Source organism: Oryctolagus cuniculus, chromosome 2 (genome assembly GCF_051225735.1).
Source record: "Oryctolagus cuniculus isolate XC-2025 breed Fujian yellow rabbit chromosome 2, ASM5122573v1, whole genome shotgun sequence".
NCBI classification, from domain to species: Eukaryota; Metazoa; Chordata; class Mammalia; order Lagomorpha; family Leporidae; genus Oryctolagus; species Oryctolagus cuniculus.
In genome coordinates, this window is record NC_142868.1 from 186,714,402 (window position 1) to 187,000,501 (window position 286,100).

At 47.9% G+C, this 286,100-nt stretch overlaps 3 protein-coding genes and 2 long non-coding RNA genes across 11 annotated transcripts; 2 read left to right on the forward strand and 3 right to left on the reverse strand.

The window, feature by feature from the left end:
• Positions 1-22,885: 22,885 nt before the first annotated feature.
• On the reverse strand, positions 22,886-29,696 carry LOC103347825 (uncharacterized). Of its 2 annotated transcripts, none has more exons than XR_016230538.1 (3): positions 29,598-29,696; positions 27,094-27,235; positions 22,886-23,010 (listed from the first exon to the last, which is right to left on the reverse strand). It is a non-coding gene; the product is annotated as an uncharacterized LOC103347825 (long non-coding RNA). The 2 variants fall into 2 exon arrangements; XR_516322.5 differs by having other exon boundaries at positions 22,886-23,013.
• Positions 29,697-29,721: 25 nt separating this feature from the next.
• LDAH (lipid droplet associated hydrolase) lies at positions 29,722-178,047 on the forward strand. Of its 4 annotated transcripts, XM_002710058.6 has the most exons (7): positions 29,722-29,772; positions 44,199-44,351; positions 44,838-44,981; positions 57,052-57,221; positions 130,823-131,057; positions 159,832-159,914; positions 175,661-178,047. In XM_002710058.6, the coding sequence occupies exons 2-7, from the start codon at positions 44,201-44,203 to the stop codon at positions 175,850-175,852; spliced, it is 975 nt and encodes a 324-aa protein (XP_002710104.1). In that variant the 5' UTR covers positions 29,722-29,772; positions 44,199-44,200; the 3' UTR covers positions 175,853-178,047. The 4 variants fall into 4 exon arrangements, 3 of the variants coding, with proteins under 3 accessions (XP_002710104.1, XP_089183915.1, XP_069925496.1); XR_016230537.1 differs by lacking the exon at positions 130,823-131,057; XM_089327789.1 differs by lacking the exons at positions 159,832-159,914; positions 175,661-178,047 and adding an exon at positions 131,208-132,045.
• A 5,068-nt stretch (positions 178,048-183,115) lies between these two features.
• On the reverse strand, positions 183,116-194,033 carry GDF7 (growth differentiation factor 7). Of its 2 annotated transcripts, none has more exons than XM_008254824.5 (2): positions 193,535-194,033; positions 183,116-191,027 (listed from the first exon to the last, which is right to left on the reverse strand). In XM_008254824.5, the coding sequence occupies exons 1-2, from the start codon at positions 193,911-193,913 to the stop codon at positions 190,069-190,071; spliced, it is 1,338 nt and encodes a 445-aa protein (XP_008253046.5). In that variant the 5' UTR covers positions 193,914-194,033; the 3' UTR covers positions 183,116-190,068. The 2 variants fall into 2 exon arrangements, with proteins under 2 accessions (XP_008253046.5, XP_089183916.1); XM_089327790.1 differs by lacking the exon at positions 193,535-194,033 and adding an exon at positions 191,537-193,156.
• An 11,655-nt stretch (positions 194,034-205,688) lies between these two features.
• On the forward strand, positions 205,689-234,631 carry HS1BP3 (HCLS1 binding protein 3). Of its 2 annotated transcripts, XM_017340907.4 has the most exons (8): positions 205,689-205,816; positions 210,383-210,548; positions 213,763-213,970; positions 217,853-218,081; positions 228,540-228,712; positions 229,295-229,430; positions 232,395-232,709; positions 232,856-234,631. In XM_017340907.4, exons 1-7 carry the CDS (start codon positions 205,785-205,787, stop codon positions 232,663-232,665), a joined length of 1,215 nt encoding a protein of 404 aa, XP_017196396.3. In that variant the 5' UTR covers positions 205,689-205,784; the 3' UTR covers positions 232,666-232,709; positions 232,856-234,631. The 2 variants fall into 2 exon arrangements, with proteins under 2 accessions (XP_017196396.3, XP_002710099.3); XM_002710053.6 differs by having other exon boundaries at positions 232,395-234,631.
• On the reverse strand, positions 218,980-220,950 carry LOC138848666 (uncharacterized). The gene is made up of 2 exons (XR_011386772.2): positions 220,618-220,950; positions 218,980-220,405 (listed from the first exon to the last, which is right to left on the reverse strand). It is a non-coding gene; the product is annotated as an uncharacterized LOC138848666 (long non-coding RNA).
• Positions 234,632-286,100: the final 51,469 nt, after the last annotated feature.

The window sequence follows — 286,100 nt, forward strand, 5'->3', positions numbered from 1 at the left end:
ACTGGGCTTGAGCGGTTAATGCTTCTCAATGGAGAGGTCCCACTTTCTGGGAAGAAGGTGAAGAGCCTTGCAATACAACCCAGGCTATTTCTTAGCTAAGGAAAAAGGAAGCTATTTCCCTCTTTTAAAAAGCTCCAGCAGGGCCGGTGCCGTGGCTCACTTGGCTAATCTGCCTGCGGCGCCAGCAACCCGGGTTCTAGTCCCAGCTGGGACGCCGGGTACTAGTTCCCGGTTGCTCCTCTTCCCGTCCAGCTCTCTGCTGTGGCCCAGGAGGGCAGCAGAGGATGGCCCAAGTGCTTGGGTCCCTGAACCTACATGGGAGATCGGGAGGAAGCACCCAGCTCCTGGCTTTGGATTGGCGCAGCGCTGGCCATAGTGGCCATTAGGGGAGTGAAACAACGGAAGGAAGACTTTTCTCTCTGTCTCTCTCTCACTGTCTAAAACTCTACCCGTGTAAAAAAAAAAAAAAAAAAAAAAAAAAAAAGCACCAGCAAACCTTCACTGTTTGTAATGTTTCCCTCTCCTGTCATTTCTTTCTGGTATTCAGTTGACAGTTCAGTTCTTCGTCCAAGTTTTCACTCTGCTCTCGACCCTCAATAAAGGTAATTATAAAGGGGTAACACAGAAATTGGAATTTCATTGTTGGGCAAAAAGTAAAAAAAAGAGAAGGCTTGAAGAACCCTAAAGAAAATTCATACAGCTTCGAGGGCAAGCAGAAAGGCACAATGAAATGCAGTCTGAAAAGCGCTATAATTGGCATACTCCCACAAAGCTTATAGGACCCCAGAGGAGGCAGAGTCTATCTATACAGGGTGACAGGGGGAATATGGGACTTGCATACAAAGTAGTTATTACCTGACCTCATAACTAAATAACTTCTTCACATGAGAAATGTTTATTTCAATGGCACCACTAATTTAGTGTATGGTTTTATTTCTCACTGTATGAATGACTTTAAATGTCACTATTATTTTAGTGTGCAATGTTTCACTAGAAAAATACAAGTTTTTAGGTGGTTTCCCATATGATCCAAGAAATAAACTATAATTGAGAAAGTGTAGAGAGGAAATGTACAGTTCGGCACATGCTCACTTGGACTTACCCCTAACGGTAGAGCTAGAAACATGCCAGGGGATTCCAATTCAATTCCATCAAGGTGGCATGTACCAATGCTATCTTAGCAGTCAAAGTGATCAGTTTAAGTTCATAATTGATCATAATGATAGGATTAAGTGTCAAAGGGATCACATAAACAAGACTAGTGTCTGCTAATAATAACTGATAGAATTAAAAAGGAGAGAACTATCCAACATGGGAAGTGGGATACACAGTAGACTCATAGAATGGCAGATGTCCTAAACAGCACTCTGGCCTCAGAATCAGCCCTTAAGGCATTCGGAGCTGGCTAAAAAGCCCATGAGAGTTTCTCAGGCATGGAAAACCAAGACACTGTGGCAAAAAAAAAAAAAAAATGACCTAAATGAAAGATCTCTCTGAGTGAGATCCCAGAGGAAAGAACAGGCCATCAGAGAAGGAGGTACCTTTCTCTGAAGGGAGGAGAGAACTTCCACTTTGACTATGACCTTGTCTAAATAAGATCAGAGTTTGTGAACTCAAGAGGCTTCCATAGCCTTGGCAGCTCATGACAAGAGCCTCGGGTGATTACTGACATCATAAATAAGAGTGTCAATTGTTAAATCAACAACGGGAGTCACTGTGCACCTACTACCCATGCAGGATTTCTCTCCTTAATGTGTAACATTAACATTAACAGTAAAACCTCTACTCAAACAGTACTCTAAACTTTGTGTGTCTGTGTGGGTGCAGTCTGTTGAAATCTTTACTTAGTATATACTAAATTGATCTTCTGTATATAAAGATAATTGAAAATGAATCTTGATGAAGAATGGGATGAGAGAGGGAGTGGGAGATGGGATGGTTGCAGGTGGGAGAGAGGTTATGGGGGGAAAAGCCACTATAATCCAAAAGTTGTACTTTGGAAAGTTATTAAATAAATGTTGAAAAAAAGAGAAAGTGTAGTTTTAATTGTTGTTTTGTCTCGAATTATACTGTATTTCCTGGTTTTCAGTTTGCTGACTTTTACACTGGATTACACCTCATTTGGATCCAGATGAAACTCATACACTTCCTACAGCCACCATTGCCTTCATGTTGTGATGTTTTTGTACAGTGATCACTGCCAAATTGTTTCACACCAGATGGGACAAAGTAGGACAATTATCTAATGCTCCCTCAACAAATGGTATGAAAATTATTTAGGGGTTTGCTTTGATGTTATTACTGACATAATTATTCTTTCCTACTCTCCTCTTCAACAAAACTCTGTTAACCTATTTAGCCACTCCTTGCCCTTTCCCTTCAAACTCCCACAGGATTCTACCATGCTTGGTACAAAGTTTTGTTTGTTGTTGTTGTTGTTATTGTTGTTACATGATATTTATGTGTCCCAAATAACTTGCTTATTTTTAATTTAGTCAAAGAGCAAAACTCCCAGAAGTGCATTGGTTTGGGATATCTTCCATCCACAGATTCAAGGCATAATAACCTAAGATCACAGTAATTATGATCACTCATGTATTGTTCTATTTGAAATAAGAAGTGGAACCAGACTGACTGACTTTACACAGAGCCCATCTCCTCTAGCACTTCACATTAAGCTCTTCTGGATGACTATGACCACCACAAGACAAAGAAAGCCATCTAGAAAAGCAGGGTAGAAAGAGATAACTATAGTCTAAGGATATTGCAGAAGACTGGTGAGATCAGGGACAGAGCTGGACCTTGATGGCCAAGTAGGATTTCAAATAGGATAGAACAGGAGAATGACCCCTGAGGAGATCAATACCTGAAGCAAAATACCATAGTAGAGACTATTGGGAGCTATTTTTTTTTTAAAGAAATTAATTGATCACTACTACTAGAGACCAACATTCTGGGATGGAGAAAGGCAGAGAAGGCAATAAACTTAGACATGTGGATCAGAGAGAGATGATGTTGGACTTCTGATGGCAAGCTGGAGATAGAATTTATTCTGTAAGGAAGAGGGGCCATCAAAGGCTTCACAAAGTACTCCAGAAGCATGGAGGTGTGAGATAGTCCAATGGGGAAAGGAGAAGCTAAGGTGAGGCTGCTCAAGGAAATGACTCAATGGCCAGGCCTAACTTGCAACTCTTGATCTATCATTGAAAATGTCTTCCAGGAAGTGGAGGATGGCCCAAGTGCTTGGGCCCTGCACCCGCACAGGAGACCAGGAGGAAGCACCTGGCTCCTGGCTTCGGATCAGCGCATTACACCAGCCGTAGTGGCCATTTTGGGGGTGAGCCAATGGAAAAGGAAGACCTTTCTCTCTGTCTCTCTCTCTCTAACTCTGCCTGCCCCCCCTCCAAAAAAGTCTTCCAATCATGATTAGATTTACACTTTCTAAAGCCTGTCTGTTCTAAGACATTTGCCTCATGTGTCAACATTGGCTCTGGTTCTAGCCCCAGATCCAGGGAAAGCACAAAGTCCTTTCACCTTGAGGACTGCCTCTCCTACCAGACTTTACTGCTAGTAACCTACTTTTCAACAGCTTTGTTAATGCAGACAGACCATCATACTGTGAAATTCAAATGCAATTTGTAAAGATGAAATCCCTAAATGGCATCTTGGAACATGGGTTAACCACCTCACCAAAATTCACAAGTCTTAACTATCCAAAACCATTTTGTAAAATATTGATTTAATTGTTGTTGTATTTAACTAAATGTTCACAGATGTATTTCAGCATTTTGCACACATAAGTCAAAATAAACTAGAAACTAAATTATTCAGTTTCCAGAATAATTCCTTAGGAGCCAAGTAAGAATGGAGGATCTTATTCCACAGTTCCAAGATGTACAACCCAAGCATGTCTGGCAATAAGCAGAAGTACAGTGGTGTAGAGGACTGCTATTTGCAGCTATGACTTCTGTCCCACAGTGGATGATATGGCCAGCCAAGTTATGCATCAAGAAATTTTCAAAACAATGACAACAGTCAGGCAGGTGCCTTCTAAGCCTCACATATGCCTTCCTTCATTCTCAGCACCTCCTCTCCTCTTATCTAGGGAAAATTTCTGAAATTTCTCAGTAAGCAGAAATGTATATTGGCTACCCATATATTGATCATCAACTTACCTGGTGCAGAGTGAGAAAGAAAGGAACCACCTCCCTGGTAGAAAACTTCCTGCAGAGTATGAGAGGATGGGTAATTCCACTAAATATGGAAACATAGGCCAGAAAGAGACAGAAAGCAACTCATTAAACCAGTAGAGTCAGTTACCATTTATACCCACTGAAGGTTTTATTATTCCACAAAGCTTACTTTTAAATATCTGAAAAAAATCAAGCCATTTTCTCCCTGGGAGTTCTATTCCAATGTTGGCTGAAGTTATTACACTTACATTTTTAAAAAAATTTTAAAGGTAGAAAGGGAGACAGAATGAGATCTCTTATCCAATGGTTCACTCCATTGGGAGTGGAGGGGAGAAAAGAAAAACCTCCAAAATCTTCAGGAGAGGCCAGTAGGCTTGAGACCCAAGGAAAAGCTGCTGTCCAAATCCAAAGGCATTCCATTTGCAGAATTTCCTCTTGCCCAGAGGAGATTAGATTTCATTCTACTTGACTTTCAACTAGGCCTTTGACTAGATGGAGGCTACCCACATTATGGAGGTCTTCCTGGTTTACTTGAAGTACACTTATTTAAATGTTAATTTCATCCAGAAAAAAATACCCTCACAGCGTAATATCTGACCAGAATAATATTATCCGATCCAGAATAATACTTGACCAACTATATGGGCATCATGGTACAGTTGAATTGACACACAGAATGAACCACACACATAGCAAAGCCTCATAGGTCAGGATTTCTCTAAAATAGCACTTTCCTGTTAGGCCTGGGGGAACTCTTGACCCTTTACTACGCACAACATTACTAGAAATGACAGCACTACATTGTCTTGGCCACTGAAATTTGCCATTGATTGGCACTGTGCCAAGTACCCAAATCACAACTCTGGGGGCATGACAATCAATTGCCCAAGGAGTCAGGTTAGTTGTCTGCAGTGACAGAAATGCCCTGAAAGGAAGGGGTTTGTAGTCTAGCTGTCAGGAGTTGGCAGGATCACCTATGTTCACTCATGGCACCAATTTTTCAGCTTTACCTCTGTCCCCCTCTCTTCTTTCATTCTGAGGCTATGGCCCATCTGACTAGGGACCACCCTGCCTTCCTTTCCCCCACCTCACTTTTCTGGATGGTAAATTTTTTTTTTAAATTTTTTGACAGGCAGAGTGGACAGTGAGAGAGAGAGACTGAGAGAAAGGTCTTCCTTTTTGCTGTTGGTTCACCCTCCAATGGCCGCCGTGGCCGGTGCACCGCGCTGATCAATGGCAGGAGCCAGGTACTTATCCTGGTCTCCCATGGGGTGCAGGGCCCAAGCACTTGGGCCATCCTCCACTGCACTCCCTGGCCACAGCAGAGAGCTGGCCTGGAAGAGGGGCAACCCGGACAGAATCCGGCGCCCCGACCGGGACTAGAACCCGGTGTGCCGGCGCCGCAAGGCAGAGGATTAGCCTAGTGAGCCGCGGCACCGGCCCTTGGATGGTAAATTTTAAGAACCTCCATTTAACTTAGCTAGCCTTATCTTCCACAGCTGCCCCTTAGGCCTTTCAAACAGTAAAACTTTTCTTCACTTTTGATTATTCCCATGCTCATAACCTCTAATAGTTTCCTTATCCTATTTTTCTACCCTAAATACCTTTGCTTTATTCCATTCTAATAAGAATTCTATTGCCATTTACAGTGCTCAGTTCAGGCATAATCACCAGGAGAAGGAAGTGATGCTTTTGTCTGTTCTTATAATAAAGCTAGTTCCATCATGTTTGTAATTACGTTTGGGAAAAGCGCTTGGTTAGATTTATAAGTACACCTTGTCCTATAATACTAAGCCAAAAAGGACAAAAGCATTTTATATATCCCATGATTTAATAAAATTAGTACTTGCAGCAATCAACCAAATTCCTCTCTGTTTACATCTAACGTTTGACCACTTAAAGCGATGGAATTTTTTTTGTAAAATTTCCGTAAATGTGCACTGAATTCATATATCCGAAATATCTTTGAAATGCTGGAATCAATTTGCTAATGTTGTAAAACTGACTGATATTCTAAAGCTCTGAAAGATATTGTTAGGCTTCCCATTTTAATAGTACATAGTCAATTTTATCTCTACCAGAAAAATTAATTTGCCTTGATATACACAATAATTATATGCATTATGATCAGTTTCTTACAAGACAACTTCCATGGAAAGCTGATAGAAAAGGCCTTCAAAGGGGCACACCTGTTTCCAATCAGATGCTCCTTCCAGTGCTCATGAGACAACATCCAGCATTCCACTGGAAAGACACACATCAATCTCTTTTGCCCATTTCTATGTCTTGGACAATTTTTCCTGATGATTTCTATGGGTCACATTTCACAAACTTTATGGGGGAAAGGAAGGCAGGGTGGTCCCTAGTCAGATGGGCCATAGCCTCAGTGTCGCTCCCCGTCTTCGTGGAGGAACGACACAGGACCCTGCGTTGTTCTTTCGTCTGCTCGGCCCTCCCCGGGTTTGCTGCTGGTTCTTTCCGGGTTGGCTACCGACCCTTCCACCTCCGTGGAAGGGCGGTTCCCCCTGCCACATTCCCCACTTCCGCGGGGGAGCGGCACACCGCCGGCCGGCTCTCTCGGGGGCTGCACAGGTGTTCCTTCAGATAGATGTTCCCCTTAGATGTTCCTGGTGCATGCCGTCTCTCTCCTCCTTTATAGTCCTCCTCCGCCAATCCTAACTCGGCTGCCCACACGCCGAGTACGCTGCTCTCCTCCAATCAGGAGCAGGATCAGCTCCTGGAGGTCATCACTCAAGTTGGCAAGAGGCAGCTGCGTAGAAGCTGTTTTCTTCTCTCCCAGCGCCATATTGTGGGAGAGCAGATGCATAGAATAAGTCTTAATTCCAGTAACTTAGTCCAGTCCGGGTTGCTCCCCACACTCAGAATAAAAGAAGAGAGGGGGACAGAGGTAAAGCTGAAAAATTGGTGCCATGAGTGAACATAGGTGATCCTGCCAACTCCTGACAGCTAGACTACAACCCCCTTCCTTTCAGGGCATTTCTGTCACTGCAGACAACTAACCTGACTCCTTGGGCAACTCCCAAACATTGTCCCAGTACAGTCAGACCATTGAGGTATGCCATAGTTCAGTGCAATATGTGATGGAGATTTTGAGCTGATTCTGTTCAGTTAAACCTAGGGTCATAGACTTCTGGCATCACCACCAGAATTACAGAACATGACCCTGCCTTCCAACTTGGAGGAATTATGAATGTGCCAGGACATCAAATGAGAGGTACTCACACACCAGCAGGTTGGGTAGAAGCCAATCAAAAAAGAATGTCATCACTCCCCTTACTGAGGGGCACAGGTGGCATGCTGACCTCTGTCAAGGAAATTTCTCATTAAGAAGCTAAGCCCAAGAACAAGTAGCACGATTCTTCAACCCAAGGAATGCTCAAGGATTATTACCAAACTCATAAATAGTCAAGAAAGCTAGTGAGTCTGTGGGCATTGACTTAACTCTTCTATGATTCATGAACACCCTGGCTACTTGCTCAAACAGGACACTGACTGGTCTTTGATGCCATCTCTTCTTTCCCCATGTTCTAGCTCAGTTCTATTAAGCTCCCCCCAATCAGTCATATCTTCTATTCTCCGATAACGTTCCCAGACTAAGGAACATCCCCAAGTTTTCCCTTTCCAAATAGTCTTAAGAGCCTGTAGTCTAATTATTGAACTTTCTCCCCTTTCACTGAGGCTTAGCTTTCTTCAAAAACAAAAGGAAGGAATGCCTTATTTCTGTTTTCTGCTGTCTTTCTTGTCCTGACACTGAGAATATGAAATGTCCACTTCACTGGGAAGAGAAGTGCCAGAAGGACACACTCAGAATAGATTTGGATTATCTATTATTTCAATAGGATCAGGCCAAAAACATGCATTTCAAAAGCATGAAGCAGATTTGAGACATCAATGGTCCAGTCAAGATGAGTGGTAATTTAGCAGCTCTACCTGCAGCTGCACTTAGAGGACATGCTTCTCTTTTTAAATGCTATTCATTCTTCTCAATGATGTTAACATCTTAAAATATTGAGTTTGTTAATTTCTTTAAATAACAGAAGTCTGACCCATAAAATATCAAATAACAAAATAAATTCTTTAAAAACCTACTACTCTGTAAATGAACATAAGATTCAGTCAACATAGTGGGTGAGCTAGCTTTCAGGTTCAAGTCATCATTTTGCATTGAGCAAATCCTTGTGAAGAATGAAGAAAAATGTGAGAATTGACAGAAGAGTCCCTGGTCTTTCAATGTAATCAATGATGATGATAACAAACCCTTGTGTCTCTGCAGGTAGGATCAGGTATGGAAACCCCAAATGCCTCTGAATTGAGTATCTGCTTTAATAAAGGTATTTTTCCTTTACAGTCTTAAGTACAGAAAGATGAGACATCAAAGGAAGATTTTGTTCAATGAGAAAAAAAGGATATTTTCCTTCAGGTGAAAACTAGTCAATAGATGGAGTTAGGGACTGGACGGGACTTACTTGTTGGAATCTCATTCACAGGGGGCTTGGAAAAACAGGTGAGGTTGTAATGAAATCCTCCACTCTCCCAACATTTACAATTTGTTGCAATGGTCTATGAATAGTCTTGCAAATTTGATTTTGAAAATTCCCCATAAAATGCACAAATATCTTTAAAATTTTATTTTCTTTCATTGAAAATATATTTAGCTCTGGCCCTGAAACAAGTTAAGTTCATATAAGCTCTAGTGATCTCAGTTCCTCATATGTAAAATGAGAGTAGTACAAATGATTTTTATATGCCCTTCCAGAATTAACATCATACATGTTCATAATTGAAAGAAAGTTGGGGCCGGCGCTGTGGTGCCGTGGGTTAACACCCTGGCCTGAAGTGCCGGCATCCCATATGGGTGGCAGTCCGGGACCCAGTTGCTCCTCTACCAAACCAGCTCTCTGCTGTGGCCTGGGAAAGCAGTACAAGATGGCCCAAGTGCTTGGGCCCCTGCACCCACATGGGAGACCTGGATGAAGCTCCTGGCTCCTGGCTTCTGGCTTCGGATAGGCGCAGCTCTGGCCGTTGCAGTCAATTGGGGAGTGAACCATCAGATGGATGGCCTTTCATTCTCCCCCTCCCTCTCCTTCTCCCCTCCCTCTCCCTCTCCCTTTCCCTCTCCCCCTCTCCCTCCACCCCCTTCTCTCCCTCCTTCTCTTCTCTCTGTGTAACTCTGACTTTAAAATAAATAAATAAATCTTTTTTTTTTAAAGAAAGTCAGCATTTCTTAATAGAGGAGGAGCTTGCATTGGAAGTAATTGCTCTTGCTACAAGAAGACACTGGCACCCTTAATGACTCTTTCCTCTTGAGTTCTCCCTTACTCCTATGGTCACTGGTTGATTCTTGCCATTACCATCATGCTGACTTCAGAAGATTCTGAATATCCCCAGGCCCAAGATGGATACAGGCCCTTGCTTTGGTTCTCCTGAATATGAGGAAATAAGCAGAGAGTGGTAAGCATCTATAACAGGCATTTATAAGCTATGACATATTCTCACCTTGTGATCTGTGGTGGGGTCCTACTCAGTCTAGGTCCCCCTTTACCTCCAAGAATAAAAAAAACCTTTGACCACTTCTCACCTGAAGCTGTGCATATGGATACCTACACTCCTCAAAATCCAGGCTCAGAGGGAAAGAGAAAGGCCCAGTTACTTAGCAACTGAGGCTTGTCTTACAGTTATTCATTTTACCTGGAGACTTTGCCAGTACTCGATATGACAATCATCTCACATTAGAGCAAAACACAGTAACCCTAGCACTCCTTCAGGGAAGGATATATAAGAAAATAGTATTAAATAGTTTTGTCATTGCTATAATGAAGATGTATAAGTTAGGAATAGTGCTGGTGCATATAAGAAAAATCTAGTGGCCACTGCTGTGGAGTAGTCAGCTAAGCCTCTGCCTGAAGTGCCAACATCCCACATAGGTGCCAGTTCATGTGCCAGCTGCTCCTCTTCTGATCCATCTCTCTGCTATGGCCTGGGAAGCAGTAGAAGATGGCCTAAGTGCTTGGGCCCTGGCACCACATGGGAGACCCGGAAGAAGCTCCTGGCTTTGGATTGGCCTGGCTCCAGCTGTTGCAGCCATTTGGGGAGTGAACCAGGGGATGGAAGACCTTTCTGTCTCTCCCTGTCTCTGTCCGTAACTCTCTCTCTCAAATACATAAATACAATCTTCTTTAAAAATCTAATTAAGAGCTTCAGCCTCAGGAATTTTCCATCTTTCTGCTCCACCATCTTTAATGCATGGTGTTCATTCTCAAGGGAGTTTCATGGCCCAAGATGGATGCTGAAGTTCCAGCCAATATGTCCATATTCTAGGTAGGAAAAATATAAAAAAGGCCCATGACAGATACCTGAATTTCTTCTGAGACATTTTGTGGAACTTCCCCTCAGCATATATTTGTGTTTCACTAACCAGAACTTGGTTTTTGGCCACAAGAAAATTGGGAATTGGGCACAATGACTCTCTAAATAAAATCAAGAATCTTGTATGAGGAAAGAAGGGGAAAATAGATGTTGGATTGGCAACAAATCAGCCATCTCTGCCTCAGCAGGTGTGTACAAAGCAGGGTGGGAGAGCTGGAGGGTACATCAGGCAGGCAGAAAGGCCTTCACTGGGACAGGTGCATTTGAGCTAAAAAAGGAAAAGGTGGGGAGTAGGAAAGGATTCTCAGTAGTCTCCCAATTGGTGATAAACATACTAGCCCACTCAAATGGGATGTGTAAAGATAGAGGAGTCAGAATAAAGCTTACAGGGAAACTCTGGGTAGTTAAGACTCAGGGGAGGAGGAAAGAGAGGTGGAGAATGAAACCAAACCAAAAGATTAGGGGTGGATAGGGTGGACATAGGTTTCGTCTCATAGATAGAGGGAGCTTACTGGCAATGTTAAGCATGAGAGTGACACAGTCTTATTTTCACAACTGAAAAATTAATACAATATTAACCCTAGGATATATTGATCAGCAAGAAAGAAGAGAGATTCTGTCTCGTCCCCCATGTTCACACCAGCAGAGTCACTAGCAGTTGGTGACTGCCAATGGAGGAAAAAGGAAGGAGAACCAAGGCTAATAACCCAGGCTTCCTTGCAAAGACAACACACACACACACACAAACACACACACATACATACTCAATGCAGATACACTCCAGTTTAGACACAGTACAAGTCTTATAGTACATGCTGGGGCTCAAATAGAAAGTAGGGAAGAAATCAAAGGATTAAAAAACACAGATTTAACTCTGATCAATTCTTTTGTCCTGTCTTTTATAGATCAATCTCCCCCCCTCCCCACAAACACACGCTTAAATCCTATTGCACCCTTAACATAATGGAGGGCCAATTTTTTAATCAAAAGCCATTTTTAGGATCAAAGAGAAACATATTTCTGGCCAGATATTGTGTTAGTTATATCTTGTAACATCATATGGTGAGGAATATTCAACAAACATTATAGATGAGGGTCCCTGAAATTCTCAAAAAATCAAATGCTTCCAACTCTGGGGGTGGGGTGAATTAAATCTTTTTTTCTTCCAGGATATTTTTCTCAAGTACTAGCGGAAGTGCTAATGAGAGACAGGCCTCCTTGCCATCCCGTGACAAACGTAATAGGTCACATGAAACCACAGAAAATGAGTCTATTTAAAAATGTCAGATACAACACTAAAGGAAAACTCAGTCTTGTATTTTTTCCTCTTGATCATGGTCTAATAGAGACAATTCAGAAATGATTTCTTCTGAACTTGGTGATATTCATGATTGAAATAGTGTTGCTAATGATAACAATGTGTAGAATCATTACATGGAAAGTACTAATAATGCAAATCAGATGTTGCAGTTTCCCTGTAGATTATTTTTTCCTAGACATATTTGATTCCTCGGAGATTAGCATATTAAAACTCAGATTTGTACTAACATATAGAGAATTTGAGCTTCTAAGAACAAAATTAGACAATTCACCAAATTTTCACTTATGCCAGTTTTGCCATGTAAAATAATGAAAATGTAATATAGTGGTTAATAAACCAAGAAGCATTATTTTCAAATACTTTTGGCACTTGATATATTTTTCTTAATCTATCTTTGAGGCATAATGTTAAAACAATTGTGAAGTTACACAATTATTTGCTAAATCAAAGGCACAACTTTTAATTTATTTATGTCAATTTGAAATTTTAAATATTACCTGATTTCTTGACTATGATTTCAAGAAAAAGTTAGAATTTTTTTCATAGTTAGAGGATTTTTTTTAAAGTATCTTCATATCTCATACTGTTTGTATGTCTGATAGTTAAAGGAAATTAGTTTCCTCTTCTGTGCAACAACAGAAAGATGCATTATGTTATCATGAATATAGGTTATTTCTACTGGTTTTAAGTAGTAATAAAAATAAGAATTTAAAAAATGCAAAAAAGAGACAACATCCCTTTTTTCACATTAGTAAATTTCATCTGATGGGTATAGAGTAAAGGAATTTCCTCAAAGAAATATAGTTGAAATAGAGGAACTTTTTGGAACAAAGACTTGGCATTAAACAAATCATCCCTACGTCACAAATGTGCCATAAGAACAAAAACACAACTCTAAATTTTTATAATAGCTATTTAAATAGGAAAAATTACATTTGAGTCTCATAAAAGGTACTCACTGTTCAAAGGCAGTCACTGTTCATATTTAAGTATACAAAATATATTTTTGCTATATCTATATAACATAATAAAGGTAGATATAATGGTTATACTGTGTACATTCAATACACACTGTATGGATCAAACAGTTTTGCTAGATTTTACTGCAATAGCAAACTCCAAAACTGCAAGTTTATGGCCACCAGTTATCTTGCTCCCATTATATGAACTCTAATGATTGGTTGCATCTCTACTCCACATCTGTCTCATCCAGAGATCAGGGCAAAGGCACATCCCAACCTGGTACATGCTGATCTTGGAGCAGAGAGAAAAGCAGAATAGTAGAATTCCACATTGCGGAATCCCACAATGGACCATCTGTTATCATTCCGTTCTCCAAAACAAGCCACCTGGCCAAGACTGATGTATTGGTCCACAAAATACAATTTCTCACTGAGAAAGGCATTAAATTAGTGGACTAACTGTATTGTTTAAGAAACTTTCTGTAAGCAGATTTATTCAAAGGATACCTCCTTCACAGGACAATGACAAATCTGTTTACTTAACAAATGACTGTTTACTCCTCAGTATATCAGAGCACATCAGAAACACGGCATATAAGCTAAGCAAATAGCACAGGAAAATTCATAGTTGGAAAATTTATATTTACAAACAAGATTCAAGTTAGGAAAAAAACAGGAAAAGCAGTATCATAAATCACAAAGCATTCAATTATGACTCTAAAATGAGAAATATATAGAACTAGCATGTAAATATAACTACTATTACCAAAAACATTAAATATATATAAAAACATAAATCAATAGGTCATCTGCTGAAGTAGGGAAATGTTAGATAGAATAAAAGTACAAAATTTGGGACTAATAATGAAATAACCACAAATAAAGCAGAGGTTGAAAGGGGCATGATGATCACTATGTTCAACTCTAAGCAAACCTAAGAATTTGAACTAAAAGGGTGATTTTTAGGAAAACATAAATTACTGATGGTTCCAATACTATTTAAATTTTTCCAGAGCATTGAAAATTAAAATAAAAAATTTCTAAATTATTTTTATGAAGTTACAGCAATCTTGATGGAACAAAAATCCTAACAGAAAGCTGCAAATTGGGGTGGTGCTGAGGTGCCGGCATCCCCATATGGGCACCGGTTCTAGTTCCCGCAGCTCCTCTTCCAATCCTGCTCTCTACTATGGCCTAGAAAAGCAGAAGATGGCCCATATGATTGGGCCCCTGTACCCACGTGGGAGACCCAGAAGAAGCTCCTGGCTCCTGGCTTTGGATAGGCGCAGCTCTGGCCATTGATGTCATTTGGGGAGTGAACCAGCAGAAGGAAGACCGTTCTCTCTGTCTCTCCTTCTCACTGTCTGTAATTCTACCTCTCAAATAAATAAATAAAATCTTTAAAAAAGAAAACGAAAGTAGCTGGCACTGCGGCTCACTAGGCTAATCCCTCCACCTGCAACGTCGGCACACCGGGTTCTAGTCCCTGTCAGGGCGCCGGATTCTGTCCTGGTTGCCCCTCTTCCAGGCCAGCTCTCTGCTGTGGCCCGGGAGTGCAGTGGAGGATGGCCCAAGTGCTTGGGCCCTGTGCTCGCATGGGAGACCAGGATAAGCACCTGGCTCCTGGCTTCGGATCAGCGTGGTATGCCGGCTGCAGCACACCGGCTGCAGCGGCCATTGTGGGGTGAACCAATGGAAAAGGAAGACCTTTCTCTCTGTCTCTCTCTCTCACTGTCCACTCTGCCGGTCCAAAAAAATAAAAGAAAATAAAAAAGAAAAAGAAAGCTGCAAATTAATCCCACTTAAATATATCAGTATAAGATCCAATATAAAATATTAGCAAACAGAATGCGGTAGCATATTAAAATAACATTTTATGTATTTTTGTATCTCTGAGGGTACCCCCAAAATAGTACTGTTATGGGCTGCAGTTTCCCCAGCTGGGGCTATTGCAGGTTTGTCCCTCTGTGCATGGAAGAATTAAAAGTGGAGGCAAAGCAAACGTGCACACTCAAGAAATAAGTCAGATCAGCTCAAGAAAGAGAGACAATGAGCAAACAACACATAAAAATATCTCCCCAAAAACCCAATCCCCCCCCCCCACACACACACAAAAAGAACCCTCAACAAGTTTCAACTCAATCTTTTTACTGTCAGGAAGCATAGAGGGTGGTATCAGGGTGTGGCTTAACTGAATATTCAAAAGGAACTGATGTTTGATACTAGGTTGAATACCACCCATCCTTGCCCTTTTATGGAAATATCAAAAATGTTCTGGTGTCAGGTGCATGATGGGATCAAGAATACCCGCCATGGTAACTTTATTATAATGACATAAAGGTCATTGCAGGGACACATCCTGCAGCCATACTGGATATTTCCAGTTGGCTCTAGTTCTAAGTTCACAACACTGTGGAACTTGTGGTTCCACTATTCAGAAAGGTGGGGGCCCGGATGGTACACAGAAAGGGGATTGTCACACAGGCCAGGCTGGGCCAGCCCCAGCTCCCCTATCACAGGCTGTCCCTGTCCCATAGAGGTTGGCATCAACAGAGCCATCTCCCAGCATGTCACACCATGGCTGTCAAACAGCAGCCTACACCACCATGTGGGTTGCTCAGAGCTGGCAAACCTCAGCTCCTCCCTCTACCTACCTACCTTCCCATGTCAGTACCCTTCCTAGTCTTTGGAGGCTAGAAAAAAAAAAAAAAACTGGAAAAAAAAGACTATAAATAAAGCATATAGAGACCAAAATGTCATAATTAATTCTTTTTTATAAGATTTTCTTAAATTTATTTATTTGACAGATAGAGTTAGACAGTGAGAGAGAGAGAGACAGAGAGAAAGGTCTTCTTTCCGTTGGTTCACTACCCAAATGGCCACTATGGCCAGAGCTATGCCATTCCGAAGCCAGGAGACAGGTGCTTCCTCCTGGTCTCCCATGCGGGTGCAAGGACCCAAGCACTTGGGCCATCCTCCACTGCCTTCCTGGGCCACAGCAGAGAGCTGGACTGGAAGAGGAGCAACCGGGACTAGAACCGGTGCCCATATAGGATGCCGGTACCACAGTTGGAGGATTAACCAAGTGAGACATGGCGTCGGCCCCCATCTTTAATTCTAATAAAGACTATAATATGGTCTGTTGAGAGTCAAAAGGGCCTGCAAAGCAAAGCCCAAACTGGACAGACTTGCCTATGAAATGGAGATTTGCCCAGGGTATTCTTAAATTGTGGAGGGGTAGACTTCCATCTCTCAGAGGGAAGTTGGTTTCAAGAAGAAAACAGATGATTTAAGCATTTACTGGTTTATTCTTCCAATCTTTACCTACCACTTTCCCTGGGGCAGAGGAAAGAATTGAGACATCAGGAAAAGATCCTTTACCAGGAAAAGAAACACTGGAAGTGGAAAATGCATTCCAGCTCGTTGGTTTTGTTAAAAAAAAAAATCCTTTGATTTCACCATTAGCCTATGGTGTATGGCCCTCAAGAGACAGACTTATTAGTGGGGTTCCTGCTCCTACCCTCAAGAGGCTGTTACCACATGATGACTCTTTGGGTATCCTCTGGGGACTCTTCATGAGCAAGATATTAGGCTATTGGGATATTGTTTCCAGAAGACTATGAACTGGCCTGGAAGTATATATTATTTAATAAATTCGAGGCTTTGCTGGATTAATGGTTGAAATTTTATTCTCCATTTTGTTTTCCATTTCTAAATGTGTCCTTGCTGTGCTGTCTAAAACATATCATCAGAGATTCTGCAATTAGATTAAATGACAACATCAAGTTACTGCAATAGTGAAATGCAAACACCTAGTGCTGACCATGAATGAAAACAGAATCTAAGAATGAATTTGAACTCTACTAGCAAGGTGACTATATTTTGGTAATTAAGAGCTACACTGTGAAAAGGCAGGCACCCTTGAGAATTTTCTAAAGATATCTAAACTCAAGAAAGCAAAAGCATAGCAGAAAAAGTATAACAGAATTTTAGCAATAAGTACTCTGAGAAGCTTGAAATCTATCTAGCTAATATCATGTTTTCAAAACAGAAAGGGGGTCAGAGTCTTCATTTAGTTGATGTATTAGTTTCTGCTGTAACAAATTACCATAAGCTTAGCAGCTAAAACAACACGACTTACTATCTTAGAGTAATGGAGATCAGAACTTCAAAATCAGTTTCAGTGGGGTTAAAGCCAGGTGTTGGCAGACTTGGCATTTCTTCTGGAAGCTCGAAGGGAGAATTCATTTCCTTGCTTCTCCCAGCAATTGGCTGCCTGTTTTCCTTCGTTCATGGACCCTTCTTCCACATTTAAGTCAGCAGCACAGCCTCTTCCAATCCCTTTCTACTACTGCTGCATCCCCAATTGGATTTCCTTCCCTCCCCGCTTCTGACGAGGCTAAATCTTCTCTAATTCTGACCCTCTTAGATGGCCCCCTGTGATTACACTGGACCCACCTGGATCATCCTGCATGATCCTCCAATTCAGGATTGCTAAAACACACATCTCTAATCACATCTGCACCGTTCTTTTTGCCATGGAATGCAGCATGTAATAAGTTCCAGGGTTTAGGACGTGGGCATCTTAGGGGGACCATTATTCAGTCTACTATGGTTGGATAGATGGCTGGTATGGAAAGGTATTTTGACCTATGAAAAATTCCATGCTTAATTTATTGGGGAATACAAAGTATCCATTAAAAGTAAAAAGGAATGATTTGTAAATGTCCTGTAGCAGTATTATTAGCCCACTAAAACCTTACTGAATGGAGCAATTAGTTTCTGAAGAATCCAATAAAATGGGAACATACTGTACTCCAAGGGGATATCCATCTGCAGCTAGTCCCAGTGCCTACTTTGTTTTTCATTTATAGAGGTAGTTGAACTACATCTCCCATATTTTTCTTATCCTCATCCTTCCCTGCCCTGCCACTAAAAGCTTCTTTATGGTATGGTTTCATTGAGGTAATGGATCACATCATGGATTAAATATTTGCGGCTTCAGTTACACTATAAATGATGAATTACCCTAGAAGTCTTAAAATACTCATTTGATCTTTAATATATATACATATGCATATATATGCCAATATATGTGTGTACACATATGTTTTTGGATAATTTTCATGGTAGGAACATCTAAATATTGCTATTTATTAGTTTTTTAATTCATTCTTTTTCTAAGCCAAGTATCTTTCTGGAGGCAGTGCTATCAGTGACCTGTGCTTTAACAATGGTCTCCACATCTCAAAACTCATGTGCTGGCTTTAAGGACCATCTATATCTTTGGATCTGTGCATAATTAACTGACAAGAAGAACAATTTAGTTTTAATATGTGAGTTCAATGTAAATTTGTCAATTTTTAGCTATCATCTCTACATAGCTTGTTCACCACTCTTATTCAATATAGTACTAGAAGTTTTAGCAAGAGCAATTAGGGAGGAGAAAGAAATAAAGACCATCAAAATTAGAAAAGAAGAAGTCAAATTATTCATGTTTGCAGATGGATGTACATGGAAAAATCTAAACACTCCACCAAAAAGCTATTGGAATTGATAAACAACTCAGTAAAAGTTGCAGGTTACAAAATAAACACAAAAAACTGTAGTTTTTTTTTTTGTTTGTTTGCTAATGATGAACTCACAGAAAGAGAAATCACACTCACAACAGCCACAAAAGAATAAAATGTTTAGGAATAGATTTAACCAAAAAAGTGAAAGATCTCATGGGAGCAGCACTGTGGCATAGGGGATAAAGCCGCTGCCTGCAGTGCTGGCATCCCATTTGGTTGCCCATTTGAGACCCAGCTGCTCCACTTCTGATCCAGCTCTCTGCTATGGCCTGGGAAAGTAGTAGAAAGTGCCCTAAGTCCTTGGGTCCCTGCACCCACATGGGAGACCTGGAAGAAGCTCCTGGCTCCTGGCTTCAGATCAGCACAGCTCCAGCTGTTGTGGCCATCTGGGGAGTGAACAAGCAGATGGAAGACCTCTCTCTCTCTCTCTCTCTCTCTCTCTCTCTGCCTCTCCTTCTCTCTCTGTGTAAGTGTGCCTTTCAAGTAAAATTAAAAAAATCTTTAAAAAAAGTAAAAGATCTCTACAAGGAAAATTATCAAACATTGTTGACAGAAATCATCAAGAACACAAAAAAAGGAAAGATATTCCTTGCTCATGTATAAGAAGAATCAATATCATTAAAATGTTTATACTATCTAAGCAATCTATAGATTCAATGCGATCTCTATCAAAATACCAATGATATTCTTCACAGAATTAGAAAGAGCAATCCTAAAATTAATATAGAATCACAAAACACCCAGAACACCCAAAGCAATTTTGAACAAGGAAAGTCAAGCTGGAGTCATCACAATAACTGACTTCAAAGCATATTGCAAAGGTATAGTAATCAAAACAGCATAGTATTGGCATAAAAATTAAGATACAGATTAATGGAATTGAACAGAGCGCCCAGAAATTAATCTACATACATAAAGCCAACTGATTTTTGACAAAAGTGTTCAAACCATACAGTGGAGTAAGGATAATCTCTTCAACAAACGGTGTTGGCAAAACTGGATGTATATATGTAGAAGGATGAAATTAGATCCATACCTCTCACCATACACAAAAATTAACTCAAGATGGATGAAAGGCTTACGTTTAAGGCCTGATACTACGAAGCTGCTGGAACAAAATGTAGGGGAGACACTCCATGATATTGGTGTAGGAGATGACTTCTTGGATAAGACCCCCAAAACACAAGCAACAAAAAAGTAAAACTAAACAAATGGGACTATATCAAACTCAAAAGCTTTTGCAAAGTGAAGATAATGATCAATAGCATGATTGGGAAAAAATATTCACAAACCACCTATTAGACAAAGGAGTAGTATTCTGAATATATCAGCAACTTAAGAAATGACGACAACAAAAACAACCAATCCAGTTGAGAAATGGGCAAAAAACTTTGATAATTCTGAAAAGAAGAAATACAAATGGCCAAGAAACATACAAAAAAGTACTCATCATCACTAGCCATCAGAGAAATGCAAATCAAAACTACAATGAGATATCACTTCACCCCTGTCAGAATGGCTAAAATCCAAAACGCAGAGAGCAACAAATGCTGGCAAGGATGTGGACAAAGGTTCCACTTATATACTGTTGGCGGGAATGTAAATTAGCGCAGCCAATGTGGAAAACAGTGTAGCAATTTCTTAAAAAACTAGAATTAGACTTTCCATATGATTCAGAATCCCACTAGTGAGTATATACCCAAAAGACATGAACACAATGAGTCAAAGAGATACTTGCACCACCATGTTTATAGTAGCACTGTTCACAATAGCCAAAATATGGATTCAACCAAGGTGTCTATCAACAGATGAATGGATAAAGAAAAGGTGGTATATATATTCACAGTGAAATATTACTCAGCTATAAAAAGGATGAAATTCTATAACTTGCAGCAAAATGGACGCAATCGGAGGAGATCATGTTGAGTGAAATAAGCCAGAATATCACGTTTCCCTTTATATGTAGGAACTAAAATTTAAAAAGAAGAAAGAAATGTTTTTATGTATCAGTATTGCTGCAAATATAGTTTTGTAAATCTTTTTTTTTATACCTTGTGAAACCAATGGTTAAAAATGTTATACTAGGGCTAGAGCTGTGGCACAGCGGGTACAGCACAGTCTGTGATGATGGCATGTCATGTGGGCACCTGTTCAAGTGTCAGCTGCTCCATTTATGATCCAGCTCTCTGCCAATGCTCCTGGGAAAGCAGTGAAAGATGACCCAGGCCCTTGCACCCATGTGGGAGATCCAGAAGAAGCTCCTGGCTCATGGCTTTGGATAGGCTCAGCTCCAGCCATTTCAGCCATTTGCAGAGTGGAACCAGCAGATGGAAGATCTTGCTCTCTCTCTCTCTGTCTCTCACTTTCTCTGTAACTCTGCCTTTCAAATAAATAAATCTTTGAAAAAAAGAATGTTATGCTACTATAGTTTTATTGATCTGTGATTACTTTAAAATTTACTCTATATGGGTGAAATAGCCATTTTTCTATTCAATTATTGTTTATAGCAGTAGTCTGTATTTCTACTAAACTAGAGTCTTTTTGCTTTTCACTTATTAAACTTCTTATTCAGTAAAGTATTTAGCTTTGTTACTGCAATGTAAATTTAAAATGTGTTATCTAAAAACTAAGAAAAGAGAGAGAGAGAACAAAAGGGAGAAGGAAGGAGAGTGACAGGGAGAGAAGGGAAAGAGGGAAAGGGCGAGAGCAAGGGAATATCATTATGTTCTTAGAAATGCATCTACAAATCACACTGAATCAGTTACAAAAAGTTTAAAATTAAAATAAAAATTTTAAAATACACTTTTATAAACTCATATTGAATTTTAATTTATTTTTAGGATAAATTATTATTTTTTTAATTTTTTGACAGGCAGAGTGGACAGTGAGAGAGAGAGACAGAGAGAAAGGTCTTCCTTTGCCGTTGGTTCACCCTCCAATGGCCGCCGCGGCCAGCGCGCTGCGGCTGGCGCACCTCGCTGATCCGATGGCAGGAGCCAGGAGCCAGGTGCTTTTCCTGGTCTCCTCCACTGCACTCCCTGGCCACAGCAGAGGGCTGGCCTGGAAGAGGGGCAACTGGGACAGAATCTGGCGCCCCGACCGGGACTAGAACCCGGTGTGCCGGCGCCGCTAGGCGGAGGATTAGCCTAGTGAGCCGCGGCGCCGGCTATTTTTAGGATAAATTATTGTGTGGATCTGTTTTATTGACCTAAAGTATTGAAAGAAAAATCGATGTGGATCTCAGGGTACACCTGCGGCTCATTTGCTGGCTGCATTAAAGAATTGTACATTTAAAGCATTTAGAATTATATCTACTTACAAACTTACAAATGAGAAAATCCACTGTTAAAGCAACAAAATTGTAGCTTAAAATTCACCAAGGTATATGCCTATCTCTAGACTATACATCGAAAAAGCAACCTAAGTTGACTTTAAAAATTTGATTTTTTTCTTTCATCTTTTTGCTTTTTCTCTTCTTCTTGTTTCTTTTTACAAAATCATCAGTATACAATATCTTAACCCAAGGGCTGTCTAAACCAAGGGTTTCCAAGTTCTGTGTGGTGGAATAATTTAAAAAGACGTATATGATTAATAAGCACAGGACCTCCCAGTTCTCCCACATCCCCCAGAATTATTACTCCCTACCATGAAGGTACACATGTTGTGCAATTCTCTGTCGCATTTTCACTGATATCCTGACACCTTCAGCCCCTTGGAAAGCTGTTCTCATTAAGCTGCCTCCAAGTAAGAGGTCTCCAACAATTGTGGCAGTTTCTAGGCACTGTATTCAAGAATCACTACACAGTTGATCTTGGGCGTATCAGAAATGCATCCTTTCTCCCTCTTCCTCTTCATTGATGTCCATGAAATGCCATAAAACTCCGTACTGTCTCCACTGTGACTTCCTCCCTGTAAGTGCTGTACATGGTTGACAGTCCCCTGAAATCATTTTATGTTCATGTGACACTACTCCTAGTTCCTCTGCTGTACAGCAGACAGCTTTCTGCCCTGTCTGCTGTACTCCCTGGCACTATAACCTGTCACAGTGGTTCCTGAGTGGCCCTGCCTTGGGATCTGAAAAATCTCTCATAGATCTCATAGATCCTGTGGGAAAACTACTTCTTTATATTTGCTGCCAGAGTCTTCTCTCTCTAGGATCCAGATATAGTTCATATGGGCTGCACAAAGAGGCCATTTATCCAGGACCCTCATCCCAAACTCTGTCCTCAAGTTTCTCTGCTTCTAAATACACGTAAAACATTAAACACAAAATTGGCACATAATAAATATTATTTGACCAAAACAAAACCCTCTCTCTTTTTCTGATCATTTACATAGTCATTAGCATCCTATAATTAGCCTATTTGATATAAGTCTCAATTTACATCCCGGAATTCCCTTTCCACAATTTTTTTCTTGCCACTCAACCATGAAATTAAATAATCAGCAAACCTTTCATTGCATCTTTATTGGGCTACTGCTAGACCAACGGAGTGCACACTCAGCCCCTCAAGGGTGTTACAATGAGTCCTCAGTTACCCTGGGAGCAGGTCAGGATGTATCATTCGGAGACTCTGCTGGAAAAAAGAAAGCACAAGTGAAACTGCTTTAATCATAGGGCTTTGTTGGCTCATGCAACTGGCAAGTCCAGAGAAGGGCGGACTTCACATATGGTGCATCAGGACCAGGACCTTGCCTCCATTTCTCTTGTGAGTCCCTTCCTGCCTTGTTCTCCTTATTTTGACCTTTCATCACAGAGGCAAAATGCTGCAGCTCCAAGTATCCTACTCAGATAACACATAATGTGCAAGAACAGAGAACACAACTCCCCCAGCATTTCAAGCGTCACACTGACAGAACAGGCTTAGCTCATAGATCAAGCCTGTAATCAGTGAATGAGGCAGGGTGGGAGTGGCAGTGATGATTAAGTCAATCAGAGCCCATATAGGTGCCTCCCCTTCATACTGAGATTCTTTATTTATTTACTTTTTTTTTTTTTTTGACAGGCAGAGTTAGACAGTGAAAGAGAGAGAGACAGAGAGAAAGGTCTTCCATATGACTTGGAGGACCAAGTTTCAACATGAGTTTTGGAGGGGAGAAGCACCCAGAACATAGCTGTCACTGAAGGCAGGGGATGGTATGTCAGTTGTGAGATTATGTTATAAAAGACTGAAGCTTGTGGCTACCTTTCTCTCTTTCTTTCTCTCTCTCTCTCCCTCTCTCTCTCTCCTTCTCTCCCATTCTCTGTAACACTGCCTTTCAAATAAATAAATCTTTGACAAAAAGTCTTGCTCTCACAGACATACAATAAACAAACTAAATAGATTAATACATAATGACAATACAAAGGCAACTAAAAGGCCTGCTTAGTGGAAGAGAGTAGGCAAATGTCTTAGAACAGACAGGCTTTAGGAAGTATAAATCTAATCATGCCTGGAAGACATTTTTAATGATAGATCAAGACTTAGGAGTCAGGCCTGGGCACTGAGCCATTTCCTTGAGCAGCCTCACCTTAGCTTCTGCTTCCCCATTGGACTATCTCACACCTCCATGCTTCTGGAGTACTTTGTGAGGCCTTTGATTGCCCCTCTTCCTTACAGAATAAATTCTATCTCCAGCTTGCCATCAGAAGTCCAACATCATCTCTCTCTGATCCACATATCTAGGTTTATTGCCTTCTCTGCCTTTCTCCATCCCAGAATGTTGGTCTCTAGTAGCAGTGATCAATTAATTTCTTTAAAAAGATAGACCCCAATAGTCAACAGATGGGGCTAAGCCAGGTCAAATCCAGGAGCCCAGAATTCCATCAAGGCTTCCTGTTGTATGTCAGGAATCCAAATTTTTAGCCTATCATCCAATGCCTTTCCAGGCATATTACCAGGAAGTTGAATCAGAAGCGTAGAGTATCTGGGATTTGAACTGGCATATCAACGTGGCATGTGGTATTGCAAGCAGTAGCTTAATCTGCTATACCACAACACCCTCACAGAACAAGAGTTTTCCTGTTTGGACTGCCTTTGTGTCCCTAGCTGCAAAGAGGGGACTGTTAATGTCAGTCAATTAAAAAAAAAAAGAGTGAATAGAGAGTAAAATTATTTATGGAGGCCGGCGCCGCAGCTAACGAGGCTAATCCTCCACCTGCGGCACCAGCACACCAGGTTCTAGTCCCAGTTGGGGTGCCGGATTCTGTCCCAGTTGCCCCTCTTCCACAGCTCTCTGCTGTGGCCCGGGAGTACAGTGGAGGATGGCCCAAGTGCTTTGGTCCTGCACCGGCATGGGAGACAGGGAGAAGCACCTGGCTCCTGGCTTCCGATCGGAGCAGTGCACCGGCCACAGCGCATCAGCCATAGCGGCCATTGCGGGGTGAACCAACAGAAAAAGGAAGACTTTTCTCTGTCTCTCTCTCTCTCTCTCATTGTCCACTCTGTCAAAAAATAAATAAATAAATATTCATGAAAAGTGTGAAATTGTTTCACTTACTGTTTTTTAAATCAATCTACAGTGGTCTAATTTTTATGGCCCTCTATACTTGTAGAAGATAGCTTTGTAGAAACTATCATCCACTATGATCTCCTTACCCATAGTGCAGATGACCAATATGACACTAGCATTGTCACTGGTGATTTGACAGTTGCTGGACAACTGACCCACCCACCCTGAGCCAATCAGAAACTCTCTCCTGAGAGTTTGGAATGAAAATCAAAAGACCACGTGTGACTCTGTGTGGCTGTCCAAATGCATCAACCTGGACAGACTTTGTAGCACTGCAGTAACAGATAACACCAGGAATCTGAGGAGTTTTTAACAAGGTTTACTTCTTTTTCACAGTAAGTAGTCATCACCAGATGGTGAGCAGAGGCTACACAGCAACAGCTGCTCAAGGACACAGAGCTGCAGTAGACACCACCCTGAATGTTGTCATCACCATAACAAAGGAACAACTAGTCAGCTGCTAAGCCTAGAACTGATACACCATTTCTTCTCGAAACTTATTTCTCTCACCACTTCAGCCTTTCACCAGTCCTACTATGTGTCTAAGAAGATAACAACAGACACTATTTGAACAAAACTATCGATTTTTAAGTTTACGAGATAAATGTCAGAAGCCATAAGCAGTCACATTCTGTGGCCTTTAATCAAAGAAGGATAAAACAGATGCTCAGACAGAATTAAAGGCAACAGATGGAAACAGAATCCTGACTCAGTTTCCAACTGTTTTTCAGATCTCGTGTCTTCTTTTTGTTACGGTCTAGATGCATTCCTGCTCTTGGAGTGGAAATCATTAGTTCTGTGTGGGCTACATTACCTTCTGGTGCCTCTTTGACTTTCAAGTGGAATTGCTGAGTAGGCTATATAGTCTACAAGCCTGGAACTCATGGGAGAGTTCTGGGATGGGTGTGCAGTTTGGAGAGCTGTCTGTCCATAATTAGTACTTAAAGCTACAGGACTGGATGTGGTTACCAAGGGGGAAAGTTTGGATAGAAAAGAAGGTCAAGGACAGTGATGAGACAGAAGATGAGAAGGAAGGCTGAATTATGTTTTACTAATTGGCTAACTCCCTTGCCTTTTAGGATTTAGTTCAGATGTTTTCCTTATAACTCAATCTAATTTAGTCACTTTTATACTGACATTTAATGTTATTCCTTATTTCCTTCTTACTTATTCATTGTCTGCCAGCCTTCCAAAACAACAACGACAACGACAAGCAAAGAGCTTTACTGGGTCCCTGACACCCATAGCACAGCAATATCCAGCACACAGTAAGCACTCATATATTTCTGGAAGAATGAAAATAAATAAATGTGGTGGTGCAGATCCATTTCACAAGGTATATTTTTGTGCAATATGTGTTGGATGCTACATGAAAGCCATGTCAATTAATTACACATATTCTTAGACACAAATTACCATATACCATAAGTCAAGTCTATCAACCTCCTCTCATATTTTCCCTATACTATTAGATAGGGTAGAGCTACTCAGTGCTCACAGTACTCATACTGTGGTCCAAGGCCCAGCTACAGCAGAATAATCTGCAAATGCAAGCGCAAATCCTCAGCTTCACCTAGGACCTACACACTAAATCAGAATCTGTGTCTTAAGAAGCTCTCTAGGTGATGCCTATGCACACTAAAGTTTGAGAAGCATTGATAGTGGTGATGCTCCTGACCTTCAAATAAACACATGCACAAGAATTTAACAGTTTCCAAGGATTGTACTGAGCACAATTTGCAAGGCAATCGTATCTCAACAGTAACTGGAAACTACTGTAGAAAACAAGATACTTGGCCGGCGCTGCGGCTCAATAGGTTAATCCTCCAACTAGTGGCGCCGGCACACCGGGTTCTAGTCCCGGTCGGGGTGCCAGATTCTGTTCCAGTTGTCCCTCTTCCAGGCCAGCTCTCTGCTGTGGCCCGGGAGTGCAGTGGAGGATGGCCCAAGTGCTTGGGCCCTGCACCCCATGGGAGACCAGGATAAACACCTGGTTCCTGCCTTTGGATCAGCGTGGTGTGCCAGCCGCAGAGCGCCAGTCGTGGCAGCCATTGGAGGGTGAACCAATGGCAAAAGGAAGACCTTTCTCTCTCTCTCTCTCTCACTGTCCACTCTGCTTGTAAAAAAAGAAAAGAAAAGAAAACAAAAGAAAAGAAGATACTCACATAAAAGCTCCACAATACCAGTTTACCTAGAACATGTGTTGAGTGGGTTCTGCAGGCTCCAAGGGTCATTCCATTTCTGTAGTCAAGTGGTTATTTAAACAATTTACAGCGTGCTTATCACATCTCAGGCCCTATTTTAGACCTAGGAAATACAAAATAAATAAGTGATATTTGTCAAGTAGGGTCTCATGGTCTGGTGCTAGACACCAGACAAATAAGTATCCTAACAGAAGAATACACATAGTGATACAAGAGTATGAAACAGGAGACCTCACCTCACCGGGGATAGCAGTGAAAGCCATTCACAAGTGAATCTCACGTCATGTGTTGGAGTTAGAGGAGGGAGGGGGTAGCGTGAAGGGAAAGGAGAACAGCATGCAGGTAAAGGGAGCAGTGAGCAAGAGTATAAACCACTGGAGAGAGTCCAGACATTCCATAAACCACAGGAAAGGGAGAGACGTGGAAACCAATGAGGAGGTGCTGCAAGTAGTGCAGGTGGGAAACAGTAAGTCCTCAGACCTTCACAAGTGTCATGGGAACTCATCCAAATGTAATGTAGCATAAAAGGATACTTCAAAGAGTTTGCAAAATGTGAAATCAAAAGACAGGTTTATTTTGGTGCAAAAAATTAAATACATGTATAGAATTTTCACATTATGCATTTTCATGAAATTTTTAAAGGCCCTTTATGTGTTTCAAATTTTTTTGCACCAGAATAAACTTAGCTTTTAATTCCACTTTCCATGAACTTTTTGAAGTACCCTTGTATACAAAGCATAGTAGATGTGACCTTGTACAAATTAGGGCCGTGACTCCTATTCCAGTTTATTGCTAATGTGCAGACTGGGAGCTAGCAGGTGAAAGCTCAAGTAATTGGATCTCTGCCATCCACATGGGACACAAAGATTGAATTCCAGCTTCCTGGCTTTGACCTGACCGATCCATGACTGTTGTGGGTATATGGAGAGTCAACCAGCAGATGGGAGATCTCTCTTTCAAATAATTAAAAGAATAAGAGCCAGTGCCATGGCTCAGTAGGCTAATCCTCCACCTGCGGCGCTGGCACACTGGGTTCTAGTCCCAGTTGGGCACCGGATTCTGTCCCGGTTGCCCCACTTCCAGTCCAGCTCTCTGCTGTGGCCCGGGAGTGCAGTGGAGGATGGCCCAAGTACTTGGGCCCTGCACCCCCATGGGATACCAGGATAAGCACCTGGTTTCTGGCTTCGGGTCAGCGCGGTGCACTGGCCACAGCAGCCATTGGAGGATGAACCAATGGCAAAGGAAGACCTTTCTCTCTGTCTCACTGTCCACTCTGCCTGTCAAAAAAAAAAAAAAAAAAAAAGAGTGAATTTCTTTCTGTGCCTCATTTTATACTATGGAGAAAAAAAATGGCAGTAATAATACTGAGTGTCCATAAAGTCTGGAAAGATAGATTTTGATTTGTAAAGATTGGAACTTCTTGGGGCCAGCACTGTGGCGCAGCAGGTTAATGCCCTGGCCTGAGGCACCAGCATCCCACATGGGCACCAGTTCTAGACCCAGCTGCTCCACTTCCAATCCAGCTCTCTGCTATGGCCTGGGAAAGCAGTACAAGATGGACCAAGTCCTTGGGCCCCTGAACCCACGTGGGAGACCCAGAAGAAGCTCCTGGCTCCTGGCTTCGGGTCAGCCCAGTTTTGGCCTTTGCTCCATTTGGGGAGTGAACTGGTGGATGGAAGACTTCCTCTCTCTCTCTTTGCCTCTGACTGTAACTCTTTCAAGTAAAATAAACAAATTTTTAAAAAAATAAATAAAAAATATAAAGAGGTACCAGTCTACTTCTAACAAATGGTTGAATGGTTGTGCTAATCAGTGAGATGTTGAATTCAAAAGAAGCAGTTATTTTTCTAGATGTGAGAATTATGATTTGCTAGCTTATCTACTTCTCCTGGCCTTTCACATTTTCACATTACTAGCATATCAGGTAATACATACAATAGTGTATCTAGTATTATACATGTAACTAGCATATTTAGACAAACAGGGGACCTCAGAAAGATCATGGGAAAACGGAATTTAAAAGGGTAGTTAATTTTGGTGCAAAAGAGAAAACTGAAATCCATGTACAATTTTTTCACAAGCCGCATTTTCCATTAACTTTGCAAAGACCATCACAAACTGGTCACTATGTACCATGTTCTCACACAACTGTTCACCACACGGACAGACTTTGTCTTCACACTGTTGGAGTGCAGGAAGTTCCAAACACCTGTGGAACAGGCATATTTAGCATTTCCCTGAAATGCAGAGTACCAGAGGCTGGCATTCTAATGCTAATGAACAATGCCAGCTGAGAATCCACTTAGCTGTGTATTTCTCGAGAGGAAGAGTTGCAAGCAGCCATTGAGAAAGGGGAAATGAGCAGAGAACTGGAGAATAAAGAACGGAAGGCAGGGACTATATCAAAGATGACAGACAACAAGAAATAGATAAAAATGAAAGAAAAGGGGAGAGATCACTACAACCCTGGTCCGAAGTCCGAAACTCCCGTTTACCCGCGCGCTGAGCGCCCTGAAGTCGTGTGCTTCCGGGAACAGTGCGCGGCGCGGCGATGTGACGTCACGGGGAGGCGGGATTTCCGGTCCCTGCAGCGCCTTCCCAGGACCGTCGGGGAGAGCCGGCCGCCTCTTAGGCGGACAGGTGAGGTACCCTTTCCTGCACTCGGGTAACTTTGCAGAGGAAGGGGATCCGACGCGTGGAAGCACTTTCCTCTCTGTGGCTCCTCGCAGATCCCTAGCTGCCTTTGTACAGGCAACCCGTGGTGGCGGAAATAACGGTGCTGCGATAGTTTAGGGGTTCAGAACCACTTGTTCCGGGCGTCCCTGGTGCTGCTTCCCCCGCAGTCTCGCCCCAGAGCCGGAGAACACAGCATTTACTGGTGGGCTAAGTGCGCCCACCGGTGCGTGCGAATGTCCCTTTGGGAAACCGACCGGGAAGAAGTGGCCAGGATGGGGCCAAGTGTGGGCCGGGAACGGAGCAGGCACCTGGTGCCTACACTGCTCTGCACCAAATCCCCACCCTTGGGTTACTGGGGTTGTCCTTCCTTCATCGGGTCGGGGTGCAGATTGGACGGTTTATTCCTTGACTCGTTACGGAATTCCCGCGAAGGTGGTTCCTGGACACCTGCTTTGTGGCCTGTGGGTCACCATCTAAACACACAGCCCTTAGCCATTTTAGCTCTAAGAGCAAATTCCTGTGGAGACAGAGACAGACAGAACAAAAGAAAGCCCACAAAATTTAGAAACGTCTCCAGCATCTTTACTCTGAGAAGCTTCGTTTTTACTTCGTTTTAAAACTATAAATGGCATCTCACTGGGGTGTTTTTGCAGGCTTTCTCTGACCCCTCTTCCCAGCACAAAGGTTTCCACGGGGTAATCAAGGCAGCATGCAGATGCTCCTTCAGATTTTTATATTTTAATGTTTCGTATTTTGATAGCTTAAGACCTTCAGAATGGATGCTTTTCTTTTTGTTAGGACGTTGATACCCTTTCAGCATTTTTAATTCCAAAGTCTGCTTTAAGTATACTTCATCCAAAGGGAAACTAGTGTATTATATTTAATGAATATATTTATAAGTAGAGTAGCCTGCACATTTTTCTAAAATTCTTGGCTTTAATTGATGCTCAGAATATAAACTACTTTCTAGTATATTAGAGAAATAGTACTTGTGTGATTCCAACAGCGTTTGATGCCATAGCTGGTAACTTAGAGGCTGCAATAGAGTTAGGGAAAAAGACATTTGCCTTTTTCAAGAAAATTCAGCAAGTTTATCATATGCAGTAGTGTATGCTTTCATTTTTATATTTCCTCAGTAATATTGTTGGATTCTGTATTCTTCATATAAGCTCAGCTTTCTGACCCAATTTCACAGATTTCATTTAAGTAGCAAATATTTCAAAGTAGCAAATTAGAATATAAAAGTTGTTCCGAAAAGTCTAAAATTGCTGATCTCATGACCACTTTATCAAGCAGGAGCAAAGATGACCGCTCGAATATTGCTGAGACATGAATCACACTTCCACTTGAACTTTATCCTACAGAATTATACAGCTTGTGCTTGGTATCCATTAGCATTATATAAAGCTTCAAAGTAATATGTGTCTGGAAAAATAACGGAATAGAAGTCACAAGACTATAGAATTGGTTTTGCCACTTGAAGTCCTAAGACCTTCAGCAAAGAAAATAAAAAATCCGTGACTTCAGATTTTCTTAACTACACTACCTACTTTGCAGATCTTGTTATAAGATGAGAAAGGGTGAGAATGCACTTATCAAATGAAAAGTACTACAAAAAGGAAGATAGCTTGTTGCAAGTGCCAGATTACCATCCCAGTCAGGATATAGAAAACAGCGATTTGTCGTTTTATTCCTTCATCTTATCCTGTGGATACAAACAGTTAAAAAGATTTTTTTCCATGTGTCTATATTGAATGATGACTTTCAGCTTTATTTTTTTTTAAATTGACATGGGACTATGTGGTAAGATTTCTGATTTTTCTCTTTTTGTACCACATATACCAGTTGCAATTAAGTAAACAACTGTATAATTAAGGTTTTTGTTTTTCTGTTTTTTAGAAAACTTACTGTGAATTTATAGATTATAAGAAGTGGCAAAAACTGTAGAGCAAGCTCCTTGTGCACCCTTCAGCCAGCCTCCCCTAATGGTGACATTTTATTAACTGCAGTAGTACATGAAACTTGGAAATTGACTTGGTTACAATCCAGTTACTGAGAGTTCAGTAGTTTTATAAACACTCATTTGTGTGTGTACACAGATCTTTGCAAGTTTGCCACCTGTAATCACATAATGACCACCGTTATAGTCAAGATGGAGAATTACCCTCCTTGCTCCCTCGTGGTCTGCTTTACAGTCATAGCCATTTGCCCAACTGCAATCTCTTAATTCTTGGCAGCCCCTAATCTCTGCATTACTATACTTTTGTTACTTCAAGAAAGTTGATAAATGGAATCATACAGTATGTAAATCTTAGAGGCTGACTTTTTTTTATTCAGCATGATTCATTTGAAATCCATACAATTCATATATATATATATATATATATATATCAATTACCATTCTTTTTTATTCTGTGAGGTGGTATTCATTGGTCAAAGGATATATTTGTGTTGTGTCCAGTTTTTCAGCTGTTACCATAGAGGTGTTGTGAACTTTTGTGTGAAGGTTTTTGAGTGAACCTAAGTCTGTTTTCTGTAATAAATGCCCAAGAGTACAGCTGCAGAGTTTTGTGGTGTTTGTTTACTTAACTGATAAGACTTCTTTAGCTTATTGATGTGGTGAGGTACATTAATTGGTTTTCAAATGTTGAACGTAACCTGGAATAAACCCCACTTGATCATGGTGTTTTCAGATTGAATATCCTTTACATGAAATGCTTGGAATCATAAGTGCTTTAGATTAAATATTTTTTTGTGAATTGGGGATTTTTGCATGTACATGATGAACTATCAGGGATGGGTTCAAGACTAAATTCAGAATTCATTTATGCTTCATATATCCTTTATACACACCCTGATGGTAACTTTATAGCATATGTTCAGCACACCTGCGTGTTGATTGCAACTTGTCAGGTGAAGTCAACTATGGAATTTTCTGCTGGTGACATCATGTCAATGCTCAAAAAGTTTTAGATTTTGGGACATCTTGGATTTCAAATCTTTGGATTAGGCATGATCAACTTGTACTTCTTTTCATATATTGCTGGATTCTAGTTGCAAATATTTTGTTAAGATATTGGTATGAAAGATTTATTGTGTATTTTTGTACTGTTTTTGGTTTTGATATCAGTGTATTCTGCAGGATCTTTAGATATATCTGTTTTTTCATTCCTAATATTGATAATTTGTGTCTTCTGTCTTTTTCAGTGGTAGTTTATTGATTTTATTGATCTTTTTCAAAGAACCAGCTCTTTATTTCATTGATTTTCTTTCTTTTTAATTGATTTTTGCTCTTAAATTATTTTCTCCTTTGCTTTGCATTTATCCCTGCCTGTTTAAGGTTTTCTTTGTTCTTTTTCTACCTCTGTGATTACTGACTTGAGAACTTTGTTTCTAGTGTAAGCATTTGGTACTGTTATTTCCATTTTGACATTGCTTTGTTGTATCCCACAGATTTTGGTATCTTGTATTTTCATTTTCACTCAGTTGTGTGTATTTTCTTTTTAAGATTTATTTATTTGGCCGGTGCCGCGGCTCACTAGGCTAATCCTCCGCCTAGCGGCGCCGGCACACCAGGTTCTAGTCCCGGTCGGGGCGCCGGATTCTGTCCCGGTTGCCCCTCTTCCAGGCCAGCTCTTTGCTGTGGCCAGGGAGTGCAGTGGAGGATGGCCCAGGTGCTTGGGCCCTACACCCCGGGGGACCAGAATAAGTACCTGGCTCCTGCCACCGGATCAGCGCGGTGCGCTGGCCGCAGTGCACCGGCTACTGTGGCCATTGGAGGGTGAACCAACGGCAAAGGAAGACCTTTCTCTCTGTCTCTCTCACTGTCCACTCTGCCTGCCAAAAAAAAAAAAAAAAAAAAGATTGATTTATTTATTTGATAGCAGAGTTACAGAGAGGCAGAGAGAGAAGGAGAGAGAGAGAGAGGTCTTTCGTCCTTTGGTTCACTCCCCAAATGGTGCACTTCCCACATGGGTGCAGGGCCCAAGGACTTGGGCCATCTTCTATTGCTTTTCCAGGCTATAGCAGAGAGCTGGATCAAAAGTGGAGCAACCGGGACTCCAACTGGCACCCATATGGGATGCCGGCACTGCAAGCAGCGGCCTCACCCGCTATGCCACAGCACCGGCCCTGTCAGTTTCATATATTTTTAAAATTTCCTCTGAAACTTCCTTTTTGTCTCATGGAATATTTAGATATGTGTTCTTTGTTTCCAAGTGTGTAGAGACTTATTTTTTGTTTATCTCTTACTGATACCTAATTTTATTCCACAATGTATAGAAAATACAAGCTTATCATTATAATTATTTTAAATATGTTTGTTTTATGACTGATATGGTGTATTTTTAGAAATGTTTCATGGATACTTATAAAAAAAGGTATATTCTGCTGTCGGGTGTAGTATTCTGTACGTATTCATGACATCCTGCTGGTGGTACTGTTCTCTTCTTCCGTACTTTTTAATTGACTGCAGCAGTTTTGGTTGTTACTGTGTTGCTGAGAGTCCCAACTATAGTTACAGATATTTCTATTTCTCCTTTGAGCTCTGTTGGTTTTGGCTACCTGTATTTTCAGTCTCTGTTGTTTGGTGCATATACAGTTAGTATATGTCTTAGTGAATTAATCATTTTATTTTGTTCTTTGCTCCAAAGTCTAATTAATGATTAACACACAGGCATCCCTGCTTTAAAAACTATTAAGATGAGGGCCAGCATTGTGATATAGCAGTGAAACCTGCGACTACAATGACAGCATCCCAAATGGGCCCTGGTTCAAGACCCGGATGCTGCACTTCTGACCCAACTACTTGCTAATGTACCTGGGATAACAGCAGAAGATGGCTGGAGTCCTTGGGCCCCTGTACCACAGGGGAGGCCCGAAAGAAGCTCCAAGCTCTTAGCTTTGACCTGTCCCAGCCCCTGCCATTGTGGCCATTTAGGGTGTGAACCAGCAGGTGGAAAATCTCCCTCACTGTCTCTCCTCCTCTCTCTCTAACTCTGCTTTTCAAATAAATAAAAAATAAATCTTTAAAAGAAAAAAGAATCCAGAACAGGGGACCAGCATTAAAAGAAATATAATAACATGACAAATCTTTTCTATACCTTTATTTTCAAACCTACCAATGTCATGCTGAAGTCAATTTCTCACAGACAATATACTTATATAGTGGTTTTTTTTAATCTATTCTGCCTATCTCTGTCTTTTAACTGGTTTGTTCAGAACATATATATTTCAAGTAATTGTTGATGGGTTTAAGTCAGCCATTTTCTTTTTTGTTTTCTTTTTATTCTGTTTCTCTGTTCTTGCCTTTCTACGGGTTGATTTATCATTTTTAGTATTATATTTGACTTAAACTGTTTTTGAGTTTATTGCTTAGTATACTTTTTTTTTTAGTGGTTACCCTCTATATAAATATACATAATAATTTATCTCACAGCCTACTTATATTGACTTTTGCCACTTCAAGTGAAATGTAGAAATCTTACTTTCATTTAGGAACCTTTACCTTTTCTACTCTTTCAATATAATTGTCATATTTCTCTTATGTATGGTACTTCCCCTGTTGTCTGTGGAAGATATATTCTAGTGTTCCCTGTGGGTGTCTAAAATGACCAGTAGTACCAAACACTGTATATATTGTTGTTTCCAATATGTACACACCTATGATTGAGAAAATAGGGGTTACTTGAATACAAGCACTTGGACACTCAGTCTGCTAACCTAGATAGTGATCAGATGACTAATGTGTGGGTAGCATCTATGGTATGAATGTACAATAGAAAAAATGGTTTCTTTATTAAATGTTATTAGCACAAGTAGTTCTCCATCTGAGAGAAAATCAAATTAAATCCTTATATATTAAAAGTTTAAATATAAAAATTGAAGATCTAGGAAGCTATACATATAATATAGAAACCCTTAAAAGGGTTGATATCTGTAGCATACAACATTTTTTTTTTAAGATTTATTTCTTTATTTGAGTGGTAGAATTACAGAGAAAGAGAGAGAGAGAGAGAGAGAGAGAGAGAGATCTTCCGTCTGCTGATTCACTCCCCAAATAGCCACAACTGCCAGGGCTGGGCCAAGCTGAAACCATGAGCCAGGAGCCAGGAACCTCTTGATCTTCCATGTGGGTGCAGGAGCCCAAGTCTGGGCCGTCCTCTGCTGCTTTCCCAGGCACATTAGCAAGGAGATGGATCAGAAGCAGAGCAGCCAGGTCTCGAACTGGCTCCTGTGTGGGATTCCAGCACTACAGGCGGTAGCTTTACCCCTCTTCGCCACAATGCCAGTCCCTAAAATTTTCTGACAAATTAGAAAAAGCTAAGTAACTTACTTGGAACCTAGACAGACAATATGAATAGACAATTCAAAGAAAAGAAAGTTCAAAAGGTTAACAAAGTGAAAAGATGTCCAAACATAATAGTAGTTAAAGACATGTAAATTAAAGAGTGAAGTATTTTGTACCCAAAGACTACAAGTGGCAACATGATTGTAAAGGGAAAGATATCTTCCTGATTCTCTAAAAGAAATGTGATTCTTAGGTTCCTTTTTTTTTTTTTTTTTTTTTTTTTTTTTTTTTTTAAAGAAAAGAATCTGGCAGCACTTAACTAAAATTCGACACAGTAATTCCGTACTTGGGAATCTGGTGTATGAAAACAATGCATACGGATATGGCAGTCTGTAAGAACATGGAGCTTTAAGGGGACTTACTGAAGCATTGTTCTAACCTGAGAACCAGCTGAGTGCCTGTCAGCAGGAAGATGGTCATGAGTTATGATGTATCCATATTCTGGAATCATTGATAATAAATTGGACCACTTGTTTTGATGGGATTTCCAAGTGTATGAAACAAAGTGCATGGACATGTATGTAGCATGTTCCTGTTTATCCAACAGTGATAATTATTTATGTAATAATGTGTATAAATGCTTATATATACATGTGTGATTATAGAAAATGATGGAATATTCATTTATTATTATATAGATAGCCCTGCTTGATTATTTTTGTTTTATCTTTCATAATTTCTTATTAAAATGAAATACTGTATTTTTCCTTTTTAAAAATGGTTTAATTTTATTCAGTTTTAGTAACCTTTTTAATTTTATTTTAATTGTACTTGTTTATAGAGAACTGTGACATAAATACCATGTGTAATGATCAAATCAGGGTAATTAGCATCTCTGTCTCCTTAAACAGTTATCATTTCTTTGTGTTGGTGACTTTAGAACTCCACTCTTGTAGTTCTTTATAAAATGTGTCATGAGCCATAGTTACTACTACACAGAAGTCTTTATAATGAGTGAATAGCATGGGTTTGGCAGTAATGTTGATGGAGAGGTAGAGTGGAGGCATGGTGCAGCAGATTTAAAAAGACCGCTAAAAGACAAGTTCTATGTCAGCTGAGATGATTATATAATTTTACTCCTTTATTCTGCTAATGTGATAATGACATTTTTGAATACTTAAACAATCTTTCATTTCTAACATTTATACAATTTGGTTGTCATCTGTTACCGCTTGGTATAAGGGTATTTCAAAAAGCTTGTAGAAAATACAATTGAAAGATAAGTTTATTTGTTGCTTAAGAAAAAAAAGAGTTATGTATTTGTTTAAGAGGTAGAGTTACAAAGAGAGGGAGAGACAGAGAGAAATGTCTCCCATCCACTGGTTCACTCCCTAAATGGCCAGAGCTGAGCCAATCTGAAGCTGGGAACCAGTAGTTTCTTCTGGGTCTCCCACATGAGTGCAGGGCCCCAAGGACTTGGGCCATCTTCCAGTGCTTTCCCAGGCCATAGCAGAGAGCTGGATTGAAGAGGAGCTGCCAGGAAATGAACCGACGCCTATGTGGGATGCTGACATTCCGGCGGAGGCTTAGCTTGCTATGCCACAGCACTGGCCCCACTAAAAAAGTTTTTAAACGCTTGCATTCAAGGGATATTCAGAAAGTTTGTGAAAATGTATATTTTGAAAAAACTAGGTGGATTTCAAAATGTTTTGTGCCAAAAAAGAAACCTTTTAGTTCCTCTTTTTTTCATAAACTTTTTGCAGTGCCTTTATGTATCACCAAATTTAGTCTGCTAGTATTTAGAATAGAGTTTTTGCATGTAATTTCATGAAAAAGATTGGCCCATAATTTTTCTTTATTGTAATATCTTTGTGAGATAGTGATAGTGAGGTTTGCAGGATTCATAAATTGAGTTGAGATAGTGGTCCCTCAGTTTCTATTCTCTGGATGCTATCCAAGATTGGTATTAAATGAAAAAAAAATTTTTAATTTTTATTTAATAAATATAAATTTCCAAAGTACAGCTTATGGATTACAGTGGCTTCCCCCCCCCCCCATAACTTCCCTCCTACCCGCAACCCTCCCATCTCCTGCTCCCTCTAAATTTTAAGGGGTGGACATTTGGCCTACCAGTTAAGACTCCAGTTAAGATGCCCATATAGGGGTACCTGGGTTCAATACCTGCTTTGGCTCCTGACTCTAGATTCCTGCTATTGCAGACACTTTGAGAAATTAAACTCAAGTGATTGGGTTCCTTACATCCTTGTGAAGGACCTGGATTGGGTTCCTGGCTTCATCTTCATGGGCATTTGGAGAGTAAACCAGAGAGACAGAGAAGACTCTCATTCAAATAAATTTTTTGAAAAGAATTGGTATTATTTCTTTCTTAAGTGCCGACACTTTCTTCTGGACCAAAAAAAAAAACACGATGAATTCAGTGTCATTAAAAACATACATAAAGATAGAGAACTATTAAGATTCTACTAGTCTTTTTGTATTAGGATTTTTTGTGTGTTTTGTCAGAGAGAATTTTCCCAAATTAATTGGCATAAAGTTCTTTATAGCATTCTTTCATTATCTTTTGATAGATGAATAATATGAAATAATACACTTTTTTCACTTCAGATAATTCTTATTTGTGTCTTTTCATGATGAGTCTTCTTAGGAATTTACTTATTTATAGGTCTTTTCAAAGAGCCAGCTTTTGGCTTTGTTAATCCTCTTTAATAAAATTTTTTCTCCCTATCCTATTAATTTCTACTCTATTATCATCACTTGTCTATTTTTTTTGTTTGGATTCATCTGTTTTTTCCATTTGTTTCTGCCAGATGGTTAGATCCTTGAATTCCAGCCCTTTTTTTTTTAACTGCATTTCACGACTTTCAGTTTTCCTGCATTCATGCCTTTATCAACATCCTATACATCTCAATATGTCATACTTTTTGGTCTCTGTTGCTTTTCTGCTTTCTTCTCATATTAATTTTATTTTCTATTTCCTTTTTTATAAACTTGTTACATTCTTGTCTAATTCTTTTAATGGTTACAAATTTTTGAAGACTTAAAAATTATTTTCTCTATCTTTCCTAATTGTTTTTAATGAAAGATTATTTGGAAACAAACTAGTGTATCATTGTTCCATCAAATTCAAACTCAATTTTAATGTATGTTTTAAACTTAAAAAAATAAAGCCTTCTAAGTTAAAATACTATCAGATTCATCTCATGTACCAAACAAAACCAACATGCTAATGTTTACTGCTAGATCAATAAAAAAAAAAAAAAACGCTTGAAATAAAGCTTCTGTTTGACATTTTTGTGTCTATTTATTCTTCAATTTTGTTTTGTTATCAATTACCAATTTCGTATCTCTGCCCTGGACCCTTAAGATTTAAATCTGCACCTGTCCAGCCACCAAATATTTAATACTAGTATTCAGGAATGGCACTAATTAATTACCATCTGAGGCTCAGACATATGCAAAGTTTATGCTGTGCTCTATATCACTGTAGGACAATAATACAGTCCACAAAGTTGTCCACAATTGATAATATTGTGTAAAGATTTTTTTTTTTGGTCATTTCAGGCAGCTATGGAAGCTTTATATCTACCTTACGTAAGTGATAAATAATGCAAAATGTTATTAGATATGCTTTAGCTTTGAAAGAATACTCATGCTACCTTTTTCAGGCTTACTATAGGTCCGTTGAAGATTGGCAATCACAACACAAACTTCTAAAAATTTTTTATAAAGGCCAGCATTGTGCATAGCAGGTAAAGCTGCTGCCTGTGACACTGGCATCCATACAGGCATGCTTTGGGTCCAGGCTACTCCACTTCCAATCCAGCTCCCCTGCTGACGGCCTAGGAAAGGTAGAAGAAGATTGCGCAGTGTTTGGGCCCCTGCCACCCACGTGGGAGACCCAGAATGAAGCTCCTGGGTCCCTGCTTTGGCCGGGCTCAGCCCTGGCCATTGCAGTTGTCTGCAGAGTCTTTTCCCTCGTCTTTTCCACTCTCTCTCTCTGTAACGCCTTCAAATATATAAATCTTGCTTTAAAAAAATTCAGTTTTTATCATCTGCTGTTCTTCCATAGAAAAAGGAGAATTCTTACTTAGTAGCCAAGTAAAATGTAGACATTATTTGAATGCTGAAGCTAAGAAGGTGTATTTTTTTTTTTTTTTTTTTTTTGACAGGTAGAGTTAGTGAGAGAGAGAGAGAGACAGAAAGGTCTTCCTTTTTCCGTTGGTTCATCCAAGTGGCCACTACGGCCGGCACAGCTGCGCCAATCCAAAGCCAGGAGCCAGGTGCTTCCTCCTGGTCTCCCATGCAGGTGCAGGGCCCAAGCACTTGGACAATCCTCCACTGCACTCCCAGGTCACAGTAGAAAGCTGGACTGGAAGAGGAGCAACTGGGACAGAATCTGGCGCCCCAACCGGGACTAGGGTGCCCGCACCGTAGGCAGAGGATTAGCCTAGTGAGCCGCGGCGCTGGCCAAGAAGGTGTATTTTTAACCATTTTCAAATATTTTTCTTCATTATTACAGCCTTTTGTCCTCTCTGGTCAGCCAATGAATTTGTGATATTAAATACTTACAAATATTATAGTAATTCATATTAAAGATAAGTTGAACCTCTAAAAATTATACTGATAAAATTCTTTTTTTCTGTTTTAAATCTTGTCCAGGTTTATATAAAATTTAATTGAAAAAAATCTGTTAGAAAGTAAAATTAGAAACACATTACTATAAGCAATTGATATATTTCCCATATAGGTAAATAGGATTGCCCAAGTTGTACAGATTGTATCCACACTTGTTTTTTATCCTGTGTAAGTTTGACTGCTTATCAAAATGGGTTTCATGAAAGATTGCTTATAGGCTGAGGCCAAAGGTGGAGCCGTCACCCTTGCCAATATATAATTACAACACATTGTCCCTTGTTAATCTGATACTTGTTTGCAGGACCAAGTTACTTTGGATTTGTAGGTAAGAAAGAGTTTGAATTTTTGTACCTCAAATTCTCCTGTGCTGCTTTTACGTGGTTGTGTGGGATTCAGAAATGTAAGAATGAAGTGAAATGAAGGGTGCCTCGTATGTGCTCATGTTATCTCCAGGTTTCTCAGTTGTGTTTTCAGTGTTTTATAATTGCAGTTACTCTTTTGTTTCCCAATTTTTATAGACTATGCTTGAGTTTCCTACCCACTTGAATTACTAATTTTGTTGCTAATCAAACTCCCCAGATGCCTTCTCCTTGAAGTTAAGTATTTACTCATTGACTTTATGGTTAATAACTTCAAATTCTCTTCTGCTGAAAGTAGTGAGTGCAGCCAGTGTCTTCAGAGTCAGTGCTCTGATTTAGTGTTGTGTATAACAGCTCCATCTAATGCTGTTTCTAACACATTATAAATGTCAGAAGGCCTTTATAAATATACTGAATTTTGTGATGATTTTGGATACTGGGCTACAGTGACATTTATTGGTAAACTAAAATCATTGGATGAAAATGTATGGTGATACTTTAATTAGGTGGTCAATGTATTTTGAATCAAGAAGGGCCCCACTTTTTTAGTGAGAGTTTTTCATTTTTCTAAATATTGTTGTTTAAGAACATCAGTTTTGTACTTTTGGTTAAACATGGAGATTACAATGTATATATTTATTTCTCCTTCCTCCCTAAATTCATTTAACTGTCAGTAAAAGTAATAGAGGTATAAACAAAGAGAATGGAAGAGGCAGTATAACATCAAACTAGAGAAGTGAGATTTTAGAAATGCTAGAAAATAAATTACAATCAACAGAGCTGGGCAGTTTGGATGGAACATAATGTTTGATCATACTGTTGAACTATAATTTATTTAATCATTCCTTAATGTTGAGTCATATACATAATTTTTATTTTTTGCATAGTGGTTTGTCATAATTAACTGAACCTTCTATTAATAACCACTTAGATTTTTCAGCTTTTCATTATTATAAATAACATTCTATGCATTAGTCTGAAAAAAATATTTGGGATTTTTGTTTTAGAATCGAGTCCTCAAAATGACTGAAACAGAGTTTATGCCTTTTATGGGTAATGCCAGGTTGCTTACCGAAACCCATTCTCATTCACATCAGTATGTGGGATTTCCCATTTCACAACACCCCAGCCTGCATTGCATTTATCTTAAGATGTTCAATTTGGAAAGGGACAGGTGCCGCTTACAGAGAATTGCTTGACTGTGGTGCCATGGGAGAGCATGGCCTGACACGAGTAACAAGTTTTTCCAGGTAGAACTTAGCTGGCTGCCTTTACCCCAGCCGACTTAGGATAAAGACAGGTGCTGTGAGTTTAGAGGAAAAATTTCCTGTACCTGCAGTGCTCAAGGAAGGCTTCATGTAAGAAGTAGAATTTGACCTGAGCTAAGGTGAGAAAGATTTATAGAGACCTTGCAGACACATGAGTGTATCAGTAGATCAAATTAGAAAACAAGAACCACACAATAACTTAAATGATTGGTTTAATATAATAATTATTTTTAAAAAGATTTATTTATTTTAAAGGCAGGATTACAGAAAGAGAAGGAGAGACATAGAGAGATGTTTTATCTGCTGGTTCATTTCCCCAAATGGCTACAATAGCCAGGGCTGGGCCAGGCTGAAGCCAGGAGCTTCATCTGGGTCTCGCATGTGGTTGTCAGGGACACAAGCACTTGGGCCATCTTCTGCTGCTTTCCCAGGTGCATTAGCAGGGAGCTGGGTTGCAAGCAGAGCAGACAGTACTCGAACCTGCACCCATATGGGATGCCACCATTACAAACCGCATCTGAACCCACAACACCGGCCCCAACATAAGAATAATTAAGATGTGATAGGAGAAAAACTGTAAAGTTTCTGTATAAATATAACTGTAACAGGTACCACCAGGACTAAATGATAATACCTAAGTAAGGACAAAATTGGAGGTGGAGCCCAATGGGTAGCGGAGAAGTATGCTGGATTGCTTTGGCCAAAGCCTGGTCTTTCTAGAGGCTGCAGTATCAACCCTGAGGTGCAGATGAGTTGAGGCTAGTAGGGGTTGGGAAAGCTCTTTATTCCTGCAACATCTCTCCAGGGTATTCTACTAATAGAGTTCAATGTTATATCAGCAGGCAAAGGAAAGAAAATTTAAACCTCCAGGTCCATTATCCCAGAGAAGGCAATGACATGAGTTTGGAGCTGGGAGACAGTAAGTTGATAACGCATAAGGGGAGAAAGCATTCTGGAGTGGAGGGGGAATAAATACAAGACAAGTTACAGGAGAAGAAGAGTGTAAGGACTTAGAAATAAGAGGGCAGGGTCAGTATAAAGTGGCAAGAGGAGAAAAACTAGGAGAGTCTTAGAGTTTTGACTTTAGAGGGCTTTGAACGAATGAAGAATAGTAGAAGGTGAATATAGACCATTGAAGGTTTGAGACCTCTGCCGTCAATAGACAGGACAGGCCAAGGCAGAGATGGAGGAGAGATGTGCTTAACTTGGGCCTACATTTTTGCACATACTTAGATTATACAGCAAATTGTTCATGGTGTTATCTCATATCCTTTCTTTTGTTCCACCCATTCAGAATTTAAAAATGTAGTACTTTAGTAATACATACAATATGCTTGTAGTATTGGGACAGGAAAGGATTAATAGGAGAAGAAAATAAACGACCATGGAGTTCACTGTCCCTCCCACTTTTCCACTAGAGAATGCAAGGGTGAGCACTTCTGTACCAGTCCTCTCCAGGTCAGGTAGGGAGAGTTCGGTAAAGTACAGAACTGAAGGAAGCATGGAAATTATCCATGCTTATTGTTGATTTAAGCTGGGGAAGAGAGCGGGAGAAAAGGTGAGTCTGATTTTGATTCAAACCCCACTATCGTCTTATTTCATCAAAGATGTGTCTCCCTGTTCCTAATGATTCTTGTGGTTTGTTTTAATTTGTTTTGCAATCCAGTAATCCATAGAAACTAGTCTATCTCCCATACATCCTTGTGCAATTTCCTTCTAGGTATGCTGAAATTTGCCTTTCTTATTCCTGAATATTGTCTTTGGCTCACGGTTTTACATTTTATTGACTCTTCATGTCACCTTTCTCTCCTTATTTAGAAATGGACTCGGAAACCCAGGAAGAAATTCCTGTGCATGAGGAATTCATTTTATGTGGTGGAGGCGAGACCCAGGTCCTAAAATGTGGGCCCTGGACAGACTTTAATGATCTAAGTGTCGACAGGCCTAAGCTGCTTATTTTCATTATTCCCGGTAGGTATAGAAGCCTAGATGAAGAGACTTTATACAGATGCTCATAATTATTACTGGTTTTAAAGGTGCTGTATGTGGGGTAGGCGTTGTGGTGTGGGAGTTAAGCCACCACTTGGGATGCAGGCATCACTTATCAGTGTGCCGGTTAGAGTCCTTGCTCCTCCGCTCATGATGTGCCTTCCTGCTAATGCATCCCATGTTGGGCCCTGCCTTCCAGCTGGGAGACCTGGATGGAGGGAGGAAGAACTAGTTTGAAACAATTGGCGAACAAAGCAGGAACAGAAATGTTCTAAGTGTTCTAGTCCCCAGACTAGAAGTATGAAGGGTATTAAATTAAGGTATATGTAAACAAATTAGTAGATCTGTATAAGAAAGTGTGAGGAGAAACTGACCCTCTGGTCTATACATCATCCTGTGTGTGTGTGTGTGTGTGTGTGTGTGTGTTTATTGCTTGGGTTAATCTGAACCCTGTATTTCTTTTCTTAGGTAACCCAGGGCTTTCTTCCTTTTATGTGCCATTTGCAAAGGATTTGTACTGTTTGACAAAAAAACGCTTTCCAGTTTGGATTATTAGTCATGCGGGACACGTCTTGCCCCCCAAAGACAAGAAGATTGTGACAACTTCAGAGGGTATGTCCTTCCTTTACAGTGAGTGGACGTGCCTGTTTCTAGAAAGCCTGCTAGGGTTAAGAGTTATCACTAATGGAAACCTCTGCTTGTGGCATTTGGTCCACAGTGCCATATTTTGGTAATTTAGAAGTTTTAGAGACATTTTTATTTTTCTGTGAGTAATTTTCTATAAGAATTTGGATGGATCAATCTGTTATTATTTGCCTGCTATATATTTACCAAATAATAATCATCCACGTGTTTATTGCTCATGTGCTATATTCTAGGGTTGCACTAAGAGAAGTGGTAGAGGCACTGGCCCTTGCTACCGTGAGGGGGAGTGAACCAGCTAAAGGAGGATCTCTCTCTCTCTCTCTCTCTCTCTCTCTCTCTCTCTCCCCTCTCCCCCTCCCCCTCCCCCTTCCCCTCCCTCTTTGTCTGTCACTCTGCCTTTCAAATAAATAAAATAAATCTTAAAAAGAGAGAGAAGTGGTGGAAGGTGACTTTTTTTTGTCTGTGCCCTCTTCTCTCATGGTGGAGAGAGAGGATGCAAGTTCTTTTGGGACCCTTCCTAGGCACTCGTTCCATGCATGAGGTCTCCAGCCTCATCACCTTCCTCCCCCATCCTACTCATTTCCCAAAGTCTCCACCTCCTGATATCATCCCATTTCAGGGTAGGGTTCCACCATACGTATTGACAGAGGAAGAGACAAGCATTCAGACCATACCAGTAAGTTTTGAAAGTTGAGTAAAATTTGGATTTGGTTGTGGAAGTGGAGTAACCAAGAGGGACTCCTACAGAAGGGAGTGAGATGTAATGAGTGAGCTACTGCTATGCCGGGCCAAACTGAAAGAAAACTTGAGAGCTGGGGAGAGAGCTAGGACTCCAGGTGGTAGGCTGCTGGAAGGATTTTTTTTTTTTTAAAAGACTCATTTTATTTGAAAGTTAGAGTTACAGAAAGACGGAAACAGAGATCGTCCATCTGCTAATTCACTTCCCAGATGACCACAATGGCCAGGGCTGGACCAGGCTGAAGCTGAGAACCAGGAGCTTCATCTGGGTCTCCCCACAAGAGTGGCAGGGGCCAAAGCACTTGGACCATCTTCCACTCCTTTAGGGAACTATACCAGAAGTGAAACAGCCAGCACTTTAACTTTCGGGAATTGAACTGGCACCAGTATGGAATGCCCGTTACAGGTGGCAGCTTTAGCCTCTTTGCCACAATGCCAGCCTCATGCTGGGAAGGCTTTCAAATGGAGGAAGTATTACCATAGTTTAAAAAAAATGAGGAGATGGGGCTGGTGCTGTGGCTTAGCAGGTAAAGCCACCACCTTCAGTGCTGGCATTCCATATGGGCACCAGTGTGAATCCTGGCTGCTCCACTTCTGTCTAGCTCCCTACTAATGTGCCTGGGAAAGCAGCAGAAGATGGCCCATGTGCTTGGGACTCTGTAGCCACATGGGAGACCAGGAAGAAGTTCCTGGCTCCTGGCTTCAGATTGGCCCTGTTCTGTCCGTTGCAGCCATTTGGGGAGTGAAAGCAAATGGAAGATATCTTCCTCTTTCAGTCTCTCTCTCTTTCTCCCTCCTTCTCCCTCTAACTCTGCCTTTCAAATGAATAAATAAATCTTTTAAAAAATGAGAGGATAAAAGACAACCATAACTTTTTTTTTAATGAATATAAATTTCCAAAGTACAGTTTATGGATTACAATGGCTCCCCCCCTCCATGACTTCCCTCCCACCCGCAACCCTCCCCTTTCCTGCTCTCTCCCCTTCCATTCATATCAAGATTCATTTTCACTTCTCTTAGTATACAGAAGATCAGTTTAGTATACATTAAGTAAAAATTTCAACAGTTTGCACCCACATAGAAACACAAAGTGAAAAATACTGTTTGAGTACTAGTTATAGCATTAAATCTCAATGTACAGCACACTAAGGACAGAGATCCTACATGAGGAGTAAGTGCACAGTGACTCCTGTTGTTGACTGACAACCGTAACTTAAATTTTCAACAGACATTCCATTCAAGGGCCTTTGTCTTAGCGGCCCCCCTTAATTGGAGGTGAGAGAGAGGGGGCTGTGGCCACATGGCTGCTGTGCTCCTGATTCTTCTGTGTCTCCTGTCACGTGAGCACTTTCTGTACTTACTGAGCTTCTAAGTTTTGAAGATATGGTGCTCTAAAATACATTCTACTTTTGTTGTATATTCATGATTATTTTAGTGTTGCAAGTTTTACTATACAAAGACCTATACTCTATAAATGATCTGAGTGATACTCAGGGTTTTGTTTTGTTTTTAAGATTTTATTTATTTATTTGAGAGGTAGAGCTAGAGAGAGAGAGAAAGGTGGTCCATCTGCTGGTTCACTCCCCAAAAGGCCTCTCCTGGAATTAGGGTTTGTTTTGATTGTATTTTTTAAGTATGTACTTTACCCTTTAAGCATCATCACAGATATAATTTGTGTTTTCAAATTTAAATATAGTAGCAATAAATATGATTACATATGTTAGCTCTTCTGAACACCCTCCAAGGAAGATGACTTTATTAATCTATATTATTATTCATTATTATTCATTTTGGGTACATGTTGTAGGTCAAATAAATAGTATCAATTTATCTAGTTTATCTAATCTTTAACCTTATATTTTGGAGCTAACTTTTTAACCCCAATAAGTAATGCTGTCCAGTTTATTTGTTTTCAAAATGGATTAATTTTCTTTGTGGTGTTTTTATATTTAAAAGTTATATGTGCTTATTGTAAAAAAAATTTAAACAATATAGAATATAGTAAGAAGGTTAAAGTCATAAAATCTTGTTTCTATAATTTAAAGGGTGAAAAGAATGCCAACAGTTTATAATGCTTTATTTTAATTATGTCTAAACATTTTCAACCCCAAATCAAACAAACATTAGCATTTGCCACTGAGAGATGAGATTGTCCCATGCCTCTAACACTTTGTGTAATAAATCAAGGTTTTTTTTTCCAAGCTGAAGTAAGCACTGGGATCTGTAGTACCAGGAAGTATATTTTTGAGGTTTCCCTCCAAGCCCTGTCATGACAGTGTCATGATGAAGTATGTATCTTAAACCTTAGTAATATAGTTATATTGGATTTGAGGGTATTTTCCCCAACACTTTTTTACTCCATTTTACCTGCTCAGAAATTTTAGTTGACTTATGATATATACCAAGAAAACAATAAGTATAGAGTGATTTGAAAAAACAAGTAGTGGGCTTCTACTTTCATCTCTGAAATATAGAACTTGGGATTTGCCACTGCTATCCTCATAAGAAGAAAGCTGAAAATCAATGATTTTTCCGAGATCTGTCAAAGAGATAAGGTGACAAGACAAACTGCCTCCTGAAATCTGGAGATTAGGAATACAGTGAAGATAGCTCACCTGAGGCAAAGGACCCTAAAGCCCTAAGCTGGTGAAATACGTAAATAATTACTTTAATAAATAGTTGAAGATGAAGTACAGAATGGTTTGAGAGTAAGAAACTAGTGCAAGCCTCATCTTAGGGGAACTTTCCCACTTTCATGAAAACCCATTACATTCTTATGTGAGAAGCAGAAAACTTGCCTAGCGCTTATTGTCACTGAAGAGGACAAGTAACTGTTTTGCAACATGTCTGGAGCATTCTCAATAATAAAGGCATGCACTCCAAGGGAAAATCTTTGCCAGGGCCTTATCCAACTATGGGGGTAGGAGAGTTGGCCAACTCCACTCCATTCCAGTCTTCTTGTCTCACACACAGAAAGAAAAACTTGACACACACTTAGGCAGATTACATCATGGAGTCTCAGCTTACTGAAAGACTGAGATTTAACAGCAGGTTATAGGATGCTTCCTGCCTCCAGATTTACTACCCTGTCACAAGGACTCCAGACTATTTAAGAATTATCAGTGGCCGGCGCCACGGCTCAGTAGGCTAATCCTCTGCCTGCGGCACCGGCACACCCGGTTCTAGTCCCAGTTGGGGCGCCGGATTCTGTCCCGGTTGCCCCTCTTCCACGCCAGCTCTCTGCTGTGGCCCAGGAAGGCAGTGGAGGATGGCCCAAGTGCTTGGGCCCTGCACCCCACGGGAGACCAGGATAAGCACCTGGCTCCTGCCCTCGGATCAGCGCAGTGCGCCGGCCGCAGTGCGCTGGCTGCAGCGGCCATTGGAGGGTGAACCAACGGCAAAGGAAGACCTTTCTCTCTGTCTCTCTCTCACTGTCCACTCTGCCTGTCAAAAAAAAAAAAAAAAAAAAAAAAGAATTATTAGTGAAACCAAAGACAACAAGGAAGAAAAAGACTCACATACACACCCACCCACCCACCCACCCACCCACACACGTATGCTAGAGGAAACTATCCTTTGGCACCTATAGCTATAGCAAACATTAAACACAGCCCAGCTACCAACCACATTAACATAAAGCCTCATACTGAAGGTCTGTTTGCCTCATTTCCTGTTACCCAGTACATGGTATCCAGCTTTAAATTAAAAAAAAATTTTTAAGTATTGTAAAAGCAAGAAGAAACTCTGAAGAGACAAAGCAAGCATCAGAATCAGATTCAGAAATATGCTTATTACTGATTTTTGAAATTATTAGGGAAATAAAATTATTATGATAAATATGTTATTAACTAATGGAAGAAGTAGCATGCATCATAAATAGCTGGGTAATACAAGCAGGGAAATGGAAGCAGAGAATCAAAAGGAAATGTAGAAAATCCTATAACAAAAATGAAAAATGCCTTTGATGGCTCTCCTGTCGAACAGATACAATTGAGGGAGAAACCATTAAGCTTGACAATAGGTTAATAGAAACTTCTCAATCTGAAACACAGAGAAGGGATAAAATGGAAGGAAAAAAAAGAGCATCCCAAGAACTGTGGGACAATTTCAAAAGGTACAACATATGCATAATTGGAATACCAAAACAAGAAGAATAGGATGGAACTAAAATATTGAAAATACTTAATGCCAGCCAAAAAGCACAGGCCCAGGAAGCTCAGAGAACACTAAGTCTTCAGCTAGGTATGATATATGTACATTGCAGAAAACCAAAAACAAGGGGAAAGTTTTGAAAAAAGGTAGAAGGAAAAAGTCTTACCAGTGAAAGACAAATATGAGAATTACAGGGAACTTCTTGTCAAAAACCATTTAAGCAAGGAGAGAATGAAGTGAAGTCTTTGGCATTGAAAGAAAAATACCACCAGTCTAGAATTCTATATCTAATGAAATTATCTTTCAGAATTAAAAGAAAAACAAAGACTTTCAGACAAATGCTGAGGCCATAGATCTGCCTTAGAAAAAATATTGAGAGATGCTCTTTAGGGAAAAGGAAAATGATAAAGTTTAGAAACTTAAATATTTGTAAAGAAAGGGACAGCATTGGAGAAGGAATAAATGAAGATTTAAAATATGTGTATTTTTCTTATTCTAAATTGACCTGATAGCAAGTAACATTAACAAACAATAATACAATAATAATATATAAAATATTAATAAAATAACAATTGAGTCATTATTAAATATTGATCAGTAAAATGATAGAAGAGAGGAATTGGGAAAATTTAGTTGCAATGTACCTGGACTAAAAGTGCCATTGTATAGTGTTATTTATATTAATTTACATTGTGTATATTGTAAATTCAAGAGCAACCACTGAACTTTTTAAAATTATAATTAATATGACGTGAAGAAAGAAAATGGGGTCATATAAAATGTTGAACTAAAGTTGGAGAAGGTAGAAGAAAGGAAGTTTTAAAGAAGAAATAATAAATTTAACAAATAGAAGACATTCACAAAAATGGTATGTACTAGTCTAACTGTGTCATTAATCATTTTAAGTATAGTCTAAATATACCAATTGAAAGAGACTGTTTGGAATAGATTTTAAAAGATCTTATTATATCCATGTTGTATACAAGAAACTCATTTTGACTATAAAGATACAACTCAATTATAAGTAAAGGGGTATAGAAATACATGCCATGCTAGCACTAATTGAAGAGAAGTTACAGTGGCAGCTATTTTAATCTATTAGAACTAATAAACTAATTCGGTAAAGTTGAGGATATAAAATCAACAAAAATCAGTTTTAAGTTTCCATACAGTAACAAAGTACTATCTGAAAAAGAAAAACATCTAATTAACAATAGCATCAAAAATGCTAAAAAAAAAAAAAAAGAGAGAGAGAGAATCTTAAAAGTGTGAACTCTTAGAAACAGGTGTTTGTCAGGGCTACAAAGTAGGGGAAATTGGGAGACATACAAATAGCCAACAGACACATGAAAAAATGCTCAGATCACTAGCCATCAAGGAAATACAAACAAAAACCACAATGAAGTTTCACCTCATCTCAAGTTAGAATCAAAAAATAATAAATACTGGTGAGGATGTGAGGAAAAGTTACCCTAATACACTGTTGATGGGAATGTAAACTATCATAACCATTATGGGACAGTATTGAGATTTCTTAGAAATCTGAAAATAGATCTGCCATATGACCTTGCCATCCCACTCCTGGGAATTTACCCAAATGAAATGAAATCACCTCCATGTTTATGGCAGCTCAATTCAAAATAGTTAAGATATGGAATCAACCCAAATGTCCATCAACTGATGACTGGATGAAGAAAATGTGGTATATATACATTATAGAATACTACTCAGCCATAAAAATGAATGAAATCCAGTCTTTTGCAACAAAATGGATGCAACTGGAAGCCATTATGCTTAGTGAAATAAGCCAGACCCCCAAAAGACAAATATCATGTTTTCTCTGATATGTGGTAGTTAATATAGAATCCAAAAATAGTATATGAATGAAATGGAAAAAAGAATGTACACATGTCAATAAATGAAATAAAAACAGCTGAAAAAAAGAAATAAGTGAAAATAAAAATTCTATTTTAAAATAGAAGCATCACCTTTAAGTTATAAGATAAATAATTTCCAGGGATCTAATGTTTAACATGGTGATTATAGTTAATACTGTATTATATATATGAAATTTGCCAAGGGAATAGTTCTTCAAAAAAAAGAAAAGATCCTAAACCAATAATCAGTAACCTTCCAAATATGAAAGTGGCAGCTTCAGATGGTTTTACTGGTAAATTCTACTGATGAAGAAATTATACCAATTCTCTATCTCTCAGAAAATAAAAGTAGAAGCAACATTTCCTAACTCATTCTGTGAGGCCAGGTTTACTATATTAGCAACATGAGATAAAGATGTTTAAGTTTCCAAAAAAGGAAAACTATATACCAGTATCTCTTATCAACATAGACACAAAAATTCTTAACAAATATTAAATCAAATCCAACAATACATAAAATCAATTAACCACCAGAGTGGGATTAATATAAGGCTGTTTTAACAGTTGAAAATCAATTAATATAATCCATCATATCAACAAGTCAAAGAAGAAAAATCATGTTCATATCAATTGATACAGAAGCACATTTGACAAAATGTAATACTAATTTAAGATTAAAATGCTCAGCAACTAGGAATACAGGGAGAAATTCCTCATCTTGATAAAGACTACCTACAAAAAACCCTATAGCTAATATCATACTTAATGGTGAAAAATGGGATTTTCCTCTAAGACAGGGATCAAGACAAGGATTGCCCCCATTCCTGTTGAACATTGTGCTAGAATTCCTAGCTAGTGCAATAAGATAAGAAAAGCAATTAGGATTAGGAAGGAAGAAATAAAATTACCTTTGTTCACCGATGATATAATTGTCTATGTAGGAAATACCAAAAAATTGATAACAACAAAAACTGTTGGAATTAATGTGATTATAGCAATATTGCAAAGTGCAAGGTTATATGAGGCCACTTTTAATGTGTGAAAAATTAGAATTAAAAGTTAAGTCTGCTTTGGTGCAAAGAAATTTTTGAAATCCATTCATAGTTTTCTTATAAAATGCATTTTCCATTAACTTTTTGGGACACACCCCCCCCATACAAATGAAGTCAATTGTGGGTGGAACATTTATCCTAGTGGTTAAGATGCTCACACCTATCAGAGTACTCTAGTTCAATACCTGACTCTAGCTCCTGAATCCAGCTTTCTGCTAATACAGATACTGGAAGACAGTACTGATGGCTCAATAATTAGGTTCCTACCACCTATGCGGGGGATCTGAATTGAGTGAGTTCCCAAGTTCAGCACCTGGTCCAGTCCCAGCTAATGCAGGCATTTAGGATATGAACTAGTGGACGTGTGTTCTCTCTCTGACTCTCAAGTAAATAACTATTTTAAAAGTCAGTTGTTTTCCTATTTAGTAGCAGTGAAAACTTAGAGTTTAAAATTAATAACACTTTACATTAGAACTAGGGTATATTTTGAAGGCTGAGTGAATATTGATTACCTAGCAGTGAAACATTTTAATAGCAGTAGTGAAAGAAAATTGAATATACAGATTGCATTGCCTTGGTTAAAAAAACATGTATTTCAGCAGGCATCATTTTTGAAATGTGACTGAGAGTGAATAAAGTATATAGAAAATACTTGCTTCTAAGTATGTACCCAAAATTAGGGGTTTAATACCATTGTGTTTCATTTGTTGGGAAATTTGTATGTATGTTGAGAATTTGTTTTTGCTACCTTATGTTGTGTTTGAAAAACAGAGGTTATAAAAGAAATCTTGCTAGAAAAGAGGCTTCCTTCTTTAACAAGCTGAACTAACAAAAGCTGCCAGCCACCTGGTCTTTAATATGAACTCTAGCAAAAGAAGAGAGAAACCAAAGACAGAGGGAGCTAGGAAGTACAGAGTGAGCTTCCCTAATATATTAGTCCAAATCCCAAATACTTCAAAATCCATGACCTTTTGAGTACGAAAATAATGCTCTAAAAGCCTTGGATTTTGGAGCATTTCAGGTTTTTGGATTTTTGGACTTCAGATACTCAACAGGTAAGCAGATATTCCAAAATCTAAAAAACTCTGAAATCTGAAGCAGTTCTAAACACTTCAGATAGGGGATATTCAACCTGTAGTGGAAATACCGCAAGTACACAGTGAGGGAAAATTCCTATTCTTTTGTTGTGTTCAAACTTCTTAATGGTTATTCTTATTCCTATGTTCTCAACTTGGTGAGAATGGCCAACCATGGTAGAGAGAAACTACAAGAATTACTATATTACAGAAACATTGAGCTATCACAGTAAGCTATATGAAATCATGCTAAAGACAGAGGCAAACATTTGAACAGGATGTGAATCATGATTTTGAAAGCTGAACTAGCCTTGAAGGATAACTGCAGATCGGGGATTCTCAAACTTCGGCATCCGAATCACCTGGAAGATTTATCAAAACCCACATGGTTGCCCCCTGGGCTGTTGGTTCAGTGGATCTTGGGTGGGACCTGAGAATTTGTATTTCTATTAAACTCCCAGGTAATGTTTATGCTCCTGGTCCTAGGCCACATTTTCAGAACCACTGCCCAAGGTCTGCCCCCATTAAGCACTGAGAACCAGCAGAAAGTATCTGTTGTGTGTCTGAATTTCTAGGGAATGTTTCTAGTTCTTGTTTTAAATGGATGTCTTATTACTCATAACTTGTTTGGAGTATGCTTATTGCTCTTTGTGCTGCAAGTGTAATGTTGAGTTAGTAACTTAGTAATTAGAGCCTGCATTCTTTGCTACCTAATGAGAACAGTGCCATCTAGAGGAATTAGCCCACAGGGCCACTACAGAACCAGAAGAAGCCTTGGTTTCCTAGAGCAGGTGAAAGGGTGACTCATCTTTGCCTGGAGTTACAGATGACTGACTTGAGTATGTGTGGTGCTACACAGGGCATACAATGAAATTGAAATGCCAGTCTGCACCTTATATAACAGTGCCTTTTCAGCTGTGTTCTGTGAAGGCTCTGGGCCTTGTCAAACACCCATTCAGGAAAAGCAATTCTGCTTTTATGTTTCATGAGGTGGAAGTTATGTTTGCAAGTGTTTACTATAATAGACTGCATTGGATAGGTAGGCTAGATATAATATTCTCCATTCAAGATTACTATCCTAAGGTGCAGGTTTTCTGACATGCAAAATATGGCACGAAAATTACATAATAATTGAGAGAGCATAAATTATAACAAGACATCAGATGTTGAGAGTGTATTTTGCTTCATAATTAGCACATGTTAAAATAATGAGCAGTTGGAAATAATATTCTAGTTGTACCACATTATCAAATTGAATGCAATTAGGAGAACAGATGTTCACCAGTGTCAGAAGGGGATGATTTGAGAGTAAAACTGGGACAAGAAATTTTGAGGAATTAGAAGTATAAACTGTTTTCTGGCTTTGATTTACCAGAACCAGCTTACTTGATGGCAAATGCATTGTCAACCATTTCGACTCATTTGTGTAAGAGGTATAAAATAGAAGCTAGAAATCATACTGGTTTACTTTCAGGAGGTAACATGACCTAAAAAATTTACACAGTCTTGGCAGTTAACAATGCATTTGAGTCATGTTTACCTAAAGGAACAATACGCAACTCCCACTGCTGTCCCCTTGGCAGAAAGAGAAAAACCAGTAGAACTTTCTCTCTGCCAGGACTAGAAATGGCAGAGGAGCGTGGAGGTAACATGGAGTTACCAGACTAGTCCAAGGCAGGAACAATTAGTCAATCAAGTCTCAGAGCTCACAGTCACTAGATATGAAAGCAGTACATCTCTAGATCAGAAGCAGACCAGAAGGCAGAGCAAGAGAAGTTAAGAATCCAGCAACCTGTAGCCTCCCAGGGCAGACAGAAGGACTGGAAGTGTCTGCATGTCTGTCATGTGCCAGATCGTTCTGCTCACTCCCTGCAGGCCTTAGATGTCTTCCCACTGGTCCAAACAGAGTCCAGACTCCTGGGTGTGATGCTCCCTGTCCTCCTTGATCAGTAACACCCTTCCTTTCCAACCAATTGCTCTGTCTTATCCTATAACCACAAGTAAATACAGAACTCAGGGCTATTTCTAAAATAATACCCCCCCAAACTTTCGTGCCTTTTGCTTTTGTTTTTGCTAAGTTTGTCAACAGTTTGTTCTTCTTGCTAAATCTATCTCCTGTATCCCATATTTCTCCTGCTGAAATCCTTGGCAGTCATTGGGTTTTGTCAGGTGGAAAGCATAATTTGATGACCGTGATTTTAACAACCTATTTGGAGACTAGTAATTAGAAGTTATTTTAGGGGCTGTTGTGATGCATCAGGTTAAGCTGCCACTTGGGGTGTCTACATCCCATAATGGAGTGCCAGTTTGAGTTCTAGCTGCCCTGCTTCTCATCCAGTTTCCTGTTGAGGCACCCAGGAGGGCAGCAAATGATGGCCTATGTACTTTGGCCCCTGCTGCCTGCATAGGAGATACAGATGAAGTTCTGGGCTCTTGGCTTCAGCCTGTCCAGCCCTGGATATTGCAGGCATTTGAAAAGTGAACCAGCAGATAAACTAGCACTCCCCATCTCCCCCTTTCTGTCATTCTGCCTTTCAAATAAATAAATAAATATTTTAGAAGTTATTTTATATGATTTGTGCTGGGGGATTATATAATTTTTATTTGTTTTTTTAAGTAAAATAGCAGTTTTAAATAGAAACCTTATCTTGCATCCCTTCCCCATGTTTCATACTTAAAAAGCTAGCAGAGTTTCACCAATGTTTAGATATATTGGGGGAGGGGGTGCACTGCAATCTGTTTTAAGAAGCCTCAAGGATTCTGTTGTATGCTTAAGTTTGAGAAACACTGCCCTAACCTAACAGTAATTCATGAAATATTGAAAGCTCATGGGCTTTAAAGACAAAGAGCCCTGGGTGTGACTCTCACCCCTCCCACTGAGTAGGACTGGACTGTCAGTAATGTTTATCAGCATAGAGATTTTCACCTATAAAATGAAAATGGTAATACTTCCTTTCTATGGTTGTTGTGAGCATTGATTATTATACTTGATTTCCTAAAACTGTAGCTAGCATACTGTAGGCTTTTTTGTGTGTGCGTGAGAATGGTAACTACTGTCACTGTTATTTCTTTTTTAGATTATTTTTTCATTGAAGTGATTTTCACTTATTGAGTGAAAGCGTGCTTATATTTTTGCTTTTAGGTCCAAATGCTCAAGAAATTAAGGACATCTATGGACTCAGTGGTCAAATAGAACACAAACTAGCCTTCCTGAGAACTCACGTGCCAAAGGAAATGAAGCTTGTGCTCATTGGCCATTCCATAGGCTGCTATATTTCTCTTCAGATCTTGAAGCGTGCTCCAGAGCTCCCAGTAAGTACACTTTAGGTGGTGACTAAGAATGCCTGCTTATGCACCTGCACAAACCCTCCTCAGCCTGCCTTTGTTCATGGATAATGGATAAACAACACTGAGATGGCTGCTCGATAGCTGCCTTTGTCCTTGTCTCCGTATTATTGTGAGCCTGTGTGATGTACATTTGTGAAATTCCCATAATGTTTCCAAGATTAATACTGAGGGAGATTTTCTTTTTTTTTTTTTTCAAATGAATACCTTTGAATCTGGGAGTTCTAATTTTACATTTAACTTGCTGTCTTTCATAAAGGAATGGTTAAGAGCAGTTAACAACTAAAACCTAGACAAGATTCTTACTGAGAACTTCTCAATCATGCCTTCTTTCAGAAGGAAGAAAATGTATCATCATCATTGATGGGCAAACAGCTATCATCATGGAATACAAAATCTTTACTTAGCTCCAAGCTGTTAGCCTTGATCTTTGTTCTGTAGCTTGGTAGCCATTTTGAGACAAACATTCATTCATTCCTTCTCAAGTACATCTGGGATGCCGCTCTGTGCCTGATAGGAAGTGAGGCACCTGAGAAACACAAGAACTATTTCAAGAGCCTAGGAAAGCAAGTTAACTATAAGAGAGACGCAAAAACTTGAACTAACACATACCAGTGAAATGACTCATTGAATGGATGTAGTAATTGACAAGATAATTTATTTCTTCATTCAGCCAACACATACTAAGCCTTTGCCTTGAAGTATCAGGCACTATGCTATGTTTTTGAGAAATGTCATGGAGGAGAACTATCAATGGCTGTGATTGCTGCCAATTTGTATTTGCTGAATCCTAGGTGTGAGGGAACATGTGCTGTTTGTTGTTGTGCCCCCCCCCCCCAAAGAAACCTTTTATTTAAGGAATAACCTTATATTTAAGGAATATAAACTTCATGCATTTCGTAAGTACAACTTTAAGAATATAGTGATTCTTCCTGCCATACCCGCCCTCCCACCCACGCTCCAACCCTTCCTCTTCCTCCCTCTCCCATTCCCACTCCCATTCTCCACTAAGATCCATTTTCAATTAACTTTATACACAGAAGACCCACTCTATACTAAGTAAAGAGTTCAACAACTTGCATGAAAAAAAAAAAAAAAAAACAACTGTTCCTCACCAGTAGAGAAAAGGGCTGTTCAAAGTCATTGCATCTTGAAGTTAATTTCACTTCCTTTTTTTTTTTTTTTTAGAAACTTAATTAACTTTAAAGAAACACCCAAGAATGATACATCTTTTGGGAGCACTTAAACATAATTGTAATACAACTCTTTGAGGACAGAGATCCTGCATGGAAAGTTAATGCACAGTGACTTCTTTTATAAATTTAACAATTAACACTTATGTATGACATCAGTGATCACCTGAGGCTCTTGATATGAGCTGCCTAGGCTATGGAAGCTTTTGGAATCCAAAAACGCTTGTCAGTATTTAGACAAGACCATAAGCAAAGTGGAAGTCTCTCTTCCCTTCAGAGAAAAGTAACTCCTTCTTTGATGATCACTTCTTTCCATTGGGGTCTCACCCACCCAGTTCCTTCATTTGGACATTTTTTGCCACAGTGTCTTAGCTTTCTGAGCCAGAAATACTCTCATGGGATTTTCAGCCAGACCAGAATACCTTAAGGGCTGATTCTGAGTGTTACTTAAAGCGATTGACATTCTATGAGTATTGTGTGGACTTGCGTCCCATGTTGAAGCATTCACTCCTTTTTAATTCTGTCTATCAGACACTTAATTCTATCCATATGATCACTGTAACACTTAAGATGGTGTATTTTACCACCCAGCTTAAAGGGATTTGAGGTCCCATGGCAAGTTTTTAAACTGTACCCTTAGAAGTAAGTCCATAGGAATGTATGCAGAACTATACAGCTTTACATTTACAAACTTCATACTCTTCATAATTACAACTTTAGGAACATAATGATTCTTCTCACCATGCCTGCCCACATACCTATACTCCCACCCCTCTTCTTCCTTTCCTCTCTTGTTCTCACTTTTATTTTTTACTGAGATCTAGTTTCAGTTGACTTTATATACATATGTTTAACTCTATGTTAAGAGTTCAACAAATAGTATAGGGAAAAAAAACTGTTCCTCAACAGTAAAGACAAGGGCTGTTCAAGTTATTGCTTCTCAAAGTATCAATTTCACTTCTACAGATTGCCTTTTAGGCACTCTATTAGTTATCACAGGTCAGAGAGAACATGTGGTATTTGTCCCTTTGGGACTGGCTTATTTCACTTAGGATGTTTTCCAGATTATTCCATTTTGTTGCAAATGACCAAATTTCTTTCTTTCTTTCTTTCTTTCTTTCTTTCTTTCTTTCTTTCTTTCTTTCTTTCTTTCTTTTTTTTTTTTTTTTTGACACTGTGTAGGATTCCATGGTGTATATCCCATAATTTCTTTATCCAGTCTTCAGTTGAGAGGCATTTGGATTGATTCCCTGTCTTAGCTATTGTGAATTGAGCCGCAATAAACATTGGGGTACAGATAACTAACTCTTTCACATGCTGATTTCATTTCCCTTGGGTAATTTCCCAGGAGTGGGATGGCTGGGTCATATGGTATGTCTATATTCAGATTTCTGAGACATCTCCATATTGTCTTACATAGTGGCTTTACCAGTTTACATTCCCACCAACTGTGGATTAGGAGACATTTTTCCCTACATCCTCATCAGCATTTGTTGTTTGTTGATTTCTGTATGAAAGCCATTCTAATTTGGGTGAGGTGAAACCTCATTGTGATTTTGATTTGCATTTCCCTGATGACCCTGAACATTGTTTCATGTGTCTGTTGGCCATTTGGATTTCCTCTTTTGAAAAATGTCTGTTTAAATCCTTTACCCATCTCTTAACTGGGTTGTTTGTTCTGTTGTTGTGGAGTTTCTTTATCTCTTTGTATATTCTGGTTAGTAATCCTTTATCAGTTACATAGTTTGCAAGTAATTTCTCCCATTCTGTCAGTTGCCTCTTAACTTTCTTGAGTGTTTCTTTTGCAGTACAGTGACTTCTCAATTTGATGTAATCCCACTTGTTAATTTTGGCTTTGACTGCCTGTGCCTCTGGGGTCTTTTCCAATAACCCATTGCCTGCCAATGTCTTGCAGGGTTTCCCCAGTGTTCTCTAATAATCTGATGGTATCGGGTTGGGAAGGCAAGATGAGAACTGATCTCTTTGTGCATCACTCTAAGAATTTTTTCTCACTTTGAGTTATAACGTGTCTCCAGGGAGATTTTAGAGCTCACTATAAATTTGCTCCTTTTCCTGCTTCTTACTGATAATGCTCCTGAAAAGTACAAGTATAGCCTCCCTGGCTGTACATTTTAATTCCAAATAGAGGATTTGAATTTTCATATTTGGTTATAATAAAGGCATTTTTAATTTCTAAGTGTGAATTCAGTAAATGAAGGTTGTGCTCCATTCGCTGTACTGTTGTTTCTACTCTGTTTTTTCCCCTAGATAGGGCACCTTCATCAGACAACAGGCTTTGTTTTTGCTTTCAGCATTTTGCATGGCTTCTAATCTCTTTCGTGCTTTGAGATCTCCTCTGGTGCTGTGGTCACTAGCTTTACAGGGGCCAGCCTTCCTCTTACTGATTCTACTTGTATAGTTGCTGTGAGCTTGCTTTTGGAGCCAAAACACCAGGGTTCAAATAATCACCGTAATTTGTTTGTCTTTGTGATCTTAGACAAGTTACTGAGTCTGTATCTCAGTTCCTTCATCTGTAAAATGGAAATAATGATATGTTCCTCAAAGTATTGTTGTGAGACATTGTATAAAGTATTCAGAATCCTGCCTGGGGACTAGGCATTTGGTGCAGTGGTTAAGACGCCACTTGGGACCCCTGCATCCCATATCAGAGTACCTTCGTTTAAGCCACAGCTCTGCTCCTGCTTCCAGCCTCCTGCTAATGTACACCCTGGGAAGCAGCTAGAAATGGCTCAAGTAGTTGGCTCCCTGTTACCCAAGTGGAAGGTTCAAGTTGAGTTCTTGGCTACTTTTTTCAGCCTTGTGCTGCCTCAGCTGTGTTAGATATTTGGGGATAAACCAGCAGATGGAAGATCTCTGTCTCTGTATGTATGTGTGTATGTGGGGGTGTGTGTCTGTTAGTCATTCAAATAAATATTTTTTCAAAAGAGTAGAACCTTGAATTTCCATGTAACACTTATTTATTTCTTTGAAAGTCACGGTTACAGAGAAATTGGAAGAGACAGAGAGAGATCTTCACCCATTGGTTCACTCCCAAGGTGATCACAATGGCCAGCAGTAGGCTGGGATGAAGCCAGGAGCCAAGAGCTTCTCCCATGTCTCCCATTGAGGGTAGCAGGAGCCCAAACACCTGGGCCATCTTGCACTGCCTTTCAGAGGCAATTAGCAGAGAGGTGGATTGGAAGTGGAGCAGCCAGGACACGAACTGGTGCTCACATGGCATGCCAGCATCACGGGTACGCCATGACGCCAGCCCTATAAGTAATTATTTTTATGGAAATGACACTAGAATCATTGGCACAGTAATTAGATTAACTACTCTATTAGTTATGTACTGTTGTGTATTTTGTTGCTCCAAAACTTAGCAATGGAAACCAATACACATACATCCTCTCAGTTTCTGGCCACAGTTAACTGGGTCCTATACTTCAGGGTCTTTCACACGGTTGTAATCAAGGTGTCTTCTAGGACTGCCATCTCATCTGAAGACTTGAATTGAGTCAGATCTGCTTCCAGCTTACTCACATGGTTGTGGGCAAGATTCAGTTCAAGGACTGTTGGACTGAAAGCCTTAATTCGTCCCTGGCACTTGGGTGGAAGCCACCCTCCTTAACATGTCAACTTCTCACACTCGCTTCACTAACAAGCCTAGCAGAAAAGCCAGAGAGAGTCTGTTGGCAAGATGGAAGTCACAGACCATGACCTAACTACAGAAGTGGTGTCTCTTCATTTTTGTCATATTCTTTTTGTTAGAATCAACTCATTAGATCCAACTGAAACTCAAGGGGATGGAATGAAACTAGGAGATGAGGGTCACTGTGAACCATGTTGAAAGCTGCCTACTCCAACACGATAGTGTGTTGGTGTGCAGCCAAGCATGTGATATAAAAAGATAAGTATACTGAATTTACAACTTGATGTTGGCAATGACTTGGCCCTGCCAAGTAAAATGTAGTAAAATAAAATGAAATAGAATTTTTGGTTCTTAATTGTTCCAGGTGTTTTAAAAGACTGAAAAACATTAAAAAGTGCACTTGTATGTTTGATAATAACATGGCTATTCTGTAAACATAAGGAAAACATTTTCAGTTATGAATTGTCACAGTCTATTAGCTTAATCACAACCCTGTCCTTTTGGTTTTTGTTTCTTTATCTGATATATATTTGAAAACGGTTGTTCAAAACATTTGTTTTGAACCCGTGTCTCTTTCTGGGCTTGCACCACATGTCTGTTAAGAAAGAAGTACAGTGCATCTTTTTTTTTTTTTTTTTTTTTTTTTTGACAGGCAGAGTGGACAGAGAGAGAGACAGAGAGAAAGGTCTTCCTTTGCCATTGGTTCACCCTCCAATGGCCGCCGCGGCCAGCACCGCGCAGATCTGAAGGCAGGAACCAGGTGCTTCTCCTGGTCTCCCATGGGGTGCAGGGCCCAAGCACTTGGGCCATCCTCCACTGCACTCCTGGGCCACAGCAGAGAGCTGGCCTGGAAGAGGGGCAACCGGGACAGAATCTGGCGCCCTGACCGGAACTAGAACCCGGTGTGCCGGCACCGCTAGGCAGAGGATTAGCCTAGTGAGCTGCAGCGCCGGCCTAGTACAGTGCATCTTAAATCTAATCTGCTTTTTTATGGCTTCTTCAACTTCAGAACTTTTTAATTATCACCATTCTTTCAGGTATTCTTGCCCTTGTAGGAATAGTGGTGAAAAGGGGGCAAAAAGATGAAGCATGAGTTTAACCTTATCTGTAGAAGAGACATAATTAGTACTGTTTTCAGAAAGACATTGAAACTGTGTTTTATCTTCTGAAAAAAAAGGTATATTCTAGAAATCGTGTGTAATAAATAGTTCATAAAGCTCACTTTGGGGGAGGGTAAACATCTGTATGATTTTTTTCTACTATTCAAATACTTTGTCTGGTTTCAATTAACTACATTGTTGAAATTTCCCCCTCACACACACTGCTCTGTCCACCCCCCCCTTTCCCAACTATTAAACACCTGGACCAGTTAATATCAATGGTGTGATCCCTGCTGAAGTGTTGAAATTTCAGTGTCTTCTGGGCTGCTCTACAGCAACACAGAGCCTGCATGCCTCAAGTTAGCATGACACGCTCCATTTAAGATGTATTTGACAATCAAATAAGTTTGTGTAAGCCAGAGTGTTGCAATCCTTAATCATTTTGCCAAAAACAAGTTAGCTGTTATGTTTTATAACGTATGAAGTGTGATAATAAGAAACTTGTGTTTCCATCTCTTCTGTTATTTTTACTGGAATTTTTGACTCCCATAAGATTTTGAGGACATATGTGTAGTTAGTAGCTGGTTTATTTGGTTTTATTTTGGTTCAGTTCTTTGCAATCGTTTTTTAATTATAGGTCTTAATTCATTTTAAGAAACTTTTTACATATATCAGATATGTTTTCATCTATTTTAATATACTGAAAAAATAATTGCCTCTTTAAAATTTAGTATGTAAAATTTTTTGTTTCTTTTAGCAAATTTGACACATACAGTTATAGAAATTCTTCAGATATTTTGACAAAGTTATAGAATAGGGAATTTTGAAAGAAAATAGCTCAATAGGAGATTGTTTAATAATAGCTGTAGGCCGGCGCGGCGGCTCACTCGGCTAATCCTCCGCCTAGCGGCGCTGGCACACCAGGTTCTAGTCCCGGTCGGGGCGCCGGATTCTGTCCTGGTTGCCCCTCTTCCAGGCCAGCTCTCTGCTGTGGCCAGGGAGTACAGTGGAGGATGGCCCAAGTGCTTGGGCCCTGCACCCCATGGGAGACCAGGAGAAGCACCTGGCTCCTGCCATCGGATCAGCACTGTGCGCTGGCTGCAGCGCGCCAGCCGCGGCGGCCATTGGAGGGTGAACCAATGGCAAAAGGAAGACCTTTCTCTCTGTCTCTCTCTCTCACTGTCCACTCTGCCTGTCAAAAATAAATAAATAAATAATAGCTGTCACAAGTTACAAGAAAAAAGACAATTGTTTTTAGACCAACAGGATCTTAGAAATAGGATGAGCTTTGTAGACAGTCTAACCCCATCTTGGGTTTTGTAATTGGGGAAATGACAAGTTACCTTGTCAGCATATGACCCTGGCTCTGTCTGAATCCCAAAATGGGTGTATTTCTTAGCTGGGGATATAAAGAGAATCTCAGAAGGTATCTGGTGGTTCTTTGAGCCTTTGGGTGATAACAGGGCCCAGAGAGGTGCTGGTGTGTCCCCGCAGTATGCAGAAAGGTTCATATGACTCATTCTGTTGCCACCCAAGGGGGAAGAGGCACAGAAATGCTCCCACAATTTAATGGGGTGGGGTGAGTCATGATGTGGAAACAACAAAGATAATCTGACTCTCACTATCTAGAATCTTCTTTCCCTAATTATCAATACTCTGTATGTCATAAATGTGCTGATTTTGCCAGTACATTGTTTGCGTGAAGTTCAAGATTGTTTATATTGCATTTAATGATAACACTTCCTCCCCTTCAAGATATACCATACCTTCACGAACTTAATTTTTTATGTTATTTGGCCTTCCTTAGGGAACATGTACCATAACATAGAGCTTCCTTTGCCTGGTTGGCAAAAAAGTCTTCTCTCTAAATTAAATGTCCAGATTACTTAAAGTCACTCCTGTAAAGCAAGATTATTTTACCCTGTTAGATATAAATCTATCTAAAGTATATTACTTATCTGCCTTCTTCAACAATGCATATTAATGACAGAGGAATTTTTTCTTAGTAATTGAAGACTAGTCATAATCACATCATTTTGAGAACATATTCTAGTGTAACACTTTGGTAGTATTGTGATAGAATAAAATATAATCAAAGGGATCTTGGTCTTTACCCTGAAACTTTTTTTTTAAGATGTATTTATTTATTTGAAAGGCAGAGTTACACAGAGAGAAGGAGAGGCAGAGAGGGAGGGAGGGAGGGAGGGGGAGAGAGAGAGAGAGAGAGTCTTCCATCCACTGGTTTACTCCCAAATTGGCTGCAACAGCTGGAGCTGTGCTGATGCGAAGCCAGGAGCCAGGAGTTTATTCTAGGTCTCCCACATGGGTATAGGGACCCCCAGGACTTGGGCCATCTTTCACTGCTTTCCCAGGCCATAGCAGAGAGCTGGATGGGAAATAGAAGAGCCAGGTCTCAAACCAGCACCCATATGGGTTGCCAGCACTGCAGGCAGCGGCTTAATGCCCACTATGCCATAGCCCCGGCCCCTACCCTGAAACTTCTTAGCTCTCAATACTTTTTCTATTTTTAAAAAATGTTTCATGTTTGTTACAGTTTTTCTATCTTCTTCTTCAGTGTTAGGTGTCACTTCTCTTCCCTACTTCTAATTTATTGCTACTCATTTGCTATGGGTAGAGAAAACAGATAATCATAGTATAGTTTGTCTCAGTAAAAATGAATAGGTCCTAAATATAGGAGCAAAATTAACAAAATTAAATGCATGAGTGTTGTTATCGCTCAGAACCTTTTTTTCTTTTGTTTCTTTTGGAATCCCCTAAAAGGGTTTTGAGGATATTGTAGACACTCAGTATTTTAAAGACTCAGTACATAACACAATTCCAGCTAAGAGGCTTAAAAAACTTGACTGGAAGAGTGAGAATAGCACATCAGGCCCTGTGACTGTCTCACCAACAGCATGTGGAGGAAGTAATGTCCTCATGCTTTCCAGCCCAGCCACATGGGGACCAGGAGGTTCTGTTTCCTCTCTCCTGAGAGCCAGCTGCCATATAAGAAGTCCAGCTACCCTGAGACCAGGCCACACTGTGAGAAAGGCCACACTGGCCACAGAGAAGGACCATGAGACCCCAGACCTGAATGACACTGTGGACCTTCCAGCCCAGCCCAGCCCAGCCCACCCACCACTGAATGCAGCCAAGTTAGTGGCCCTGACCAACACCAAATTGAGCAGGAAAACCTTTCGGCTGAGCCCTGTTTGAATTCCTGACTCACAGAATAGCGAGAAAGGATATCACTGTAAGCTGTAAACTGTCAGTTTGGAGATGCTGTGTTACATAGCAGGGGGTACCTTGTGGGAGAAAATGAGGACCTTGGGCTCCTAGTATTAGTAACCAGAGGGCCACTGGTGACCGTAAAAACAATGTTTTGGCCAGCGCCGTGGCTCAATAGGCTAATCCTCTGCCTTGCAGCGCCGGCACACCGGGTTCTAGTCCCAGTCAGGGTGCCGGATTCTGTCCCGGTTGCCCCTCTTCCAGGCCAGCTCTCTGCTATGGCCTGGGAGTGCAGTGGAGGATGGCCAAAGTGCTTGGGCCCTGCACCCGCATGGGAGACCAGGAGAAACACCTGGCTCCTGCCTTCGGATTGGTGTGATGCGCTGGCCGCGGCGGCCATTGGAGGGTGAACCAACGGCAAAAGGAAGACCTTTCTCTCTCTGTCTCTCTCTCTCTCTCAGTGTCCACTCTGCCTTTCAAAAAAAGAAAAAACAACAACAACAATGTTTTATTGGAATAATGGGAGAAGGAGGTTGCAAGATATTAGATGATAAATGGATAGTAATCTCAGAATTGGCCATTGAATGTGAGAATGAAAGAGGACAAGTTAAGGAAAAAACTGGTCAAGGGAACATTTCTTTTCCCTATAAGAAGGAGAGAATTTAATATGCTGAGGAATAGTCTATACAGAGAGAGATGTTCATAGTGAAAGAGAAATAGGAATATTTGTGAGAGCAGCTTTCCTTTTATTTCTCCTTTTTTAAAATGATTTATTTATTTATTTGACAGGGAGAGTTACAGAGAGGCAGAGGCAGAGAGAAAGAGAATGAAAGAGCGAGTGAGCTGGGCCAATCTGAAGCCAGGAGCCTGGAGCTTCTTACAGGTCTCCCATGTGGGTACAGGGTGTCGCTCCCCCTCTTCATGGAGGAACGACACAGGACCCTGCGCTGTTCTTTCGTCTGCTCGGCCCTCCCCGGGTTTGCTGCTGGTTCTTCCCGGGTTGGCTACTATCCCTTCCACCTCTGTGGAAGGGCGGTTCCCCCTGGCCGCATTCCCCACTTCCGCAGGGGAGCGGCACACCGCCGGCCGGGTCTCTCGGGGGCTGCACGGGTTCCCTTAGATGTTCCCCATAGATGTTCCTGGTGCATGCTGTCTCTCTCCTCCTTTATAGTCCTCCTCCGCCAATCCCAACTCGGCTGCCCACACGCCGAGTACACTGCTCTCCAATCAGGAGCAAGTCCTACAGTTAATTGGTTGAACTGGAGGCAGCTGTGCGGAAGCTGTTTACTTCTCTCCCAGCGCCATATTGTGGGAGAGCAGATGCATAGAATAAGTCTTAATTCCAGTAACTCAGTCCAGTCCGGGTTGCTCCCCACAGATCCCCCTTTCTTTTTATTTTTGGCATTGATACGCGCCTGTCTTCGGTGTCCCGCGGCACACACTCTGCTCTACTTGCTAGAGTTGCCACAGGCTCTTACAAGTCCTATCAGGCAAACCGAATCCGGGTCCTCTCTTCGCCATGTTATGAGGAGGTTTTTAGGCGCTGATGCGTGCCTGTGTTCGGTGCCCTGCAGCGCATGCTCTGCTCTGCCTGCAGGGGCTTACAAAACCTAGCAATCAGGCAAACCGAATCCAAGCCTTCTCAGCGCTGTGTTGTGGGGAGGCCTTATTGATGTTAATTCGTGCCTGTCTTCGGTGACCTGCGGCGCATAAGCTGCTAGCCGCCGCAGGTGCTCATCGTGCTCATCGCCTCACTTAATCAGGCAGACCGAATCCAAGCTCTCACATTGCAGTGTTGTAGGGAGGCCTTTCTATTTCTCTATTTCTCTAACTCCGGGCATTCCTATTTCTCCCATTTTACTTCTATCTTCCAGCATTCCTATTTCTCTCATCTTACTTCTAAACTTCTGTTTCTCTTATCCCCGCAGCTTCCCGCTGCCCGCCCCGAGGCTACTTCTCGGCGGCTTCCCGGCTGAGCCGCTTCAGCCCGCGCCTCTCTCATCTGCGCAGCTTCCCGGCTTTGCGCGGCTTGGCTTCGCGCGCTCCGCGGTCTCCACGCCCTTCGCGTCTGCACCACGGCCTCGCGCCAGCCCCGTTCCCCATCTATTCACGCCCCGTGCTCTCTCTGCACGCGACGGCTTCCGCGAGTAACACAGCGTAGCTTACGTGTCCGCCACTAGCATTCAATCTAAGTTCCCCGGGCTAGCCTGGCGAATTCAACCCAGCATACATCTCCGCCCCACGGCTTGGCTTCCCGTCCTTTGCTCCCCGGGCTAATCAGACGGATCCCAATCTGGCTTACGTTTCAGCTTCTGGTTTCAACTTTTCGCCCCCTATTCCCGGGCTAACTTGAGAATCCCAAAGTGGCTTCCGTTTCCGCCTCGGCCTGCCCCCCGCGGCTTCAATTTCCCTAACATTTTTCTCTACCCGGTATGTTTCCCCAAACTTTCCTCCAACGATATTCCTCCCTCATTTCTCCTGGCCTCTCCCCACAGTCCGCATCCGAGTCTGTTTGTTCTAGCTTTCACTTTCGCTTTTGACCTTAGAGATTTCTCCCAGCTTCCCCCCGTAGTCCGTATCTGAGTCTATGCCTAGGCTTTCAACAGCTTCCTCCGGCACCTCTTTTCGTCCGGCTTTTCCCTAGGCTGTTTGCTAGTCTCTCTCTCTGGTATTTTCCTGCTTCTTCCCGTTTCTTCCCTCCTAAGTTTGCTATCCGTCCTAGGTTTCCTATCCGAGTCACGGCACCATTATGTCGCTCCCCCTCTTCATGGAGGAACGACACAGGACCCTGCGCTGTTCTTTCGTCTGCTCGGCCCTCCCCGGGTTTGCTGCTGGTTCTTCCCGGGTTGGCTACTATCCCTTCCACCTCCGTGGAAGGGCGGTTCCCCCTGGCCGCATTCCCCACTTCCGCAGGGGAGCGGCACACCGCCGGCCGGGTCTCTCGGGGGCTGCACGGGTTCCCTTAGATGTTCCCCATAGATGTTCCTGGTGCATGCTGTCTCTCTCCTCCTTTATAGTCCTCCTCCGCCAATCCCAACTCGGCTGCCCACACGCCGAGTACGCTGCTCTCCTCCAATCAGGAGCAAGTCCTACAGTTAATTGGTTGAACTGGAGGCAGCTGTGCGGAAGCTGTTTACTTCTCTCCCAGCGCCATATTGTGGGAGAGCAGATGCATAGAATAAGTCTTAATTCCAGTAACTCAGTCCAGTCCGGGTTGCTCCCCACACAGGGGCCCAAGGACTTGGACCATCTTCCACTGCTTCCCCGGGCACATTAGCAGGGAGCTGAATCAGAAGCAGAGCAGCCAGGACTTGAACTGCTGTCCATATGGGAGGTTGGCCATGCAGGTGGCATCTTTACCCCTGCGCCACAATGCTGGCCCCTATTTTTTTTTTTTTTTGTAGAGAACTTATTAATACATTAGATTCTCAAGGTCACAGCAAATATGTGATAATTACTACAACACAATTATCAATTCTCATGTTAGTGTGATAGTACAAGAACAAATTCAATGTAGTTCATAAATATAACTCCAAGAATCTAGTGATACTTCCTTTTTACCCTCCCTTCCATCCATCTGTCCTTCCTTCCTTCTTTCCTTTCTTTTTTGAGATAATATTTTTTTAAAAGATTTATTTATTTATTTGAAAGTCAGAGTTACACAGAGAGAGGAGAGGCAAAGAGAGAGAGAGGTCGTTCATCCAATGGCTCACTCCCCAAGTAGCTGCAACAGCCAGAGCTGCCCTAGACCGAAGGCAGGACCCAGGAGCTTCTTCCGGGTCTCCCACACGGGTACAGGGGCCCAAGGACTTGGGCCATCCTCTACTGCTTTCTCAGGCCATAGCAGAGAACTGGATCGGAAGTGGAGCAGCCGGGTCTCGAACCAGTGCCCATGTGGGATGCCGGCGCCCCAGGCCAGGGCATTAACCCACTACGCCACAGCGCCAGCCCCAGAGATAATATTTTTTTAATTTACATTATAGTCAGACGCTTAATGCTCCAGTAAAGGGTTCAACAAGTAAAAAGTTAAAAAAAAAAAAAAAAACTTGAATCCTTGAAAACTAGGAATATTGAATTTTTCTCAAATTTTGTGACTTGTGTCCCTCCCCTTCTCAGCCTTGTCAAGGTAGTGTTTATAATGACTTATACTTGATTCTTCATTTCAGTCTAGAAACCTAAATCAGTTTTTTAAAATTGATATTACTATCAAAACTAACAATAATCATATCTTGCATTGAAATCTGTAAAACAAATTCACATGCTACAAGGTCATGTAACTACTGATGTTTCCCCATCTTCTAGATGAAATTCCAAGAAGTTTTGTGTCTAACCCCTATGTCAGTTGCTGGTAAGGGCAGAACTATAGGACTGTGTATTCTGTTCCCTAACTTTCTTATTATCTGCTTTCCAGTCAAGTAAAGTAGAAAGGTTATGATCATAGTTAGTTACTTTCACAAGCATCAAACCAGTAATGCCTGAACTTAAGATTTCTGTTATTGTTTCTTTAGTACTTGAGTGGTTCCTTAAATACAGGAGGAGGTTTCTGTAGGAAGCAGGTGAAGGCTTTTGGTGAGGAGAAGGCTTTGGAGAGAAACAAGAGAAATGACAGCATGTAAGAGTTGTCTGGATCATGGGGAATAAAGGGATAAACCCTGGTGTGCAAAAAGCCCCAGGGATCAGGCAATCAGCAACTACTCTGATTTGTGAAAACTCCCTTTAAGAAAACAATAAATCTACTCTAAGAAAGTTTGTGTTGAATATGATGAAATGCTATTTTTAAGTCACGTATGCATTGCTTTAAATATCTATATTTATCTATTTGTGGTGTTTGCACATACACATTATCTTTTATGAATTACCCAGGGGAATATGTTAGTGAAAACTAAACACATGGAAAATTTCAACTTTTCAACTTAAGCTATTTTTTTGGTTATCTGCATGTTTTTAAAAAATCCTGAAATTGCTTTCAAAGTGGAAAAATTGTGTGGGATTTTTTTCATCTTCTCATAACTCAAAAACTATTTAATATATTTTTCTCAAACTTTACAAAAAAAATCACCTTTGGGCTGAAACCAGGCATGGAAAATTTCACCACAAAGGCCTAATTTTTTGGAAAGCTGCAAGAAAGTGAAAACAGGGGTTTGTAATAGCGCATTCTTCATGCATGTTATTGCTTAGGACTTTATCTAATGCATTTCATCTGAGAATTTCTGAACACTTTTCATGTTTAAGTATTGGGCCATGTTAATATTTATGTATTCATGATAGAATATGAGACATAGAAAATTTCCCCAATTCTCTCTAACTGTGAGTTAGTGGGGTATGTTTAAAGAGACAGGTAGGGCCAATGAAGTGAAGTGGCTGGAGAGGCCTTATGGTTCCTGCCTAACAAATTTCATCCCCACCTCTTCCTGGTCTGGGAGTAGTTGTAAGTAAAAGGTAATGGATAACACTATGCACTGATTCAAATGTCTCAGCCAGCACTTATCATCACCTTGAATCCTGATAGAAGTACAAGTTCTTGGGTCCCACCTAGACCTGCTGGATCAGAAGCTGTAAGGTGGGGCACACCAGCCAATGTTTTAACCAGCACTGCAGATGATTCTAATTCATGTTCAACTTTAGAACCACCAACCTAAGCTTTCGAAAAGCTTGAAACGCAGAGCCCATTGAAATGCTGTGGATAGTTAAGTCTGTCCTGGGTCTTTCCATAACATGTCAGTTGGGTCTTCTCATAACATCTCTTTGAAGTGAGAAGAATACTAATCAAATCCTCTGCAGGAAAAATATTCCTTTCTATGTTAATGAGTTTGAGCTCTTTCTACCTATGATATTGTCCACAAACACAGGAACTCCCTTGGGTAAATCTTCAGCTTGTTCAGAGTAACAGCATACCATGATGTGTTTTCTCATTTCCTTGAGTTATCAGGGTCAGACCAGGGATGCAATTATATATGTGATTATCATTTCTTTAAGTTATAAATTCCAAGATTTAAGCAGCAAGGTATTGGATCTGTCCCTCACAGCTGACTTAAGCTCTGCTGTTGTGTGTATAGGTTCTCAATCTCATGCCTTGTGGTGGCCCTCTACATTCCCGCCAGCTCCACTGTCTGTGTTTTCATGTCTTCAGGCACTAAAGCAGTGGGAGTAGGATGTTCTAACAACGTATGAGAACATTATCCAAGTTACAGAAGTCACTAGCCTCTTGTGAGCCTGTAGCTTATCACTGGCATCCTGGCTTGTAAGGATGGGAAATATAGGCATTGTATAAGGGAATTTAGACACTTTAAATATGTATTCAGCTGTAGCCCATCTTGGAAAAACATATTGCTCTACCAGGGTACTTAAGAATGTTTGTCGGGCCAGCGCCGCAGCTCACTAGGCTAATCCTCCACCTGCGGCACCGGCACCCTGCGGTTCTAGTCCCAGTTGCGGTGCTGGATTCTGTCCTGGTTGCTCCTCCTCCAGTCCAGCTCTCTGCTGTGGCCCAGGAGTGCAGTGGAGGATGGCCCAGGTCCTTGGGCCCTGCACCCGCATGGGAAGGAGGAAGCATCTGGCTCCTGGCTTTGGATCTGCGCAGCGTGCCAGCCGTAGCAGCCACTTGGGGGAGTGAACCAACGGAAAAAGGAAGCCTTTCTCTCTGTCTCTCTCTCTCTCTCACTGTCTAACTCTGCCTGTCAAAAAAAAAATAATAATGTTTTTGAAGAAATGAAATAAGGGGCCCACGTTATGACACAGCAGGTTAAGCCACTGCTTACAACACCAGCATTCTATATTAGAGTGCCAGTTAGAGTCCCAGCTACTCTAAATACAGTCCAACTCACAGCTAATTTGCTTGGGAAGGTAGTGGATGATGTCCCAAGTACTTGGGCCCCTGCCACCTGCATAGGAGAGCAGGATGGAGTTCTAGGCTTCTGGCTTTGGCCTGGCCCAGCCCTGGGTGTTGTGGCCATTTGGAGAGTGAACCAATGGGTGGAAGGTCTCTACTGCTGTGTCTCTCCCTCTTCTCTCACTCTGGCTTTAAAATATGTAAAGTAAATGTTTAAAAAAAATTTTTAAGAAGAGTTTGTAGGGCCGGCACCACGGCTCAATAGGCTAATCCTCCACCTTGCGGCGCCAGCACACTGGGTTCTAGTCCCAGTCGGGGCGCTGGATTCTGTCCCGGTTGCCCCTCTTCCAGGCCAGCTCTCTGCTGTGACCCAAGAGTGCAGTGGAGGATGGCCCAAGTGCTTGGGCCCTGCACCCCATGGGAGACCAGGATAAGTACCTGGCTCCTGCCATCGGATCAGCACAGTGCGCTGGCTGCAGCGCGCCGGCCGTGGTGGCCATTGGAGGGTGAACCAACAGCAAAAGGAAGACCTTTCTCTCTGTCTCTCTCACTGTCCACTCTGCCTGTAAAACAAAACAAAAAAAAAAAAAAAAGAAGAAGAAGAATTTGTAGAAGTCCATGGAAAGAATATCAGGATCTCAGATAAAGATGTAAAGGGCACAAACAAGTAATTCACTGAAGAAGTAGCTAAGAAAATACATTAAAAAATGTGTACCTACTACAATGTATAACACAGTGCTTAATAAATTAGCATATAATAGTACTTCAGTAGTAGTATGCAACTGATGCCTGATGAATATAACTCAACAGTTATCAAAATTAACTGCTATTGTTGCAGAATTTAAAATAAAAAGTTGTGCTGTGTTTAAGTGTATACTTCTGTTTGCATTTTTAGAAATTCTGAACAGGTAACCAGGTAGTTTATATCTAAGGTGGTTAGGAGTAAAGGTTGTGTCAGAGTGGAGACTCTATGTTGTTTCTTCTTTTCCACAGTGCTCAGATATTATCAGAAAAGAATAAAACTTATAAAAAGAGTTCATACCCCCTTGAACTTACTAATCCTTTTCTTGAAATCTATATTAAGAAAATAATCTCAAAGATACAGAAAGCACTTAAACAAAAATAGAATTTATTATAACAAAAAAAAGGAAATATATTAATGTCTAACTCTAAAGGAAAAGTTAAGTAGAATATGTAATGAGAAGCCATTAAAATTATATTTTTAAAAGATATAATAAAAAGTTTATAGATTTTTTTTAAAGATTTATTTTGTTTATTTGAATTGCACAGTTACAGAAAGAGAAAGGGAAGGAGGGACGGAGGGAAGGAGAGAGAGAGAAAGAGAGAGAGTAAGAAAGATCCTCCACTTGCTAGTTCAGTCCCCAAATGGCCACAACAGCCAGGGCTGGGCCAGACGAGCACTCATATAGGATGCTGGTGTCACAGTCTCAGGCAGCGGCTTTAACCTGTACCCCACAACGCTGGTCTCAGTTACAAAATATTAAGAAGAATGTAAGAATGTAGAGAGAATAGATAAGTGCCACTATCTTAGGAAACATCATCCATGAAAAAGCTCAAAAACAAAATTACTCTTGTGTTTCAGTGGTGAATTTAAGGGTGGCTTTTTTTTTTCCTATTTATTTTTTGCTTTGTAAATTTCCTGTAATGGCATGTGTTTCCTCATTATTATACTCATCTAATACTCATCTAATTGTCAAACTTCTTTTTTTTTTTTTCATTTATTTGACAGGTAGAGTTGTAGACAGAGAGAGAGAGACAGAGAGAAAGGTCTTCCTTCCATTGGTTCACCTCCCAAATGGCCACTACGGCCAGAGCTACGCCAGTCCAAAGCCAGGAGCCAGGTGCCTCCCCCTGGTCTCCTATGCGGGTACAGGGGCCCAAGCACTTGGGCCATCCTCCACTGCCTTCCTGCGCCACAACAGAGAGCTAGACTGGAAGAGGAGCAACCGGGACTAGAACCCGGTGTGCCTATGGGATGCCAGCGCTGCAGGCAGAGGATTAAGTGAGCCACAGCATCTGCCCCTGTCATACTTCTTTAAGCAAGTTGATCATATAGAAACTTGGCCCAGGAACAATCTTTATAAATCATATTTACTTTTTTGTTGTCAAGTTCAATCCTTCTCATGACTTAGCCACATTAACCTACCAACCTTTTGTTGCCAACCTTTTGGGCACAATGTAAGTTATAGACAAAATGACAAATATATACAGGTTGGGTATCCCTTGTCTGAAATGCTTGGAACTAGAAGTTTCAGATTTGGGAGTTTAGCAAATTTTGGAATGTTTGCATGAATTTTACCAGTTAAGCATCCCTAAACTAAAACTATGAAGTGCAAAATGCCTTCAGTGCTTATAAACTTGGATTTGGGAACATTTTGGATTTTGAATTTTTAAATTAGGAATGCTCAGCCTGAATAAAGCCAAGTGCCATTCTGCATGAAAACTTGACAAAGATTTTCGTAGTTTGTTTCACAGTGGTAGAGTAAAAAATTAAGAGTAAAGTTAAAAGTAATGTCAACCTCTTGTTTTTCCTTCAAGAAAACCTACCCCTAAGACCAGTCAGTAGTGGTATTGTCACTATCACCATCTTTGTTGGCACCAACTAGCCTCTCCTCTGACCCTACCCTCCTCCTACTCCCACCCCTTTTTACCTGCTCTTCTTTCCCCACTTAATTATCTAGACTTTCTGCCTTCCTTGAAATTTTTATCAACACTGCCTTTCTCCTTCCCCCAAGATAATTTAGGTTGCTGATAAGATGGCCTGCTTCATGATTTTATTTGATGCAATAACGAAATCATACATGAGAATTAGCATCATTCATCTGTTATGTCAAAATTGGCCTTATATGAAAAATACAGCCATATTTGAGTTTCTTCTGATTATGAGATTCATAGTGATAGGATATTAAGAGGCTATGGGGTATTTTGGCTTGGCTCAGCCCCAGCCATTGCAACCATTTGGGGAGTGAACCAGCAGATTGAAGAGCGTTGTGTGTATGTGTGTGTCCTCTCTTTGCACTCTTTCAAATAAATAAATATATAAATAATAAATCTTCAGGACAACACTCTGGTATTGTGGGTTGGACCACTGCCTACATTGCTGCACTTCGGTCCAGCTCCCTGCTGCTGTGCATGGGGGAACGGTGGGGGATGGACCAGGTGCTTGGGCCCCTCCACCCACCTGGGAGACCCAAATGGAATTTCTGGCTCCTGGCTTCAGCCTGGCCCAGCCCTGGCTGTTGCAGCCATTTGGGGAGTGAACCGGTGGATGGAGGACTTCTCTCTGTCTGCCTCTCTGTGACTCTGCCTTTCAAATAAAGAAGTCTTTAAAATAAATAAATAAATCTTTAAAAAAAAGTGCAAACTGTTGAAATCTTTACTTAATATATACTAAATTGATCTTCTGTATATAAAGATAATTGAAAATGAATCTTGATATGAATGGAATGGAAGAGGGAGCGGGAGATGGGAGGGTTGCAGGTGGGAGGGAAGTTATGGGGGGGGAGGAAGCCACTGTAATCCAAAAGCTGTACCTTGGAAATTTATATTTATTCAATAGAAGTTAAAAAAATTGATGTTTTTAAATTTTAAATTACAGTTATTTATTGCTGCTATGGTAATCAAGTTGGCTGTTGGATATTGATTTTGTATCCTGCAACCTGGATAAAAATCACTTATTATTTCCAGGTTGTTTTCTTTATATATTCTTTGGGATTATCTACATTGAAAAGCATGTTATCTGTGAATAAGGAAAGCTTTATTTTTTTCTTTGCGATCTTATGTATTCTGTTTCTTTTCTTTGCTTGATTAGACTTGCTAGAAATTCTAGTATGTTATTGTATCAGAGTTGAAGAGACTGTAATCTTCCTTTGTTCCCAACTGTAGCACAGGGAGAAAACAGTTTTTCACCTCAACTTATGGTGTTGGCTGTGGCTCTTATTTACAAATATCTTTTGTTAGGTTAAGGAAATTTCCTTCTGCTCCTACTTTATTGAGAGTTTTAATCATGAAACCTTGCTGAATACTCTTTCTTCACCTACCGATATGATCATATAATTTTTCTTATTTAGTCTGTGAGTTACATTGATTGGTTTTTGAATGTTGAAAACAGTCTTGCATGCCTGAGATAAATACCATCTAGTTGTGATATATTATCTTTTGCATATTTTGCTGTGTTAACTTTACTAATATTTGGTTAAGGGATGTTGTGTATCAATTAATGAGAGCTATCAGAGTACAGTTTTCATTTTCTGAAGTGTCTCCTTTTGGTTTTTATATTAAGATAAAAATTACCTAAGAAGGGGGGGTTCTTCTTTGCTTGAAGATATTGTGTATATGTGTATATTTGGTATTACTTCTTCCCTATGTATCTCATAGAATTCAACAATGAAGCCATCCATGCCTATCATTTTCTTTTTTGGAAGCTTTTTAATTATAAATTCAATTTTTTGGTTTTTGTTTTGTTTTGTTTTAGTTTTGACAGGCAGAGTGGACAGTGAGAGAGACAGACAGAGAGAAAGGTCCTCCTTTTTCTGTTGGTTCACCCTCCAAATGGCCGCTGCGGCTGGCGCGCTGCGGCCAGCGCACCGTGCCAATCTGAAGCCAGAAGCCAGGTGCTTCTCCTGGTCTCCCATGCAGGTGCAGGGCCTAAGGACTTGGGCCATCCTCCACTGCACTCTTGGGCCACAGTGGAGAGCTGGACTGGAAGAGGAGCAACCGGGACAGAATCCGGCACTATGACTGGGACTAGAACCTGGTGTGCTGGCGCCGCAGGCAGAGGATTAGCCTATTGAGCCATGGCACCAGCCGTATAAATTCAATTTTTTAAAACACTGTAGGATACTCAAGTTGCCTGTATCTCCTTGAATGAATTTTGATAGATTGTTTTGAAGACTTGGTCTGTATCATCTAAGTTATTAAATCTGTGGGCTTAGAAAAAACAAGAGGCTGAGGAGTATGAGTGAGTGTCATATCCTAAGGCAGACTGTTGTCTTTGTGACCCTTGCAGTTGAATGGATTCAGATCTGGAAAGTATACCTTGCACCTTGACATACCTCAGATTTGGTCACAGAAGAGCAAATTCATAGACTCTCAGCAGATGGAGCATAACTGTCAGAAGAAATGAGGAGGAGGAGAGTGGAAACAGATGAACAAAATTCTGTGAAATTTCCTTTTTGTGGCTATTGTGTATTCCACCCAGAAGTTTCTTTCTAGGTCTGTTTGTGGAGTTGAGAAATATGAATGTGACCTAAAAAGGCTCCCTAATATATAGGAACCCAGAATGTAAGAGCTTGTTTTACTCTTACTTCTTGCTTATATAGAAAAATCTGTGAACAATATGCAGTATAGGCCACAAAAAATTCCCTGAAGTGGAAAAAGCCTAGAAGGCACTAAAGGAAAGAAACTTCACAGAAGTTAAATGTGGGTGCTTTGAGATCTCACTTCCAGGCCAGTTCCGATTGATTGTGTTTGGTTTTGAAGAAACAAGGTTGTCATTTATCAGGGAATTACATTGATGAGAAGATGAAAGACAAGCCAGCATCCTTTCTGGTAGTGTGTCCCTGGGAAAGCAGATAGTAAATCATCCTCCAACATCAGTCCTACAGAGACCAAAGGGAGCCTGCATGAATGATTACAGACAGTCCAGAAACCCCATGTCAACAAATAATTTTAGTTTATCCCCTCACCAGTATAGTTTTGGAGGCTTCTACAGCAAGCCAAATTGAGTGTTAGAGACTCAGCCTTTTCCTGTTTCATAACCGAGGGCCCTTGGGAGCTTCTGTGCCCTTCAGCAAAGGAGACACTCTCTGAGGTCTTCAGTAATACTGTAGTAATGCTGATTGCACTGATTCAGAAGAGATTTCATAAAAATGTAGGGACAGATGCTCATTATCTGGGGGCTGGGAAATTCTTCTTAAGGTCATTTGAGGGCAGATGGCCTCAATTTATCCCCTTCCATTTGTAATCCCAGACCTGTGGCTCCATCCTAATCATTGTAGTTTCTTGTTGTCCACATATACTCTGCACTTTCCATCTTGGGCCATTGTTAAACAACTTCCTTTCTGTTTTGTCTCACAACACCTCATGGATGGCTTGTGTCTGTCTTTTAAAATCATCTCAATGGGTCAGCACTATAGTGCAGTGGGTAAAGCCACCGCCTTCAGTGCTGGCATCCCATATGGGTGCCAGTTCGAGTCCCGGCTGCTCCACTTCCAATCCAGCTCTCTGCTATGGCCTGGGAAAGCAGGGGAGGATTGTCGCTCCCCCTCTTCGTGGAGGAACGACACAGGACCCTGCGCTGTTCTTTCGTCTGCTCGGCCCTCCCCGGGTTTGCTGCTGGTTCTTCCCGGGTTGGCTACTATCCCTTCCACCTCCGTGGAAGGGCGGTTCCCCCTGGCCGCATTCCCCACTTCCGCAGGGGAGCGGCACACCGCCGGCCGGCTCTTCTCGGGGGCTACACAGGTTTCCTTAGATGTTCCCCTTAGATGTTCCTGGTGCATGCCGTCTCTCTCCTCCTTTATAGTCCTCCTCCGCCAATCCCAACTCGGCTGCCCACACGCCGAGTACGCTGCTCTCCTCCAATCAGGAGCAAGTCCTACAGTTTATTAGTTGAACTGGAGGCAGCTGTGCGGAAGCTGTTTACTTCTCTCCCAGCGCCATATTGTGGGAGAGCAGATGCATAGAATAAGTCCTAATTTGAGTAACTTAGTCTAGTCCGGATTGCTCCCCACAAGGATGACTCAAGTCCTTGGGCCCCTGCTCCCACATGGGATACCCAGAAGAAGTTCCTGGCGCCTGGCTTCATACTCGCCTGGCTCTGGCTGTTACGGCCAATTGAGGAGTGAACCAGTGGATGGAAGACCTCTCTCTCTTCTGTCTTTGCCTCTCTGTAACTCTGCCTTTCAAATACATAAATATATCTTTAAAAAAAATTTCATCTCCAACACAAATTCCTACATGAACTCTTTCCGGTTCTTCTGGTCATTTTTACTGTCTTTCCTTTTTAACACTTTTTCTTGTAATTCTTATATACTCAACCTTCTGTTATATCAACTGTGTATTTACTTAATTTTTCTGTTAGCTTTTTTTAAAAATTAAGGTATAATTTACCTACAGTAACTTTTTTTATTCTCCTTGATTCTTTTGACCTGTATTTGAGTTCACTGATCCTCAACAGAGCTTTGTATAAACGCCTTAAAACTCATCTGTTACAGTCTCAATTTCATTTTATTTTTTGCTTATAGAATTTCCATTTAATGTTTATACTTTAGTTAATAACTCCTAGAATTCTCTATCTTTCCACTTAGTTTCTTGATCATATTAATCATTTATTTTAAACTCCCTGTCTGATGTTATTCTCCTTTGTACCATCAACAATGTTTAAAATTACTTTTATTCTTCAGAGTTCGCAGATGACCTGTCTAAGCTGAAATAAATATTGTGTCTGATAGTTGCAGTATCAAAATCTCATGTGACTGCATTTCTAGTTTTTCTTTGTGCCACTCTGTTTTAGTAATATTGTCTTGTCCATTGGTATTGGGATTCCCGCAGAGAAATAGAACCAGTGAGATGTATACACACAGAAAAAGGTTTATTTTAAGGAATTGGGCCACGTGATGATAGAGGTTGACAAAAACCCAGATCTCTTGTTGACAAGCTGCAGACCCAGAAGAGCCAATGGTGTAATTCCAATCCCAGCCTGGAAGGCAAGAGAACCAGAAGAATTGAACGTGTAATTCCAGTCTGAAGGCATTGAAAACAGGGTTTCAATTTGAGTCTGAAGGTAGAAAAAACCCAGTGCCCAGTTTGAAAGCAGTCGGGCAAAGGGAATTCATTCTTATGCAACTTCTTGATTCTGTTCATGCCTTCTACTAATTGGATGAGGTCCACCCACATTAGGAAGAATAATCTGCTCTACCTAGTGCCTCAATTCAAATATGACTCTCATCTAGAAACACTTTCACAGACACACTCAGAACTTTTGACCAAATTTCTAGGCACCTCATGTCCCAGTTAAGTTGACAAAATTAACCATCACAACTTGGTAAGTTTTTTAATTGAACATCTGACATTATATGTGAAAAATCACTAAAATATTTTTTAACTTTTATTTAATGAATATAAATTTCCAAAGTACAGCTTATGGATTACATCGGCTTTCCCCTCCCCCGCCATAACTTCCCTTCCACCCACAACCCTCCCCTTTCCCACTCCCTCTCCTCTTCCATTCACATCAAGATTCATTTTCAATTATCTTTTTATATAGAAGATCATTTTAGTATATATTAAGTAAAGATTTCAACAGTTTGCACCCCCATAGAAACACAAAGTGAAAAATACTGAGTACTAGTTATAGCATTAAATCTCAATGTACAGCACATTAAGGACAGAGATCCTACATGAGGAGTAAGTGCACAGTGACTCCTGTTGTCTTAACAGGAGTTAAGTTAACTTAACAAATTGACACTCTTGTTTATGGCCTCAGTAATCACCCTAGGCTCTTGTCATGAGTTGCCAAGGCTATGGAAGCCTTTTGAGTTCACTGACTCTGATCATATTTAGACAAGGTCATAGTCAAAGTGGAAGTTCTCCCTTCAGAGAAAGGTACCTCCTTCTTTGATGACCTGTTCTTTCCACTGGGATCTCACTCACGGAGATTTTTCATTTAGGGTTTTGTTTTCTTTTGTTTATTTGTTTGTTTGTTTGTTTTGACAGAGTGTCTTGGCTTTCCATGCCTGAAATACTCTCATGGGCTTTTCAGCCAGATCCACATGCCTTAAGGGCTGATTCTGAGGCCAGAGTGCTGTTTAGGACATCCACCATTCTAAAAAATCATTAAAATATTATAAAGCCCTTATCTTCCTCCAAGGAGGATTTACTTTTGCTTCCAGCTAGCAGTTACAATTGTAATCACTTTGATGTCAAGAGGAATTGGGTGGAACCACATACATGTTTGTGGAGGCTGGTCTATTTCCAGTTCATCACCACTTAACTGGGTGTAGCACTTCAGTAGTTCCTACTGAAAACCTGGGTGCCTTGTCATGGGTGTTGTCCCCTAAACCTCCATAAAATTTCCTTAAACTCTTCAGCTTCTTGGCCTCCAATTTACTGCTGTCAAAGAAGAAAATAACTAAGAAAAGGTATTTCAGCACTTTTCTATGAGTTTCCTTTTCCCTAGGATCTTGGCCCTTCAGATTCCCTATCCCTTGATGCTTTCAGTGGGACTATGAAAATATTTCCCCAACTTTTCTAATTGTTCTTGGCAGGAAGGGTGCTCTGCAACAAGGTAGTCCAGCAGCCCACCCCCATCCACATGGTTACCAGCAGTGGCCTGGCTTCAGGTCCTTCTGGCTCTGCAGTTGACAAGTGTGTCATTTTGAATTTTTGACTCTATATTAGAACTGTTTTGTTCTCTGGAATGTGTTGCCATCTCTATTTTATACCCAATATTTTGATAGTGTTTGTTATAATGTTTTATCATTTTTAATCTGAAAGTGGCATACTTATATACTGAGAAGTTCTTATACTTTTTTCCTGTCTTCTTGTTTTCTCATTGTTCATGTATTATGCTTATAGAAATAATTCTGTTGCTTTATTTTCTTTTCCGTTGTTCATCTCTTCTGTTTTTAAGTACTATATGGTGAAAAATATTGGATATTTCCCTAATTTTGTTTTCCATTTTCCGATTTCCAACTCATCTTACTAATCTTTTGATTTCAGCATTCATGCAAATAGTTTCTAAAAAAATCTCTTATTCTCTGTCCCCTTTCTGTAGACTCCTTTTTCTTTCATGGTTTTCATTCATGGATGCAGCTGTGAACAAAAACAGAAAAGAAAAAAAAAAAAAGATTTCTACCTTCACAGAATTTGAGGTCTCCTGAGAAGAGATAGAAATAAGCATAAAAATGAGTAAATTTTTATGTTCAAAGATGGTACTATCTTGATAAAAATAGTGCAAGATAAAGGGGATTGGAAGTGCCTTAGGTAGGGGATAGAGGGCAGTGGTGGACTACAAGTGATTTTTTAACACTTTGTTTGGAAGTACTTGGAAACTTACAAAAAGTTTCAAAAAAAGAAGAGTGCAAAGAACACAATATATACTTTACTCAGATTTACCTATTGTTAGTATTTTAACTCATTTGTTTTATTTTCTCTCTCTGCTGTACACACACACACACACACACACACATATAATACTTCTTGCTGAACCATTTGAGGATAAATTAAGTATATCATGACCCCCTTATCTCTATAAACATCCTTAAATGTGCAGTTATTAAGAATAGAAATTTTCTCTTACCTAACCACAGTATAGCTACCAACTCTATAAATTTAATATTGACATAATATTTTAATCCGCCTTCCCTGTCAACACCCTTTATAGCAATTCTTCCCTCCAGTGTGGAATCTAGTCTGTAATTAATATTGCATTGAGTTGTCATTTCTATATTCTTTAGTCAGAAACATGTCAGTGGCATTCCTTTTTTTTTTTTTCATAAAACTGATATTTTGAAGAATATACTTCCTTAATTAAAAAAAAACTAAGAACAACATCCTTGATTTTATGGTTGTCTCATATTTACTTATGATTAAGGTTATACATTCTTGTCTACAATGCCACATAGGTGATACTATATTCTCAGAGTGATGCATCTGTAGGCACATAATATCCAGCTGCTCCCCATTGTTGATTTTGATCACCCAATTAAGATGTTACCCAGACTTTCTCCACTGCATAGTTACTATGCTTTTCCTAATAAGTAATAAATAATTTATGGGGGAGATACATTTAAGATCATGTCAGTACCCTGCTCTTAATCAAAATTTTCCCCAAATTTAGTGTCCATTGTTTATCTGTGCCTGTTCCTGGTCCAATATTCACCATGATGGTTGTAAAATGATTTTCTGACTCAAGTGCTCCTTCCGCATGTACCAGCTGGCACTCAATATTCTACTATAAGCAAGGGTTCTCTTTTCTCTCTCATTTATATGTGTATTATGTGTTTGTCAGTACATACTTCTGAACTTCTGTTTTGTGAAAGGTATCTGATTTACTTCTCTATTTCATTATTTTGGTGATGAAACTGCTTCGTATCTGGCCACTGGGAACTCCTTCATTTGGGCTCCTGTTGTGTACTACACTTTTAAGCAAGATAGTCATTACATCTCATTGAGAAGTTTGCTGCCAAAGGCAGAGTTAGCCACATGGCTTGCTAGAGAACAAGGATCTCAAGCAACAGAAATAGTTATTACAAAGGCGTAAAGGCCAGGAATAAGCAAGGAGACCAGTGTGAACATGAACAGCATGTGGGCTAATAGGAGAGGCATCTATATGACTTAGCTTTTATTCTGAATAAACAGAGAAAGACCATTCTGGCTGGCTGCTGTGTTCAGAAGAGACTGTGGGAGAACAAAAATTGAGGCAGGGAAGCCAGCTGTGAGGCGATGGCAGTCATTCAGGTAAGCATGTGGATTAGAGCCTGGAGGTAGCAGTTGAGATGATGAAAAGAAATCTGTGCATTTCTGTTGATACAGAAGCTGAAGAACTTCATAACTGATCAGTTATGGAGTATGGGAGAGTACTAAGAGTGGTACTAATAAAGTTTTGGACTGAGCAACAAGAAGGGTGAGCTGCCATCAACTGGATTAAGAAATATGGAGTGGACTAGGTTTGTAGAAGATTGGAAGTTTAGTTTTGAAACATTAACTTTGGGATGTTGTTTAGACATCTCAAGTGAAAATGTAGAATAGGAATTTAGATAAAAATAAAGTCTTGTGTGTCAGCTATCAAAGGAGATTAAACAATAGAGACCAGAAAAGTGAGAGGGTAAAAACCAGTGAATGTGGTGTCCTTGGAGCCAACTAAAATGAGTGTGCCAAGGACAGGAGTGGACACCTCTTGCCGGTGAGTCATTAGTTTACATCGCAGGAGACTAAGAATTGACTGCTGTGTTTAGTGATGGGGAGGTCTTTGGTAACGTTGAGCAGCTTCAGTTCATTGGGAGAAGTAAAAGCTTTTCAGCCTCTGTTGTGCTTCAGGGTACTTCCTTCCCGGCTTCAGTGTAATGAATGAGCCACCCTTTTCTTTTATCCTCCTCTGGAGGCACTGTCACTCAGCTGTACTCTGTCTCTTCCTTTGTCTCCTTCCTAACTGAAAGCCCACTGGCATCTCTTGTCTACTGTCAGTATCCTCTTGTCCTCTGGATTCTACTGGGTTTCTGTCTTTTTGATTTCTTATTTTCCTTTAAATTACCTTTTGAGGAAAACAGACATAAACGAGTAGATTCAATCTGCATTTTTAGCCGTAAGTGCAAATTGTTCTTTAAACCATGACAGTCATGTGTTATAACTAGAATTAATGTAGAAGCCATAGACAGTTAAGACTGGAAACTTTTACTGCATTGTGTGATATTTCTTTTTGCAGCATCTTTGCCTTTCCCACACTCTCCCTCTATATCCTGTGTCCAGCAGTCATATATAACTATAACCTCCCATCCCACCAACAAATGCAAGAGTGAAATCTGCCATTAAATCACCTTCTTGAATTTATTTTGTGTATTGTAAAATCCAGATGGCTACATACAGATGTATACTTTTTGAAAACATCCAATCAGTCATGGTATTTTTATTTCCATTGAGTTTATTTTAGTCACCTTTATTTGAGCAATTATGCAGGATCTGACCAGGCTTAGAAAAGGGAGACAGTGGCTAAATCAACATAATACAAGTCTGGACTTCAAATTTTAGAGAGTTGGTTTAAAAAAAAATAATTTCTGGGCAGACATTGTGGTAAAACACATTAAGCCAAGCTTTAGAACACCTGCATCCCATATCAGAATGCCTAATTCAAGTCTCTGCTACTCCACACTTTTGGTCCACCTTCCTGCTAATGTACTTGAGGGTTCCTTCCACCCTCATGGGAGACTTGGATGGAGTCCCTGCCTCCTGGTTTTGGTCTGGTCTAGACCTGACTGTTACAGACATTTGGGGAGTGAATCAGCAGATGGAAGATCTCTCTCTTCTCTCTCTTCTCTCTTCTCTCTCTCTTCTCTCTCTTCTTTCTCTCTCTCTCCCCCTTCCTCTCCTCCATCATTCCACCTTTCAAATAACTAAAATAAATCTTTAAAAAAAAAGAATTTCTGTGTGTTTTCATAGCAAAGATGAGACTTTTTATAAGTAAATAAGCAAGTGTGATATTGAAACTTGCGTTAATTTATCCAAGTTGCTACGCAGTAATAGACAGTGGCGTGTGCATCACTGCATTGCACTAGAAGTGCAGAAGATTACAGCACCGGGAAGCTGGAGCTGGCATTCTAGTCAGAGAACCAGATTGACCTGGTCTGTTGGATTTGGGTGTTTAGAGAGTTTCCCTTTGAAGCTGTGTGTTTCTTTGGCTTTTCAGAAGACACAGTTTAGAGGAGCTAAAAAGCTATAATCACAATTTCCGCTAGGTGAATTTCTGGATTCTCTGAAAGTGACTCTCTGTGGGTGTGATGAGGCCGTAGTCAAGGACTGCTGGCAGCCGTCAGCAGCTGGGAGAGGCAGGGAGGGAGTGACTCCTCCAGAGCGAGAGCCTCCTGGTGGAATGCAGGCTGCTGACATCCTGCTTGCAGCCCAGCGATGCCGAGCTGGCCTCTAGAACTGAGAAGCTTTCTGTTCATTGAAGCCACCAGATTGCAGTAGTTTATCACAGCAGCCAAGGGTGACTCACATGAAAGTCTACAGAAATTTCTGGGAGGGACAGGGGTTGTGGGGGTTGTGGCACAGCAGTTAAGCTGCTGCTTGGATGCCTCTATTCCATGTTGGAGTTCCTGGGTTCAAGTCCCATCTCTGCTTCCTATCCAGGTCCTCCCAGTACACACTCTGGGAGGCAGCAGATAACGGCTCAAGTGCTTGGGTCCCTACCATCCATATGGGATACCTGGATTAAGTTCCAAGCTCTGGGTTTGGCCCACCTGGCCCCAGCTGTTGCAGGCATTCTTGTGGAGTGAACCAACTGATGGAATATCTCTCCCTTTCTCCTTCTCTCTTTCCTTCCCTTCCTCCCTGCCTTCCTTCTTTCCTCCTTTCCTCCATCTCCCCCTGTGTCATTCCAATAAATAAATAGAACCTTTAAAAAATATCATGGAAAGGACAGTGCCATGGCTCACTAGGCTAATCCTCCGCCTGCAGCACCGGCACCCCAGGTTCTAGTCCCGGTTGGGGCGCCGGGTACTTGTCCCAGTTGCTCCTCTTCCAGTCCAGCTCTCTGCTGTGGCCCGGGAAGGCAGAGGAGGATGGCCCAAGTGCTTGGGTCCCTGCACCTGCATGGGAGACCGGGAGGAAGTACCCGGCTCCTGGCTTTGGATCTGCACAGCACTGGCCGTGGCCGCCATTAGGGGAGTGAACCAACGGAAGGAAGACCTTTCTCTCGTCTCTCTCTCACTGTCTATAACTCTCTCTGTCTCTCTCCCTCACTGTCTAACTCTGCCTGGCCGGAAAAAAAAAAAATCATGGAAAATACATTAGGAAAAAACTACACATGGACTTCAGAAATTATTTTTTACTCGAAAATCAATGTATCTCTTAATTCGGTGTTCCCATCAACTTTCTGATGTTCTCTTCTACAATGTCCTTGACACTTGATGAATATTTCAACATGGAGACTTGTGTATTGGGGGAATCTTCATGTGCTATTTCTGCTAGATTCCCTTCCCATCCTTCTCTACCTTTTCTTTCTGGAACTCGCTTAATAAGATGTTAGTTTTCCTGGATTTTTAAAAAATTTTCTTTCTACCTGTTCATCTCTGTGCTTTCAGTGGGTTTCTTCTACATTCAGTCTTCCAAATTTTCACTGATTTTTTTAATTGAAGAAGGTTTTTTAAATTTTAAAGAATATTATTTATTGAGTATTGCTTTTACTTATTTATTTAAGAGACACAGAGACAGAAAGGAGCGAGAACTCCTATCTGCTGGTTTACTCCACGAATGCCTGCAAGGGCTGGGGCTGGGCTGGAGTAAGGGGCTGGGAGCTCAGTCCAGCTCTCCCATGTAGGTGGCAGGGACCCAACTACTTGAACCATCACCACTGCTTTCCAGGGTCTGCATTAGCCAGAAGCTGGAGTCGGGAGCAGAAGCCGGTGATTGAACCCAGGCAGTCTGATATGGGATGTGAGTATTGTAACCATTAGTCCAAACTGCCTCTACATGTTCTTTTGATAATCTGCCCTTCATTGATGTATTAATTTTATTTCCTAGCAAGCTATAATTTCATCTGATCCTTCATGGTCTTTCTCTCTAAGTTCCCTTTATATTTGTTTTGCTATTTTCCATAGCACAGACTTTACTATAATGTTTGCTAGTCTGTTGTTTCTTATTTACATTTAAGGTTGCATATTAAATTAAATCTGATGGCTTTCTTTGTGGGGGCTGACTTGTTGGCAGTTTGACTTCCTGCCTTCACTGCAGGGGATTAGATACAAGTCTATTTTTTCCCCAAGGACCCCAAATGCTAGTGTGATAATATTATGGGGATATTTAACTCTAGCACAGCCAAAAATTCCACTGATATGGTGAATTCTTGTATGCTGAAATGTTGCTGATAACCCCCTCCCCACGTTCTATAAAGGTGCAATCCAGGAGTAGGATCATTAATCATTGAATTGTATCTGTGGTAGTAGTAGAATTGGTATTTTGGCAAACTATCTGTTAATTTGAGTCCTAAGGAAGCACCATTTTTGCCCCTGAAATTAATACACAAATGCTCATTTTTTTTTTTAAGCTTATTGGATAAGTGTTGTGAAGAGTGTTTCCGGGGCATTTACTTAGTCAGACTGATGGTGTATATATTACAGATTGTTGTTACAGATGTCTCCGAAGTGTGTGTATATTTGGTTGTCTCCTAAGTGTGTGTATGTTTGATAGTCTCCTTGCTTGTGAGTGATTTTTCAAAGGACAAAAGGAAACATCTTCACAATAAAAGTCATAAGCCAGTGATCTGTACGACTGGCTGGAAGCACTTACAATACTTGTATATAGAATGTGCATCTTTCTTGCAGTGATTGTATTCTGCCAATAGAAGCTGTTTTCTGGGAATCTTTTCCATAAAGTTTGCACAATATTGAAAACAAAGGTTATATTTTACCTTGAAATTAAATGGAACTTAATTGAGAATATCATAGAATTATTTCAAAACCGTTTGATTTATGTATTTTGTTTGAAAGGCAGAGTTAATAGAAACAGAAATAGAAAGAGAGAGAGAGAGAGAGAGAGAGAGAATGAATCATCCATCCACTTGTTCATTACCCAAATGGTTGCAATAGCCAGGGCTGGGCAAGGCGGAAGCCAGGAACCTAGTACTCCATCCAGGTCTCCCACAGGGTGGCAGGGGCGCAGACACTTGGACCATCATTCTTTGATTTCCTAGGCACCTTAACAAGGAGCTGGATCAGAAATGAAGCAGTGAGGACTTGAACCAAAGCCCAAATGGATGCCAGCATCACAGGCGACAGCTTAACCTGCTGCGCCATAATGCCAGCCCCAAGAAAGCCAAACTTTGTGTCTTCTAGTTGAGTTCTGAGGATCTAGGGTTGTACTGGGGTGGTTTCTGCAGCAAGAACCCATCATTGTCTGGTGCTTTGTACATGGTTCATGCCACTGGCCATGCACCTTCCCACTATGCCACTCTTCCTTAGTCAAGGAGCTGGGAAGGATACCACCGCCTCATCTTAGACAGGTAGAAAAATGGTATTTTAGTGTATGGAACTGCTAGGTACATGTTTCACAGTCTTTCAGCAATGTTAAAGGGAGAAGAATTTTTTTACTGATTTCTCTGAATAACCCTGTGCTCTGTCACTAGCACTTTACTCAGCTAAGTACTCAGTGAATTTGTATCAAAAATTCTTCTCTCTTAGGCCCCTTTCAGAGAGTCCTAGGCCATGATAGAAATGAGATTCCATGCCCATTTTATATGTTTCCTTCATGCTCTTTATTTTCCATATCCTGGAACCTAGCATGTCTTATTGTAAATATCTTTCCCAATAGACTTTAAGTTCTCCGAGGACTGTCTTGTTTACCACTGCATCTCCAGCACTCAGCACAGTACCTGGCATATTGTAGATACCCAGCAGATTTTCAGTGAATAAATGAACAAATAAACAACCAATAGACTGATACATGATTCTTCCTCTCAGTCATTCTGGGCCTAAGCTTTTAAAAACTGGGGTTTCTAACTTAGGACAGTCCCAATGCCAAGGCCAAACACTGTGGTTTTTTTTTTTTTTTTGGTCCCCCACCCTTTTTTTTTAACTTTTATTTAATGAATATAAATTTCCAAAGTATGGCTTATGGATTACAATGGCTTTCCTCCCATATCGTCTCTCCCACCCGCATCCCTCCCCTTTCCCACTCCCTTTCCCCTTCCATTCACATGAGGATTCATTTTCGATTCTCTTTATATACAGAAGATCAGTTTAGCATACATTAAGTAAAGATTTCAACAGTTTGCTCCCACACAAATATAAAGTGAAAAATAATAGATGATTTTTTAAATGCTGATGAAATCAGATCAGACCTATTGTCATGTTTAATCCCAGTGAGAGTCAAGTTGGGAATTGATAATTTCTTTCTTTTTTTTTTTTTTTTTTTTTACAAAAGATCAGTTTAGTATACATTAAGTTAAGATTTCAACAGTTTGCACCCCCATAGAAACACAAAGCGAAATATACTGTTTGAGTACTCGTTATAGCATTAAGTCTCAATGTACAGCACATTGAGGACAGAGATCCTACATGAGGAGTAAGTGCACAGTGACTCCTGTTGTTGACTTTACAAATTGACACTCCTGTTTATGGCAAGAGTAATCTCCCTATGCACCAGTCATGAGTTTCCAAGGCTATGGAAGCCTTTTGAGTTCACCGACTCTTATCTTGTTTAGACAAGGTCATAGTCAAAGTGGAGGTTCTCTCCTCCCTTCAGAGAAAGGTACCTCCTTCTTTGAAGACCTGTTCTTTCCACTGGGATCTCACTCACAGAGATCTTTCATTTAGGTGTTTTTTTTTGTTTTTTTTTTGTTTTTTTTTTTTTTGTTTTTTGCCAGAGTGTCTTGGCTTTCCATGCCTGAAATACTCTCATGGGCTTTTCAGCCAGATCGGAATGCCTTTAGGGCTGATTCCGAGGCCAGAGTGTTATTTAGGACATCTGCCATTCTATGAGTCTGCTGAGTATCTCGCTTCTCATGTTGGATCACTCTCCCCTTTATTTATTCTATCAGTTAGTATTAGCAGGTACTAGACTTGTTTATGTGCTTCCTTTGACTCTCAGTCCTTTCATTATGATCAATTGTGAACTGAAATTGATCACTTGGACTAGTGAGATGGCATTGGTACATGCCACCTTGATGGGATTAAATTGGAGTCCCTTGGTATGTTTCTAACTCTACCATTTGGGACAAGTCAGCTTGAGCATGTCCCAAATTGTACATCTCTTCCCTCTCTTATCCCCACTCTTATGTTTAACAGGGATCACATTTCAGTTAATTTTTAACACTTAAGAATAACTGTGTATTAATTACAGAATTAAACCAGTCATATTAAGTAGAACAGACAAAAAAACTACTAAAAGGGATAATGTATTAAGTTGTTCATTAACAGTCAGGGTTATGCTGATCAAGTCACCGTTTCTCATAGTGTCCATTTCACTTCAACAGGTTTCCTTTTTGGTGTTCAGTCAGTTGTCACCGATCAGGGAGAACATATGGTATTTGTCCCTTTGGGACTGGCTTATTTCACTCAGCATGATGTGTTCCAGATTCCTCCATTTTGTTGCAAATGACTGGATTTCGTTGTTTCTTACTGCGGTATAGTATTCTAAAGAGTACATATCCCATAATTTCTTTATCCAGTCTACCGTTGATGGGCATTTAGGTTGGTTCCAGGTCTTGGCTATTGTGAATTGAGCTGCAATAAACATTAGGGTGCAGACCGCCTTTTTGTTTGCCAATTTAAATTCCTTTGGGTAAATTCCAAGGAGTGGGATGTTTGGGTCGAACGGTAGGGTTATCTTCAGGTTTCTGAGGAATCTCCAGACTGACTTCCATAGTGGCTTGGCCAGTTTGCATTCCCAACAGTGGGTTAGTGTCCCTTTTTCCCCACATCCTCGCCAGCATCTGTTGTTGGTAGATTTCTGCATGTGAGCCATGCTAACCGGGGTGAGGTGAAACCTCATTGTGGTTTTGATTTGCATTTCCCTGATTGCTAGTGACCTTGAACATTTTTTCATGTGCCTGTTGGCCATTTGGATTTCCTCTTTTGAAAAATGTCTATTGAGGTCCTTGGCCCATCTCTTAAGTGGGTTGTTGGTTTTGTTTTTGTGGAGTTTCTTGATCTCTTTGTAGATTCTGGTTATTAACCCTTTATCTGTTGCATAGTTTGCAAATATTTTTTCCCATTCTGTCGGTTGTCTCTTCACTCTCCTGACTGTTTCTTTTGCAGTACAGAAACTTCTCAATTTGATGCAATCCCAATAGTTGATTTTGGCTTTGACTGCCTGTGCCTCCCAGGTCTTTTCCAGAAACTCTTTGCCTGTGCCAATATCTTGAAGGGTTTCTCCAATGTTCTCTAGTAACTTGATGGTGTCAGGTCGTAGATTTAGGTCTTTAATCCATGTTGAGTGGATTTTTGTGTAAGGTGTAAGGTAGGGGTCTTGCTTCATGATTCTGCACGTGGAAATCCAGTTTTCCCAGCACCATTTATTGAATAGACTGTCCTTGCTCCAGGAATTAGTTTTAGATCCTTGATCAAATATAAGTTGGCTGTAGATGTTTGGGTTGATTTCTGGTGTTTCAATTCTGTTCCATTGGTCTATCCATCTGTTTCTGTACCAGTACCATGCTGTTTTGATTACAACTGCCCTGTAGTATGTCCTGAAATCTGGTATTGTGATGCCTCCGGCTTTGTTTTTGTTGTACAAGATTGCTTTAGCTATTCGAGGTCTCTTGTGCCTCCATACAAATTTCAGCATCATTTTTTCCAGATCTGAGAAGAAGGTCTTCGGTATCTTGATTGGTATTGCATTGAATTTATAAATTGCTTTTGGGAGAATGGACATTTTGATGATATTGATTCTTCCAATCCATGAGCATGGAAGATTTTTCCATTTCTTGGTATCCTCTTCTATTTCTTTCTTTAAGGTTTTGTAATTTTCATCGTAGAGATCTTTAATGTCCTTGGTTAAGTTTATTCCAAGGTATTTGATTGTTTCTGTAGCTATTGTGAATGGGATTGATCTTAGAAGTTCTTCCTCAGCCATGGCATTGTCTGTGTATACAAAGGCTGTTGATTTTTGTGCATTGATGTTATACCCTGCTATTTTGCCAAAATCTTCTATGAGTTCCAGTAGTCTCTTAGTAGAGTTCTTTGGGTCTCATAAATAAAGAATCAGATCATCTGCATAGAGGGATAGTTTGAGTTCTTCCTTCCCAATTTGTATACCTTTAATTTCTTTTTCTTGCCTAATAGCTCTGGCTAGAACCTCCAGAACTATATTGAATAGCAGTGGTGAGAGTGGGCATCCCTGTCTGGTACCAGATCTCAGTGGAAATGCTTCCAACTTTTCCCCATTCAATAGGATGTTGGCAGTGGGTTTTTCATAGATTGCTTTGATTGTATTGAGGAATGTTCCTTCCAAACCCAGTTTGCTTAGGGTTTTCATCATGAACGGGTGTTGTATTTTATCAAATGCTTTCTCGGCGTCTATTGAGATAATCATATGGTTTTTCTTCTGCAGTCTGTCAATGTGGTGTATCACATTGATTGTCTTGCGCACATTAAACCATCCCTGCATACCAGGGATAAATCCCACTTGGTCTGGGTGGATGATCTTTCTGATGTGTTGTTGCATTCTATTGGCGAGAATTTTATTGAGGATTTTTGCATCTATGTTCATCAGGGATATTGGTCTGTAATTCTCTTTCAGTGCTGCATCTTTTTCCGGCTTAGGAATTAAGGTGATGCTGGCTTCATAGAAAGAATTTGGGAGGATTCCCTCTTCTTCGATTGTTCTGAATAGTTTGAGAAGAATTGCAGTTAGTTCTTCTTTAAATGTCTGGTAGAATTCAGCAGTGAATCCATCTGGTCCTGGGCTTTTCTTTGTTGGGAGGGCCTTTATTACTGTTTCAATTTCTGTCTCAGTTATGGGTCTGTTTAGGTTTTCGATGTCTCCCTGGTTCAATTTAGGTAGGTTGCATGTGTCCAGGAATCTATCCATTTCTGATAGGTTTCCCTGTTTGCTGGCATACAAGTCCTTGTAGTAATTTCTGATGATTCTTTTTATTTCTGTGGTGTCTGTTGTTACATTTCCTTTTTCATCTCTGATTTTATTGATTTGGGTCTTTTCTCTTCTTTTTTTAATTAGTTGGGTCAATGGGGTGTCAATTTTGTTTATTTTTTCAAAAAACCAGCTCCTCGTTTGGCTGATTTTTTGTAATGTTTTTTTAGATTCAATCCTGTTGATTTCTTCTCTGATTTTAATTATTTCTCTTCTCCTACTCGATTTGGGTCTGGTTTGCTGCAGATTTTCTAGATCCTTGAGATGCAGTGAAAGCTCATCTATTTGGTGCCTTTCCAATTTCTTGATGTAGGCACCTATTGATATAAACTTTCCTCTTAACACTGCTTTTGCTGTGTACCATAAGTTTTGGTATGTTGTGCTGTTATCCTCATTTACTTCCAGAAAATTTTTGATTTCTCTTTTAATTTCTTCTATGACCCATTGTTCATTCAGGAGCATGTTGTTCAATCTCCATGTGTTTCTGTATGGTCTAGGGATTCCTGAGTTGCTAATTTCCAGCTTCATTCCTTTATGGTCTGAGAAGATGCATGGTATGATTCTAATTCTTTTGAATTTGCTGAGACTTGCTTTATGGCCTAGTATGTGGTCAATCCTAGAGAAGGTTCCATGTACTGCTGAGAAGAATGTAAAATCTTTAGCTGTAGGATTGAAAGTTCTGTAGATATCTGTTAGATCCATTTGGGCTATAGTGTCGTTTAAATCTACTGTATCCTTGTTGATCTTCTGTCCTATTGATCTGTCTATTTCTGAGAGTGGAGTATTGAAGTCCCCCAGTACTATTGTATTGGGGTCTAAGTCTCCCTTTAAGTCTGTTAACAAATCTTTTAGATAAACTGGTGCCCTGTAGTTAGGTGCATATACATTGATAATTGTTATATCTTCTTGTTGTATTTGTGGGGAGCAATCCGGACTAGACTAAGTTACTCGAATTAGGACTTATTCTATGCATCTGCTCTCCCACAATATGGCGCTGGGAGAGAAGTAAACAGCTTCCGCACAGCTGCCTCCAGTTCAACTGATAAACTGTAGGACTTGCTCCTGATTGGAGGAGAGCAGCGTACTCGGCGTGTGGGCAGCCGAGTTGGGATTGGCGGAGGAGGACTATAAAGGAGGAGAGAGACGGCATGCACCAGGAACATCTATGGGGAACATCTGAGGGAACCCGTGCAGCCCCCGAGAGAACCGGCCGGCGGTGTGCCGCTCCCCTGCGGAAGTGGGGAATGTGGCCAGGGGGAACTGCCCTTCCACGGAGGTGGAAGGGATAGTGGCCAACCCGGGAAGAACCAGCAGCGAACCCGGGGAGGGCCGAGCAGACGAAGGAACAGCGCAGGGTCTTGTGTCGTTCCCCCACGAAGACGGGGAGCGACATAATGGTGCCGTGACTCGGATAGGAAACCTAGGAGGGAAGAAATGACTCGGATAGGAAACCTAGGACGGATAGGAAACCTAGGAGGGAAAAAACGGGAAGAACTGGGAAAATATCGGAGAGAGAGACTAGCAAACAGCCTAGGGAAAAGCCGGACGAAAAAGGAGCCGGAAGAAGCTATTGAAAGCCTAGGCATAGACTCGGATACGGACTACGGGGGGAAGCTGGGAGAAATCTCTAAGGTCGAAAGTGAAAGTGAACGCTAGAACAAACAGACTCGGACGCGGACTGTGGGGAGAGGCCAGGAGAAATGAGGGAGGAGTATTGTTGGAAGAAAGCTTGGGGAAACATACCGGGTAGAGAAAAATGTTAGGGAAATTGAAGCCGCGGGGGGCAGGCCGAGGCGGAGACGAAAGCCACTTTGGGGTTCTCAAGTTAGCCCGGGAATAGGGGGCGAAAAGTTGAAACCAGAAGCTGAGACGTAAGCCAGATTGGGATCCGTCTGATTAGCCCGGGGAGCAAAGGACGGGAAGCCAGATCGTGGGGCGGAGATGTACGCTGGGTTGAATTCGCCAGGCTAGCCCGGGGAACTTAGATTGAATCCTAGTGGCGGAGACGCAAGCTACGCTGTGTTACTCGCGGAAGCCGTCGCGTGCAGAGAGAGCACGGGGCGTGAATAGATAGGGAACGCTGGCGTAGGCCGTGGTTCAGACGCGAAAGGGTTAAGCGTGGAGACCGCGGAGCGCGCGAAGCCGAGCCGCGCAAAGCCGGGAAGCTGCGCAGATGAGAGAGGCGCGCGGGCTGAAGCGGCGAGGTGCCGGGAAGCTGCGGGGATAAGAGAAACAGAAGTTTGGAAGTGAAGTAAAAGAGAAATAGGAATGCTGGAAGATAGAAGTAAAATGGGAGAGGTAGGAATGCCCGGAGATAGAGAAATAGAGAAAAATAAGGCCTCCCCTCAACATGCCAATTAGAAGGCTTGGATTCGGTCTGCCCGATTAGTGAGGCGATGAGCACCTGGGCGGCTAGCCGCAGGTCACCGAAGACAGGCACGAATTAACATCAGTAAGGCTTCCCCACAATACAACAATATTAAGCTTGGATTCGGTCTGCCTGATTTAAGGCGGTAAGCGCCAGCGAGCAGCTCGACCAGAGTGTGAGCTGCAGGTCACCGAAGATAGGCACAAACCAACACTAATAAGTCTCCCCCACAAAAGGCAATGAGAAGGCTTGGATTCGGTTTGCCTGATAGAGCTTGTAAGCCCCTGCAGGCTCGACCAGAGAATGCGCTGCAGGGCACCGAACACAGGCACGCATCAGCGCCTAAAAACCTCCTCATAACATGGCGAAGAGAGGACCCGGATTCGGTTTGCCTGATAGGACTTGTAAGAGCCTGTGGCAACTCTAGCAAGTAGAGCAGAGTGTGTGCCGTGGGACACCGAAGACAGGCGCGTATCAACGCTAAAAAATAAAAAGAAAGGGGGATCTGTGGGGAGCAATCCGGACTAGACTAAGTTACTCGAATTAGGACTTATTCTATGCATCTGCTCTCCCACAATATGGCGCTGGGAGAGAAGTAAACAGCTTCCGCACAGCTGCCTCCAGTTCAACTGATAAACTGTAGGACTTGCTCCTGATTGGAGGAGAGCAGCGTACTCGGCGTGTGGGCAGCCGAGTTGGGATTGGCGGAGGAGGACTATAAAGGAGGAGAGAGACGGCATGCACCAGGAACATCTATGGGGAACATCTGAGGGAACCCGTGCAGCCCCCGAGAGAACCGGCCGGCGGTGTGCCGCTCCCCTGCGGAAGTGGGGAATGTGGCCAGGGGGAACTGCCCTTCCACGGAGGTGGAAGGGATAGTGGCCAACCCGGGAAGAACCAGCAGCGAACCCGGGGAGGGCCGAGCAGACGAAGGAACAGCGCAGGGTCTTGTGTCGTTCCCCCACGAAGACGGGGAGCGACAGTATTGATCCCTTAATCATTATATAGTGTCCATCTTTGTCTCTCTTAACTGTTTTTGTGGTAAAGTTTATGTTGTCTGATATTAAGATGGCTACGCCCGCTCTTTTTTCATTTCTGTTGGCATGGTATATCTTTTTCCAGCCTTTCACTTTCAGTCTGTATGGATCTTTATTGGAAAGATGTGTTTCTTGTAAGCAGCAAATAGATGGGTTTTGTTCCTTAACCCAATCAGCCAATCGGTGTCTTTTAACTGGACAGTTCAGGCCATTAACGTTCAATGTGACTAATGAAAAGTGGTAACTTTGCCCTGCCATTTGCCAAAGGTAAGTTCTAATATATGCTTTGAATTCCCTGTGATCTTTTGTTGTGAGGTTTCCTTCCTTTATCTTCTTTCATATTGATGACCGTGTTTCCGTGTTTCTGTGTGTAACACATCTTTAAGCATCTTTTGCAGGGCTGGACGAGTGGCGACAAATTCTTTCAATTTCTGTTTGCTATGAAAAGTATTTCACCTTCATTCACAAATGATAGCTTTGCAGGATATAATATTCTGGGCCGGCAGTTGTTCTCTCTTAGTACCTGGGCTATATCTCGCCATTCCCTCCTAGCTTGTAGAGTTTCTGATGAGAAGTCAGCTGTGAGTCTGATTGGAGATCCTCTGAGAGTAATCTGACGTTTCTCTCTTGCACATTTTAGGATCTTTTCTTTATGTTTCACTGTGGAGAGTTTAATTACAACGTGTCGTGGTGAGGCTCTCTTTTGGTCGTGTTTATTAGGGGTTCTGTGAGCTTCCTGTACTAGGATTTCTCTGTCCTTCTCCAAACCTGGGAAATTTTCTGCTAATATCTCCCTAAAAAGGCCTTCTAATCCTTTCTCCCTCTCCATGCCTTCAGGAACTCCTAGAACCCGAATGTTGGGTTTTTTAATAGTATCCTGAAGATTCCTGACAATATGTTTTAGATTTCTAATTTCCTCTTCTTTTCTTTGGTCTGACTGTATCCTTTCCTGTTCTCTGTCTTCTAAGTCCGATATTCTCTCTTCTGCTTCACCCATTCTGTTTGTAAGGTTCTCTATTGTGTTTTTCATTTGATCTATTGAATTCTTCACTTCATTATGATTTCTCGTCACTATCCCAGTTTCCTGTTGTACTAGTTGTTTCGTTTCATTTTGATTCCTCCTTAATATTTCATTTTCACGAGAGAGATTTTCTATCTTGTCCATTATGGATTTCTGTAGTTCAAGAATTTGTTTTTGAGAACTTCTTAATGTTCTTATCAATTTTTTGAGATCTGCTTCTTGCATTTCTTCTATGTCATCATCTTCATAATCTTGAATTGGGGTGTCTTTTTCATTTGAGGGCATCATGGTGACTTCCTTGTTTTTATTACCTCGGTTTTTGCGTTTGTCATTTGGCATATTGGAGATATTTGGTTTCTTCACTGTGGTGCTTTTTCTTGTTATACTATGACTCTAGATTAAGTGGACTATCTGTTTTTGATGGAGCCTTAGGGCTTGAGATGGGTGTGGCCTGAGAGCTCTGTTTGGTGTGCCAAAGGTGACACTCCCAGGTTAGGCGTGGTAAATCTCTCTCTCTCTCTTTCTTTTTTTGATTCGAAAGGGAAGTAATTCCGCACAGCTGAACGAAGTTGGAGGTAGTTAGCAGGCAAATGATATACCCACAGGAGCCAGAGATTGGAAGCTCTTTCCCAAGGACCACACAGGGAATCTGTTCTGCCCTCAGAGTGGGCTCAAATTCTCCTTCAGTCTCCCACTGGGTTGCCAAAGTTACGGAATTGTAGCGTCTCTGGAGAGTGCTCACGTGAATTCCGTGAGTTCTCTCCCCCACCGTCTCTTTTTTCACAGTCTCAGTTCAGTAGCATCACAAATTTACTAGGTCCTAATCTCCTGTTAATTCGCCCCGCCCAGAGTCAGGTTTTTCTGCTAGGCTCAGGGCCGGTGCAGACCTGAGGTCGCTCTGCTTATGACGTATGTCCAAGATGGCGCCTGCTCTTTGTCGTGCTTGCCCTTGAGAGGTGAGCGGAGAGAGAGAAACCCGTGTCCGTACCAGTCACCTTTTTTTTTTCTCTCTCTCTCTCTCTTCCAGTTAGCCTGGTGAACTTTTCCCCCCCGGGGGTCGTTCCCTCTAGTCTCCTCTCTCCGCTTGCCTGCCGGTGTCTCGGGCTATTGAGGTTCGGCTCACCTCACGTTCCAGCGCTGGTGTGTTGAGTCTGCCGCTGATGTCCCGAACTGTGGGCTCCCACGCTCTCCACGCAGGTCCACTGTGAATCATGTGTTCCGGAAGAGTTTCTTCTGCTGTTTCCTCCCCTACTCTTCCTTGAACCTGCAGTATCTGCACTTTTATTAAACTATCTCTCCCCGGACTATCAGTGTGCTCCCTTCCTATTCTGCCATCTTGCCTCCTCCTATCTTTGGTCCCCTTTTAACCAACACATAGTGCTGTAACTCCAAGGTTAGGGAATCACCAAATAGCAATTTCTTGGTCTGCAGAATCATCCCTTCACATTCTACAAAGCTTTGCCGTTGGAAACCATGAAAAAGTCTGATATGTCAAAGACCAGAGTAATCATATGATGATTTTGCAGCTGTAGACGTGAGGATAGCTTCACCCTTGTTACCATGCACTAAGTTCTGAGGCTACCTGCAGAGCACCTTTCAAGTAAGAATAACAGGTGCCACATTAAGAGATTGCTGTGCTACAGAGCAGCTCATACGGAATAACCTACAGTGAGCCTTTGAGAATCATTATTTTCTTGAATGAGTTCTTAGCAATTCTGAATCTGAATGACTCAAACAAAAGTAAATTCTAAGAGATTTCAAGCCAAAAGGGCATTTTACATTTAAAAAAAAATAAATGTAAAGTATATAAAATTAGAAAATCTTGAGAAGCATGAGCTGTAGGAAGATTGTGAAACCAAGTTTCAAATGTTTGTAAAATCATGTTATCTGTAAATATGCAAGTATTCCTTATAATGAGCAACATGAGATTTAAATGCATGAAGTGGCATGAAACTGCATTTTTTTTTATGTTCAGGTAATTGAAAATATAGAAAAATATCTTCCCCAGAAAGACTGAGTGTAATTCACATGAATGAGAAGTGGTAATGTGGTTAGTTTCTTGAATACCATCTTAGCCAAAGCCTAGTGAATTGGCATAATTTTGTTTCAGTAATCAGTAGCTGAAGGATCTCATACTTTACTTCTTAGGATATGTTGTTAGTTATTTCTTAAGCTAAATGATTAGATACCATTGTAAAGATTGACTCATGTCTAACAATAATGGCAGTGATTAGTTCAACCACAAGGGACTCGACTACAGAGAAATTCCTTTGCCTGTAAGTATGTGGTGTATGTCATGGCTAATGGCAAGGGCTCTGAAGTCACCCTGCTTGGGTTCTTATCTTTGTCATTTTATAATTGAACTTCAGTTTTCTCTCTTGTGCAATGAAAAACTTGCTTCATAGAGTTGTTTGTATTAAGTGAGATAATGTATAGAAGTGCATTAGTGTGGTACCTAGAAACTAGTAAGCTGTCACAACCACTGTTATTCTAAGAGAGCTTGCTCCCCCTCTGTGGAGTATAATAGCATCTTACTGATGTGTCAGAGTTCTAAGACGGGATATAAGGTCTCAAAATGCAAGCTTTTGATGATTAAAATATCATGGCCTTTGCAGTTTATAAACTGCATACTTTTTCAATAAGCTGAATAGGTTTGTGTTTTCAGTCTGATTGTAAGGAGAGGAAAACAGGCCTTACAGGGAAAAGGCATGACTGCGTTTAGGTCTAGATCTAACTTTGGCTGCTAGCACCTTTATCTTTGAAGGCTGTCTGATTTATCTTGAGTGTTCACTGAGATGTGTCCTAACAATGTTGGCAGTCATATATAAAGAAGAGCAGTGGGAAGCACCCTGCCATTACTTCAACAAGTGGACTAACCTAATAAGCAGAAAGGGGAGAGTAGCAGTGATGCAGTTCTTTTGAAGATGTCAAAGCACTGTTTGTTATGACTGGACTTTTTGGTCACATATAGGCATCCTATATATCTGTTGCCCATGCAGAAAAGTGGATGCATCTGTAAGAAGCTGTCTAGATGATGAAGCTGATGAAGGACTTTTTGGATTTGCTCTTTGTTTAACAGGGGGAGGGGAGAAAACCTACTTAATGAAACAGATGGTTCACGATCCACACGTGAGCATCATATGCCTTAGCCTGTGACCGTGCCTCAGATTGTTTCTTGACATCCTTTCTGAAAAATGGTTAGTAATGATAAATTCAGGGAAAAAAAGCATAAAAAGAATGTGTCCAACCCACAGCAATGCATCCAATATAGAAAGCCCCAATGTGCATATTTACTTTCCTGTACTGTTGGGGAAAACATGGTTGTACTTCATTATCAGGTTTACTCTGGTATATTTCAAATGAGAATGTGAAATTTGTGAAAATATTTTCTGAGAGCAGAATGAATTGGCCAGCCTGGAAACCCTCTCTTTAATGAGACAGTAACATTAGAAAATGTTCTGTCATGTGTACAGATGTGGCAACCTCTACACAGCTGTGTTATAAAATTAGACATACTTTTGACCAGGGTGAGGTTTTTTTTTTGGCTTGTAGATTTCTATATGCAACATAAAAGCAATTTCTATTACTGTGAATAGGCTATCAAATTTAGCCTGTAAGTTTAATTGAAATTATTATGATAGCTATGAAAAGTATAAATTTCATGTATCAGGTAATAACTGATGTTCTTCAAAGGCAAGAGAGGAAAAGCAGTCTCATCAACTAAGTATTAGTTGTGATAAATGGTCTTTGGTCTTCTATTTTTCAGAGGCAATGAGGCATTCACAGTGTGCATTAGAACTTCCTTATTGTTTTGGTCCATTCCCATGATTTCAGAGTGCACTTAATTCTCAATTTGTTATTGATAAAGATCAACCAAATATAACCCCGTGGTTGCTCATGTATTTTTAGTTTCCCTTGCATGCAGTTTTGTTTAACAAGGGTCACAGTAAAGGATCATTTATAAAAGTAATGGATTGCTTCCTGTTTCTGCCAGCTGATTTGATCAGTCTGAAGTTCCTTATGTACTGTGGGTTACATAACTAGTATGGAATCTATGTGGTACCTTTTTTTTAGTTTAATAGTAACTGTACTAGCCACTTATATCCTCTAAATCTTTGAGGACCTTTTAATAAACACAAGAAGCCCCTTATTTTGAAGTGAGTAAACTTGAAATTAAAATAACCAGTTACCATAAAGACTAAATTATCAGACTTCTTAGAAAACAGATTGTTTTCATTAATTGATTTCTCTGGTTAACTGTAGATTTGCCAAAAAGAAAAAACACATTTATTTCTAACTTTAACCATTTAAAATGTTTGTAATGTGCTTTAGCATATTTGTCTGCAATCATAAAGAGAGTTAAATAGGAAGAGAATTTGATGGCACTTACATGTCCTAGATCTCAGTGTTTTATCTACAGTGGTGTTGTGAATGCAGAGACGGAGGGGATTGGGAATAGATACACCAACTTCACATTAGTTCCTAAAATTATTTTTTTAAAGATTTATTTACTTCAAAGAGTTAGAGAGAGAGAGAGAGAGGTCTTCCATCATTGGTTCACTTCCCAAATGGCCACAACAGCCAGACCTAGGCCAATCCAAAGCCAGGAGCTTCTTCTGGGTCTCCCACATGTGTTCAGGGGCCCAAGGAGTTGGGCCATCTTCTGCTGCTTTCCCAGGTGCATTAGCTGGGAGCTGGATTGGAAGTGGAGGAGCCAGGATTGGAACCAGCACCCATATGGGATGCCGGCTCACAGGAAGTGGCTTTACCCACTACACCACAGCACCAGCCCCCTGCAATTTTTTTTTTTTTTTTTTTTTTGACAGGCAGAGTGGACAGTGAGAGAGAGAGACAGAGAGAAAGGTCTTCCTTTGCCGTTGGTTCACCCTCCAATGGCTGCTGCGGCCAGCACGCTGCGGCTGGCGCACTGCGCTGATCCGATGGCGGGAGCCAGGTGCTTCTCCTGGTCTCCCATGGGGTGCAGGGCCCAAGCACTTGGGCCATCCTCCACTGCACTCTCGGGCCACAGCAGAGAGCTGGCCTGGAAGAGGGGCAACCGGGACAGAATCCGGCGCCCCAACCGGTACTAGAACCTGGTGTGCCGGCGCCGCAAGGTGGAGGATTAGCCTAGTGAGCCGCGGTGCCGGCCTGCAATTATTTTTTAACTGAGTCCCTACTCATAGTTGATTTGACTATTTAATAATATTTTGTTATAGTTGCCTGGAGGAGGGAAAAAACAAAAAGATTGAGCATTGAGTACTTAATTTCCAGTTAGTAGAGATTGCATTAAGCAATAACAATTCTCCAGAGATCACTTACGAGACATAGTTGAAAAACCTAAAAATAAGCAAAAATACCTTTGTGCTTTCGGAATAAAAAGCCCTAAGAATATATGAGCCCAAAGGTTTAAAATATCTTATTTGAAAGTTGCCACCTCCTTTTTATTCGCAAGCTGCTTTTGAGGAAGGAACAGAATTCACACCTTGCTGGCTGTTAACACGTGCAAAGCCTCCTCATGTGTCATTGTGATGTAAGGTTTTCTATCTGTTCCATCAAAGGATGTCCCTTAGTTTATGTGACCACTTTTAATCATGGGCACTCAATTCCAGTATTTTGCTACTTGAAGTAATTCTGTTTTCCAGTTTTCCCAGTTGCATTTACTGAGTGAACCTTTTCTCCCCACTGATGCTTTTATCATAAATTTAATTCTCAGATCTACTCAGGTCAGTTTTTAGACTCTCTTTTCTGTGTTCCATTGAGTTCGGTGATCTGTTTCTGGTACCAAAGAGTTTTAATTTGACTTCCTGATCTGTGTACTACTCAGTAGAGCTGTTTCCTCTACTCCTATTTGCTTCTTATTCAAAATCCCTGGGTTATTTGTACATTTTGTTTTCCAGTTGAACGCTAGCATAATTTGTCAAATTTCAAAATAAGTTTCAAGTTCTAGCATGTTAAGTAGGAATGAATTAATAGATTGATTTAGTAGTTTTTATTCCTCTTTTGCAATAGAAGAGGGGCCGGCCTTGTGGTATGGTGGGTAAATCTACTACCTACAACACCGGCATCCCACCTGGGCACCATTTCATGTCTCAGGAGCTCCATTTCTGATTCAGATCCCTACTAATGGCTTGGGAAAAGCAGCAGAGGATGGCCCAAGTGCTTGGGCCCCTGCACCCATGTGGGAGACCCAGATGAAGCTCTGACTTCTGGTTTCAGCCTGGCCCAGCCCTGAGCATTACAGCCAACTGGAGAGTGAACCACCGGATGAAAGATCTCTCTGTCTCTCTCTCTCTTGTGACTGTGCCTATCAAATAAATAAAAATAAATCTTAAAAAAAAAAAAAAGCAAGAGAAGAACAAAGAAATGTCCTACTGAATTATGAAGTTTTCTTTAGATAAGTGTGGTGCATTTCCTTTCACATTTATATTTAGCTATTATTTTTACATATTTTAAAAATGTTTTAAACATAAGCTGTAAATAATGATAATTTTGCCTTTCCAGTATTTATAATTCTCATTTTTTGTCTTGTTTAATCATTGATTTAGCACTTCCAGGACAATATTAACAACACAACAACTAGAACAATCCTTTTAAAATAGAAGTTAGATATGTCACTCCTATTTTCAGAATCCTTCAAAGAATCCCCAGCTCCCTCAGTAAAACCCAAAGCAGACTCCGCATCATCTCCCTCACTGCTGCCTCTGTGATTACGTGATCTTTCTGTTCTTGATGCATTGAGCTCTGGCAGTACTAGCACCTGCTCTTACCCATCAAATTGCCTTTCTCTCATATGGGTTTTGCAAGTAACGGCTCTTCCCTCTCCCAGGAGAAAACTTTCCCCAGTTATCTCCAGTGTATTCCCTAACTGGTTTTGCACAGATGTCACTTTTCATTGAAGCTTTTTGTAAATGCCCTATTTAATCTGCTCTGCCACCTCCAGCAAGCCCTAGGCCTCTTTCGTTGTTGCATCTTCTTCCCCCACCATAGGACTTAAGATTTACCAACATGATATATAGATCTTCAGAAAGTTCATGGAAAGTGGAATTAAAAGATGAGTTTGGAGCCAGCACTGTGGCGCAGCAGGTTAACTCCCTGGCCTGAAGTGCCAGCATCCTAGGTGGGTGCTGGTTCGAGTCCCAGCTGCTCCACTTCTGATCCAGCTCTCTGCTATGGCCTGCGAAAACAGTAGAAGATGGCCCAAGTGCTTAGTCCCCTGCACCCACATGGGAGACCTGGAAGAAGCTCTGGCTCCTGGGTTTGGATCGGCACAGCTCTGGCCATTGCAGCCAATTGGGGAGTGAACCATTGGATGGAAGACCTCTCTCTCTCTCTGCCTCTCCTCTCTCTGTGTAACTCTGACTTTCAAATAAATTAATTAATTAATTAAAAAAAAAAAAAAGATGAGTTTGTAGGCTCTGCACTCTGGCATAGCAGGCAAAAGCCACCACTTGCGGTGCCAACATGCTATATGTACACTGATTCAAGTCTCAGCTGCTCCACTTCCAATCCAGGTCCTTGCTAATGTGCCTGGAAAAGCAGCAGATGATGGCTCTTATCTTTCATCTTTTTTCTTAATATCTATTCCAGTAGATATGAGGTGATATCACATTGTGATTTTCATTTGCATTTCTCTGGTAATTAATGATATACGGAATTTTCCTGTATACCTCTTGGCCATTAGATGTCTTCCTTTGAGGAATATCTGTTTAGATCTTTGCCCAGTTTTTAATTTGTGGGTTTTTTTTTTCTCAATATTGAGTTGTGTTAATTTCTTAAATATTTTAGATATTAACCCCTTATCAGATATATGAATTAAAAATATTTGTCCTCATTCTGTGGGTCATTCCTACTCTACTGATTTTCCTTTGCTGTGCAGCTTTTTAGTTTAATATGATTCCATTTGTCTAGTTTTACTTTTGTTGCCTAAAGCTTCAGAATCATAGCCAAGAAAAATATTTCCGAGACAATGTCATGGAGCTTTTTTCTCCTATGGTTTCTTCAAATGGTTTCATAGTTTTAGGTCATATATTTAAGTATTTAATCCATTTTTATTTTACATTTATGTATGATATGCAACAGGGTCTCATTTTGTCCTGCGTGTGGATATCCACTTGTGCAAACTTCATTTATGAAAAGGTTCTCTATTACCCTATTGTCTGTTCTTGGCACATTTATTGAGCATCAGTAAACGGAGCTCTTCTGGGCTCTCTACTCTATTTTGATCTATGTGTCTGGTTCTTTGCCAGTATCATGCTATTTTGATTACTATAGCTTCTTAGTATAGTTTGAAGTCAGATAATATAATGCCTCCAACTTTGTTCTTTGTACTCAAGATTGCTTTGACTATCCAGGGTATTCTGTGATTTTATACACGTTGGGTTTTTTTTTTCTACTTTGGTGGAAAAAAATATCATTGAAACTTTGAAGGAGATTGCATTGAATCTGTAGATAACTTTGGGTAATATGTACATTTTAACAGTATCCTTCCAATTCGTGAACATGGAATATCTTTCCATTTACTTGTGTCTTCTTTGCTTTCTTTCATTGGTATTCTATAATTTTCGGTGTGCAGGTTTTTTACCTCCTTGGTTAAATTTATTGTTTATTATTTTAGTAGTTATTCTATATTGGATTATTTTCTTGATTCCCTTTTTTAAATTTTATTTAACAAATACAAACTTCATGTATTTCATATATACAAATTTAGTAACGTAGTAATTCTTCCCACCTTACTCTTCCTCCTACCCACACTCCCACACTTCCTCCTCCCTCTCCTTTTCCCATTCTTATTTTTTACAAATTAATTTTCAATTAACTTTATACACATAAAATTAACATCACACTAAGTAAAGAGTTCAACAAATAGTATAAAGATTAAAAACCTGTTTCTCAACAATTGAGATAAGGGCTTTTCAAAATCATCACATCTCAAAGTGTCAATTTCCCTTCAATAGATTACTTTTTAGGTACTCTTGTTTCTTACCACAGATCAGGGAGAACATATGGTGTCTGTCTTTTTGGAACTGGCTTATTTCACTAAGTACAGTGCTTTCTAGTTGCATATATTTTGTTACAAAAGACAGAATTACATTTTATCATACTGCTGGGTGATATTCCATAGCGTATATATACCATAATTTCTTTATCTAGTCTTCAGTTGATGGACATCTAGGTTGATTCCATATCTTAGCTGTTGTGAATTGAGCTGCAATAAACATGGGTATACAAATCACTCATTCATATGCTGATATTTGGGGGTCATAGATTTAGGTCTTTGATCCATTTTGAATGGATTTTTGTGTAGGAAATAAGGTATGAATGTGGAGATGCAGTTTCCCCAGCACCATTTGTTGAAGAGACTGTCCTTGCTCCAGGGATTGATTTTAGCTCATTTGTCAAAGATAAGTTGGTTGTAGATGTGTGGATTGATTTCTGGAGTTTCTATTCTGTTCCATTGGTCTGCATGCCTGTTTTTTTGCCAGTACCAGGCTGTTTTGATTAAAACTTCCTTGTAGTATGTCTTAAGATCTGATATTGGCCAGCGCCGTGGCTCACTTGGCTAATCCTCCGCCTGCGGTGCCGGCACCCCAGGTTCTAGTCCCGATTGGGGTGCAGGTACTGGTCCTGGTTGCTCCTCTTCCCATCCAGCTCTCTGCTGTGGCCCGGGAGGGCAGAGGAGGTTGGCCCAAGTGCTTGGGTCCATGCACCCGCATGGGAGACCGGGAGGAAGTACACGGCTCCTGGCTTCGGATCGGCGCAGCAGCAGCCATGGCAGCCATTAGGGGAGTGAACCAACGGAAGGAAGACCTTTCTCTCGTTTCTCTCTCTCACTGTCTATAACTCTCTTTCTGTCTCTCTCTCTCTCACTGTCTAACTCTGCCTGGCAAACAAATCAAAATTAAAAAAAATTAAAATTAAAAAAAAATAGATCTGGTATTGTGATGCCTCCAACTTTGTTTTTGTTGTTTAAGATTGCTTTAGCTATTCTGAGTCTCTTATGTTTCCATATGAATTTTAGCATTGTTTTTTCTAGATCTGAGAAGAATGCCCTTAATATTTTGATTGGGATTGCACTGAATCTGTAAATTGCTTTTGGTAGTATGGACATTTTGACAATACTGATTCTTCCAATTCATGAACATGGAAGATTTTTCCATTCTTTTGTATCTTCTTCTGTTTCTTTCTTTAATGTTTTGTAATTTTCATCATAGAAATCTTTGACATCTTTGGTTAAATTATTTCAAGGTTTTTTTGTTTTGTTTTGTTTTTTGTTTTTTTTTTTTTTTTTTTTTTTTTTTTTTTTTTTTTTTTAGCTATTGTGAATGGAACTGATCTTATAAGTTCTTTCTCAGCCATGGCATTGTCTGTGTATACAAAGGTTATTGATTTTTGTGTTAATTTCATATCCTGCCACTTTACCAAACTCTTTTATGAGTTCTAATTGTCTCTTAATGGAGTCTTTTGGATCCCCTATATATAGAATCATGTCATCTGCAAATTGGGATAGTTTGACTTCCTTTTTCCCAAATTGTATCCCTTTGAATTCTTTTTCTTGCCTAATGGCTCTGGTTAAAACTTCTAGGAAATTATTGAATAGCAGTGGTGAGAGTGGGCATCCTTGTGTGATTCCAGATCTCAGTGGGAATGCTTCTAACTTTTCCCCATTCAATAAGATGTGGGCTTGTCATAAATTGCCTTGATTATGTTAAGGAATGTTCCTTCTATACCCAATTTGCTTAAGGTTTTCATCATGAAAGAATGTTATATTTCATCAAATGCTTTCTTTGCATCTATTGAGATAACCATATTGTTTTTGTTCTTCAGTTTCTTAATGTGATGTATCACATTGATTGATTTGTGAATGTTGAACCATCCCTGTATAGCAGGGATAAATCTCCACTTGGTCTGAGTGAATGATCTTTCTGATGTGTTGTTAGATTTGATTAGCTAGTATTTTGTTGAGGATTTTTGCATCTATGTTCAACATGATATGGTCTATAGTTCTCTTTGTTGCATCTTTTTCTGGGTTAGGAATTAAGGTGATGCAAGCTTCATAGAAGAAGTTTTGGAGGATTCCCTCCCTTTCAATTGTTTTGAATCGCTTCTTTAAAATCTAGTAGGTGCTCACTTCAGCAGCACATACACTAAAAAGTCTAGTGAAGCCATCATCAGTGAAGCCATCCAGTCCTGGGCTTTTCTTTGTTGAGAGGGCCATTATTACTGATTCAATCTCCGTCTTGGTTATTTTGGTCTTTTTAACTGTTCTATGTCTTCATTTCTCAATGGTGTACTCTATGTGTCCAGGAATCTATCCATTTCTTCTAGGTTTCCCAATTTGTTGGCCTACAGCTCTGTTGCTAATTTCTGTGGTAACTGTTGCTACATTTCCTTTTTCTCTGATTGTATTGATTTGGATCTTCTCCCTCTGATTTGTTTTGTTTTGTTTTTTTGGTTGATTCGGCCAATGGTGTGTCAATTTGGTTTATTTATTTATTTTTTTATTTGACAGGTGGAGTCATAGACAGTGAGAGAGAGAGACAGAGAGAAAGGTCTTCCTTCCTTTGGTTCATTCCCCAAATAGCCACCACAGCCAGTGCTGCACCAATCCGAAGCCAGGAGCCAGATGCTTCTTCCTGGTCTCCCATGTGGGTGCAGGAGCCTAAACACTTGGGCCATCCTCCACTACCCTCCCAGGCCACAGCAGAGAGCTGGACTGGAAAAGGAGCAGCCGGGACTAGAACCCGGCACCCATATGGGATGCTGGCGCCGGAGGTGGAGGATTAACCAAATGAGCCACGGCGCCGGCCAATTTTGCTTATTTTTCAAAAAACCAGCTCTTCTTTCCCCTGATCTGCTGTGGGTTTTTTTTTTTTTTTTGGGGGGGGGGGTTTCAGTTTTGTTTTTTTCTTCTCTAACTTTAATTATTTCCTTCCTCCTACTAACTTTGGGTTTAGTTTGTTGTTTTTTTTCTGTGTCCTTGAGATGCATTGATAGCTCATTTATTTGGTGCCTTTTCCAATTTCTTGATGTAGGTACCAACTACTATATACTTTCCTCTTAACACTGCTTTAGCTGTGTCCCATAATTTTTGATATGTTGTATTGGAATCTTCAAAAAATTTTTTGATTTCTTCTAAGACCCACTGTTCATTCAAGAGCATGTTGTTAAGTCTCCGTGTATTTGCATATGTTCTAGAGATTCTTGAGTTGTTGATTCCAGCTTCATTCCATTGGGGTCAGAGAAGATGCATGGCATGATTTTGATGTTTTTTAATTTGATGAGACTTGCTATATGATGTATCCTAGAGAAAGTTCCAGGTACTGATTAGAAGAATGTGTTTTCTGAAAATATGGGATGAAAAGTTCTGTAGATATCAGTTAGATCCATTTGGTCCATAGTGTCAATTAGCTCTGTTGTTTCTTTGTTATTTTCTGTCTAGTTTATTGGTCCATTGATGAAAGGGGGTTGTTGAAGTCTTCCCTTACTATTTTCTTGGAATCTGTCTCCCTTTAGATCCATTAACATTTATTTTAAATAGTCATGTGCCATGTAATTGGTTGCATATACATTTATTATCGTCTCATCTTCTGTTGAAATGATCTCTTAATCATTACATAGTGCCCTTTTCTGTCTCTGTTAACAGTTTTTGTATTAAAGTCTATTTTGTGTGATATTAGGATGGCTAGACCATTACACACAGTCAGCTGTGTGTCTAATAGAGATTCTTTGAATGTAATCTGACGTTTTTCTTATGCACATTTGATAATCTTTTCTTTATATTTTGCTGTGGAGAGTTTGACTACAATGTGTCGTGGTGAAGCTCTTTTCTGGTCATGTCTATTACTAGTTCTGTGTGCTTCCTATATTCAGACATCCCTTTCTTTCTGCAAATTGGATAATTTTTCTGTGATTATTTCACTAAATAGGCCTTCTAATCCATTCTCTCTTTCCATACCTTCAGGAACTCCTAAGACCCATATGTTGCATCATTTGATAGTATCCCATAAATCTTCAATACTGTTTTTATTTCTTCTTCTTTTTTTTTTATCTAAGTGAAAAATTTCTAAAGACTTGTCTTCTAGCTCAAATATTCTTTCTTCTGCATCATGAAGTCTGTTGTTAATGCTTTTCAATGCATTTGTATTTGATCTATTGAATTCTTCATTTCTAATATTTCATTTTTATTTTTATTTCTCTTTAAAACCTCGATTTCATGGGAGAAATTTTCATTCATATCATGTATGGATTTCTTTAATTTATGGATTTGCTTCTGAGTAATCCTATGATCAGTCTTTTGAATTCCATTTCCTGCATTTCATCAATCTCTTCATCTTCACATTCTAATATTGAAGTGGTATTGTGATCCTTTGGCAGGGGGGAGGGTGAGATGGGTGAGGCATCTAGTCTTTCTTAATATGGTTTCTTGAGTTTTTGCATTTATTTTTAGGCATTGTGGAGATTCTTGTTGGTTTTTTTCCTCTGATGGCTTTTATCTTTGAACTACACCTCTGTGGCTTAGTGGAATTTCTGCTCTTTAAGTGAATACCCAGAGGTGTGTGTTAGGTATGGCCAGGGAGCTCTGGTCAGTGCACCATGGTGGAGCAAGTATTGAAGTTGGGCATGGTGGATCTCTTCTTGTTAAGAGAAGCCACCTCTGTTGGCTTGATCACACCCTTACTTCCTGTCTTCCAAGATGAGTGATGAGTGATGCCCTCACCTTGGAGAGGAGTGTGTTAGCCCTCAGTGGATGTAATACTCATCTGTGCTTCCATATGGACTGCACAGAGGATCTGTGCATCCTCAGTGTGGGCCCGGATCCCACTGCACTGATGACTCCAGGCAATCAGGGAGCTCTGAACATGTGGAGCCGCTCAGTGATTGCCCAGATACCCAACTACATCCTGTGCCCTCTCATGCAGTCACAGTGTTCTTACAGTCTCAGCACCCAGGGCTCCCACAGTCACAGGGTGCAAAGGATCCACCCTGCCCTGCTTGCCTGTTCCATCCACAAAGTGGCTGAGGGATTCCCAGAGCCTGGTGTCTATGGCTGGTCCACCTAAGCATATTGAGCCCTGGAGCCCCAGAAACTGATTTTTTGAGAGGGTGGGGGCACCTCACTGTCTTATGTGGGTATTCAGCTTCCTGTCAGTCCTCCCAGCTAGATTCAAAGTCAGTGGGGAATGCAGATTTTTCCCTCTGGTAAAATCCCACGTGCATTCACAGTACCCACAGGCTGCAGCCCTACTTGTTTCACAGTCATGCTGGGAGCACACAAGAGTACGTGCAGGCAATAATAATGCCAGAATGGCTTCTTCTCCCCTCCTGTTACCAGGTGAGTGCAGTAGAGCTACTGCAGTTGTCTCAGCTGAGAAGATGCAGACTATTCCCGCCAGTTGCTGGGTATGCACACACAAGTCCTGCAGCTGATGCCACCTACTCATGTCCAAAGTGGCACCTGCCCTCTCACAGCTGATTGCTGGGCACCATTGTGGTGGGGGGTGGGGAGAGAGAGATGTGCCTCTTTTCTTTTTCTCTGGGTGGGCGTGTGCCCTGTTCCCCTCAGAGCCCTGGGCCAGACTCAAAGACAGTGTAGTCTGTTAGGCTTTCCCTCCAGCTGTATCAGCAGTGGCACAGGCCGCTGCCGTCTGATAATCGCCTTGCTCTCCAAAGCTGGCACTTTCTCTGGCTTAGGGCTGCTGGGGTCGTTTGTTGTGTTTGTGCTGGTTGCTGCACGTCTGTACCTTCTACATGGATCCAGGCATCTCTCCTGCTTCCACAGAATCTCCACTGCAATTTTCCCTGCAACATTCCCCTGAGAATGCACTTTCTCACTTTTTTTCTTTTAAATATTTTTGCCTAGCCTAGAGCACACTGTCCTGTCGCTGTTCTGCCATCTTGGAGTTGCTTTTTCAGATTGTTTATTGTTAGTATCTGGAAACATTACTTATTTTTGTGAGTTGACTTTTTATTCTGCAACTTTAAAATTCATTTATTAGTTCTAACAGATTCTTGGTGGACTCTTTAAGGATTTATATATATATGTGATCATGTGATCAGGTTATCTTCACATGGAAAAACTTAACTTCTTTTCCTTCCAGTTTGGATGACTTTTATTTCTTTTGCCTAATTGCTGTGGCTGGCATTTGCAGTGCTCTGTTGACTAGAAGTGGTGAGAGGCATCCTTGTAATATTCATGACCTCAGAGAAAAAGCCGTCACTCCTTCAGCACTGAATATCATGTTAGCTGCGGATTAGTCATATATGGCATTTATTGTATGGGGTGCAATTTGTTAAGGGATTTTTACCATATAATGATGTAGAATTTTGTCAAATGCCTTTTATTCATCTATAAGGTTAGCATATGATTTTTGCCTTTTATTTTTTTTAAAGATTTTATTTCTTTATTTGAGAGGTAGAGTTACAGACAGTGAGAGGGAGAGAGAAACGTCTTCCGTTGGTTCACTCCCCAGATGGCCGTAATGGCCAGAGCTGCACCGATCCGAAGCCAGGATCCAGGAGCTTCTTCTGGGTCTCCCATGTGGGTGCAGGGGCCCAAGTACTTGGGCCGTCTTCTGCTGCTTTCCCAGGCCACAGCAGAGAGCTGGACTAGAAAAGGAGGGACTAGAACTAGCGCCCATATGGGATGCTGGCGCTGCAGGCAGAAGATTAACCTACTGCGCACGGCTTGGGCCCCTGCCCTTTATTTTTATATGTTGTATCATGTTTATAGTTTTGCATTATCTTATTATTTTATACCTTTCCTATTAAGATGGTAAGAAAGAAGAAATGGGGAAATCTGAAAAAATGAAAGCACTGAATAGGATTTTACGTGTTCATTTCAGATTTAGATCCAAAATACTAGCAATTACTTTATATGAAAATATATTTAATGTAATAAATTGTGGTTTTTTAAAACATTTATTTATTTGATAGAGTTACACAGAGAGAGAAGGCGAGGCAGAGAGGAAAAGCGAGGTCTAACATCCGCTGATTCACTCCCCAATTGGCCACAACAGCCGGAGTTGCGCCAAACCAGAGCCAGGAGCCAGGAGCCTCCTCCGGGTCTTCCACGTGGGCACAGGGGTCCAAGGACTTGGGCCATCTTCCACTGCTTTCCCAGGCTATAACAGAGAGCTGGATCAGAAGTGGAGCAGCCAGGACTCAAACCAGCACCCATATGGGATGCCAGCACTGCAGGCAACGGCTTTACCCGCTACACCACAGCACCGGCCCCATAAATTGTGTTTTAAAAACGGGTTATTAGATTTAAATAGAGGGGAAATGTACAGCTTTATCTCTATACATAAGGTGATAGAAAGGTAGAAAATAAAAGAATGGAAAAAGTTACTATACCTTATAAAATCTAACCAAAAGAAAGCTGCTGGTTATATTATACAAAATAAACCTGAAGGAAAAGAAGCATTATTAGAGATGAGAAGAGAGTTACTTAATAATTATAAAAACTTTACTGTACCAAGTACTAATAGTATCAGAAATTAAAGAGATAACATCACTCCTAGTGATATAGAAATTGAAGTATAATAGCAGGATACTATAAATAACTTAATGCCCATACTTTGGAAATTTAAATGAAATGGACAAATCCCTAGGAAAAGATAACATCAAAGCAGACTCAAGAAGCAACCAAAAGCCTGCTTTGAATGAATCAATACACAAAATTCTTTCTCAAAATTAAACTCCAGACCCAGATGGCTTCACTGGTATACTCCATGAAATATTCTGAGGATCGGGGCCAGCGCTATGGCGCAGTGGGTTAGTGCCCTGGCCTGAAGCGCCGGCATCCCATATGGGTGCCAGTTCTAGTCCTGGCTGCTCCTCTCCCGATCCAGCTCTCTTCTATGGCCTGGGATAGCAGAAGATGGCCCAAGTCCTTGGGGCCCTGCACCCGCAAAGGAGACCAGGAAGAAGCTCCTGGCTTCGGATCAGCGCAGCTCCGGCCATTGCAACCATCTGGGGAGTGAACCAGCAGATGGAAGACCTCTCTCTCTGTCTCTACCTCTCTCTGTCTTTCAAATAAATAAAATAAATCTTTAAAAAAAGAAATATTCTAGACTTGTTTATGTGTCAAAGGGAGCACATAAACAAGTCTAGTACCTGCTAACACTAACCGATAGAATAAATAAAGGGGAGAGTGATCCAACATGGGAAGTGAGATACCCAGCAGACTTACAGAATGGCAGATGTCCTAAATAGCACTCTGGCCTCAGAATCAGCCCTAAAGGCATTCGGATCTGGCTGAAAAGCCCATGAGAGTATTTCAGGCATGGAAAGCCAAGACACTCTGGCAAAAGATCTCTGTGAGTGAGATCTCAGTGGAAAGAACAGGTCTTCAAAGAAGGAGGTACCTTTCTCTGAAGGGAGGAGAGAACCTCCACTTTGACTATGACCTTGTCTAAACAAGATAAGAATCGGAGAACTCAGAGGGCTTCCATAGCCTTGGGAACTCATGACTGGAGCATAGGGAGATTACTGATGCCATAGACAGGAGTGTCAATTGGTAAAGTCAACAACAGGAGTCACTGTGCACTTACTCCTCATGTAGGATCTCTGTCCTTAATGTGCTGTGCATTGAGATTTAATGCTATAACGAGTACTCAAACAATATATTTCACTTTGTGTTTCTATGGGGGTGCAAACTGTTGAAATCTTTACTGAATGCATACTAAACTGATCCTCTGTAAAAAAAAAAAAAATCAACTCCCAACTTGACTCTCACTGGGATTAAACATGACAATAGGTCTGATCTGATTTCATCATCATTTTAAAAAAATCATCTATTATTCCTCACTTTATGTTTCTGTGTGGGAGCAAACTGTTGAAATCCTTACTTAATGTATACTAAGCTGATCTTCTGTATATTAAGATAATCGAAAATGAATCTTGATGTGAATGGAAGGGGAGAGGGAGTGGGAAAGGGGAGGGCTGTGGGTGGGAGGGACGGTATGGGGGGGAAGCCATTGTAACCCATAAATCGTACTTTGGAAATTTATATTCATTAAATAAAAGTTAAAAAAAAATAAAAATAACATTCTGAAGTCTGAAAAAAAATAAAATGAAAATAAATAAATAAAAACTTAAAATAAAAAAAAAGAAAGAAATATTCTGAGGATAAATGTTATTACAAAATCTTCTATATAATAGAAAATAGGGAAATGATTTCCAGCTTAGTTTTTCAAAGTTGAAAAACCTTTCTGTCCAAACTTAAACATAAGCAAAGAAAGTTACAGATCCGGCTTGCTCATCATCCTACAAAAATCTTACACAAAGTATTAGGAAACCAAATATTACATATATAGGTGCATTTATGTATATATGCATAAAGTATATATGCCAAAGTGGTTTAGCCTAATAATGGAAGGTTAGTGTCACATTAAAAAGATCAATACGATGCTGTCAGCCATATTAATAAATACAATTAGAGCTCTTTCTCTGTCTCCGGATCTCTCTCTCTCTCTCCATCTCTCTCTCTCTCTCTCTCTCTCTCTCTCTCCATCTCTGGATCTCTTTCTTATGCTCTCCTTCTCCCTCTTTTCCTTCTTTGCCCCTTCCCTCCAGTCTGTCGGGTTTCCCCTAATAAACTCTTTCCTTTAAATAAATAAATAAATACAATTAGAAAAATACACATGACTATCTCCATAGATATAGAAAAAGCATTTGATGAAATTCAGCATCTCTTTATTATTTCAAAAAACAATTAGAAAATAGGAATGGGGAGCTTTTTTAAAATCTGATAAAGTATATTTATGGAAACATACTTTATTATACTAGCTAATTCAAGTGATTATATAAAAATTTTTCCTCTGAGATCAGGAGTAAGAAGTATTTCTATTTAGTGTCTTATTTAAAGTTCTAGCCAACTCAATAAGGAAATAAAAAGAAATAAAAGATAAAAGGATTTCAAAGGAAGCAACAATACTGCTATTTGTGGATGACTTGAGTGTGTACTAAGAAAATTCAAAGGAATTTACAGACAAGTTATTAGAGCTAGTAAGAAATTTTAGTAAGCTTGCTAAGCACAAAATAAACCTGAAAATATCATTTACATTGTACAGATCACAACAACCATTTAGGAAATAAAATTTTTAAATTTAAATACCTTTTATGATAAATAATGAAAACCTCATGATCTGACAGAAGTTGTGTAGCATAACTACAGTGAAAGTGTATAAAATGTCTTTTATAGGCATTAAGGAAGATTTATAATAGAGAACTATCCCATATTCATAGATTCTAAAGATTTTTGCTAAATGTAATACAATTCCAGTCAGAATCTTAAGATAACCATGGAACTTGAACAGCCAATTCCAAAATGTTTATAAAGTGCATCTAAAAATATCCAAGGCATTCTTGAAGAACAAGTTGATGAAGTTTAACTTACTGAACCAAGCATGCAAGTGCACCATGAAGCTTTAGCAAGTGAGAAAGTTGAGAGCAGAGGCGACGGAGGCCGTGACCCATGGTACCCAGCGTGAACTCTCCCACCAAAACAAGAAGTGCGCCCCTAGAGGACGGGCTTTCCGCTGCTGCCCACAGGCAGAGGGACTCGGAGATCAGCAGCAGAAGCAGAAAAAGGCAAACAAGAAGGAACACAAGTAGCTTTGTGCCTTCGTGTGCAATCCTCTTGCCCTTCGCACATGTGCCTGGCGCCAGTCCCACCGTGCCGGCGTTCCCTCCTGCGGTGCCCAAGGCCCCAGCACCGATGGCATTCCCTCTGCCCTGAATCTGCAGCAGGTCCCTTGTGTGCTTCCTTCCCCTCGGGTAGCCTCTCTCCTCCTGGGCTGCCCCTGAGAGTGAGGGGGTGACCTCTTCCCAGTGTTTTTTATAACGATGAAGCACCCCAAAGTATTAAAGTTAGCTTTGTTTAAAAAAGAAAAAGAAGAGAGAATGAGAGAGTTGTGCTGTTGGCACGGTTAGCATAGTCCAGGGACAGATGAGAAAGCCCTGACACGTGTCCATTAGCATAGGCACAGGATTTACAACAGCACAGAAAAGCATGGAAGGGCAGCCTTCGCATTTAATAGAGCAGGGACAATTGGGTTTCCATATGGAAGAACGTTAAATTGGGCCCATACTTCACACCATACATGGAAATCAGTTTCAAGAAGATTATGGACCTAAATGTGAAAGACAAAACCAACCGGCTTTTCTAGATATTATTGCAGAATATCAGCTGCCAAGGAGACTGCGGTGACTATAAACATAGCCTGCCTGGCTTCATGTTCCACAGCTCCAGGTGGGACTAACCAACCAGAACCCAGCTGAAGCCGAGAAGTCAACCTTGTCATTGTCTTTACTGCCCTCTCAGCAGCTGCTGAGAGACCTGTTCTTCAGCCTAGGGAGAAAGCTGCTTCCGGTACAACCGGCAAGGTGCCTCCTCCTTAGCCCTTCACCTGCAAGGCTTCACCCAGGTAGTGAGAAACCTTTCCTCTCTCACTACCAGACACTGCTTTGCATAAATCCACCACTGTTTGAAATATATCGAGTCTTTTAAAGCAAAATAAACAAAAAGAATCATGATATTGGAAGAATACCAGGAATAAAAGACTAATTATATTGGAATTTCCTAAAAGATAGGGGAAGAATTCTAAATTTGAAGATAGAAAGTCAATGGTTAATTGGAACAGCACTCCAACTGCTGAAATATTTTTATCATTTCTACCTCTCTTTAAGCATGCTGCTTGGTATCCAAATGAAATATCATATCCCTAAATCATATTGTTACCATTAAACATGGTGTAAAATGTATTTTGTGTGTTAGCTCCACGTACCTAAGGTGATTGTACTTTCAAAAACAGAAGAGGGAGTACTTTATAAATGCTGTAATATTTAAGAGTTCCTCTTGATTCACTATTAGCATTGTTAGACTTCTTAATTTTTTACCAGTCTGAAGGGCATGTGACTTATGTCTAAGTAACAGCTGTCACATTTGACTTTGACCCGTGGATGGCCATCCTAGAGACTGTCTTTGGACAAACGACAGAGATGAGGTAGTGGCGTATCCCCTGTATGTGCAATACAAGAACAGGGTGATTTCTGTACCACAGCTCTGGAGGCACTGGAAGTCCATTAAGTTCATTGCTCCATGCTTCCTGCAGCCGCAGATAACCACACTTCAGATGCTTGTGCTGTATCCTCTTCTTGCCCTGTGTCCTCAGTGATCACTGTTGAATCAGGAATCTGTGTTCCTTTGTTATGCTAAAAAGAATATGACCAGGTTTCAGAAAAGTGCTGGGATTCCACAGGTGATCCTACTCCTTCTCTGTTTTTGACAGATTTTGCGTAGAAAGTGGCTTCCAGAGAGGATAATTCTTTCCGGTGACTTTTCTTGTCCAGTCAGACTTCACATACATCCAGTAATCTTTGCATGAATCTTTACATGTAACCTTTGTCTAAACCCACTGCAGTGCAGCCAGCCCACCCAGCTCTGATCTGAAGACTCTAGATCCTGTCATCCTGACCTTCTGGAGCTCATATTTGTGTCACAAGCACCCAAGGGTGCTCCTAAGGTCTCAGAAGGCAGTTTATTCAGCTCCTCCTCTCCTTTGTACTGAGAAGCTGCCAGAATGGCATAATTCCACTTTCATATTCTGGCTGAAACCCTGAATTTATGCAAAAAGCATATTAGAAGCTGTTAAAATGCACTTTTGCCAATCCAGCAGTTTTTAATCACTTGGAAAGGTTGTTGTTCCCTTCTTGCATGCAATGTTTTTTACTTATCATTCAAGGCCATCCAGGTGTTGAAGGAGCAATGTTCTTAGGTGACAGTGGAGGTGATCTAATGGAGGTCAAATTATTGTGGCCAAAAGAGAAACTACTAAAATATGTCAACTTTTATTGAGAGAAAAGGAAGTTGGATATGACCAGGAAAAAACAAGAAGATGCCATGTCCAGAAAGAAAAGACTTCCACAGTTTTTGTTCTCAAATCTCTTTTAGTAAAAGAGACATGGAGACAGAATTACAGATGATGTCTGATCAGCTTTGATGTTTGGACAGTGCCATCAAGCAGATTATTCAGAAGGACTCTCCCCAGCAGAAGATGAGATGAGGCTGAGTCCATGAAAACTTCCCTTTCCTCTCAGGGCCAACCAGGAGAAGTGCATTCAGCTCATTAAGGAATGTAAATGAATACAGAAAGGCCATGGTAAAGCAAATCACTAATGTTTTTATATCAAAGGAACAGACTCAAAACTCAAGTTAAACATAGCCAAAGGCCTAAACCTACATCATAGAATAAATAAGAGTCAGCCGCCTAATTTATTTTTAAAAAGCATTTTGACTGGAAAAATGTTTTTATGATTTGGGGTAGAGAAGAGTTTCCTAAATAAGATACAGAGGATTGCAACCATATCGGAAAAGAGTAAACCAAGTCTTACAATGAACAAAGTAATTGAGTAGACATTTCTTCAAAGGTATACAAATAGCCCACAGTTGCATGGAAAGATGCTGAACATCAGGAATCATCAGGGGAATGCAAATCAAAGCTACAGTGACACCTAACACCTGTTAGGATGGCTATCAAAAAATCAAAAGCAGAACAAGTATTGGTAAGGATGTGGGGAAATTCAAACCTTGTTTTACACCTCTTACACTATTGATGGGCATGTTCTGCAAGTAGGGGGTAAATTGGTATGCCTACTTGGGAAAAGTCTTTGTGTTTATCTACTAAAGCTGAATGTGTGCATAGCATATGACCCAATCTTTCTACTTAGAGGTAGGAAGCCAACAGAAGTACAGGTATACATGTACCAAGAGATATGTACAAAGTAGTTAAAAGAACTTCTGGTTTTCAGTTCTATATGTAAGGTGCTAGGAAGTTGCCACTCCATCCTAACCACAAATAAAAAGATAAGCTGATTGAGAAATCAATAACTATTCTTGGATCCATAACAGAAGGGAGGACACAGGGCAAAACTGTGCCCCAAAGACTGGGCAGTAGTAATGACTTACCAGAGTATAGATGGAGAGGAAATCCCCATGGGAACCAGTACCAGGGTAGGGAAACCTGAACTTTAGTTGACAGATTACTGGGGGTTCAGAGTGGGCAACTCTGGAAGTTTAAAAACTCCAGGGAGCCACTGACATACCAGCTCCACAGTTTTTGAAGTTTGACCTCCAGGAGTTCAATCAGGTTTTCACAGTAAATAATGTAGGAAAAACTCCCTTATGCTACCAGCAGGGGGAGGGGCACAGGAACCATTTTGAAATACGCCAGAGTACTGTGCTCTATTTAACAGGGTCTGCTCTCAGGAAAAACTAGTTAAGTAGGAGTGGATGATTGACACAATGGTTAAGACACCATGTGGGGAAACCCACATCTCATATGTGAGTACCTGGATTCAAGTTCTAACTTACTCCCAATTACATTTTTCTACTAATGTACACCATATGAAGCAGCAGCTTAAAGTGCTTTGGTCCCTGCCACCTGCGTAGAAGACCAGGATTGAGTTCCCGGCTCCTGGCTTCTGGTTCTAGCCTGGCCTACCTCAGGCTGTTGTGTGAGGATTTAGGGAATGAACCAGCAAATAGAATATCTCTATCTCTTGCAAATAAGCTTAAAAATTTTTTAAAAAACTAGTTAACCAGACTCTAACATGTTGACCTGGGGGAAGGGAAATATCCAACTATAGTCTATGCTAGACTTCTACATTGGGGCCACTTCAGCCATACTGTCCCACCTAAGGGGGAAGAAAATACTGAGGACACTTGTGATCTCATACTCCAGAGGCACGGGTTTACTGAGAGACTAAGACCTAATCATTGGACCTTTGAATATGTGCCTCTCCCCTACCCCTTCCCTCCACATTACTGAAAGCCTGTTTATAGCAGTTCCTTTTATCTAGTGCATCATGTCCAACTATCAAGAAAAAAATTACAAGGCATACCAAAAGGCAAAAAAACATAATTTGAGGAGATAGAGAAAGTGTCAGACCCATATATGCAGAGAATTATCAGACCAGGAATTTCAACCTACAATGACATATTAAAGGCTCTACTAGATAAAAGTAGATAGCAGGTAAGAACAGATGGACAATGAAGGTAGAGATATGGAAATCCTAAAGAAAAACCAAAATGAAATGCTAGAAGTCAAAACACTGACAGAAAAGAAGAGAGCCTTTGCTGGGCACACTAGTAGACTGGACATGACTGAGGAAAGAATTTCTGAGGTTGAGGATGAGGATATCTCAGGAGAAACTGCCAAAACTGGAGAAAATACAGAATTATCCAAAATGCTGAGACAACTACAGAAGGTGTAACATATATGTAAAGAGAATCCACAAAGAAAAGAACGAAAGAGAGTAGGTAGGGAGAAGGGAGGAAATATTTCAAACAATAATGATTGAGAAGTTTCTCAAATTAATGTCAGACATCAAATCATAGATTTAGGAAACTTAGAGAACACTAAGCGAGATAAGTATAAACAAAATAGAAGTATAGGTAGGCTTATCACTTTGAAACCATAACAACTGAAAAATAAAAAAATCCTGAACCGGCCGGCGCCGCGGCTCACTAGGCTAATCCTCCGCCTAGCGGCGCCGGCACACCAGATTCTAGTCCCGGTCGGGGCGCCGGATTCTGTCCCGGTTGCCCCTCTTCCAGGCCAGCCCTCTGCTGTGGCCAGGGAGTGCAGTGGAGGATGGCCCAGGTGCTTGGGCCCTGCACCCCATGGGAGACCAGGAAAAGCACCTGGCTCCTGGCTCCTGCCATCGGATCAGCGCGGTGCGCCGGCCGCAGCGCGCTGGCCGCGGCGGCCATTGGAGGGTGAACCAACGGCAAAAGGAAGACCTTTCTCTCTGTCTCTCTCTCTCACTGTCCACTCTGCCTGTCAAAAAAAAAAAAATCCTGAACCAAAAATAATAATAATAATAAACTTTACCTATAGAGGAACATAGGTAAAAAACACATCCGACTTCTCAGAACTCAAGCAGCAGAAAGAGGGTAGAATAAAATATTTGAAGTTTAAGAGAAAAAGAAAACTAACATAGAAGTCTATAACCTGCAAAATAATCTTTTAAAAAACAAAGGAGAAATAGACTTTTCAAACAAAAACCAAAGGAATTCATTGCCAGCACCTGTACTATAAGAAATATTAGAATAAATTCTTTAAACAGAAAATAATATAGATCATAAACTTGTATCTACATCAAGACAAGAAGGTCATTGAAGAAAGAATAAGTGAGGATAAAATAATTTCTTTTTCTTATCCATAATTGATCTAACAGATAAGTTATATTCAAAATAATGATAGCAACGATGTTTTTAATTATATACAGTTGTGTGTATGTTTTATGTGTGTTTATATGTGATGTATAAGTGAAGTGAGTGACAGCAATGGTGCAAAAGTGCAGAGGAAGATTTAAGATTATTGTTTTATCATAAGCAGTACAGTGTTATTTAGTAATGGACTGGTTATAAATATATATTGCAAATTCAAGGGCAACCAACAGCAGAGGTATAACTGATATGCTAAGAAAGGAGAGAAAATGAAATCATACAAAATGCCCAATTAAAATCACAAACAGCAAAAAAGAGTGAAAAACAAAAGTAAGAATGAAAAAATAATAAATATGATAGATATTAATTCAACTATATCAGTAATCATGTTGAACATCAGTGTTCTAACTGCATCAATTCAAAGATCGTCAGAATTGATCACAAAAGAACATCTAACTTCTGTATGTTGTCTACAAGAAGCCCAATTTAAATATAAAGACACATAGAGGTTAAATAGATAGAGAAAAATACCAAGCTAACACTAATTTAAAAAAAAAAAGCAGGAGAAACTATTAATTTCAGACCAAGTCAACTCCAAAGTAAAGAAGATTGTCATCTATTATAGATATTACATAATGATAAAGGGGTCCATCCTCCAAGAAGACATAACAATCCTTACCATGTATGCACCTAACAATAGTGTCATACTACATGAGACAGAAACTGATACAACATTGAGGAGAAATAGATGAATCCATTGTCAAAACTGGAGACTTCAGTACTTCTCTATCCAAAATAGGTAGATCCCAGCAGGCAGAAAAGGAGTAAAGACATAGCTGAACTCAACAAAACCATAACCAAATACAATTAATATAGATAGACTTCTTCATCTAGAAACAGCAGAATAAAAATTCTTCTTAAACCCACGTGGAAACTTGACTAAGATAAACTACTTTCCGGGCCATAAAACACTCCATTTAGAATAGTAATCATGTAGTGTCTGTTCTCAGGCCACAGTGGAATTAAACTACAAATGAATAGCAGAAAGATAACTGGAAAATCCCCAAATACTTGGAGATTAAATAGTATACTTCTAAATAACACATAGATTAAGGAAGAAATTTCAAAAGAAATTTTAAAGCATTTTAGAACCAAATGAAAATGAAGATATAGCTTATCAAAATTTAGGGGATGCTACAAAAGCAGTGCTGAGAGGGAAATTTATAGCATTTAGAGGCTGGCACTGTGTCGTAGCAGGTTAAGCCACTGTCTGCAAAGCCAACATCCCATATGAGCACCGATTTGAGTCTCAGCTGCTCCACTTTGTTTTTTTGTTTGTTTGTTTTTGACAGGCAGAGTTAGAGAAAGAAACAGAGAGAAAGATCTTCCTTCCGTTGGTTCACCCCCAAAATGGCCGCTACGGCTGGCACTGCACTGATCCGAAGCCAGGAGCCATGTGCTTCCTCCTGGTCTCTCATGCGGGTGCAGGGCCCAAGCACTTGGGCCATCATCCGCTGCCTTCCCAGGCCACAGCAGAGAGCTGGACTGGAAGAGGAGCAACCAGGACAGAATCTGGCGCCCCAACCGGGACTAGAACCCAGGGTGCCGGCGCCGCAGGAGGAGGATTAGCCTAGTGAGCCATGGTGCCAGCCAGCTGCTCCACTTTGGATCCAGCTCCCCACTTACGTGCCTTGGAAAGCAGCAGAGTGTGATCTGAGTAGTTGGGCCCCTGCCACCCATGTATGAGACCTGGATGAAGCTCCTGGCTCCTGGCTTTTGCTTGACCCAGCCCAGACCATTGCAGCCATTTGGGGAGCAAACCAGCAAATGGAAGATCTCTGTGTGTGTGTGTGTGTGTGTGTGTGTGTGTCCCACTCTGTGTAACTCTACCTTTCAAATAAATAAATGAGTCTTTTTTAAAAAAAATGCAGAGATAAGAAAAAGTAATCTCCATTCTCATTTCCTGTTCTATTAAAGATTTATTTGTTTATTTGAAAGGCAGAGTTACAGGAAGAGAAGGAACTTAGAAGGAACCTAGAAGACAGGAACCTAGAACTCCATCCAGGTCTACCATGTGGGTGGCAGGGGCCCAAGTACTTAGGCCATTATCCTCTGCTTTCCCAGGTACATTAGAAGGGAACTGGCTTGGAAGAGGAGCAGCCACAACTGGAACCAGAGCCCATAGGGGATGCCAGCGTTACAGGTGGCAATTTAACTCACTGAGCCACAACATCAGCTCCTTTCTGCAGTATTATTATTAAAATATATTTCCTGGTGCTGGTGCTGTGCCATAGTGGGTAAAGCCACTGCCTGAAGTGCTGGCGTCACAAATAGGCACTGGTTTGAGACCCGGCTGCTCCAGTTCCGATCTATCTCTCCACTATGGCCTGGGAAAGCAGTGGAAGATGGCCCAAGTGTGTGGGTGAACTCAAAGAAGCTCCTGACTCCTGGCTTCAGATTAGTACAGGTCTGGCCATTGCAGTCATCTTGGGAGTGAACCACAGATGGAAGATCTCTCTCCCACCACCCCCCTGCCTCTGCCACTCTGTAACTCTGCTTTTCAAATAAATAAATAAATCTTTAAAATATATATATAATATATTTCCTGATATTCTGTTGAATTGAGTTGAAATAGCATTTTTGTCCTTAAACATTTCCCCAAGTAGAGATTCCCAGCTTCCCTTGAACCTGACTTATACCTTATTAAGGTTGTATCTTTTGTTAGAAACTTACTTGTTTGGTCTTCATAAAGATTATCTTTGGCTGATAACATCATGGAAGGAAAGAGCTTTTCAAATGTGAACTAAGTCCAAATATAATCAATAAGAGAAATGCTGAATAGAAACAGAGGCTCTGCTTTCCTCTAGTATCATCATTAACCAAATTGGCGTAACTGCTAAAAAGGTATGTTGGCTTCTTCTTTCAACAATTCTGCATAGGAATTGTGAATTGCTGTCATAATTATGTGGAGTTATTTAGGAATCCCCTTCCTCCCTACAGTGAAAATTGATCATAACTCCTCAAGGTGTCGTGGGATGGCCAGATCCAGGTTCTTATCTCTGACACAAGGAAGAATTTTAGGACAAGACATAGGTAAAGGTTAGAAGAGGAACAAGATTTATTTGCCTGAAAAGCCAAAGTCCATACTTGAGAAGAAATATGTGAGCTACATTTATGAGTTTTGGCCATCCCTTTATATGACATGGAGGCATAGGTGTTGGTATCTGGAACAGGGTTTAATTGAATATTCACACGTGCAGAGTTTGTGGTGGGATTTGAGTGTTATCCATTTCCTTGCTCCTTGTTGGAAATCTCAGAAGTGTCATGGTATCAGGTGCATGATGGAAGTAGTCAGCCATGGTACATTTCTATAATGATATTATAATTAGCTAAAAATCATTGCAGGGTCAATTTTGGCCAGTGCATTTCTTTTTTTTAATTTATTTTTTATTTAGTAAATATAAATTTCCAAAGTACAGTTAATGGAGTATAATGGCTCCCTCCCCCCATAATTTCCCTCCCACTCACACCCCTCCCATCTCCCGCTCCCTCTCCCATTCCATTCACATCAAGATTCATTTTCAATTATCTTTATATACAAAAGATTGATTTAGTATATATTAAGTAAAGATTTCATCAGTTTGCACCCACACAGAAACACAAAGTGTAAAATACTGTTTCAGTACTAGTTATAGCATTACTTCACATTGGACAACACACTAAGGACAGATCCCACATGAGAAGTAAGTACGCAGTGACTCCTGTTGTTGACTTAACAATTTGACACTCTTGTTTATGGCATCAGTAATCTCCCTAGGCTATAGTCATGAGTTGCCAAGGCTATGGAAGCCTTTTGAGTTCCCCGACTTTGATCTTATTCCGACAGGGTCATAGTCAAAGTGGAAGTTCTCTCCTCCCTTCAGAGAAAGGTACCTCCTTCTTTGATGGCCCCATTCTTTCCACTGGGATCTCACTCGCAGAGATCTTTCATTTAGGTCTTCTTTTTTTCTCCAGGGTGTCTTGGCTTTCCATGCCTAAAATACTCTCATGGGCTCTTCAGCCATATCCGAATGCCTTAAGGGCTGATTCTGAAGCCAGAGTGCTATTTAGGACATCTGCCATTCAATGAGTCTGCTGTGTATCCTGCTTCCCATGATGGATCGTTCTCTCCCTTTTTCTTTTTTTTCTTTTCTTTTTTTTTTTTTTTTTTTTTTTTTTTTTTTTTTTTTTTTTTTGTTTTGACAGGCAGAGTGGACAGTGAGAGAGAGAGACAGAGAGAAAGGTCTTCCTTTGCTGTTGGTTCACCCTCCAATGGCTGCCGCGGCTGGCGCGCTGCGGCCGGCGCACCGCGCTGATCCGATGGCAGGAACCAGGAGCCAGGTGCTTCTCCTGGTCTCCCATGGGGTGCAGGGCCCAAGCACCTGGGCCATCCTCCACTGCACTCCCTGGCCACAGCAGAGAGCTGGCCTGGAAGAGGGGCAACCGGGACAGAATCCGGCGCCCCGACCGCGACTAGAACCCGGTGTGCCGGCGCCACTAGGCGGAGGATTAGCCTAGTGAGCCACGGCGCCGGCCTCGTTCTCTCCCTTTTTCATTCTATCAGTTAGTATTAGCAGACACTAGTCTTGTTTGTTTGATCCCTTTGACTCTTAGACCTATCAGTGTGATCAATTGTGAACTGAAATTGATCACTTGGACTAGTGAGATGGCATTGGTACATGCCACCTTGATGGGATTGTATTGGGATCCCCTGGCACGATTCTAACTCCACCATTTGGGGCAAGTCCGATTGAGCATGTCCCAAATTGTACATCTCCTCCCTCTCTTATTCCCACTCTTATATTTAACAGGGATAATTTTTCAGTTAAAATTTAAACACCTAAGAATAATTGTGTGTGTGTGGGTTTTTTGGGGTTTTTTTTGTTTGTTTGTTTTTAGTTTTTGACAGGCAGAGTGGACAGTGAGAGAGAGAGACAGAGAGAAAGGTCTTCCTTTGCCGTCGGTTCACCCCCCAATGGCTGCCGTGGCTGGCGCACCGCGCTGATCCGATGGCAGGAGCCAGGTACTTATCCTGGTTTCCCATGGGGTGCAGGGCCCAAGCACTTGGGCCATCCTCCACTGCACTCCCTGGCCACAGCAGAGAGCTGGCCTGGAAGAGGGGCAACCGGAACAGAATCCGGCACTCCGACCGTGACTAGAACCCAGTGTGCTGGCACCACAAGGTGGAGGATTAGCCTAGTGAGCCGCGGTGCCAGCCAGAATAATTGTGTGTTAATTACAGAGTTCAACCAATAGTACTAGAACAAAACAAAGAAAAAATACTAAAATGGATAAAGTATTACATTGTACATCAACAGTCAGGACAAGAGCTGATCAAGTCACTGTTTCTCATAGTGTCCATTTCACTTCAGCAGGTTTCCCCTTTGGTGCTCAGTTAGTTGTCGCCAATCAGGGAGAACATATGATATTTGTCCCTTTGGGACTGGCTTAATTCACCCAGCATAATGTTTTCCACATTCCTCCATCTTGTTGCAAATGGCTGGATTTCATTGTTTTTGACTGCTGTATAGTATTCTATAGAGTGCATGTCCCATAATTTCTTTATCCAGTCTACTGTTGATGGGCATTTGGGTTGGTTCCAGGTCTTAGCTATTGTGAATTGAGCTGCAATAAACATTAATGTGCAGACAGCTTTTTTGTTTGCCAATTTAATTTCCTTTGGGTAAATTCCAAGGAGTGGGGTGGCTGGGTTGTATGGTAGGGTAATATTCAGGTTTCTGAGGAATCTCCAGACTGACTTCCATAGTGGCTTGACCAGTTTGCATTCCCACCAACAGTGGGTTAGTGTCCCTTTTTCCCCACATCCTCTCCAGCATCTGTTGTTGGTAGATTTCTGAATGTGAGCCATTCTAACCGGGGTGAGGTGAAACCTCATTTTTTTTTTTTTTGATTTGCATTTCCCTGATTGCTAGTGATCTTGAACATTTTTTCATGTGTCTGTTGGCCACTTGGATCTCCTCTTTTGAAAAATGTCTATTGAGGTCCTTTGGCCAGCGCATTTCTAAGCAGGAGCTTTGCTGAAGCTGCAGTTTTCCATTTCATGGAAATAGGGGGTGGGGGTAAGCAGAGCAGATGAGTCTTCTGGAAGGAGCTAGCAACCTCAGCTCCTCCTTGCTAGCTGCCTCTTTGCCTTCCTCAAAGGAACATCCTCATATCCTGTCCAGACTGGATATGGACTCTGAGAGGGTAGTGAGTGATGTTTCTTCCAGTCTGAACAGAACTCTGGCGATATTCTAAAATCCAATCTTTTTTTTTTCCCCCAGTATTCTATAGTCAGAACAATAAAATAAAAGGTTCCTGGATCCTGGCTTCAGCCTGGCCCAGCCGCAGCCATTGCAGCCATTTGGGGAGTGAACCAGCAAATGAAAGATGCATTCTCTCTCTCTCTCTCTCTCTCTCTCTCTCTCTCTCTGTGTGTGTGTGTGTGTGTGTATCCCTCCACCCCATATTTCTACCTTTAAAATAAATAAATAAATATTTTTAAAAGGAAACCTCTCATTAAAGTTTGTTTCTTTCTTGTAGGTAACCCGTGCCTTTCTGCTTTTTCCAACAATTGAGCGCATGTCTGAGTCACCCAACGGCAGGATTGCCACTCCACTTTTGTGCTGGTTTCGATATGCTCTCTATGTTATTAGCTATTTAGTATTTAAACCATGTCCTGAGAAAATCAAGTCCTTGATATGCAAAATGAGCCTTCAAGCAATGAACGTGAAAAATGAATTTTTACAGATGAATATGTTAGAACCATTCTGCATTGGTAAGCACATTTTAAATGTATACATTTATTTTTGTATCAGAAAGTGATTACAGAATAATCTCAAAACAGTAGATAAATATAAAACAAGCAATTATTTGTTTTTCCTCAAATATTTTGGTATTTTTTAAAAATTTTACTTATTTATTTAAGAGGCAGAGAGACAAACAGAACTCACATCTGCTAATTCACTCTTCCAAATGCCTGCAACAATGAACACTGGACTAGGCCAAAGCCAGGAGCCTGGAACTCAGTCCAGGCCTCCCATTTCAGGGGCAGGAACCCAGGCACTTGAACCGTCACCTGCTGCTGCCCAGTGAGCACGTTAGCAGAAAGCTGGAATCAGAGGCAGAGCCAAGACTCAAACCCAGGTACTCTGATATGAGATGTGGGTATTCCAGCCTGCAGCTTAACTTTAGGTTGAATGTCACCACCGCCACCACACCACCAAAAAGAAAGTTTAAAACTGGAAAAAAATGAGGGTATAAATAGAGTAAGAGGAATTCGTTCTGCATGACACACGGAGAAGCCTTACCAAGCCTTAACTTGACCTCGTGCTCCTGGTTCTCCACTCCAGCTACGGGTGGTGAGAAACACTTCTGTGCATAGTACATAGCCTGGGTGCAGTCCTTCCAAGAATCAAGGGTGTGGCCTGTCAGTTCAGTGTTTTGCAAAAATCAACCCAAGGAAACCAGGCCCATTATTGCTATAGAGTTAACAGATTGTGCTTTTTATTTTCTCTTCTTTTAAATGTTGGGGGGAGGGGTTTTAAATTATAAAAGTAATAATCATCATGGTGATATGGTAATATATTTTAGTACTGGGTGCTTTGCTGATTGTATTTTCTTATTATGCCTGGGAATGATTTTGCTATTTTACTTTTTGGCTCCAAAAGTTGTTTTAAAATCTAATCTATATTTTTAATGCAGTTTATTCTGTATTTATAAATGGTTCTAATAATAAAATAATCCTGGTTTCTTAATCTATAAAATTGGAATAATACTCCATATTTCAAGAGATTGTTCCAGGATTAAATGAGCTAATATTCAAACATGCGACAATTCTATCCCGGATTTTATTTCTAACAGGCCACCAGAGAATGATATGACAATAATAATTACAACAACAGCTAACAACAGTGTTTCAAGTTTTTACTTGTGGTCTTCAGAAGAACTAAGGAGGCTTAGATATTTTTACTGGCCCTATTTTACATGAAGAAACTGAGATATGGAGAAGTTACATGGTTTGCCCATAGTTACACAAATAGTGGATAGTGTCCAAACCCAGACTGTCTGCCCTGGTGTTGTTTCCTTTCACCATGCTGCTGTTGTCTTTTTGCCTTAATGACAGAGCCAGGACTCCTGAATGAGGTTTACAGTGATCATCTGTATTAAGAATGTCATGAGATCAGGTGCATAGTGAAACCTAGGAACTCGTCACAGCCATGCCTATATAGTTGTACAGCTGCAGATTGTATCAGAGGTGTTTCTCTCAATATGTAGCCACAAACAGTCATCACAGATACAAAGTTCAGTATTTTTTTCTCCATGCTCTCTCCACGTCCCACTCTTCGCTATAGGCTTAGCGTAGTGGTAAAAAGGGAGCAGAGAGGGAAAGAAAACCTATGGACAGTCATAGACATGGCCAGTGGTTGAAGGAGGAGACAGATGTTCTTTAACTTTCTAATTTTAATTCTGGAATGTTGCCTACTACCCTAAAAAATATCCGGTCCAGGTGTTCGTCCTTCCCTCATATCACGGAAAAGAAATGGCCTAACAGGTGAAAAATGGCACTGCCATTGAGCCAGAAACTCAATTCCTGTTTATGTTCTGCCCTAGACTTACTCTGTGGCTTCAGTTTTGTTACTTCCCTCCTTGGCTGCCAGTTGTTGATGGAATCATGATCAAACTAGGTGATCTCTAAGGGCCAGTCCACTTTTGGAAAGTATTTAAGACCGAATGGAGGCCAGCACCTCGGCTCACTTGGTTAATCCTCCGCCTGCGGCACTGGCACCCCAGGTTCTAGTCCCGATTGGGGCACCGGATTCTGTCCCAGTTGCTCCTCTTCCAGTCCAGCTCTCTGCTGTGGCCCAGGAAGGCAGTGGAGGATGGCCCAAGTGCTTGGGCCCTGCACCCACATGGGAAACCAGGAGAAGCACCTGGCTCCTGGCTTCGGATTGGCACAGCACTCCGGCCGCAGCGCAGTGGCTGTAGCGGCCATCTCGGGAGTGAACCAATGGAAGGAAGACCTTTCTCTCTCTCACTGTCTAAATCTGCCTGTCAAAAAAAAAAAAAAAAAAAAAAGACCAAATGGAAATCAACATTCAAAATTCTAATAATGTATATATGTATAGAAAATTCTCCGCAGACTTCAATACTCATGTTAATTCCCCTTACTGAGGTGTTTTTTTTTTTTGTCTTGTTTTGTTTGTCTTTGTTTATTTTCTTACCCTACCAAATGAATTAAAAAAAAATCCCATTTAGGGACTCCATTTGACTCCCAAGACTTCTGGTTCTGGGAAGGTGGAGTGAATGTACTTTTCCTGATTTCCCCTGCTGCATACTGAAAACCCTGAATGTTACATGTTGAACAAACATAGGGAGTCTGCTGGAAACCCAGGGAACAACTTAGCCGTCAGTCCCCTGGGTTTCTTCTTGCCACGTGGATCCTGGACATGGCACCAGCAACCCAGAAACACACACACACACACACACACACACACACAAACACTGTAGCCAAAGTGTCTCCCTTGTAGGGGAGGAAGAAAAGTGTTTTCCGTGTACCCTTCATGGTTCTTACTTGGGACAGATCTTGGTTACAAAAGACTGATTAATAACAGCCAACCAGAAGTTTATTAGCATGTACTCATATAGCTCATATATACCCGAGAGATGCCCAGAGAAGTGAGTGAATCGCAAAGTGGCTTCCAAAAGAAGAGTTCAGGCTGAAACAAGGAAAGAAGAAGGCTGGACGGGCCAGTGCCAGGTGAGGAGGGACTGCAAGGCAAACAGGGCGAGGTTTGTTTTGCAGATTCCAGTGGGTGCCTCTCCATTGATAGGAGTCTAATGATTTAGAGGCAGCCTGCTCTTCCTGGTACCGAGAAAGAAACACCGTGGATGTTTCCTTTATAGATGTGGATTTCCCTCTATGGATTTTTCAGGCCTTTTCCCTGCATCTGCAGTTTCTCAAAGCAATCTTTTAGCTAAAAAGGCATATTTTAAGGGTGGCGTATTCGAGTCTTCTACAGTCATATTTTGGGGTGCTATTTTATGATCTCTTATACCCTCTAAAAGCAATTATTAGACAATAACTGCTCTATTTCAGCCAAACACAATAGTAAAAACTGTGGCCTTCTCTTTTACCCATCTGCAAAGATCTTACAGTAAGTGGCACTTGACCCCTAGCCAGCAGCATACTTCATTCTCTGCCTGCATACTCTCCAGACAAGGATGAGTGCAGAAGTAAGAGTGTCACCACAGCCCAGCAAGAATGGAGCCACCACCCCTACCCTGTGATGTCAGTAGGGTCACATGAAGAATTGGTAAGGGACTCCTACCCCATTTGGCAGTAATGAGGTACACCACCACCACCACCACCCCCGCCAGAGCAGTGCCAGAAAAAAAAAAGAAAAAACAGAGCCGGCGCCGTGGCTCACTAGGCTAATCCTCCACCTTGTGGCGCCGGCACACCGGGTTCTAGTCCCGGTCGGGGCACCAGATTCTGTCCCGGTTGCCCCTCTTCCAGGCCAGCTCTCTGCTATGGCCAGGGAGTGCAGTGGAGGATGGCCCAAGTCCTTGGGCCCTGCACCCCATGGGAGACCAGGAGAAGCACCTGGCTTCTGCCATCGGATCAGCGCGGTGCGCCGGCCACAGCGCACCAGCCGCGGCGGCCATTGGAGGGTGAACCAACGGCAAAGGAAGACCTTTCTCTCTGTCTCTCTCTCTCACTGTCCACTGTGTCAAAAAAAAAAAAAAAAGAAAAGAAAAAGAAAAAGAAAAAACAGGAATTTTGAATAAAATTCAGAGACTCAGGCCCAGCATTGTGGCACAATGCGTTAAGCCACTGCCTACAATGCCAGAATCCCATAAGGGTGCCAGTTTGAGTCCTGGTTGCTCCACTTCCAATCCAACTCCCTGCTAATGTGCCTGGCAAAGCAGCGGAAGATGGTCCAAGTCCTTGGGCCCCTGCCTCCATGTGGGAGACATGGATTAAGCTCCTGGCTCCTGGCTTCAGCCTGGCCCAGCCCCAGCCGTGGCAACCATTTGGGGAGTAAACCAGCCAATGGAAGACTCTCTCTTTCCCTCTCTCCCTCTATAACTCAGCCTTTCAAATAAATAAAATAAAACAAAAGGATCCAAGTCTCATAACATAATACCCAAAGTGTCCATTAGTTGACAATCACTTATCCACAAAAATCTCAGTTTGATTGGAAAAAGATAATAGATGCTAACAACAGAATGACAGAGATACTAAAATTGTCTGACAAAGGAGTGGTCTGTAGAATGTATTAACAACTCTCAAACCTCAATACAGGTTGAATGTCCCTTACCCAGAAATGCTACCCATTGAGCATTCCCAGTCCAAAACTCTGAAATCTGAAATGTTCCAAATTTGAAAACTTTTTGAGTGTCAGCATGGATTAGAGATGCTTAACCTATAGTAAATCCAAACAATCCAATTAAAAAATGGGATAAAAACTTGAACAATTTACCAAAGAAGATATAGATGCCAAATAAGCTCATGAAAACATGTTCAGCATCAACCATTATGAAAATACAAATGAAGATCACGGTGAGATTATCATTACACACCTATCAGAATGGCTAAGATGAAAAATAGCAACAGCCGTGCTGGTGAGAATGCAGGGAAACTGGACCAGTCATACAGTGCAGCTGGTAAAATGGCACATCCTCTGGAAACAGTTCAGCAGTTTGTACAAAAACTAGATCTTCAACTATCATGTAACTCACCATTTTCACTCCTGGGTATGCATCCTTGAAAATTAAAAATTTGCATTCACACAAAAGCCTGCACATGAATGTTCGTAGCATCTTTATACATAATAGCCCCAAACTGGAAACAACACAGATGTCTTTAAATGAGTAAATGGTTGAACAAACTGTGGTAAAACCGTACTATAGAATACTACCCAGCAATAAAAAGAATGTTTTAATACAGACAACAAGCTGTGGGTGGATCTCCAAAGAATTATTCTTAGTGGGGAAAAAAAAATCTCCAAAGGTTACATAGTATATGATTGCATTTATATTGTATTCTTGAAGTGATGAAATTAAAGAAACTGAGAACAGATTAGTGGTTGCCATGAGTTAAGAAAGGACAAGCAGGGGCCGGTGCCATGGCTTACTTGGTTAATCCTCTGCCTGCACGCCGCCATCCCATATGGGCACCGGGTTCTAGTCCCAGTTGCTCCTCTTCCAGTCCAGCTCTTTGCTGTGGCCCGGGAGGGCAGTGGAGGATGGCCCAAGTGCTTGGGCTCCTGCACCCGTGTGGGAGACCAGGAGGAGGCACCTGGCTCCTGGCTTCGGATCAGTACAGCGCGCCGGCTGTAGCGGCCATTTGGAGGGTGAACCAACGGAAGGAAGACCTTTCTCTCTGTCTGTCTCACTGTCTATAACTCTACCTGTCAAATAAATTTTTAAAAAATTAAAAAAAAAAAGAAAGGACAAGCAGTAAAGTAGGTATAGTTATAAAAGAACAATTAAGATCCTTGCAGTGATGAAATCCTTTTGTATCTTAACTATATCAATGTCAATATCTAAACTGTAATATTATACCGTAATTTTGCAAGTTAATAAAATTAGGAGAAACTGGATAACAGGTCCACACATTTCTTCTCCCTTTGTTGCAGTGATGGACTTCCTGTTGTTTCTTCCAGTAGCCCCAAGTGCAGGCAGCAGGGAACAAAACAGACACAGTCTTCTCCCTAACCCAAGACATCCAGAGCCTTCCAATCACATTGTTGCTTGATGAACCCTGGGCTTCCTGTAGCACAGAACCATGATAGAGTTATATTATGCTTTGTGCAAAATAGACTATAAGCCAGACTGGACATTCAGCCACATTACTTCTTTTCAAACAACCAACTTGCAAACAAGTTGGGAGCACAGCCCTCTTATTTCTAACATTCTCTCTGTTCTACTCCGGTGGCTCTAGATACGGCCTGCTGGTGTCTGGTAACCATTACTTCATTAGACTCTGGTTTCTTCCCATTATCCATTCAGTCTTTGTCACTGGGTAAAGGGAAAGGAGGCAAGAATCGTCTGTGTTCTTTCTTTGGTTTCTTGGTCCATTCCCTACTTGGGTGCTTAGTTCAGTCTCCTAGTAGTGACCTAGCATGACAATTAACCAAGCCTTTTAATCGTCTTAGCCAGCCTCTGCCCACCTGTCCCCTACAGGTCCCCAGTGCCACCCTGCTCCTCCTGCAACAACCGTCACAACAGACCTTTGCCCAGGCTTGCCCTGGCCATCCCGCAGGTGATTCCTAGTCCCTTGCTTACTCTGTAGAAGGTTCCAGCTGAGAGAGAGTACCACTCCTAATACTAACTACCCTTACAGGAGACTAGTGGGATCTGTCAGAGCTTGTGCCCCAAGAACGGTGAAGATAATCAAAATTCATACCAGCCACCTGGTCAGTGGCTGGTCTTCAGTTTACATGAAGGGAGAGGTTATCAAGGAAAAGAAACAAAACAGGTCAGCGATCATTGCAGTGGTCCTGCCTGGTTCAGCCGAATTCTTGCCCTGTAGGCCTGCTTCTCTGTGGCTTTGACTGTCATCCAGACAATGACCTTTACCTTACCAGCTTGACTTTGAGGAAGCCTTGCAGTGTTTGCACATTATGTAATGTCTGTGCTTCAGTAGAAATCTTAGGGAAACAAAAGGAGGAAGTTTGCTAGTCCAAGTAGTGGATAATAAATCCTGCCCTATCTAGATAAAAACTGGTTCTCTGTATCCTTTCTTTTATACACACATTTTTTGTTGTTGTTGTAAGCTCCGAAAAATTCAAGTATTTCCAATGCTACAGCCCTTTCATGAGAGATGGCACATCCCTTCCTGCCCAACACAGTTCTGTGGCACTGGTGGGAGGGAGTGCACCCTCCTTTCCTGCTAGCATTCTGAGTAGAGCAGCCCTAATTCAATTGGAAACATCCCTAATACATTGACAGCATCACAACAGTGTGCAGCAGTGTGATTTCTGCAACTAGATTGTCTTAAATGTTATTTTTTAAAGGACATGTGAACTCTAATTCTGGAATGTTGTCTACTACCTGTTTTCTTTAGAGTAGCTGTTCTTCCATTTCATGAGAAGTAGACTTCACCAAGACAGCTAAATTGGATTTTCTGATCAAAGCCAAAAAAATAATATACTTTAGCTCAGCAGTATCACAGGTCAAAATAATTAACTTTTTAAAAATATTCTATGGTCTTTTCGTTAGTTAGGCCAAATTGATGTTTTAATTCCTTTCAGTTCCCTAGCTAGAAAAAACATAACACAGAGAATAGGGAATTCCTAGTGGGTTGCTTTACTTTGTTGAATGTGCTCTTGAAGAAAAAAAAAACTTCAGAATCTTTCCTTAATCAAGACGGAAATAACCTTTTAAAATGGTTATAGTGATGTAAAATAAACTGAACTATTTAATGAGCTGACAACATAAGCCTCACTAATGAATCACAAATTTCTTCTCAGAATATTTTTAGCTCAATCCCAGAATAATTATTCAAATAAGATGAAACCAGACTTCTGTGCTACTGTGCTGCATATTCTGTCACCCATGTGAGCAGCTTGTGAAAATCTGGGTAAAACCTAACTATAGTCAATATTGGTTCATGGAAGTGTAGCCTAGAATTCAGCAATGAAGGAATAGTTTTGTTTTGTTGCCAATATTAGAATTTAGGGGAAAAGGTGATTAGATATGGCACTAGAATATCATCTCTGTCATAGACTCAAATGGCCCAGTGAATGTCTTACTGTGTTTTCTAATTTTATAGGTAATACATTGATTTGCTTATTCTTACTTTACTTGAAAGGCAGAGAGACAGAAATCTTAGATCTACTGGTTCACTCCCCGGATGCCCTCAAAAGCCATGGCTGGACCAAAGCCAATAATCCAGAACTCCATTTGGGTCTCCCATATGGATCTCAGGGACCCAAGTACTGAACCATCAGCGGCTGCTTCCTAGGGTGCCCAGTAGCAGGAAGCTGGATCAGAACAAGGCACTTCCGTATGGGATGCAGGTATCTCAAGAGTGTCTTAACCACTGCACCAAACACCCACCCCTAAATATATTTTTAGTCCTATTTTTAAATTATATGCCGGTCTAAAGAATTTTTTTTTAACTTTTATTTAATGAATATAAATTTCCAAAGTACAGCTTATGGATTACAGTGGCTCCCCCCCATAACTTCCCTCCCACCCGCAACCCTCCCCTTTCCCGCTCCCTGTCCCCTTCCATTCACATCAAGATTCATTTTCACTTCTCTTTATATACAGAAGGTCAGTTTAGCATCTATTAAGTAAAGATTTCAACAGTTTGCACCCACATAGAAACACAAAGTGAAAAATACTGTTTGAGTACTAGTTATAGCATTAAATCACAATGTATAGCACATTAAGGACAAAGATCCTACATGAGGAGTAAGTGCACAGTGACTCCTGTTGTTGACTTAACAACAACAAATTGACACTCTTGTTTATGGCATCAGTTATTTTTTTGAAAATTACACAACACCTTGAGTGTGTTTTTCACTTTAGCAAACTGAATGTCACTTGGATGAGATTGTCTGTGGACTAAATGTATGTTTGTAATAACTAGACTCCAAGCTTTTAGAGAAACGCATAATAAGTTGTGTAACTAGTAAGCACTTCTCCAAATTATGCAGAAATTTTAGAAGGGGAGAATTGATTTTATTGGTCTGATTTTTATGTTGTTTAAAGCCACACTTGGCACCTGTAGGAAACAACTGGAAGAAAATGAAAAGCTGTTAAGGAATTTCTTCTTGTGGAAAGGCTCTGTTTAGATTTCTGAAGTGATCTGGTCCTGCTTCATCTTTGGGCGAAAACTCTTGCTGGTGCCTCTCTGAGCGCACGCCTTCCTCTGCCTGCCACGCTCTCTGCCTGCAGCCCTGCTCGGTGTGGCTGCTCCTGTCTCCAGGACCTGTCAGTCTCACTCACAGTCTTTCCTCAACCTCCAACCCTGCTCCTTCCACCTGTTTGCCTGGAATCTTCTGACTCCCTAGCACCCAGCCAGTCACCACCCCTTGGAGTAGTCAGAAGATGTGCTAGGAGGTCTCTTCTGGGAAAGGCTCTTTTTCAGTTACTACCTCTGCCTTTTTGTCAAGAAAGCGTGTGGCACGATGCCACCCTCCTACCCGCTCAAGTCGATGGGTGGATGTTGAGCACATTGCCATCCCCTGTACTGTGACCAGTGCTCGCAGAATGTTCAAAGGCCCTGTATTTGTTCATTTTTATCAACTTGGGTTACATTTGACTATAGATAACACAAAACTACATTACAGCAGCCAGAATAGATAGGGATCCATTTCTCTCATGCACTAAGAAATCTAGGCACAGGTCATTGAGAGTTAAAGAACATCTTAGCAGCCCCATCAGGGACATGCATTCTTTCTATATCTCCACTCCATTGCCCTTGGCACATAGGCCTTTACCTTCATGCTCATCATCTCAGGGTCACCTGTTAGCACCTGCAACTCTAGGTGTCATGTCTGACATTCAGACAGAAAGAAGGGGAAAGGAGCGGGGAGCAAAAGGCTTATTTCTGATTAGGCTTTGGCTTACTTAGAGGAATACTCTTCTAGGAGCATTTTCCTATAGATTAGTAGCTGTAATCTTTTTTTTTTTTTTTTTAATTTAATTTTATTTTATTTTTTTTTTTTTTGACAGGCAGAGTGGACAGTGAGAGAGAGAGACAGAGAGAGAAAGGTCTTCCTTTGCCGTTGGATCACCCTCCAATGGCCGCCGCTGCAGCCGGCGCACCGCGCTGATCCGATGGCAGGAGCCAGGATCCAGGTGCTTCTCCTGGTCTCCCATGGGGTGCAGGGCCCAAGCACCTGGGTCATCCTCCACTGCACTCCCTGGCCATAGCAGAGAGCTGGCCTGGAAGAGGGGCAACCGGGACAGAATCCGGCGCCCCAACCGGGACTAGAACCCGGTGTGCCGGCGCCGCAAGGTGGAGGATTAGCCTATTGAGCCACGGCGCCGGCCCATGTAATCTTTTTTTTTTAAAGATTTATTTATTTTGCTTGAAAGTCAAAGTCACGCAGAGAGAGAGAGAGGTCTTCCATCCGCTGGTTTACTCCCCAGGTGGTCACAAAGGCCAGAGCTGCGCCGATCCGAAGCCAGGAGCCAGGAGATTCCTCTGGGTCTCCCACGCGAGTGCAGGGCCCCAAGGACTTGGGCCATCTTCTACTGTTATCCCAGGCCATCGCAGAGAGCTGGATCGGAAGTGGAGCAGACAGGTCTCGAACCAGCACCCATATGGGATGCCAGCACTACAGGCAGCAGCTTTACCCGCTACGCCACAGTGCCAGCCAGTAGCTATAATCTTGTCACATCCTTTACTATATGTCTCAGTAGAAGAAGTCAAGGGAAGTGAAGGTTTTTTTTTTAATAGACTTTGTATAGTTACACCATGTCTACCATATCCCTACTCCAAAATGGTGTGGGGCCTCATCATGCATGGACTTAATCATCTACCAAACACCTAACTAAGTCAAGTCCACACTCTTTGTCTACCATAGCTAAAACCTTCCAAAGCCATGTTCCTCCAGAATGTCTTTGGGCAGTAACCTTTGACTTGGGTCTGCAGTTTGTTTTCCAATGTGGCATACCCTCTTCAAAGCATGCCTAGATAAACCAATACACAGTAGAGCACATCTCTATTCCCAGGATTATTTTATCTTCTTTTTTTTAAGATTTACTTATTTATTTGAAGTGCAGAGTTACAGAGAGGCAGAGAGAGAGAGAGAGATCTTCCATCCGCTGGTCCACTCCCCAGATGGCCACAACAACTGGAGCTGGGCTGATCCAAGGCCAGGAGCCAGGAGCTTCTTGCGGGTCTCACACCATGGGTGCAGGGATCCGAGCACTTGGGCCAAAGCAGAGCTGGATTGGAAGAGGAGCGGCCAGGTCTCCAACCAGTGCCCATATGGGCCACCAGCACTATATGCAGAGTCTTTATCTAGCCCCATTTTATCTTCTATTTTAAGAGAAGTTTAAAGTAAGACTTGTTGCTGTTCACCTCCATCTGTGCACTTACTAATGGTTGCCCTCCACAGTCACTCTCCCATCATGGAGGTGAACATAGGTAAATACACCAAATTCCCTGTCCAGCAAGTCTTAAATGGGCACTTGTTTAAAGAGATTGATTTTTGCTTGTCAATATCATGGTATATTTTGGACATACAGAATCTGTCCTTTTTAAAGAAGCTCAAAGTGACCAGAAATGGTGCTTCAAAACATTTGTGAAAAATGGAATTAAAAGTACATTTGACAGCAGGTGTTCAGCCTAGCGATTAAGACACACTCGTTAGGATATCCACATTCTATATTAGAGTGCCTGGGTTCAGTTTCTGACTCTGATTCCTGACTCCAGCTTCCTGCCAGTGTAGACCCCAGTAGACAATAGTGATGGCTGACATAGTCATCTTCCTGCCACCCACACGGGAGACCTGGATTGAACACAGGAGACCTGGATTGAGTTCCTGACTCCCAGCTTTGGCCCCATCTGAGGGCTACTGCAGGTATTTAGGGAGTAGACTAGTGGATGAGAGTACTCACTCTCTCTGTATCCCCATCCTTGCCTCACAAGTAAATAAATAATTAATTAAAACCAGTAAATAAATAAAAGTTGTTTATTTGGTGTCAAAAAACTTTGAAATTCATGCACAGTTTTTCATAATATGCATTTCCTGTGAACTCTTTGATTTACCCTTGTATTAGAATAAACCAGGATATCTGGTAGATTTCCTACCTCCAAAACTCACCTGTCCAAAATTAAATCATGCCCACCTCCAGCCATTCCCCTTGTCCCAGCAATTCCCAGCTTCAGCAACAGTCTTTAGCCCCCAATGTCATGGTGAAAACAAACCAGGGCATTCTGCTGTGGAATCTTACTGGTGGCATTAGTCACCAAAACTTCCCACCCCCAAGAAAGCCATTCATGCATCTCCTCAAAGTCTTCTACTTTATATTAGCTGTGATTTTCCTTGCCTCGACATGGTCCCCAGCTGCTATGCCTAGTGCTTGTGGGGCTACTTTCTAGCCAGCCTCAACAGAAGCTCTTGGACTTGCCCTTTGCCTGCAATGATTCATCTCACATTTGTCCCAGCACCTACCAGCTTTGTTCACCCGTGTCAGTGTGCTTCAGCCTCCAGTTTCCACCTCCATTTGTGATGTCAGCTTTTGAACCACTTCAATAAGAGAGCAAGCTCTTTCTCTGTACCCAACCCATCCCCAAAACACTCAACCATGCATCCTCCTCCCTCAGTCTTTTCTCATTTCTTTTATTTAAAGTCCTTCTTTACTGATGCCTGCTATGAGCCAAAAAACACTGAGGAAAAAAGTGAATGAAATACAATCCCTGTCCCTAAGTTAGTTAGAATTTTAACATATCAAATAAAGGCTGTCAGTGTGAATGTTACTGAGAAAGAGGAGATCAGTTCTACCCTAGATAAGTAACAAAGGAGGAGAAGATATATGAATTTAGACTTGAAGATGATTTGAAATTTTTCCAGATGGACAAAATGGCATCAAGATAGGTGATAGGGAACAGGCAACTGTCCTAGTGGTTAATATGCCAGTTGAGATGGCCACATCCTATAATGGTGCACTTGGGTTCAAGTCCTGGCCCCTCTCCCAATTTCATCTTCAATCTCATGTGTACCCTGGGAGACAGCAAGTAATCATTCAAGTGATTGGATCCCTGCCACACATGTGAGAGACCTGGATTGAGTTCCCCACTCCTGACTTCAGTCCAGCCCAGGCCCAGCTGTTCTGGGTATTTGGGAAGTGAACCAACAAATGGATAATCTCTGTGTGTCTCTTTTCCTCTGTCTCCCTGCTTCTCAAATAAATGAATACTTTTTTGAAAATGGTTGTACTGTGTGCAACCTTCTATTGTAATCATTGTGCTTGGAGAATTCATTTAAAACATACAACCCATGACATGAATGCCCTGTGGTCTTCCAACTTTAGCCTGACTTACCTATTTCAAATCTTTCAGCCACTCCACTCTAAGTGGAAGTCTGACAGTAATATTTGAGCATAAAACATTTCAGAAGATGATAGAAACAAGTAAAATAGAATATTGGGCTCCCCAGTGAGTCCCCTCTTTTACATTATATTTAGATTTTCAATGAAGCAAAAATAAACAATTCACATTCTTCTACATCATTCTCTTTCCTTCATGTTTTTGTTTCCATTACTCTTGCTGCTCGACATTTCCTTCACTGTGGTGCTTGAAACGCTGGATTCTGCTGGGTTTCCAGGAATGCTGTTGACAAATCATTGCCAAGAGAAATGTGTTTTCCACTTAGGAAATTACACTTCTATCTGGTATTATTATTTCTGACCACTGTGTTATATTATGAGCATTTCTGAGGAATGACAAAGATGTCTTCTTCAGAGCAATTACTGGAAAAGAAACTGGCATTTTTTTTCTGCTTTAAAAGTAGACTTAGGAAATTACCAGAAAAACAATAAGAGCCGGAATAATGCTGGGCCGGGGCACACTCCCTGATGAAAAATTTATTATTAGAAATACAAAAGCTTCTTATAAAATATTTGAGTTTTTAGAGTTTTTCCAATTTCAGAATGACATTAAAATCTGGAACTGGTTTGTGTATATAAAGGACAATGTAGGAATAAAGTTGTTGTTTTCTTCCCTGTATGAATACCCAGTTGACCCAGTCATCGTTAGTGGAAGGCCATGTGTTGGTTTTCTATTGCTGTGTAACAAATCACCACAAGTTTAGAAGCTTAAAACAGCACCCATTTATTCACTATGTCTGTGAGTCTATGAGTCAGAAGTCCATGCTGAAATCAGGTTGTCAGCCCCTGAGTTCTTGTCAGGATTCTCTGAGGAAATCCACTTCTGAGCTCATCCGCACCGTTGACAGAACAGCCAATTTCTGTGGCTTTAGACTGAGGCCCCACTTTGTTGCTGACTCAGCCAGGAGTCCAACTCTGTTCCTCAAGGCCACAGTCAGGTCCTTTCCAAATGAGCTCCATCTTCTAACCATCAGTGGTACAGTCCTCCTGGTGCTTCATATCTTTGCCTGCCTCTTCTGCCACCAGCCAGAAGAAAACACTCAGATTTGGGATTTGTGTGAATAAATTAGGCTTCCCAGCATCTTCCTTTCTTAAGTTTAACTCTGCCAGATAACATAACCTAATCACAGGAGTGTTGTGTTATATTCACAGGTTCCACCCATGCTCTTAAGAAAGAAGATTATAGGAGAGTAAGGGGTCCTTAGAAGCTATCTTAGAATTTTGCCCACCACAAACCACCTTTTTCCCACTGTTCTGAAATGCTACCTTTGTCAAAAATCAAATAGCCCTCTATATGTGGTTATTTCTGGAAGAGTTTATGTAGAATCAGTATTTCTTTCTTAAATATTTTGTAAAATGACCAATAAAATCATAAGGGATTGGAGTTTTCTTTGTGAAGAAGTTTTCAGTTACAAACTTAATTTCTTTAATAGATGTAAAACTATTCAGGTTACTTGTTTCTTTTTAATAAGCTTAAAATTTGTGTCTTCTTGAAAACTTTTTCCATTTTACCCAGAGTGTTAATTTCTTGGCATAAAGTTGTCCACAAAATCATTCAATTATCCTTTTGATATCTGTAATCTGCAGGAATTCACCTTTCTCTTTCCTGACATTGGTAATGTCTTATGTCTTCTCACATTGTTTTGCGTAATCAGTCTAACCAAATGTTTATCAATTCATCGTCTTACTGAAAAACTAACTTTTGGTTTCATTTATTTTCTTGATTGCTTCATTGATTTCTATTTCGTTAATTTATGCTGTGAACTTTATTATTTCCTCTACCTTGCCTAATTTGGAGTTAATTGCCCTTCTCTTTCTGATTTCTTACAGTGAGGCTACTGATTTAAGTTTTTTTTTCTTCTCTAATACTGGTTTTTAATGCCATAAATTTCTCTCTAAAAATGGCTTTGGACTTGTTTTACAAACTGAAATGTTGTGCTATGACTTACTTTTTTTGCTTAGGATAATTTTTAAGGGTTCACTTACATTTTAGCATGTCAGTGCCTATTTACTTTCTAGTGCTGAATAATGTCCCTTTGTATGCTGTATCACATTTTGCATTTCCATTCATTAACTGATGAATATTCAGATTGTTTCCAAGGTTGAAACTATTGTGAATAATATCGTTATAAGCATTCATATACAAGTTTTGTGTGGACTTATATTTTAAATTATTTTGGGTATATATCTGCAAGTGGAATTGCTAGGTGTATGGTAGCTATATTTAACATTTTAAGGAGCTGCCAAACTGTTCTCCAAAGTGCCTGTACCAATTTACAATGTCACCAACGGTGTAGGAGGGTTCTAATTTCTCCACATCCTTGTCAATACTGGTTATTGTTTGTCTTTTTTATTCTAACCATCACAGTAGGTATGACATGGTATCTGATTTTGGTTTGACTGCATTTCCCTCATGATTCATGATATTAAGCATGTTTTCATGTGCTTATTGGCTACTTGTATCCTTCTGTAGAGACATGCCTGTTCCAGTCTGTTGCCCATTTTTAATCAGTTTATCTTTTTACTGTTGAGGTGTAAGATTTTTTATAAATAAGAGCACTTCATAAAGTTTTAATCCATGAGTAGTTTTTTTTCTACTTACACACTTCCCATGACCTTTTTGAAGATCCTGTTTATTTTGGGTGTAGATCCTTATCAGATTTTGAATGGTCTCCCATTCTGTGGGTTGTCTTTTTCACTTTCTTGATGGTGTCTTTTAACCCACAAAAAATGTTAGCTTTGATGAAGCCCAATTTCTTTTTGCTTTTGTCACTGTGCTTTTACTATCTTAACTAAGAAGCCATTCCTTCATCTAAGGTCACAAAGATTTATTCCTATCTTTACTCCTTTAAAAAAAAAAAAAAGATTTATTTTATTTATTTGAAAGGCAGAGTTACAAAGACAGAGGGAGGAGAGTGTTCATTCTCCAAATGGCCTCCATGCCTAGGACTGGACCAGGCCAAAGCCTGGGACCTGGAACTCCATCTGAGTCTCCCGTGTAGGTGGCAGCAGCCCAAGCACTTGCTGCTTTCCTAGGTGCATTAGCAGAGAACTGGATTTGAATTATAGCAGCCAGGACTCCAACTGGTGCTCATATGGGATTCTGGTGTCATAGGCAGCAGCTTAACTCACACTGATGCAATGCCAGCCGTATCTTCCTTTCTAAGAGTTTTATAGCTTTAGTTGTTAAATTTAGGACTATGATTCATTTTTAATTAATTTTGGGATATGATGTGAGATAGTGACCCAGCTTTGTTCTTTTACATATGTATATCCAGTTGTCTAAGCACCATTTGTTGAATATTTACTAATTTTATTATCTTTGTTATTTTAGGATTAATTTCAGCTGATCAGTTTTTCTCCTTATTTCAGATTGTATTTTCCTGCCTTGCATGCTTGATAATTTTTTGTTGGATGCTTTTGTTAGATGCTGGATATTTTTGTATTCCTATAAATATTCTTGAGTTCTGTTTTATGGGACACAGCTTTGTTACTTTGAAATACTTTGATCCTTTCTAGTCCTGTTTTTAAGCTTTGCTAATTGGTACCAGAACAGTTTCATTTAGAGCTAATTTTACCTACCACCTACTCACAAAACTGAGTTCTCAAGTTGAGGTATGAGATATGAGGTTTTATACTGAACTGGTAGACATGGTCACTATTTCCAGCACAGGGATTGTTGTCTCTAATCCTGTTCCCCAGGTTCCAGTAGTTTCTCACATGTTTGTGCTGATCAGTACTTAGCTGAAACTCAAAGGGAACCCTGCAGATCTCTGAAACTTTCTCCCAGTCACCTCCCCTCTCCGCTTTCCACTGCTCTACCCTTCTGAACCCCACTGCATTTTATCCTCCCAAGACCATCAGCTCTGTCTCCTCATTGTGAAATGTACCTGGAATCTATTGTAATCAATATGGTAATGTGACAAACATGAAAGAAGAAATGTTTATAGTCAGGGCTCCTAAGAGGAGGGGGCATGCCATGCCAGGCAGGGCCACACAGGGAAGCGCAGGAGAGCTTGTGTCAGGAGGGAGGAGGAGCACAGGAGAGCGTGGCCCAGAGCCTTTACTGTGGTGTCCCAGGGAAAGATGGGATGTGGCAGGTTCAGCAACTGAGCATGTTCAGGATTGGCCAGTTTTTAATAATTTTGGCAGACTGTGGGATATGGGCTTTGGATTAATTAGTTTACATATGAAAGGTACGGTGACAGGAGACTGTCTCCAAGAATTGGCTAACCCTGGGAAGGACAGGGTCTCCTCAGCCAGATGGATGTCAGAGCATCATAATCTATAGAAAGTAACAATCATGATTAGTACTCGCCTCGGCTCAGGGAAATACCAAGTGTGGCTAGCATTCCTCCTCCTGTGCTACAGTAGGGAACGTTACTAAGCAATAAGCTGAAACAAGCCTCCCTTTCTGTTTTCTCAGGGGTCATTGTCTTTTCAGTGTCCCTTACCCACTGCTTTAAAAATTGTCTTTGTTTTTCATATACTGTAACTGTGTTTTACTTGTTTTAAACAGGAAGCTGAATCTAGTTTCTCTTATCCATCTTGTTCAGAAGTAAAACTCTGTGAGATCATTTCCATTGGAAATCAGTTGAGATTTTGGGAAGCGGGCAGCAGCATAAACAGCTTTGGCTTCTGTGTTAATAATCCAGCAGTCCTCACTAGCAGATTGTACTTTCCCATCTTGCAAGCAGTCTTGTTCCCAGAATCTGATCAGGTATCTCCAGTTTCATGAGGAAGATGTTTGTTGTTTCATAAACAACTTCAAGACAGAAATCATGTTGGTTATGCTAATTGAAGCTTAGATATTTCTTGCTCTACAAAACTTTGTTAACAAAATGGCAAACATAAGGTATTGAACCACACGTTTAGTGCTACAACATGATGCACTTCAGTTCTATGGACGTAGGACCTTGGTGGGCATCTCCTATGCTGCCTGCAGCAAAGTTGAGCTTTCTCACCCTGTGTGTCAGAGCGCTATCCAGCACCACATAATGACCCAGGCAACCTTTCCATCGTGCATGTGACCCTCTGTAATATAAATGAGGCCTTACTGAGATTGGAGAACATCTGTTGTTGGCACTCATTGCTAATTTCCTGGTTAGCAGATAAGTTGTAGGCCCCCATTACCATAAGAACCTTCCTTTTGGAGAATGGAGAGTTCATTCTATAGCTTATCAGACCTGTTTTCTGGCTGAAGGGAATCAAAACCAGGGTTTGTCAGGAAGAGCAAAGAGTGAATAAAAAAAATACAAAAAAAAGTGCATGTAAAGGTATTGAGGCCAGGTCTGGCTATAAATCTTTCAACATTAAGTGCAGTAATTCTTTACTGAGCATTATTCTATGTGTGAGACCCAGATCAGGCTCAGAAAGAAGCTACATGGATCCAGATCATCATGGGGAACATTAAGTGCCAAGGTTACATGAACACTATCAACTAAATGCTGAAGGCATAAAGAGGAAAAAGCAAAGTCACCTCTCTTGGAGTGATAGGCAGAGCAAGGTAGAGGGAAAATGGAGTTTCTCTGTTAAGTGTTTAAGGATGATGGGGGATAGAGGTGGATTTCAAGTAGACAAGATGCCATGAATCAAGGGATAGAAGATGAGAAATTCAGTGTGTGTTTAGAAGTTGAGTAGTTAACGTCCATTGGAAGGTGTATAGTCTGTAGATGGAAACAAACATGAAAGTAGGTTGGGATCAGATTTTGTGGAGGAGACTAATGGGAGGTACAAAGAATTATCTTCCATAAAATCCCCACTTTTTCCCCAGAGTCCTTCCTAACGTACCTTTCCTTTCTCATAAGCCTCTACCAATATCTGTTTTTCATTGTTCCCCTTCTCCTAATATCCAGTTGTCTAAGCCCTTAAGTTCTGACTTATTTGTAGCTCAAGAACGTCACTGTCTAATAAGATGGACATTAGCCATTGAAATTTAAATGTAGTAGTGGATATTTCACCTACCAGTTATGGTAACCTACTATTTTCAGTTCCCAGTGCTTGACTCTGGCTTCCTACCAGTGCAGACCCTGGGAGGCAGTGGTGATGACTTAAGTAATTAGGTTCCTGCCACCCATGTTAGAGACCTGGACCACATTCTCAACTCTGGATTTCCACCCAGCGCAACCCCAGCTGCCACAGATATGTAGGGAATGAACCAAAAGATGGTAACTTGCTTTATTTCTCTATCTATCTATCTATATCTCTGTAGCTCCTCTCCCTCTTCTTCCCAAATAAAAATTTTTAAAAATAAATAAACGGAAATAAGTAAAACCAAAAGTTCAGTTCCTTGGTTTTGCTGACCATATTTGCTGACCAAAAAGCACATGTGGCAAATAGCCACCATATTGGACAGCCCAGAAAACATTTCCACCATCTCCAAAAATTATGCCACCTATTCCTACTCTAGAATGTGCGCAAAGGCAAGATATAACATTTCACATGTAATGTAAGTGTGTGAGGACTGAGAATATCAAAAGAACTGAAGGAAGGGAATCAAAATATCAACAATGAATGTCTTTAGCTAGATTCAACAACTATTTCTTCTACTCTTATAATTTCTGGGTTTTATAGAGAGAGCACATGTCTCCAGTAGTGGGAGAAACGGTATCTATGATCAGTTATTGTTTTCCACAAGCACTTTAGTCTTCACTGTCTCCCTGCCGGGTGGTGTAACTACCTTGTAACTAGTTGTCTACCTCCAGGCTTGCTCCACTGACAGTTAATCTCCTAAATCATAGGCCAGTTCTTTTCATTTTCCTGCTCAGAATCTTTAGAGGGTCACCAGTGCCAGAGCAAATGTTGTAGACTATTGAGTCTGACATTCAGAGTCCTTCATGACCTGGCCCTCACCTGCCACATCATTTCCAGGTATCTACATGATCCCTGTGCATGGTACACTAATCCCTACCAAACTCATTCAGTCAGGCCCCTTGACTAACCCAAGCAAGCCTGTAATGAAACAGGTACCAAATTCAACATAGCTGAATCAGGGTTGAACTTTTGCAACACAAGCCTATAGATTCTGAACTGTCAGCAATGGCATTCTTACAGGAAGGTAAATGAGGGTATGTTGTTATACCGGATATAATACCAGACATTCTGATATAATTTAAATAAACATAATAAAGAATTTATATACATATACAAAACATGAATTAACTTGATTATTATATCACTGTACAACTAGAATCTCTGAGTGAATCTATAGTTTACAGTTATGAAGCCAGGTTTCACTGATGGTCAGTGTTCAGTGTTGAATTTGAGATGAATTCCAATGAGGAAGATCCCACCCTGGAGAAAATAGGGATTATATGACTCACTACCTAACAAAGGCTGCCTTGGACTTTTTTTTTTCTATCATGAAAAGAAAGCATTTATTTGATTCTTTGTGGCATAGCAGTCACCCTCATGGCAAGAAGACAGAACCCAAACCTGCTATGTCTTGCCAAAACTGTGCCTAGATGGAAGATTACATATCCTTGGAACACTGTGTCAAGAAGCTGGAGCCTTAGGCGGGCTGGGCGTGTTCATATTACACTCAGTAGTAGGCACCTGGTGTGGGAGGTCTGCAAGTAGAAGACTGCCTGTCGCAGCCTGCAGTCACAGGAAGGAAGCTGGTTGATCCGGCAGCACCTAACGGGCAAAGCATTCTTCCACACAGCAGTGTGCAGGGCACCTCATGTCCAAGGGTAAATAATCTGAGGTCTCAAAAATTAAGGCTAGAGAACAGGCTTAAATAGATGCTTTTCCTGAACTTTGTAGCTCTTATTTCTGGGAGAAATCATAGGACTTAGAAGCCTAGTTATTCAAAAAAGAAAAAAATAAGAATGAATATTTTAAATAAAGTCTTTTTGAACCTCAACTTAGTCTTTTTTAATGAAACTTAAGCTAACAAATAGAGATAAGGACATCAGATGTTACTTTGAGAGTTCATTGCCTTGGAGGATGCAAGTGCATCAGACACTTCCTCAACATAATAGAATCCAGAACAGAAAAATGGACAGAGTGAAGGGCGATGTGGAGGAAATGGATAAGGCAATGAACAGGAAAAGGAAGAAATTAAAACTTTATTGTAATTTAAAAAAAAATCCCTGTAATCTCAGCAAAATCTGGCATCCAAAAATAAAGAACAGAATACTATGAACAAAGAAAGAAAACTTGTTGGTAATTGAAATTTTGAGAGCCAAAATTAAAATTTAATAAAAGGTGAGAACAAAAAATTGAAGAAGTTGAGGAAGTAATACAAGAAAAAAAGGGGGGGACAGTGGAAGGAAAATATCATTTAGAAAATCAGCACTAGAGATCCTACCACTAGAAGGTCCAGAAAGAGAGGAAAAACGGGAAGAAATTATCAAATACTAATAAAATTAACATCTCCGGAACTGAAGTTGATGAGTCCAGGTTGTGAATAGGCCCACTAGCTATCCAGCCTAATTAATGAACAGATTGTTAACGAGTTCAGGCTCCATGAAACTTCAGAATACAAGAGCTAAAGTGAAGACACAAAGAACTTTCGGGCTTGGGGGTATGGAGAACAGGATAGGTGCGAAGTTGTAAGAAGTAGTCGCATGTCAAGCAACTGGAATCAAAATCATTAACCTTGGATGCTGGGAGACAGGAAATCTGAAGGGCAGGCCATTTTCAGCGTAACACTCTCTGCCTAGCCCAATTATGAATCATTGTCAGAAAAGAAAAAATAGATATAAAAATAATATAAAATCTAGCTTCCCTGCACCGTTTTATTAGTTAGTGGAAAATGTGCTTCAGTGAGTAAAAGAAGTAAACCTAGGAAGAGAAAGTCACAAATAGAATCCACAAGCCAGGGAATCCAGTCTAGAGAAGTGGCAAAGGGAAGTCCATGGATGGCAACTGTGCAGCAGACTGGAGAGCAGTCAGTGCAAGATTGCAGCAGAATGGAATTGGAACGGACGAACTATTGGGCATGTTCAGACACCTGGAGAGAAATTACTTGTAGAAATAGGGAAGGGGCCAGTGTAGCAGATAAAGTCGCCACCTGCGATGCTGGCATCCCATATGGGTGCTAGTTGGTGTCCTTCTGCTACACTTTCAGTCCAGCTCTCTGCTAATGGCCTGGGAAATGCAGTGGAGAATGGCCCAAGTACCTCGGGGCTCCTGGGCTTCATCCTGATCCAGCTCTGGCTATCGTGACCATCTGGGGAGTGAACCACTAGATGGGTCTCTCTGTCTGTCTCTTCCTCCCTCTGTAACTCTTTCACAAATAAATAAATCTTTAAAAAATAAAAAGAAAAGAAATAGGCAAATTTTGATGGGTTATTAAAGAAAGTACAGAATGTTCATCTACCGCCAAAAAGAGCAAAGAAATAAAGGTAGCAAATAATGATGGTGAATACAACGGAGCATACAAGAAAAGAAAAAACTATCATCTATTGGAAGGGAGGGGAGCAAATAGGAGAAGAGAGAAGCAAGGACAGGCAAATCATCTGGGATTCCATCAAACAGAGATAATCAGTCTTGTTACCTTCTTGTTCATCATTTCAAATGAGTCTGTACAACGCACTTAGCTATTATTACAACAATCATAGATCATAGACCATAGAATCATTAGAATCATAGACCATAGTATGCTATTTTGTAATTTACTTTTTTCAGTTATTTTATTCTTAAAGGTATTATATAACTTGCTTAATTATTTTAATATACTATGCATGAAATAACAATATATATTTCACTAACCAAAATAATTTGTTAACCAAATCCATGTTGCTTTAATTTACTGGGTTATTAAAAATACTTTGGATTACTACAGTAAAACAAGGGTAGCTCTGACTTTGAACCAGAACCTAGGGCTTGACTTCCAAAGTCTTAGTATACAGTTATAACTCTCTTCTCCTGATTTAGGAGATTAGGCCAAGAAATGCAGCACATTTGCTCCTCTGTGTATTCATGCTAATATCACAGACAATAATAATACAATCACACCCTTAAGGATTATATTCAAGATGTTTGAAGTGAGGCAGCTTATTATTTACCTATATAAAATAAATGAAAAACTGCTAGATTGCAAACTGTGAGGAAGAGATTATCTCTTTTGGTTACTTTGTGCTGGGACATAAATAGGTGGCCTCATATGAACAAAAAAAATGGTTAAAACAATCAATAAAATGATACAGAAGTTTTTAGTAGGTCTGTGAAATTAAAGAAGTTAAGATAAAGTTATTTCTAAAAAAAATAAAGACACTTTTTTAAGATTTATTTTTTTGAAAGGCTGAGTTACAGAGAGAGAGAGATATATTCCATCTGCTGGTTCACTCCCCAAATGGCCACAACGGCCAGAGCTGGGCCCATCTAAGTCAGGAGCCCAAGGACTTTGGCCATCTTCTGCTTTCTCAGGCCATAACAGGGAGCCAGATCAGAAGTGGAGTGGCCAGGACTCCAAATAATGCCCATATGGGATACTGGCACTGCAGGCAGATGCTTAACCCACTACACCACAGCGCCTGCCCCTAAAGGCACTTTTCTTTAAAAGAAGCTGATTGGTCACAACATCTCATCTTTACCTCATTCTATACCCAATAAAAATTATATTAAAAATGTTTTTGAGATACATAAGGGAATGAGAGAGAGACTGTTAATTGACAAGAGATTTCAATAGATTTGTGCAAGAGAATAAGAGAAGAGCAGAAGCTAATGAAGCAAGATATAGGGAACTATAGCTCACAGCCCCCACTGTCTCATCACAGGAATCTATTTTAATTTGTTAATTACAGTTGAATTAGAAATTCAGCTCCTTGTTTCCATTAATTACATTAAGTGATCAATAGCCATATGACTGCATTCAGCAACATATATATAGAGTACCTCTTTTATCATAGGGAGTTTACTTGTACACAGGCTTAAGAAAAAGCAAATATAGCTAAACAAGGCCTCCATCTCTCCTGAAGAATCCCCTAGAAAGTTGAGACTCAAAATTCCAAGTGAAAGTAAGGAAGAGTGAGATTGAGAAAAAAAACAAAGTTTAATTAAAGTCAGTCATGCCCTCCTCTGCCATCTTGTATAGTACACGCAGCAGCTGGCATCCTCCAACCCATAGACCAAAATAAAGGGAAAAGTCAGAGTGTTCTTTCGAAAGATTGAGGAATCTAAAAGACCTTCCCATGTTCCATTATACAGGGGCTTTTTGACGTAACATAATAATCCATGATGCTGGCTCTGCTATACAACTTTTACTGAAGTGTTCTTAAGATGAATGATGATTACCAGGCATTAAAGAACCTCCAACATGAAAAAGCATGAGCAAGGAAAGAAACAAATAAATGGCTTTAGAGTCAATGGAGACAATCAGAAAAGCAGAAGAAAACTTTGAAACGATATGTTGATCTTCAAGATCAGAGAAAAATGTTGATATAAACAAGAACTGGGTGCTTTGAAGGAGAAACAATCAGAAACAAAACAGACCCCATGCCAATTAAAAATATGAAAATTGGGGTGCAGAGCCAAAAAGTAGAATGACAACAAAAAAAGTTAAATATTAAAACAGGAAAGATAAGAGCAAGTAAGTGAGAACAATGAAAACCAGAGGAAGCAGTTAACAATCTAAATTTCCCAGAACTGAAGAATACAGTGAATTTAAAAAACACCCATATTGAGGCATATCACAGTGAAATAGCAGAATCAAGAATAATATGCAGAAAGTCTTAAAAGCTTCCAGGATTGCATACCTACACATGCAAATGCCTTCAAAGGAATCAGAATCAAATTAGTATCTGGCTTCTCAACAACAATCATGGATGTGAAGATAGTGGAACAGTGTCTTCTAAGTTCTAGGGGAAATGATTTTCAACCTGCAGTTTTCTAACTAGCGAAGTATCAGTGGTGTAAAGGATAGAGAAAAAAAGAAGACTTTTCAGTCATACAAAAACTCCAGAAATTTCCCCTCAGGTGGATCTTTAAGAGGTCATCTAGGCCGGCACCGCGGCTTACTAGGCTAATCCTCCACCTTGCGGCGCCGGCACACCGGGTTCTAATCCTGGTCGGGGCGCCGGATTCTGTCCTGGTTGCCCCTCTTCCAGGCCAGCTCTCTGCTATGGCCCGGGAGTGCAGAGGAGGATGGCCCAAGTGCTTGGGCCCTGCACCCGCATGGGAAACCAGGATAAGTACCTGGCTCCTGCCATCGGATCAGCGCCGGTGCGCCAGCCGCAGCGCGCCGGCCGCGGCGGCCATTGGAGGGTGAACCAATGGCAAAGGAAGACCTTTCTCTCTGTCTCTCTGTCTCACTGTACACTCTGCCTGTGAAAGAAGGAAGGGAGGGAGGGAGGGAAAGAAAGAGGTCATCTAAACATATCAGAGGAAATCACACACAAGAAGGGGAATGGGACCTTGGCCCCTGGTTCTCTCCAACCTCATCTCCTACCGTTTTCCCTCACCCTTCATCCTTGGCAGCTGCATTGCCCGTCTTACTGTTCCTCAGACGCAGCAAGCCCTCTCCGGCCCTGCGCTTCCCCAGGTGTCGCATGCCCCAGTATCGCATTTCATTCAGGTCTCTGTTCAACCATCCTCTTATAGGAGAGGCCTTTCCAACACACACTACATAAGCCCACCACTATCACTGCACAGTCTGTGTCCTTTTTCCATAGCACTTTCTCCACATCTGTTATATATATGTTTGTATTCAACCAACCAAAACACTAAACATAAATTCAGTTATACCAGGCAGTGTTTCTTCTTGTTCATTGCTTTGTCTCCATTGCCTAGAACAATGCCTGGCATGCAGTAGGTGCAAAATAATTTTTGAATGAATAAAAAACTGAATGAGTTGATTAGCTTGGACTTAGAAAATAATGAGAACAACCCAATAAGGCCCCATGAAAGGAAATCCTCAATTTCCAGCAGCCGAGGTTAGAGTAGAATTCTGGTCTAAGGGTCCTGGAAGAAGGGCCCTGACAAAAAAAAAATGACCAAAGAATATCTGATTGGGTGGGAGGCGGGGAAAAGAGGTAGTTATAACAAAGGAAAGTATTGGGTAGAGGAGGGGTTTATAAGAATGGAAATGTGCTATACTACTTGGCAGCAAGCTATATTTATAAATAAAAGTGTAAATATTACTTAAGTAATAATAGAGGAATTGAAAATAAGATATAAACATATTGAGAAGATGGCAGGAAAGAATGTGAGGGCTATAAAAGTGAGCTAAACCCTCTTCTATCCTAGCAGCCAGGTAAGGACAGTGATCGCATTACCAAGAAACAAGAAGGTGTTCATACAAATGCATGTGTGTGGAGGTAACAGAGTTGAGAGAAATGTGCCCTAGGGACAGATGTAAAGGTGAGAAACAAGGGGTCAGGAAACTGTACTTGTTCACGAGAAGCAGTTTTGTGTGCTGTTTGATGATGTTGACTCTGTGTGTGTGTGTCTTACCTCAGGAAAAATAAAAGTAAACTTCCAGGTAGTTTAAATCACAGGGCTGGGGGAAGGCATAGGGAAAGCACAGGGAGGGTGCGGGCCTCCCTTGTTTGGATGGAAAGTTTAGACACAGTAATTCCTGGCAGCACGAGAAATAGCTATGTTTTGCAGTTTCTGGGTGAGGCTAACCACTAGATGAATGAAAGTGGAATTTATACTTTGAGTCTGTTAATGAAAAGAAATGTGTTAAGGCCTGAGAATAAAAGAATAATTGGAATAATAAGAAAGTATAGGATATATGAAGTCAGGTAACCGAGTTAGACCAGGCATCTATGATCTCAACGTTTTGTCCCTTATTGAAGAGACTTTCAGATGGCCTTTTTTTAAGATTTATTTTTATGTATTTGAAAGGCAGAGTAACAGAGAGAAAGGGAGAGACACAGAGAGAGATCTTCCATCCACTGATTCACTCCCCAAATGGTCGCACTGGCCAGGACTGCGCCACACTGAATCCAGGAGCCAGGAGCTTCCTCCTGGTCTCCCACGAGTGTGCAGGGGCCCATCCGCAGTGCATTAGCAGGGAGCTGGATCAGAAGTGATCTTGAACTGGTGCCCATATGTATGGGATGCCAGCATCACAGGCGTCAGTTTTACCCTCTGTGCCACAACACCAGCCCCCAGAATGCCTTTTTAAAGAAGTCCACTTACATGATTTCATGAGATGTACTTAAAACAAAATGAAAAAAGGTTAAAAATGAAAGGAAGGACAGATATATCAGGCAGATGCTGACAAAAAAAAAAAAAAGGCAAGGTAATAACAGTCAAATGGAGCACAGAGCAGAGCACAAAGCATTGGATACAAAGGTCCATACCACTACAAGAAAGCCATGCTCTACATTTATGCTTTCTTTGACTTTCTTCCTCTTTCTTGGGTATTGGACATCTTGAAAATGAAGATCATTTTGCTCATTTTGCAACCAGTATAATGGGACTAACAATCATGAAAGTCTCTTGGGGACAGGCATTTGTCACAGTGGTTAAAGTCCCCACTTGGGACACCTGCATTCCATAGCGAAGTGCCTGGTTTGAGTCCCAGCGCCTTTCCTCTGATCCAGCTAGTGCTAGTGCCACCCGGGAGGCAGCAGAAGCTGGCTCAAGTACTTGGGTCCTTTCCACCCATGTGAGAAACTTGTATGGAACTCCTGGCTCCTATCCTCAGACGAATTCAGCCCTGATTGTTGTGAACATTTGGGGAGTAAACCAATAGATGAAAGATTTCTCTCTCTCTCTCTCTCTCTCTCTCTCTCTCTCTCTCCCTCTCTCCCTCTCCCCCCCTTCCCTCCCTCCCTCCCTCCCTCCCTCTTTTTGAAACAGTAGATAGAAGCTCGCTCACTGTCTCTCCTTCCCTCCCTCCCTCCCCTTCTCCCCTCTCTACCTTTCAAATAAAATGAAAATAATTTTTTTAAACTCTTGGCAGCCCTTCAAGGGTGGGGAATATCCAGCCTGTGTACTGTAAAATAATTTGGTCTGGCCCTGCCAAGGTAGCTGCAGGTGGGACTCGAAATTCAACAAATCTATAATTTTTAAGTTGATAATTCTGTGTGGGCCACCAATGATGTTATGAATATCCTTGGCTGAAAAAATATTTCCCATCCCTGAAAAATAAAAATTCCTTTTAGTTTGTTTGCTTTTTTAAATAAAACTGCCTGTGTAGTTTCATATTAATAACTCTGCACAGTTTCCCTAGTTTACTTTTTTTATCTGTAATAATGTTTATTTCTCATCCTTAACATGTATTGGTCAGTACAGTTATACCATCATCTACTGTGGTACTGCATTAGATTGCTGGACCCCTGAACTTTGCTCCTGGGAAGCCAGGTGAGGTTGTGAGACTGTCCTTGTTAGGACATGCTCTTGTCTTTAGAACCGCCTGGCTGCCTGCCTCGCTCAGCCTTTCTGTAGAGCCTTACTGTATCAGATGATACATGGCCAAAAGAAGAGGCAGGAATGTGAATTTACTAATATTAGTATATAGTTGTGTTTGTTCTGTATATTCTAAGTGTTTGACTTTTTATCTTTTAATGTAGCTAATGCTGTCTACCTTGGGGGCCAAGAAATGATGGAGGTTGTGAAGAGAGATGACGAAACCATAAAGGAAAATTTACCTAAGGTAAATCACTTCGGGGCTACAGCACATCATGTTTACAGAAGACAAGCTAGAACTGATTAGATCTCTAACACCTCAAGAGTTTGTAGATTGAGACAGAATTCAAGTTCAAAGGAATGTTATTCCAAAGTAAAGCTGATGGCCTAGTGACTTGCACACATTTTGGCACCTATTTTTGTTAAATATATTTTAGAATCAATACTTTTCCATTTTGTCCATGCATTTTAGCCACTGTAGGCTTGGTACTGAGAAGACTTTCAATGATACCAATAGAACAAATGAGTTGCATTGAGATATAAATGAAACAGGAAAAAAGAGCTAACATTGTTATGACCTGATGAATAGTGAGCCTGTCATTCTTATTCTGTAACACATAAGGTTAGGAATGTCTCACTTTGACACCAAGACTCGTTTTCTGAAATATTCAGTATTTGTGAGTAACTCCTGCAAATACTAGAACCTTCTGCAAACACATTTGGAAGACCAATCTCTGAAACTATAAGGAGACTATAGTGTAGAATTTTAAGCGCCCTAGAGTTTGGGTGGTTGTGATAACTCCCCTGGCATCATTTGTCAGTCTATCCATCCTTAGGAGGACAGAGTGGCACTGATTAATGCTATAGCCACTAGCCATGTGGTTATTTGTGCCTGGTTTGAATTGAGATGTGCTGTAAGTGTAAAATACACATGGGTTACAAAAAACTTAGTGTAAAAAAGTAAATGTTGCATTAATATTTTATGTTGATTATATGCTTAAATGATAATATATTGAATTAAATAAAATATATTAGTAAAAGTAATTTCACCCATTCCTTTATACTTGAGTGTAGTCACTGTACACTTGTCAAATTGCATGTGTGCCTTGCTGTATTCCTCAGTTGGCACTGATGTGGAGCTTTGCGGTCAGTGCTGAAGCTGAACTCACTTCTGCTGGGTGCGCTGAAATGATCCCTGCTGAGTGGCCAACTCGTAAAGGGTCCAGGAACCTGTCATCTGCAACTGAAACCCTGCTGGCTTTGGGCTGTCTTCATAAATCTGACACATTTGTCTTCATCTTGCCTACAGTGTTAATTCAGATATCTAAATCTCCCAACAAAAGTATCTTAGAGCAACAAATATGTATCTCCTTAAAAATGTTTCCAGAGTATAAAGAGTATTAATGCAGAGAAGGTTTTTGAAAATGACAATCTTTGTCTTATGGTCATAATGACCATCGTGTTTCTGGGTTATTGGTTTTTTTTTTTTGTTTTTTTTTTTTTTAAGGTTTTCTTTCTTCTTCCTTCTTTCCTTCCTTCCTTTTTTCCTTCTTTTTTTTTTTAACTTTTATTTAATGAATATAAATTTCCAAAGTACGACTTATGGATTACAATGGCTTCCCCCCCATACCGTCCCTCCCACCCACAACCCTCCCCTTTCCCACTCCCTCTCCCCTTCCATTCACATCAAGATTCATTTTTGATTATCTTAATATACAGAAGATCAGCTTAGTATACATTAAGTATGGATTTCAACAGTGTGCTCCCACACAGAAACATAAAGTGAAAAATAATAGATGATTTTTTTTAAATGATGATGAAATCAGAGCAGACCTATTGTCATGTTTAATCCCAGTGAGAGTCAAGTTGGGAATTGATAATTTCTTTTTTTTTTTTTTTTTTTTACAGAGGATCAGTTTAGTATGCATTAAGTAAGGATTTCAACAGTTTGCACCCCCATAGAAACACAAAGTGAAATATATTGTTTGAGTACTCGTTATAGCATTAAATCTCAATGTACAGCACATTAAGGACAGAGATCCTACATGAGGAGTAAGTGCACAGTGACTCCTGTTGTTGACTTTACCAATTGACACTCCTGTCTATGGCATCAGTAATCTCCCTATGCTCCAGTCATGAGTTTCCAAGGCTATGGAAGCCCTCTGAGTTCTCCGACTCTTATCTTGTTTAGACAAGGTCATAGTCAAAGTGGAGGTTCTCTCCTCCCTTCAGAGAAAGGTACCTCCTTCTTTGATGACCTGTTTTTCCACTGGCATCTCACTCACAGAGATCTTTTGCCAGAGTGTCTTGGCTTTCCATGCCTGAAATACTCTCATGGGCTTTTCAGCCAGATCCGAATGCCTTTAGGGCTGATTCTGAGGCCAGAGTGCTACTTAGGACATCTGCCATTCTATGAGTCTGCTGAGTATCTCACTTCCCATGTTGGATCACTCTCCCCTTTATTTACTCCATCGGTTAGCGTTAGCAGGTACTAGACTTGTCTATGTGCTCCCTTTGACTCCCAGTCCCTCCACCATGACCAACTGTGAACTGAAATTGATCACCTGGAACAGTGAGATGGCATTGGTACATGCCACCTCGATGGGATTGAATTGGAATCCCCTGGTATGCTTCCAGCTCCACCACGTGGGGCAAGTCAGCCTGAGCATGTCCCAAATTTCCTCCTTAGAGTGACAGAGAGAGGGGAAGAGACAGAGATCTGCCATCTGCTGACTCTTTCCCCAAATGCCCAAAGGAGCCAGGAACGCCATCCGGGTCTTTCACATATGTGGCAGGGGCCTAAGTGCTTGGACTGTCATCCACTGTCTCCCAGGCACATTAGCAAAAAACTGGGCTGGAGCACAGAGTAGCTGGGATTCCCAACCAGGCACTCGAATATGGGATGCAGACGTCAACCCACTGTGTCACAGTGCCTGCCTGGCCATCATGTTTCTTAAGCATTAATTGCCTAGAGACTGAAATTTGGAGAGCAGAAGGATGCCTTCACTAGCTGAATGAGGACGGCTGCAGCCTCAAGGGGGCCTTCTTCAGGCTTTCAGCTGCCTCCACTCATTGAAGACGGTGCAAGGAAAACATATTTTTCAGTTAAATAATAAGTGAATCTGTTTCAAGAATGCATTTAAGTTCTCTGCTTTGGAAGTTCCTAAAAACAACTGACTTCCCAGTTAATAACAAGGCTGGCAGATGCTCACTTCCAAAATTCACACTTGCTGAGTGACTAGACCCATCCTGTGTCAGAGCCTGTCTTACCACCTGTGGAAGCCAGCTGCTGTAAAATACTCATCATTTCTGGATTCTCTTCGTATGTTGTGCTCAGGAAAAGGTCAAAGAAAGGTGCTAACTTATTCCTGTGCTGAGTTAAATCCATATGCAAATGTAATCATTCCCAGATAGAGGTCTGTTCCCGGTAACTGTGTCAGGGCTGTAAGTTCACTGAAGCTTTTATGGGGTAAATAGAAGGGTATAAAGAGAGATGGCAGACATTCCAAGGTTGGTATTAACACACAGTCACAGCAGTACACTTTTGCAGCTCCAGGGAACAGCCTTGTTTTTAAGATAGCAGTAAGTGTACGTGTGGAACTCGAGGAAATACAGCATTGTTTGGTTTAATGATGCAAAACTACCTTGCAGTTAGTTGATTATGATTTCTACCAGCTAAGTTTGAGCTCTCTACTAGAATAATGAAATTCTAATTCCTAAGTGAAACTAAGTGCAGAGAGACAGGAAGTTTATTGCAACTTTTTGTTCCTGTAATGAAAAAGAGGAAACATGCTGTAATTTAATATTGGTAAAAGTTGAATCAACATAATATGTCCCAGTCTGCTTGAGAAAATAAGGAAACTTCACAGAGCATGTTGCTCCAGGAAGATAGTGGGCACTGCCTTCTGCCTTCCACTCACCCCTGATAATTCATCAAACCTGAAAATCAGTTCCCAAGGTTAGAAATATGCCTGCTTTAGAGAGCCTGGTCAAGGATGCCCTGTCCATTTCTACTCACGCAAAAGGTATTCATTCAGAAACTCAGTACCTATCCAGGGCCATCCAGTGTGAGGAGTTTTTGACTCACATTTTTTGGAAAAATCATTCCATGCATCTTATTCAACCTAAAACAGTTGTTAAAAATGTATCTTTGGGGGGGCCGGTGCTGTGGCGCAGTGGGTTAACGCCCTGGCCTGAAGTGCCAGCATCCCATATGGGCGCTGGTTCAAGACCCGGCTGCTCCATTTCCTGTCCAGCTCTCTGCTATGGCCCAGGAAAGCAGTAGAGGATGGCCCAAGTCCTTGGGGCCCTGCACCCGCGTGGGAGACTGGGAGGAAGCTCCTGGCTCCTGACTTCGGATCGGCACAGCTCCAGCTGTTGCAGCCATCTAGGGAGTGAACTAGTGGATGGAAGACCTCTCTCTCTTTCTCTCTCTCTCTCTCTCTCTGCCTCTCCTCTCTCTGTGTAACTCTGACTTTCAAATAAATAAATAAATCTTTAAAAAAAAAAAAGTATCTTTGGACTATCCCACGAGGAAGCCACAGGAATGCTAGTTTTAAAATAGTCTGTCTATTAGATCATGCAGATGACTTTCTTATTTTCTCTCCTCCCCTAGAAAACTGTCAGGCTGTAACCAGCAGACTTTGGTTCTAAATTCAAGTTTTCTACCAGTGGATTTCCATTGTGCACATAAAGAAAGCTTTTCCCTTGGGGAGAGTGGACCTTTTTAACTCTGAAAAACCTGAGCTGTCTTTCCACAGTCGGGAGACTTTGTAGACAGTTGTGTCTAATTGCAGTTCTTCAGCACTGGGTATTTAGTGTCGGTTCCTGGAGCAAGTACATCTACCTCATAGTTGTTTCCAAGAGAGTATCCCACTGTTGGACAGCCTGCTACTTCTCCACCTGACTGAATCCTACTTGTCCTTTAAAACTGGCTTCACTGTCATCTCCATGGGGCCTTCCCCAGCCTCTAGTTTTGATTAGATGTCCCTCTGCTCTCAGGAATCCCTACATAAAGTTTTAATATACATTTATCACTTACCACCAAATGACCTGCCCTCCCCGCTCCCCACCTTGAGATAAAGAATTCTGTTTTATTCATCCTGATGCCCCCAGGACCTAACACAACACATGATACCTGGAAAAAAATCAGTTAGTATATACCAGATGGATGGGTAGAGATAGGGAAGCCACTAGAGTGTAGATTCTAAACCCTTTTTGTATTATGAATCTCTTTGGCTCTCTCATAAAGTATTTGGACCCCTTCTCAGAATAATACTTTTAAATGCATAAGGTAAACACATGAAATTATGAAAGAAACCAGTTTTATAGTTATCAAAATATTTTAAGCAAATTTATAATATGCATTTTATTAACACATTGAATAATCATATAATAGATAGAAATCCCACTGTAAATTTCTGGTGATGAATATAAATAATTTTTTACTTACCTATAATGAGTTTACTGTGATTTGAAAGAGTCTTTGGTGTTCATAGGTGATAAAATACAGGCATTACTTAAACAAGGGCCCTTCATAATGTTCTTGGAAAATGCATGTTATGAAAAAAATTACACACAGATTTCACATTTTTTGCACTAAAATAAACTTACCTTTTAATTATGTTTTCCAACAAACTTTTGAAGTACGCTTGTACTGTGGTTTGTTGCTTGTATTCATGATGGTGGGAAATACAAAATTTTAGTTAAAGTTAACAAAAACAAACATATAAATTTTCTCCAGTTTTTACAGAACATCCCCCCAAAACCCATGTGCATGCATGGACCTATATCCCCAAAGTGAAGCATCTCAGCATTAGAGAAACTAGAAAAATTTAGGTGGCATGGTGTTGTGACTTGGCCACTGGCCTGAGAACCAGAAACCATGAAATGCTGCACTCAAGAGACTGTATTAAGTTGCTGAGCAAAAGGGTGACAGTCAGGGTGATGTGCAGGGTGTTTGACAGCCATGGGACAGCCTCTGATGAATCAGAACATGGGCCAGCTGTGAACCTCCAGTCTTTAGGGGGAAATGTGTGTGAGAACATTGGAAAAGAATAGGATCTGAGGTGGGAAAATTGTATATAAGGTTTTTACAAAGATGAAGGCAGTGTATTTGGGATGGAAAGCCGTAAGAGGTAGCATCAAAGGCACTCGGGACTAATAGAGTATGGGCAGATGGAGATGGAGTGATCTAAGATTAGCTCTCCGTATCTGGATTCAGTAATAGGGAAGAGACGAAGCAGCAAGTTGTGGAGGGCAGCTGAGAAAGTAGTTGATTTAGGTACCTGTGTTTGAGGTTCCTGTAAGACATCCCAGTGGACACATGACTGGATAGCTGGATGCGTGGGTTTGAAGCTTAGAAGAGTAGGCTTGGCTAAATTTTGATTTTGGGGTGATGAGGCTGTAGTCGAAGTCATAGGCATGGATAATGGCAACCTAAGGAAGCATCAGTGTTAGGACAGAAGACATCTGAAGATTGATCTGGGAACCAGCTCACAGGTTGGGGTGAGGGGAAGAAGAACCAGTTAATAAGATGAGACTGGAGAGGAAGGGGTGGGAAGGAGACCAGGATGGAATAAGGCAGGGAAGAGAATCAGCTGTGCATTTTCACCACCCCAGTCCCAATGTGTCTGGGGGCCTCTGGGGTCTGCTATGCTTTATGAGGCACCTGGTGTGTCCGAGGCAAGTAGGAGGTCAGCATTCCCTTGGTCTGTCATTGTTCTAAACTATAAGGGGATGCCTGTCTCACTCATGGAAAAGTGAATTAGTGTTTGGTTTATAAACTTGAAGTTTTCATTTCAAACTCACTGCGGAGGGAAATTCTAAACTGCCGTGACCATCTTTGGCCCGGGCTGATGGAAACAGCTGGTGTGTGCTACTGCCAGAGTGAACCTGAGCATCACTATCAGTCTCTAGGAATCTGAAATTGTTCCCAGAGAGAACACGTGGGTGCAGCTTTCAGAGGAAGGTGGGCAGTCGGGGGTGGGGGTACTGCCCCCTGCCCTGGAGGGCCAGGCTGCAGCTACAGTGTGTTTTGGCAAAGGGACAAAGTGTCCCCAGAAACAAGAACCCTCTACCCTGGCCCTATCCTCATCCATCTTAACCTGCCTGAGGGTTTACCAGAGGTGCACACCGCCTTTGGGAACAAACCTCATGCAGTTGTTTGCAGATTTGGGCATGCAAATCCTTCTGACATGCACACGTCCTGCTTGGTGGAGCGTAGGAAGTGCTCCCTGGACCAGCTAACCAGGACTGCCTTTCCGCCAAGCCTCGATCTGAAACGGATTCTGTTAGTTCTGCCTGTTTAATTTGAAGCCTGTCCAGAATGTCATAATCATCCTGGAAATAGATAGGTTTGTTTTTATCTCATTCACTTTGACCTTGAGAGCTTCATTTGAGGCAGTTGCATTAACATCCCCTTGAATTCAGTCAGCGCCTGACTGAAAGGAGCTGAGTGTGTGGGAGACAGGGTCCTCAGTGCGGCCTGGGTTGGAACCCCAGCTCTACCATTTGCTTGGTTACGTGATCTTACTTAAGTTGCTGGACCTCACTGTGCCCCTTTTGTTGTTGTTGTTGTCCATCAATAAAATGGTTTATTCTATCCAGTTGTTCTAAAAATAGATGCTGTAATTCAGACCTCATCCTTCAGACCTTACAGGAGTGTCTGGCATGTACTAAGCATTCAGCAGCATGGACTACTACGGTTACAGTTAACTAAGGCCTCACTCTGCCTCAACAGACTTTAAAATGACTATTTGCCTAACTTTTCCTCCCCATACTTCCGCCCTTCCCAGATAATTTCTTTCTTTAATGGCAGATGTTAGTGATGTGAAGTCTGTAGCCGAGGGCCCTGGAATGCCCCAGTCCCTGTCTAAGTTGCAGCCACTGCTCCCTGTAAGGTGCCAAAAGGAACTGTGGTAAAGGAACCACAATGAGGGAAAACACAGTAATACTTCACTTTTACCAGAACTCGGGCCCAGCACTGTATAGCAGAGAATCCTGATGGGCTGGACTTGATCTTCTCTCACTTAAGTGAAGATCTTTCCAGCACACCTGCCACTTTCCTGAGGCGTAAAACCAGGAAGGAACAGAACGCAAGAGGATAAACTGGCTCCCGGTGCCTCCTCCTCAGCTGCCTAAGGAGGAAAGCAGGTGCCGTGGGTCAGCTTCTTGCTGCAGTCCCATGTGAGAAAGAGATGAAGCTAGATGTCACTAGATGGCCTGGTGTCTTCCGTGGGGGAGCCAGTGGTCCTGCCCTGCAATTAGCCAAGCAGGAAAGAGAGGGCTCCCACGTACCTGTTCACCTGCTCCAGCTGTGGGAAACGGGCTGGGCGGAGCTCATGGGACCGACTTCTGCTCCTTAGGGGCTTGCATTCTGGCCTTCACCTCTATCCTCAGCCACTTTCTTCATTCTTGGGACAGTTTAACTCTTATTTTCCCAAGGATAGAGGAAGGGAAGAAAGGAAACAAAGTAAAACTAGAATTTAAATGTCCTAAACATCTCTCTTTCTTTAGCAGTTATGCAGGTTCTGGGAAAATGCCCAGAAAGACTGCAGTGAATTTTTTTAATTCATTTATTTATTTATTCATTTATTTATTTTATTCATTTATTTATTTATTATTTATTAGAAAGAGAGGGAGACACAAAACAAGATGAATCGTCCATCTACTGGTTCACACCCTAAATGGCCACAATGGCCAGGGCTGGGCCAGGCTGAAGCCAGGAGCTGGAAACTCCACCTGGGTCCCCCGTTTGGATGGCACGTACCCAAGCATTCGGACTGTCCTCCACTGCTATCTCAAGCACATTAGCAGGAAACTGGATCGGAAGTGGAGCAGAGACTTGAATTGGCGCTCATAAGGGGTACCAGCATCGCAGGGGGTCCCTGCGGTGAAATCTTTAAAGCTTTGTAGCTGTTTGTGTTCCCATAGGGATAAGATGTTTAAATAACTGAAAAGAGGTGCTTGTATTCCAGGAGAGGTTTCTCATTTCTTTGAAGGTTGCAAGGTCAAGGCCTAAGTTTCTTTGACTTAGGCAGGGAGGTATAGAAGCTTGTTGCTATCCTCAGAAGTGCCTCTTGATAGACCAGAAAGAATGGGGAGAGGGGACAGGAGAAAAGGCAAACATGGGCGGGGGGGGGAGGGGTAGTAGTAGTTAAGGTGCTGTATGGTATGGGGACAGGAGAACAGGCAGACATGGCGGGGGGAGGGTAGTAGTTAAGGTGCTGTATGGTATGGGGACAGGAGAAAAGGCAGACATGGCAGGGGAGGGTAGTGGTTAAGGTGCTGTATGGTATGGGGACAGGAGAACAGGCAGACATGGCGGGGGGAGGGTAGTGGTTAAGGTGCTGTATGGTATGGGGACAGGAGAAAAGGCAGACATGGCAGGGGAGGGTAGTGGTTAAGGTGCTGTGTGGTATGTCCACATATCAGAGCAGCTGGGTTTGAACCTTGGCTCAGCTCCCAATTTCAGCTTCCTGCTGTTGTGCATCCTGGGGGCAGCAGGTAATTGCCCAAGTACTTGGATTCCTGGCTTCTGGCTGGACCCCAGCCATTGTAGGCATTTGGGAAGTAAACCAGAAGTCAGCAGCTCGCTCGCTCGCACTCTCTCTCTCTCTCTCTCTAATAAATAAAATAATTTTTAAAGAAAGAGAAATGGCAAATATGGCTTCTGTGAGGGCTCAAGCTGCAGGGTTGCAGGTACGTTTGAAGAGAGACATGTCTCCTGAGGGCACAGGGATGGGGAACCGTTTTTCTGCAGAGAGCCATTTGGATATGTATAACATCATTCCCAGGACATATAAAATTATCAACTTAAAAATTAGCCTGCTAGGGGCAGGCTCTCTGGCAAGGTGGATTAAGCATCCACCTGCAGTGCCATCTGCCTGCAGTGCAGCATCCCATATGGGCACTGGGTTGAGTCCCAGTTGCTCCACTTCCAATCCAGCTCTTTACTGCTGGGAAAGCAGTAGAAGATGTCCCAAGTGCTTGGGCCACAGCACATGCATGGGAGGCCTGGAAAAAGTTCCTGACTCCTGGCTTCGGATCAGCCCAGCTCTGGGTGTTGCAGCCATTTGGGGAGTGAACCAGCAAATGGAAGACCTCTCTCTCTGTCTCTCTTCTTTCTGTAACTCTGCCCCTCAAGTAAACAAATAAACATTTAAAAATTATAAAAGATATTAGCCTGCTATAGATGTATTGAATTTTGAGTTCTGCCTGCAGTTGCCTTGGCAAGGCCAAACCAAATGTCGGCCCTTATATGGCCTGCGGGCTGGACATTCCCCACCCCCGTCTTAGGGGCACACTGAACAATTGAAGAAAAATGTATTTAGGAACCAGAATCTGTAGTAACCATCATACCACTTTCCTGTAGAAAACACAAGAGGAAAAACAAAAGCACAGTCCTGGGAAATCATAATCTAGAAGAACTGAGAAGATTAAATTTTGTTTTTAATAGAAAAAAATGGTCTACTGAAACATGACAACAATTTGGAAAAAGCAGTTCCCCCCCTCAATCATGTGTACTTTGTATCAACTCTCATGAGTATCAAAACAGTGCTAAGGAGAAATAAACTACAGGAAATAATTTATTTCCTCCTAAACCTTTGAATATAAACATTCTGCTGATAACTTGAGAATCTCAGTTAATAACTGCAGTATTTTCAGAGCAGTTGTCACACCCATGACATGCAGCGTCTCAGAAGAACTACTCAGCAGCCAACACTGTGGCATAGTGGGTTAAGCCGCAGCCTGCAATGTCAGCTTCCCATATGGGCGCTAGTTCGAGTCCCGGCAGCTCCACTTCCCATCCAGCTCCCTACTAATGCGTCTGGGAAAACAGCAGAAGATACCCAAGTGCTTGAACCCCTGCACCCACATGGGAGACCCGGGGAAGCTTCTGGCTCCTGGCTTCAGCCTGGCCCACTCCCAGCCATTGCAGCCATGTGGGGCATGAACTAACTTACTTTCTCTCTCTCTCTCTCTCTCTCTCCATCTCTGGTTTTCAAGTAAATAAAAATAAATCTTAAAAAGAATTATGGGCTGGCGCTGTGTCTCACTTGGTTAATCCTCCGCCTGCGGTGCCAGCATCCCATATGGGCACCAGGTTCTAGTCCCGGCTGCTCCTCTTCCAGTCCAGCTCTCTGCTGTGGCCCGGGAGAGCAGTGGAGAATGGCCCAAGTGCTTGGGCCCCTGCACCCGCACAGGAAACCAGGAAGAAGCACCTGGCTCCTGGCTTCAGATCGGCGCAGCGCCGGCCGCGGTGGCCATTTGGAGAGTGAACCAACAGAAGGAAGACCTTTCTCTCTGTCTCTCTCACTGTCTATAACTCTACCTGTCAAAAAAAAAAAAAAAAAAAGAAGAAGAAGAATTACTCGGACATCAAGAATACTTTAGATAAATGTATTTGGCCTTGCTCCTGTCCCCAGTCATCACAATCTGTTAGTTTTTTTTTTTGTTTGTTTGTTTGTTTTTTGACAGGCAGAGTGGACAGTGAGAGTGAGAGACAGAGAGAAAGGTCTTCCTTTGCCGTTGGTTCACCCTCCAATGGCCGCCGCGGCCAGCGCGCTGCGGCCGGCGCACCGCGCTAATCCGATGGCAAGAGCCAGGAGCCAGGTGCTTTTCCTGGTCTCCCATGGGGTGCAGGGCCCAAGCACTTGGGCCATCCTCCACTGCACTCCCTGGCCACAGCAGAGGGCTGGCCTGGAAGAGGGGCAACCGGGATAGAATCCGGCGCCCCAAGCGGGACTAGAACCCGGTGTGCCGGCGCCGCTAGGCGGAGGATTAGCCTAGTGAGCCGCGGCGCCGGCCTTTTTTTTTTTTTTTTTTTTGACAGGCAGAGTGGACAGTGAGAGAGAGAGACAGAGAGAAAGGTCTTCCTTTGCTGTTGGTTCACCCTCCAATGGCCGCTGCGGCTGACACGCTGCGGCCGGCACACCACGCTGATCCAAAGCCAGGAGCCAGGTGCTTCTCCTGATCTCCCATGTGGGTGCAGGGGCCCAAGCACTTGGGCCATCCTCCACTGCACTCCCAGGCCACAGCAGAGAGCTGGACTGGAAGAGGGGCAACCGGGACTAGAACCTGGTATGCCGGTGCCGCAAGGTGGAGGATTAGCCTAGTGAGCCGTGGCACCGGCCCATAGTTTTCTTATCTAGTTTAGGGCATCCTAGTCTGGGCTTTATATTTTTATAACATGGGTCCATTCACTGTAAATTATAAATACTAGCAAAAGGGACTGTGTAGGGATGTTATCTCTGATGAATGACCCAGCTGTACAACTCATCCATTGCTTCAAATTCAGCAAGCTCATCTCTCTAAGCCTCAGTTTCCTTTTCTGTAAAATAGGGATGAAGTTCCTTCCTTAGAGTATTGTTGCAAGGGTGCAGTGAGCTAATAAATGGAAAGTGCATAGCACAGAGCTTGCCGTATTGTTCTCGGTTTCCGTTGTGATTCTTTTTTATACCAGCATTATAATAGTTTCACTCTTAAACACTGCGCTCTGTTATCCAGTTAGTTCTCTTTCTTTCTGCTTCACCTGTCCTCCCCACCACCTCCACACACCTCATACTTTTTCATTTTCCTGTTTAGGGTTACAGGTGCAGAGTCCTCTGGTCAGTTCGGTTGCCTGAGATTTACGATCTATGGGGAACAGGAAGTATCTCAAGCCAGTGTACATAAAGGCATTAGATAACCATGTGTTTTGCTTGTAAGCTAAGATTTCCAGAGAGCCCTTCAGTGAATGTAGCCTAAAGAAGAATCTTTAAAACAAAACTTATAAAACTTGACCCTACCATCGATTAGAGACTTTACCAAATGCAGCCCATTCTAAGTGGTTGCTGGTCATGGAGAATCAAAGCATCAGGCAGCCATGGGAAATCTGGACCCCTCTCTGTTCTGTATCTTGAACACTGACACCCCTTCCAGTTGAGGCTCCCGGTACATCTTGGCCAGTGGGAACCTCATAATTACTTGGACATGACTTGTCCTTCTAGCTGACTCTTCCGTATTACAGTTTTCACACGACATCATCCCTATAGCATGTATTGGTGAGAGGGCGCAGGGTGGCTCTCTCTGCGTCCAGGTATCTTCAGGCAAGAGCATGCCCTGGAACAGAGGAAGATACCTGAGGAGCACGAACCCAATTCTGAATTTCCAAATTCCTCAACAGTGTTCCGACTCTGTGCTGAACATGCTACCTCCTGAATTTTATTTAGTTGTTTCTATTAGACAGGGAGAGAGGGGCCATCTTCTAGTTCACTCCTCATGGGCCCACCGGGGCCAGGGCTGGACCAGGGTGGAAGCTGGGAGCCAGGAACTCAGTCTGGATCTCTCAGTGCATATTGTCAGGAAGCTGGAGCCAAGAACCAGAGACAGGACCTGAATCCAGTCAGTCTGATACGGGATATAGAACCGTGAGACCAAACACTTGCCCCTGAATACAGTTTAATTTAAAAGATTCCTGGTGGTAAGTGTGGGGAGTAGTTTAGAAAGAACAAAGTTACTCACCCTATTGGTGCCTTCAAATAGGCTTTTACTCTCAACAGGACTTCAAGGGGAAGCTACAGCAGAGTAGTTGCCGAGAGAACCTGGGAAGAATACTTTTCTTTGGCCAGACTAGTCAGCCACTGGTTGTAAGGTCACAACTACAGAGCCATCGAATGAGCTGAGACCAAGAGGAAGACCCAGGCAGCTGCTGGGCTCTCCTGTTCTCCAAGAAGCAGAAGTTACTCTGCTAAAAACCGTGGCAAAATGAATTTTGGCTTTAGGGGCTTCAGATTGCCTGAAAGTAGTTGAAGTGGGCAAAAACAGGAAAATGGTAGGAATAAATGAAATGGTGTATCTGTAAGTCAGAAGTCCTCTGTAGTTCTCAAAACTGGAACCCCAGATGACAACCAGAAAAGTCTCTATGATGTGATTCAGAGTAAGTCTGCCACTCAAAGCTGTCATCAGTCATGTACTGTCTGTAGTATTCCATGAAATATTTTGCTCCTTAAAGTGTTTTTAAACTAACCACCTCTTTCAACTTGGTTTAAATCATAATGCTATTGTAATACAGGGCAGTGTTTTGCGTATGGGGGTTTCTTTTAAAGATTTATTTATTTATTTGAAAGGCAGAGTTACAGAGAGAGAGGGAGAGACAGAGAGATCTTTTTCACTGGTTTACTCCCAAAATGGCCAGAGCTGGCCTGATCGAAGCCAAGAGCTTCTTCCTGGTCTTCTGTTTGGGTGGCAGGGGCCCAAGCACTTGGGCCGTCCTCCTTTGCTTTCCCAGGCACATTAGCAGGGAGCTGGCTCAGAATGGAGCAGCTGGGACTCAAGCCAGCGCCCATACGGGATGCTGACACTGCAGGTGGTAGCTATACCCAATACAGCACAGTGCCAACTCCAGGCCAGTGGTTTCATAAGAGCAATCTCACCTGTCCCATTTTCAGACCATGGATTTGACATTGGATACAGTGATACTATCTGGTGGGCAATGGGACCAGTTTCCCATACCTTCCGTCCCCCACCCCACCAGTCTCTCATCCCATTGCAGCAGAGTAATTCCCCTGGCAAACTACCTGCTCATGTCACTTCATCTGGACTGCAGAATAAAGAGCAGCTTCCTTCGCACATACAGAGGAAAGCTGTCCATGGCCCCATCTTGGTTTGCTCCCCAGTTTTATCTCTTCCCACGCCAGTAGTCCAGCCATTTGCTGTCAGTTCCAATCCCCATACCAACCTTCTCTTTCATGCTTTTGACTTTGAATGGCCTGCTGGCCACGGCGTGTCCCCCAGATTAAAGACTGCACTTGGCCTCCGCCCTCTGAGGAATTTTTCCTGCTCTCTGCTTCCCAGCAGCTGGCCCTCATCCGGGCTTTCAAATCCCCCCTCTCTCTCAAGACAGTTTCCAGCTTCCTAACAGGTAGGTGCTCAGTCAGTATTTGCTGAACAGACTCATTATTAAGTGACTGAAGATTTGACTAAGCAAATTGGGTATGTTACAGGAAGCTACAAGTGACTTTAGCCACTTGAAGACTGGAACTGGACAGCTGTTCTTCAGCGATAACAGGTGTCACAGGATCTGTCAAATTTAGCTCTTATTTTTTTGTAAAAGTCACCACTGTGAACCCTTCTAAATATAATATTTCATTTTTGATGCCTTTTCTCTTTTTTTAGAAAAACAGAACTAGAAGTTAGCAATTTTTCAGTGAAATGCAATAGTGTAGAGCTAGAAAATTACTTAAATTTTTTTTTACTATGTTGGTGCAGGAAAATTTGAGATCTATGCCTAGTTCTTTCATAATACGCATTTTCCATGAACTTTTAAAATGCCCTTATACACACACACACACACACACACAGGTGTGTGTGGTACAGGTCTAGGTAGAAGATATCCAGTAAGGATCTCAGTCAGGCTCTCGGCCTCAGAGGAGCTGCCTTCCTCCAGCCTGCTCACTGTCGCCCACAGTATGGTTATAACACCTCCCCCTGAATCAACATGCCATCCAGCCTGGTGGAGCCTTTCCTTAGAAATGTCCTAAACTCTCTTGGAATACTGATCCCACTTCATCAGCTGCGGTAAAAAGCCCAAGAATCGGATTGATCTTTCTATTCATTCAAGCAGCGTGGCCCACGGGCCTGGCTGAGCTGCACAGCAGTATGTAACAGCTGTTCAGCGTGTGAAATGGTCCCCTAGTCACTCAGTGACTCAGTAGCTGTCTTCCTCATCCTCGCCTGCCTCCCTCCAGCATCCTCAGCAGTTTCGCTGCTGAGTTCCTTCAGTGAGGTGTGGGTGATGTGTCACACACAGGGCTCCCATGGTGGCTTTCTTCCCATCAGACTCCTCTTCATACACTCCTGTAAACCGTGAGGCCCGGCTGCCCGAGGGCCACCTGCAGCAGCCCGGGCCAAACTGCCAGGTGCTGCCTCCACAGCCTCCGACTGCTGGTGTCATGTCTGTGTCAGGAGGGGAAGGTACTTTCTAATTAAACGCTTTGTCTTTTCTTTTAGCTTACATTTTACTATGGTACTACAGATCGATGGTGTCCAAAAGAGTACTACGAAGACATCAAGAAAGATTTTCCAGAAGGAGATATTCAGCTCTGTGAGAAGAACATACCTCATGCTTTCATCATGAACTTTAGCAAGGAAATGGCCACCACGGTCGCTGGCTGGCTCAGGGAGGAGCTCTCCAAGTTCTAATACAATGACACAGAAGATAAGCACCCACAGCCAGTACCCAGAGGCTGGAGGTGTCCTGTACTTAGTAGGCAAATGTCTAGTTTTGATGTTTGATATTAGAAAAGAACTACATGAGAACCTCTTGGCTTAAAAACTGCTGGCTCCCAGCTTTCCACACTCCAGGCTAAAGTAAGCACATTTGATCATTCCATAGGGTTAACACAGTTTCCAAGACTCAAGGAACATGGCGATCTATAACCATGGTCTCATGTTTGCACGAGATGCCCAGTGACACCCTGTGGTATATTTTAGTAGGCAGAACCCTTGCAGCCCAAAGAAAAAAATCTAGATTTAGTTTATTTTGAGTTACATTTTAGAGTAGGCTCTTCTGGAGGAAACTGTGGAATACCCACAGAAAAAGCAAAAGAGATCAGTGAATGTGAAGTGCAGAGTCAGGTACTGAAGTGTAGGAGATCATGGTGAACGCTCATGCCTCAGCAGCAGGAAGTGAGGGGCAGAGAATGCTGGCAGTGGACCTCGGTCTCCTCTAAGGACAAGAGGTGACGATCAGCTCAGACCACCTTTGCATCAGCCTCAGTGGCGCCCATCACTGTGACTTCCTGATCCTGCTGCATTAGATACAGGAATACTTCGGTCAACTAACTGGAATGAAGAGTTGCTGAAGGGTTGCAAGGACATCTCCTGTCATGGGATAGACAGCGGGCTCCATGCTGAGCCTGCCCCTGCCGGGTGAGCTCCCTGTAGGCGTCTGTTCCTGGCACGTGCTGTGCATGCCGACCCGCAGTTGCTCTGTGAGTCTTGCAGTAAAACTCTGTGGAAGACCAGCAGTGAGCCAAGTGTGTGCTGGCCATTGAGTAGGATGTTCTTATCGACTCTCTGATTCTTTTCTTCTGAAAGTCTTTTAGTAAATAATTTTTGAAAGAGTGTTTTAAATTGCTGAGTAGCAGAGCATTAGTTCTGTCTTTCTGCACTAACTTTATATGTGGGGAAGAAATTACTTTGCTAATGAACCAAAGCAGGCTATGCAATTATGTGAATTCACCTCTCTACACACTGAGGTCTAATAGAGAAGCAGTGTGTTCTCTGGCCCAGGGGAGCTGATAGTACAGTTACCTTCCCTACCCTGACTCAATCCTGAGACTTAGGAGCCAGTAAATTCCACTGGCCGTAGTAACAGTTGATGATCGATCAGAAACATTCCATTTTCTGCTAGAGGAGGTCCCTCATGGAGTTACCATCCCTTAGGACCGTGAAATGTTGACCTTCCTATCAGAACCTAAGGCCCCTGATGAAAGATTCTGCACAGATATGCTGCCAGCTCCATGGTGTTGAATGAGTTATTGTCCTTTGGCATGGCTTCTACATCAGAGCAGTGACTTCTCAGAAAAGCCAGACAAGGCGCGCTGTTAGCCCAAGGGGAAGAGCCTGTGGATGCAGAGGCCCCAGGCACTGGCTGCATAGAGTCCTTACTGGCATCTGCATAAGGATATGTTCTAGAAATCTGATGTTAGAAGCCAGGAGATTCTCTGCTATGAGTGCCTTGCATACGGGAGATGCTTAACAGTGCCCAATCAAAGCATATAAACAAGCCCTGGTAGATCATGCCTACTAGAATAAAGAGCGGCATCCCCAGCCTTTTTCTTGGATATTGTATGAATCAACTTTCATTACCTTAACTAGAATCCCTAAGAGAAGTTCCCTTATAAAGATTTCTTTTCACTCATCGTTTTAGAGGTTCCCCGTCCAGGATCAGATAGCCCCACTGGTCTGGTGTCTGATGAGGGCAATGGAGGTGGAACTCATCCAGAGGGAATGTCACGTGGTAAGAGAGGAAACAGAGCAGTGAGGCCCAACTCAACCTGTACCCCACACTCTGGCGAGGATTCCCTTCCCAGAGCAAACCCCAGTGACCTCAAGACCCTCCCGCTGGGCCCACCTCCATGCACCATAAGTAGATCAAGTCTCCACCCTTAACCCGTTAACTATTAACAGAAGGCTTTGGGAATCAAGGCCCCAATATGTGGGCCTCTGGGCTCTAGTATCCAAATAATTCATGTTATTCTACAATACTCAGTATCTCAAAAGCCTGTACATATAAAATTATATCTTAGTTTTGTTTTTTAGAGCTTAAAATGATTCCTGTTAATCATCTGAACACCACATGATTTTCAAAATAAATGTTTGCCCAGCTCTCATTCCTTTGTCTAGCCCAGACTCTGCATGTTTTGGGGGATGGGAGAGGGGGATATGATTTGAGCATCTTTGAGTAAGGCTGCGTCGAAGTCTATAATGAAAGCGAAGAGGCCCTTTCTCCTGGCATCTTTGAGAGAGGGCAGAATCGGATTTCAGAAGATTCAAGTCCATTTTATTTCATTAGGAGTACAGAAGACGAAAACAGACAAACAGTGATAGAATCCATTTTCCAGAAGAGTTGTCCCCGTCTGTCCCAGTCAGCCAGGTGGCTGGTCTCCATCAAACATTGAGCTCCTTACAGAGTGCTCTAGTGCAAATGAAAAATGGAAGCTGGAGCCTTGACCCAGGCTCATGGTTCTTCTGGGCCACATGAGAGTCTCCAGAGGCAGCACCCAGAGGCTCACAGGACCTGACCCCCGAGACTGCCAGGCCAAGACCCTCTCACCATCCGCTTCTCCACTCCGACCCTTGGACAGCCAGTGGCCTCCAAAGGCTAGATTTTCCTTCCTCCTGCCTTGTGCACAAACAAAAACAATACCCGTTTAAAGAAGACAAGACAACTTAATACGAGTCTGATTGTGGATTGGATGTTTTTGCTACAAAAGAAGGTATTGGGACAGTTCGCATAGCTTGAATGGGTCTGGAGATTAGCTGGGGTGAAATGCCAACGTGAGTGTTCTGGTGTCAGTGGTGCTGCTGTGGAAAAGTAGGAGGAGGCCCCTGTTTGTGACTGAAGCTACTGAAGTGTCTCGGGGCAGTGACCACCACTTCAAGTTACTCCCAAATGGATCATGGGAAAATCCTGGTTTTTTTGTATACTTGCTAATTTTTTGGAAGTTTGAGATGGTTTCTGAATTTCAAAAAATAATAATTTAAAAAATACACATGTCATTGCTCCCTCCTTCATCTGTCCCCTGCGTCTTTTCCACAAAGTAAATTTCTTCTAGGCTACTGCCTAGAGACTCAGGTTCAGATCCCAAATGTGTCACTTAGTATGTGATACCTCAGAGACATCACCACCCCCCGCCCCGCCCTGCACTGCCTCGTGCTGCCTCCTGGGGGCCACAGGGAGCAAGCCCGGCCAAAGCCAGGGCTGGGAAAGTTCATCCAGGAAGGACAGCTGAGGGCCGGCTGGCTGCCGGGGCAGGTGAAGCGTGAACAGTGAGAGTGGAGCAGCTTCCTCCGTGAAGCTGGGGCAGGATCAGCACTTGCCTCACCTTTGTGGATTTCTGGATGGGTTTTCGTTTGCTTTCAGTGGGGATAAAATGAGGCCATACACCTCGCATCCTGCCTAGCTTATAGTGGCCATTCAGACAGCACCTAAGGGGAAGGGATAGCAAACTTGCTTTTCCATTGAAATCTGTGCTCTTGGGGGATGTGAAGGAGCTCGTGCCATGCCAGCCAGGTTTCACCTAGCCTGTCGCTTACTCCTGGAAGTCTTAGGTCTCCAGCTCATGCACAGAGGTGGCCCTTGCTCACCTGGCTCTGCTTTCTGGCCTCAGGCCCCACAGCCTTGACAGCCCAGGACGCTCTTGGAGCCCACTAAGAAAAGATGTGGGAAGCAATGCCCGTGCTTAGCCAGTGTGAATTGTCATCTTTGATCCTGGCCTTCTCTTGCAAGAGACAAGAGCAAGGACCGACTGGGGCTGCTTCTTCCCTAGGGGAGGAGCTTAAGGAGAGGCCAAAGGCTGGGACAAAGTGTGCTTTGTAAACAAAACCAGGCCTGCGGCAGAGCTCCCTGCCAGAGTGCTGAGGACCGATAAGCGTTGAGGAGCGTCGTCCAGTTGCTTTCCAAGGAGACTGAGATTCCTACCTGGGCCCACACAGATGGAGTAAACGATCGCTCTGGTCCAGCTGCAGAGGGCTGTGGGCCATGGGCAGCTCCAGAGAAGACTGATGTCACCAAGTGTGATACCACGAGAGCCCCCAGGTGACATCCTCAGAGCACGGGCCCACGTCGGAGAACGCTCTGAGTTGCTGTGGTTTTAAACAAGAGAAAGCTGGGGATCGGGGAAGAGGAGGCTGTCCCGGCACAGGCAGAACTGGGCAAGTCTGGAACAAAGAAGAGTGAGCCCTGAGGGAGGGTGCTGCTCACCTGCGCTGTCAGCGTCACACGCCGTCCCCTCAGCCTGTGTGGTGCTCCCTACTCCCATGTCACAGCTTATCCCCAAGGTGCGAAGGAAAATGCCTTGCCCAAGGTCTCGCAGCTGGGGGATGACAGCTGGGATTCTCTACTCCAGAGCCTCCCTTCGTCCCTTCTCTGCACTGCGTCCTGCTGCCTCCTGGAGGCCACAGAGGGCAAGCCCAGGCGGAACCAGCACAGGGAAAGGCAGGAAGGGCAAACGGGGACCAGAGTGGCTGGTGACTTAAGAGAAAGGGGGCTGCAACAGAAACGGTTTTCAGCGGGAAAACCTGCATCGGGGTTGAGAGGAGAGGTGCATGCCAGGAGTCGGTGCTGAGGGAGCACTTGCTTCGTCCCTCTGCAGCTCTTCCTGGGCCAACCGTGCTTGCACACATGTGGCGACTTCACTCCTCTGTACCAGTGCTGCACTCTCAAACCCTGGGAATCCCTGCTTCAGCTTTGGCATTGCCCGTCCTCTACTCCATCCCTGAGACGGCCAAATCACCATCGGTTTTTGCCCCTCCCTCCCTCCCTCCATGACCCCCAAGCTGTGTCTCTGCAGGAATTCTACTTGGCCAGTCTGCTCCTCTTCCTGACCATTGAAGGAAAGTCCTGGAAGGTGGCCTTGTGCCTCCGTCACCCCCTTACTCTCTGGGATCAGGGAACAGGGCCTGCCACATGGAACAGTCTACAAGTCCAGTTATCTGAATCAAAGTTCCCACCGTACTTGAGGCAAGTGCTCAAGAACTGCAGTTCTCGTGGTCAGACTACAAGAAAATGACAGTTCCGCCTCGGCCTCCTCAGAACTGGCTTTTCCAGTGAAGTGTGGCCGTGGACACGTGCTCTCTTACCCCTTTACCCCTTGTGCTTTTCCCAGCAGAGCTGGGTTCGGCTGAGCCATACAGAGTCAAGGGCATCAACTGCTCGCTCTGTGGCACCGGAGGACTGCCAGGAAGCAGGGCCGCAGCACCTCGTGGCCCATTCATCTCCTCTGGTATGGCTGCAACTGTTAGTTCCATTCTTCTCCGATTAGAAAACCTCTGGGGTTTGGGTATTAGCAACTACCAAATATGTGGTTTATTATTTGTTCAGCGCTAACCCCATGCAGCACCCCAAGTGGGAATTTTCACAACAATACACAAGACTGTGCTTGGGGATAGTAGAGCTTTTTCATTTTGAATTGCATTCCTCAAGCACTCTGGCTAAAGGGCCTGTGCTGACCTCCCCACGTTGGGACAGATTTCCTTGCTGAGGAAGTCTATGGGAACATTCCTCTTCCCTGAGCTGGGAATGTGACCCTGTGACTGGGCGTCCATTACAGCCAGGGGGTGCGGGTGCACCTGCAGGGTCTCCTTCCCTCACAGAGGGACTAGAATCCCGCCTCTGCAAATCCACCCTGCTCAGGCTCTGCGGAACATCTGGGCTTCCTCCTACTGGCCACTGCCTTAGGGCTGCACACCTGCATGTGATTAGAACCTGCAGACACCCACAGCCCCAGCATTGGCGGCCACAGCACTGGCAACACGTCACAGTGGACAGGGTTCTCCCCAAATCACTGTCCCTCCCGAGCAGATAAGTGTAGGGTCCCCAGAACATAGGAGCACCACCTCCGTGGACAGCACTTAGAAGTGTCTTAGCCTCTGCCTGCTTGGAAAGGAGCAAGCATCATGGGTAGACCTGGGACACACCAGGGCCAGTGAGGAAGCACATGAGTCAGTCTCGGGCTCCCCTTAGCATCACCCAGGATGTGGCCTTTGGGGCTTGCTCTCATCAGTGTTTGGGAAATAGGGTAAATTTTTGAATGCCATCCCTGGGTCCCTGTAATTCCCCCTTCTCCACTGTATAATCCTCTAACCACAGAATGCTGGGGTAGGTCATGTAGAGACTGAAAAATAAGAAAACGAAGGACTGACCGAGGATTGTTAGAAACAAAGCATGACGTCACACTGTTCCATTGCAAGGTCACAGGAATGATGCATTTATTGCATCTGCCAAATGAGCTAAAAGGGGGACACCATTTATTTCTTCCAAGGAGACCCCTTTATTTAGTAGCAATGAAATTCAGAAGCAGCGGAAAGAGCAGTTTCTTGATCTGCCGCCTTTCACCCAACAGAGACTTGGGCTGACTTAGAGACTTGGGAACGCCAGGATCTGAGGGGGCTCGTGCCGCCACCACTCTGACAAAAGGCAGGCCTGCCGGCAGACTCCATCTCCCCACAGCTGCCGCTCCGCTACTTGTCTCTCCCAGAAACAGTTACGGAAGAGATGAACTCGCTCTCTGCTGCATCTGGAGGAAAATCGGGTGTGGGGGCTGGGAAAGCCGCACAGAGCGCCTGCGGGCAGCCAGCCCTGCGCCTACCCACCTGGGAGAGGTGGTGACGCCTAATGCCTTGTCACTGAGCACGGGATCTCTGCACTTGTCTGAGAGGACCCAGCCAAGGCGCCCGTGGACTTTGCTCTAGGAAATCTGTCATTGGCCTTGGCGGAGGAAGCTGCTCCAGCAGGACCCTGGGACCACCTCTGGCGTGGACAGAGCCTTTCCCTGCAGCCGTGTTTGGAAGGACAACACTCGCTCTCCGGAAGTCACGACGCTTCACTCGCCCAGGGGATGTGTTCCACTGCATCCCGCCTCTTCTCCCCCTACCCCAGGCTTCAGCTGGTACCTTCCTGTGCAGACTTCACACAGCACGGATCTGCCTGCAGTGTCCTACAGTCTCCCGCCAGTCACCAGGACCCAGCATGCAGCGGCCCCGGGCTGAGCCGCCTCCCTCCACAGCTCCGTATCTGGGAGGCTGGGGTTTCCAGAGGGAATGGCCAGCCCCCTCATTTGAGTGCAGTCATTCCTAACACCTCAATGGCTGGCCGTGGCTCTTAGCTGTTGGACAGCAGGATAGACTGGGTAACAAAAGCCGACAAACACTTCTCCAAAGACCAGTCATGAGCAGTCATATGAATAAAATATTTAATCAACTTATCTGTACAAAATATTAAAACGGTTAATGAGGCGTATACAAGCCTGTTTAACAAATATATACCGCTATATAATAGTCAAGAAAAATAGAGATTGCTGTTTTACAGGTCATTTACATTTCAATATGTACAATCTATTTAAATTTGAGAATACATATACACATGGATTTATACCTGCCCTTGACGGGTTCCCTGCTAGCTGGCTGGGCGGCAAGGAGAAAGCCCAATCGAGTTCTGCCCTGGCCAAATCAGAGCTGGAAGACTGCCAACAAAGGGGATTTCAGTTTGCGTTAAATGAGTTTCTAAGACTTCTCCCCCTCCCCCACCCCCTACCCCCAGGCCAACTGGGAAACAGTGGGTGTCACTACAGAATGAAAGGGCCTTCTACTCCCACCCCCCCCAACCCCCAAATAATTAATTTTGTCTTTAGCCGCTGAGGGAACAGCGTGTAATTGAGCCTTGATGGTGTTACCATCGCTTTGAGTTTGGCCATTTCCTTAAAATCGCAGTATTGGAATCAGATTAAATCGGCCTCTTAAGCTGCAGGCTGCTCATGGCATGCAGACCCACTCGGGGCCTGCCCTGGACAGCGTCACGTCACGTCGCCTGCTGCTGCGGCAGTCCCGCAGCAACCTACACAGGGAGAGGAGCGGCTGCTTTGCTCACGCACGGGGAGGGAAGAAAAAAAAAAAACTTTCCAAACTTTTCAGGCCCCTCCACGGTCATCTGCCGCCTTGCAAAAAGTGCTTTACCTTTGCAGTGGGAGGGGTGCAGTGCTTCCAGTTCAGAAAGCCAAAGTGATTCAGTGGTGATTCTCTGTCAAAGAGGACAGAAAAGCTGTTTGCGCGAAAGTGTGGCATGAAATACAAAAGTAGAACCACTCTAAGGATGCTCCCGTTTGATCCGTGACGTATCCGAGGCAGAGAATGCCAGAGAAAATTCCCTCCTCCAGAGCCTCTGGGCCTGGCTTGAGCCGTGAGCATTTCCCAGCCAGAAGGCGTGCCCCAGCCCGCGCTTGCTGTCTCACCGCCCTGCATCCCCATTCGCCTTCTCCAAGCTCTCTCCCCAAAATGTAAGTTGCAAAGAAATAAACCCTGCCACCGGCACCCTCGCTCCCCAAGCCAAGGTGCTGCTGCCCCAGCCCACGAGGGAGACTAGGACCCCTGCACCGGTTCCTGCCCTTAGCAGATGTCACTCACTCAGCTCAGAAGATGAAGGCAAGGAAAGGCCCTGGACACACCTGGTCACGGCTTTCCAGACTCGTGCCATGGAAAACCTGCGGCGAGGGCAGCCCGTAGCCCCTGTGAGGGGTGGGAGAAGCCAGACTCCAAGGGAAGACCTGCGAGTGCTGTCAGGCTGTGCTTGGTCACACCTAACCATCACCACCTGCCGGACGCTGCCCCGCCCCACCTGGACGCCCAGGGAGTGTCCCAGCCTGTGGGCCTCTGAGCCCTCAGGTTTACTTCCCACTCAGCAGGGCTTTAATGAACCGGCCTTACTGGAAGTCCTGTCTTGGTCAGCCATGAGCAGGCCTCAGGCCCAGAGGGCGAAGCTGTGAGTCTAGATCCTGGCAGTTGAGCGCCCAAGGAGCCTCCCCGCACTACGGGCATCCCACGCCACCTCCAGATGCCGCCGTCTGCCGGGTGGACGTGTGGGGTGGCTCCACCAAGAAACCAGCGCTCGGCATCTCAGCTGGACCAGCCGCCACTGCACCGCGCCCCTGTGTGCCCACAACCCAAAACGCGGCCCAGAGGCCCAGCAGCTGGCTGTGTCCCTGCTCTTGGAATGTCAAGCTCTTCCTGGCTTTGGACGGCAGAGGAAGCGGCTCTGGGGGCCTCGGCACACAGCGCAGGCTGCGGGTGTGACTCAGGCCAAGGGTTCAATGACCTCACGCTCCTCAGCTCCATCCCCGCTGACCCAGGTGTGACCGCTGCCACTGCCGCCGCCATGATTGCCCCAAATCCACAGTTGCCGGGCCAAAGGCGAGCTGCTGAGTGCAGGCCAGCGTCAGGCACGGCCCAGGCTCCACAGGCTCCACAGCCACCGCAGCTGGGAACAGCTGGGCGCGTGCGCACCGTGAGCAGAGAGCATCCCTGAAGGCTGAGCAGATGCCTCCCAGCCCTCGGCATCGCCCTCCACTATGCAAAGGCGCCTGCAGCCCTGCCCCTGGAGCCCCCCACCCCTGAGAACAGGCTTCCCTCACCTGCAGCCCTGCTCAGCATCGCCTGTTTCCCGTAGCCCCCGAGAGGGGTGGGAGAAGCCAGACTCAGCTCAGTGCACAGGTGAGAATCCAGACCAGCACAAGGCCAGGAAGGACACTTGTGCCTCCCCCAGAAGGCCTTCCCCTTGCCCCTCAAAAGGCCAGGCTGCCAGAGACAAAGTATCTTTTTTGAGGCCTTTGGATGTGACTGCCCACGGCCACGTTCCAGGCCATGGAAAGGAAGGGCAAGAGGAAGAGAAGTTCTTCCGGCACCTGCCCCGGGGACCCCCACCCCCACCCTCAGGCCCAGACACGTCACGTTGGTGAGGAGGTCGGGACTTGATGGGCACCTAAGACAGCAGCCCACCTGGGGACAGTCCCAGGTCCCTGTCTGGCTGCCAACAGGGCCCAGCCGTCCCTTCCCTGTGCTGCCCCTACAGACGCACCAGCCGCAGGTGCCAACATTTCCCCAGCGCAGTGCCAGCCTGCGCGTGGCTCTGCTCACCACACCTGCGCAGGGTTAGCAGCGCGCCTCTGCTAGGGACACAGGATGTAAGCCTGGCTCTGGTGAGCTGAGCCCCCACCCGCCAAGGTCCTGCCCTCCTCTGCACCTGCCTTGCCCCAGACAGAAATCAAAGCAACATCTACAAAGCACCAAGAGTGCCCAGGAGTGAGAGGGACACACACACACACACACACACACACACACACCACTCTGGAGATGAGGCTCTGGGACTGGGCCAGATGCAATCACATTTTGAACCATCTGAGCGGGCTGTGGGGGGCACAGCAGAACCCTAATCCCTTGGGTGTTCATTTCTCAAGGCCAGAATGTGAAGGCAGCGTGGAAGTGACTGCCCATGGCTCTCCTCAGACCTCTGCCTGCAGAGCGGCCTCCCTCCAGGTGGGCGTGGGCCATGCTGTGAGGCTGTGAGGCTGTGAGGCTGTGAGGCTGTGAGGCTGTGAGGCTGTGAGGCTGTGAGGCGGGCATCCCTTGTGGGCGGGCACAAGCCAGTAGGGGGCTCAGCCTCAGCAGTGTTTCTGCCCACACACTCCCAGGGGCTTGGGACCACAGCGTACCTTCCTCTCTCCCTTCCTCAATCCACTCTCTGGGGGCAAACACGGGCCTTGGCTCTGTCTCAGGAGTGCTGCTTGGAGAGCCCTGGCCTTCCCAGCCCACCCGGCATCCTGAAGGAGGCCCCCTGGCGCGAGGCCCAGCGTGAGGGCCCTGCTTTCCAGGCCAGCAGAGGCCCGCGCCCCCAAGGGGCCGTGCTCTTGTGGGAACCTGCAGGGCTTACGGCGGGCCTGACGCAGCTGCAGCCCTTTCTCCTCTTTCCCCTGGCTTTTCTGCAGACCAGATTCAAGCCAGGGAGAGCTGGGCTTTTTCTGTGCACAGCCTGCTCTTGGAAACCGTTCAATTTTTCTTCCTGCTTTGGGAAGACAATCAGCGTGCAGTCCCGAGCCATTTTCTGCCGGGAGTCGGAGTGAGATTCCTGCCAGGATGAAGACCTTGTAGGATCTAACACGCTCCTTCCGTCCACAGGGTTATCCCCTCCCATCACTGCTGGAGGGCAGGCTCCTGCGACACCAGGAACCCAGCAGACAGGGCGATGTTACTACCCCCGCTTCATTACTGCACCCGGCTTCTACTGCACTCACACCTCCTGGCGCCCAGGGCACTTTAGCAAGAAGATGCCAAGAGGGCTGGTGAATGGGGAGCAAGCATATAGCAAGTGGCAACAAAGTCTCCCTCTCTGGAAGACCCAGCCCAGCTGCACAGGAAGCCAAAATTCAACCAGGTAGTTCTTGGGAGCTGTGGAAATGTCCACCTGCCGTGCAGGGATCCCCTCACCACCAGAGTTCTGCTCCTGGCAGTGGTGTCCAGCTGTCTTTGTGTCTGGCAGACCCAGCAGCAGCCCCCTTGGGCCCCAGCTGGCTTCCCCAAGCTCCCTGAGTAGGGATGCCAACCCCACTCACTCACAGGAAACAGTGGTTCAGATGATCTCAACTAGTAGTGCACAGTTCCCCCCACAAGATGGAAAACTGTGTGCACTTCAGCAGGGATGCTTCGGTGACCTCAGACGGGGTGGCTGCGCTACGCCGCTCGGTCTTGCCACACTTGATCCCTGCCTGCCGGGCGCTGGCTCTCCCGTCAGTGCTGACTGGACATTCCAGCAGGGGACTGCAGCGGAGCAACTGGGCTTGTGCTGGTCACCCTGGCCCGACACCCCTCTGCCTGTAGTACACACAGAGCGTGCAGCGTAGCTACCAAGCGTGGCGGGGCCACTTTAACCACGTCTGAGTGGAAGACACCTGTCTGCGCACATGGGGTTGCCCTCACCCTCCTGCTGTCGTCTAAACTGTGGGTTCCCCTCATAAGGACCGGCAGAGCTGGAGCAGGGCGCCCTGGCCCCTGGTGGCCCGGCAGCTCCACGGGAAATCCCAGACAGTGCTTTCACTCAGTGAGCAACGCCCCAGCCAAGGAACCATCACTGTCTAAGGACAGCACCCGATCCGGGGGTGCAGCCTGCACTCAAGACACAGGGACGCCCGCTTCCTGCGTCACTCACAGCTATCCCATCTAACCCCATCGCAAAGCACCAGGGGAAGGGGTGTGGCTTTGTTGGTTTTTTTTTTTCTATCCATAAAAAGCTCAGGATAAATCATGACATTTCTTCCCCCTCAAAATCGCTTTTCCTATTTGCTAAAAAAAGTATCAAAGTGTTTGCTTTTGGCCTACGACATGAAATACACTAGAATTTCTTCAAAGTCATGTTCAGCTATAGTTTTTCATTAACTTCCTTTTGAAACATTCTAGCACAACATTTAACATGTGGTGCCATTTTTAAAATAGTTCATTATGACAAGTATAAAAGCAATCACTCTTAAAAATCACCTTTTACCAAAAACAAAACAAAAACAAAAACAAAAACAAAAACAAAATAACAACAACAAAAAAAACTCTGCAGGCTTCTTTGGCAAAATCCACCAATTTGGGAATTCCCTTTGCCCACTTGTTGAAATAAGACTGAATTGTATGACAGTGGTCACTTTTTAAAAAATTTAATCTTTAGAGGGGTATTTCATGTTCCAGTTATTTATAGCCACTCAGATATAAATTCACACTTTAAGAAGGGGAGATTTTAATTTTAAGAATACATTTATATACCTTTTTCCCCTTTGCAGAATTCTACAGATGGAAAAGGACTCAGGCTGGGCTGTTAATAAATTAGCCGTATCTAAGTCTCTGGTCTCTCTCTAAGTGTAATCACTAAGAATTAAACTGCACGTAAGCTGTCCTGGACCTCAGCTCCCAGGGTGAGTGGAATTCACGCCTCTCTGAGACTCTGAGGGAGAAAGCCCAGCCTGGCATTAAAGGGAAGTCCCCAGGAGGGCTGCAGCCAGTTGCAAAGACGCAAACCGGGACAGGTGGAGTCCAGGTTTTTTCCCTTCCATCCACAAAGGGCCACAAAGGACTCCCAGGCATAACCAATCAAACACAACAACGAAGGCTGCTCACTCCTGCATGGCCAGAAACATCCCACCACCTGTCAGGCTTGGGAACATGGGGTGGGGGTGGGGGGGCCAGGACAGCTCTGCGTCCCACACTGAGCCCTGCCCAGCCTTCCTCCTGCTCTGCAGCTCTGGGTTGTGAGTTCCAGTCTGACAAAAGCTTCACTTCCCAATACTATCACAGTGCAGAAACTACAGCATCAACAGTGAACGCATGTGAACGCCAAGGCAGCCCTGACAGCTAAGCACATGTATGCCGCGCCTACCCGCAGACCAGCGCGCAGTCAGTCCTGGAGCGGCCCCTCCACACGAGGGCCCTGGGGGCCTCTTAGGAAACCCTGGCAGCTCTCTAGAGCCCGCCCCCTCCCCGTTCCCAGCCCCTGCCCTCGCTTCCTCCGCTGTGCCACCTCCCTGGGACCAGCCTGGGAGCTTGTGAACTTGGCTGGGACCACCACACCCTCAATGCCAAGTCAGGTCGTTGGGAGAGTCATTTTCTCTCTTTCTCTCTCTTTCTCTCTCTCTCTCTCTCCCAAATAAGAAAAATACCCCTTTGCACTCCAGATCATTCCCAATCGGAATCGATTTTTAAAAGGGGGGGGGGTGAGGGCCAGGGCTGACCTTGGCGGACATCTGGGAAGTTCAGCAACCCAGCCTTTCAGACGAAAACGCTCAAAGCCCAGGTGGGCGCCCTACTGGATTTCCGAAGTTCAAAGGAAAGAGATGCCTAGTGCAGGGATTCCTCCCCAGAGTGAAAGCTCCGTCCGCCGCAAGGCAGACCTCCATAAAGAACTAACAGCCCTTCGGGGAACCCCGGGGTGCAACGCCCGCAACTGGGCCTGCAGCGGGGCCTCGCTCCACACCCCTCCACAAACACGCAACCGAGCACCCCACTCCGTCAGGGAACCCACCCTGCAGCCGCCACCGTTCCAACCCGTTTCTACCCGATTTTTGCAGCCTGTGGCTGCAACATCAACACCAGCGGCCCCCTCTAGCGAAAGCGGGCACTGGGCTCAACGCAGGAGCGATCTGTCGGTGAAATACGCGCTGCCGTGCCGTTCGGAAGCGGCGGGCCGTCTCTTCCCAAGGCTGTCGGACGCTGTCCACGGCAAGTGCGTGAGCGAGTGAGCGAGTGTGTGGGTGTGAGTGCGAACGCGCGCGCTCCAGTGCGCGCTGGGTCACAGTCCCACGCGCACGGCGGGCCAACCGGCCTGGCCCACGCTACCTGCAGCCGCACGCCTCCACCACCATGTCCTCGTACTGCTTGTAGACCACGTTGTTGGCGGCGTCGATGTAGAGGATACTGATGGGGCTGAGGCGCGCGGGCACGCAGCAGGAGGCCGGCGCCGCATCCGGCGCCATGGAGTTGAGCAGCGTCTGAATGATGGCGTGGTTGGTGGGCTCGAGGTGCGAGCGCAGCGGGAAGTCGCACACGCCCTCGCAGCGGTACGCCTCGTAGTCCAGCGGCGCGATGATCCAATCGTCCCAGCCCAGCTCCTTGAAGTCTACGTGCAGCGGTTTCCGGCTACAGCGGCTCCGGCTCCTGCGCCCATGGCCCCGGCCCGCGCCCCCGCCGCTGCCCTGCGCCGCGCGCGTCCCGGTTAGTGCCGTCCGCCGCCGCCTGCGACCGCCGATGGCCACCCTGGACGACGCGCCGCCAGGTCCCGGGTCCGGCGGCGGCTCCGCGGCCAGAGAGGCCCCGAGCGCGCGGGCCTGGGCGCGGATCTCCCGGAACAGGCTCTCCTTCCTCTGCGTGCGGGAGGAGACTACGAGCAACGCACGCTCCTCCGCCGCCGCGCCGCCGCGCCAGCCGAAGCCCAGCAGCCTCACTGCCAACGGGCTCCGCCCCGGGCCGGCCACTGCGCGCAGCAAGAGACAGAACGCGCGGGTGGCTCGCGACTCCCGGCGGTGGCGCCGCACGGCGTCGGCCACGTCGAACACCTCCCAACGCGCGCCGTCCAAGGGCTCGGCGGCCCGCGAGTGCAGCAGGCGCGGGGCGCGGGCGGCGCCCGGGCACGTGGACAGTAGCAGCAGTGTCGGCGGACGCGTCGCAGTGCCAAGGTCGGGCTCCGGCGACTGGCGACGCAGCACGCGCAGCTCGGCGCCCACCACCTCGTCGGCGTCGGAAAGACTGGACACGTCGAATAGGAAGCTCTGGCCGGTCTCGGCCGCCGACTCGTCTGGAGGGGACCGGCAGAAATAAAGAGAGAAAGAGCGCAGTGAGAGCGAGGCCCGCACTCCCCGCGGCGGGGCCTCCAAGCGCAAATGGCCCAGCCGCGCGGTTAGCGGGAGTAAGGCCCGGTGGGCCGGTGCCCGTCCCCGCGTCCCGAGCCCCGCCGGATCCCCGTAGCCTGGCCCAGAGCACAGCGAGCATTCTCCCCGACTCTCAGCACCGGGGCTTTGGCTCACGGAGCCGAGCGTCCCGCCACCGAGACAACCAGACACCGCACAGCGCGGGACCGCGGGACCAAAAGCTCACGCTGCACCTGGGAATAAGGCTTCAGGCCGCGGCGTCCAGCCTCAGAGGCATGAGTTTGACCCTCAGAGTCAGGGGATGGCCTTCCCTAGCGAAGTGGACAGAAGTCGCGCGCCGCTTGCTGCGCTCACGCGCTGCAAGAGAGCTGCTCGTCCAGTCCGGGCTGTGCGCAAACTCGAGTCTTGGGGCCCGAAAGCTCTGCTCCTACGCTACCTGTCTTCCCCCAACCCGGCCTTGACATCCCCGCCAGGCACGCTCTCCCTTGCCGGCGGGGCCGTTCGAGGCGTCTACCAGGGAGCGCGTCCCTCCAGGGCGACCTAGGAGAACTGAGGCCCAGACAGGGGCCAGGCTCCCCCGCCTCCGCATTGGGCGCCCCTGGTCGCGCTTACGACCCCCAGGCTCGGCTCCTCCATCTGTTCCCGTGGCCTCGGGAGGAGGGGGAGGGTCGGCCAAGGACCGCAAGGGATCTTCTCGTTAGGGTTTGAGGCAGCGCAGCAATGAGGGCAGCGGGCCGAGCGAGGTCTCCCTCCAGGCGCCTTCCCTCCGTTGTAACTTATCTCGGGCTTGGGTTTTTATTTCTGGTCTTGGGCTTTTTTTCCCCCCTTTGGGGGCTCAAGTTGGGGGGAGGTTAAAATTCCACCAAGGAAGAGATAAGGAACTCCCTTTGAAGGAGGTCATATGGTTTCGTTTTGCCCCAAACTCGGAGAGACTGCGGACTCCCCACCACCACCATAGGGGATTTGCTGACCAACCGAGGAGCCAGGCGCTGATGCCTGAGGTCCCAGGTCTGGGCCCTGTGTATTGGCCTCTGGGGACCTCATGCAGCCCTCTCCAAGCTGAGGCTCCGCGTGCACTCCCCGTCCTCGCTTTCTCCCAGGGCTCTCTCTGCCCCACCAGCAGCCACGATATCCTCTCATTGAGGCAGAACGGAGAGGTGGTCTCCCCAGCTTTGCCAGCCTGATAGAGCTCCCAGAGAAGGACTTGGAGACCGCAGCATGGTAGACCTAGGGCACACGCCCCCTCTCCTGCAGCTGGGAGCTGGGAAAGAAGGTCAAGGCTGAAGCCTTCCCTGGTCCTGTGCTCCAGGGCCAGGCTTTCCCAGTGAGTACCCCAGCATCCAGCCCAGGGGCCATGTCAGACCCTGGGAGAATGTGTGATGGGTCCAGGGGAACCATGGGGCCCAAGAGGAGGCTGTGTGTGCACAGGCACCCTGTGTATGGTGGTGCTGGGGTGGGCCATTTGAGCCAGGCATGTCCTCTGCTGCTTTCCTGAGCTGGGACTCCAGGTGTGCAGCCTGCAGTGGCCGCCAGTGCCAGGGTTGGTCTCAGACCCAGGCGCTTACTCTCCAGGCGGCTTTGCCTTTCTTTCCCTCCCGCCTTCCTGGGTCTCTGGCTGGACAGAATTAAGGCCAAAATTACTTGCATTTCCGCCTGAAATTAGTTAAATTTTCCCTATCTGTCTGCTTTAATGACTTCAATGGAAATTAATAAAATCCAGATGACACACAGCAAAACCACCATGCGGCCTCACCCACGTCCTACCTTCGCAGGGCCCAGGGCAGGGTGAGGTGGGGCGCTCGGGGCAGAGAGGCCTGCGTTCCTGCCCACACAGGGTCTTGCACCGCTGGCTCTCCGGGGGCCCAGCGCAGGAGCAGGCACCCGGAGCCACAACTTCACACACCAGCCCCCAACCCGGCCCCAGCCTGCTGAGGAAGGCTCCTCATATCTGCTGATGCCACCAGCCTCTCCAAGCCCTGTAGTCTCTGGGCTCCCCCCAAGTTGGTGTGGCTCCACGGGAGAGCTGCGAGGACCGCCGTGAGGAAGCAGCCGCCGCCACCATCCCCGCGCAATCCCCCTCGGCGGGACCCCCCCCCCCCCAAGTTCCTGCTCCTGCCCATCCTTCTTTTCTGATGGCTCTGGGTCCTGGGCAACTCCAGCTTCTTCCCCCCAGGAAGCAAGGGGGACCCGCGGGCCGATAGGGCCAGGGCAGCCCGGCAGAGAAGGGACGCGCTCGGGCCGGGGCCCCCGCGAGATGCGCGCGCGACCCGCGCTGCTCTGGCGCGCGCTGGCCTGGGCGAAGGTGCTTTCTAACAACTGAGGCTGGGAGCCGCGGCGCCACGGTCCCGATTGGGATGGAACCGGGGCACGGCTCCAGGGCTTGTCTCAGCCCTGGACCCGACGGGATGGGCTGGCGCTGGGCAAACCTAAGTACCTTGGGTAGCCTGGTCCGCGAAGCCGGTGATGGTGTCCGCGCGGCTGTGGCCCGAGACGGAGGCGGCGGCCACCCCGGCCTGAACCCTCCCGGCCAGGCTCCGGTAGAGCGACATCATGAAGTGGTGCGGCACCACCGAGCCGTTCCTGAAGCTGGAGCCCGCGGCGCGGCGCGCAGCGCCCGGGACGGCCGAGGCGCCCGCAGCCCGGACGAGGGTCCGCCCGCCGCTGCCGCCGCCGCCGCCGCCGCCGCCGCCCCCCGGGTTCCGGACCGGCCCTGCCCCCGCCGCTCGCAGCACAGCGGCCGCTTCCAGCCCGTCGCGGGGGCGGCAGGCGCTCAGCAGCCAGAGGCACAGCGCGGCGGCGGCGCTCAGGTCCATGGGCTCCGTGGGCCGGCCAGGCGGGCGGCGCGGGCTCCGTGGCTCCGGGAAGTCCCCCGGCGCCTTTTGAACATAGTGTTTAATAATGGGGGAAGTGTGCGCAGCAAGCCGCGGCCCCCCCTCCTCGCCCACCCCACCCCCGCCCGGCGCCCGGAGCAGCGCCCCCTGCTGAACGCTCCGGTGGCAGCGCGGCGCCCCTTACTCGGGCCTAAGGCGAGTCCAGGGCAGGAGCCGCCTCCCCCACCGCCGCAGCCCCCTAGCCCTGGGGGCGGCACCAGCCCCCGGCTCCCGGAGAGACCTAGGGCGCCCCGCCTCCCTCCCCAAGGCAGTGCGGCCCCCGGCCCCGCCCGCGTGCGCCCAAGACCTGCGCGCCCGCTTCGGTTCGCAGCTTGGGGCACCGCGCGAAACCGCCCCGCTGCGGAGAAGCCCCCGCCCAGTCCCCGCGCCTACTCCGCGGGGGCTGGGACCGCCAGAGGTGGGGCCGCGGCAGGACTCGGCCCCGCGCGCCCAGAGGCCGCCTGGGCGTGAAGGGAGGCCACGAAGGCGCCGTTTCCATCCCTGAATTCGCACCCCGACGCAGCCCCCCGAGGATCGCGGCGCGCGGTCCCCGCCAGGCAGGGGATTCGCAGGGAAGGAAGAGCCGGCGAGCGGCTGGGGGCGCGGGCCGGAACGCGACCACGGCGGGGACCGGCCTTCGGGGAGGAAAGCTGGGCGTGGAATTTGCGCTGAAGCCGGAGCCAGGCTCTTCGAGGATCTCGGCAGCGGCGAAGGCAGCCCCCGGGGCGATGAGAGGACTGCAACTGAGCCCTGCGCGGTGGCGCGCGGAGGCCGACGGCGGTCGCAGGTGGAGACCTTCCGCGCCAGCCCGCGGGAACGCGCGGATGCGGCTGGAGCCGGCAGGCGAAGAAGAGCCCCGAAGTGACACCCTCGGCTTTCCTTCCCCCGTGACGGTCACGGAGCGCAGCCGGCGTGCGTGGACGGGAGACCCCGCGGTGAGGCGCGCGCGCGCACACACACGGCCGGGAGGGACCACCTGAGCCAGCTCTGGCACCGTGGCCGCTTCCTCCCAAGCGAATTCCTCAACACCACAGTTTGGGCCACCGCGGGGACGCGGCACGCTCTCGGTCCTGGGAGAGGTGTGGGGCTGGAAGGAGAAGCCAAGCTGACCCCCGGGCCTACTTGGAGGAGAAAGGTCCAAGGTTAGCGTGGGAGAATGAGCGCGAGAAGGACTGATGACCTGGGCCAGGGTCCACGCTGCCAACCCCGAGGGGCTTCAGGGTGCCGGGAGGCGCGCGCCTTGGGAACGAAGCACGGGCTAAGGCTAAGCCATGGGCACGCGCGTCGCTCTGCTGGTGCGAGCACGTGTTGGAACCGTCACAGGCCGGCTGAACTGGCGTCTGTGCCCTCACTGGCCTCCTTTGCCCTGTAACCACGCAAGAGGCGTGGGCTGGAGTCAGTGGGCCTGGTTCCGGGTGGACTTTGACCTGTAAGGATGTCGACATCAGTCTCCCCAGCTGTACTACAGTGGGAGAGAATGGGCTGGTCTGGGCACAGGCCTGGCCCAGCAGGTGACACTCCTGCCCTGAGGCCCCCTTGGGGTGAGGGAAGCAATGACCGGGGTTGTGCTCTTGCTGTCCTGGTGGGTGTAGGCCGCCTAGTGCCACTGAGACAGAATTGCCTCCTGTGTGAAAGGGGAGGATTCCCCCTGCGGGAGGTTTGTGTGCAGCCAAGAGAGCAGGCTGGTGCGACGCGCCACCCCCAGGCTGCTGTGGGTGCTGGGTGCTCATGGCCCAGCGAGCAACTTTTGAACACACTACCTGGAGTGGGGATGGGGCGATGCTGGAGTCCCTGCCCGAGAGCTGGGCGGGCCCAGACAGGACCCACCTGTGTTTCTTCACCTGGACAGGGAAAGCCATCATTCACACATCCCCTTATAGTCCCTTCTATCCAGTCAATGCTTACCGCCAGCGACTCTTCCAGGAGTTGTGAAACCAACAGGACAAACACACGGTGCCTTAGCTTGGGCAGGAGAGACAGTAAACAGCAGGCACTTAACATGTGTTAGGCTGTCAGGTGGCTCAGAGTCCAGCATGGGGATAAAACAGCGCTGGGGTTTTTCTGAGCAGCGGAAGAACACTGAATGGTTACATTTACAAATTACAAATGGTTACATTTGTCAGCCCTGGGATGCCATTTCTGTCTGGTGACCGCTGTATCCTGTGCGGGGGTACTATCATTCTCATTGTATAGGAAAGGAAAGTTGAGACACAGAGACATTCAGCGGCTTGCCCAGAGTCACCCGGTGAGCGGCAGAACCTCCGTCACCAGCTTTGGGCTTCTTGCAACTCAAGGGACAGGAGCGCGAGGGGCCTTTGTCTGCCAACCCCAGTGGAGACACGGAGTGTTCCTGCCTCTCCTCTCCAGCTCTCTGGGAAAACAAAACAAAACAAAAAAGCTGCGTTCTTTCTTCTTTTTAATTTTCGCTTGTTTGTTCTTTGAGAAAGAAGGAAAGAGATGGAGAACCCCCCCCCCACACACACACACACTCAGGGTCACTTCCCAAATGCCTGCAATGGCCGGGGCTTGGCTGGGCTAAAGCTCAGAGCTGGGAACTCAACCCAGGTCTCCCATGTGGGTGGCAGGGATCCAACTGCTTGAGTGTCACCTGCTGCCTCCCAGGGTGTGCATTAGCAGGAGGCTGGAGCCAGGAGCCGGAGCAGGTGCGGAACCCAGCCACTGCAGTGTGGAGTCTTAACAGCCCGGCTAAGCCCCCCATGCCCTGTCTTCGCAGAGAAATGAGCTCGGGTCAGAGGGAAGACAGAAAGTGGTCCCAGGGGCTCACAACACCTGCCGTGGAAAACAGTCTCACACCAGCAGCAGGGCCTGCCTGCGACCCAGGTCTCCAGATGCCCTGCCCAGGGCCTCCCAAGGCGCATGGGCGAACATCCACCCATTCGCATGGAAGATGGTGCCTTCACTGTGGACGGAGAGAGGTGAGACCAGGAGTTCACCACCGCTTACTCCGTGCAGCTCAGGCCCTCCCCAGAACAGGCGGCCCTTGCTGGGCCCCCAGTCCAGCCCAGCTCAGGCCTGCTGGGGCCTCCCTCTTGGGGGCATGGGGAGCCGCTGGTCCACAGGTTGGACAGGAGAGAGGTGGACCTCCTGGCCTGGAGACCTGGAAGCTCAGTGTGCAGGAATTCCTTCATCCTCGGGACCCGAGGCCAGGAGGCCCTGGCGTAGAGGGCGGGGGTGGAGCTCAGAGAACCTGGGAGAAAATGGGGGCCCGAAATTCCAACTGCAGTTCTTCATCGCCCTGACAGCCATCCCGAGCCCCCAGACCTCCAGCTCTGTCAGAGAGAGGAGGGGAGACTGGCTCCCACAGCCGCAGGAGGGAGAGGCAGCCTGGCTGGTCCCAGAAGCTCCCCAGAGAGCACTCGGCTGCTCACCCATCTCCTGCAGGTCAAGTCCCTGGTTCAGGTCATGGACTCCCAGTGGTGGGTCACCCAGGCCAGCCTGGATCATGATGAAGTCTCCCCAGGCTGTGCTTGCACCCCCACAGTGACGGGGAGCTGTGTCCCAGGCCGCCGTCTGATAATCTGTGTGGGCCACCCCTTGGCTGAGGGGCGCCATCCTGACATCTGGATTCATGCCACTTCGGAGGGCACACCTGGAGCCTGCCAGCTAGAGCCACATCACCGTGTCTTCCCAGCTCCTCAACGAGGGGCAGCCCGAGCGGCAGCCTGCTCAGCCTTGCACAGGCTCTCCTGCCACAACCACACACCTGGCTCTGCTGACAGAGCTCTGGGGTCCCTCGGAGCCGGCCTGCTTGGCACCCAACATTGTCACCATGGGGGGCCAGGCAACCAATGACTGGTGATTGGCAGCCTGGCACCACAGCCCGAATGGGACCAGGAGTCCTGCGTGAGATGCTGGGTCTTGCTCTCTGCAGCAGCCCGAGGGCCTCTCAGCTCTGCTCCGGGCCCCCTGTGGTGCAGCCTGGTGCGCTTCAGCCTGCACGCTGTCCTCTCTGGGGCTACGTGGGACCCAGGGACCCTGCAGCTGTGCGCTATGTTGGAACAAGAGGCTGGAGCTCCTGAAAGTCAAGAGACATGGGTTCAAATCGTGCCTCTAACCTGGGGCTGCAAACCCCTCACCCTGCCTGACTCTCGAGCCACAGATGTAGACTGAGTCTGGCAGTCAGGGTTCACTGAGGGCCCAGCCCGCCCGCCAGGGAACGATGGAGAGAGTGTGAGGAGGGGTCCGCTGCCAGGCGCCTGTTCCCCACCTGGACCCAGCAGGGCCTCCAGCCTTTCTGACTCAGAGGTGGAGAGATGGCAGGGCTCTGGGGAAGGTCTCCGCATAGGGAGGGCGGGAACGCATCACCCTCGGCCTCTGGGGATGCTAGTCTCTGCTGGGCTGGGCATGGCTGCTGCTGTCCACGGCGGCGGAGCTGGGAAGATTCCAGCGGGCTCTCGCTCAGCCCCCTGCGATGCCCAGGGCAGGACTTCCTCAAGCTCAAGGAATTTCCCATGCTCAACCCCTGGCTGCCCCCCCGCCACGGTTACCCCGGGCAACAGCTGTGGCATCCACAATGGGGTCGGTGCAAGCCGGGCCCCAGGCCACTGGACATGACCTGCCTGCGTGCCCCAGGCCGCCAGGTTGGGGAGGGGAGGCAACCGAGAAGAAGGGAGAAGAGCCCAGGAAGCTTTCTAAGAGGAACATGTCAGTCCTGGGGGTTTGGGACAAGCGGCTGCGGGCTGGAGGACACTGCCATCTGCTGGTCATTTCTTGTAACAGCACCACGGTGTGTCCGAACCTCTTGCCTGCTGACCAGGTAGGGGACAAGACAGAAATGAGTTTCCAGGGCTCTGCAGCGAGGGAGCCCACCTGGTACTGTAAGGTGACCTGGGAGAGGAGGGCACAAGAACCTCCTGCTTTGACTCATTTTTATGTGAAAAAGCAATAGATACTCGGGGGGGGGGGTCTTCATTATCAGATATCAAAATAAACTAATTCCTGGGAGCCAGACTGACAGAACACAGGAACAGAGTAGAGAATCCAGAAGCAAATGACAGCGTTTCAGAGTATTTGGAATATAATAATGGTGACAGTGACAGTGAGGGGCATGAATTGTTCCGTGGGATTTACCAGTGTAAATTTACCAGGGATTTACATGCCCTGATGACATATGTAGGGGCAGTACGGCTGTTGTTGAATGACATTGATCACAATCAATTCCTAGTGAACAAAAGAACAGGTTATAGAAAATGAAACCATATTGGGAAAATCTGGAGAAAATAAGTGAATATATGTATGGTCTGGGTAAATATCATTTCACTTCACAAATCATCTAAAGTAGGGGCTGGCATTGTGGTGGAGCAGATAAAGTTGCTCCAGTATCCCATTTGGGCTCCAGTTGGAGTCCCAGCTGCTCCACTTCCAATCCAGCTCCCTGCTAATGTGCCTGGGAAAAGCAGTGGAAGATGGCCCAAGTGCTTGGGCCCCTGCACCCACATGGGAGACCTGGCTCCTGGCTTTGACCTGGCACAGCCCTAGCTGTTGTGGCCATTTGGAGAGTGAACCAGCGGATGGAAAATCGCTGTCAGGGCCGGCGCCATGGCTCACTTGGTTAATCCTTCGCCTGCAGTGCCGGCATCCCATATGGGCGCCGGTTCTAGTCCTGGTTGCTCCTCTTCCAGTCCAGCTCTCTGCTGTGGCCCGTGAGTGCAGTGGAGGATGGCCCAAGTGCTTGGGCCCCTGCACCCACATAGGAGACCATGAAGAAGCACCTGGCTCCTGGCTGCAGATCGGAGTAGCACGGGCCATAGCGGCCATTTGGGGAGTGAACCAACAGCAGGAAGACCTTTCTCTCTGTCTTTCTCGCTCACTGTCTAACTGTCAAAAAAAAAAAAAAAAAAAAAGAAAGAAAGAAAGGAAGAAAATCGCTGTAACTCTGCCTTTCAAATAAATAAATAAATGTTTTTTTAAATAACCAAAAGTAATATTCATTGTTGGGACTTCATAGAATTCTCAAAATGTGAGTGTAAAAGATTTGGTAAGCAGTGGCAGGTACTTGGCACAGGAATTGAGGCGCCACGTGGAATGCTCACATCCCATATCAGAGCCTGGGTTTCAGCCCCGACTCCGCTTCTGCTCCCGCTTCCTGCTAATGCCCACTCTGGGAGGCAGCAGGTGATGGCTAAAGTGCCTGGGTCCCTGCCACCCACATGGGAGCCCTCCATGGAGTTTCTGGGCTCCTGACCACAGCCTGGCCCAGCCCTAATTATTTAAGACCATTTAGGAAGACTCTCTCTCTCTCCTCCCTATCTCCCTTCTTTCCTCTCCTTCTCCCTCTTTCTGCCATCTAAAATAAAAATGAAATAAATAAACATTTTTTAAAAAACAGGATTGACCTTCACCCAATGATACAACTTACCATCACCAACCGTAGGGGAAATTGGCACCAGGTGTGCCGATGCGATTCCCTTCCCCCACCCACCCAGTGCACTTTCCCTGCTGGTGATTCGCCTGCGTCTAACCCCAAGAAGCAACCAGAATCCAAACGCAGGACTATTCTGCTGGACACATGTGAACTCTTCGGAGTCGGCAGTGATCAGCGAAGATGCGTGCGGAACTGTTTTAGAACAAAGGAGACTAAAGGGACCCAGGGATTGAACTCGGTTAGAGTCCTGAGTCGGGGCACGAGGTGCGATGCCTGGGGAAGCAGTGGGAAGTAACTATGTTGCCGAGCAGTGGGAGAGGGGAGCGTGCAGGGTACAGTGGTCGATAGCGTTGCACTGCTCCCTGGTTCCTGAGCACCCTCAGGGCACCCTCACGTGGCTGTGAGGATGCAGAAGTGTTGGGATGTCTTCAACCACCTCTCACCTGTCTCAGGGGTGGGAGGACTCGCAGAAACAGAGAAAGAGCGCGCCATCTGGCCTCCCAGGCCTGCCTTCAGCACGGATCCTGCCAGGTGGGCTTGGCCAGAATCCTCTGGGCCTTGCTGTTTCCCTTTTGTTGTTTTCCAGGCGCTGACCCCCACCGCTCCTTGATGGCAACACCCACTGGCCGGTGCTCTACTGGGAACTGACGCCAGTTCTCTGCTGCGGTAGTCGGCAGTCGCGTCTCTTCTCGCCGTTGCTGTCCAGGCCTGGTCTCTGCCTGACACTGCCTCTCCTACCTGATGCTCCAGCCTTGCTGGAAGCGGCTCCCCACACCCAGTCCCCTCCCTGAAATCCCCTTGTCCCTGTGTTTCTCTCTTACTTCTTCTCGGGGACCAAATGTAAATGCTTTGCATGGCAGCCGTTCCTTCAGGGCCTCCTGCCCCACACCTGCCTTTCCAGCCCCACAGGTACATTTCTGGTTCTCCAAGACGCCCTGGCTTTGCGTCACTGCCTGTCTCATATCTTTCTCTACCCCGTACGGAGCAGTTTTTATGTGAGCAGTTTACAACTACAGCAGCAAGAACTCTGTTGCAGAAAAACCCACTTAGACTGGCTTAGGCACTCATGCAAGACACCTGGAGAGAGAGACTAGAGATGGTTTGGTAGTGTGTATGACATTGGATTCCCCAGGCTCTTCTGTCTTTAATGTGTAAGCCCCAAACTCATGGTTATGCCTCATACTCACAATATGGCTGCTGTGTCACCAGAATTCTATCCTATTTGTGGAAAGCAGACAAGGAAAGGGCAAAGAGTTTTCTCTACCAAGGAAAACCCTCCACAGGGACTTCTGCATATATGGACAGAATCCTGTCATTTGGCCCCTTCTAAATGTAAGGGAGAAGCTGGGTTTTACCATCCCAACCTCTTTGGTAGTGAAAACAAGAGGAGGGGGCCAGCACCGTGGTGTAGCAGGTAAAGCCACCACCTGCAGTGCCAGCATCCCATATGGGTGCTGGTTCGAGTTCCAGCTGCTCCACTTCTGATCCCACTCTCTGCTATGGCCTGGGAAAGGAGCAGAAGATGGCCCATGTCCTTGGGCCCTGCACCCACGTGGGAGACCCTGGCTTCGGATCAGTTCAGCTCAGGCCATTGCAGCCATCTGGGTAGTGAGCCAGTGGATGGAAGATGTCTCTCTCTCTCTCTCTCTCTCTCTCTTCTCTACCTCTTTGCAACTCTGCCTTTCAAATAAATAAATAAATCTTAAAAAAAAAAAAAAAGAGGGAGGCCATTGGGAATAGCTTTTGTTTAACTAGTCTACATGCCTGCCATGTATTTCCTCTTGTTTCAGTTGCATTTTATCTCATATTCCTTTTACAACAAATTAGTTTCTGGTATACCCATTTCACCAGTGAGAAAATCAAGGCGCAAGGGGGCATAACACCTAGTTTTCATGGCCTGGACTACCTCTTGGAAGGATTCCTTGTATGCCCCAACACAGGCTGAGTTAGTTATGTGCCCTCCACTGAGCACCCGCGGTACCCAGGGCCTGCACCTGTGTCCCAGTCTCCAGAGGTCCCTGGGCAGTCTTCGGGCCCCACTAGATGCACCTGTGTCTCCTTCTGCCCCCATCCCGGCCCCCGGGGCCTGGCGAGGTACCAGGCCCAGAGCTGTGCCCATGAGCGTTTGTTGAGTGCAAGCCCGGTGATGGCCCTGCTCTGTGTGGGGGTGCCCAGACCCCAGGAGCTCAGCCCACAGCATCATATTAAGAGATGGGGATAAACCGGGTGCTCCCCAGGACACAGCCCCTCAGGAAGCCAGGGAGTTGTCACAGCAGGGCTTGGCCAGAGCTCATTCACCCTGGGGACTAAGTTTGCCTCCCACGGACCACACTGCCCCCTGGTGGACACGGCGGCCTGGCGCAGTCCACCCAGGGCAGCAGGGCAGGAAGGAACAGAACGCGTCGTTTGCAATGTGGTTTGTGTTACTGTGGCCTCAGCCGTGGAAGGGGTTCCTCGAGTTAAGCAGCAAGCAGAAAATATCAGATTTTGAGCCCACATTCCATGCATTGTGTCCAATTACGCACTGGAGAGCAGAAGGGGATCGCTGTCTTTCACAGGGCGCCGGCTTATTCCGGGCAGGCACCAGGTGCGCCGAGGGCGCCTGTGCCCCACGCCCGGCACAGCAACCGGCAGAGGAACCGGGGTGAGGCGCACCTCGTGTGCTCACAGGGTACAGGCGAGCTCCGGCCCCAGCAGCGCTGGGGAGGCCCCAACTTTGCAGCCCTGCTTATCGCTGGCCTCCCTGTCCGTCTCCTCCGCGGGCTCCCCCCAACCCTCAGCGCTCACTGTCTTCTTGCCGCCCTTGATTCCCACATCTGAGTCGGCAGCCCGGGTTCGGTTCCCTGGGGCCAATCGTCCCCATAGCCCCAAGCCCTCAAACACCACCGGTCGGAAACAGAACTCACAACCTCACCAAAAACCTGCTCTCCCCCGGGTGCCCAGCCGAGAGAACAGCGCCGCGGCCCAGCCACTGGCAGGGCGGAGCCACAGCTGCGTTTCGACTCCTCCCACCCGCCCCTCCCACGCTGGAGTCTGGACCCACCCCTTCCCTTCCGTCTGTCTCCTCACCTGTCTCCTCCTCACCTGGGCAGCCGTCCCTCCAGCCTCTGCCACCATCACCTGCAGGCTGGGTTGTTCTGCTGCACTTCGCGCCTGCAGGGTCCCGTGCGCCACAGCACTGCCCGGGGCACAGCGGGACAGCCGCTCCCTGATGGCCTCAGGTCCCCCTGGCCTGGCTCCAGCTTGCCCTGTCCCCTGATTCCCTGCTGCGGGCTTTCTGCTCTCTGGAGCTTTGCTCGATCTGCGCGATCGCTTCTTGTTTCTGCGGGTTTCCCCTGCACACTGGTTCCTTTTCAAAGTCTTTTCAGATCCCCCAAGCCTGAGGGCGAGGAAGCACATTGGCCTTGTTCACCGTGGACTCTTAGCACCCACACACCGTGTGTGTCTTGGATGAATGTTTGTGCAGCACGACCAGCTCCATCCACCGCCCAGCGCGCTGCCCAGACTCCTGGAATGCTCAGCCCCATCACCCAGTTCCATGCCCAGACCCTCAACGTCCTTCCCCTAAAGTGTGACGTGTCCGTGGCTCCCATGGCCCCTGCCCTGCCGACAGGCCAGCAAGCAGGAGCGGTCAGCAGCCATCACCCCATTCAGTCATCCTCCTGCTCACGATCGCCCCTCCACTGTAGAAACAAATTCCAAGCAAAATCAGCGAGGCGTAAGAACAGTTGTGTTTGGGGGCCGGCGCCGCGGCTCACTAGGCTAATCCTCTGCCTTGCAGCGCTGGCACACCGGGTTCTAGTCCCGGTCACCCCTCTTCCAGGCCAGCTCTCTGCTGTGGCCAGGGAGTGCAGTGGAGGATGGCCCAAGTACTTGGGCCCTGTACCCCATGGGAGACCAGGAGAAGCTCCTGGCTCCTGCCATCGGATCAGCGCGGTGCGCCGGCCGCAGCGCGCCGGCCGTGGCGGCCATTGGAGGGTGAACCAGCAGCAAAGGAAGACCTTTCTCTCTGTCTCTCTCTCACTGTCCACTCTGCCTGTCAAAAAAAAAAAAAAAAAAGAAAAAAAAGAAAAGAAAGAAAGAAAAAAAAACAAGAACAGTTGTGTTTGGGGCTGGCACTGTGGTGTAGCGGGTAAAGCCACTGCCTGCAGTGCTGGCATCCCTTAAGGGCGCAGGTTCTAGTCCCAGCTGCTCCACTTCCAACCCAGCTCTCTCCTGTGGCCTGGGAAAGCCGTGGAGGATGGCCCAAGTCCTTGGGCCCCTGCACCGGCATGGGAGACCTGGAGGAAGCTCCTGGCTTCAGACCAGCGCAGCTCTGGCCTTTGTGGCCATCTGGGGAGTGAACCAGCAGATGGAAGACCTCTCTCTCTCTGCCTCTCCTTCTATCTGTGTAACTGTGACTTTCAAGTAAAATAAATAAATCTTTAAAAAAAGAGAGAGAGAGAGAATGGCTGTGCTCATTCAAGAGCAACTTTGGGGAAAGCCACTTTCCAGAATGTGCCACTGTAGGATATGTTGGTGATGATGATGGTGGCAGGCACTGTGTGTGTGTGTGTGTGTGTGCACGCGCAGCCCAGTGGCCAACATTACTCTAAGAGTTGTCCTACAGTGAAGCCCCAGGGAGAGGACAATGAAATAGGCACAGCTGTTGGGTGCCTTTCCTGGCCCTGCTTCCAGACAGCGCCTTTCTCTGGGCCACTTTGACAGGTGACGGTACCATCCCCCTCTTTCCCACCCGTGGAGAGACTTGAGCATGTTATGCACGGGTCTGTTACATTTGCACGCCTCTATACCTAAGGCCATTTTTCAGGCAAGCAGACCCCTGCTCCACTGCCCTGGGCCCAGCTGGGGGCAGGCCAAGGGTCAGGAACCTCTGCCAGCCCCCAGCAAGTGTCTGACTCTCCCCCGTGGGGAAGAGTGCCTGCCAGGTGCAGCTAGTGAGCAGACGCAGGAAAGGGACGGATCCTGCAGGCCAGGGCAGGAAAGAGGACCCGGAGCTTCAGCTTAGCAACAGGGAGCTTTCCGAACTGGCAAATGAAGTGAAAAGGTAGCGTTTATTTTGGTGCAAAAACGTTTTGCAGTTCATGCATAGGAGGGGCGTTCATAGACTTAATGAAGATGAATATTATGCAAAAGCTGTGTATGATTTTCAATTTCTTTTTAGGTGTGCGTTTCGCACCACAATGAACATTTCATTCTGCTAGCCAGGAACTTTGGGGAACGAGCCAGCGGGCAGGGGGCGTGGCTCGTGACGACACGGAGGCGGGGGCGGAGCCGAGCGCCGGGCCGGGCCGGGGAGAGGCGTCTCCCAGGCGGCCGCAGCCCCACCCGAGACGCCGGGGGGCGGGGACGCAACGCTGCCGCGCCGCCGGGTCCCGTGACCGCGCGCCCCGCCCGCAGCCGCCGCAGCCGCCGCCGCCGCCGCCGTCATGCAGTCCCCGGCGGTACTCGTAACCTGCAGGTGAGCGGGATCCCGCGCTGCGAGGGTCCCCATTGTGTGGATCGGGACACGGAGGCCCCCAGGGCGTCAGGGACTCACCCCGGACCCGGCACAGGGCTGGGACGGGCCGCTTCCGGGCAGGGCAGAGGGCGTCTCGGACTTCCCTCGCTACTGGAGGGCCCGCAGCCCTGGACACACACACCCTCCCCGAGCTCCCCGCGTGCCCGGCAGGTGCCCCGGGCGAGCAGAAAGTTCAGGTTGCCGTGGGAACACAGGCCGGCGAGGAACCCGGGCTTCCTGCGGGACGCATGGAGGGGAAGGCGTTGCGGCTGCTGCAGGAGGTGGCTCGGGAGAAGTGAGGGTCTGACGGCCCCAGGGAGAGCAGGCGGTGCGAGGGCACCTGGGCCCGGGCCTGGGGGGACCCAGCGCAAGACGGGTCCTGGCACTGCCCCGCCCAGGACTCACTACTGGACTCACTAGTCAAGTGTTGGCGTGTGCTCCACACTTGCTCGGAAACCTCGGGCCAGCGCGCCGATTTGTTGTGGAGATGGATGTGTTACCCACCCAGCGGGCACAGGAGATCCCCGTGGCTTCAGTGGGGAAGTAGGGTACCCAGAGCGGACCCGGTCTGCTCTCCGTGATGGAGGGGGGCTGCAGGAGTCAACCTCCTCTCGCTGAGCCTGTTCCTTCTGTGCCAGTTGCAGCCTTGAACTTGACAGCTACCGGCAGCAGACACTCCTCCCAGCCACTTGCAGATCCTGGGCTATGACTTTGGGGCTGGGTTCTTGGGAAGTGGGGTGGGCAGGGGCTCCCCCACACTGCCCATCCTGCTTAGCGAAGGCCAGGTGATCGGAGCCTGCCTGCAGGAGTGCAGGGGCAGCAGTCCAGCGGTGAGGTGTGCACTCCGCAGCCAGCCTGGCACCTGTTTCCAGCCTGGCCTCCGCCCACCACCCATCCCCACCTGCACTCAGGTATGCGATCAGCCAGCAGGTGCTCGTCAGTTCTCTGTGCCCTCCCCGGGCTGGTCCAGGTTCTAGGATGTGGCAGTCTTAACTGTGGAGCCTGGGTTGGGGCAGCAGCATGGCCAGCAGGTGTGGTGTCAGGTATGACAGATGCTCTGAAGAGTGACAGGAGACGTGCGTGCTGTGTCAGGTGTGGTCAGGGGGTGTCCCTCCAACAGGCTGGCCGCTGGACAGAGAAGGCAGCAGGAGCTTGTGGCCAGGGTGGCTGGGGTGCGGTGAGCTGGGGGAGCGTAGTAGGTGACGTGGTGAGCAGGTGGGCTTGGGAGCAGGGGACTGTCAGGAAAGGCCTTGCAGGCCACGACAAGCCCGTGGATTTCATCCTGAGAGTGACAGGACATCCCGGGCAAGTGGCCGTGTGAGCTGCACAAAGACCCTTCGGCTGCTGTGTTGACCTGGCTTGCGGCTGGGCAGAGCCATCAGGAGGGGCTGCCCGAATCCACGGAGAGCCCATGGTGGCTTGGCCCCTGGGGCTGGCGGTCGATGGGTCGGGTGAGAAGTGTTGGGTTGGGTTCTGGGTGTATTCTGCAGATCAGGCGTTCAGACTTGCTGATGAGGAGGCCCAGAAAGAGGTTTTGACCACAAGGCTCTTGTCCTGTGTTGCTCAAAGAATGGTGGGCTGGGAGACGGCGGGGAGCAGGTGTAGGGGAAGGTGGGAGTGGGCATTTGTCCAGATGTGGTCCCTTTCAGGAGCTGTTGCCCAGCTCCAAGTGGGCATGTCGGGGAGAGTCTGGACTAGAGACTGGAATTTGGGAGCCATGGGCCTGTCGGTGTGTGAGGCCTTGGACATGGATGAGATCTGGGGAGCGGAGCCTTAAGTGACGAGGTGTAAGGTGGGTCCCGTGGGTGAGATCGGGGTGGGGACTGGGGGGACTACCCAGGGACGCTGAGCAGGAGTAGCTGGGGAGGGCAGAGAAGAGCCAAGAGAGAGTGGGGTGCCGGGCGCCAGCACCAGTGACAGAGCTTGAAGGAGGGGAGTGAGCCGCTGCTGTGAATGTTACTGAGCCAAGAAAAAGTGAGACTTCTCCTCGGGGTTTAACCCCACGAGGGCATGCGTGGCCTGGGCACGGGCAGTCTCTGTTTCATGGTGAGGACAGGAGTCTGGTTGGGGTGAGTTTAAGATCAAACAGGAGGAGAGCACTTTCAGGTCTGCTGGCAAGGCGGGGAGAGACAGAGCTGGGGGATGTGTGGGGACAGAGGGTGGTCACGTGCTGATCCTGACTGGCAAGGTGGGGAAACTGGGCAGAGAAGAGAGGGGGACATGCAGGAGCAACGTCCCTGAGACGGCGACAGGGGCCAGGACTCACTGCCCCAGCAGAGGGCGTGACCTTAGGAGGAGCCAGCCCGTTTGCCCATGCCCCAGGAGAGACCAGTGGATGGGGAGGAGGTGCCAGCTGATTGGTGGCTGTGCTGGGGACGCACCACCTGGTCCAGTAATTCCCATTTCCTCAGTGACGTTGGGAGCAGGAGCATCAGTGGGGAGCAGGTGCTGGGTTTTAGCTAAGGGTTGAGGGAGGTCTAGGGTGCACGTCTCCTTACTCAACAGGCTGTCCCTAGAGCTGATCAGAAAGGCAGACCCTGGGGCCCTGTGGAGTCAGAATCTGCAGCTCAACCAGGCCCAGGGGATTTGTAGACATGTGACAGTTTGACACGCTTGCGCCCGGGCACAAGTGGGCAAACAAATCCTGCCCAGCCGGGGTTGTGTGACTGCAGGGTGTGTGTGTGTGTGTGTGTGTGTGTGTATGTGTATGGGTGACTGCGGCTGCCCCCCATGCTCCAGCAGCCAAGCGGAGTAAGCGCCACAGAGACCAGGTGGCCCTCAGCACCTGAGGTACTCTGGGAGTTCAGGGGGGTGGAGTGGGAATGCATTAGGCGCAGGTGAGTAGGCTCCCCGGCGGGCTTGGGAGAATCAGTCTGTGCTCCCACTGCCGATGCAGTGGCCAGAGTGTGCCTCTCTGACAAGTTCCCTGTTGTTGCTGATGGAGGGCCGGGGACCACATGTGCAGATCTACATGTCTAGGGCCAGGTAGGGTTGCCAGGCCTGCTGGGCCGGCGACAGCCTTGGGGTGACCACCTGGCCTGTGTGTGTAGCTGTCGCCAGGGGGCTCAGCTTCTCAGCCCTGCAGCAGAGGTCAAGGGAGTCGAAGCCTGAGGCAGTGGGTGGGGTCTGTGCCACTCAGGTGCAATGTGGCAGGACCAGGGGTTGTGGCTCCTGGTGCTGGTCAGGGAGGTCCAGGGCCCCCTGCCGGCTGCTTTCCCCTCCTGCGCATGTGCCTTCCTGGTTGGCACCGCCGCCCAGTGTGGCTTTTCCATGATGATGCTGAGAAATCCCCCTAGGGTCTTCATCAGCCCTGCAGGAGGACACCTGTGCCCTGAGGCACCTGCCCGGGATTGCGTCCTGTCTCCACTCGTGCCCGCGCGACCTGGGGCGGCCGTTTCCCATGCAGGTGCAGGGCTGCGCCAGGCAGGAGTGACTGGGCGCAGATGAAGTCTGCAGTGGATGCCTCCTGCTCTGAGGGCATCCAGTCTCACGGAGCAGCCCCAGGCCACAGGCACACCCTCTGTCCCAGTGTCAGGCCGGGAGCGCCGCTGTCTGGCAACCTCACAGCACACACGGGGCCCCCGCCACACTCCCGCAGCTCGCTGGGGCGGCCAGCCGGGCCATCCTGAGCCGCTGGTGCCCGCAGGTGGGCCTCACCCTGCGTGCACAGGTCTCTGCAGTTGGCAGCTGCGGGCGGCTCGCCCAGGGCCTCCTCAGCTGGGGAGGGCATGGAGAGGGTGGGGTCCTGGTTCCAGAAAGCAAAGGACCTTGCCCTAGGTGCCATTTTAGCCCCTCCCACTCAGGGCTGCAGCCCACCCCGTGCGCTGAAAGGCCTGCCCGGCACACAGTAGGTCTCGGCCTCAGCGTGCCAGCGCGTCCTGCTGGGGTCTGCCCTCCATCCTGCTGGGTCCTGCCTCTCTCTCTTTGGAGGAAGCCTCTGGCAGCGGCTCTGCTCACGGCCCCGCCCAGTGCACGTGGATAGCACTGACCAGTCCCCAGAGCTGTGCTGGGCAGCAGGTGCACCCTTGCAGCCTGGAGGGGGCTCTCGCCTGCCCAGATGGGGAAAACGGGGCTCAGGCAGCCCTGCCTCCGCGGCCTGACCCACCTCCAGCCTCGCAGGCTCCCTGGCAGCTTGGCTGCCCTCTGTCTGGCTGAGGAGCTGCGTCTCTCTCTCTCTCTCTCTCCTCTCTATCTCTCTCTCTGCAGCCCTGGTGGGTTTCATGGCAGCGTTACCCACACAGGAGCCGGGCCCCTTCTCTGGGTGAGCAGCGCCCAGGGCCCCATGCCCCCGGAGTCTGCAAGGCTCCTGGCCTGTGTCTTTAGTAAGAGACTGAGCTGCTCCTCAACTTCCAGCCCCACCCTTGTCTGAGCTGGGGGCAACCCAAAGGCAGCACCCACGCCTGGAGCCAGGACAGTCAGGCTGTAAGAGGGGCTGGCAGGTGGCGGGGCCAGCCTCGTGGGTCCTGCCGGCACCTCACTTGGGAAACCTGGGACTCGGATCTGAACTCGGCTTCTTTCCCTGCGCAGGCGCGTTCAGAATGCCCACACAGGCCTCGACCTGAGTGTGCCCCAGCACCAGGAGGTGCGTGGTAAGATGATGTCCGGCCACGTGGAGTACCAGATCCTGGTGGTGACCCGGCTGGCCGCATTCAAGTCAGCCAAGCACAGGCCCGAGGACGTTGTCCAGTTTTTGGTGAGTGGGGGTCTCCAGCCCGGAGGCTGTGAAGTTGCTCATGGTCCCGGGGCCCAGGGAGGAGACACACTGAGTAGCATCAGGCACTTCTCTCTCGCACATGGGTACAGGGCCCAGGAGGGCCAGACCATGTTGTGTGATTGAGCCACAGCTGCCTGTGGTCCGTGGAGACGCAGACTTGGAAAGAAACGGCAGTGACAAGAGCATGTGGTGGGCTGTCGGGATGTGGAGAACGGTACTGAACTTCGTGGAAGAGGGGAGCTCTGAGCAGTGGAACAGGGGAGAAGTGTCGCCCCCTGCTGAAGGCATGGCAGCCGGGACAGGTTTTGTGCAGGGTCGGGGGGGGGGGTGACTCAGGGACTCTGAGCACAGGTGCGCAGGGTCCTGGGATGAAGAGGGAGGTGACAGTGAGTGGTGGGCGGGATCTAGCTTGCACCTGGACTTGTCTTGCAGTCAAGGAAGAGTTTTAAGCAGGGAAGTGGCATGGTCCCCTTTGCCTTTTTTTTTTTTTTTTTTTTTTTGACAGGCAGAGTGGACAGTGAGAGAGAGAGAGAGAAAGGTCTTCCTTTTTCCATTGCTTCACCCCTCAATGGCTGCTGGTCTCCCTTGCGGGTGCAGGGCCCAAGCACTTGGGCCATCCTCCACTGCACTCCTGGGCCACAGCAGAGAGCTGGCCTGGAAGAGGGGAAACCGGGACAGAATCCGGTGCCCCGACCGGGACTAGAACCCGGTGTGCCGGCACCGCAGGTGGAGGATTAGCCTAGTGAGCCATGGCGCCGGCCCCCCCCTTTGCCTTTAAGCAGCCAGGCTGGTTAGAGAGTGGAGCTGGATTGGAAGGAACAAGGCCGAGGACAGGGAACCAAGAGTTTCGAGGCCAGGGAGGACTTGGAGCAGAACAGCTACGGCCGGCGAGGAAGGGAGCATGGCGTGCTGGAGCATAGTGTGCATAGAACGCGCTGCTTCCCCCGACTGACTTGAGGAATGTCGCGGAGGCGGAGGGCAGGTCTGAGGGGCGGGGCTTGAGTGCAACGTGTCCACCCCATGGCCGGCGCTCAGGATGGAGGCAGGGTTTGGGAGGCATCAGCTCAGAGGTGATTTTCACAGTCTGGGGGTGGATGGAGTTGCCTGGAGAACGAAGAAGGAACCCTGGGGTGCCAGCAGGAGCCAGGGAGAGGCAGAGGAGGAGAGCCGGGCCCTGGGGGCTGGAGCTGGGGGGGGGGGGGTTTCAGGAGTAGACAAGGTCATGCACTCATCATTACTCCTCAGACTCTTGTTGGAAGGGCCTGGGGCTGCTGGCTGGGGCCTGGGGCTGCAGATGGTCAGGATAAAGGTAAAAGCTAGTCCTGAGGTGGGGGGAGGGGCAACTTGCTGCAGTTGGTTCTGAATCTCCTGGCGGCCAAGGCAAAAAGGGAAACTGAATCGCATGGCTCTGGGAACCTATTAAAAGAGACAACGTGTTCTAAGAGAACTGAATGGTGTGAGTCTTTCTGTAAGGCACGTTCCACAACACGGTGGGCAGTGCCTAAAGCAGCAGTGCTGATGTTTGACTGCTGGCTCCCTAGACTGTCAGTGGGAACGCAGCTGTGAGGGTAGGTGAGGTCTGAGGCGGGCTCTGTAGGATGGTCGCCACCCTGCTGGTCTGACTTAGGATGGAGCCCCCATCAGGGGCGGGAGCAGACAGGAGGATGTTTGAGACTGGTGTCCCTGGGCATTCTGGGAACTGACAAGCACAGGGCCAGCCCACGAGGTCGCATGCAAAGGGCCGGCAGAGGACAGCTGTGACTGCCCCCTGCTGCGGGGATGTCCTGGAGTACTTGCACGGGACAAGGAAAAACGTGTTCCCTCCCCGTGGGCTCTGGAGATGTAGCCCGAGCCTGCACCCTCTCTGAAATGTCACAGCTTAGCTAAAGAATTAGTGGGCTCTTTGCACGTCCCCCTTCAACAGACGGGAGTGCTGTGGCATAAACACGCATTTCATTGCTCATCACGGAGTCAAGCCGGCCTGCAGGAAGCCCCGCTCTGTGTGTACACCCTGGCGTATGCAGCTGTGCAGGCACGCACACCTCTCAGATGTGCAGGGTTCCAGGCACTGTTACCGTGCCCAGCACCCAGCAGAGCCAGCACGCAGGGGCACCAGGTCGGTGTGAGATTCCCTGGCTCCCTCCACACTCAGTGCGTCTCCCTCGGTCTCCACTTGCTGCCGTGCACTGTCCTGCCAGTGACTGGAGACAGAGGCTCCTGGAATCTAGGCCTTAGTGGGGTGTGTGGACTCCGCCTGCATGGAGCAGTCAGGCCAGCAGGGGGCGCCCAGCCCACACTGCTGCCGCTGCGCCTGCCTGGCCGAAGTCCCTGCAGTGCCTCCCCTGCCTTTCCTTGAGGGCTGTTCTCAGGGGAGCTCCAGAGCCGGGCCTCTGTGCCGCAGCGCCTGTCCCCCGTGGCTCCCATTGTGGTGCCTGTGAGGGTGCTGGGGCAGGCACTGGTCAGCCAAGTGTGCCCGCTCTGGGCACGCCCAGTATAGTCCAGCTGCTCAGTCCCCCGTGCCTAACCCTTGACCTCCCATGGAGCACGGGGAAGCACGGTGGGGCTGTGGGCGTGGTGGGGGTGCACACAGAGAGGAGACTGACAGACCACAGCCATGACATGGCTGACAACCCCGTGACACCGAGACCCGTCCTGCTGTCCCTGTATCGCAGACTGAAGACGCAGCAAGAGCTGGAAACGCTGACATGAAACCCTTAGCTCTCTAGGAGGGGCGGGGGCAGGGGCCGGCCCCAGCCCTGCGGCACCTTGCTGACGGCAGCAGGGCCTGGTAGTTTCACCTGCAAAGATCTTACGGCAGGACTGAGACCAGCTTTGGCTGTACCGCTTGGCAGGACTGGAGGGCCGCTGCCGGCTGCATGAGAATGATAGATACTGTGCTGAGAGAGGGTGACACGGGCTGTGGCAGGAAGGTGCACCGTCAGCCTACCAGGTGTCCAGAAAGGAGGCAGGGACAGTGGCAGGCTGGGCCAGGTCCCCGTGTCAGTGCCTGGAATCACACCATGGCTGCGTCTTTCCTTTGGGCCCCTGAGACATTCATCAGTGCCTGGGAGGGAAACTGAGGCAGGGAACCAGGCAGGGGATGGCAGGTGGGTGTGCCTGGGCACGCTTCCGGTGGGACAACTGGCTGGGTCTCACTGTGCATACAGGAAACCGCGTGCTCCTCTCATTCCAGGTCTCCAAAAAGTATAGCGAGATTGAGGAGTTTTACCAGAAGCTGAGCGCTCGCTACGCGGCGGCCAGCCTGCCCCCACTCCCCCGGAAGGTGCTGTTTGTTGGGGACTCTGACATCCGGGAGAGGAGAGCTGTGTTCGATGAGATCCTGCGCCGGGTCTCCGAGGACGCCGAGCTGGCCAGCAGCCCAGAGCTGCTAGAATTCTTAGGTACCCGAGGCCCCGTCCCACGTCCCTGAGGTCTCCCCGGCCTCACTGCTCTGGCTGGGCGGGTGTGTGCCCACCACCGCCCTCTGCAGCCTAAGGTCGCCAGCCCCCTGACACCTGTCATCCGGCTTGTGGCTGAGGAGACCTGGTCATCACGGGACTGTCATCTGGGGGCCAGATGCGCTCACCCAGAGCGTTCTTCAAAGCGTCAGCCCACTGTGGCCTTCCTGGGCAGCCCCATGCCTGGGCTGTACACACACACACACACACACACTTGTCACCAGGCCTGGGTGGGGCCCTGCAGTGCCCAGGAAACACCAGACCCCTATAGCCAGACCTGGCACCTAGGAACACCTCACTCTCAGCTTGTGTCCCCCAAGAGAAGGTCGTGGGCAGCTCCCCACCAGGGCAGAGCTGAGCCGATCCAGTGCCCCCTGCTCCTTGCCATAAAGAGGATGAGGAGCCCTCGCGGTCATCATCCACCCCTTGTCTTCTCCGTAAGATGGCGAAGGAACCTGCTCCCAGGGGGTATGAGAATGAGGTGAGCTGATACATATGGGGTGCATTGAGCAGACCCCCCGCCCCACTGCCAATGGTGGCTGCTCCAGTGGCCCTCCTAGTGCACCTGTCCCCGCAGAGCCCCTGGGGCCATGTCCCCGCCTCACAGATGTGCCCTCGGGTGGGCAGGGCCAGCTGCTGGTGCTCCCTCCAGGAGCCCCTCTGTCGCTCGTACATTGTTAGGTTAGCATCACCCCACTCAGGGAGTGCAAGTTTAATACCAGTCTGAGAGTCTCAGGAGCCAAGTTCACGTCCCTTCCAGAGCAGCCCTGTAGAGCCCAAGCCCCAGCAAGAATCCTGCTCCCTTCCTGTCACTTCCATTTCCTTCCTGCCAGAGTGGGCAGCACCTCTGAGCGCTTGCGGAAGCCCCTCCTCCAGCCAGGGCTGACCTGAAGAGGCGGGTCCTCCAGCGGTTAGGAGACACCCTGGAGGCATGCTAACTGGATCCAGATCCTGCTGTGTGACCGGACAAGTCACTTATCTTCTCTGTAATCAGTCACTGCTTCTGCAGTAAGGTAGTCACAGTGGCGCTCCAGGGGGTGATTGGAAGGGGCCTGTGCACTAACTTCTGTGAGCGCTCAGAACAGGCGGAGCTTTATAACAGCAAGCATACTCTGCGTTGTGTGAAAGGAGGTTCAGGGACACCACGTGGGTTAGCCAGGAGGCAGGCCAGGAACACAAGAGATATGCTGTGTTCACACACACACACACACACACACACAGGTAAAAGTACGTTAAAATGATACTGCGAACACTCGGTGGGCTGGCACTGTGGCACAGCGGGTTAACTGCCAGTTGCAATGCCAGCATCCCATATGAGTGCTGGCTCAAGTCTAGGCTGCTGAGCTTCCGATCCAGCTCCCTGCTGATGCACCTGGGAGAGCAGCCGAAGGTGGCCCCGTGCTTGGGCCCCACATGAGAGCATGGATCAAGTTCCCGGCTCCTGGCATTGGCCCAGACCAGCGCTGCCTGTCTTTGCCCCACTGTAGATCAGTGCTTTAACAGAAACTCCTTGCTGACTTCTGTGGGCCTCCTGGTTCTACAGGATAGCGAGGATCTGCTGAGAAGGTTGAGAGCAGATGAACCAGTGTTTCTTTTCTAATTTTTTAAAGATTTATTTATTTATTTGAAAGGCAGAGTCACAGAGAGGCAGAGGCAGAGAGAAAGAGAAAGAGAAAGAGAGATCTATCCACAGGTTCACTCCCTAGATGGCCCCAATGGCCAAAGCTGGGCAGATCCGAAGCCAGGAGACAGAAGCTTCTTCCTGGTCTCCCATGCAGGTGCAGGGGCCCAAGCACTTGGGCCATCTTCTACTGCTTTCCCAGGCCACAGCAGAGAGCTGGATCAGAAGTGGAGCAGCCAGGACTTGAACCACACTCATATGGGGTGCCGGCGCTGCAGGCGGTGGTTTTACCCGCTGTGCCACCGCTCTGGCCCGTATTTTTCTCTTTTTTTAAAGACTATTTATTTGAAAAGTAGAGAGAAAGAGACAGGGAGAGCTTGCATCTTCTGATTCACTCTCCAAACGTGCACAACAGCCTGGGCTGGAACTCCCAATTTGGGTGGCAGGGCCCCGAGCGATAGAGCTATCTTCCCTTGCTCTCCCAGGCACATTAGCAAGGAGCTGCATCGGAAGCAGAGCATCCAAGGCTTGAACCAACACTCTGATATCGGATGTCAGCATCGCAAGCAGTGGCTTAACCCACTGTATCACAATGCCAGATCCATGTAGCAATTTGTAAAAAGTGAGGGGCCAGGAATAAAAGCAAAACCAGCGAATGCATGGGAGGCCTGGCCAGCAGGACAGGGCCGCAGAGCCCAGATACCTTTCCTCCACACCTGTGCCCCTCACACGGGTCTTTCCTGCTGCTGCGGCTCCAAGACCACAGCCCTTCCTCCCCGCCCGCCCCTGGGCTGCGTGGATGGTGACATGAGCCCATCCACAGCTGGAAGAAATGTTCACGGAGGTCCGGCGCCGCGGCTCACTAGGCTAATCCTCCGCCTTGCGGCGCCGGCACACCGGGTTCCAGTCCCAGTCGGGGCGCCGGATTCTGTCCCGGTTGCCCCTCTTCCAGGCCAGCTTTCTGCTGTGGCCAGGGAGTGCAGTGGAGGATGGCCCAAGTGCTTGGGCCCTGCACCCCATGGGAGACCAGGATAAGTACCTGGCTCCTGCCATCGGATCAGCGCGGTGCGCTGGCTGCAGCATGGCGGCCACGGTGGCCATTGGAGGGTGAACCAACGGCAAAGGAAGACCTTTCTCTCTGTCTCTCTCTCTCACTGTCCACTCTGCCTGTAAAAAAAAAAAAGAAAAAAAAAAAGAAATGTTCACGGAGTCCCGACGACCCCTTCTGTTCTGGAGAGAGCAGGTTGGGGGATGGGGGTCCGCCGTCCATAGCTGCTCTGTCCTGGGGTTCCTCCTTACTCTCTCACCAGCTTTGTGGTTTGTGAACTGTCTGTGGTGTTTGCACAGCGGCCAGGAGACCCACAGTGTCATGGGCCTGCGAGCCACACAGGTCCTAAGCTCTTTACCTACAGAGTTTTTTTTTTTTTTTTTTAAAGAAAAAAAAAAGTGGACACTTTGAAAGACACACTGCCCAGTCTGCGCAGCGAGACGAACAAGAAGTCTCAACCCTGCTTCTCAGGCTCTCTGGGCGTTCCCAGCCTCCCACAGAAGGCTACTTCACAGACATGCAGGGGCTCAGAGTGTGTGGCGGTGCAAGGCTGCTGCGTGCTGACCTCACCGTGGCCACCTGGCTGTGGACCATGCAGGAAGTGCCGATTTAAGCCACTTGGCCACAGAGTGACCACACTTTGTTCTGGAACCTTCCCTGCGCTCCCTCTGCACTTGTCCCTTCCTGGTCTAGCCACGCAGACTCTCAGAGCGGGTCTCCACTGTGGCTGGTCTGGTAGAGCCCCCCTGCTGTGCCCCACAACCGTCACGGTTGTCAAGTGTGTCGGCCTGTTGGAGTTGCCCAGTGGCTGTGCCCTTGGCTGTCCCCACAGTGCGTGCAGGCTCCGGGCCCCAGAGTTTCAGGGGTCTCTGCCCCTTTCTTGTTCTGCTGCTCCCACTCGTGACTGCTCTGCCCAGGTATCCCTGCTGCCCTCGGGGGCCAGTAGCAGATACCTGCCTGCCTCCCCCAACACACACACAGAATGGTTGTTGCCTCCTGCCCACTTGCACCCACTATCCTGGCTCAGGCAGACTGCGGTCCTAGGCAGCTGCAGGGGACCCGGGCTGTAGACCCCAGCACGGGAGGGTGCGGTGTGGCCAGGCGCCTCCTTTGCCCCTGGGTGGGTATCAAGGCTGCTGTCTGTCTTCCTCTGCAGGCACCAGATCGCCAGGGGCTGCGGGTCTCAGCAGCAGAGAGCCCTCTGACCATGACCCCGACAGCCAGGCCGGGGACCACGAGGAGGCTTTTGACTTCTTTGAGCAGCAGGAGCAAGTGGCAGCTGAGGGTCCACCCATCCTGGGCCTGAAGGGCGAGGAGCCGGAGAAGGCCTTGGACGAGGAGGAGGAGGAAGAGGAGGAGGCACTGGATCCCCTAGGCATCCTGCGGTAAGTCTCCCCTCGTCTGCAGGACCCCCCTCCTGACCTCATTCCAGCTTTCTGGAGACAGGCCTGCCCTCCCTCCCTCCCCCAGGGAGACAGAGAATTCCTTTGCCTTCTGGGCCACCTGCTCACAGGGTCAAGGTCACGACCTTGGCCTGGCCTGCTGTGGAGACTGGCTCTCTGCATGCCCCCAGCAGTGCTGGGTCTCAGGCCTGGGCTCAGGAGTTGCGTGCTCCTCCCTGGTTACTGAGTGTTCCACACCAGGGCGCTGACAGCTCAGCGGCTCAGGCTGCTACACTGGGAAGCCTGGGTCTCCTGCAGCCGGCTGACTTGTGGCTATGAAGCTGCCAAATTGCTCCTGGCCCTGCCTCGCCACAGGGCAGGTGGAGGGCCCTGTGAGTCTTGTGGGTGAAGGAGACCCGTGGCCCATCGCTGCTGACTGCATATGCTGCCAGGAGGCAGTGAGCTGGGCTGCCCTGGCCAGTGGGCTGTGCCCCCTTACTGTACACACAGCTCCACACACGCGTGCACCCGCACACATCCACGCAGGCGTGCACACACCCCCTGACTGGCCAGCCGAGGTCTTGCAGATCCCTTCCAGGCGGTGTCCTGCTTCCCTCGCCTCCTTGTCCCTTCCCTCTCCCAGCCCTCCAGCTGCCCTCAGCCGGTCAGCGGCTGCTCCTGAGCCCCTGCTCCGTGGGTGGCCCTGCAGCAGGGCGGGGTCCAGGGCCAAGGCTGCGAGAAGGGCCTGTGGGGCCACATGTGCTCCCAGGGCCTGCCCGTGGACCGGGCTCAGAGGCTTGGGCAGGGCCTGGCAATCAGAAGGGAATAGGCTCTCTAAGGGCCACCCCAGCACCCTCACTTTTTTCTTCTTGGCTTGAACAAAAATGAGGCTAATATCTGTTTTTAAGATTTATTTTATTTATTTGAAAGAGTGACAGAGAGAGGGAGAGAGAGATCTTCCATCCACTGGTTCATTTCCCAAATAGCCACAAAGGCAGGGGTCAGCCCAGGTCAAAGCCAGGAACCAGGAACTGGTCTCCCACGTTGGGTGGCAGGGACCCAAGCACTTGGGCCATCATCTGCTGTCTCCCCAGGCACGTTAGCGGGAAACTGGATCAGAGCAGAGTAACTGGGATTCGAACCAGCCCTCTGATACGGGATGCTGGCGTCTCAAACAGTGGCTTAATCGGCTGCGCCGCAGCGCCAGCCTGGAACTGAGTACCTACTGCATGCTGAGCGCTGTGCTCTGTACCACGCAGACCAAGTCTCATCGGTCCCTGCCCTGCAAGCTGCTGTTATGTCCCATTTCACAGAGCAAAGGCCCTGAAGCCCACAGAGGCCAGTGCCCTGCTGGAGACCCAACAGCTGAGGATGCTGGTGCAGGATGGGCGCCATGTGGGAACCTGGGACCTGGAGCCGGGCTGGCGGGGCTGGAATCCCGGCTCTGCCTGCGCAGCCTTGTACCCAGCCTGCTCCTCTTCCCTTCAGCTTTCCTGTGAGGCCGGGGTCCTGGCAGCACCTGCAGCTTAGGGCTCCTGTGAAAATTCCAAAGTGGACATGACCGGTAGCGGTCGGCTGTCCTCATGGCTCCATCGTCCTGCGGAGCCGGGGCCCGCCCACACCTGGGGGCCCTCCTCCCCCGTGGGACAGGAGTGTCTCAGCCATCCACTGGAGGCCTGGGTCCGGGGGGGACGGATGCCTGTCTGTGGGTGCTGCTCCAGAAAGGAGGTAGAGCTGATTGACTGGGAGTACACCAGAGATAAATTCAACCTGAACAGCCTGCGGGAGGCAGCCCTGAGGGCTCTGCCTGCAGTGCGCAGACTCTTCCCGGGGTGGGGTGGGGGTGTTGGGGTCGTGAGACCAGCGTGGTGGGGCGGGGGTCCACATGGAGGAAAGGTGCCCAGGTCTCGGGGAGCCGCTGCAGAAGCAGGGCTGGGAGTCAGCGTCCTGGAGTGCCTGGGCGCATGGTGCACCCCAGAGTCGGGCCCCAGGTGGCCATTTGGAGCGGGATTCAGGGCCCCGAGGGAGGGGGCTGGGAGGGCAGGGAGAGGCCCGTAACAACCGCTCCTGATCAGCGTGGCCCCTCTCGGGCCCTTGTTTTGCTGAGAGGAAGGTGTTGTTTACACTCATGCTCCCATTGTTCTGAGTAACCACACGTGGTGCCAAACGGAGACAGCCAGCTTCTAGCTTCTAGCTGCAGAAGGCACCTAGTGACGCGGCTTCTTTTTGGGGTAGGAAAATGCACTTTGGGGTTGGTGCGTGTGCCAGGCCTCGGTCCTTCCCAGCCACAGCCACGGTGGGGCGCTGTGGCTCCACCGCAGAGCTGCCTGGAAGGGTGGGAGTTGTCAGCACAAAGCAGAACCCAGGCTGGCCCTGCGTTCCTTTGTCTTTCCAGCCGGGCTTTGATTAGGGGAAAGATGGGCTCTGTGACACCTAATTAGACAGCACTCCACGGTAGGAAAGCCTGGCCCCAGCCCCTCCCAATGCTGCTGCTTCCCGCATCCCCTGGGATTTTCCTGTCCCTGCGCCATCCCACTACCTGCAGACGCCGCGCAGGCTGCTGCTGTCCGCTCTGCCTTGCCGCTCAGTGCTCCGTCTGCTCCTCCCCGTGGTCGGACGTCATTTTTGTATTTAGCTTCCTATCTCAGAGACTGCCCGGCTCTGAGCAAGTTGAAGTTCTGCTCTCGCAGGTCCACCTTCTGGGGGCCAGGCTCTGGTGACCGGGAACACCCGGCTCGTGTGGAAGCACTGACCACGCGGGGCAAGGGCCTTGCTCCCTCCATGTGTGTGCCGATGAGGGCTGGCGTCTCCGTGCCAGCCTGGGCTTGTGCTGCGTGTGCTGTTCCCTCCTCCGCTTTCTCTCAGCTTCTGCACTGGTTGGTGCAGATCGGTAAACACAGGGCTCCCTCAGCCCCTGGGCTGGTCCCTAGGGTCTGTGTCTGCAAGGGGCGTGGCCAGGAGCTGGAGGGACTTGAGCAGGTGCAGAGCTTCCCTCCTGTTGAGCTTTTCACAGGGCCCCGGGCAAGGTCCCCCTGCTTCCCTGGGGGCTCCAGCAGAGGGCTTTTTTAAAGGCTGACTCCTCCTTTTGGGGGGGCCTCATCTGCTTTTCTAAACCCTGCCTGTCCAAGGCCGGCCCTGCCCACTTCTCTGTCCCAAGGAGCCGCCTCCAGGTCTCTGAGGTCTCAGCCGAGGACCCAGCTTCACGGGGTGGGCCGGGCCAGGCTGGCTCCTGTGTGAATGTGCCCTGGCGGGGCTCCCCTGGCTCCCTCGGAAGTGCAGGCCGTGCTGTGGCCTCAAGTGGCAACGCTGGGTATGTCTCTACAGTGTTGTTTTTTCATAGTGTTTTGTGTAGAGTTTGCTTTATCGTTCTTACAACAACCACGTGTTCTAACATAAAAACATCTTACTCCCCAATGGTTGCTGTGGTTCTGTGGTTTTGGGTGCCCCTGGCACACTGCTGGCTGGCCCCAGATTTGCTAAGCCAGGATTCAGAAGTAAGGCGGTCCCCCAAGGTGCCAGGAGCTGCCTCCCCTTGGGTACCTTTTGCTAAATGGCGCTGCCATCACTCCTGGACTGGGGTCCTCCGACATCCCAGCTCTACTCTGGGCACCCAGACCTGCCCTCAGCCAGCCGGCAGCCTGGCCCAGCCTGGAGCTTGGAGGAGATGCAGATTCCCAGGTCCCCTCGACCATGGAGGGGCCTAGACTCTGTGCAGATTCCCGTGCGAGTTCATGTTTGAGAAACCCCAGAAACCAGATTCCATCAAGGTCTCGGAGACGCCCAGAGGGAAAGAAGTGTGGAGAATGGCGGGTGAGTGGGTGCCAAGGAGGGAGGGCTGTGTGGGGCGGGGGAGGGGGCTTCCTTTCCTCTCTGCTCCCCGCTCCGCCTGCTGCCCCGTGGGTTCCCCCTCCCACGCAGCCTCCTGCCAGAGGAGTTCCCTGGTTCTGCTGCGGGGGCCCTGAGCAGGGACTCGCTGTCCTTACCTCGCCTTGTACCTCCAACGCACGCAGCCCTGGCCTACGCTGGGAGCAAAGCAGTGAGGAATGCAGGAGGCAGGTGACACCGCCACCACCGCCGCCGCCCTCGGGCTACGCCCTGGGCCTGTCAAGTGGTCACAGGTGCATTTCAGCAGCCGAGTTGCCCCATCCAGGTCACTGCACCTGGTCTGGGTGAGTGACTGCGCTGATAAGGGCGACAATGGGAGGGCAGTTTCCACCATAAATCCAGCAGCAAAGTCTTTGGTACAAGAGAGATTTCATGCGGAACCCAAGGCTGTTGGACAGACGGAAGTGGAATGGCCCAGCTGTCGCAGGGGCAGCGCCTGCCTCTTCGTGTGTGTCCCCTGCCCCTGCCTCAGCTCTACTTCCCGAGAGGCCCTGGGCGAGGGCCCTTTACCCTGCGCTTTCGAAGTCGCTGGGCAGTCAGGGAGCCCAGCCTCTGGTCCCCCCAGAGCAGAGGTGGAGGCCGCGGTCCAAGGTTCTGGCAGGTCAGTGGCGGAACTTCTCAGGGCCTGTTTCTTTGTGGAGCAGAGACCGGGGCAAAGGGGAGAAAGGGAGAGCTCTCTCTAGAAAGCTGGCGCTCTCTCAGGTTCAGTTTGCTCTTTGCTCAGAAGAGGACTTTCTGTGCGTAAGCAAGTGCGGTCTCACGACCAAAGGCCGCTTTTTTCTATTTTCCGTTGTTAGGCAAGCGTCAGGGCCAGCAACTAGGGCTGCACCTGCTGCCAGGGGCTGCAGGCCGCACACCTGGACGTGGGCTGGTCTGGGGCAGTGTAGCTGAGCCCTTGATGGGAGCTAAATGGCTGCTGGACTCCTTGGGAGACCCTTGTCTGCCTTTCTCCTGCCCCAGGCTGCCCCGAGCCTTGTGGCAGCCCCTAGGTGGGGGCCTTCTTAGGATGAGGGGCTGTGCAGGACCAGTCGTCAAATCCAGTCTCTCATTCGTTAGAATGGAGGAAGCTTGCGAGGGTCACACAGCAGCACCGTGAGAGTCGGGGCTGGGCTCTCCCGCTGGCCCAGGACTTCCCCACCTCCCTGCCTGTGGCAGGTGCACACTTCCCAGCCCTTGTCCCCTGGCTGCTGATTATGCTGTGAGTGAGTGGGTGGAGGGACCTTCTCCCTAGCAAGGCCCGCCAGCCCCCACTGGCCAGGTCAGCCTTGGTGTCGTGATACAGTTGATGAGGAAGAAATGGAGACCCCCACATGGCACAACGCCTGGCTGCTTGCCCTGACTTGCTGTTAGCCAGGGAGGGGCCAGCCGCCATGAGTGCGGTTGGCAGCTGGGGAATGGAAAGTGGTGCAGTGGGCAGAAGGGAAGGCTCTGGTGTGCCCCGATAGGAGGCTGCTGGCCTGGGGAAGCCAGGGGCACTCAGGGTGGGGCCCCTGCACAGTGCATTGTTAGGGGAACGGGTTGACTTTGTTGGGAACAACCAGGGACGCCAGCAGCCACTGACCCAAGCCTGGCCACTGGGGCCATGCTGCGAATGCAGTCTCGGGTGGTTTGGTTGTGAGCAGGGCTGGACACTGAGCAGGGGGTACCAGAGGGTGGCAGAGCCCTGACCGGCCTGGCTTCCCATGGTGCTATTGCCATGGGGGTGCAGGGCGGCGTCTGGCCCCTGCGTAGGGAGAAATGGCATCACCCACCATCAGAAGGTGTCGGTTGCTGAGGTCCAGGGCCCACCAGCTGAGCTCAGAGGAAGATAGGCCCTTGGAGAATGACTCTGGAGACCACAGCAGTGCTGCGTGTCCATGTGGCTCCCCAGACGGAAGTCTGCCAGGGGACGGGGGTGGGGGCAAGAGGAGCCATCCGTGAGCCTGGACAGTACCACGGAGCACCTGTGTCTCTTCCCGTCCCGACCCCATGCCAGCCTGCATGCAGGCTCCACCTCCCAGCTTCCACAACACTCCTGTGTCCGTGGCCTGCTGTTTCCTACTGACTGATAAAGAAGTCAACTGCAAGGAGTCCGTGACCGCTGGGTTGCCCCCGGGCTCTCCTGCAGGCCCCCTCTGCACCTCCCTCTGCAGAGGCCACAGCCTCCACACACCCTGTGGGGGGGTGCCGACTTCCCCCCTTGCCTGTGCCCCCTGCCCTGCTGTTAGCACTTCTCGTAGGCCCAGGGCGGTTCTGTGCCTGGAGCGCAGCTGTCGCAACTCTGCCCATCCTTCTGCGAAGCTCCTGTCCAGCAAGACTGGCCTGAACCCTCAGGGCAGCTCATACCTTGTGCTGCTCTCCCAGGGACGCCCTGCTGCTTGGTGCCGCTGCAAATAGCACCACCGGAGTGGATTCCAGAGGTGTATTTATTGACCCTCAGAATTTTCTCTAGTGGGAAAAAAATGCTAAATTTAAGACACAAATGTGCAAAGTGCTTTATTTACACAGGAAAGTTGCACAATCAGATAGGAGGTTGACGTCTACGGTTGGTTAACTGTCACCCACGCTGTGCAGGCCGCGGTCATGTCTGCATAGGTCATGGTCATGTCTGTGTGTCCTGTCTTCTATTTAGACTGTGTTGAACCAGCTCTGGGAGTGGCCTCAGCTTCTCATGTTCACCCAGGTCCGGGGCGGCTGGTGCCCACGCACAGTCTGCCATAGCAGGTGCACCCGGGAACAGTGCCATGGGCCTCCTGGGTGGCCGAGGGGCGGGTGCTCTCGTGTCAGTCATCACTGTCACCAGAACATGCCTGCGCCATGGGGGGCAGGGCTGCTCCTTGGCCTGTGGGAGCTTTGGAGCTGTCAGCCACGCAGCTGCCGCCTCTCAGCACACATGCCGCCTGCAGAATGTGACCCGGCCTGCGCCTGTGATCTTGTCAGGCACATGCCACGGGGAAGCTGGTGTCTGCCCCTGTTCACATGTTCATGCAGTGTGAACAAGCTTATACATACCTGTGCTCACCCAGGAGCCCCCCTGCCCACCTCCTACAACCTATGCTGGGCTAGACTCATGGGGCTCCTGGGAGCTCACGTGACCCCTGTGTACCTCAGGAAGCAGGAGCTGGAGGTGTGTTCAGTACATTTGCTGTCACTGTGCCCCTGGTGACAAAAGCATCAGCATTGTCGGCCTTCATCTTGGCAGAGGGAGAAGAGGGCATCCTGGTCGCCTCTGCGAGGGGCTTTGTCTCCAGTCAGCGCACGGGTGTGTGTGTGTGTGTGTGTGTGTGTGCGCGCGCGCGCACACCCCTGTGGGCAGGAATGAGGTGACGCTCCAGCTTGGAGACCGAGTGGCTTTCCTCGTGAGATGGCTGACCCTGCCACCACGGTCAGGGCGGTCAGGGACCCCGCATTCTCCTCCACAGTTCCCTCTGCCGCGGAGTCCCGGGACCCGTCCCAGTTGATACGCACGTGTGCCTTCCGAAGCTCTCGCTGGCCTCATCTGCCCCAGACATGCTGTCTCCCGGGCGGGCCCTGGTCCCTCCACAACCAAGAGCAGAGCTTCCACAGGGTCTGAGCCCACCAGCCCTTCCTTTCCAGTGCTGTCCCTACCTTACATCTGAGGGAGCCTTGTCACGCAGGGGCACCCGTTCCCATCCACGACCCAGTCAGGACCCCTGCAGACCCTCGCAGAGCGGCTTGCCATTCCCTCTCTGCCTTAGACACTCTCCTGCCTGCCCAGGTTGGCTCCTGTGCCCTGGCTGTGTGTGTGCATCTGTGACTGCTTGGTGGTGAGCTGGGACAGTGATGAGTCTTACTTATCTTTGCCCATGTCACCCAGCACAGGTGGTGCACGTGGGAGGTACTCAGCAGGTGCAGGTCGTAGAAGCTACCTGGAGGGAGTAAGGGAGCTGTTGCAGGATGACTTGACTTGGTGGGGTGACCAGTTGGCTGACAAGATCTTTGGAGGAGGAACGTCAGAGTGGAGGAGCTTACCATGTAGAAGCACGGCATGAGACAAGTCGGGAACCTCTCTGTCTTCACTCGCTTCTTCTGCTCCCTGGAGGAAAAGAAGAAACAAGTCTGAATTGGAGATGCGCCGTCACCTTGTCTGTCTGTCCTTCCTTCCATCATCTACTCATTAACCCTCTGTCCACCCCGCCTCTCGACTCTCCTCTTTCCATGAACCGTCCAGCCTGCCTTCCTGCTGTCCATCTGCCCCTCCGTGCCTCCTTTCGTCCAGTTCTTGGGCATCTTCTCTGGCCCAGGCACACTGCTGAATCCCCAGAGCCTTAAGTTCCGGGGCCGATCTGGGCCGGCACGGAGTTGTCATGCCTCCTGCTTGTTCTTTGTCTCAGCTGAGTGTGGAGAGCGGGGAGAGGATGGCCCAGGAATGGGGTGGCTACAGATGGCAGCAGGTGGAGCAGCCTCTTGCAATGGACATGCACTTTACTGCAGTTCAATAAGAGATCACAGGCGTCCCTGGGGAGACAGACAAGGCCGTCACCTGATGGACAGTCAGACTCCACTTGTGCGGTCGGGACTTGAGTCGGTGTAAAGAGGGCGTCGCTGAAACGTGTGCAGCTTCTCTGGGCAGGATTCACTGCTTGTCCCTTCTTGCTGCCTGGGTTCTTCAGACACCCATCTCTGAGCTCCTGAGCCTCTCACTGGCCACCCTGTGGGGCCCATGGGCTGCGTAGGACTTGAGTTTGCTCTGCGGGAGCCGTGGAGGGACCTGCTTGTTTCTGAGCCGGGTGTTGGAGAACCTGGAGGCTCTCCACCCTTCACAGCTGCACTGCCTGCTGGATCCAGAGGCAGGGGCCAAGCAGAGGGGTCAAGGGATGGGGAAGCAGCTGAGCAGAGCTCATGAGCAACGGGGCTGGGCACATGGCTGCCAGATCACTGACCGTGACATTGCACAGATTGGAACGCACGGGGTTCTGGCTTAGGAGGTCTTGGTCAGGGCCATCCCTGCTGCGACCGTGGCTTTTGCTTGCTGCCCTGCCCAGGAGTTACAAGAGCTGAGCTGGCTCTCGTAGAGTGAGAACAAAGGAGAAACGTCCCCGTAAGAGCAGCTGAGCCCTGGCTCCTCAGAGGGTGAGAGGGGCTGAAGCCGATGCTTCTGCAACACTTGCCATTAGGGTGGACGTTGAGGCTCCCCTGCCACAGGCGGGGCCAGGGGTGGTGCTGAGGCCTAGGCCTGGTGCCCTGTGCTACGGAGAGTGCGGGGACTGGGAGGTGGGGCTCTGGGCTCAGTCCCTGTCCCTGAGGCCTTTACTGCCTTTGTAAGGTGCCACTTTCTCCCCGAGAACCGTCCCGCACCACCCTGCCCGCTCACGAGGCATCCGAGGAGGTAGGGACGGGCAGGAGCGTGGAGCCCTGAGCACAGCTCCACCCCCCAGGGAGTGGAGAGCCCAGCTGCTCGGAGCCACCGCCCTGGACGCGGCTGGGTGCCTTCCCATCTCAGCTGCAGCTGGAGGCGGGTGCCTGGGAGTCTTCCCCGCTGGACTCCAGACCGTGGGAATGGCTGCCGCCCGGCACTCTGCCCTCCAGCCCCCGGGCCACCCTGTCATTTTTGTCGCCATGGTTTAATCTGGGTTACGCCGAGGGCAGCAGCAGTCTCGCGGCACAGTTTTGCCACCCAGTGTTGGCAGCATGAGCTCAGACGGTGACCTCAGCGCAGTGGAACTGCCCGCGAGGCAGACGGGCCCGTGGAGCTCCCGTTTCCAGTAAGAAGCTTATTGTCATCGCTTGCAGGAACCCTGAATGGCTAACATGGGCATCAGCAGCAGGGATTGGCTCAGCTTGTTAAAATAAAACCACGGTCGCTGACTCATTTACCAGCTCACGGGTGGTATCGCTCTTGGTGACGGGTGCCATTCGGGAGTACCTGGCAACACGAGCAAGCGAGGTCGCTGGCTGCCACGCCCACTCCCCGGCCTCCCAGAGCTTCCGCCCAGCAGGGCCTGCAGGGTGCAGTGGGCCCTGGGGTGGCAGAGCTGAGCAGGACTGAGTCCCAGAGGGGCGTCCTGAAGGAGGGCTGCCCAGTGCGTGCTAGGAGGACAGCGGCCACGCCACTCCAAGGGCTGGGTGGGCAAAAGGGACTCACCTGCTGCTTTCGGCGCTTGGTCCAGCCCTGGCTGCTGTGGAGTGTGGCCCTCTGCCCTGGCCCCTGGGTGCTGGACCAGGTGCTCCCCAGCCTTTGGAAGCAGAGCACGTCTTCTGTCCCGTGACTCTGCAGCGAGCTGAGCTGTCAGGGTCTACTCGAGACACCTGCTCTTCCTGACATGACCACTTTCCCAGCACAGATGCGGCCCCTACTGGTAGCAAGTGTCTCACCACTCTGTCATCCGATCACAGCAGTGTCCCTTCGACTCCCTGCCCTGCTGCCTGAGATCGGGGGACAGCCTCTCTGACCCCACCTGGGTTGCTCTGGTCTGGCCCCTCCAGGCCCTCCTGGGGCCCCCTTCAGTCCCGGTCTTCTCTACTCTTCGGTGTCCCATAGGTCCCTGGCCAGGCCTGGTGCCTGTGCAGGCCGAGCAGGCCAGCTGGGCTGTGAGGAGAAATTCTCACCTTTGTGTTTTGTCTCTGATTCTCCAGCTCCAAGAAACCCAAGAAGCGCCCGGAAGTGGCGGCGAAGGCCCAGCCCTCGCAGCGGCCCCGGCCCCGGCTCACCATCTTCGATGAGGAGGTGGACCCTGACCAGGGGCTCTTCAGCCCTGGTAGGAAGGTCTCCTCCCAGGGCCACGTGGAGGACGAGCCTCCCACAGACCGTAAGTACCCAGGGTGTGTCCCCCCCGCTCTGGTATGGGCTCAGTGACCGGCCGTGTCGCCCAGCGGGCTTTGGATCCGTCCTGCACAAACAGGGTGCGAGAGTGCCCCCTGCTACACTCGGGTTAGCTAGAGACCAGGCTGATGGAGATTTGCCTCTGGAGAAGCCCAGCCTCGCACGTGTCCCCACAGTCTGGAACATTCTGCGGCTGCACAAGTGTTCCCAGCACCCCTCAGCAGAGGAGACGGCTGTCTGTGTTGCCTGGGTTGCATCTGGAGTTCCTGGAGCCTCCAGTCCGCATGCGGGTGGGACGTGGGCTCTGGCCAGCTGTGAGCCCGCGTGTGCCTCTGGTTTGTCACCTGCACCGAGGGCCCAGTGCAGAGCTGGCAGATGGAAAGCCTGCAAGGACTCGAAACTGAGCCAGGCCCTTGTCGAGCCACTGTCCCCTCGCCGTCCTCCTGTCCCCAGCTGCACCCTCTCCCAAGTGCCCAGCAAAGCCAGACCCGACCCTCCTCACCCTGCACCTGGCGCTGAGGGTGGGCCACGGCTTCCTCTGACCGCTCTGCCGCTGCCTCGCCCACAGCCCTGAAGCTGTTCGATGATCCTGACCTTGGTGGGGCCGTGCCCCTGGGTGACCCCTTACTGCTGCCCGCTGCCCACCAGAGTGGAAGGCCCGCATCCAGCCCAGGCCCCAGAGCTGCCTCCGAGGAGCTGTTCAGGTACCACCTGTCCCAGTGGGGCTTTGGCAGCTCAGGAAAAGCCGGGGACCCGTCCTGGGGAGGGAGCCTGGCCTGACACCCATGGGAAGCTGTGGCTGTACATGGCCAAGAGGGCTCCGGGGTGCAGGGCTCCAGGAGGAGGGTTGCTCACCCAGGGCAGCCTGGCCGGCTCCAGAAAGAGCGAAGTTCATGCACACAGCAGTCTTTTTCTTTGTAATAGTTTGTATATTGTGATAGTTTACATGGAAGATCATGGAATCATAACTTCAAGGGCAGCCGTCGCTGGCACGAGCGAGTTGGGGACTCTGGGCAGCGTGCGGCTCTCTGGAGGGAGCAATGCACAGACGTACTGTCCACTGGCCTGTCTGCCCGGGTGGTGGGCATCAGCAGGAAGGAGGTGGCAGGAGACAGCGTGCATAGATGATGGCTGCCGTTCCCGCAACTCTTGGTGAGCGAGACCCAGCGCGTGAGCTCACAGCAGCCCCCACGTAGGTGCTGTCCTCTGCGTTTCTCAGAAAGTGGACTGTGGGAGAGGTCCCCTGCCTGAGGCCACAGCTCCTGCCACGCTGTGCAGGCCACCCCTCTCCATGGGGGCTCTCGAGCCCTTGGAGAGGAGGCCGCAGGTTCTCCTTGGCTTCTGTACACGCTTGGCTTTGTGCACGCCCCGTGCCACAGGGCTGTGCTGGGTAATCTAGGGAGGCCGAGCTGCCTCTTTCCAGGAACAGTGGCACCGAGGCGTGCCGTCCCGGGAGGTTGTCATCCGTGCCCCTCGTTAGCAGTGTGGGGCGCCCGCCAAGCCTGAGTCATCGCGACAGCTCCTCGTATTTCCATATCCCCAAGGTCCCTGGCATCTGTTCGCTCTCCCACTGTGTCCTCGCCCCGACATCCTGGCAGGCAGGGAGCGGCTGGGAATTTTTGTTAGGGGGTGAAACCAAGGCACAGAGAGGCAGATGCTGGCACCAGCCCCAGGAGTGGCAGGGCCATACTGTGCGGGTCCCCGTGGGGCAGCATGCGTGGGACCTCGGTGGCATCATCCGTTCTAAAGCCATGACCTGGTGCCCTGTGTTCTGCAGAGCCCAGCGCAGTGAGGGTTGAACGGGGCCCTGTGGCTGGGTGGTGAGCAGATTCAGGTTCTTGCTGGGCCCCGGGGCCCTTCCTGTGTGCTACTGCCTCTCAGCCTCCTGCAGCGCCTGGCGAGTCTCTGCACCCTCTTCATTTTACACACACCCGGCGTCCCGAGAGCAGGAACCATGTTCCGTTCTTGTTTGTGTCTGCCCTGTGACTGTCCAGGCAGCAGTCGGCTTTCTGTCGCAAAAGACCCTCCGGTGGTGACTCATCCACTCGTGCTTTGCCACCACGGCCATTCCATCACTGGCCTCAGCCTCAGCTGTCCCCGGGCAGCAGGGGCGGTGCCCAGCAGGGCTCTGGCCACACGGGGCCGACCTTTGATCTTGATCTGGCATCTCTCAGGTTGACCTCTCCCTGGCTGGGCCTGGCAAAGAGGGGCCTTGGACTTGGCATTCATGGAACCTGTTGTTAGTCGTGACCCAGGGAGCCCAATGGTAACAGGGTGCTTGGAAAGGGGGGTGCCCTGGGTGTCCCCGCATCCCAAGAGCCACTAGGCCGGCACCGCGGCTCACTAGGCTAATCCTCCGCCTTGCGGGGCCGGCACGCCGGGTTCTAGTCCCGGTCGGGGCGCCGGATTCTGTCCCGGTTGCCCCTCTTCCAGGCCAGCTCTCTGCTGTGGCCCGGGAGTGCAGTGGAGGATGGCCCAAGTGCTTGGGCCCTGCACCCCATGGGAGTCCAGGATAAGCACCTGGCTCCTGCCATTGGATCAGCGCGGTGCGCTGGCCGCAACGGCCATTGGTTCAAGGAAGACCTTTCTCTCTGTCTCTCTCTCTCTCTCACTGTCCACTCTGCCTGTCCAAAAAAAAAAAAAAAAAAAAAAGAGCCACTGGACCACCTCCTACTGTGGCTGCCACCCACCACCGCCCACCTCAGAGCAGATCCTGCTTCTGTTCCGATCCTTCCCAAGGATTCAGCTGCTTTGCCAAGCAGCCTAATGTGGAAGTCTGAAGCCAACCAGCTGTGGGCTGCTGCTTTATTTCCCCAGGTGCCTCTGTTCGAGGATAATTCAGTTCCCGTGAGCTTTTCCTGGTGAGGGTATGGGGGAGCCGGCTCCTGCCCCTTGTTGGCCAGGAAGGGCCATGTGCCTGGTGGGAACTCGGGAGCAGCCTGTCCTCGGGCGGAGCTTCCTGAACCGGACCAGAGCCCAAGGTGGCCGCTCTTTGTGAAGGCCTGGCCTGGGCTGCACCTGCTGCATCTGGACCAGGAGGACACCTGTGTTTGTTTCTCGGCCATCCACGTGGGCTCCGGATTCTCTCGGTCTAGGGGAGGGGGCTGTGCCAGAGAGTGACTCTGGGAGCAGGCAGGACAGCCCTCAGCAGCTGGTCCTGCACACGCACACAGCCTCTGCCAGGCCTGCAGACCAGAGAGTGGCCCTGGTGAAAGGCGCCTCCTCTGCTCCTGCACCTTCCCAGCCCTGCTGGCGTCTGTGCAGCCGTCGGCTGTATGGCCCAGGCACGGACCCTGCGGCTGCCTCCCACCATCCCCTTCCCACCTCCAGACCCTTGCTCTCTGCTGCTGCCTTCTCCAGAGCTGGCTCAGCTGCTGCCACTTAGCGTCCCCTCTGGTGGCCCTTGCCCCTGTGGCTCCCCTTCCTGCCTGCCAGGGGCTCTGAGGGTGAAGTGCAGTCATGCGTCCGAGGTGCTGGGCACAGAGCCGCCCGCAGTGACAGTGGCAGTGGCGGCCATTTCTGAAGGGGCTGCAGGGGCAGCACCTTTAGGGTGGGCTTGCTGGCTCCCTGCAGCCGCCCAGCACCCATGGGGGGCGTGGCTTTGCCAGGGCTCCTGCTCCTTTTGCAGGGGCTGACCATGCTCAGGGCTGCTCCCTTTGGTCCCTCAGAGTGGAAGAGGATTTGGACCAGATTCTGAACCTGGGGGCTGAGCCCCAGCCCCAGCCCCAGCCCCAGCCCAAGCCCAAGCCCAAGCCGCCGGTGGCAGCCAAGCCAGCACTGCCCAGAAAACCAGCACTGCCCCCCAAAGCAAGCCCCCCGGAAGCCGTGGCAGGGCAGCCGAAGCAGCAGCAGCAGATCCAAGCCATGGACGAGATGGACATCTTGCAGTACATCCGGGATCACGATGCTCCTGCCCAGGCCGCCCCCAGCCTCTTCTGACCCCCAGCTGGTGCCGGGCCGGGCCTGGAGGCCCTCCTGCCTGTGTGAGTGGAGGGTGCCTGGTGGGATGCCGTGGTGGCCCCCTTGGGTATGCTCTTCATGTCCAGGGCTATTTTTAATGAAATCTCCGAGGGAGGGGAGGGGACCCCGAGCCCTGGGACCCTACACTGCATTGCTCCCTTTATCCCAGGCTCAGGGGTCAAGCAGAGGTCACCACAGGAGCCCACACTGTCACAGCTCACGTCGGCATGGAGAGGAGAGTGAGTGTGGGGTGCCTGGCAAGCCAGGAGCCCGGCCCCAAGGAGAGGTTGGATTTGGGGGCAGCAGCTCTGGGAGGGCGTCTCCCTTGTGCCCTCTGAGTCTGCCAGCCCAGCATGGAACAGAGGACCCAGCTGGCCTGGTCCTGGGCTGAGGGTGGCAGGTCCCTGCGCTCAGGGTGGGCGCTGTCGTGGGCCTCCCGGGAGAGGGATGCTGGGCAGGAGAGCCCAGAAGTCTGGGGTGTGCTGATGTTCGCCCCTCCTGAGCCTCTTCCGGTTGCCAGCTCTATGGGGACAAGTTGGACCCCTGCCAGGCCCCAGACTTCCTCCCTCTTGCTTTCCCAGGAAGGGCCTGGCCAGGTCACGGCCTCCTTGGGCCTCTGCACACAGAGCCAGCATCCACCATCGCCCTCTCAGCAGAGTGGGCCGTGCACGCCCCAGAGCTCTGCTGGGCCTGGGGCTTGGGTGGGGCTTCCTGTCCCCAGGGGTATACAGTGTGCTCAGGCTTCTGCTCCTCGGTGACCTGTCCCCAGTGGGGCACGTGCCAGGGCAGGCCACGGCCTCAGGTGTCTCCCAGAGCTCAGCGCCCTGATCGCTCAGCGGGACGTTCCAGGGAGCAGAGGAGGTCAGGGTGGCCTCCTGCATGTGTTCTTCCCGTTCAGAGCCAGTTTTTAATGAAACGCCATCATTAATGAGATGCGGTCTCTGGTGTCCATTGGCTCTGTCCTGCCTCCCTGTAGGCCTGGAGATAGCCCAATCTCCAGTATGCCAAGCTCCTCCCTGTGCCAGGACCTGCAGGGCCAGGAGCGCTGAGTCTGAGCTGTCCCCTGTCCCCTGGCCAGTCCTGAGCAGGCCATCTTGCCACCCCTGCCCCAGCAGTGGGAGAGGATCTGAGGTGGTGGAGCAGGCTAAAGTAGTGCCCCTCCCCATCCATAGGCCCCACACTCTTGCTGGAGCAGCAGGAGGCCACCCACCTCGTGCTGACTCCAGCTCTCCCCTCCCGACCCCTGCCCCCTCCCACTAGACTGGGTGGAGTCAGAAAGGAGCAGAGCGGGGCAGGGCAGGATGATGGGAGAGGCCTGGTTCCCTGGCCAGGCGCCCTGATGGACCTGGCCTGCCCTCTGGCATAGGTTCACCTGCCGTGGGCCCAGCCTCCTCAGGGTCTGGTGGTCTCTGGACTCCTCAGGGAAGCATGGGCTCCCCAGAGACCCAGGCTCCAGCTGTGGCTCAGTTCTCAGTTCTCACCTACAAGTCCATGAGCTGCTGGCCCGTCCGTCGTCCTGTGCACTCTCTGCTGGTGCTCATTCCCACATCTGTTGCCTGTGCCTTTCTGTGCCTGGGCTGAGGGACACGGGGCAGACGGACGGTGGGGCTGTCCTTGAGAACCCCGGGATCAGGGCAGGCACTCGGCACTCCCACATCTCAGCCACGTGCCTGGCTTGAGTCCGGACTCCGTTTCCAAACCAGCTACCTGCTGACGTGCACCGGGGGAAGCAGCTGGGGTTGGCTCAGGTGCTGATCCCTGCCACCTACACGGGAGACCCAGGCTAAGACCCGGGCTCCTGGCTTCAGCCTGACCCAGTCCTGGGTGTTGTGGGGCGTTCAGGGAGTAAGCCAGAAGGGAAAGCTCTCGCTCTGTCCCCCGCCTCCCCTTTCTGCCTTTTGAGTAAAAGTTTTTGAAGAAAATAAAAAAAATATTTTGGAATAAAGCAATGGACTCAACCAGGCTGCTGCTTGGTAGGGGAGGGAGGGGAAAGGGAGGGTTCTGGTCATTCTTTCCCACCATGGAACTTGAGGCAGGAGGCCCAGGGACCTAGGCCAGTAACTGCTCAGCCAGGACCTGCCTGCCCCCCAGCCCTCACCTCCCGTCTCCCCAAAGCAGGGACCAGCAGGGATCGCTGTGGGCTTGCATCTGGCCTGAGGCCCCTTCACCCCCAGGGCAGGGAAACTTGGCCTGGCCTCCGCCCTCCTGCCAGGGCCAGGCAGCTCTGCAAGCTGGCGTGCCCTGGAGAAGCGGCTGCCCAGGTAGTTGGGGCGGCCACAGGCTGTGTGAGCTGTGACTTGGGCTGGGATCTCGTAGCTAAGATTGGAGTCCAGGCCCCAAGGACGGGTGGCTGGGCTTTTGAGAGAAAGACTGTGCAGTCCCAGAACCTGCAGCAGAGGGCTCGCTATGGACAGGAACCGGGTTTTGTTTGGGACAGCGACACTTGTTTATTTTGTAAGCCTGTTGTGAGGCTGTGGACAGGATGTACCGCCCGTGGCTGGCGTCCCACGCTCCCTCCCGCCATTGTTCTCTCAGGAAGCCGTAAACTCGGGTCGGTTGGTTCTGGAAAGCCCCCGTGCTAGGGCGGGTCCTGGCCAGGCCCGTGTCGTGGGCTCCGCCGGAGAGTGGCTGCCTGTCGAGTTCTGGTGTCCTGAGACCTTGTCAGTGCAGGGCACCTGGGACCCAGTTCACCCCGCGTGCCTGCTGGCTGACCCTGAGGCCGCAGCCCTCAAGCCAGACACAGAAGAGAGGGTACAGTCCAGATTCCGTGCCCAGGTGGGCATGTGTCAACATCTCCGGGCGGGGCTGACGTGGAGTTGAACTCAGATCTCCAGGTCGCCAGCTGCCCAGCTCAGCACCTGCTGGGAAAGAGGAGGGTTGGGCTAGCAGCATGTCCCTTGGCCTGTGGCCCTAGCTAGACAGCAGGTGCATCCCGGTGCTGCTTGTTTCTGTGTGGGTGCCGACTACCCAGAGCAGGCATGGACAGCCCTCATAGCCCCTTGATAGGCCAAGCTGTGAGCGTCAGGCTTTGGATGGTTCCAGAAACTGCCGGCTGCTGGCTCCAGACCATCCCCACTCACCTCCCTGAGGCCTGTGGCTGGGGGAAGCTGAGCGAGGGGCCAGCCAGTAGGTAAAGCAAAGGTTGGTCGGGCTCCGAGGACCTGGAAGGAGCCGGGTTCCAGTCCAGCCCTGGCTGTGGTGCCCCTCAGCTCAAGTGCTCAGTGAGGAGACGCACTTGGGCTTGTGGGAAGGGGCCAGGTAGACTGTGAAGTCCTGTTCGTGCCTGCGGGTGTTTCGGCAGGCTGGTCACTGTCCCTGTCCCCAGAGGGAGCCTGCCTGGGACTGGCCTGGCGTGTGCTGTGACTCAGAGTGCAAATAGCCATCTCTCCTGCGTGGCTGACCTTGGCCGAGACAGCCAGGGAACTGGCATTTTTGGGGTGACACCTCAGATAAAGCTGCACTTCCTGGAATAGGGGTTGCGGGGTCTCTGTTGACAGCTGTCAGAGGCCTGCTGCCTGCACAGCCTCCGGACTGCTTCTACAGTAAAGCCATGTTGGCTGTCTGCAGCCCAGCTGGCCAGTCCCCTTGCCTCTTTTCTCTCATAGAGAGCTCGAGCCAAACACCCGGTATCCATTAGGCACCTGCTGTGTACAGGGACTGTGTCCTGCCAAACATGGGGAATCAGGCACAGGGAGGCTTCGGAAAGCAGAGAAAAAGCAGGTCAGCCCACCCAGCTGTGCTGCATGCCAGCCACAGAGTGGGACGGGAGACCAAGCCACTGGGAGCAGGACCAGGACCCAAACTGCGCCGTGTGGAAGGCACCACTGTGGTGCTCAGGGGACACCAGAGTCCAGGGCAGCCAGCAGGGAGCATCCCCAGGGACCGGCCACATGCAGGGCCTGTTCCAGGCACAGTGCAGGATGCAAGGATGGAAAACCTGAGCCATTAAAGCTGATCCTACCAGACGCCACGCTGCACCCTGTTCCGTTCACTTCTCTGGGCTTTCTTCCCAAACCTCAGACACAGCTAAAAGAGGTGCCGCCTCCTCCACGCAGCCCTCTCTGCCACCTGCCACACCTGCACAGCTTGTTGGGTGCAGCCAGGGCTCAGGCTTTTGGTCTTGGCGCCGGTTTCTTGGGGCTGCTGGGACAATGCTTCACAAACTGGGTGGCTTCAAACGACAGTGTGGATTCTCCCATAGCTCTGGGGCCAGACGTCTAAAGTGAAGGTACTGGCAGGGCTGTGGTCTCTCGGAAGGCCCGGGGCACGGGGTGGCCAGCCTTGCTCCTGGTGGCATCTGGAACTTGATGGCACTGCAGGGGTCCTGAGCTGGTCTCTGCATTACTCCGCTCCGTGCCTCCGCCTTCTGTCCTGTGTGTTTACACGCAGCCTGCTCTGTGACTCTGCGAATTTCCCTCTTGTAACAACCCCAGTCATGGCTCTAGAATGCCCTCCTTATCTCCCATGGCTTCATATTACCTCGATGATATCTGCACAGACCCTATTTCCAAAGAAAACGATCTTCTCGTGTTCCAGGTGGGCCTGGGTTTGAAGGGACACTCTTTGGCTCAGTGAAATGACCTGCGTGCCTGGCACTCAGCAGTAAACTCAGGCAGGCAGCGTCCCATCCTGTCCCGCAAAACCGTGGCCTCTGGTTGGCAGGCACCTGCGTTTTCACAGCCTGTCCTAGGGGGGCGCTGTCAGGGCAGGGTAGCATGGCTGGACACGTGTGTGATGATGAGGTCTGTCTTTGGCAGCTGCCAGCAAAAATGCTGGAGCCTGTCAATCTAAAGTCCCATGTCTTTACAGGGTAGTGAAGTAACTTCTCGGAGTTATATGGGGCACGAGATGGAGCGTGGGGGTGCAGAGCTGTGCTGGTTGACAGTGGGAGAGCAGCTTGCCTTCCTGCGGGGTGGCACAGCTTCGGGGAAGGCTTTCCCTGGTTGGCACCTGCTGCTCAGAGCCTGGCCTGATGGCTTGCCCAGGCAGCCAGCTCCTGGGGCTTCCCTCCCCATCGTCCTCTCGCTGGGCCTGTGAGATTGGAAAAGCTCTGACGGAGCTGCAGTGCCTGGACCCTAAGGCTTCCTTTGCCCCTGCCATCTCCGGAGAGCGGGCTCCTGACGCCTCCCCGTGTGTAGTACGTTCCTGGGCTTTCTTTTGGTTTAAGAAGTCGCTTGGCTGATTTCTCCTAATGAGTGTGCTAGGTCCCAGAGAGCTATGTTTTGAAGACTGGGGAATAGAACAGCTGAGTTCTTGTGCACCTGTTTCTGGGCTTATCCACAGCGGCCAAGGGGCCAAGCGTGACTCAGCGCCTGCCTACCAGGACCTCGTTTTACTGGTCAGGCTGTGTGAAGACTATTGCAATAGCTTGGTCTGGGGTGGGGGTGACCCTGGTTCAAACCAGGTCGCAGGCTGTAAAATTCCATGGGAGTAGCAATGGAACATGCCTCTGCATTTTGGTTAAATATATAGTACACACACACACATATATGTTTGGCTAGTTTTTAAGAAATGGAACATAAACTTACTGTACCCCCTAGCAATTTCACTCTTAGGTATAGACCGAAAGAGAACTAGAAGCACACGGAGTCTTCAGAAGCTTGTGGGAGATGCACATCTTGAAAAAGCTACGCCTGGACCTCAGAGTGCTTTACACCAAAAGAAACTCTGGTGGTTGCGTTTTCCGTGCACTTTGTGACCACCCTCGTAGGGCCTCCTGAAGATGTGCACACAGATGTTAGCAGCTGTGCTCACCACAGCCAGAAAGCGAGTCCTTAGCTGTCGGCTGGACAAGCAGCATGCTCTGTCCGCAGGGTGGCTACTGCGCAGCCTTGGGAGGGGCGGAGCAGTGATGCACGCCACAGCCTCACACTGAACCCTGAAACCTCGCCGAGTGAGGCGGCCCGGCTCAGCGGAGCACACATCCCTAGGGACCAAGTCAACCAGGAGTTAGCTCAGGCTGGGGTTGGAACGAGCGGTGGCCAGATGGACAGTGATGGGCACCGAGGATGTTCTTGGGTGACAGAAACCGTCTAAAATCTGAGGTTTGCACAGTTCTAAAAGTTTACTAATAGGGCCAGCGCTGTGGTATAGCGGGAAAATCCACTGCCTGCAGTGCTGGCATCCCATATGGGTGCCGGTTTGAGTCCCGGCTGCTCCACCTCCGATCCAGCTCTCTGCTGTGGCCTGGGAAAGCAGTGGAAGATGACCCAAGTAATTGGGCCCCTGCACCAATGTGGGAGACCCAGAAGAAGCTCCTGGCTCCTGGCTTCGGATCGGCCCAGCTCTGGTCATTGCAGCCATTTGGGGAGTGAACCAGCAGACTGAAGACCTCTCTCTTTGTCTCTCTCTGCCTCTGCCTCTCTGTAACTCTGCCTTTCAAATAAATAAAGGTTTTTTAAAAAGTTTACTAACATTTAATTGTACACATAAAATGGATGGATTGTTATGGGCTATAAATTATTCATCAATAAAACTGTGAGAAAAATGTAACGACTGGAAAAGCTGCCAAACCCATGGACAGGGAAGTGCAGAGCTGGTTCTGTGGCTCTGTGGCCTCCTGGCTGTGTGACCCGGGGCAGACAGTCACCCTCTCTGTGCCTCAGCCTCCTTAGCCGTAAGGGAGGGGAAGCAGTGGCCCTTGCCTCTTCGGGGTGGTGAGAAGTTTAAAGAGAGCTAGTATTTGTAAAATTCTTTAATCAGTGCCTGGGACGCGGTACCCTTTAGGTGAGGAGAAATCTGGAAGTGTGTGGGGAAACTGGAATTAAAAGGCAAGTTTGTTTCAGTGCAAAAAAGTTTTGGAAGCCGTGCAGTTTTTTCATATTTTCACATTTTCTGTGAATTTCATAAGACACAATTCTGCGTGTGAAGAATTAGGTTTCTGTTGTGCTAACAGGGACTCCAGGGGTTAGGTGCCCCCACTCCCCCCAGCAGGGAGGGCCCAGCACAGACCCGGGGGCATTGCTGTGTGGAGGGCGGACACGGCAGAGAGGAGAGGCCAGGTCCTTTGCTGCCTTCCCTTGGCTTCTCCGAGACCCGGGCTGCCCATGTGCAGGTGACATTGGCTTCCCGCACCTCGCTGCGGAGTGGGGATCAAGGCAGACAGCCCAGGCAAAGCCCCTGGAGACCCACAAAGGGGGCCTGGTGTCTAGGGGTCTCCGGGGAGTGACCAGGAGGCACTAAATCTAGGGATGCCGTGGGCTGCGGGAAGGAACCGTTCTGACCAGGAGGGAGCCCGGCCCACAACACAGACCAAGTGTGCTTGCCGGCACCATGGAGATGGAGAAATAAACACACTGCCCTCCCTCTCTCGGCCCTGACCTTTGTCAGGAGCAACTGCTGAGCAGGGCAGGGAAGAACGGTCACCGAGGGAGGCTGCGGTGGCCCTGTGGCCTCAGGGACAAGGGAGGGCCTGGAGGTGCCTTGGGCTGCTTCCCGCTCTGGATTCCCTGAACTCTTCCTCCACTCCCTGTGGATGGGAGCAGGAGCGGCCCGGCACACGCCTCCCTTCCAAAAAAAGCCACACACACATGCGTCCGTGAGTGTTAGTAGTGCACGAATCCCATCAGTCCCCCTCCAGCCAGAGGGAGCCCCCCAAATGCCCATGAACCGGCGTGCGCGCACCCCTCCCAGCGCCGTCCAGCCATGCAGAGGGGAGCCTGTAACACGCCAAGCGAAAGAGGCCAGACCCAAAAATTACCCTGTAGGAGCCGTTTCAGTGAATTCGAGAAAGGGCAAAGTGACAGAAACGACGGATCCACGGTGGCCAGGGTCGGGGGTGGGTAGGGAGCCCAGGGCGATTGACTACAAGCGGGTAGAACAGAACCTCTCGGGATGGGAGTGTCCTAGAACATGAGGATGGCTGTAAACGTGCCGGACTGCACGCATAAAATGGGATTTATTTGCCGTATGTAAATTAAAACCTCAATCAAGCTGTTCAAAACAAAGCCACGGACAAAGCCAAACATTACCATCCAACCCAGCAACCGTGCTCCTCGGGGCTTTCCCAAAGGAGCTGAGAACTGGGTTCATGCAAAGCCTGCACGTAGATGTGTGTGGTCGCCTTACTCGTAACTGCTGAAGTCGGGCAGCCGCCTGGAACAGCTGCACGCCGTGAGGGCCACTGTGTGACAGCCAGAGGCCTTCCCGAAGGGGACAAATCTGCGGAGACGGGACAAGGCCGGGGTGGGGGTTAGCTGACTGGACTTGTTCATTCTGGCTTCTGTTTCTGGGGTATGCTCCGAACCCACTTGTGTGTGTGTGTGCGCATGCATGTGTGAGCGTGTGTCTCAAGCCTCTGCCTCCACAGCGGTCCCTGGCCTTGGGGGTACGGGCAGCAGGCTGGGCTCTTTGGGGCTGAGAGGGAAAGGAAGTGGAGGCGGCTCCACCTGCCATGGAGCCAGGGGCCCTGGAATACCTGTTTCCTGGAGGGCCCTCAGTTCTCTCTGGGGCCAGTGGGGCCCTGGGGTTGGGGATTTGTTCTTCCTGTTGCCAGGCAGGCCCAGCATGGCCCTTCTCAGTAAATCTGATCTCGTCAGCTTCCTACAGCTTCTCAAGACTTGAGCGTCTGTGAGGTGCTCTCCGCCTCCGTGGTCAGCGCCGTAGGTGAGGGCCAGGCCGGAGAGATGCTGACTGGGGGGGACCGCATGAAAGAGGCTCGAGAACTCCTGAAAAACCCTTAGTTTGAAGGATTCGGCATTTGACTGGGAAGTGGAGGCAGAGCTGGGGATGTGGGTGTGGCGCAGGCTGGAGCACTAAGCAAGCAAAGGCGGGGAGACAGATACCCTGGAGCCAGTGGGGAGATGAGCCGTGGGCAGAGACTGAAAGCCTGCTCCTAAGATGGAGAGAACGAGACAAGATGCCCATTTGCACATTGCACTGGGTGTTCCAGCCAGAGCAGTTAGGCAAGAGAAAGAAAAAGCGTGCAGATCGAAAAGGCAGTAAAATGTCTCTATTTGCATATGAACGCAATGTGATGAAGAATCCGCCAAAACACTATTACACATATAGCTAATACATGAATTCAACGAAACTGAAAGATACAGTATTACCATGCGAAGATCAGTTGTATTTCTATGCGCACAGTATGAAAGTGAAGTTAACAGTTCCATTCACAATAGCGTCAAAAAGAATAAATTACTTGGAAATGGATTTAACCACGGAAGTGAAAGACTTGTGTGCTGAAAACCATAATACTTTAAGAGAATTTACAAAAGACTTAAGGAAGTAGAAAGACATCCCATGTTTGTGATTAGAACTCTGAATATTGTTAGGATGGCCATAGTCCCCAAATTGATCTATAGATTCAACACCAGCTGTATCAAAATCTCAAGGGCTTTTTTAGAAATGGAAAAGGTAATCTTAACAATTATAAAGAATTGCAGAAGACCCCAAGTAACCAAGGGAATCTTGAAGAACAAGTTGGAGAATTCATACTTCCTGATTTGAAAACTTGCAACAAAGCCGGAGTCAAGACAGTGAGGTGGGGGCAGGGGGACAGGGTCTTTTCAATGGCGTGGACCTGAGAGTCCAGCTACAAACTCCTACACTGTGGCACTGGGTTCTTGACAAGGACACCAAGGTCATTCAATGCAGACAGAATGGTCTTTTTGACAAATGGTGTCAGAAGGATATCCGCATGGAAAAGAATGAAACTGGGCCCTGCCTCATACCATATGCAAAAGTTAACTCAAAATGGATCAAAGGCCTAAATATAAGAGCTACTACTATAAAAATACTGGCTAAATCTAGAAAAAAAGAAAAACAAAATCTTTACGACCAGATTCTTAGAAATGACCCAAAAGCAGAAGTAGCCAAAAGTTAAATAAATAAAATTTCATCAAATTAAAAACTCTTGTGCCTCAAAGGACCCCATCAAGAGGGAACAATGGAGGCGAGCATAGTGGTGTAGCAGGAAAAGCATCCCACGTCCCAGCTGCTCCACTTCCAACCCATCTCCCTGCTAATGGTCTGTTTAGAGCAGCAGAAGGTGGCCCAACTACTTAGACCCCTGCTACCTGCATAGGAAACCTGGAAGAAGCTCCTGGCTCCTGGCCTCACCCTGGTCCAGCCCCATCCATTGTGGCCACCAGTGGGTGGAAGATCTTTCTCTACCTCTCCCTCTCTCTGGAACTCTGACTTTCAAATAAATAAATACATCTTTAAAAAGAAAAGAGTAAAAGACAGCCTAGGGAATGGGGGAATACTTACAAACCATATCTTAAAAGTGCCTAGTGTCCAGAATATATGAGTATAAAGAGCTCTTACAGCCCAACAACAAAACAGATCATCCAATATGGGCAGGAGACTTAAACAGCATTTCTCTAAAGGAAACATACAAAGGGCCAACAAAGACACGAAAATATGCTAAATGACTATCATTGATCATCAGGAAAACATAAGTCAAAACCATGATGAGAAACCTCTCATATCTGTGAAAATGGATAGAATTTGTTTTTAAAAGGGGAGTAAGAAACAATGGTTAAGGGTACAGAGAGGCTGGAACCCTCCTACGCTACTGGTGGGAATGGCAAGTGGTACCATCACTGTGGCAGACAGCATGGTTAACATCCCTCAAAATGTTACCCTGAATTCTGATAGGACCTCGCAATCCCACTCCTAGGTATATAGGCAAATGAATCGAAGACAGGCATTCAAACAAAACTCACACGGGAGTATTATTCATGGTGGCCCTATTCACAAGAGCTAAAGGGGGAAGCAGCCCAAACAGCCATCAGCTGGTGAGTGCATCCGCAAGAGGTGCATGCGTACAGGGCGATGCCATTCGGCCACGAGACAGCAGCAGGTGCAGTGCGGACACGCACTGCAGCACGGGTGAACCTGGGAGACGGGGAGCCGAGCCAAAGGCACCATCACAACAAGCCGTGTTGCATAACACCATAGACGTGAAACACCCAGACCAGCAAATGCAAAGTAACAGTAGATCCGTGGTTGCAAGGGCCTGGGGAAGGGGGCTGGGAAGGGACTCCTTGGTGGGTCAAGGATTTCCTTTGCGGTGATGAGTGTTCTGAAAGTAGTGGTGACGGTTGTCCAACATTGTGAATGTACAAAATACCATTCAGCTGTGCCCTCAGAAATGGTCGAGATGGTAAATGTTAGGTGTGTATCACAGTACCCACCGGGCGCCCAGAGCATAATGGGAACAAGCCCAGGAAGGCAGGCGACCTTGCCTGCCAGACCACGAGACCGTGGAATCATGGGTGATGAGGAGCAGGGGGTGGCATGGGAAATCGCGGGGCATGTGGAGGATGGGTGTGAGAAGCGAGAGAAAGCCAGGGCTTGTTGATGTTGAAATCCTGATGAGGAGAGAGAGGCTGCTGGGAGCCGGAGGCCTCCCGGGCACAGGAAGCCGGTGTGTGCTGAGCGCTTCCTGTGAAAACATGGGCTGGGGCCTGCCTGTCTTGGCTGCACTGGGACTGGAGACAAGTTCTCCCCTGCCTTGGCAGGAAACAGCTAAAGCCACTGCCAGGACATCTGTTCGATCTTTCTTGGCAATAAAAGGCATCCCGAGAGGCAGACGCAAGGCCCAGAACCGGGAACATCCAAAATTCTTTCTCCCCTTCTCCCGTGGGACTTCTCAGCAGAAGCTCCAGCCTCAAGTTGAGAGCGAGAGGGGCCACATGCAACAGCCCCGAAGTGGGAGAGGGGGTGGGGCAGGGGGGCAGGGCAGGCAGCACAGCAGGCCAGGCCCCAGCATGCGCTGCAAACCCAGGCCCTCGGGCACAGTCCTCCGGGTTGTCCCTTTCCAGTGACCTGCTGGCTTCTGATGAGAACTTGGGAACCTGGGCTTTGGTGTCAGACAGGCTGGGCTTCAATCCCAACCTGCCAACCCTGGGCAAGTCTTTTGTTCTCAGTAAACAGGGAAGCCACATCCAGCTCACGATTCGTGGCTGGGACTCAGGGCGCACAGGTGAGACAGGAGCGGACGGAGTCCGGCGCACGGCAGACCCCGGGAAATGCTCCCCAATCCTCCGGACAGTCACTGGGGAGGAGACCGTGGGAGTCGGTGCCCTGCCTGCCTCCTCTAACTCCGGGCCGCGTGGTGCTGACTTTCTGTAATCCTGTAACAGAGCTGCAGACCCTGGGCAGGCCGTCAAAGCAGGTGCTTATTCAGGAGCCGAGATACAGGCTGTGGGCTGTGGTCTCAAAAGCTGCAGGTACTGCAGGGAGGTGACCATGGCACGGTGAGCAGCCACCTCTCAGGCCGCCCTGAGGCTCCCTGGGGAGCAGGGGCCGAAGAGGTGCCCGCGGCTAAACTGTAGCTCCCGCCTTCTAGAACTTTCCCTGAATTTCTCAGACCCATAAAGTCCAGAGTTGTAATGTAAGTGTCTAAACATCAACAAGCTCCATAGGAGAGCCTGCAAGGCCCGCTCATGTCAGCCAGGCCAAGCCCCAGGCCATGGGGAACAGTCGTCCGGGTTGTCCCCTCTGCCCAGTGACAGGAGAATTCGGGAGAGTCGGGGCTTCCCTGTCAGACGGGCTGGGTTTCAGTGGGTTCCATGGTTGTTATATTTGTAGAGTTGCACAGCCTCCTCCACAGTCAATGCTAGAGCAGTCTCACTGCCTCGGAAAGAAAGCCCACACTTCTGTCCCCAACCTGTCCTCAGCCCTACACAGTACCCGGTCTACTCTCTCTCTCTGTTTGCCCACTCTGGACATCTCAGGTAAGTGGGATGATAAAATGTGTGGCTTAGTGATAATTATGTGTTCCTTCACCAGGCACGGTGTTTTCAAGATTTGGTTGTGTTGCAACAAGTGTGAGTACTTCATTCCTTTTCATGGCCGAATAATATTCCATCGTGGGGATGGACCGTTGTCGCTCCCCTTCTTCGCGGAGGAATGACACAGGACCCTGCGCTGTTCTTTTATCTGCTCAGCCCTTCCCGGGTTTGTGGCTGGTCCTTCCCGGGTTGGCTACCGACCCTTCCACCTCCGTGGAAGGGCGGTGCCCCCTGCCACTTTCCCCACTTCCGCGGGGGAGCGGCACACCGCCGGCCGGCTCTCTCGGGGGCTGCTCAGATGTTCCTCAGGTGTTCCCCTTAGATGTTCCTGGTGCATGTTGTCTCTCTCCTCCTTTATAGTCCTCTTCCACCAATCCCAACTCTGCTACCCACACGCCGAGCACGCTGCTCTCCAATCAGGAGCGGGATCAGCTCCTGCAGCTCAATCAAATTTTCGAGAGGCAGCTGTGTAGAGGCTGTTTACTCCTCTCCAGCGCCATATTGTGGGAGAGCAGATGCATAGAATAAGTCTTAATTCCAGTAACTTAGTCTAGTCTGAGTTGCTCCCCACATACTGTATTTATTTGTTGATGGACCTTTGGGTTGTTTCCACCTTTTGACTGTTATGAGTGATGTTGCTACGCGCACTTCCTACAAGTTTCTGTGGGGAGCTATGACTTCGTTTCTCATTCTTTGGACAGTAAGGTAATTCTATGTTTGTTGAACCTTCTGAGGAATGGCCAGACTTTCCTGGGTAACTGTGCCGTTAGACACTGGCACCTGCAGTGTGTGACAGCTCCTGTCTCTCCTCCTCCTCACTGCCCTGTTCATAGCTTCTTGAAGATCAGCCACCTCCAACCTGGAGGAGACAGCTCACTGCGGCTTTGATTGCATCCCTCTGGCAGCTCGTGGTGTCGAGCACCAATTATCCGATGTGCTTAAATTCCACTTGTAAATCTTTGGAGAAGTATCTGTTGAGGTCATTTCCCATTTTTAAGTCGTCGTTATTTTTCTTCCTCTTATTGAGTCACAGATCCTTGTGTATTATAGATACAAGCCCTTTATCACTTATATGATTTGCAAATATTTTCTCCTATTCTGTGAACGGTCTTTCTACCTTCTCCATCAGGTCCTTGGAAGCACAAAGTTTTGAATTTTGACAAAACCCAATTTACTGCATTTCTCTTTTGCACCTTGTTCTTTTGTTGTCATGGGCATCCCAGGCAGGATTACAGAGAGAGAGGGAAAGACAGTAAGAGAGAGAGAGAAATCTTCCATCCACTGGCTCACTCCTCAGATGGCTGCAATGGCCAGGACTGGACCAGGCTGGAGCCAGGAGCCGGGAGCTTCTTCCAAGTCTCCCGCATAGGTGGCAGGGGCACAAACAGGTGCATAGCAGGGAGCTGGAGCAGAAGTGCAGCAGCTGGGACAGGAACTAGAGCCCATGTGTGATGCCAGCATTTCAGGTGGCAGCTTTACTCACGAGGCCACAACACTGGCACCTGGTGTCCCAGTTTTTTAAAAACAATATTTCACATAGAGAAATATGTCCATAGCAAAACTTTTTTTTTTTTCAAAAAAAAAATCTACTGAGGGGCTGGCACTGTGGCGCAGTGGGTTAATGCCCTGGCCTGAATCGCTGGCATCCCATATGGGCGCCAGTTTGAGACCCGGATGCTCCACTTCTGATCCAGCTCTCTGCTATGGCCTGGGAAAGCAGTAGAAGATGGCCCAAGTCCTTGGGCTCCTGCACCCACGTGGGAGACCTGGAGGAGGCTCCTGGCTCCTGGCTTCGGATTGGCGCAGCTCCAGCTGTTGCGGCCAACTGGGGAGTGAACCATCGGATGGAAGACCCCCCCCCCCCGCCTTTCCTCTCTCTGTGTAACTCTGACTTTCAAATAAATAAATAAATCTTTAAAAAAATTCTACAGAATGAGCAATAATAAGGATTTGAGCTCTGTTCAAGAGTTTATATTTTTGCTTTTTTTTCAAGCTCAGACTTATAATAAAATGTTTTCTTGATACTCTACTTCACTCCAAAAATAATTTGATGCTACTTTGGAAAATTCAAATAAAATATAAAATACCATAAATAAAGAATTCTGGGTAAATTGAAAGTATGCATCTAAAATGAAGCCAAGGATAAGGTAATGTATAGAATTACTACACAGAGTTCCTAGTGGCCAATGCAAAGAGGAAGATGTGTTTATTTATAAGATTCACAGACCCACGACATAAACACATACCTGTAGTTCAAGAGAGGCACTGCTTTTCTTGGCACAGAAACCAGAAATAAATTTCTCCTATGGATCCTCTCTTAAGAATGTATTTATTTATTTATTTATTTTTATTTGAGAGACAGAAACAGCAGCCATGCAGGCACTGGTTCACTCGCCAGATGCCTGCAACAGCTGAGGCTGTGCCAAGGCCAAAGCTGGGAGCTGGGAACTAGAACCAGGTGTCCCAGGTGGGTATCAGAAACTCAGTTCCTTAAACCATCGCTGCAACCTTCCGGGGTCTGCCTTAGCAGGAAGCTGGAGTCAGAGCTGGAGCTGAGAACCAAACCCAGGTACTCCAGTGTGGGACACAGGAATCTTAGCCTCTAGGCCAAGTGCCAGCCCCACCATGGCTCCTCTTAAAGGGAGAGTGCATCTGAATTCATCAGTTGGCCGAGAACACATATATAATGTCCTGGGCAGCCTGTTTTTCGCAGCCCACCCTCTGGGGTCTCAGCTCCCCAGCGCCTCCCTTCAAAGTCCTGGCTCAGTTCCGGCTCCTCTTAGTTCCCTCCCACACCTCACGAGAATACCTGATTTCTCCAAAATGACAGCTGGTTGGAAGCCCTGAAATCAGAAAGAGGGGAAGAGAGTGGAAGACCGGGACTGGTCTGAAAAATTACGGAAAGCGACTCTAGATACTTGGTATGTGGAGCGATCCAAGGCCACACTCATCGCAGGCACAAACGCTGCTGCTCCTCCAGAAGCCCTGGAGGCCTGCATGTCGTAAAATATTGCAGGACCAAGAACCCTTCCTCACCAGAGAGGCAAGATACGCTCTTTCTATTGTACTCTATTGTAAGACCATATGAGACTATGCCACGCTGCTTAGAAGAATTTTCCTGTACACTGGTTAATGCAAAACAATGTGTGAGAGTATGAGTACTTGACCCAATGAAATATTAGTTGTGAAGAACACGCGACCCTCGGAGTCAGCGCCCTCTCATGGGCGTCTCTAACTGACCTGTGACTCCCAAGGCCACCCTCTAACTCTGTGCACCGTTTTTATTTTTCTGAAAAGATTTATTTACTTGGAAAGCAGAATTAGAGAGAGTGAAAGGCAAAGAGAGAGAGAGAGTTCTTGTACTCACTGGTTCACTCCCCAAATGGCTACAATGGCCAGGGCTGGGCCAGGCCAAAGCCAGGAGCCTAGAAACCCTCCCTGGTCTCCCATGTGGGTGACAGGAGCCCAAGCACTTGGCCATCTTCCGCTGCTTTCCCAGGTGCATTAGAGGGAGCTGCGTCAGAAGTGGAGCAGCCAGGACTCAAACCAGTACCATATGGGATGCCAGCACCACAGGTGGTAGCTTAACCCTCTGCCACCGGACCAGTCCGTGTGCACCCTTTTTTAAGAGAATAACAGTTTTTAGAAATGCATGTGCATGTAGAAAATACAGATAAACCGAGAGAAAAAGTTCCATCTAATCTCACTTTTCAGAGAGAACTACTGCAAACGTTTTGAAATATTTTCTTCTATATTTTTCATTGTTTCTACACTTGCATATGATCTTTTTGTTTTTGGGAAAATGTTGCTGACACAGTTTTTGTGACTGTTTGCATTTCTCCTGAGGATTGTCATGCAATAAATACAAACAGCAGCAGCAAAGGGATGACCTGTTCCACACTCTAACTGCTGGACATTTGGGTTTTTCTGCTCCTCTCCTGAGGCCGGGTGCGGGGGTGACTTTGCAGCCGAAGCCGGCACCCTTCTCCTTCATTTGCTGGGTTCTCTGTGAATGCACGCAGATGCGTCTCCTGGTTAGGCCCTTGCCACGGGTAATAATGGCGCTTTGTGGCTTAATGAGAACAGGGCTCTATTAATCCCTCTTTGTCTGACCTCGGCCAACCTCTCCTTCAGTGGGGGCAGGATTCTTAGGCTCCGGGGACCCTATTGAGCTGTTGTCATAGTGACTGGTGCCGGGAGCAGGGTCACTGGGCCAATGGCCCCAACCACACCATCTCTCTTAATGGCAGATCACGGCTGTTCAGTCTATGACAGGGAGAGAGCAATGCCTAGCCAGGCTGTGAGGCCAGCATTTGGTGTGCACGCACTGAGGCTGGCCCCGCCCCCAGGCTTTCTGGGGCCTAGCATAACTCTTCCCAGAAGGAAGCTTAGCCGACCTGTCCAGAGAGCCCCCAAGGGTGCTGGGACCACTCCCAAAGGAAGGGCCCGAGCCTCCCAGGGCTCAGTCTCAGCAGTGCTGCCTCTGAGTCCAGCTCTCCCCAGCGCAATGAAGGCCCACAGGACCCAACCTGATGCCAGGGCTGGGAGGCCCTTGCCCTCACCAGCCTGTGGTACGGGTGGGGAAACTGAGGCACAGGAAGCCAATCTTGATTCCAGACCAGCTCCAGGCAAGCCAGGAGTGCAGTCGGAACCAGGAACTCCCTCTAGCCTCCCTTCTCTGGGAAGGAGCTGATTTTGAGTTTCTTATAAAATAATTGGTGTTTTCACAGTAAGTTCTTTGAGTCTTATCTTTAAAAAAAAAGTTTATTCTTTTTATTACATGAGTAGTCCAGGAACACATTTTCTTTGGGAGAGAAAAGGAAGCTTGCAGATAAGACTCAAAGAGCCTGTGGCCTCTGTCCACGACCCCAGCTGTCCCCCAGGGACAGGATCCCAGGCTGACATTTGTCCAAGTCGGACTCCCAAGTCCCTCCGCCTCAGGGGCCTGGACAGTCGAGGTGACACACGTCCATGTCCCCAGTTGGGCTTGAGACTCATCTGCTGGGGCTGTGGGCATCCTTGGCTGCTGGTGGCCAGCAGAACTGCCCACGGGGATGCACCTCCCTGGCCCTGGGTGGCAGTGAGGGTGAGATGGCTGGCTCTGCCTGGGGCCAAGACAGCTCCAACTTCTCAATGAACTTCCTGTTCCAAATCCTAACAACCCCAGCTACTGGCCTCCGTCAGATGCCGGGAGTCTGAACAGAAAAGGAGAAACTCCCAGCAGGGGTCAGCAGCCTTTCCTAAGGCCCACAGGCTCCTGGGGACAGTGAAGAGGCTGCAGGCTCCTGGTCTCATCCCATTTCTGTCCCTCTCCCCCACCCCATCCTGCCTGCCTGCACCTGCTCCTTCCCTCCCAAGAAACAGGCACTCCTGCAAACAAGCTCAAATGACTACTGCCCAGGGAAGAAAAAGCTTGTTTTTTGTTTAAAGGCAAGAGAGAGAGAGAGATCTGCTGGTTCACTCACCAGATGGTTGCAACAGCCAGGGCTGGGCCAGGCCAAAGCCAGAAGCCAAGAGCTCCAGCCTGTTCTCCCACATGGGTGGCAGGAACCCAACTACCTGGACCATCTTCCACTACCTTGCTAGGTGCACCAGCAGGAAGCAGGATTGGAAGTGGAGCCTCAGGGACTCAAACTGATGCTCCGATATGGGATGCTGGTGTTGTCGGCATTGGCTTAACTTGCTGTGCTAAGAAGGGAGGCTTAAACAGAGAGTTTAAAGAGCACAGTGCTACAGCCAAAGAAGTAAATTCCACAGTGGGTGTGGGGAGGGAGCCACCGCCTGCAACACCAGTATCCCATATGTGCTCTAGTTCGAGTCCTGGCTGCTCCATTTCCGATCCAGCTCCCTGCTAATGCGCCTGGGAAAGCAGCAGAAAATGGCCCTAGTCCTTGGGCCTCTGTACCCATGTGGGAGACCTGGAAGAAGCTCCTGACTCCTGGCTTTGGTCTGGCCCAGCCCTGGCCATTGAGGCCATTTGAGGAGTGAACCAGCAGATTGGAGGACCTCTCTGTGTGTTTCTCTCTCTCTCTCTCTTTCTCTGTCTTTCCCTCTCTCTGTAACTCTGATTTTCAAATAAAAAAGAAAATCTTGAACAAAAATCTCATAGGGTAGAAAATTTCACTTGAAAGACAAGTCCACAGAGGAAAGAGGGAGGCTTTCCTGCATGTGGGGTAGGGGACCTGTTTGGGCTGCCTAACCTTCCTTCCAGGACCAGGGCCTGGCTCCAGGCTGTGCTAAGGAGGCTGCCGGCTCCCCAGCACAGCCACAGGATAGTGCAAGTCCCGGAAACAACAGCAGGGCTCTGTGGGCTGGGAGACAGGGAGCAGCTCTCCTTCCCTGGGATGCTCCGGGCCCTGATCAGTGAGAACCTACCAGAGACTCGGTGCACACTGTCAGGTTTCCAAAGACACAGCAATCACATGCAGCTGTCTTCAGGGTCATTCGTTCGTTCGTTTGTTTTTTAATCAGTGGACATCTTTTTTTTTCTCTCAAGCAAAACATCTCACCCAGAGCGTTCGCATGCATGCCGCATAAAATCAGAAAGGGCTGGCTCTCTCCAGGGGAAGCATTTTCTTGGCCCAAGGACTCAGATGTTTACGGCCCAGAGGCTTCTGCAGCTCAGTTTCAATCGCCTCTCCAGGAAATCAACATCCTTCTTTGACAGCTGGGAAGACCAAGCCGGGGGCGGGGTTGGGGGCGGCTGCTGAAGCCCCCAGCAGCCCCGGAACCTGGCCCAGGATCCAAAAGCAGCACAAGATGTTCCGGCACCTGACTCGGCACAGTTGGACAAAATCAGGGCTCCTGCAGCCACGGCTAGCCCCAGCTGTCCGGGAATGGTGTCACCACGGTCACCCTAGCCTATGACTGCTGCGCTAGAGAGACGCGGCCTGCGAGCCCTGTGTCCCAAGGCCATGTAGTAAGCACGGAGGGCGCCCAGGGCCCTGGAGCAGGGGTGAGGCACCCTTGGGTGGCCCATGGCTCCCCCAGGTCTGTCTGTCAGGGAGAGCTCAATGATGGCTCCAGCTAAGCCTCTTTGTGTGACCCCGAGGGCGCACCCCACACACACACTGGACCCCAAACACAGTCAAGTGGTGGAAGCCCACCCACAGAGCCCAGCCAGCCGAGGCTCCTCTGGCGGCCCCAGGCCTGCGAGGAGAGGTTACTAAGGAGGCACCTACAGGGCACAGTCCAGGGAGCATTGTCTATGTGCCCAGATTCATGGGGGCCGCAGCCACGCAGGGAAACGAGCCCCTAAGGATCAGCCTGGTGCCCGGGACGGTGGTGGGGAGGATGGAGAGTGGGGCCGCTGTGTGTGTGTGTGTGTGTACCCGCGCGCACGCTGGGAGGGGGTCAGGTGAGTCAGGGCCACCTGAGCAGGCTGGGCATTCTTAAACAGCAGGAATCTGTCTCCCACGGTCTTGGATGGGGTGCTGGCGGATCTGGACTCTGCTGGGGGCTCGCTGGGTTGCAGATGGCACCTGCGCACTGCCCGGCCTCTTTCTCAAGGATCCTAATCGCGTCCCGTGGTGGGGACTTGGTCGTGGGAATGCGTCTCCCGGCTAAGAATTCAAAGCAGAGGCGTTTAAGAGCAAAAGTGGGAGCAGGGTTTATTAAGAGTGAGTAGCTCAGACATGAGTGCAGGTGGCTGCACGTGGAGAGACGTGTGTGGGCCCTGAGAATCCGCCAGCGGGGAGAGAGCGACCGCGGGCGCCCCACCCCGGTCCAGTGGACCCCTTTATGGGGAAGGGGGAGGGGCCCTGATTGAACAGACAAAAGGGGCGGAGTCTGGGCTTGGGTTGGCATGAGTGACGTCCTCTGGGAAGGCTGTCATGGCATCTCCGTGTGGAATTCATCATGGCGTCTCCTCGGCGCTGGAGGAGCCTCAGGTGCATCATGGGAAAGCAGGTGTGCGGGATTGGCATTCAAGGGGGTAGAGCTAGGGTGCAGGGCTACAGATGGAACTGGAAAATTTTCCAGCTCATTTATCCCGACTCCTTCTTGGAGAAGGTGGCATCCTAGCAGGGCTCTTGAGGCATGGCTAGGCGTTTAATGGGAGAAGGATGGAGGGGAGGACCCAGGGATAACGAAGCAGCCAGTGCAGAGTCAGGAAGGATGTGGCGTGGCCGGAGGCCGGGCTGGAGGTGGGGACAACATTGTGAAGCTCTAGAAGAGTCCCACCCTGCGTGGGTCAGTGGGTTTCCAGCTACTGGAGCTCCATGGGGCTGCAGGCTTGGTCCAAGTGCTTCAGGGCCCTGCAGGGGTGGGCAGGGAGCTAAGCTCTGGGTCACTGTTTTAGATTCCAGACTCCACAGGGGAAGATCTTGGACCCAAGCTCCCAGTGATTAAGAAACAGCTGGGGAGGGGGAGACGTTTGACCTGATGGTGGAGATTCAGTTAAGAAGCCCACATCCCGCATTGCCTGCCGTGCCTGGGTTCAGGCCTTGGCTCCAGCCCCTGACTCTGGCTTCCTGCTAACGCGGACCCTGGGAAGCAGCAGGTGATGGCTCAATGGTTGAGCTCCTGGCACCCACGTGGGAGACCTGGATTGAGTCTCCAGCCTGACTTTGGCCCGAGCCCAGTCCCAGCTGTTTAGAGCATGTGGGAAGGGAACCAGTGCACAGAAGAGAGCCCGCAGATGGGGAACGCTCTCTGACGTCTCTCTGTCTCTATCAAATCTCTGTCTCTGTCTCTATCAAATCTCTGTCTCTGTCTCTCTATCTTTATCTCTCTGCCTCTCAGTGGATTTTTTTTTAAAGGGGACAAAGCAATCTGTAAAAATCAGTCGTAAGCCACACTGAAGCCCGCACTGGTTAGTGCTAGGCTCTGCCTCGCGGCACTGGCTTCCCCATGACCGCACAGAGGTCTCTGGGCCTGAGACGTCTCCTCACATGGCGAACAGAGGGTCAAGAGGGATGGGCATGGCCTTGCCTCTGCCCACCTCCCCGCCCGCCAGGAGGCTGTGGGGGCGCCGTGGCCTTGAAGCTTGTGCCTCTTCCAGTCTCATCTGCACTTATGTCACAGCGGAGACAGCGGGACCCAAAATGCGAGCACAGAAGAGAGAAGAGCATGGCAGGGCAGCCCCTGGTTGTGGGGGGGGGGATGAGGCAGGCAGGGGGAGCTCCTTCCCGTCGTCCCATGCTCGCCTGCCTCTTGGAGCAGGAGTGATGTGGATGATGTTGCTGGGGTCCTACTCCTGGGAAGGGCCTGGGAGGAACTCCAGGCCTGCCAGCAGCCCACAGGGGGCCTCTGTGCACCTGCCGCAGGCTGTGTCGTGCTCCTGTACCAGAACACCGTGCCTGGGTAACGTGTACAGGACAGAAAGGCATTGGCTCCCAGTTCTGGAGGCTGGGACGTCTGCCATGGAAGGGCTGGCTTCTGGCAAGAGCCTTCCTGCTGCAAAGAGAGGGCGGGGGAGCAAACTCGCCTTGTTAATAACCAGCCCACTCCCACGCGCATGGCATAGATCTGTCTATGAGGGCAGAGCCTCCCAGGGCTCCTACCTCTGCGGTAATTTCTACATGCGTTCAGGAGGACAGATGTTCAAGCTGCCCCAGCACCCTGGCCTTTGGGTGCACGAAGCTCTGCCCAGGACTGCTGCCCTCTGCAGGGCGGCTCCTGCAGCTGCTGTGGCCTCGGTCTACAGGCGGGACACTGAGGCTCCAGTCACCTCGGGCTGCTCCTCCCAAGGCTGCGGAGCTCCTGTGGGGGAAGGGGTGTGCTGGGCTCTGCGTCTGTTCTGGTGGGGCTCTATGGTCTGAGTGTCTGGTCCCCGCATTGAAATGCGCACCCCAAACTGAGCGTATGAGGAGGTGGGGCTTTGACGAGGGGGTCAGTTCGAAGGACAGGGTCTTTGTGATTTGGAGTAGCACCTTGTAAGAGGCCGGGTAGAGACAGACTTTCCATTGCACCCTGCGAGAACCAGACAGCAGCTCCTCGCCAGACGCCAAATCTCCTGGCAGCTTCGTCTTGGACTTCTCAGCCCCAGACCATGAGACAAATGAATTTCTGCTGTTCCTAAGCCACCAGGTCAACGGTAATTTTTTATAGCAGCCTGCACAGACCAGGGCAGGAGGACTCACTTCCAGCCAGCCTTAATGGGCACTTGGCCAGGCCCAGCCAGTGCCTGGGCCTTGTTGATCCCAGGCCTGGGCCTGGGGCCAGCCTCCACCACCAAGCACCGCAGCCACACTGGAGATGAAATACAGGACAAGGCTCTCAGCTAATTGTCCATGCCCTCTACCCCAGGGAAGCAGCAGTCACTCCACTGGGTCATCACTGCCTTCCTGGCTGGCAGCCCACACTGCCTCCCAGTCACCTAAACTCAGCACGGGCGTCTGACACCACCACCACTCATCTCAGGCCCATTCGTCCCCTCCAGGCTCTCCTGTGTGCCCTCAGGCATCTGTAGGTCACGCAGTTCTGCACCCAGAAGCTGCTTCCGGGGCCACCTATTCCTGCCTCCCCACACCTGGGCCCTTACTCTCATCCCTACACCATGCAGGCATCACTAGTGGATCACCGCACTTCTTTCCTGTTAAGTCTGGGCTGGACCTCAGAATCCTTCTCAACTCAGCATGCTAGGCCCTCTCTCCTGCAAGTGGGTGGCTTTGGTCAGGTCCACTTCAGGGATGGCTAAGATAGGAAGCATCTGTGTATCAACTCAGCTCTGTTGTGGTCGCCTAGTCCCCTGAGTTGAGAAGGATTCTGAGGTCCAGCCCAGACTTAACAGGAAAGAAGTGCAGTGATCCACTAGTGATGCCTGCATGGTGCGGGGATGAGAGTAAGGGCCCAGGTGTGGGGAGGCTGGAATAGGCGGCCCCTGAAGCAGCATCTGGATGCAGAACTGCGTGACCTACAGATGCCTGAGGGCTGTTTTACAGGGTCCCCAACAGTTAGTGTGGTGGGGCTCCAGGACCAGCCCACATGTGCTCCTCCATTGCCCACCCTGGAGGGGCTCCCTCCAGGCTCAGGCCCCTCCCCCATGGGTCCCTGCACACACGGCCAAATGCAACCAGAGTAAGGGTGGGCCAGGCTGAGGAAGGAGATCGTCATGGGGCCCAGGGCTCAGGGCTCCCTCCTGACAATGGTCCCCCTTCCTAGACTCACTCCTGAGCAGGAGCATACTTAGAGGCTGACTTGCGGGGTCCTCATGAGAGTTTGATTTTCCAGGAGTTCTGTGTGGCGTGATCAGGGCTGTCTGTGGATGCTTCCGACAGCTCAGAGCCCAGCACAAGCAAAGACTTGTTCATTCACTCATTCATTCATTCAGTCAGTCAGTCAAGGCTGAGTAGTGCCGCGGTGGGTGAGGAGGAGGCTTGAAGGCAGGCTGGGGGAGGGGCGTGTGAGCACTGGGAGTCTCCTAAAGGAGATGGTGTCATGGGATTAACAGTGGCCCCTGGAAACCTTTGTTCACATCCTCACCCTCAGACCCATAAATGGGCCTTTACTCAGAACGGGGTCTTTTGTGCGTGTGAGCAAACGAAGCCTCTCAGGATGAGGTCACCCTGGACCATCCAGGTGTGCCTCGGAGCCAGAGATGAGTGTTATGGGAGTCGCAGAAGAGAGAGGGGAGAAGAGGGGGCCATGTAAAGACAGCACAGAGCTTGGAGTGGTGGTGCTGCCCGCAGCCAGGGACCCTCGGGAGTCGGAAGCTGAAAGAGGCGTGGAAGAATTCTTCCCTGAGCCTGTGCATGACACTGACCCCACTAAGGCCTTGATTCTGAGCTTCTATCTGCAGAGCTTGGAGAGACCATGAATGAGTCACTGTCCCCAACATCTGTGCTTGCGGTCATTTGTGATGTCCTCCTGCCTGGAGGTCGTGGAGAGAGAGCCAGGAGGTTACTGCGGAGATGCAAGTGGGGGACGCCGAGACCTGGAATGAGCAGGAACAGAGGAGGTGGGGGATGGGGGTTAACCAGTAGGGCCAAGGGGACAGGTCTGAAAGCAGGAGGTGAGGAAGAAGAGACGAGGATGAAGATGCAGCTCATGTCTGTGCTGCGGCTGCACCCAGGGCACGGGGGACCCAGAGCCCGGGGTCCAAGCCGTTGGGTCACAAGTGTGAGTCACATGGAGCCCCAGCGTCTGCCTCAGCAGCCCCACTGTCAGCCAGAGGGAAAGGCTGGAGCTGCTGCGACCTAGGTGGTCTCTGGCACGTTAGCCCCATTCATTCAGGTACTAGATGCTGATTGCATGCCATCAGGCACCGGAGGCCAGCAGTGCACTGAGAGCCACGGGGGGCTCCAGCACGCCCAGGAGCCTGTGAGCTCCCTCCACCCTGATGCAGGAAACCCTCAGCTGCCCTGACCCCCACAATTCCCCTCAGCTACAAAGAGCTCCAACACCAGCTGTCAAAGCTCCCCCTGTCCTGGGCTGTGGGGGAAGGCGTTGACTGGCTCATGGGTGTGCTGGCGGTGGGCTCAAGGTGAGGGGGCTACTGAGGCTGTGACCACACGGCCACAGGGAGCTCTGAGGCTCAGGCAAGCCCATACATCCCCTCTCGGGACAGTCACCCTGCAACGCACGTGGCCAGCAGTTCTCTGGGTCCCTGCACCAGAGAAACACCCCTCCTGCAGCACTGTTGTCCATCTATATCCATGGCTTCAACCAACCACAATGGAAGATATCCGGAATAATAAAACTGCATTTACACCGAACATGTGCAGATGTTTCCCTTGTCATAGGTCCCTACACAAGGCGGTGTAATGACCACTTGCAGAGCAGTTGCGTTGTGTTCGGGATGCAGAGAGAGATCTAAGGTGTACGGGAAGTTGGGTGAAGGTCCTGTGCAAACACTGTGCACAGAATAAAAATACGAGGGACTCGAGCATCTGCAAATTTTGATATCCACAGGGAAGGTGGGAGGGGGGACCCTGGAACCAATTATGGAAAATGTGTATTATGCCAAAAGCTAGGCATGGATTCCAAAAACTGCTGCACCAAAATAAACTGATCTTTTTATTCCACTTTCCCATGAACTCTTTTAAAGTATCCATATGTACATATATCACACACACATATATTTTTGTGACAAAGCCCAAGCAGGGGCCGTGACCACCCAGCCCCTCCTCGCTGGGTTCCTGGGAGCTCAGAGGACAGCAGCCACTGCCCCCTGCTCAACTCCCCACTCCCCAGCCTACGGCTCCCAGCCCCAGTCCCGCAGCCAGGACATGCCTCCCGCCTACAGTGGGATTTCAGCCTCCAAGGCCCCTGCCTGACGGCTGGCATCAGTGTTGGGGTCGGGGAAGTGCTGGGCAGAACTGTGGAGGTTAAGAGAAAACAGCTGCCTGGGCTGGGTGTGAGTGTGGCTCAGGGAGGACCCAGGAGGCGGGAGGTTAGTTTGGAGACCGCAGTGGGGGAGTAGAGGCTCCTTGGATGCCAGGCACGGGGAGTGCTCTGTGCTGTGCATCCTCCAGAGAGGCTGATGTGTTTGACAGGTCAGGCTGGGCCAGGAGCCGTCAGGCGGAGGGGATGCTGAGAGGGTAGTGGGGGCTGCAATGCTGGCCTCTCCTTGTCGGTGGTCAACATCTGGTTCCCACGGAGGTCACCAGATGACCATGGCCTCCCTGACCTCTCTCCATCCGCGGCTTCCCCTGGACAAGTCAGGTTCTCAAAATGCAGGGCCTGCTTGAGCATGGGACCTGGGAATGGCCTCAGTGAGCCCTTGGAACCTTGCCACCCACAGGACACCAGGCAAGGCCTCCACTAGCTCTCGGGCAGCTTGCTTTCTGAGACGGGGCCGTGGGCCAGAGAGCAGAGGCAGAGGGGCCACCCGCTTCCACCCGGGGCTGTGATGCAGTCCCAGGGTTTGGGGGGAACTGGGACCCTTGGCTTCAGAGCTGTCAGTGGAAAACTTGGATTGGAATAACACAGGAGACATTTTTTTTTTCTGGGGAGGAGAGAAAAGTATGCATATTATTTTTAAAGTAGCCTCTACTATTTATGGTAAAATATACTTGATACAGAAATATCTTGGAAATACAGAAAAGCATATAGAAAATTAACATCACTTTTAATCCCATGTCCTCTATTTTGGTCTTCTTATTAGCGTGTTGGAGAGTCATCCCTGTTTCCCTTGGTGGCCAGCTTGGAGTGCTCCAGTCTCTTGGCATGAGGGCACCCCTCCTGGTGTCCCACGTCCTGGGCACAGGGTATGGGGGTCATGGGATGGCCAGATGGTTGGTGGTAGAGGTCTGGTCACTGAGGCAGGGAGAAGCTCTGTCAGAAGAGAGCTGGGACATCAAGTGGTCTCCTGAGATCACAGCCAGCTTCAGGGACACGGGGATGCTGCCGGCTCCCACGCCCGAGAGTCGGCCTCAGAGGGAAAGCGTCAGAGCCCCGTCCTCCAACCAGACGTGGGCACGGTTGGTGGTGCTCACACGTCACTCACTCATACACATATGCGTCCTCAAATCGGGATCACCCTGCTTTGCGCTTTTTCTTGCTTAATATTTTCTAGTTCTTTGTCCTTTGCAAAAGTGTTCTTCGAGATGTGATTTACATGGCTGTGTTGTCATACAGATGTATGGAAATGCATTTAATTACCCACCTATTTTGAACCATCTGGGCTTCCCTATTTCGCTCTTCAACACTCCCATTATTGATCATCTTGTACACGAATTCTTGTCTGCATTTCTAATTCCTCTGAGAACATTCCATGGTATTTACATTTCTTATGTAAGCAGCTTTGAGATGCTTTGCCAAAATGTTTCCAGAAGGGCTGGCTCAGGCTTGCATGCCAACAGCAGCCCAGGTTCGAAAGGACTGGTGCCATGGGTTTGTACCAGCTCAGAGTCCAGCGGGAAAGCAAACCTCATTATCGGAAGGGCAAATCACAGTATTTCAGAATTATAATGTATGTGATGATCAAGAAAACAAAAATGTGCATAATTACCAAACCTTTTTTTTTTTGGTCCACCATTTGCTTTCTTTGCCTGTTTTTCTAACAAGGCTTTGATGGATGTATTTAATCATGTATAAGCTCTCTGTGTGTTAAGTCACATTTGTTGCATAGGTCTTGTATGGTGTGATATTTACTTCTGTTTTCGTCTTTGCTGGTTTTTAATGTCCCAAAGCGTCTTACTTGTTGTGGTCAAGGCCATTGGCTTTTTCTTCTGTGACCCTGTCTGTTACTTCGAAAGTCTTTCCAGGGCAGCAGCTTTTAAAAATGGGTCAAGAGGTTGCCTTTGCTGCTTCTGGAGCTCTCTATTTTTGGTAAATTTTGCACAAACATCCTTTTCCCAAATGCCATTTTCCCGGGAACATCTGGAATGCACTGCTGTTCCTCGCCCCAGAGGCCAGCGTGTTGGGGGTGGGGGGAGGCCGTGGTCCTGGGATGGTCTCTGGTCTCAGGTCCCCTGGTGGAGACATGGGAGAGACGAGGGCTGAGCTGTAGAAAGGGTCATTCCCTGGTTTGAAGGTGGTCGCGCCGGGCTCTGAAAGACGTGTGACCCTTCCCACCGAGGAATGAACACCCTGCCCCCGTTTTCTGAATGTGACGTACCAGAGTCACTCGACATGGAGAAAAGGAACTCAAACCAAGTTTATTTTGGTGCAGAACATTTTTTGAAATCCGGGCATAGTTTTCTTGTAATATGTGTTCCTACGAGGAAGAGCCCTCGTATCTGCAGGGTAAAGAACATGTGTGTGGGCCTCGTACCCACTCAAGGACAAGGCAGCTCTGGCTCCTGGGCCGGAAGAAGTGATTTAACCCTTTGTGTCTCTGCTGTGGGGGCACTGCAGCCCCATCCCCTCGGCGCTGAAACAGCCCTGGCTGTGTGTCCACTGTTTGTGCTGCTGTGTAGAGAGATGGCTCGGCTCAAAGCCAGGGTCCCTGAGAGCCAGCCCTAGCCTTGCCTCCCCACCCTGTTGTCCGGCCTTGGGCAGTCTCCTCCCTGCAGAACAAGAACCATAGCACCCAGCTTGCAGGGTTCTGTGAGGGTCGGGCGAGGGCACGATCATCCCCCTCGCAATCTAGCTAAGGCTGCTGCTAATGACTGAGCAATGGGGCTGCAGGCAAAGGTGGTCAAACGGCGGGCTGGGAAGAGGGCTGAGATAACTGCGAGATGTCCTGTAACTGTTCTAGTGCGTGGAGCTCCCGGCTCCCCGGCCTGCAAGCCCAGGGCCTTAGGTCAGGAAGTCCAGTGTGCCTGAGCCAAGTGTGGCTTTGAAGTCAAGAGCCACGTTCCCGATAGGATCCAGGTCTGCCCCCTTGCTAACCGTGGGCACGCGGCTCATCTTCCCAGAGCCTGGGTTTCCTCTTGGAATGGGGCAATCAGAAGTGGCCTTTTCGAAGTGTGTTGTGAAGTCGATAAAAATCATGCCTGTCGGGGCCGGCGCTATGGCATAGTGGGTAAAGCCATGGCCTGCAGTGCCAGCATCCCATATGGGCACCAGTTCCAGTCCCGGATGCTCCACTTCCGATTCAGCTCTCTACTATGGCCCAAATCCTTGGGCCCCTGCACCCACATGGGAGACCTGGAAGAAGCTCCTGGCTCCTGGCTTCAGATCAGCACAGCTCTGGCCACTGCAGCCATCTGGGGAGTGAACCAGTGGATGGAAGATCTCTCTCTCTCTCTCTGCCTCTCTGTAGCTCTGCCTTTCAAATAAATAAATAAATAAATCTTTTAAAAAAAAAATCATGCCTATAACACAAGGCACATCTATTACTGCCTTCCAGCCTCGGACACTTTGTAGAGTGGAATAACTGTCCAGGTGCCCAGGACTGTCCCAGGTGGGCCTGGGCTCTTGGCCAGCCTGGGTGAAAAGGCTGAGCTGAGGCCCGACTATGCCCTCAGTGAAGTTAGCTGCGAGGGGGGGGCTCTCATGCTTTCTCTCTCTCTCTTTCTGATATTGGAGATGACCCCCTAAAATCTATATGAAAATGTAGCCCCTTAAAGTTTCCCAGAAGCGCCATCTGGGGTGCCACATATGCTACCAGAATTTGGGGTGCCATATGATATCACCATATGCTTATTAATAAATCCCTAATATTAATAAGCCCGAGAGGGTTCTTACCTAATATTTAGAGAAGAATTCTAAATACCAGCACAGATAAACAAGGCAGCAGGGTACATTTTAGGCTTCTATTTAGTGAGAAATGCATAGGAGAGTGAGAGCTTTATCTAAGAGAGAGAGAGGTAAATCTGGGTTCACAACGAGCACCAGGAACCAGCCACGTGGGAAGCATCTAGGCCAGGAGGCCTAGGGCGGGTGGCCCCAAGGCCATGCGCCCTGGAGGTGCAGGGCTACAGCCAGCCCCCTCCTGGCAAGAGGCCAGGGAAAAGAGAGAAGGGCGGGACACACCGTGTCCTAGGCTTTTAACCCACTTCCAAAGGGGCGTGGTTAATTAACCTGATTGGCTGGTGGGCACTCAGGTGTGGCCAGGTAGGGACATGAGGTCACACAGAGGCGTGGTGAAGGTATCAGGTAGGGTGTGAGGTCACACAGGGGCATGGCGAAGGCGTGGTCTTCCAGCTCACAAACCTAATCGATTTTAACCAGTATGCCCGCCTACTTCATATCCTCAGGAATGACCCATGGGGCTGGGACTCACCCCTGCAGCTCCCAAGGGGAACAAGGAGCAGCCAAAGCCCACCAAGCCGCAGCCCCTTCCCTGGGAGGCTGTCCTTTCTGGGAGGAGGTGGGGGAGCCGGCCCCTTCCCCAGGGTCATGGCAGGGGGGCCCCTCTTCAGTCCCTTGGAGCAAGTTCAGGCCAAATCCACTCTGGCCCAAGTCTCATCCTCTCCATGCCAGATCCTGGTGTCTCTGGAGGTCACAGCCGGGTCCCTCTCCTTGTGAGGCACCCCCACCCCTTGGCTGGGTGCCAGCCCCAGACAGCAGCGTGTGCCTGGTGTGTGCGCTGCGCGCTTCAACGGCCAGCCCCAGAGCGCAAACACATTCCAGAGCATGACTCACGCCTCAGGAATGTGCAACCCGATCCTGGAGCCCCTCTCTGCAAGGCAAATCCCTGCCCCCCAGGTGAGCAGCCAGCTGGCCGGAGGGAGCCAGAGCAGAAAGCAGGAGGTGGGTTCCGCTCTGCTGGGGAGGACCGGGGCCCGGGGGGCTCTCGGGGAGCACGCACCCCTTTGCTGCTGTACCTCTTGGCTCTGCTCCTCCCGGCACACCCCCGGCCTTACGCTGTTGGGGGAAGATGTGAGGGAGTTCAGGTTCAGTGCTCAGAGCGCTGGAGCAGGTGGGCTGAGTCAGCAGGAGCAGAGGCCAGAGCAGAGCCGTGCCGGGACCGCTGCACCCCAGGCCTTCCTGGGCCTGTCCCCGGAGCTCGGGACAGGAAAGAGGGCTCTGGACCCCAGGCCGAGACAGCACCCTCTCCTGCCAGCCTGGCTGGGCCCCCAGCACCGCTCTGGGATGCTGGCTGCAACTGGGAGGGGTCATGTTGGTAGTCCACAGTCGCCTGGCTCTGCTGGGGACTCAGTTCTGGGTCCCGCGCAGCGCCACCAGCAGTGTGCCAGGAGACCTCTCACTGTCACAGAAGGAATCCCTCTTCGATGGCCCCAGGGTGGCCCTGTTGCAGGAAGGCAGAAGCTCAAGTGTGAATTGCACCACAAATATGGTGAGAATGGTAAACCCCAAGGAAAGGGACACAGACAGGAGTGGCCAGGTCTTTGGCACTTGCTGTCGCCTTATTCTCAGACCAGCCAGATACCATGGCGTGAGGGTGTGGTCTGCTGGGGGCTGGCCATGCCAGTGAGCCGCCTGCTATCCTCCCATGCAAGCTGGTGATGTCGCATCCAAGGCTGAGGTGCAGTGGACAGTGCGTCCTCAGGACAGTTCAAACGTTACCTGCTCTGGGGCCTCTGCTCGCTTAGGACAGGAGCAGAGGCTGGGCGTGGCCGAGGGTCTTGGTTCTGGATGCAGGAAGTCTCAGATGCGACTGGCAATGGCAGGTGTGCCCAGGACGTGGGCACGAGAGCAGGCCCAGGGCCAGAGCAGGCGGGTCCGTGGACACTGGAGGTTCTGACCCTGCCAAGAAGGTCCTGCCTGGGTTGAACCCTGTAAGGGTAGGGGGTACCCAGCACAGTGAGTGCTTGTTCCTGATGGGCAGGCAGGATGCACTGGGCCCAGCGAGCTGAGGTCATGTCTGCCTGTGTCAATCCCCCCACTGTCCACTAGTAAGGACACGCGGTGCTGTCCCACTGCCCCTGAGCTGACCTTTAGGTGACTGTGGGACCCGATGGACGAGGGGTGGGAGAGGCCCAAAGGCCAGGATGGGGGTACAGAGGAAGAGGCTGCAATACAAGGGGTGGGTGTGGCGGGGCAGAGGTGCCTGTCTGCCATCCTCTCGGGAAATGGGGTTCAATGTCCCTCTGGGGCCATCTATACTGCGAGAGCCATGCCCTCTGTGGGGCCTTTCTTCTCCTCCAGGCCCCTGCAGAGCTCTGTGATCCAGCCTCAGGCTCCCACCCGGCCAACTGCAGGCTGCCCTGAGCCGCCCCAGCTACCCTCGGCCTGCAGCAGAAGGGAAGGTGGTCAGTGGGTGCTGGCCCTGGGACCCCCTGACCTCACGTTCACTTCTTGTATAAACCCTCCCTCCAGCGTGGGGGACCTGCCACTTGTTTGAAGCCAAGAAAATACGCAAAAGGGAAGGGACTTTGCAGGTGTAATTAAGGCTCCTAGACAGTGGATTCTGAGTTCGTTAAAATGGGGATTACCCCGGGTGGGCCTCACTCAGTTAGGTGGCAACCCTTAACACGAGGGACCAAGGGCCTTTCCAGGGCGGGGCTTGTGGAGGAAGCACCTGCTTCGAGGAGGCCCACCTGAAGGTGGTCCAGCTGCCAGCCAACCAGCTTGGGCTCTCTGACACACAGCCCAAGGGGATGCAGGAGCCCCCAGATGAGACCCCCACCCAGTCTGATTACAGACTAGTGAGAGCCTGATCCGAAGACCCCCCCTTGGCAAGCTGTGAGCTCAGACCCCCGGCCCACGGAAACCGTGCGATTCTAAAGATATGTCTTTTTTTTTTTTAAGATTTTTTTTTTTTTATTTACTTGAAAGTCAGAGTTACACAGAGAGAGAAGGATAGGCAGAGAGAGAGAGAGAGAGAGAGAGAGGCCTTCCATCTGCCAGTTGACGACCGGAGCTGCGCTGATCCAAAGCCAGGAGCCAGGAGCTTCTTCCTGGTCTCCCACACGGGTGCAGGGGCCCAAGGTCTTGGGCCATCTTCTACTGTTTTCCCAGGCCATAGCAGAGAGCTGGATCAGAAGTGGAGCAGCAGGGTCTTGAACCAGCGCCCACATGGGATGCCGGCACTGCAGGGGGTGACCTCACCCACTAAGCCACAGCGCTGGCCCCAGGTGTGTCGTTTTAAGCAGCTGGGTTTGTGGTGGCCTTTTAAAACGCAACAGCAGAATACTACCCAGGCAGGGAGGTGGAAGGCTTCGGGATCTCAGGCCGAAGTGTGGGAGTAAGTGTCTTGCTTCTGCAGGGTCAGAGCCCTGGTCCAAAGGCCCCAGCCAGCCAGAGTCAACAGCAGAGCTAAGAGTGAGTGGGCTCTGGGCTGGGGTCTTCCCTGGGGCCTGAATTCCAGGGTTTGCTGAAGAGAGTCTGCAAGCTGGGAGGGGCGTGCCTGGGAGTGCCTGCCTGGCTTAGGGACCCAGACCTGGGGCTCTGCCTCAGCAGGGGAGCCCTGGGGTCTGGTGCGGGATCCTTGGGGTGAGCACAGCAGGGGTGGGGTTCCTGCTCACAGGGGCTACGCATACGGAATTTTTGCAGAATTTACATATCGATTTTCAGTAGAAACTTGTAGCCTGCACATCACCTGTTGCCTGGGTGTCGACTCCCAGCAGCCCCTCCTGCGCTCCCTTACCCCAAGTCCTGACAGCACTTGACAGGGTCTGACCTGGACGCTTTTGCCGATCTCATGGGTGTTGGTCGCAGGATCTCAGTGTTTTCATTTGCATTTTTCCAGGAACTACTGAGGCTGATAACCTCCCAGTGGACCTGCCAGTCATTTAGGTTTCTCTCTGTAAATCCTCTTTCCATAACTGTGATTCCTTCCAAAAAGTGTTTTGGGGAGACCGGCATTGGCGACACAGTAGGTTAAGCCGCTGCTTGTGAGACCAACTTTCCAAGCTGGAGAGCTGGTTCAAATGCCAGGTGCTCCACTTCCAATCCAGCTCCCTGCTGATGCTCCTGGGAAAGCAGCAGAAGATGGCCCAAGTGCTCAGGCTCCTGCCACCATGTGGGAGACCCGGATGCATTTCCTGGCTCCTGGCTTCAGACCGGCCCAACCCTAAGTGTTGTGGCCATTTGGGGAGTGAACCAGCAGGTAGAAGATTTCTCTGTCTCCTTTTCTCAAATACTTACATTAATTAAGTTAAAAAAAGTTTTTGCCACCCCCCTCTAATCTCCGGACCCTCAGTCCTCTCCTCCTTAGTCCTGTGGCCCTGCCCTGTATAGGCCATAGGCTCTGGAGATTCTGCATGAGCCCTGCCCGCCAATGGTGCTGTATCCCTGAGGAGGGGGCCAATTCCAGGTGACCTGTGTGAGAGCTCAGGACACTTCCACCCTAGATAAGGATCCCTGTCCAGAGGCCTTTGAAACATCTGTGAAAACATGGAACTATAAGATAAGCTTATTTTGGAGCAAAAAAATTTTTTGAAATTCACACCTACTTTTTTTCCACAATACCCACTTTCCATGAACTTTTTGAAGATCCTTGTAGGTAACCCTTAAGTTAGAAACAAATCCATAGCTGTCACTTCTGTTGAACCAGAGCCTTTCTCCTGTTTTTGTTTTTGTTTGTTTGTTTGTTTTGCTAGGAGGGAGAGAGAGGAGGTGGGCACGAAAAACCACATGTGGAGCCCTCACAGGTGCCACACCTGAGCTGGGTACCTCGTGTGCCTCCCCAGGCCATCCTCACAAGGGTCACATCTTTCATGAATTATTGCCTCCATTGGGACGATGAAGACACAAGAACCAGCAAGGTCTGGAGATGTAAACCACAGCCGAGGTTCTCTGTCTCCCAGGCCAGGCCAGGCCCTGGGCTGTATTGGGGGTGGGGGTGGGGGTGGGGGGAGGGTTATTCCCATGGGGCTGGACTTGGACTGTCTCCTGTTACAGGGACACTGCCACCCAGAAGGAGTGCATCATAAAGAGCTGGGGGCACAAACTGACCCCACTGGGCCTGCAGGGGCAGTAGGGGCTTCCGGGCAAACAATGAGCCCCTGTGTTTGGGTCTCTCCAGAGGACCGGAAGCCTGGGCGCAGCGCGGCCCACTGATGAGTCACGCAGGATGTCTCCCTGCCGGCTTTGTGGGGCTGGAGGAGCTGTCAGGCAGCCCTAAATGGGCGATGATGTCATCGGGCTGGGGCCGGGGCAGCCCTGTCGTTGTGGCCCTGGGAAGCTCACCGCCCACGCACAGCCTTGAGCCAGAATCCCAGGCCTTGGGCTGGGGGGGGTGTGTGCCGGTGCAGAGAGAGCCCCCCCAGGAGGAAAAGTCCCTGGTGCCCCAGAGTCGGGGGAAAGCCCCACTTCGTTCTGTCCTCCCTGCCTCAGCAGCAGCCTGTGGGGTTTCCTGGACTCCGGGGAAGCCCTGAAGGGAGTGCATGGTGGGGGGCGTGCCTGGGACAGGCGGGAAACCGAGGCCAAGGGCGGCCCCCCCAAAGCTGGCTGAAGGGCAGAACCGGCCACTGCACCAGCTCCAGCGGAGAACTCAGAAACGGAAGGCGTGCAGAGTGAGGCTGTCGCGTTCTCTGGACCTGGGCGTTACAGCCCTCTGTCGCCTTCGTTCAGAGCGCACCCCGCCGGCTGGTGCACAGCAGGGCTCGGGGCATCCCCAACCCCGCCTCACACCCACGCTGGGCTGTGCAAGTCACTGTGCCTTTCTAAGCCTCCTGTGCGATGGGCGTGGCAGCCCCATCGTGAGCAGGATGAGGTGACACAGGCCACGTGCTCACCTCTCTTCCTTCCATCCCCCGCGGCACAGAAGAGGCCCCAGGCTGGGCGTCCGCCTTCCTTCACCTCCCTGAGGTGAACTTGCTCCATGGGAACACCCACCCTTCCTCAGGACGCAGGTGGTGGGCAGGGCCACCTGCAAGAGCCTCGGGGAGGAATGCCCCGTTGTCTGAGGGCCAGGGATGGTGTCATCTCCGCCTTGGGCGGGGGCTCTACATCCGGTTGGTTACCGTGGTAAGCGATTGCTCAGGAACGGGCCCACACAGCTGGCCACAGCCCACAGCTGGCGTGGAAAGTCCAGGCCGGCCGGGTGCAAGTCACCGGTGGCATCCACAGAGACCAAGGCCGCTGCTGGGCAGACCTCTGCCCCGCGCTGCTCTCCTGCACTGCGATGCCGGAGCTCTGCCACTGAGGCCTTCCTGCAGCCCTCGGCACGGCACGGCGAGTGCCCCCAGGGAAATGACACAGCTCTGAGTACTCCGGGCTGGAGCTTGCCAGACTCCTGGGTCACCGGGAGCCACTGCAGCTCTTGCAAGTCTGCGCTACCACTGGCCACAACACTGCCCAGCTGTGAAGGGCGTGAGGCGTGACATGCAGAGGCAGGGAGAAAGAATCCACCTTAGGGCAGGCCTGGACACAGCTCTGCAAGTGACTCTGACCCATCCGGGCCAGTGGGTGCACCACCGATTATGAGTCCAGGGCCCTCCAGGCCCTGAGGCTGGGCAGCCTCGCTTGGACAAGACCCTTCACACTGCGATGAGCAGAACCGGAACATGACCCAGCATGGGGTCGAAAGCATGGACACCAAGGCCTCAATCCATCTGTCCCCTGCTTACCTCCATCTCCGGCCAGTCTCCACCTCCCAGTCCACCCCAGCCACAGACGGGCCATGCCTACAGTACGCCTTCCCATGCCCGTGCCAGGACTGCCCAAGCCAAACAACGTGCAGCAGGAAATGCAAGGAGGTGCAAGACTGCACGACTGGAACTTCTCTTTGGGGGACGCTGCACATGGCTCAGAGGAAGTCTGGCACAAGACAAGATGGGATGGAGGCCGACCCCCAGGCCCCGTGCTCAGCCCCAGGCCAGGGTTAGATCCTGGCCCCGGAGGCTGGGCCTGCAGGCCTTTGCTCTCGCCCACGGGGCTGGAGAGACGCTGGAGCTGAACCTCTCTGGTCCTTCTTTCCTAACCTCTTCCCATTCAGCGCGCAGGCCCTCCCCTACACGTGACTACTGAATCAGTGGTAAACCAACACCAATTTACCGTGGCCCAGGTGCGCCATCTCCCTGAAGCCGCGTGCCCTCGGCCTGCCCTCGGCTGCCCTGGGTCTCAGCCCGGGCGCAGTGGGAAGCCCCACTCACCCTAAGAACACAACCTGAGCTGCTCCTCCTGTGGAGAGCTCCGCACACAGCAAGCACCCACCGGGCAAGTGCCACTTCCTGCAGCCTCCCCCCACCTCTGACGATGCCTGCCCCGGGGGGGGGGGGCTCCACCGCATCACCCCCTCTCCCCACCTCTGACGATGCCTGCCCCGGGGGGGGGGCTCCACCGCATCACCCCCTCCCCCCACCTCTGACGCCTGCGGGGGGGGGGGGCTCCACCGCATCACCCCCTCCCCCCACCTCTGACGATGCCTGCCCCGGGGGGGGGCTCCACCGCATCACCCCCTCTCCCCACCTCTGACGATGCCTGCCCCGGGGGGGGGGCTCCACCGCAGCACCCCCTCTCCCCACTCTGATGATGCCTGCCCCCTGGGGGGCTCCACCGCAGCACCCCCTCTCCCTACCTCTGACGATGCCTGCCCCGGGGTGGGGGCTCCACCGCATCACCCCCTCTCCCCATTCTGACGATGCCTGCCCTGAGGGGCTCCACCACATCACCCCCTCTCCCCACCTCTGACGATGCCTGCCCCGGGGGGCTCCACCACATCACCCCCTCTCCCCACCTCTGACGATGCCTGCCCCCGGGGGGCTCCACCGCATCACCCCCTCTCCAGGTGATTGTGCACCAACTTCCCCGCAGGTGCAGAGACACAGGTGGGACTGCACAGAGTGTCTGACACCAGACCCCTCCTCCTGCCGTTCGCCCTCTCCAGAGCCCCTATCCGTCCTGGCTCCACAGCCTCTCAGGCTGTCTCCACCCACGCCCTGCCCACTGTAGGTCAGGCAGCCCTCAGGCCTCCTCCCCCTCACCTGTGGCTGCCACGGTCCCAAATCTCCTCCCTGTTCCCTCCGCTGAGGGCCCTCCGGGCCTCCCCACAGCCTCCCCTGCCTGCAGGCCCCAAGAACAGCCGGGTAACCCATCCCCAAGCCAGCTTTCCTCCTGCATGCCTCAGCCTTCCAGACACCACGACAGGCCCCCGGGGCACCTGTCACCCTCCACTTTGAGCCCCTGTGACCTGGCCTCATCAGTCTGTCCCTGCTTTCTGCTGCCAGCCCACTGGCCTCTTCCTGGCCGCTGCATGGTTCCTGTTCTTTGTCCTGTCTGGGCCCTCACCCTGACCTTTTCCTGCCTGCCATCTTCCCCCGCTCCCCTCTTGGCAGGCCCACCAAACCCCGCAGGCTGCAAACCCCACGCAGCTCCCAGCTGCCCCCTTGTTACCCTCTCTGGCCAACACAGCCCCATGACCTCGTCCTCTGCTGTACCCTGTGAGATGTTCATGCCACAGAGTTAGGGTCTTTAGAACTCTGGCCCAAGTCATTTAGTTTGAGCACCTACTGACACAGCACTAGCTGTGGTCTGGGTAGATGTGGACACTGCGAAATCCTTTGGGGCTCGTGTTGCCACTGGGCTAGCGACCTTGCATGCTCCATGAGTCCAGGCCTGGCCTTCCCTCTAGAGCAGCAAGATCTGCAGTCAGAGAAAGGGGGCTGTGTGAAGACCCCAGGAAAGCTCCCAGGGAATTCCCAGCACCCACCCATCCTGGACATCCCAACGGGAAAAGATTCATTAGTGGGAATTCTGTCCCTTGTCACTTGTTTTCCACTGACCAAAAGGATATGACCGGGCGTACTTTGATTCTTGGAAAACAATTGCCGCCGTGTGGAACAGAAACAGAAACTTCCACCCCCGTGGTCCCCCTGGTGAGAAGTTCCACTTCCCAGAAGCCGGGAGAGACCCAGGAACCCGTGTGAGCTTGGCGTGACCATGGTTTCCTCCTCTGTTGTGTGCACTCGCTTGAGGACACCCTCGCCTGCAGAACCTCCTGGGGCCGCAACAGTGTTGGCACCTGCCAGGTGCAGGCACTTAACGGCAGGAGGAGGTGATGCTGTTCCCAGAGGCGGCTGGAGGTGAGGTCCCTGTCTTCCCGAAAGAAAGGAATTTCAGGGGCCGGCACTGTAGTGCAGGGAGTTAACGCCCTGGCCTGAAGTGCCGCCATCCCATATGGGCGCCGGTTCTAGTCCCGGCAGCTGTTCTTCCGATCCAGCTCTCTGCTATGGCCTGGGATAGCAGTGGAAGATGGTCCAAGTCCTTGAGCCCCTGCACCCATGTGGGAGACCTGGAGGAGGCTCCTGGCTCCTGCCTTCGGATTGGCACAGCTCCAGCTGTTGCCGCCACCTGGGGAGTGAACCAGCAGATGGTAGACCTCTCTCTCTGTGTGTGTCTCTACCTCTCTCTTTAACTCTGTCTTTCAAATAAATAAAATAAAATAAAAAGAAAGGAATTTCAGCTGTGAGACAGGGAGGGGCAGGAAGCAGGCTAGGCAGGTGTAATGGAGAAAATACACCAGACAGGCCAGGCAGGCACCCGACATATATCGGAGAGCCCAGTGTGCATTCAGACTGGGGGTTTTTTAACAGGTATGAGCCTGCCATTCTCCCTCTCCCTCTTCTCCTGGGACATTGCTGGGCGGAGGGCTTTCTGGGTGAGGAATTCGTGTTACTGAACTAATAGTCCCCCTGGTGCAGGGCTGGGAAGATTTGCCTGAGGTGTCCCCTGGGGAAGGTTGGGACCCACCAACAAGGTTATGGGATGTGGGCAAGATTTCGGATGTAAATGCCACTTCCAAATGCCCTGTTTCTGTTCTTCAGCCCCGCTCGTGCACATAGGCTAACACATCACTACATTCCTACCTCACGGTCCTGCAGAGCCAGGACGCCCACCCAACCCCACCCCGATGCTGGCAGCTTCTGGACTCAGGCCCGAGTCTCTGAGAGGTCTCAGGTGAGCCAGAGACTGGGCTGCCCAGCGTGGCGCACAGGACGTCCGTGGCAGAAGGGGCTCGGGTGGGACGGCTTCTCCGAAGAGGTGAGGTTCTGAGGACAGGAACAGAGGAGGAACAGGCAGAGCCAGGCCGGGGGGAGGGGTCGTCTGAGCGATGGAGCAGGGAAGAGCCTGGCCTGAAGGCAGATGGGAATGGGGAGGTCTGGGACCCCTCCCCGGCCTCCTTCCCCAAAGCTGCCAGGACCTCCTTTCCCACGAACAGTTCCCTTTTAGAAAACAACTCTGGCGCGGAGGTGGGTGTCAGGGCCCAACAGTCGCTCACACCTCGCATGAATTTCCCAGCTGCTCCTGTCCTCCCTGGCTGGGGCGGCCCGGGGGGAGGCCCTGAGAGAGTAGCACGGGGGACTCGGAGGGGAGCAGAGGAAGGAGGGGCTTGCCTTGGTGCCTCCTCCCACCCTCCCAGTGCCATGGCCTTCAGCTGGTACAGTGGGTGGGGGCCTCAGGGATGGTGCAAGAGGGGCTTACTGCCCTTTGGGAGCCTCTAGGGGGGAGCAGAGTGTGGCTAGGGAGCCGGGAAGGGGCACTGGGTGCTGAGGAGTGTCAGAGCTGGAGGAGGGAGTCACTTCTTGGCATTTTGTGACTTTAAGAGCCAGCTGATGGGTTGCTGAACCCGGGAGGCATCGGACCAGGGCTCCCAGGCTCAGAGGGTGACACTGATGTGACCCTGCCTCCTGCCGCAGCCCTGCCTCAGGTCAACATCCCACAGCGTGCTTCCCTTAGGGGTGGGATACTGCAGATCCAACCCCCAGAACCCATTGTTCTCGAAGTTCCAGAGAAACCAAAGCAACTCCCCTACACACACACACAGCCCGGGAGTGGGTAGGGGGAGCTGCAAGGCCCGGCTTTGTCCCAGGCATCCAGACATTTCATTTCCCACTGTAGTGAGCTGGGAAGTGGCTCTCCTTGGGCCAATAATAACAACCACCACTCCCTCTGTGTTCTCAGCCAATTCTGGCCAAAACCCAGCAAGGCCAACACGATCAACCCACTCAAGCAGGTGAGGGGGCTTGAGGTTCAAAGAGGCCCCCTGACTTCCCTAACGTTCCAGGGCCCGCATCTGAGCTGGTTCACAGCTGAGCGAGGTGTGAGCTCAGTGTCTGGCTTCTTTGCCAGTTCAGTGTGGTGCAGCCTTGCACACCTGCCCCACAACAGGACTGGGCTGAGGGCTCTGGGCTGCTTTCCTTGAACTTCCTGGCACGGACACAGCCATCTAAGGAGACGCCGTTATGAAGTGGCCAGGCTGTGCCCCAGGGCTGCTAGATGAAGGCCAGGTGCCGGCTAAGCGGGGCTGGCTGGCCAGGTAGAGTTCCTCATCCTGCTCACCATTCCTCCCCACTGGTCCCCTAGAACATTGGGGCTTGGGAATGAGGTCTCCCACCCTCCGTGCCGGCCGTGCCGTGGTGGGGAGAAGGAGGTGGCCACAGACGTTGCACTTGGAGACAGGGGTTGACTGGATCTCCTGGAACACTGGCAGATGTCGCCGGCTGAGATCTTTAGCGGGAAGAGGAAAAGTGCTGAACGCATAAACTGCGGTTCTGCGTGCTCATCCGTTTCCAAAGCTCATCACTAGATAACTAAGCGCTTGTTCTTTCATCACGGCCATTTAGTCAGTGGAATGCCGACAGGCTCGTGGGAGTCTCGGGAGCCCACCGTTTGCACAAGGAGCCCCGTGCCGCAGCCCTGCCATCTGGCAGATGCCTCGCCGCCGTCGCCGTCGGAGGGAGCCGGAGGGAGCCGGGAAGTCAGGACAGAGACCAGAGACGTAAACAGAAGCACAATTAATCAGCGGGATTGTTTTCCCTGCTGTGAGCCTGCCACTTGCCGGGGCTTTTGCGGGGGGGGGGGGGGGGGGGGACCCTCCCGGGGAGGACCTGGTTTTGCATTCTCTGTGGCAACCAAACGCACGGGTGTCCTAGGTGCTTCCTTGGCCTTCCAGAAAATACTACTGGGGGGGGGGGCGGCTGTGTCCCCTGACCAGGGGCTGGCTGGAATCCGGGCTTGTCAATTGTTATTTTTATGAGAAAATTACTTGTTTTTGTTCCTTGCAGACCAGAAGGAAAACAAGTTAAGCCAGTAGCTGCCCTGGAAGGGGAAATTCATTGGCTCCCTAAGGAGCTATCAACTCAGATCTGGCAGAGCACTGGGAAGCAATGCTCCCTTGGAACTGCTGGTCTACCCCAAGCCAGCCCTGTCCTGGGAACTTTCAAATATTGGGTTTTTGGAGCACACGCTGGCAGCTCTAAACCAAATTAGGGGGGGGCTCGGGGTTCAGTGATTGAGTCGGAGCTTGGTGGGGTCTTCCTGGGAAGAACAAGTTACAAAAACCCAAGATACCCTGGGTGCGTGGACAGAGACCCCATAGCTAAAGAGGGAAGACAAGAGGGTTTCTCTGTGGGAATCATAAGACAGGTGCTTCTCCCTGGGCGGCCAGGAGACCAAGCTGGACCCTGGACAGGCTGGGCCTCTCCTCCTCGGGCCCGGGTGCATGGCTGCCCCTGAGAAGGAGACCCTGAGGCCTGGGGTGGGGTGTGCCCTCCCCGTGTTGGGGCTCCCCACTCCCTGCCAGCCTCAGGAGGCAGGGGCCTCAGCCCCCAGGTTCATGTAGATGTCGGGAGTTGGAGTCAGAGTGGGGTATTTGCCCGTCCATTCCCCTGCACACCCAGTGCTGTAAATGCAACGCAAAGGAAAGAGGGTTGGCATGGGCAGGGGTGGGGCACCTTTCTGTTGGGGGTTGGGCATAGAGAATGGGGAAAGGGCTGGCCCAGGTGATGCTCCTGGTGCCACAGCTCTCCTTGGGTTTGTCTGTGCTGCGGTAACAAATCATCCCTGCCACTCATGCACTCACGGTTCTGGAGGCCGGAAGCGCGGGGAGCTGCCAGCAGGGCCAGGCTGCTCTCCACGCTCTAGGGACATCCCTCCTGGTCTCTGTTACCTGCAGGCGGCTCCTGTCTTTCCTTGGCTTGCGGCAGCATCACTCTGGTCCTGGCCTCTGTCTTCCATGGGCTTCTTCCCAGTGTATCAAATCTCCCCTTCTTTTCTCTAACAAACACACCAGTCACTGACGGTCCATGGCAATCCTTACCTTAATGACATTTGCAAAGACCCTCCTTCCAAATAACATTCTACCCGCATGCACTGGGGGTTAGGATGTGGGCATATCTTCAGTGCAACTGTCTACACTGGCACAGATGCCAGGCACTGGGGCCTGATTCCTTTGGGAGCCTTGCCTCTGCCCACCACGTGCCCCGTGTCTTAATGACCACCAGGCACCCCTGGCCTTGGAGGCTGCAGAATCAGGGCCTGTGCTGGGCGACAAGCAGGCTGTCCAGGCTTTTTTGTTCCTTTGGGATTTTCAGGGTTAGTTAACCAGAGCGCAGTCTATAGACTGGAATAGTGGCTTGCGTGCAGGTACACACACTCCCGGGCAGGCCCCGGCCACCCTGGACAGACAGACAGACAGGAGGAAGGGGCTGTGGAGGTTACAGCCATTACTGCTGTTTGCCGAGGGCTTTCTGCATTCGAGGCCCGCCCTTCATTGTTTCGTCTAAGTCCTCGGCACAATTCTGGCCATTCTACAGATGAGGATACTGAGGCTCAGAGAGGTTAACCAACTCGACTCGGATCTCACAGCTACGGAAGAACAGAGCCCGCAGAAGCACCTTCGGGTGGTCGGAGGACGAGGTCGTGGCTTTTCGTGACGCCACGCTGTCTCTTCCTGTGGAGGTCTGGGTCTCAGGCATGGGGGTGGGGGGTGGGAAGGTAATCCCAGAGTCTTGGGACAACACCAAGGCCTGAGCTGGGAGTCTTTGCAGGCCCCCGACCTGGGTCATGAATGACAGGGGTTCTGCTGGGGCCAGAGGGGAAGTGGCCCCAGGGAGATCTTGGCGATCTGGGCTGGAAGGAGACCACTCCTGGAAAGTAGCCACGTCGGGGGTTGGCAGTGGAGCCATTCCCAGCCTGCTCCTGGGGCCTCTCCCGGGGCCTGCCTTCCCTCGGGGAAGGCGCACAGGGCGTCCGTCTCAGTCTGCGTCCCGGCTCTCATCAGCTCTGTGACTTCAGGGAATGGCCTAGCCTCTCTGAGCCTGGAGTCCAGCAAGCAAGACGGGGTGAGAGGCGAGCAGGCCCGCAGGGGTCTGTGAGGGCGAGTAGACTCCGTCCTTCCCCCCTCCATGCCCAACCCCCACTCCTGGAGGAGGGCCGCCCACAGCACTGCATCTGCACACACCTGGTCTCCAGGGCTCAGAATTGGCAGCTGCTGTCGGTACGGGGCCCCAGGGCAGCAGGCACTTCCTGCCTCAGGACACTCAGTGGGCTCCGGGAAGTCCCCGAGAAGTGCTCTGTGGGCCAGGCCAGAGTCCCGACAGCCCGTGCGGGACTGTTTTTGCAATCCATGGCGCCAGCCCAGTTTGGCAAACGGCCGTTGGTGGGAACCCCAGCCAAGGTGTTGGAACAACTCAGGCACAGGAAAAAGGACACAAAGCTAACGGCATGGGGAGTGCTGGGCAGGCCTGGAGGTGCACGGGGTGACCGGGGCAGGGGACCTCTGGGCAGGCTCTGGAGCCAAGTCCACAGGGACAGAAAAGGCAGAGGAAGAGGGGGAGGCGAAGGTGTGAGAAAAGGGGGTACAGCCTAAAGAACGGGTGCTTGTGACGTCTCTCAGGAGGGTCAGGGAAGAGCTGTGTCCAGAGCCAGGCCTGGACACCGCCTTTTTCTTTGTCAAGGGCAAGGACATCTGAGCGGAAGTTGAGCCGGTGCTGGTGCAAGGCCTGAGCTGAACTCCAGAGGCAGGCAGGAGGCTCCTTGGTTGCCCTTGGCACTCACCTGGACCCTGCCGGCCTTCAGAGTCCTTCCCAGGGCCATGAGGTTGAGACCCAGGCTCCCAGCTGGCACGATCTGGCCCGACCCCAGCTCCTCTGGGGCAGGAGGGACTCACCCAGGCCTCCTCTGTCTTCTCTCTCCAGTTGTTTCTTCTCTTCCTCCCCTCGCAGCCCTGAGAACGCAGTCCAGGTCTTGCCTCTCGGGAAAGTGCTCCCTAGGAACCTCCAAACATCTGGGCAGCAGCCCTGGAAACGCCAGACGGTGATTAGACACCCTCCCTCCCACCGCCCCACTTTCCTCAGGCCACCTCCAGGACCACGTTCAGCCCTGCAGAGAGCAGGTGCTCAGCCAGCCATGGCCCCAGAGCACAGTGCAGCCAGCTGGGGGCGATCTCCACAAAGTGGGACTGGGAGAGAGGGCTTTTGCCCACTCTGGGTTCTATAGCTGGCGGAGTACCTAAGCCGCATAGCGCTTCCAAACGCAGGCAGGACTGTAGGCTATGGGGTTTCAGCTTAAAGAGAGAGAGGAAGCTTGCTTTCCAAATGCGGCCCTATGAAGCAAGTGCGCGGTGAGAGGAGCCAGCTCTGGGTGTCCAGAGCCCTGGGAAGAGTTCATGGCCCGGGAGCAGGGGTGTGGGGCTCCTTCAGAGGGCCCAGGAGCAGCCTCTCTTATAAAAGGCCAACTTTGGGCTTCCCTCCGTGCCAGGAGAGACCAGAGAGCCTGGGCAGGGCTAGGAGGCAGGGCAGAGCTACTATTAAGGACCAGGTGGAAGGGGACAGGAGGGGACAGGTGGACAGCCCCACCTGTCTACTGTCCTGTAATAGAGCAGCAGAGGGCAAGTGGGGAACAGAGCAAGGCTTAGGGGCTGTCGGATTTGGGTCTCTTGGATGCTCTGGCCTGAGGCCCAGCCCACAGCCTGGGCTGCAACTCGAGGTCCCTAGTGCCCCACCCCCAGAGCTGTGCCAGGGTTGAGGGAGTCAGTCACTGGGGTCAGTGGAGCCAGGCTATGGGGAAGCCAGTAGGTGGTGGCCAAGAATGACACAGCCAGCAGTGCTACCCGTGAACTTAGGGGCTGGTTTGCCAAGTGAAATATAGGTTAAATGTGAATTTTGGATAAATGAGTGCTTTTTATTTTTCTCAGACTAAGCATGGTCCAAATATTGCATAGGGCATTTCCAGATTACAAAAGTACTTGTCAGCCATCTGAAACCCAAATGTAGCTGAGACTTGTGTGTTTTTGTTTGCCAAATCTGGCCACTGAGTTGAGGGGTCAGCCTGGCTGGACAGACAGCGTGGCCTGCAAACCCAGTTACTGTAAAATGCTTCTGAAACAAATCAGCCTCCGGCAGCCTGCAGAGAAAACACCATGTAACTTCCTGAGAACACAGTATTGTCTGAAGGTGGAAGTCTGTGATTTTGAAGGAAAAAACAGTTTTCTTCTCAGGAAGAGTGAGTCATGGCAAGCTGCACGTGTTTCTCTGGCTTTGGGGGCGGGTTGAGCCCTGTCCTGAGGCCACCGTCACCCCCACTGCCCACACTCCTAACCTCCAACCCCACCAGCACCTGATGTCCCCCACCCCGAATCCTCCAACCCCAGTGAAGTCTCCAGCCCTCTGGGGGCCTCAGGTCACAGGCTGAGCCTCAGAACAGCCAAGGGGTCTTCTCCAGGCCCTGGGGCAGCTCTGGGCTGGGGGGGTTTCAGGCCTGAGCTGGGGACTCGGCCTGTCTGCCCCCATCAGACGGGACTCTGGGAGAAGCACCAAGTCTGTGATTCTCTGTCCTGACCCGGCCCTTGAGTGGGAGTGGACACAGCCTAGGCAGCTGCCCAGTGCCAGGCCCTGGCTCCTCCAAAGGAGCTGCTGCATGGACAGGGATGGCAGCTGGGGGGCGGGGACCCAGTCTCCTAATTAGACTCCTTGTCTGGTCTCCACATGGTAGCTGAGGGCCCAATAAAAAACCCACGTATCTGATCCTTTGCTTCTCTGCTCAGACCTCATAGGGATCCTGTCTCACCCAGAGTGAGCGCCAAGGCCCTGCAGCCCCCACAGTCTGGCCCGTGCTCTGCCCCTTCCCTGTCACCTGCCGGACCTCAGCTCCCACGCCCCTCCCTGCACAGACTCTGTTTTTCTAGGATGTTCTTCCCTAGATGGCCACTAAACTCACTTCCTGGCCTCCCCTGGGTCTTTCTCTCCAAGTCTCCTTTCCTGACCACAACTGTAAGATTGCAACCCCATCAGCTCTCACCTTCTGTGATTTGCTTAGGTGCCCCGGCTGGCAGCCTGGCTCCCTGCTAGGATTCAAACCTCCAGGCAGGAATTCAGAGGGTTTGTTCCAGGCCCCAGGCTCCTATGCAATTAGGGCAGGTAGGAGTGGCCCTAGGCACGGGGGAAGCCCAGCCCTGCATGAGCAGGTGCCTGGATCTGCCACTGCTCAGGGGCTAATTGTTCAAGGAGTCCCTTGTGGCCGCTGGGCTGGGGGAGGAGCGGAGGTCCCGTGCATTTTTGGGGGATGACTTTCAGCCTCCTGGGGGGCCGTGAGAAGCAGTGCCATCAGTTGAAAGATCTCTGCTCAAACTTGGGGCTGAGGTCCCCTGGCACAGAAGGGACACTGAGGTCCCGAGGAAGGAAGCCCAGCCTCCCCTAGGCACTCGGGGGAGAGGGCAAGGTCACAGGTCAGGGAGTGACCTTTTTAGGCCAGGTCTGGGCCCTGGGGCACAAAGGCAGCCTTCCTCGTCCTTGTCCTCCTCGGGAGCCGGAGGCTGTCTGGCTGCCCAGCATTCCAGGCATTCCTTGGGGTCCCTGGGGCCTGGTCTGTGTCTGGGGGGAGGAAGCGTCTGGCTGACCCAGACCCCTTTGTTTGGCTGCCAGCACCACGTGCCTTCCTCAGCCCCACAGTCTGGATGACCAGCTGGGGCCAGGGTGGGGGTGGGGCGGGGTCCCTGGCTTGGTTCTCACCTTCACGTGCAGCCGTGGGGCCCCCCTGCGAGGCTGGCCTCAGGCAGTGCAGCAGGACTCAGGGCTGAGGGAAGTCCCAGCTGCTCCCTGCACAGTGGAAAGAGCTTGAGCCCGGGGGTCACCCACGTGGGGTTGAACCCCAGAGCCACTGGCTACTGAGAATAGGCCCGTCTCCTGGTGACATCAGCTCTCCAAATCCTGGCTTCATCATCTGTAAAATCGGCTAATACTACTCACCGATCATGCTAGTGAGAGAGAAATGAATGCATTTATGTGGCTGGGCAAGGCTCCGGCACACGCCCTGGCGCATGCAGGCACCAGCAGACATGACTTCCACAGCAGGAGACAGGGCAGGAGAAACTGGATGCCTGTCCTGGGGGCCTCAGGGCATGGAGGGGCAGCAGGGAGCCCCCCAGAAGGGAAATGGGAGACCTGTGGATCCATGGGCATCACAGGGCGTGTGGCTGCAGCCGAGGGAGAGGTGGCCGTGACGGCTGGGTGACACCATTCCTCCTGGGCACGTGGGCACTCTGGGCACCTGGGAGCCGGGGCCACAGGGCAGGAGCGCAGGAGGTGGGGGTCACTCATTCTGATCCAGAGCCACAGGTCCCTGGGCAGCTCTGAGGCTGGAGGGAAGGTCACGCAGGTCCTGTCTGCAGCTCTCTCAGTGGAACGCGGGCGTGAGTGAGGTCAGGAGGGGGCTGTTGCAGGTCGAGAGTAAGTCTGGCCACCAAAGGAAGGGCCCCCTGGGGAGTGAGCTGGCCAGTGTCACCGGGGATGACGTGGGAGCTGGCAGCTGTGGTCAGGAGTTGCAGGAGTTCCGGGTCTGGGAAACACGCTGTGTCCAGCTCTTTGGGCTCTGAGTTCCTAAGGAGCAGCGTGGGCTGGTGACCTTGGCCGGTTCTGTAAACTCTTTCATCATCAGTCAAATAGGACGGTCACAACCACGTGGACGTGCACGTCAACTGGTGACGGCTGCCCTCCATTCCACAGAAGCCTTGGCTTGGGAGGCAGAATGTTCAGTTCTAGCCTGGCCCTAGGGTCCCCGGCTCTCTCTGGCCTGAAATTCCACATCACTAAGGGGGACTCCATCCACGTCTCCCGTAAGGGTGCTGGGGCCCAGGGTCTTGGGCCGTCCTCCGCTGCTCTGCCAGGATGGGAGGGAGCCGGATGGGAAGGGCTACCAGGACGTGAACTTGTACCCACACGGGATGCAGCATCGCAAGGAGCAGCTCAACCTGCCACACCATAGCGCTGGTCCCTGAAACAAAAATGTCTACAGACCCATTTCAAAGAAGCTCCAGCTGATGCTGATGCTGCCCACCCAGCAGCCATGCCTTCTGGCCCTGTGTAGATCCTGCTACTCAGAGTGGCGCTCAGACAGCAACAGCAGCGTCCAGTGGCTTGTTGCAGGTGCCAAATCCAGCCTCCCCCGCCTCCAAGGCTCTGCATCAGGACTTGCATTTCCTAGGCTCCTAGGCTCATTCAAGTTCACTGGACAGTGGCACAGCCCTGCGTGCTGGAACCTCAGAGACGCTGGAAATGTTTTACATCCTCCCCGTCCAATGCGGTAGTCACCGGCCACATGTGAGTGCTGGCCTTTCACTCGTGGCCACTGTGAGGGAGGAACTGCGTGGTAAATTCTCTTTCAAGTGCAATGGCCATGTGTGGCCAGCGGCCTCCATCGGCTCAGCACAGGTCTAGGGAGACAGGGCCTCCGAGGAAGTAATTCCGGTTGAATGAGCTCATAGGGAAGAGCTGACAGCATCGGTGACCTTAGAAAGGGAGACACCTCAGAGCTGCCACGGGGGACACAGGGAGAAGGCAGCCCTCCGCAAGCCAGAGGAGAGCCCTCCCAGAAACTGACCCGCTGGACTCGGGTCTGCGACCTTCTGCTCCGGAACTTGAATTGCTATGCTTAAAGCCGCCTAGTCGGTGGTACTTTGTGACGGCAGCCTGAGTGAAGACACGGGGACGCCGGGCTGACTTCAGGAGCTGGAAGAGACCAAGCTCCCGCCATAACTACTGTTGCCACCTCCCCCTGGTGGAAGTCAGGACACGGTGAGACAGAGCCCACTCTCCACAATGCAGCAGTCACTGGCCAGGGAGAAAAACCACTGACATCCGCCTCCATGGCTGAGAACTTGGCAAGACTCAAAAGGGATTTGGGAACTTGGTCCTTAACCTGGCAAAGAGTTGTGTCTGCTATGAAATGGGGAGGTGGGAGGAGGGCAAGAGATCTGAAAGGGGAGTGAAGGCTGCGCAGAGGGGAGAGAGGCGGGAGGAGGGGTGAGGAGTCTGCAGAGAGCCTTGTCCACGGGCTGGGGGGTCTCTGTAGGAGTGTCCAAGCACGCGTGCACACACATGTACCCACACATACACATGCGCACATACATGCCCATGCACCGGCGCACACACATGTGCATCAGCAATGAAGGGAGCGGCTTATTTCTCTCTACCCTGTTCTTTCAGCTTTGGAGCAACTGCTCCGATGAGGAGCCCCTCGCACCCTGGCCGGAGGAGAGGTGGATGATGGGAGACCTGGAGCAGGCTGGGGAAGAGTGTAGGGGCTCCAGGCTCCAGCTAGCAGGTGTTTAGGTGGAGACTTGGACCCAAGCTCGCTCTCTCCCCACTGTGCTGTTTGCTGGGAGCCTGCTGAAGACCCTGGCTCTTGTGCCATGGGCTGGGGTTTCAGGGGAGGATTGCCAACCAGCTGGTTCCTGTGATGGCAGTCCCTCGTCTACCGGAGCACTGTTCACGCTAGGTCGCAGGAGGAGAGGCTAGAGGGGAAGGACCCGTGCCGAGGCGACAGGGAGAAGCGAGAAGGCCGGGTGGGGTCCTGGCAGTGGGGATGGAGCTACGAGGAAGGTGGCATTAACAAAAGTTCTTGGGGGAAGGGAGGACAGAGGGGAGGGGTGGGAGGGCGCTGAAGGTGACCCCAGGCTGCTGGTAACAGTGGCACCACTCAGGGACGAAGGGACACAGCAACATCGCTGGGGACGAAGCGGAGTCCAAGTGTGAGGCCCACAGGACCTGCGCGTGGAGTTGTCACAAGCAGACGCTGCACCGGCCTGGAGCCCTACAAAGGGGGCAGGGAGGGAGGCGTGTGACTCCTGGGACGTGCACCTCTACCGGCTCCAGCCAGACTCCCCGGGAGCCCATCCTTTAGTTCCCCGGGGTTCCCGGGCCCCTCCCTGAGGCCGCCCCTGTGCCACGTGCACCACGCGTCCGTGTAGCTGCGGAAGGGCCCGTGGAGGCGCTGCCTCGCTGAGTCTTTGACAGCCGAGCCCACGCAGTGCCTGCTTGTCTAAGCCTTGGAGGAAGTGATCGAGTGAGGCCACGCTCTGCCTGCAGGGGGTGGAGGCTCTGCCCCCATGGAGCCCCCTCAAGCCAGTGCAGCCGCAGCTCCGCACTCCATGAAGGGAGGCCCATGACACAAGTCTCCAAACACAAATAGAAAGGCTATTTCTGGACCCAGAGAAACAGCAAAGTGTCAGAAGAAAAAGAGATCAGAGGAGGCACCTGCTGGGTACCAGCAGCGCTGAGGGAGCCCAGGTCTGGAGAGCAGGCGGGGGCTGGTGCACCTGCCGAAGGCTCTGTCCGAGTCACAGTCTGGCAGCGGGCTGCTGAGAGGTGCTGAGCTCCCTGTCACGATGGGAGCCCAAGGCAGGGCTGGGAAGCGGCTGTTAGGGAGATGGGACAAGCACCCCCCCCGAGGAAAGAGGCAGGGCTGGGTGAATTCTCACACCCTTAATTTCCCTCAGATTCAATCAGTCTGTGACCCTCGCTCTGGTGCACTGTGCACAGCACCACCTGTCACTCTGGGTTTGCATCCCAGGCATCCCCCGTGCTGTCCCAGCCCTGCCAGTTTCCCTCCCAGCTAATTAACTGTGTGTGTGTGTGTGTGCAATTAACCACGCGTGTCGCTGCCGGGTGAGCGCCGATGCTAAGTGGCTCTGTGGGCCGGTGCTTCTCAGATCTTCACAGGCACAAGAATCGCTTGGGGACCCGAGACCGGGGCAGGGCCTGGGGCTCTGCACTTCCAGCAAGCTCCCGGGTGACGGTGAATCAGGGGTTCTGTGGCAGGGCTGAGGCGTGAGCAAGGCCTAAGTCCCCGAGATTGGGAAGCACAGGGCCGGACTCCATCCTGGTGCACTCGGTCGAATCAAACTCAGTGTGAACCCCGCTCTCCAGCGTAGGAGCCCATCCTGCTCCCTGGTCAGCCTGTGGCCCTTCCCTCTCTGGGCCTCAGTTTCCCCACCTGAAATGTGTGGGTGACCTGGAGGCTCTTTCAGGAGCACCTGGCTCTGGTCCACGCACCCAGGCTGTGGGGCTCGGAGCCGACAAGGGCAGGGACACGGAGGAGAGGCGGGCATGAGGATCGCCCCGGGCCGCCGGGCAGGGCAGGGCAGGGCAGCCTGGCTGGCTCTGTCTGGATGTGCACGCCTTCGCAGCCGCTCTCTGCACTGAGGGCTCTCAGATATTTTTAGGAAGGTTGGCGCCTCCTGGGCTGTGATTCATTAATGCAGCTGACAAAGATCAGCATCTTCTAGAATTGCAGTGGGAAGCTGAGGAGGCTCCCTGGGCTGCTGTGCGGTTCTGGGGTGAGAATGGACGCAGTGGGGGCGGAGCTAGCTAGGGCACCAACAACAGAGAAGCTCTGGGGCTTTTCCTCTGGTCACGGCCACACAACACAACACACAGTGAGGTTGCTTCCCAATCCCATGGAGTTCTGCTGCTGCCACTGGTGGGGTGTCCTCGGAGTCAGCACACTGTCTGCCTGGGGGTAGGCTCGTCCCGTCCCACAGGCTAAGGCTCAGTCCCACGGGGCTGCCCCCACATCCACCACAGACCCCAGGTTGTCCCCCGTTCTTGTGCCTGGCCAACTGTACGGCCGATCACTCGCCTCTGACCTTCTGCTCTGGCTCAGCAAACCTGCTAGAGCAGTGCAGGGCAATCTGCTCTTTCACTTGCCCGTGCATCGTAGGGGACATTACAGAGGGCACATGGAAGAGGTGGCACAGGTGGCAGGCAAGACGGCTGCGAGGGGAACGGAGCCTCCGTGTCCTCTCCGTGTGCACCCCCCACCCAGCACTCCCATGCAGCCTGCAATCCAGAACCCAAGCCCATCCTTTTGCATTTTTATGGAGGTTTTATTACAAAGGCACGACTGATGGATGAAATCATTGGCCACTGGCCATCAACTCCACCTCCAGCCCCTTTTTCCTCCCTAGAAGTTGGGGCTGCAGCTGGAAGTCTCAACATGCCCATCACATTCCCCCTCCCCCTCCCCATCATCTCATTAGCGTGCAAATGGCATGCTCACCACCCTGGAGTCTCAGGGCTGAGTCCCTGTGTTTTCCTTTGTCGTTGGGTCCCACAGGTTGTGTAGCCAGGCTGCCCACTTTCCTGTAACTGGGCTGACAGCCACCATCTGGAATCTGAAGCTTTGGCCTTGCGTCGGTCTCAGCCTCACTCAATAGAGGCAGAAAAGCAAGCCTCAAGCCAAGGCCTCATTTTACAGCAGCTCCCAGCCTAGAACAGGGAGAAAGTCCAGCAGATCCTGGATGATGTTACACCACGGCTCAGTGAAACAGCCAACTGTGTGACCAGGGGTCACAGCGGGAACTCGGGCACAGGCACGTTAGGTCACCAGCCTGGGACCGGACCTGACACAGCTCAGGGGACATGCGGGATGTGTGAGAGGAGAGGGTGGGTGGGTGCAGCAGAGAGCACGGGGCCAGGCTCCCTCCAACCGAAGCCC

Bases quoted from the DNA above. Each gene is read 5' to 3' on its own strand.
- LDAH (XM_002710058.6), top strand. From the start codon at position 44,201: ATGGACTCGGAAACCCAGGAAGAAATTCCTGTGCATGAGGAATTCATT. The intron at 44,352-44,837 runs GTAGGTATAGAA...TTCTTTTCTTAG, and splicing joins GCTTATTTTCATTATTCCCG to GTAACCCAGGGCTTTCTTCC. The intron at 57,222-130,822 runs GTAAGTACACTT...TCTTTCTTGTAG, and splicing joins AGCGTGCTCCAGAGCTCCCA to GTAACCCGTGCCTTTCTGCT.
- GDF7 (XM_008254824.5), bottom strand. From the start codon at position 193,913: ATGGACCTGAGCGCCGCCGCCGCGCTGTGCCTCTGGCTGCTGAGCGCC. The intron at 191,028-193,534 runs GTACTTAGGTTT...GGTCCCCTCCAG, and splicing joins CGCGGACCAGGCTACCCAAG to ACGAGTCGGCGGCCGAGACC.
- HS1BP3 (XM_002710053.6), top strand. From the start codon at position 205,785: ATGCAGTCCCCGGCGGTACTCGTAACCTGCAG. The intron at 213,971-217,852 runs GTACCCGAGGCC...CTTCCTCTGCAG, and splicing joins AGAGCTGCTAGAATTCTTAG to GCACCAGATCGCCAGGGGCT. The intron at 218,082-228,539 runs GTAAGTCTCCCC...CTGATTCTCCAG, and splicing joins GATCCCCTAGGCATCCTGCG to CTCCAAGAAACCCAAGAAGC.